At 42.9% G+C, this 288,358-nt stretch overlaps 10 protein-coding genes, 1 long non-coding RNA gene and 1 pseudogene across 20 annotated transcripts in view; 7 read left to right on the forward strand and 5 right to left on the reverse strand.

Annotated features, from left to right (window-relative positions):
* Nucleotides 1-54,261: 54,261 nt before the first annotated feature.
* LOC115106441 (SRC kinase signaling inhibitor 1-like) lies at nucleotides 54,262-129,664 on the forward strand. The gene is made up of 21 exons (XM_065007933.1): nucleotides 54,262-54,737; nucleotides 84,741-84,945; nucleotides 86,072-86,391; nucleotides 95,306-95,332; nucleotides 104,565-104,766; nucleotides 105,163-105,292; nucleotides 105,573-105,744; nucleotides 108,769-109,739; nucleotides 109,909-109,998; nucleotides 110,085-110,125; nucleotides 110,310-110,333; nucleotides 111,373-111,533; nucleotides 112,221-112,396; nucleotides 112,570-112,700; nucleotides 113,408-113,555; nucleotides 113,803-114,127; nucleotides 114,346-114,661; nucleotides 114,754-114,890; nucleotides 115,210-115,365; nucleotides 122,685-122,828; nucleotides 129,365-129,664. Exons 3-21 carry the CDS (start codon nucleotides 86,095-86,097, stop codon nucleotides 129,500-129,502), a joined length of 3,786 nt encoding a protein of 1,261 aa, XP_064864005.1. The 5' UTR covers nucleotides 54,262-54,737; nucleotides 84,741-84,945; nucleotides 86,072-86,094; the 3' UTR covers nucleotides 129,503-129,664.
* Nucleotides 129,665-136,294: 6,630 nt separating this feature from the next.
* On the reverse strand, nucleotides 136,295-185,001 carry LOC115106442 (formin-like protein 1). Of its 4 annotated transcripts, none has more exons than XM_029629199.2 (25): nucleotides 184,196-185,001; nucleotides 159,508-159,591; nucleotides 158,064-158,147; nucleotides 157,764-157,837; nucleotides 156,986-157,069; nucleotides 156,322-156,447; nucleotides 154,883-154,991; nucleotides 154,509-154,585; nucleotides 154,128-154,221; nucleotides 147,449-147,523; nucleotides 146,847-146,957; nucleotides 146,275-146,424; nucleotides 145,830-145,931; nucleotides 142,535-142,787; nucleotides 142,145-142,411; nucleotides 141,888-142,012; nucleotides 141,341-141,543; nucleotides 140,026-140,260; nucleotides 139,809-139,877; nucleotides 139,618-139,698; nucleotides 138,714-139,007; nucleotides 138,397-138,498; nucleotides 138,095-138,199; nucleotides 137,850-137,967; nucleotides 136,295-137,125 (listed from the first exon to the last, which is right to left on the reverse strand). In XM_029629199.2, exons 1-25 carry the CDS (start codon nucleotides 184,352-184,354, stop codon nucleotides 137,025-137,027), a joined length of 3,282 nt encoding a protein of 1,093 aa, XP_029485059.2. In that variant the 5' UTR covers nucleotides 184,355-185,001; the 3' UTR covers nucleotides 136,295-137,024. The 4 variants fall into 4 exon arrangements, with proteins under 4 accessions (XP_029485059.2, XP_029485056.2, XP_029485055.2 ...); XM_029629196.2 differs by having other exon boundaries at nucleotides 137,850-137,964; nucleotides 142,124-142,411; XM_029629195.2 differs by having other exon boundaries at nucleotides 142,124-142,411.
* A 5,551-nt stretch (nucleotides 185,002-190,552) lies between these two features.
* Nucleotides 190,553-197,407, reverse strand: LOC115106444 (putative protein PTGES3L). 2 transcript variants are annotated; one of them, XM_029629202.2, is made up of 8 exons: nucleotides 197,330-197,407; nucleotides 192,941-193,250; nucleotides 192,582-192,695; nucleotides 192,270-192,324; nucleotides 191,996-192,097; nucleotides 191,598-191,687; nucleotides 191,444-191,506; nucleotides 190,553-191,299 (listed from the first exon to the last, which is right to left on the reverse strand). In XM_029629202.2, the coding sequence occupies exons 2-8, from the start codon at nucleotides 192,979-192,981 to the stop codon at nucleotides 191,291-191,293; spliced, it is 474 nt and encodes a 157-aa protein (XP_029485062.1). In that variant the 5' UTR covers nucleotides 192,982-193,250; nucleotides 197,330-197,407; the 3' UTR covers nucleotides 190,553-191,290. The 2 variants fall into 2 exon arrangements, with proteins under 2 accessions (XP_029485062.1, XP_029485061.1); XM_029629201.2 differs by having other exon boundaries at nucleotides 192,258-192,324; nucleotides 197,330-197,400.
* Nucleotides 196,740-211,169, forward strand: aarsd1 (alanyl-tRNA synthetase domain containing 1). Of its 2 annotated transcripts, none has more exons than XM_065007934.1 (13): nucleotides 196,740-196,931; nucleotides 199,645-199,773; nucleotides 199,888-200,047; nucleotides 200,215-200,272; nucleotides 200,399-200,555; nucleotides 207,329-207,445; nucleotides 207,653-207,783; nucleotides 207,918-207,984; nucleotides 208,071-208,162; nucleotides 208,508-208,562; nucleotides 208,733-208,827; nucleotides 209,009-209,223; nucleotides 209,490-211,169. In XM_065007934.1, exons 1-12 carry the CDS (start codon nucleotides 196,893-196,895, stop codon nucleotides 209,133-209,135), a joined length of 1,227 nt encoding a protein of 408 aa, XP_064864006.1. In that variant the 5' UTR covers nucleotides 196,740-196,892; the 3' UTR covers nucleotides 209,136-209,223; nucleotides 209,490-211,169. The 2 variants fall into 2 exon arrangements, with proteins under 2 accessions (XP_064864006.1, XP_029485060.1); XM_029629200.2 differs by having other exon boundaries at nucleotides 209,009-209,190.
* Nucleotides 211,170-211,322: 153 nt separating this feature from the next.
* On the reverse strand, nucleotides 211,323-214,052 carry LOC115106445 (glucose-6-phosphatase catalytic subunit 1-like). Its single transcript, XM_029629203.2, has 5 exons — nucleotides 213,686-214,052; nucleotides 213,314-213,423; nucleotides 212,987-213,098; nucleotides 212,471-212,586; nucleotides 211,323-212,378 (listed from the first exon to the last, which is right to left on the reverse strand). Exons 1-5 carry the CDS (start codon nucleotides 213,913-213,915, stop codon nucleotides 211,873-211,875), a joined length of 1,074 nt encoding a protein of 357 aa, XP_029485063.1. The 5' UTR covers nucleotides 213,916-214,052; the 3' UTR covers nucleotides 211,323-211,872.
* Nucleotides 214,053-215,009: 957 nt separating this feature from the next.
* On the forward strand, nucleotides 215,010-219,389 carry LOC115107189 (glucose-6-phosphatase catalytic subunit 1-like; annotated as a pseudogene).
* Nucleotides 219,390-227,335: 7,946 nt separating this feature from the next.
* LOC115106447 (proteasome activator complex subunit 3-like) lies at nucleotides 227,336-232,516 on the reverse strand. Its single transcript, XM_029629205.2, has 11 exons — nucleotides 232,371-232,516; nucleotides 231,886-231,918; nucleotides 231,721-231,783; nucleotides 231,522-231,626; nucleotides 231,382-231,430; nucleotides 230,987-231,105; nucleotides 230,784-230,852; nucleotides 228,545-228,612; nucleotides 228,409-228,463; nucleotides 228,134-228,220; nucleotides 227,336-228,027 (listed from the first exon to the last, which is right to left on the reverse strand). Exons 1-11 carry the CDS (start codon nucleotides 232,410-232,412, stop codon nucleotides 227,947-227,949), a joined length of 771 nt encoding a protein of 256 aa, XP_029485065.1. The 5' UTR covers nucleotides 232,413-232,516; the 3' UTR covers nucleotides 227,336-227,946.
* Nucleotides 232,517-232,685: 169 nt separating this feature from the next.
* On the forward strand, nucleotides 232,686-241,487 carry LOC115106446 (next to BRCA1 gene 1 protein-like). Its single transcript, XM_029629204.2, has 21 exons — nucleotides 232,686-232,992; nucleotides 233,235-233,297; nucleotides 233,501-233,519; nucleotides 233,706-233,728; nucleotides 233,848-234,036; nucleotides 234,145-234,222; nucleotides 234,349-234,596; nucleotides 234,767-234,886; nucleotides 235,032-235,301; nucleotides 235,608-235,767; nucleotides 236,006-236,254; nucleotides 236,500-236,634; nucleotides 236,772-236,847; nucleotides 236,987-237,097; nucleotides 237,367-237,534; nucleotides 237,741-237,905; nucleotides 238,080-238,632; nucleotides 238,890-238,975; nucleotides 239,308-239,389; nucleotides 239,768-239,867; nucleotides 240,120-241,487. Exons 1-21 carry the CDS (start codon nucleotides 232,891-232,893, stop codon nucleotides 240,297-240,299), a joined length of 3,177 nt encoding a protein of 1,058 aa, XP_029485064.1. The 5' UTR covers nucleotides 232,686-232,890; the 3' UTR covers nucleotides 240,300-241,487.
* Nucleotides 241,488-243,491: 2,004 nt separating this feature from the next.
* Nucleotides 243,492-248,746, forward strand: LOC115106448 (transmembrane protein 106B-like). Of its 5 annotated transcripts, none has more exons than XM_029629206.2 (8): nucleotides 243,494-243,661; nucleotides 244,452-244,659; nucleotides 244,918-244,978; nucleotides 245,154-245,307; nucleotides 245,411-245,551; nucleotides 245,887-245,930; nucleotides 246,309-246,362; nucleotides 248,330-248,746. In XM_029629206.2, the coding sequence occupies exons 2-8, from the start codon at nucleotides 244,476-244,478 to the stop codon at nucleotides 248,454-248,456; spliced, it is 765 nt and encodes a 254-aa protein (XP_029485066.1). In that variant the 5' UTR covers nucleotides 243,494-243,661; nucleotides 244,452-244,475; the 3' UTR covers nucleotides 248,457-248,746. The 5 variants fall into 5 exon arrangements, with proteins under 5 accessions (XP_029485070.1, XP_029485066.1, XP_029485067.1 ...); XM_029629207.2 differs by having other exon boundaries at nucleotides 244,455-244,659; XM_029629208.2 differs by lacking the exon at nucleotides 243,494-243,661 and adding an exon at nucleotides 244,245-244,329 and having other exon boundaries at nucleotides 244,455-244,659.
* On the reverse strand, nucleotides 248,457-249,722 carry LOC115106451 (uncharacterized). The gene is made up of 3 exons (XR_003860045.2): nucleotides 249,631-249,722; nucleotides 249,464-249,534; nucleotides 248,457-249,156 (listed from the first exon to the last, which is right to left on the reverse strand). It is a non-coding gene; the product is annotated as an uncharacterized LOC115106451 (long non-coding RNA).
* Nucleotides 249,720-253,564, forward strand: LOC115106450 (ADP-ribosylation factor-like protein 4D). The gene is made up of 2 exons (XM_029629212.2): nucleotides 249,720-251,329; nucleotides 252,277-253,564. Exon 2 carries the CDS (start codon nucleotides 252,403-252,405, stop codon nucleotides 253,006-253,008), a length of 606 nt encoding a protein of 201 aa, XP_029485072.1. The 5' UTR covers nucleotides 249,720-251,329; nucleotides 252,277-252,402; the 3' UTR covers nucleotides 253,009-253,564.
* Nucleotides 253,565-287,665: 34,101 nt separating this feature from the next.
* LOC115106457 (dual specificity protein phosphatase 3-like) overlaps nucleotides 287,666-288,358 on the forward strand; it is a 15,309-nt gene continuing 14,616 nt past the window's right edge. The window contains exons 1-2 of the mRNA XM_029629224.2: nucleotides 287,666-287,825; nucleotides 287,906-288,105. Of these exons, the coding sequence (XP_029485084.1) occupies nucleotides 287,930-288,105 (176 nt within the window). The 5' untranslated portion in view covers nucleotides 287,666-287,825; nucleotides 287,906-287,929. The remainder of the gene's footprint in view (nucleotides 287,826-287,905; nucleotides 288,106-288,358) is intronic.

The following is a 288,358-nucleotide window of genomic DNA, read 5'->3' on the forward strand; positions in this document are numbered from 1 at the left end:
CTTGGGAGCCCAGGCTAGGCCATGTTCCAGTCCCATCAGACCTGTCTGGAAGGAGATAGGTGTAGGGACAGAGGAAGGTAGAGATATTGTGAATAAAAGGGGGAAAGAGATAGTGAACCAGATAAGATCAAGGGGAGGGTAAAGTGTCAAGGGAGATAAATAAAGTATTATTTTGTCTGTCACTAAATCTGTTAACTGACTCTTCGCAGCAGATACCCAGGCTCTCACCCTGGCAGTATCTTCTCTCGTCAACTGTTGACCTTGTCTCGAGTTGAGTTCTACATCCCTCCGCACCAACTGGCCTGCCTTGTCAAGAATTGAAATTAGACTGTTGCCCTTTGCCTTCCTCCTCAGGAACATTCATATTCAACAATAATATATTTGAACAGAATGTCAACTTTCTGCGCTTCCCCTTTACTCACTCAGTAACTTTTTATATCACTCAGTAACTTTACACACACCAAGTTTCTCTTGACCCTTCCTTAACCCCTAACATATACATTTCTTATGCATATAAAGTAATCAATAAGCTCTCGTATGGTAACAATAAGTATATTTCAAGCTAGTAATATACTCTGCTACTCAATGTAGTAATGTACTCTGCTACTCAATGTAGTAAGGTACTCTGCTACTCAATGTAGTAATGCACTATGCTACTCGAAGTAGTAAGGTACTCTGCTACTCAATGTAGTAATTTACTCTGCAACTCAACTACTCAATGTAGTAAGGTACTCTGCTACTCAATGTAGTAATGCACTCTGCTACTCAATGTAGTAATCTACTCAACTACTCAATGTAGTAATGTACTCTGCTACTCAATGTATAAAGGTACTCTGCTTCTCAATGTCGTAATCTACGCTGCTACTAAATGTAGTAATATACTGTGCTACTCAATGTAGTCATGTACTGTGCTACTCAATTTAGTAATCTCCTCTGCTACTCAATGTAGTAATCTACTCTTCTACTCAACTACTCAATGTAGTAATGTACTCTGCTACTCAATGTATAAAGGTACTCTGCTTCTCAATGTAGTAATCTACTCTGCTACTCAATGTAGTAATGTACTCTGCTTCTCAATGTATTAATGCACTCTGCCACTCAATGTAGTAATGTACTCTGCTACTCAATAGAGTAAGGTACTCTGCTACTCAGTGTAGTAATCTACTTTGCTACTCAATGTAGTAATATACTCTGCTACTCAATGTACTAATGCACTCTGCTACTCAATATAGTAAGGTACTCTCCTACTCAATGTAGTAATGTACTCTGCTACTCAATGTAGTAATCTACTCTGCTACTCAATCTAGTAATGTACTATGCTACTCAATGTTGTAATGTACTCTGCTACTCAATGTAGTAATGTACTCTGCTACTCAATGTAGTAAGGTACTCTGCTACTCAATGTAGTAATGCACTATGCTACTCGAAGTAGTAAGGTACTCTGCTACTCAATGTAGTAATTTACTCTGCTACTCAACTACTCTGCTTCTCAATGTAGTAATGTACTCTGCTACTCAATGTAGTAATGTACTCTGCTACTCAGTGTAGTAATCAATCTAACTACTCAATGTACTATGCACTCTACTCAATGTTGTAATGTACTCTGCTACTCAATGTATAATGTACTCTGCTACTCAATGTAGTAAGGTACTCTGCTACTCAATGTAGTAATATACACTGCTACTCAATGTAGTAATGTACTCTGCTACTCAATGTAGTAATACTCTGCTACTCAGTGTAGTAATCTACTTTGCTACTCAATGTAGTAAATGCTACTCTGCTACTCAATGTAGTAATGTACTCTGCTACTCAATGTAGTAATGTACTCTGCTACTCAGTGTAGTAATCTACTTTGCTACTCAATGTAGTAATGTACACTACTACTCAATGTACTAATGCACTCTGCTACTCAATATAGTAAGGTACTCTGCTACTCAATGTAGTAAGGTACTCTGCTACTCAATGTAGTAATATACACTGCTACTCAATGTTGTAATGTACTCTGCTACTCAATGTAGTAATATACACTGCTACTCAGTGTAGTAATCTACTTTGCTACTCAATGTAGTAATGTACTCTGCTACTCAATGTAGTAAGGTACTCTGCTACTCAATATAGTAAGGTACCCTGCTACTCAGTGTAGTAATCTACTTTGCTACTCAATGTAGTAATGTACTCTGCTACTCAATGTAGTAATGTACTCTGCTACTCAATGTAGTAATGTACTCTGCTACTCAATGTACTAATGCACTCTGCTACTCAATGTAGTAAGGTACTCTGCTACTCAATGTAGTAATGTGCTCTGCAACTCAATGTAGTAATGTACTCTGCTACTCAATGTAGTAATGTACTATGCTACTCAATGTTGTAATGCCCTCTGCGACTCAATGTATTAATGCTCTCTGCTACTAAATGTAGTAAGGTACTCTGCTACTCAATGTACTAATATACTCTGCTACTCAATGTAGTAAGGTACTCTGCTACTCAATGTGCTACTCAATAATATACTCTGCTACTCAATGTTGTAATGTACTCTGCTACTCAATGTAGTAATGTACACTGCTACTCAGTGTAGTAATCTACTTTGCTACTCAATGTAGTAATGTACTCTGCTACTCAAATAGTAAGTACTCAGTGTAGTAACTACTTTGCTACTCAATATAGTAATGTACTCTGCTACTCAATGTAGTAATCTGCTACTCAATTTGCTCTGCTACTCAATGTAGTAATGTACTCAATGTGCTACTCTGCTACTCAATGTACTAATGCACTCTGCTACTCAATGTAGTAATGTACTCTGCTACTCAATGTAGTAAGGTACTCTGCTACTCAGTGTAGTAATCTACTTTGCTACTCAATGTAGTAATGTACTCTGCTACTCAATGTAGTAAGGTACTCTGCTACTCAGTGTAGTAATCTACTTTGCTACTCAATTTAGTAATGTACTCTGCTACTCAATGTAGTAAGGTACTCTGCTACTCAATATAGTAATGTACTCTGCTACTCAGTGTAGTAATCTACTTTGCTACTCAATGTAGTAATGTACTCTGCTACTCAATGTAGTAATGTACTCTGCTACTCAATATAGTAAGGTACTCTGCTACTCAAGTGTAGTAATCTACTTTGCTACTCAATGTAGTAATGTACTCTGCTACTCAATGTACTAATGCACTCTGCTACTCAATATAGTGAGGTACTCTGCTACTCAATGTAGTAATGTACTCTGCTACTCAGTGTAGTAATCTACTTTGCTACTCAATGTAGTAATGTACTCTGCTACTCAGTGTAGTAATGCACTCTGCTACTCAATATAGTAAGGTACTCTGCTACTCAATGTAGTAATGTACTCTGCTACTCAATGTAGTACTCTGCTACTAATGTACTCTGCTACTCAGTGTAGTAATCTACTTTGCTACTCAATGTAGTAATGTACTCTGCTACTCAATGTACTAATGCACTCTGCTACTCAATATAGTAAGGTACTCTGCTACTCAATGTAGTAATGTACTCTGCTACTCAATGTAGTAATATACACTGCTACTCAATGTTGTAATGTACTCTGCTACTCAATGTAGTAATATACACTGCTACTCAGTGTAGTAATCTACTTTGCTACTCAATGTAGTAATGTACTCTGCTACTCAATGTAGTAAGGTACTCTGCTACTCAATATAGTAAGGTACTCTGCTACTCAGTGTAGTAATCTACTTTGCTACTCAATGTAGTAATGTACTCTGCTACTCAATGTACTAATGCACTCTGCTACTCAATATAGTGAGGTACTCTGCTACTCAATGTAGTAATGTACTCTGCTACTCAGTGTAGTAATCTACTTTGCTACTCAATGTAGTAATGTACTCTGCTACTCAATGTACTAATGCCCTCTGCTACTCAATGTAGTAAGGTACTCTGCTACTCAATGTAGTAATGTACTCTGCTACTCAATGTAGTAATGTACTCTGCTACTCAGTGTAGTAATCTACTTTGCTTCAATGTGCTACTCAATGTAGTAATGTACTCTGCTACTCAATGTAGTAAGGTACTCTGCTACTCAATGTAGTAATGTACTGCTACTCAGTGTAGTAATCTACTTTGCTACTCAATGTAGTAATGTACTCTGCTACTCAATGTAGTAATGTACTCTGCTACTCAATGTACTAATGCACTCTGCTACTCAATGTAGTAAGGTACTCTGCTACTCAATGTAGTAATGTGCTCTGCAACTCAATGTAGTAATGTACTCTGCTACTCAATGTAGTAATGTACTATGCTACTCAATGTTGTAATGCCCTCTGCGACTCAATGTATTAATGCTCTCTGCTACTCTAAATGTAGTGTAAGGTACTCTGCTACTCAATGTACTAATATACTCTGCTACTCAATGTAGTAAGGTACTCTGCTACTCAATGTAGTAATATACACTGCTACTCAATGTTGTAATGTACTCTGCTACTCAATGTAGTAATATACACTGCTACTCAGTGTAGTAATCTACTTTGCTACTCAATGTAGTAATGTACTCTGCTACTCAATGTAGTAAGGTACTCTGCTACTCAATATAGTAATGTACTCTGCTACTCAGTGTAGTAATCTACTTTGCTACTCAATGTAGTAATGTACTCTGCTACTCAATGTACTAATGCTCTGCTACTCAATCTGCTACTCTCAATGTAGTAATGTACTCTGCTACTCAATGTAGTAAGGTACTCTGCTACTCAATGTAGTAATCTACTCTGCTACTCAATGTAGTAATGCTACTCAACTCTGCTACTCTCTCAATGTAGTAAGGTACTCTGCTACTCAATGTAGTAATCTACTTTGCTACTCAATGTAGTAATGTACTCTGCTACTCAACGTAGTAATGTACTCTGCTACTCAATGTAGTAAGGTACTCTGCTACTCAGTGTAGTAATCTACTTTGCTACTCAATGTAGTAATGTACTCTGCTACTCAATGTAGTAAGGTACTCTGCTACTCAATATAGTAAGGTACTCTGCTACTCAGTGTAGTAATCTACTTTGCTACTCAATGTAGTAATGTACTCTGCTACTCAATGTACTAATGCACTCTGCTACTCAATATAGTGAGGTACTCTGCTACTCAATGTAGTAATGTACTCTGCTACTCAGTGTAGTAATCTACTTTGCTACTCAATGTAGTAATGTACTCTGCTACTCAGTGTAGTAATGCACTCTGCTACTCAATATAGTAAGGTACTCTGCTACTCTGCTACTCAATGTAGTAATGTACTCTGCTACTCAATGTAGTAATGTACTCTGCTACTCAGTGTAGTAATCTACTTTGCTACTCAATGTAGTAATGTACTCTACTACTCAATGTACTAATGCACTCTGCTACTCAATATAGTAAGGTACTCTGCTACTCAATGTAGTAAGGTACTCTGCTACTCAATGTAGTAATATACACTGCTACTCAATGTTGTAATGTACTCTGCTACTCAATGTAGTAATATACACTGCTACTCAGTGTAGTAATCTACTTTGCTATGCAATGCTACTCAATGTAGTAATGTACTCTGCTACTCAATGTAGTAAGGTACTCTGCTACTCAATATAGTAGGTACTCTGCTACTCAGTGTAGTAATCTACTTTGCTACTCAATGTAGTAATGTACTCTGCTACTCAATGTACTAATGCACTCTGCTACTCAATGTAGTAAGTACTCTGCTACTCAGTGTAGTAATCTACTCTGCTACTCAATGTAGTAATGTACTCTGCTACTCAGTGTAGTAATCTACTCTGCTACTCAATGTAGTAATGTACTCTGCTACTCAATGTAGTAATGCCCTCTGCTACTCAATGTAGTAATGTACTCTGCTATCAATGTAATGTACTCTGCTACTCAATGTAGTAAGGTACTCTGCTACTCAGTGTAGTAATGTACTTTGCTACTCAATGTAGTAATGTACTCTGCTACTCAATGTACTAATGCACTCTGCTACTCAATATAGTAAGGTACTCTGCTACTCAATGTAGTAATGTACTCTGCTACTCAGTGTAGTAATCTAGTAATATACACTGCTACTCAATGTTGTAATGTACTCTGCTACTCAATGTAGTAATATACACTGCTACTCAGTGTAGTAATCTACTTTGCTACTCAATGTAGTAATGTACTCTGCTACTCAATGTAGTAAGGTACTCTGCTACTCAATATAGTAAGGTACTCTGCTACTCAGTGTAGTAATCTACTTTGCTACTCAATGTAGTAATGTACTCTGCTACTCAATGTAGTAATATACACTGCTACTCAGTGTAGTAATCTACTTTGCTACTCAATTTAGTAAGGTACTCTGCTACTCAGTGTGTAGTACTCTGCTACTTTGCTACTCTCAATGTGTAATCTACTCTGCTACTCAATGTAGTAATGTGCTACTCTGCTACTCAATGCTATGTCTGCTACTCAGTGTAGTAATCTACTTTGCTACTCAATGTAGTAATGTACTCTGCTACTCAATGTACTAATGCACTCTGCTACTCAATATAGTAAGGTACTCTGCTACTCAATGTAGTAAGGTACTCTGCTACTCAATGTAGTAACTATAGTAATACACTGCTACTCAATGTTGTAATGTACTCTGCTACTCAATGTAGTAATATACACTGCTACTCAGTGTAGTAATCTACTTTGCTACTCAATGTAGTAATGTACTCTGCTACTCAATGTAGTAAGGTACTCTGCTACTCAATATAGTAAGGTACCCTGCTACTCAGTGTAGTAATCTACTTTGCTACTCAATGTAGTAATGTACTCTGCTACTCAATGTACTAATGCACTCTGCTACTCAATGTAGTAAGGTACTCTGCTACTCAATGTAGTAATGTGCTCTGCAACTCAATGTAGTAATGTACTCTGCTACTCAATGTAGTAATGTACTATGCTACTCAATGTTGTAATGCCCTCTGCGACTCAATGTATTAATGCTCTCTGCTACTAAATGTAGTAAGGTACTCTGCTACTCAATGTACTAATATACTCTGCTACTCAATGTAGTAAGGTACTCTGCTACTCAATGTAGTAATATACACTGCTACTCAATGTTGTAATGTACTCTGCTACTCAATGTAGTAATATACACTGCTACTCAGTGTAGTAATCTACTTTGCTACTCAATGTAGTAATGTACTCTGCTACTCAATGTAGTAATGTACTCTGCTACTCAATAGTAAGGTGTACTCTGCTACTCAGTGTAGTAATCTACTTTGCTACTCAATGTAGTAATGTACTCTGCTACTCAATGTACTAATGCACTCTGCTACTCAATATAGTGAGGTACTCTGCTACTCAATGTAGTAATGTACTCTGCTACTCAGTGTAGTAATCTACTTTGCTACTCAATGTAGTAATGTACTCTGCTACTCAAAGTGTACTCTGCTACTCAGTGTAGTAATCTACTTTGCTACTCAATTTAGTAATGTACTCTGCTACTCAATGTAGTAAGGTACTCTGCTACTCAATGTAGTAAGGTACTCTGCTACTCAGTGTAGTAATCTACTTTGCTACTCAATGTAGTAATGTACTCTGCTACTCAATGTAGTAAGGTACTCTGCTACTCAGTGTAGTAATCTACTTTGCTACTCAATGTAGTAATGTACTCTGCTACTCAATGTAGTAAGGTACTCTGCTACTCAGTGTAGTAATCTACTTTGCTACTCAATGTAGTAATGTACTCTGCTACTCAGTGTAGTAATGCACTCTGCTACTCAATATAGTAAGGTACTCTGCTACTCAATGTAGTAATGTACTCTGCTACTCAATGTAGTAATGTACTCTGCTACTCAGTGTAGTAATCTACTTTGCTACTCAATGTAGTAATGTACTCTGCTACTCAATGTACTAATGCCCTCTGCTACTCAACGTAGTAATGTACTCTGCTACTCAATGTAGTAAGGTACTCTGCTACTCAGTGTAGTAATCTACTTTGCTACTCAATGTAGTAATGTACTCTGCTACTCAATGTAGTAAGGTACTCTGCTACTCAATATAGTAAGGTACTCTGCTACTCAGTGTAGTAATCTACTTTGCTACTCAATGTAGTAATGTACTCTGCTACTCAATGTACTAATGCACTCTGCTACTCAATAGTAAGTACTCTGCTACTCAATGTAGTACTCTGCTACTCAATGTAGTAATGTACTCTGCTACTCAAGTGTAGTAATCTACTTTGCTACTCAATGTAGTAATGTACTCTGCTACTCAATGTAGTAATGTACTCTGCTACTCAATATAGTAAGGTACTCTGCTACTCAATGTAGTAATGTACTCTGCTACTCAATGTAGTAATGTACTCTGCTACTCAGTGTAGTAATCTACTTTGCTACTCAATGTAGTAATGTACTCTGCTACTCAATGTACTAATGTACTCTGCTACTCAATGTAGTAAGGTACTCTGCTACTCAATGTAGTAATACTCTGCTACTCAATGTAGTAAGGTACTCTGCTACTCAATGTAGTAATGTACTCTGCTACTCAATGTAGTAATATACTCAATGTAGTAATGTACTCTGCTACTCAGTGTAGTAATCTGCTACTCAGTGTAGTAATCTACTTTGCTACTCAATGTAGTAATGTACTCTGCTACTCAATGTAGTAAGGTACTCTGCTACTCAATATAGTAAGGTACTCTGCTACTCAGTGTAGTAATCTACTTTGCTACTCAATGTAGTAATGTACTCTGCTACTCAATGTACTAATGCACTCTGCTACTCAATGTAGTAATGTACTCTGCTACTCAATGTAGTAAGGTACTCTGCTACTCAGTGTAGTAATCTACTTTGCTACTCAATGTAGTAATGTACTCTGCTACTCAATGTAGTAATGTACTCTGCTACTCAATGTAGTAAGGTACAATGTAGTAATGTACTCTGCTACTCAATGTAGTAATGTACTCTGCTACTCAGTGTAGTAATGTACTCTGCTACTCACTCTGTCAGTGTAGTAATCTACTTTGCTACTCAATGTAGTAATGCTACTCTGTACTAATGCACTCTGCTACTCAATATAGTAAGGTACTCTGCTACTCAATGTAGTAAGGTACTCTGCTACTCAATGTAGTAATATACACTGCTACTCAATGTTGTAATGTACTCTGCTACTCAATGTAGTAATATACACTGCTACTCAGTGTAGTAATCTACTTTGCTACTCAATGTAGTAATGTACTCTGCTACTCAATGTAGTAAGGTACTCTGCTACTCAATATAGTAAGGTACCCTGCTACTCAGTGTAGTAATAGTAACTTTGCTACTCAATGTAGTAATGTACTCTGCTACTCAATGTAGTAATGTACTCTGCTACTCAATGTAGTAAGGTACTCTGCTACTCAGTGTAAGTAATCTACTCAGTGTGTAATCTACTCAATGTAGTAATGTACTCTGCTACTCAATGTACTAATGCACTCTGCTACTCAATATAGTGAGGTACTCTGCTACTCAATGTAGTAATGTACTCTGCTACTCAATGTAGTAAATGCTACTCAATGTAGTAATGTACTCTGCTACTCAAATAATGTACTCTGCTACTCAATGTAGTAATGTACTCTGCTACTCAATGTAGTAAGGTACTCTGCTACTCAGTGTAGTAATCTACTTTGCTACTCAATGTAGTAATGTACTCTGCTACTCAGTAATGTACTCTGTAGTAATGTACTCTGCTACTCAATAATCTACTTTGCTACTCAATGTAGTAATGTACTCTGCTACTCAATGTAGTAATGTACTCTGCTACTCAATGTGTAATGTACTCTGCTACTCAATGTAGTAATCTACTTTGCTACTCAATGTAGTAATGTACTCTGCTACTCAATGTAGTAATATACTCTGCTACTCAATGTAGTAATGTACTCTGCTACTCAATGTAGTAAGGTACTCTGCTACTCAGTGTAGTAATCTACTTTGCTACTCAATGTAGTAATGTACTCTGCTACTCAATGTAGTAAGGTACTCTGCTACTCAATATAGTATACTCTGCTACTAAGTGGTACTCTGCTACTCAATGTAGTAATGTACTCTGCTACTCAATGTAGTAATGCACTACTCTGCTACTCAATGTAGTAATGCACTCTGCTACTCAATATAGTAATGTACTCTGCTACTCAATGTAGTAATGTACTCTGCTACTCAGTGTAGTAATCTACTTTGCTACTCAATGTAGTAATGTACTCTGCTACTCAATGTAGTAATGCACTCTGCTACTCAATATAGTAAGGTACTCTGCTACTCTGCTACTCAATGTAGTAATGTACTCTGCTACTCAATGTAGTAATGTACTCTGCTACTCAGTGTAGTAATCTAACTTTGCTACTCAATGTAGTAATGTACTCTGCTACTCAATGTACTAATGCACTCTGCTACTCAATATAGTAAGGTACTCTGCTACTCAATGTAGTAAGGTACTCTGCTACTCAATGTAGTAATATACACTGCTACTCAATGTTGTAATGTACTCTGCTACTCAATGTAGTAATATACACTGCTACTCAGTGTAGTAATCTACTTTGCTACTCAATGTAGTAATGTACTCTGCTACTCAATGTAGTAAGGTACTCTGCTACTCTGCTACTCAATATAGTAAGGTACTCTGCTACTCAGTGTAGTAATCTACTTTGCTACTCAATGTAGTAATGTACTCTGCTACTCAATGTACTAATGCACTCTGCTACTCAATATAGTGAGGTACTCTGCTACTCAATGTAGTAATGTACTCTGCTACTCAGTGTAGTAATCTACTTTGCTACTCAATGTAGTAATGTACTCTGCTACTCAATGTACTAATGCCCTCTGCTACTCAATGTAGTAAGGTACTCTGCTACTCAATGTAGTAATGTACTCTGCTACTCAATGTAGTAATGTACTCTGCTACTCAATGTAGTAATCTACTTTGCTACTCAATGTAGTAATGTATCTACTTTGCTACTCAATGTAGTAATGCTACTCTGCTACTCAATGTAGTAATGTACTCTGCTACTCAATGTAGTAAGGTACTCTGCTACTCAGTGTAGTAATCTACACTGCTACTCAATGTAGTAATGTACTCTGCTACTCAATGTAGTAATATACACTGCTACTCAGTGTAAGTAATCTACTCTTTGCTACTCAATGTAGTAATGTACTCTGCTACTCAATGTAGTAAGGTACTCTGCTACTCAATATAGTAAGGTACCCTGCTACTCAGTGTAGTAATCTACTTTGCTACTCAATGTAGTAATGTACTCTGCTACTCAATGTAGTAAGGTACTCTGCTACTCAATATAGTAAGGTACTCTGCTACTCAGTGTAGTAATCTACTTTGCTACTCAATGTAGTAATGTACTCTGCTACTCAATGTACTAATGCACTCTGCTACTCAATATAGTGAGGTACTCTGCTACTCAATGTAGTAATGTACTCTGCTACTCAGTGTAGTAATCTACTTTGCTACTCAATGTAGTAATGTACTCTGCTACTCAATGTACTAATGTACTCTGCTACTCAATAGTAATGTACTCTGTAGTAATGTACTCTGCTACTCAATGTAGTAAGGTACTCTGCTACTCAGTGTAGTAATCTACTTTGCTACTCAATGTAGTAATGTACTCTGCTACTCAATGTAGTAAGGTACTCTGCTACTCAGTGTAGTAATCTACTTTGCTACTCAATGTAGTAATGTACTCTGCTACTCAGTGTAGTAATGCACTCTGCTACTCAATATAGTAATGTACTCAATATAGTAAGGTACTCTGCTACTCTAATGTACTAATGTAGTAATGTACTCTGCTACTCAATGTAGTAATGTACTCTGCTACTCAGTGTAGTAAGGTACTCTGCTACTCAATGTAAGTACACTACTACTCAATGTACTAATGCACTCTGCTACTCAATGTCAATATAGTAAGGTACTCTGCTACTCACTGCTACTCAATGTTGTAATGTACTCTGCTACTCAATGTGTAATATACACTGCTACTCAGTGTAGTAATCTACTTTGCTACTCAATTTAGTAATGTACTCTGCTACTCAATGTAGTAAGGTACTCTGCTACTCAATATAGTAAGGTACTCTGCTACTCAGTGTAGTAATCTACTTTGCTACTCAATGTAGTAATGTACTCTGCTACTCAATGTACTAATGCACTCTGCTACTCAATATAGTGAGGTACTCTGCTACTCAATGTAGTAATGTACTCTGCTACTCAGTGTAGTAATCTACTTTGCTACTCAATGTAGTAATGTACTCTGCTACTCAATGTACTAATGCCCTCTGCTACTCAACGTAGTAATGTACTCTGCTACTCAATGTAGTAAGGTACTCTGCTACTCAGTGTAGTAATCTACTTTGCTACTCAATGTAGTAATGTACTCTGCTACTCAATGTAGTAAGGTACTCTGCTACTCAATATAGTAAGGTACTCTGCTACTCAGTGTAGTAATCTACTTTGCTACTCAATGTAGTAATGTACTCTGCTACTCAATGTACTAATGCACTCTGCTACTCAATATAGTGAGGTACTCTGCTACTCAATGTAGTAATGTACTCTGCTACTCAGTGTAGTAATCTACTTTGCTACTCAATGTACTAATGTACTCTGCTACTCAATGTAGTAAGGTACTCTGCTACTCAATATAGTAAGGTACTCTGCTACTCAGTGTACTTTGTAATCTACTCAGTTGCTACTCAATGTAGTAATGTACTCTGCTACTCAATGTACTAATGCACTCTGCTACTCAATATAGTGAGGTACTCTGCTACTCAATGTAGTAATGTACTCTGCTACTCAGTGTAGTAATCTACTTTGCTACTCAATGTAGTAATGTACTCTGCTACTCAATGTAGTAATGTACTCTGCTACTCAATGTAGTAAGGTACTCTGCTACTCAATGTAGTAATGTACTCTGCTACTCAGTGTAGTAATGCTACTTTGCTACTGCTACTCAATGTAGTAATGTACACTGCTACTCAATGTACTCTGCTACTCAAATAGGTACTCTGCTACTCAATGTAGTAATGTACTCTGCTACTCAATGTAGTAATGTACTCTGCTACTCAATGTAGTAATGTACTCTGCTACTCAATGTAGTAATGTACTCTGCTACTCAGTGTAGTAATCTACTTGCTACTCAATGTAGTAATGTACTCTGCTACTCAATGTAGTAATGCACTCTGCTACTCAATATAGTAAGGTACTCTGCTACTCTCTGCTACTCAATGTAGTAATATACACTGCACTCAATGTTGTAATGTACTCTGCTACTCAATGTAGTAATATACACTGCTACTCAGTGTAGTAATCTACTTTGCTACTCAATGTAGTAATGTACTCTGCTACTCAATGTAGTAAGGTACTCTGCTACTCAATATAGTAAGGTACCCTGCTACTCAGTGTAGTAATCTACTTTGCTACTCAATGTAGTAATGTACTCTGCTACTCAATGTAGTAAGGTACTCTGCTACTCAATATAGTAAGGTACTCTGCTACTCAGTGTAGTAATCTACTTTGCTACTCAATGTAGTAATGTACTCTGCTACTCAATGTACTAATGCACTCTGCTACTCAATATAGTGAGGTACTCTGCTACTCAATGTAGTAATGTACTCTGCTACTCAGTGTAGTAATCTACTTTGCTACTCAATGTAGTAATGTACTCTGCTACTCAATGTACTAATGCCCTCTGCTACTCAACGTAGTAATGTACTCTGCTACTCAATGTAGTAAGGTACTCTGCTACTCAGTGTAGTAATCTACTTTGCTACTCAATGTAGTAATGTACTCTGCTACTCAATGTAGTAAGGTACTCTGCTACTCAATGTAGTAAGGTACTCTGCTACTCAATGTAGTAATGTACTCTGCTACTCAGTGTAGTAATCTACTTTGCTACTCAATGTAGTAATGTACTCTGCTACTCAATGTAGTAATGCTACTCTGCTACTCAATGTAGTAATACTCTGCTACTCTCTGCTACTCAATGTAGTAATGTACTCTGCTACTCAATGTAGTAATCTACTTTGCTACTCAATGTAGTAATGTACTCTGCTACTCAATGTACTAATGCACTCTGCTACTCAATGTACTAATATACTCTGCTACTCAATGTAGTAAGGTACTCTGCTACTCAATGTAGTAATATACACTGCTACTCAATGTTGTAATGTACTCTGCTACTCAATGTAGTAATATACACTGCTACTCAGTGTAGTAATCTACTTTGCTACTCAATTTAGTAATGTACTCTGCTACTCAATGTAGTAAGGTACTCTGCTACTCAATATAGTAAGGTACTCTGCTACTCAGTGTAGTAATCTACTTTGCTACTCAATGTAGTAATGTACTCTGCTACTCAATGTACTAATGCACTCTGCTACTCAATATAGTGAGGTACTCTGCTACTCAATATAGTAGTACTCTGCTACTCTGCTACTCAGTGTAGTAATCTACTTTGCTACTCAATGTAGTAATGTACTCTGCTACTCAATGTACTAATGCCCTCTGCTACTCAACGTAGTAATGTACTCTGCTACTCAATGTAGTAAGGTACTCTGCTACTCAGTGTAGTAATCTACTTTGCTACTCAATGTAGTAATGTACTCTGCTACTCAATGTAGTAAGGTACTCTGCTACTCAATATAGTAAGGTACTCTGCTACTCAGTGTAGTAATCTACTTTGCTACTCAATGTAGTAATGTACTCTGCTACTCAATGTACTAATGCACTCTGCTACTCAATATAGTGAGGTACTCTGCTACTCAATGTAGTAATGTACTCTGCTACTCAGTGTAGTAATCTACTTTGCTACTCAATGTAGTAATGTACTCTGCTACTCAATGTACTAATGCCCTCTGCTACTCAACGTAGTAATGTACTCTGCTACTCAATGTAGTAAGGTACTCTGCTACTCAGTGTAGTAATCTACTTTGCTACTCAATGTAGTAATGTACTCTGCTACTCAATGTAGTAAGGTACTCTGCTACTCAATGTAGTAAGGTACTCTGCTACTCAATGTAGTAATGTACTCTGCTACTCAGTGTAGTAATCTACTTTGCTACTCAATGTAGTAATGTACTCTGCTACTCAGTGTAGTAATGCACTCTGCTACTCAATATAGTAAGGTACTCTGCTACTCAATGTAGTAATGTACTCTGCTACTCAATGTAGTAATGTACTCTGCTACTCAGTGTAGTAATCTACTTTGCTACTCAATGTAGTAATGTACACTACTACTCAATGTACTAATGCACTCTGCTACTCAATGTAGTAAGGTACTCTGCTACTCAATGTAGTAAGGTACTCTGCTACTCAATGTAGTAATATACACTGCTACTCAATGTTGTAATGTACTCTGCTACTCAATGTAGTAATATACACTGCTACTCAGTGTAGTAATCTACTTTGCTACTCAATTTAGTAATGTACTCTGCTACTCAATGTAGTAAGGTACTCTGCTACTCAATATAGTAAGGTACTCTGCTACTCAGTGTAGTAATCTACTTTGCTACTCAATGTAGTAATGTACTCTGCTACTCAATGTACTAATGCACTCTGCTACTCAATATAGTGAGGTACTCTGCTACTCAATGTAGTAATGTACTCTGCTACTCAGTGTAGTAATCTACTTTGCTACTCAATGTAGTAATGTACTCTGCTACTCAATGTACTAATGCCCTCTGCTACTCAACGTAGTAATGTACTCTGCTACTCAATGTAGTAAGGTACTCTGCTACTCAGTGTAGTAATCTACTTTGCTACTCAATGTAGTAATGTACTCTGCTACTCAATGTAGTAAGGTACTCTGCTACTCAATATAGTAAGGTACTCTGCTACTCAGTGTAGTAATCTACTTTGCTACTCAATGTAGTAATGTACTCTGCTACTCAATGTAGTAATGTACTATGCTACTCAATGTTGTAATGCCCTCTGCGACTCAATGTATTAATGCTCTCTGCTACTAAATGTAGTAAGGTACTCTGCTACTCAATGTACTAATATACTCTGCTACTCAATGTAGTAAGGTACTCTGCTACTCAACTGCTACTCAATGTAGTAATGTACTCTGCTACTCAATGTGTGTACTCTGCTACTCAATGTGTAAGTACTCTGCTACTTTGTACTAAATTGCTACTCAATGTAGTAATGTACTCTGCTACTCAATGTAGTAAGGTACTCTGCTACTCAATATAGTAAGGTACTCTGCTACTCAGTGTAGTAATCTACTTTGCTACTCAATGTAGTAATGTACTCTGCTACTCAATGTACTAATGTAAGGTACTCTGCTACTCAATGTAGTAATGTACTCTGCTACTCAATGTAGTAGTACTCTGCTACTCAGTGTAGTAATCTACTTTGCTACTCAATGTAGTAATGTACTCTGCTACTCAATGTAGTAAGGTACTCTGCTACTCAATATAGTAAGGTACTCTGCTACTCAGTGTAGTAATCTACTTTGCTACTCAATGTAGTAATGTACTCTGCTACTCAATGTAGTAATGTACTCTGCTACTCAATGTACTAATGTACTCTGCTACTCAATGTAGTAATGTACTCTGCTACTCAATGTAGTAATCTACTTCTGCTACTCAATGTAGTAATGTACTCTGCTACTCAATGTAGTAATAATGCCCTCTGCTACTCAACTCTGCTACTCAACGTAGTAATGTACTCTGCTACTCAATGTAGTAAGGTACTCTGCTACTCAGTGTAGTAATCTACTTTGCTACTCAATGTAGTAATGTACTCTGCTACTCAATGTAGTAAGGTACTCTGCTACTCAATGTAGTAAGGTACTCTGCTACTCAATGTAGTAATGTACTCTGCTACTCAGTGTAGTAATCTACTTTGCTACTCAATGTAGTAATGTACTCTGCTACTCTGCTACTCAATGTAGTAAACTCTGCTACTCAATGTAGTAATGTACTCTGCTACTCAATGTAGTAATGTACTCTGCTACTCAATGTAGTAATCTACTCTGCTACTCAATGTAGTAATGTACACTACTACTCAATGTACTAATGCACTCTGCTACTCAATGTACTAATGTACTCTGCTACTCAATGTAGTAAGGTACTCTGCTACTCAATGTAGTAATATACACTGCTACTCAATGTTGTAATGTACTCTGCTACTCAATGTAGTAATATACACTGCTACTCAGTGTAGTAATCTACTTTGCTACTCAATGTAGTAATGTACTCTGCTACTCAATGTAGTAAGGTACTCTGCTACTCAATATAGTAAGGTACTCTGCTACTCAGTGTAGTAATCTACTTTGCTACTCAATGTAGTAATGTACTCTGCTACTCAATGTACTAATGCACTCTGCTACTCAATATAGTGAGGTACTCTGCTACTCAATGTAGTAATGTACTCTGCTACTCAGTGTAGTAATCTACTTTGCTACTCAATGTAGTAATGTACTCTGCTACTCAATGTACTAATGCCCTCTGCTACTCAATGTAGTAAGGTACTCTGCTACTCAATATAGTAAGGTACTCTGCTACTCAGTGTAGTAATCTACTTTGCTACTCAATGTAGTAATGTACTCTGCTACTCAATGTAGTAAGGTACTCTGCTACTCAATATAGTAAGGTACTCTGTACTCTGCTACTCAATGTAGTAATCTACTTTGCTACTCAATGTAGTAATGTACTCTGCTACTCAATGTAGTAATGCACTCTACTCTACTCAATATAGTGTAAGGTACTCTGCTACTCAATGTAGTAATGTACTCTGCTACTCAATGTAGTAATGTACTCTGCTACTCAGTGTAGTAATCTACTTTGCTACTCAATGTAGTAATGTACTCTGCTACTCAATGTACTAATGCCCTCTGCTACTCAACGTAGTAATGTACTCTGCTACTCAATGTAGTAAGGTACTCTGCTACTCAGTGTAGTAATCTACTTTGCTACTCAATGTAGTAATGTACTCTGCTACTCAATGTAGTAAGGTACTCTGCTACTCAATGTAGTAAGGTACTCTGCTACTCAATGTAGTAATGTACTCTGCTACTCAGTGTAGTAATCTACTTTGCTACTCAATGTAGTAATGTACTCTGCTACTCAGTGTAGTAATGCACTCTGCTACTCAATATAGTAAGGTACTCTGCTACTCAATGTAGTAATGTACTCTGCTACTCAATGTAGTAATGTACTCTGCTACTCAGTGTAGTAATCTACTTTGCTACTCAATGTAGTAATGTACTCTGCTACTCAATGTACTAATGCACTCTGCTACTCAATGTACTAATATACTCTGCTACTCAATGTAGTAAGGTACTCTGCTACTCAATGTAGTAATATACACTGCTACTCAATGTTGTAATGTACTCTGCTACTCAATGTAGTAATATACACTGCTACTCAGTGTAGTAATCTACTTTGCTACTCAATTTAGTAATGTACTCTGCTACTCAATGTAGTAAGGTACTCTGCTACTCAATATAGTAAGGTACTCTGCTACTCAGTGTAGTAATCTACTTTGCTACTCAATGTAGTAATGTACTCTGCTACTCAATGTACTAATGCACTCTGCTACTCAATATAGTGAGGTACTCTGCTACTCAATGTAGTAATGTACTCTGCTACTCAGTGTAGTAATCTACTTTGCTACTCAATGTAGTAATGTACTCTGCTACTCAATGTACTAATGCCCTCTGCTACTCAACGTAGTAATGTACTCTGCTACTCAATGTAGTAAGGTACTCTGCTACTCAGTGTAGTAATCTACTTTGCTACTCAATGTAGTAATGTACTCTGCTACTCAATGTAGTAATGCACTCTGCTACTCAATATAGTAAGGTAACTCTGCTACTCAGTGTAGTAATCTACTCTTTGCTACTCAATGTAGTAATGTACTCTGCTACTCAATGTAGTAATGTACTCTGCTACTCAATGTAAGACTCAATGTATTAATGCTCTCTGCTACTCAATGTAGTAGTGGTAACTCTGCTACTCAATGTAGTAATGTACTCTGCTACTAATAATACTCTGCTACTCAATGTAGTAAGGTACTCTGCTACTCAATGTAGTAATATACACTGCTACTCAATGTTGTAATGTACTCTGCTACTCAATATACTGCTACTCAGTGTAGTAATCTACTTTGCTACTCAATGTAGTAATGTACTCTGCTACTCAATGTAGTAAGGTACTCTGCTACTCAATATAGTAAGGTACTCTGCTACTCAGTGTAGTAATCTACTTTGCTACTCAATGTAGTAATGTACTCTGCTACTCAATGTACTAATGCACTCTGCTACTCAATATAGTAGGTACTCTGCTACTCAATGTAGTAATGTACTCTGCTACTCAATGTAGTAATGTACTCTGCTACTCAATGTGCTACTCACTCAATGTAGTAATGTACTCTGCTACTCAATGTAGTAATGTACTCTGCTACTCAATGTAGTAAGGTACTCTGCTACTCAGTGTAGTAATCTACTTTGCTACTCAATGTAGTAATGTACTCTGCTACTCAATGTAGTAATGTACTCTGCTACTCAAATAATGTACTCAGTGTAGTACTCTGCTACTCAATGTAGTAAGGTACTCTGCTACTCAGTGTAGTAATCTACTTTGCTACTCAATGTAGTAATGTACTCTGCTACTCAATGTAGTAATGTACTCTGCTACTCAATGTAGTAATGTACTCTGCTACTCAATGTAGTAATGTACTCTGCTACTCAATGTAGTAATGTACTCTGCTACTCAGTGTAGTAATCTACTTTGCTACTCAATGTAGTAATGTACTCTACTACTCAATGTACTAATGCACTCTGCTACTCAATATAGTAAGGTACTCTGCTACTCAATGTAGTAAGGTACTCTGCTACTCAATGTAGTAATATACACTGCTACTCAATGTTGTAATGTACTCTGCTACTCAATGTAGTAATATACACTGCTACTCAGTGTAGTAATCTACTTTGCTACTCAATGTAGTAATGTACTCTGCTACTCAATGTAGTAAGGTACTCTGCTACTCAATATAGTAAGGTACTCTGCTACTCAGTGTAGTAATCTACTTTGCTACTCAATGTAGTAATGTACTCTGCTACTCAATGTACTAATGCACTCTGCTACTCAATATAGTGAGGTACTCTGCTACTCAATGTAGTAATGTACTCTGCTACTCAGTGTAGTAATCTACTTTGCTACTCAATGTAGTAATGTACTCTGCTACTCAATGTAGTAATGTACTCTGCTACTCAATGTAGTAAGGTACTCTGCTACTCAATATAGTAAGGTACTCTGCTACTCAGTGTAGTAATCTACTTTGCTACTCAATGTAGTAATGTACTCTGCTACTCAATGTACTAATGCACTCTGCTACTCAATATAGTGAGGTACTCTGCTACTCAATGTAGTAATGTACTCTGCTACTCAGTGTAGTAATCTACTTTGCTACTCAATGTAGTAATGTACTCTGCTACTCAATGTAGTAATGTACTCTGCTACTCAATGTAGTACTCTGCTACTCAATGTAGTAATATACACTGCTACTCTGCTACTACTCAATGTAGTAGTCAATGTAGTACTCTGCTACTCAGTGTAGTAATCTACTTTGCTACTCAATGTAGTAATGTACTCTGCTACTCAATGTAGTAATGCACTCTGCTACTCAATATAGTAAGGTACTCTGCTACTCAACTAGTAATGTACTCTGCTACTCAATGTAGTAATGTACTCTGCTACTCAATATAGTACTCTGCTACTCTGCTACTCAATATACACTGCTACTCAATGTTGTAATGTACTCTGCTACTCAATGTAGTAATATACACTGCTACTCAGTGTAGTAATCTACTTTGCTACTCAATGTAGTAATGTACTCTGCTACTCAATGTAGTAAGGTACTCTGCTACTCAATATAGTAAGGTACTCTGCTACTCAGTGTAGTAATCTACTCTGCTACTCAATGTAGTAATGTACTCTGCTACTCAATGTATGTACTCTGCTACTCAATGTAGTAAGGTACTCTGCTACTCAATGTAGTAAGTACTCTGCTACTCAATGTAGTAAGGTACTCTGCTACTCAAATAGTAATGTCTGCTACTCAATGTAGTAATCTACTTTGCTACTCAATGTAGTAATGTACTCTGCTACTCAATGTAGTAATGCTACTCAGTGTAGTAATGCTACTCTGCTACTCAATGTCTAATGTACTCTGCTACTCAATGTAGTAATGTACTCTGCTACTCAATGTAGTAATGTACTCTGCTACTCAGTGTAGTAATCTACTTTGCTACTCAATGTAGTAATGTACTCTGCTACTCAATGTAGTAATACTCTGCTACTAGTAATATAGTAAGGTACTCTGCTACTCAATGTAGTAATGTACTCTGCTACTCAATGTGTAATGTACTCTGCTACTCAGTGTAGTAATCTACTTTGCTACTCAATGTGTAGTAAGTACTCTACTCTACTCAATGTACTAATGTACTCTGCTACTCAATGTAGTAATGGTACTCTGCTACTCAATGTAGTAAGGTACTCTGCTACTCAATGTAGTAATGTACTCTGCTACTCAATGTAGTAATATACTCTGCTACTCAATGTAGTAATGTACTCTGCTACTCAATGTAGTAATATACTCTGCTACTAATGCTACTCTGCTACTCAATGTAGTAATGTACTCTGCTACTCAATGTAGTCAATGTAGTACTCTGCTACTCAATGTAGTAATATACACTGCTACTCTACTCTGCTACTCAATGTAGTAATGTACTCTGCTACTCAGTGTAGTAATCTACTTTGCTACTCAATGTAGTAATGTACTCTGCTACTCAATGTAGTAAGGTACTCTGCTACTCAATATAGTAAGGTACTCTGCTACTCAGTGTAGTAATCTACTTTGCTACTCAATGTAGTAATGTACTCTGCTACTCAATGTACTAATGCACTCTGCTACTCAATATAGTGAGGTACTCTGCTACTCAATGTAGTAATGTACTCTGCTACTCAGTGTAGTAATCTACTTTGCTACTCAATGTAGTAATGTACTCTGCTACTCAATGTACTAATGCCCTCTGCTACTCAATGTAGTAAGGTACTCTGCTACTCAATATAGTAAGGTACTCTGCTACTCAGTGTAGTAATCTACTTTGCTACTCAATGTAGTAATGTACTCTGCTACTCAATGTACTAATGCACTCTGCTACTCAATATAGTGAGGTACTCTGCTACTCAATGTAGTAATGTACTCTGCTACTCAGTGTAGTAATCTACTTTGCTACTCAATGTACTAATGTACTCTGCTACTCAATGTAGTAAGGTACTCTGCTACTCAATGTAGTAAGGTACTCTGCTACTCAATGTAGTAATATACACTGCTACTCAATGTACTAATGCACTCTGCTACTCAACGTAGTAAGGTACTCTGCTACTCAGTGTAGTAATCTACTTTGCTACTCAATGTAGTAATGTACTCTGCTACTCAGTGTAGTAATGCACTCTGCTACTCAATATAGTAAGGTACTCTGCTACTCAATGTAGTAATGTACTCTGCTACTCAATGTAGTAATGTACTCTGCTACTCAGTGTAGTAATCTACTTTGCTACTCAATGTAGTAATGTACACTACTACTCAATGTACTAATGCACTCTGCTACTCAATATAGTAAGGTACTCTGCTACTCAATGTAGTAAGGTACTCTGCTACTCAATGTAGTAATATACACTGCTACTCAATGTTGTAATGTACTCTGCTACTCAATGTAGTAATATACACTGCTACTCAGTGTAGTAATCTACTTTGCTACTCAATGTAGTAATGTACTCTGCTACTCAATGTAGTAAGGTACTCTGCTACTCAATATAGTAAGGTACCCTGCTACTCAGTGTAGTAATCTACTTTGCTACTCAATGTAGTAATGTACTCTGCTACTCAATGTAGTAAGGTACTCTGCTACTCAATATAGTAAGGTACTCTGCTACTCAGTGTAGTAATCTACTTTGCTACTCAATGTAGTAATGTACTCTGCTACTCAATGTACTAATGCACTCTGCTACTCAATATAGTGAGGTACTCTGCTACTCAATGTAGTAATGTACTCTGCTACTCAGTGTAGTAATCTACTTTGCTACTCAATGTAGTAATGTACTCTGCTACTCAAATGTACTAATGCCCTCTGCTACTCAATGTAGTAATGTACTCTGCTACTCAATGTAGTAAGGTACTCTGCTACTCAGTGTAGTAATACTCTGCTACTCAATGTAGTAATGTACTCTGCTACTCAATGTAGTAAGGTACTCTGCTACTCAATGTAGTAAGGTACTTGCTACTCAATGTAGTAATGTACTCTGCTACTCAGTGTAGTAATGCACTCTGCTACTCAATATAGTAAGGTACTCTGCTACTCAATGTAGTAATGTACTCTGCTACTCAATGTAGTAATGTACTCTGCTACTCAGTGTAGTAATACTACTCTGCTACTCTCTAATGCACTCTGCTACTATGTAATGTACTCTGCTACTCAATGTAGTAATGTATGCTACCAGTGTAGTAATCTCTGCTACTCAATGTAGTAATGTACTCTGCTACTCAATGTAGTAAGGTACTCTGCTACTCAGTGTAGTAATCTACTTTGCTACTCAATGTAGTAATGTACTCTGCTACTCAATGTAGTAATGTACTCTGCTACTCAATGTAGTAAGGTACTCTGCTACTCAGTGTAGTAATCTACTTTGCTACTCAATGTAGTAATGTACTCTGCTACTCAATGTAGTAAACTCTGCTACTCAATGTAGTAAGGTACTCTGCTACTCAATGTAGTAATGCTACTCAATGTAGTAATGTACTCTGCTACTCAGTGTAGTAATCTACTTTGCTACTCAATGTAGTAATGTACTCTGCTACTCAATGTACTAATGCACTCTGCTACTCAATGTACTAATATACTCTGCTACTCAATGTAGTAAGGTACTCTGCTACTCAATGTAGTAATATACACTGCTACTCAATGTTGTAATGTACTCTGCTACTCAATGTAGTAATATACACTGCTACTCAGTGTAGTAATCTACTTTGCTACTCAATTTAGTAATGTACTCTGCTACTCAATGTAGTAAGGTACTCTGCTACTCAATATAGTAAGGTACTCTGCTACTCAGTGTAGTAATCTACTTTGCTACTCAATGTAGTAATGTACTCTGCTACTCAATGTACTAATGCACTCTGCTACTCAATATAGTGAGGTACTCTGCTACTCAATGTAGTAATGTACTCTGCTACTCAGTGTAGTAATCTACTTTGCTACTCAATGTAGTAATGTACTCTGCTACTCAATGTACTAATGCCCTCTGCTACTCAACGTAGTAATGTACTCTGCTACTCAATGTAGTAAGGTACTCTGCTACTCAGTGTAGTAATCTACTTTGCTACTCAATGTAGTAATGTACTCTGCTACTCAATGTAGTAAGGTACTCTGCTACTCAATATAGTAAGGTACTCTGCTACTCAAGGTACTCTGCTACTCAGTGTAGTAATCTACTTTGCTACTCAATGTAGTAATGTACTCTGCTACTCAATGTAGTAATGTACTATGCTACTCAATGTTGTAATGCCCTCTGCGACTCAATGTATTAATGCTCTCTGCTACTAAATGTAGTAAGGTACTCTGCTACTCAATGTACTAATATACTCTGCTACTCAATGTAGTAAGGTACTCTGCTACTCAATGTAGTAATATACACTGCTACTCAATGTTGTAATGTACTCTGCTACTCAATGTAGTAATATACACTGCTACTCAGTGTAGTAATCTACTTTGCTACTCAATTTAGTAATGTACTCTGCTACTCAATGTAGTAAGGTACTCTGCTACTCAATATAGTAAGGTACTCTGCTACTCAGTGTAGTAATCTACTTTGCTACTCAATGTAGTAATGTACTCTGCTACTCAATGTACTAATGCACTCTGCTACTCAATATAGTGAGGTACTCTGCTACTCAATGTAGTAATGTACTCTGCTACTCAATGTAGTAAGTGTAGTAATCTACTTTGCTACTCAATGTAGTAATGTACTCTGCTACTCAATGTACTAATGTACTCTGCTACTCAGTGTAGTGTACTCTGCTACTCAATGTAGTAATGTACTCTGCTACTCAGTGTAGTAATCTACTTTGCTACTCAATGTAGTAATGTACTCTGCTACTCAACGTAGTAATGTACTCTGCTACTCAATGTAGTAAGGTACTCTGCTACTCAGTGTAGTAATCTACTTTGCTACTCAATGTAGTAATGTACTCTGCTACTCAATGTACTAATGCACTCTGCTACTCAATATAGTGAGGTACTCTGCTACTCAATGTAGTAATGTACTCTGCTACTCAGTGTAGTAATCTACTTTGCTACTCAATGTACTAATGTACTCTGCTACTCAATGTAGTAAGGTACTCTGCTACTCAATATAGTAATGTACTCTGCTACTCAGTGTAGTAATCTACTTTGCTACTCAATGTAGTAATGTACTCTGCTACTCAATGTACTAATGCACTCTGCTACTCAATATAGTGAGGTACTCTGCTACTCAATGTAGTAATGTACTCTGCTACTCAGTGTAGTAATCTACTTTGCTACTCAATGTACTAATGTACTCTGCTACTCAATGTAGTAATGTACTCTGCTACTCAATGTACTCTGTCAATGTAACTCTGCTACTCAATGTAGTAATGTACTCTGCTACTCAATGTACTAATGCACTCTGCTACTCAATCTAGTAAGGTACTGCTACTCAGTAATGTACTCTGCTACTCAGTGTAGTAATACTTTGCTACTCAATGTAGTAATGTACTCTGCTACTCAATGTACTAATATACTCTGCTACTCAATGTAGTAAGGTACTCTGCTACTCAATGTAGTAATATACACTGCTACTCAATGTTGTAATGTACTCTGCTACTCAATGTAGTAATGTACTCTGCTACTCAGTGTAGTAATCTACTTTGCTACTCAATGTAGTAATGTACACAATGTAGTAATGTACACTACTACTCAATGTACTAATGCACTCTGCTACTCAATATAGTAAGGTACTCTGCTACTCAATGTAGTAAGGTACTCTGCTACTCAATGTAGTAATATACACTGCTACTCAATGTTGTAATGTACTCTGCTACTCAATGTAGTAATATACACTGCTACTCAGTGTAGTAATCTACTTTGCTACTCAATGTAGTAATGTACTCTGCTACTCAATGTAGTGTACTCTGTAATGTACTGCTACTCAGTGTAGTAATCTACTTTGCTACTCAATGTAGTAATGTACTCTGCTACTCAATGTAGTAAGGTACTCTGCTACTCAATATACTCTGTCAAGTACTCTGCTACTCAGTGTAGTAATCTACTTTGCTACTCAATGTAGTAATGTACTCTGCTACTCAATGTACTAATGCACTCTGCTACTCAATATAGTGAGGTACTCTGCTACTCAATGTAGTAATGTACTCTGCTACTCAGTGTAGTAATCTACTTTGCTACTCAATGTAGTAATGTACTCTGCTACTCAATGTACTAATGCCCTCTGCTACTCAATGTAGTAATGTACTCTGCTACTCAATGTAGTAAGGTACTCTGCTACTCAGTGTAGTAATCTACTTTGCTACTCAATGTAGTAATGTACTCTGCTACTCAATGTAGTAAGGTACTCTGCTACTCAATGTAGTAAGGTACTCTGCTACTCAATGTAGTAATGTACTCTGCTACTCAGTGTAGTAATCTACTTTGCTACTCAATGTAGTAATGTACTCTGCTACTCAATGTAGTAAACTCTGTAGTAATGTACTCTGCTACTCAATGTAGTAATGTACTCTGCTACTCAAGTGTAGTAATGTACTCTGCTACTCAATGTAGTAATGTACTCTGCTACTCAGTGTAGTAATCTACTCAATGTAGTAATGCTACTCTAATGCACTCTGCTACTCAATGTAGTAATGTACTCTGCTACTCAATGTAGTAAGGTACTCTGCTACTCAATGTAGTAATATACACTGCTACTCAATGTTGTAATGCTACTCAATGTTGTAATGTACTCAATGCTACTCAATGTAGTAATATACACTGCTACTCAGTGTAGTAATCTACTTTGCTACTCAATGTAGTAATGTACTCTGCTACTCAATGTAGTAAGGTACTCTGCTACTCAATATAGTAAGGTACTCTGCTACTCAGTGTAGTAATCTACTTTGCTACTCAATGTAGTAATGTACTCTGCTACTCAATGTACTAAACTCTGCTACTCAATATAGTGAGGTACTCTGCTACTCAATGTAGTAATGTACTCTGCTACTCAGTGTAGTAATCTACTTTGCTACTCAATGTAGTAATGTACTCTGCTACTCAATGTACTAATGTACTCTGCTACTCAATGTAGTAATGTACTCTGCTACTCAATGTAGTAATGTACTCTGCTACTCAGTGTAGTAATCTACTTTGCTACTCAATGTAGTCAATGTACTCTGCTACTCAATGTAGTGTACTCTGCTACTCAATGTAGTAATGTACTCTGCTACTCTGCTACTCAATGTAGTAATCACTCTGCTACTCAATGTAGTAAGGTACTCTGCTACTCAGTGTAGTAATCTACTTTGCTACTCAATGTAGTAATGTACTCTGCTACTCAATGTACTAATGTACTCTGCTACTCAAATATAGTAATGTAGTAATGTACTCTGCTACTCAATGTAGTAATGTACTCTGCTACTCAGTGTAGTAATCTACTTTGCTACTCAATGTAGTAATGTACTCTGCTACTCAATGTAGTAAATACTCTGCTACTCAATGTAGTAACTCTGCTACTCAATGTAGTAAAGGTACTCTGCTACTCAATGTAGTAATATACACTGCTACTCAATGTTGTAATGTACTCTGCTACTCAATGTAGTAATGTACACTGCTACTCAGTGTAGTAATCTCTTTGCTACTCAATGTAGTAATGTACTCTGCTACTCAATGTAGTAAGGTACTCTGCTACTCAATATAGTAAGGTACTCTGCTACTCAGTGTAGTAATCTACTTTGCTACTCAATGTAGTAATGTACTCTGCTACTCAATGTACTAATGCACTCTGCTACTCAATATAGTGAGGTACTCTGCTACTCAATGTAGTAATGTACTCTGCTACTCAGTGTAGTAATCTACTTTGCTACTCAATGTAGTAATGCTACTCAATGTACTAATGTACTCTCTACTCAATGTAGTAATGTACTCTGCTACTCAATGTAGTAAGGTACTCTGCTACTCAGTGTAGTAATCTACTTTGCTACTCAATGTAGTAATGTACTCTGCTACTCAATGTAGTAAGGTACTCTGCTACTCAATAATAGTAAGGTACTCTGCTACTCAATGTAGTAATACTCTGCTACTCAATGTAGTAATGTACTCTGCTACTCAATGTAGTAATGTACTCTGCTACTCAATGTAGTAATGTACTCTGCTACTCAATGTAGTAAGGTACTCTGCTACTCAATGTAGTAATGTACTTTGCTACTCAATGTAGTAATGTACTCTGCTACTCAATGTAGTAATGTACTCTGCTACTCAATGTAGTAATGTACTCTGCTACTCAGTGTAGTAATCTACTTTGCTACTCAATGTAGTAATGTACTCTGCTACTCAATGTACTAATGCACTCTGTAATGCACTCTGCTACTCAATGTAGTAAGGTACTCTGCTACTCAATGTAGTAATGTACTCTGCTACTCAGTGTAGTAATCTACTTTGCTACTCAATGTGTAGTAATGTACTCTGCTACTCAATGTACTCTGCTACTCAATGTAGTAATAGTACTCTGCTACTCAATGTAGTAATGTACTCTGCTACTCAATGTAGTAAGTACTACTGCTTTGCTACTCAATGTAATGTACTCTGCTACTCAATGTAGTAATGTACTCTGCTACTCTGTAATGTACTCTGCTACTCAGTGTAGTAATCTACTCTGCTACTCAATGTAGTAATGTACTCTGCTACTCAATGTACTAATGTACTCTGCTACTCAATGTAGTACTCAATGTAGTAACTCTGCTACTCAATGTAGTAAGGTATCTGCTACTCTGCTACTCTGTGTAGTAATCTACTTTGCTACTCAATGTAGTAATGTACTCTGCTACTCAATGTAGTAAGGTACTCTGCTACTCAATATAGTAAGGTACTCTGCTACTCAGTGTAGTAATCTACTTTGCTACTCAATGTAGTAATGTACTCTGCTACTCAATGTACTAAACTCTGCTACTCAATATAGTAAGGTACTCTGCTACTCAATGTAGTAAATGTAGTAATGTACTCTGCTACTCAGTGTAGTAATCTACTCTGCTACTCAATGTAGTAATGTACTCTGCTACTCAATGTAGTAATCTACTCTGCTACTCAATGTAGTAATGTACTCTGCTACTCAATGTAGTAAGGTACTCTGCTACTCAATGTAGTAATATACACTGCTACTCAATGTTGTAATGTACTCTGCTACTCAATGTAGTAATATACAATGCTACTCAGTGTAGTAATGTACTCTTTGCTACTCAATGTAGTAATGTACTCTGCTACTCAATGTAGTAAGGTACTCTGCTACTCAATATAGTAAGGTACTCTGCTACTCAGTGTAGTAATCTACTTTGCTACTCAATGTAGTAATGTACTCTGCTACTCAATGTACTAATGCACTCTGCTACTCAATATAGTGAGGTACTCTGCTACTCAATGTAGTAATGTACTCTGCTACTCAGTGTAGTAATCTACTTTGCTACTCAATGTAGTAATGTACTCTGCTACTCAATGTAGTAATGTACTCTGCTACTCAATGTAGTAATGTACTCTGCTACTCAGTGTAGTAATCTACTTTGCTACTCAATGTAGTAATGTACTCTGCTACTCAATGTAGTAAGGTACTCTGCTACTCAATGTAGTAAGGTACTCTGCTACTCAGTGTAGTAATCTACTTTGCTACTCAATGTAGTAATGTACTCTGCTACTCAATGTACTAATGCACTCTGCTACTCAATATAGTAAGGTACTCTGCTACTCAATGTAGTAATGTACTCTGCTACTCAGTGTAGTAATCTACTTTGCTACTCAATGTACTAATGTACTCTGCTACTCAATGTAGTAAGGTACTCTGCTACTCAATATAGTAAGGTACTCTGCTACTCAGTGTAGTAATCTACTTTGCTACTCAATGTAGTAATGTACTCTGCTACTCAATGTACTAAATGCACTCTGCTACTCAATATAGTGAGGTACTCTGTAGTAAGGTACTCTGCTACTCAATGTAGTAATGTACTCTGCTACTCAGTGTAGTAATCTACTTTGCTACTCAATGTACTAATGTACTCTGCTACTCAATGTAGTAAGGTACTCTGCTACTCAATGTAGTAATGTACTCTGCTACTCAGTGTAGTAATCTACTTTGCTCTGCTACTCACTCAATGTAGTAATGTACTCTGCTACTCAATGTAGTAATGTACTCTGCTACTCAATGTAGTAAATGCTACTCAATGCTACTCTGCTACTCAATGTAGTAATGTACTCTGCTACTCAATGTAGTAATGTACTCTGCTACTCAATGTAGTAATGTACTCTGCTACTCAATGTAGTAATGTACTCTGCTACTCAATGTAGTAATGTACTGCTACTCAGTGCTACTGCTACTCAATGTAGTAATGTACACTACTACTCAATGTACTAATGCACTCTGCTACTCAATATAGTAAGGTACTCTGCTACTCAATGTGTAGTACTCTGCTACTCAATGTAGTATATCTACTGCTACTCAATGTAGTAATACTACTCTGCTACTCAATGTAGTAATGTACTCTGCTACTCAATGTAGTAAATACACTGCTACTCAGTGTAGTAATCTACTCTGCTACTCAATGTAGTAATGTACTCTGCTACTCAATGTAGTAAGTAATCTACTGCTACTCACTGTACTCTGCTACTCAGTGTAGTAATCTACTTTGCTACTCAATGTAGTAATGTACTCTGCTACTCAATGTAGTAAGGTACTCTGCTACTCAATATAGTAAGGTACTCTGCTACTCAGTGTAGTAATCTACTTTGCTACTCAATGTAGTAATGTACTCTGCTACTCAATGTACTAATGCACTCTGCTACTCAATATAGTGAGGTACTCTGCTACTCAATGTAGTAATGTACTCTGCTACTCAGTGTAGTAATCTACTTTGCTACTCAATGTAGTAATGTACTCTGCTACTCAATGTACTAATGCCCTCTGCTACTCAACGTAGTAATGTACTCTGCTACTCAATGTAGTAAGGTACTCTGCTACTCAGTGTAGTAATCTACTTTGCTACTCAATGTAGTAATGTACTCTGCTACTCAATGTAGTAAGGTACTCTGCTACTCAATGTAGTAATGTAGTAATGTACTCTGCTACTCAATGTAGTAAGGTACTCTGCTACTCAGTGTAGTAATCTACTTTGCTACTCAATGTAGTAATGTACTCTGCTACTCAGTGTAGTAATGCACTCTGCTACTCAATATAGTAAGGTACTCTGCTACTCAATGTAGTAATGTACTCTGCTACTCAATGTAGTAATGTACTCTGCTACTCAGTGTAGTAATCTACTTTGCTACTCAATGTAGTAATGTACACTACTACTCAATGTACTAATGCACTCTGCTACTCAATGTACTAATATACTCTGCTACTCAATGTAGTAAGGTACTCTGCTACTCAATGTAGTAATATACACTGCTACTCAATGTTGTAATGTACTCTGCTACTCAATGTAGTAATATACACTGCTACTCAGTGTAGTAATCTACTTTGCTACTCAATGTAGTAATGTAATGCTACTCAATGTAGTAATGTACTCTGCTACTCAATGTAGTAAGGTACTCTGCTACTCAATATAGTAAGGTACTCTGCTACTCAGTGTAGTAATCTACTTTGCTACTCAATGTAGTAATGTACTCTGCTACTCAATGTACTAATGCACTCTGCTACTCTAATATGTAGCTACTCAATGTAGTAAGGTACTCTGCTACTCAATGTAGTAATGTACTCTGCTACTCAGTGTAGTAATCTACTTTGCTACTCAATGTAGTAATGTACTCTGCTACTAATGCTCCTCTGCTACTCAACGTAGTAATGTACTCTGCTACTCAATGTAGTAAGGTACTCTGCTACTCAAGTGTAGCTACTCAGTGTAGTAATCTTTGCTACTCAATGTAGTAATGTACTCTGCTACTCAATGTAGTAAGGTACTCTGCTACTCAATATAGTAAGGTACTCTGCTACTCAGTGTAGTAATCTACTTTGCTACTCAATGTAGTAATGTACTCTGCTACTCAATGTACTAATACTCTGCTACTCAATGTAGTAATGTACTCTGCTACTCAATGTAGTAAGGTACTCTGCTACTCAATGTAGTAATGTACTCTGCTACTCAATGTAGTAATCTACTACTCTGCTACTCAATATAGTGTACTCTGCTACTCAATGTACTAATGTACTCTGCTACTCAATGTAGTAAGGTACTCTGCTACTCAATATAGTAAGGTACTCTGCTACTCAGTGTAGTAATCTACTTTGCTACTCAATGTAGTAATGTACTCTGCTAAATGTACTCTGCTACTCAATGTAATGTACTCTGCTACTCAATGTAGTAATGTACTCTGCTACTCAATGTAGTAATGTACTCTGCTACTCAATGTAGTAATGTACTCTGCTACTCAATGTAGTAATGTACTCTGCTACTCAATGTAGTAATGTACTCTGCTACTCAATGTAGTAAGGTACTCTGCTACTCAATGTAGTAATCTACTCTGCTACTCAATGTAGTAATGTACTCTGCTACTCAATGTACTGCTACTCAATGCACTCTGCTACTCTAGTAAGGTACTCTGCTACTCAATGTAGTAATGTACTCTGCTACTCAGTGTAGTAATCTACTTTGCTACTCTACTCAATGTAATGTAACTCTGCTACTCAATGTAGTAAGGTACTCTGCTACTCAATGTAGTAATGTACTCTGCTACTCAATGTAGTAATGTACTCTGCTACTCAGTGTAGTAATCTACTTTGCTACTCAATGTAGTAATGTACTCTGCTACTCAATGTACTAATGCACTCTGCTACTCAATATAGTAAGGTACTCTGCTACTCAGTGTAGTAATCTCTTTGCTACTCAATGTAGTAATGTACTCTGCTACTCAATGTAGTAAATCACTCTGCTACTCAATGTAGTAATGTACTCTGCTACTCAATGTAGTAATGTACTCTGCTACTCAATGTAGTAATGCTACTCAATGTAGTAATGTACACTACTACTCAATGTACTAATGCACTCTGCTACTCAATATAGTAAGGTACTCTGCTACTCAATGTAGTAAGGTACTCTGCTACTCAATGTAGTAATATACACTGCTACTCAATGTTGTAATGTACTCTGCTACTCAATGTAGTAATATACACTGCTACTCAGTGTAGTAATCTACTCTGCTACTCAATGTAGTAATGTACTCTGCTACTCAATGTAGTGTACTCTGCTACTCAATATAGTAATGTACCCTGCTACTCAGTGTAGTAATCTACTTTGCTACTCAATGTAGTAATGTACTCTGCTACTCAATGTGTACTCTGCTACTCAATATAGTAATGTACTCTGCTACTCTACTCAATGTACTCTGCTACTCAAGTAATGTACTCTGCTACTCAATGTAGTAAGGTACTCTGCTACTCAATATAGTAAGGTACCCTGCTACTCAGTGTAGTAATCTACTTTGCTACTCAATGTAGTAATGTACTCTGCTACTCAATGTACTAATGCACTCTGCTACTCAATATAGTGAGGTACTCTGCTACTCAATGTAGTAATGTACTCTGCTACTCAGTGTAGTAATCTACTTTGCTACTCAATGTAGTAATGTACTCTGCTACTCAATGTACTAATGCCCTCTGCTACTCAACGTAGTAATGTACTCTGCTACTCAATGTAAGGTACTCTGCTACTCAGTGTAGTAATCTACTTTGCTACTCAATGTAGTAATGTACTCTGCTACTCAATGTAGTAAGGTACTCTGCTACTCAATGTAGTAAGGTACTCTGCTACTCAATGTAGGTACTCTGCTACTCAGTGTAGTAATCTACTTTGCTACTCAATGTAGTAATGTACTCTGCTACTCAATGTAGTAAACTCTGCTACTCAATATAGTAAGGTACTCTGCTACTCAATGTAGTAATGTACTCTGCTACTCAATGTAGTAATGTACTCTGCTACTCAGTGTAGTAATACTCTTTGCTACTCAATGTAGTAATGTACACTGCTACTCAATGTACTAATGCACTCTGCTACTCAATGTACTCAAATAATACTCTGCTACTCAATGTAGTAAGGTACTCTGCTACTCAATGTAGTAATATACACTGCTACTCAATGTTGTAATGTACTCTGCTACTCAATGTAGTAATATACACTGCTACTCAGTGTAGTAATCTACTTTGCTACTCAATGTAGTAATGTACTCTGCTACTCAATGTAGTAAGGTACTCTGCTACTCAATATAGTAAGGTACTCTGCTACTCAGTGTAGTAATCTACTTTGCTACTCAATGTAGTAATGTACTCTGCTACTCAATGTACTAATGCACTCTGCTACTCAATATAGTGAGGTACTCTGCTACTCAATGTAGTAATGTACTCTGCTACTCAGTGTAGTAATCTACTTTGCTACTCAATGTAGTAATGTACTCTGCTACTCAATGTACTAATGCCCTCTGCTACTCAACGTAGTAATGTACTCTGCTACTCAATGTAGTAAGGTACTCTGCTACTCAGTGTAGTAATCTACTTTGCTACTCAATGTAGTAATGTACTCTGCTACTCAATGTAGTAAGTACTCTGTACTCTGCTACTCTACTCAATATAGTAAGGTACTCTGCTACTCAGTGTAGTAATCTACTTTGCTACTCAATGTAGTAATGTACTCTGCTACTCAATGTACTAATGCACTCTGCTACTCAATATAGTGAGGTACTCTGCTACTCAATGTAGTAATGTACTCTGCTACTCAATGTAGTAATGTACTTTGCTACTCAATGTAGTAATGTACTCTGCTACTCAATGTAGTGTACTCTGCTACTCAATGTAGTAAGGTACTCTGCTACTCAATGTAGTAATATACACTGCTACTCAATGTACTAATGCACTCTGCTACTGTAGTAAGGTACTCTGCTACTCAGTGTAGTAATCTACTTTGCTACTCAATGTAGTAATGTACTCTGCTACTCAAGTGTAGTAATAACTCTGCTACTCAATATAGTAAGGTACTCTGCTACTCAATGTAGTAATGTACTCTGCTACTCAATGTAGTAATGTACTCTGCTACTCAGTGTAGTAATCTACTTTGCTACTCAATGTAGTAATGTACTCTACTACTCAATGTACTAATGCACTCTGCTACTCAATATAGTAAGGTACTCTGCTACTCAATGTAGTAAGGTACTCTGCTACTCAATGTAGTAATATACACTGCTACTCAATGTTGTAATGTACTCTGCTACTCAATGTAGTAATATACACTGCTACTCACTTTGCTACTCAATGTAGTAATGTACTCTGCTACTCAATGTAGTACTCTGCTACTCAATGTACTACTCTGCTACTCAATGTAGTAAGGTACTCTGCTACTCAATATAGTAAGGTACTCTGCTACTCAGTGTAGTAATCTACTCTGCTACTCAATGTAGTAATGTAGTCAATGTAGTAACTACTGCTACTCAATGTAGTAATGTACTCTGCTACTCAATGTAGTAATGTACTCTGCTACTCAATGTAGTAATGTACTCTGCTACTCAGTGTAAGTAATGCTACTTTGCTACTCAATGTAGTAATGTACTCTGCTACTCAATGTACTAATGCCCTCTGCTACTCAACGTAGTAATGTACTCTGCTACTCAATGTAGTAAGGTACTCTGCTACTCAGTGTAGTAATCTACTTTGCTACTCAATGTAGTAATGTACTCTGCTACTCAATGTAGTAATGCACTCTGCTACTCAATATAGTAAGGTACTCTGCTACTCAATGTAGTAATGTACTCTGCTACTCAATTAATGCTACTCTGCTACTCAGTGTAGTAATGTACTCTGCTACTCAATGTAGTAATGTACTCTGCTACTCAATGTACTAATGTACTCTGCTACTCAATGTATAATGTAAGGTACTCTGCTACTCAATGTGTAATCTACACTGCTACTCAATGTAGTAATGTTGCTACTCAATGTATGTACTCTGCTACTCAATGTAGTAATGTACTCTGCTACTCAATGTAGTAATGCTACTCAACTCTGCTACTCTAATACACTGCTACTCAGTGTAGTGTACTCTGCTACTCAATGTAGTAATGTACTCTGTACTCAATGTAGTACTCTGCTACTCAATGTAGTAAGTAACTCAATGTAGTAACTGCTACTCAATGTTGTAATGTACTCTGCTACTCAATGTAGTAATATACACTGCTACTCAGTGTAGTAATCTACTTTGCTACTCAATGTAGTAATGTACTCTGCTACTCAATGTAGTAAGGTACTCTGCTACTCAATATAGTAAGGTACTCTGCTACTCAGTGTAGTAATCTACTTTGCTACTCAATGTAGTAATGTACTCTGCTACTCAATGTACTAATGCACTCTGCTACTCAATATAGTGAGGTACTCTGCTACTCAATGTAGTAATGTACTCTGCTACTCAGTGTAGTAATCTACTTTGCTACTCAATGTAGTAATGTACTCTGCTACTCAATGTACTAATGCCCTCTGCTACTCAATGTAGTAAGGTACTCTGCTACTCAATATAGTAAGGTACTCTGCTACTCAGTGTAGTAATCTACTTTGCTACTCAATGTAGTAATGTACTCTGCTACTCAATGTACTAATGCACTCTGCTACTCAATATAGTGAGGTACTCTGCTACTCAATGTAGTAATGTACTCTGCTACTCAGTGTAGTAATCTACTTTGCTACTCAATGTACTAATGTACTCTGCTACTCAATGTAGTAAGGTACTCTGCTACTCAATGTAGTAAGGTACTCTGCTACTCAATGTAGTAATGTACTCTGCTACTCAATGTCTAATGCACTCTGCTACTACGTAGTGTACTCTGCTACTCAGTGTAGTAATCTACTTTGCTACTCAATGTAGTAATGTACTCTGCTACTCAGTGTAGTAATGCACTCTGCTACTCAATATAGTAAGGTACTCTGCTACTCAATGTAGTAATGTACTCTGCTACTCAATGTAGTAATGTACTCTGCTACTCAGTGTAGTAATCTACTTTGCTACTCAATGTAGTAATGTACACTACTACTCAATGTACTAATGCACTCTGCTACTCAATATAGTAAGGTACTCTGCTACTCAATGTAGTAAGGTACTCTGCTACTCAATGTAGTAATATACACTGCTACTCAATGTTGTAATGTACTCTGCTACTCAATGTAGTAATATACACTGCTACTCAGTGTAGTAATCTACTTTGCTACTCAATGTAGTAATGTACTCTGCTACTCAATGTAGTAAGGTACTCTGCTACTCAGTGTAGTAATCTACTTTGCTACTCAATGTAGTAATGTACTCTGCTACTCAATGTACTAATGTAACTCTGCTACTCAATATAGTAAGGTACTCTGCTACTCAGTGTAGTAATCTACTTTGCTACTCAATGTAGTAATGTACTCTGCTACTCAATGTACTAATGCACTCTGCTACTCAATATAGTGAGGTACTCTGCTACTCAATGTAGTAATGTACTCTGCTACTCAGTGTAGTAATCTACTTTGCTACTCAATGTAGTAATGTACTCTGCTACTCAATGTAGTAATGTACTCTGCTACTCAATGTAGTAATGTACTCTGCTACTCAATGTAGTAAGGTACTCTGCTACTCAGTGTAGTAATCTACTTTGCTACTCAATGTAGTAATGTACTCTGCTACTCAATGTAGTAATGCACTCTGCTACTCAATGTAGTAAGGTACTCTGCTACTCAATGTAGTAATGTACTCTGCTACTCAATGTAAGTACTCTGCTACTCAAATGCTACTCTCTGCTACTCAGTGTAGTAATCTACTTTGCTACTCAATGTACTCTGTAATGTAGTAATGTACTCTGCTACTCTGCTACTCAATGTAGTAATCTACTCTGCTACTCAATGTAGTAATGTACTCTGTATGTAGTAATCTCTGCTACTCAATGTAGTAAGGTGTACTCAGTGTGCTACTCAGTGTAGTAATCTGTTTGCTACTACTCTGCTACTCAATGTAGTAAGGTACTCTGCTACTCAATATAGTAAGGTACTCTGCTACTCAGTGTAGTAATCTACTTTGCTACTCAATGTAGTAATGTACTCTGCTACTCAATGTAGTAATGTACTATGCTACTCAATGTTGTAATGCCCTCTGCGACTCAATGTATTAATGCTCTCTGCTACTAAATGTAGTAAGGTACTCTGCTACTCAATGTACTAATATACTCTGCTACTCAATGTAGTAAGGTACTCTGCTACTCAATGTAGTAATATACACTGCTACTCAATGTTGTAATGTACTCTGCTACTCAATGTAGTAATATACACTGCTACTCAGTGTAGTAATCTACTTTGCTACTCAATTTAGTAATGTACTCTGCTACTCAATGTAGTAAGGTACTCTGCTACTCAATATAGTAAGGTACTCTGCTACTCAGTGTAGTAATCTACTTTGCTACTCAATGTAGTAATGTACTCTGCTACTCAATGTACTAATGCACTCTGCTACTCAATATAGTGAGGTACTCTGCTACTCAATGTAGTAATGTACTCTGCTACTCAGTGTAGTAATCTACTTTGCTACTCAATGTAGTAATGTACTCTGCTACTCAATGTACTAATGCCCTCTGCTACTCAACGTAGTAATGTACTCTGCTACTCAATGTAGTAAGGTACTCTGCTACTCAGTGTAGTAATCTACTTTGCTACTCAATGTAGTAATGTACTCTGCTACTCAATGTAGTAATGTACTCTGCTACTCAATGTAGTAAGGTACTCTGCTACTCTCAATGTACTCTGCTACTCAATGTACTTTGCTACTCAATGTAGTAATGTACTCTGCTACTCAATGTAGTAATGTACTCTGCTACTAGTCAAATAATGCACTCTGCTACTCAATGTAGTAATGTACTCTGCTACTCAATGTAGTAATGTACTCTGCTACTCAGTGTAGTAATCTACTTTGCTACTCAATGTAGTAATGTACTCTACTACTCAATGTACTAATGCACTCTGCTACTCAATATAGTAAGGTACTCTGCTACTCAATGTAGTAATGCTACTTTGCTGCTACTCAATGTGTAGTACTTTGCTACTCAATGTAGTAATGTACTCTGCTACTCAGTGTAGTAATCTACTTTGCTACTCAATGTAGTAATGTACTCTGCTACTCAATGTACTAATGCACTCTGCTACTCAATATAGTAGTAAGGTACTCTGCTACTCAATGTAGTAATGTACTCTGCTACTCAATGTAGTAATATACACTGCTACTCAGTGTAGTAATGTTGTCAATGTACTCTGCTACTCAATGTAGTAATGTACTCTGCTACTCAGTGTAGTAATCTACTTTGCTACTCAATGTAGTAATGTACTCTGCTACTACTCTGCTACTCAATATAGTAAGGTACTCTGCTACTCAATGTAGTAATGCTACTCAATGTAGTAATGTACTCTGCTACTCAATGTAGTAATGTACTCTGCTACTCAATGTAGTAAACTCTGCTACTCAGTGTAGTAATATACTCTGCTACTCAATGTAGTAATGTACTCTGCTACTCAATGTGTAATGTACTCTGCTACTCAGTGTAGTAATCTACTCTGCTACTCAATGTAGTAATGTACTCTGCTACTCAATGTAGTAATCTACTCTGCTACTCAATGTAGTAATGTACTCTGCTACTCAGTGTAGTAATGTACTCTGCTACTCAATGTAGTAATGTACTCTGCTACTCAAATGTACTCTGCTACTCAATGTAGTAATGTACTCTGCTACTCAATGTAGTAATGTACTCTGCTACTCAGTGTAGTAATGTACTCTGCTACTCAATGTAGTAATGTACTCTGCTACTCAATGTACTAATGCTACTCTGCTACTCAATATAGTAATGTACTCTGCTACTCAATGTAGTAATGTACTCTGCTACTCAATGTAGTAATACTTTGCTACTCAATGTAGTAATGTACTCTGCTACTCTACTCAATGCACTCTGTCAACGTAGTAATGTACTCTGCTACTCAAATAGTAAGTGCTACTCAGTGTAGTAACTCTGCTACTCAAGTGTAGTAATCTACTTTGCTACTCAATGTAGTAATCTACTTTGCTACTCAATGTAGTAATGTACTCTGCTACTCAATGTAGTAAGGTACTCTGCTACTCAATGTAGTAATGTACTCTGCTACTCAGTGTAGTAATCTACTTTGCTACTCAATGTAGTAATGTACTCTGCTACTCAATGTGTGCACTCTGCTACTAATGTAAGGTACTCTGCTACTCAATGTAGTAATGTACTCTGCTACTCAATGTAGTAATACTCTGCTACTCAATGTAGTAATGTACTCTGCTACTCAATGTAGTAAGGTACTCTGCTACTCAATGTAGTAATGTACTTTGCTATAATACTCTGCTACTCAATGTAGTAATGTACTCTGCTACTCAATGTACACTCTGCTACTCAATGTAGTAATCTACTCTGCTACTCAATGTAGTAATGTACTCTGCTACTCATGCTACTCAGTGTAGTACTCAATGTAGTAATGTACACTACTCTGCTACTCAATATAGTAAGGTACTCTGCTACTCAATGTAGTAAGGTACTCTGCTACTCAATGGTAACTCTGCTACTCAATGTGTAATGTAACTCTGCTACTCAATGTAATATACACTGCTACTCAGTGTAGTAATCTACTTTGCTACTCAATGTAGTAATGTACTCTGCTACTCAATGTAGTAAGGTACTCTGCTACTCAATATAGTAAGGTACTCTGCTACTCAGTGTAGTAATCTACTTTGCTACTCAATGTAGTAATGTACTCTGCTACTCAATGTACTAATGCCCTCTGCTACTCAACGTAGTAATGTACTCTGCTACTCAATGTAGTAAGGTACTCTGCTACTCAGTGTAGTAATCTACTTTGCTACTCAATGTAGTAATGTACTCTGCTACTCAATGTACTAATGCACTCTGCTACTCAATGTAGTAAGGTACTCTGCTACTCAATGTAGTAATATCTCTGCTACTCAATGTAGTAATGTACTCTGCTACTCAGTGTAGTAATGTACTCTGATACTCAATGTAGTATAGTACTCTGCTACTCAATCTAGTAATGTACTCTGCTACTCAGTGTAGTAATGTACTCTGCTACTCAGTGTAGTAATGTACTCTGCTACTCAATGTAATATCTCTCCCCATCTAGTTCTCTGTCTAGCTGATCAAGGTGTTTGGTGAGTACGGTCACAGTCATTCCCTGTGGGTGTCACCCAGGGACACCGCCTGGGGTGTGTGCCATATGTTGGTGCAGACGGCCCACTGCAGTGAACAGGAGGACTGGGCTCTGATCGAGCAGCATCTAGCCCTGGGCTTGGGTATGAACACACACACACGTCACACACACTCCAAACCAAACACACACAGATGCCAAGGTGCACATTTGCACGCATACATGCACATACACATACACGCACGCATGCGCACACACACACACACACACACCCCCACTGTCTATTACGCACACACACTGTCCAAACATTGCCCAGCAGATGCCAGTCATAAAAAAGTCTAGATGAGATGAGACGAAATTGGATTATGGTGTCCATATAAGGACAGCCTCAGACTCATAAGGAGTTGCTGTCAGACTCACTGTGCTTGAGAAAGCCTGCATAGCCAGTAGCTTTCCAGGAAAAGGGATGGCCACCCATATCTTACACTGTGTGAAGTATTTCTTTGTGTTTTTTCCCCAAGAGTGAGTTCTGGAGGACCACTAGGTGGTGTTGGAGGTGCGGGCTGACTGACCCCCAAAAGACGCCGCACAACAGTGAATGACTCACAAGGCTCCTGTCTCTTGTCGTTGTGTGCTTGTAAACAAACACCACATGACTGGGCAGTACCGGTAAGCTTCATCATAAAAAATGATGTGGCAGATACAATGAAGAATGTAATCTCCTTTATCTGTTGAGGTATTGGACAAGTTGACTGTAGGTGCAGTATTTACTTAAAAAGTAGCTACAAATATTAAAATGTCTTCAAAAACAATCCCGTGGCTATTTCCAAATAACCCGATATACTGTATAACTCCCAAGCCTAACATACACCCACCCACAAACGCATGCGCATGCAATCACATCGTATTTTCTGATCTGTTTCTCTGTTTATTGGCATGGTAGGCAGGTTGATTCACACGTCTTTGCATGTACATACAGTAAGCAAAATAAACATTTGTCAGTTAAAAAAAAAAAGAAGCTTTTATTTGCCAGATGGCTTGCCCTCAACCCCTTGAACCCCTCCATATAGGCCTTGTGTTATCTAAATAACCCTTTGGTTTACAGCTGTTGATTCACTGTAGCTTCCTCTTCCTGTTTAAAGCCATTTTTTTCCCCGAGCACATGATCTCAGACAGTGCTGATGAGACCAAGGGAATGACCTCAGCAGAGCTCATCCAGGGAAACGGCCTACTGCCCTGGTATAGCTTCTCCTTTACAGTGTATTCTAGGTTTCACTCTAGATTAGAATAAACAATTACCACTGTGGGTAGCTGAGCGTTGGACCAGTAACTGAAAGCCGGTTAGAATCCCCTAGCCAACGAGGTGAAAGATCTGTCGATGTGCTCTTGAGCAAGTCACTTTACCCTAATTGCCTCTGTAAGTCGCTCTTGATAAGAGCGTTTTGCTAAATGACTACAATAAAAATAGAGCATCTAGAACAGAAAGTCCCATTGCAAGTAATTGACAAGCAATTTAATGCACATTGATTTAGTTCTAGGCTTTTCATAGCAAATCAATGGTATGTAGATGTTTATAGTATATTGTGTCGATATGCCCCATCGACGGATAGCCTTGTCTTACTTAGGATGGGCGCAGTTAATCTAATATCCAAACTGATGTTCATATTTTTTATTATTGATTTTTTTATATAATTGTTTTGATTATTGTTATTATGAAAAAAACAAATACCAAAACAGAAATATACAAACAAGAGTACATAAACCTAACAGTATTACATATCGAGATCCATTTTCAATTGGTCAAAAAGTTTTATGGTGCATATTGCTTTTTTGCTTTTACATTTACTGATAACTTTTCTGATAAAATTTCAATTCTATCTTAAATAATGTAAAGAGGGGTTTGTTCTTTTCCCACTTCCTTTTATGGATAAAGAATCTTCCATGAAAGATAAACAAATGAACAATGAAAGTTAAATCAGGGTCCATATCATTTGGATCAAAATAAAACATATCAGAGTCTCTCAAATTAACAGTAACAGTCGTTTCTTTTCAAATAGAATCTTCTAACTCACTCCAAAATCTTCTGACATAAGAACAGTCTCAAAATAAATGGTCAAGAGTTTCTGAGTCACAGCCACAAAATACAAATCTAACTGCCTGTAGCTCAGGCCCTGAAGCAAGGATATGCGTATTCTTGGTAACATTTGAAAGGAAACACTTTGAAGTTTGTGGAAATGTGACATTAATGTGGTGGGAGAATATAACACATTAGATCTGGTAAAAGATAATACAAAGAAAAAACAACCGTTATTTTGTATTTTGTATCATCTTTGAAATGCAGGAGAAAGGCCATAATGTATTATTCCAGCCCAGATGCAATTTAGATTTTGGCCACTAGTGTATTTTCAAAGTGTTGGACTGATCCAATGATCCATTGGATTTCTGTTCAAGATTTTGTATCAAGACTGCCCAAATGTGCCTAATTTGTTTATTAATATCTTTTCATGTTCAAAATTGTGCACTCTCCTCAAACAATATCATGGTATTCTTTCACTGTAATAGCTACTGTAAATTGGACAGCGCGGTTAGATTAACAAAAATTTAAGCTTTCTGACAATATCAGATATGTCTATGTCCTGGGAAATTTTCTCGTGACTTACAACCTCATGCTAATCGCATTAGCCTACGTTAGTTCAACCGCACCATGGAAGGGACACCGATCCCGAAGAAGGCCATAACTTGTGTGACCAATAAAAATAAGAAATTGGGCATCCTTGTTTAATTCCGCATCTAATGTCAAATCTCTCTGAAGTTCCTATCAAGTCCAATACATTTTATTTAATTATTATAAATACATTCATCACAAGACTTTTGGAAGTCTTCATCTATGAATTTTGCATAGTCTTTGACAGAGTGAAGAAACGCAGATATGTCACTAGTAGGACAGACATTATTGATGTAAAGATTATCAAGTCGATGTGCAGGGGTACAGAGTAATAACATGACTATATACAGGGAGTATCAGTACCAAGTCGATGTGCAGGGGTACAGAGTAATATCATGACTATATATAGGGAGTATCAGTACCAAGTCGATGTGCAGGGGTACAGAGTAATAACATAGCTATATACAGGGAGTATCAGTACCAAGTCGATGTGCAGGGGTACAGAGTAATAACATGGCTATATACAGGAAGTATCAGTACCAAGTTGATGTGAAGGGGAACGAGGTAATAACATGACTATATACAGGGAGTATCAGTACCAAGTCGATGTGCAGGGGTACAGAGTAATAACATGGCTATATACAGGAAGTATCAGTACCAAGTCGATGTGCAGGGGTACAGAGTAATAACATGACTATATACAGGGAGTATCAGTACCAAGTCGATGTGCAGGGGTACAGAGTAATAACATGACTATATACAGGGAGTATCAGTACCAAGTCGATGTGCAGGGGTACAGAGTAATAACATGACTATATACAGGGAGTATCAGTACCAAGTCGATGTGCAGGGGTACAGAGTAATAACATGACTATATACAGGGAGTACCAGTACCAAGTAGATGTGCAGGGGTACAGAGTAATAACATGGCTATATACAGGAAGTATCAGTACCAAGTCGATGTGCAGGGGTACAGAGTAATAACATGACTATATACAGGGAGTATCAGTACCAAGTCGATGTGCAGGGGTACAGAGTAATAACATGACTATATACAGGGAGTATCAGTACCAAGTCGATGTGCAGGGGTACAGAGTAATAACATGACTATATACAGGGAGTACCAGTACCAAGTAGATGTGCAGGGGTACAGAGTAATAACATGGCTATATACAGGGAGTATCAGTACCAAGTCGATGTGCAGGGGTACAGAGTAATAACATAGCTATATACAGGAAGTATCAGTACCAAGTTGATGTGCAGGGGTAAAGAGTAATAACATGACTATATACAGGGAGTATCAGTACCAAGTCGATGTGCAGGGGTACAGAGTAATAACATGGCTATATACAGGGAGTATCAGTACTAAGTTGATGTGCAGGGGAACGAGGTAATAACATGACTATATACAGGAAGTATCAGTACCAAGTCGATGTGAAGGGGAACGAGGTAATAACATGACTATATACAGGGAGTATCAGTACCAAGTCGATGTGCAGGGGTACAGAGTAATAACATGACTATATACAGGGAGTATCAGTACCAAGTCGATGTGCAGGGGTACAGAGTAATAACATGGCTATATACAGGAAGTATCAGTACCAAGTCGATGTGCAGGGGTACAGAGTAATAACATGACTATATACAGGGAGTATCAGTACCAAGTCGATGTGCAGGGGTACAGAGTAATAACATGACTATATACAGGGAGTATCAGTACCAAGTCGATGTGCAGGGGTACAGAGTAATAACATGACTATATACAGGGAGTATCAGTACCAAGTCGATGTGCAGGGGGGTACAGAGTAATAACATGACTATATACAGGGAGTATCAGTACCAAGTCGATGTTGATGTGATGACTATAGGGAATCAGTACCAAGTCGATGTTATAACATGACTATATACAGGGAGTATCAGTACCAAGTTGATGTGCAGGGGTACAGAGTAATAACATGACTATATACAGGGAGTATCAGTACCAAGTCAATGTGCAGGGGTACAGAGTAATAACATGACTATATACAGGGAGTATCAGTACCAAGTCAATGTGCAGGGGTACAGAGTAATAACATGACTATATACCAAGTCAATGTGCAGGGTACAGAGTAATAACATGACTATATACAGGGAGTATCAGTACCAAGTAGATGTGCAGGGGTACAGAGTAATAACATGACTATATACAGGAAGTATCAGTACCAAGTCGATGTGCAGGAGTACAGAGTAATAACATAGCTATATACAGGGAGTATCAGTACCAAGTCAATGTGCAGGGGTACAGAGTAATAACATGACTATATACAGGGAGTATCAGTACCAAGTCAATGGGCAGGGGTACAGAGTAATAACATGACTATATACAGGGAGTATCAGTACCAAGTCGATGTGCAGGGGTACAGAGTAATAACATAGCTATATACAGGAAGTATCAGTACCAAGTCAATGTGCAGGGGTACAGAGTAATAACATGACTATATACAGGGAGTATCAGTACCAAGTCAATGTGCAGGGGTACAGAGTAATAACATGACTATATACAGGGAGTATCAGTACCAAGTCGATGTGCAGGGGTACAGAGTAATAACATGGCTATATACAGGGAGTATCAGTACCAAGTCGATGTGCAGGGGAACGAGGTAATAACATGGCTATATACAGGGAGTATCAGTACCAAGTCGATGTGCAGGGGTACAGAGTAATAACATGGCTATATACAGGGAGTATCAGCACCAAGTCGATGTGCAGGGGTACAGAGTAATAACATGGCTATATACAGGGAGTATCAGTACCAAGTCGATGTGCAGGGGTACAGAGTAATATCATGACTATATACAGGGAGTATCAGTACCAAGTCGATGTGCAGGGGAACGAGGTAATAACATGATTATATACAGGGAGTATCAGTACCAAGTTGATGTGAAGGGGAACGAGGTAATAACATGACTATATACAGGAAGTACCCGTACCAAGTCTATGTATGTATAAGTAGGGGTAAAGTGACTAGATAACAGGATAGATAATAGACCGTATCAGCATCATATGTGATGATGGTGAAAGTGTGTGTGAGTGAGTAAGCGTGCGTAGAGTCAGTATGCATGTGTGCTGTGTGTTGTGTGTGTGTCGGTGTCGGTGTGTGTGTGTCGGTGTGCAAGTATGTGTGCCTGAGTGGGTTGAGGCCAGTGTGTGTGCATAGAGTCAGTGCAAGAGGGTCAAGGCAGGTAGTCCGCGTAGCCAGTTGATAATATATTTAGCAGTCTTATGGCTTGGGGGTAGAAGCTATTCAGGGTCCTTTTGGTTCCAGGCTTGGTGCACTGGTACCACTTACCGTGCGGTAGCAGAGAGGACAGTCTATGGCTTGGGTGGCTGGAATCTCGGACAATTGTTTGGGCCTTCCTCTGACACCACCTTGTATAGAGGTCCTGGATGGCAGGGAGCTCTGCCCCAGTGATGTACTGGGCCATACTCACCCCCCGCTCTGTAGCGCCTTGTGGTCGCGTGCCTTGCAGTTGCCCTACCAAGAGGTGATGCAGCCAGTCAAGATGCTGTCAACGATGCAGCTGTAGAACATTTTGAGGGTCTGAGGGCCCATGCTAAATCTTTTCAGCCTCCTGAAGGGGAAGAGACGCTGTCGCACCCTCTTTACAACTCTTTTCAACTGTGTGGGTGTGTGTGGACCATGTTAATTCCTTAGTGATGTAGACGCTAAGGACCTTGATACTCTCGACCCGCTCCACTACAGCCCCATCGATGTGGATGGGTTGTGCTCGCCCTTTCGTTTCCTCTAGTCCACAAACAGCTCCTTTGTCTTGCTGACGTCTACAGAGAGGTTGTTGTCCTGGCACCACACTGCCAGGTCTCTGACCTCCTCTCTATATTAAAACATATGCTACCTCACCATCGTAAGTGATCAGTCCTACCACTGTTGTGTCATCAGCAAACTTGATGATGGTGTTGGAGTCGTGCCTGGCCGTGCAGGCATAAGTGATCAGGGAGTACAGGAGGGGACTGAGCACGCACCCCTGAGGGGCCCCCGTGTTGAGGATCAGCATGGCGGATGTGTTGTTACCTACCCTTACCACCTGGGGGCGGTCCGTCAGGAAGTCCAGGATCCAGTTGCAGAGTGAGGTGTTTAGTCCCAGGATCCTTAGCTTAGTGATGAGCTTTGAGGGCTCTATGGTGTTGAACGCTGAGCTGAAGTCAATGATAGCATTCTCACATAGGTGTTCCAATAGAGATCGCATCATCTGTGGATATGTTGGTGCAATATGCAAATTTGAGTGGGTCTAGAGTTTCTGGGATAATGGTGTTGATGTGACCCATGACCAGCCTTTCAAAGCATTTCATGGCTACAGACGTGAGTGCTACGGGTCGGTATTCATTTCGGCAGGTTACCTTAGTGTTCTTGGGCACAGGAACTATGGTGGTCTGCATGAAACATGTTGGTATTACAGACTCAGACAGGGAGAAATTTAAAATGTCAGTGAAGACACTTGCCTTGTGAATGTTGACCTGTTTAAAGGTCTTACTCACATCGGCATCCGGAACAGCTGATGCTCTCATCCATGTTTCAGTGTTACTTTCCTAGAAGCGAGCATAGAAGTTATTTAGCTCGTCTGGTAGGCTCGTGTCCCTGGGCAGCTCTCGGCTGTGGTTCCCTTTGTAGTCTGTAATAGTTTGCAAGCCCTGCCACATCCGACGAGCGTCGGAGCCGGTGTAGTACGATTCGATCTTTGTCCTGTATTGACGCTTTGCCTGTTTGATGGTTCGTCGGAGGGAATAATGGGATTTCTTGTAAGCTTCCGGGTTAGAGTCCCGCTCCTTGAAAGCGAAAGCTCTACCCTTTAGCTCAATGCTAATGTTGCCTGTAATCCATGGCTCATTTCAAACTTGTTTCTCTGTGTAGTGTGAGGAGGGTGGTAGGAAGTACTACACCATGGACAATGGCCTCACCCTCTTCGTTGACTTTCTACAGCTGGGGGAGTTCCACCAGATCAACAAAGGCATCCTCCCAGTCTGCCTCAAACACCCCTGTGTCTGTGTCGCCCTCTGACCTCTGGGCTTGGGACACCCCATATGACCACTGGGCTAGGGACAACCCATCTGACCACTGGGCTAGGGACACCCCATCTGACCACTGGGCTAGGGACACCCCATATGTCCACTGGGCTAGGGACAACCCAAATGACCACTGGGCTAGGGACAACCCATATGACCACTGGGCTAGGGACACCCCATATGACCACTGGGCTAGGGACACCCCATATGACCACTGAGCTAGGGACACCCTATATGACACTGGGTCACTGTCACCCCATACTGTATGACCACTGGGCCACCAGAGCCATACAGTAGACTATGAGTTTTGCGTTAATCCTGCATTAGGCTATTGGTGTGAACACATAAATGATGCCTGTGGAGCTCAGATTGTGATTAAGTCAATGATCCATGCAGTAACTAGTGCGATGGGGGCTAGAAGGATGGGTGGTCTCGGCTATACACCCCTAGCAGTAGCTTTTATATGATTTATTTTTAAGTGGACCTAACTAATTTGTAGTTTCAGATACCCCCCCCCTCCCGTTTTATGTTGTAATTAATTGCTTGCAATTCCTGTGAGGCTAAGTTTAATTAGGCATTGTGCACTGACTTTAGCTGGCACAGCTTTAAGGTCTTTAGAAAGAGCACCGTCATTCGTGCTGTGATTCTGTGCTTTACCTAACGAATTTGACTTGCTTAAGGGCTTGTTCACTCCCTTGTGAAGCAATATCACTGTGGATAGTTGGCTGGATTGCTACAACTGAGCAGATTCTTCCATTTAGAAAGTAACATTGTCATACGTACATCCATAGGGGCGAGGTGATTTGCAGACGGAATTGATGCACATCAAGAACCTTTCAATGTGTGGGACGTACATTGTGCAAGTTCTTGAGTATACCACTAGAGAGCCCTCTTCATACACGGGATAGCAGAGCCAAAGATGTGAGAGTTGATTTGTCATTGAGGAATGGATCTGGGGCTTTGCCCAGCAGGGTACAATGTTTAGAAGGTTGCAGTTGGAAATCAACTGTATGTTATTCACATCAGGAATTATCAAGCCTGTTCTGCGTAATAAATACATTTCTATACGAATGTTCTGTAAAATTGCACCATCTTGAATAAGCCCAGGTTTGGGCTCCCGAGTGGCACAGCGGTCTAAGGCACTGCATCTCAGTGCTATCACAACCGGCTGTGATTGGGAGTCCCATAGGGCGGTGCACAACTGGTCCCGTGTCGTCCGGGTTTGGGTTTGGCCAGGGTAGAGTAGGCCGTTATTGTAAATAAGAATTTGTTCTTAACTGACTTCCCTAGTTAAATAAAGGTTCAATAAAAAATATAAAACATTTGTGAATACTGTAACTACTCTGAATGCCTTTTGAATTACTTACAATTACGTAAACATATGTATTCTCAATTACTGTTTTATGATTCACTGTGTATTTCACTGTGTATGGATTTCATACTAGGACACAATACTAAGTGCCATAAATCCATATAACACTTAGCACTCTTAAATGCATATTTTTATACAATGTTGGTTGAGGGAGATCTATTTTGACATCTTGCTTTTTGAAGTTAACGGAAAAAGAGACCTATGCAGGCTCTTCATTCCTGAGTACTTACATGTATGAGATTTCTATCAATGACATCTAAGGCTTTTATCTGAATAAGTGGTTCTAGATATGCAACATATTATACATCTCAATTTGGCCAGTTTAATGTTTTGTAGTCATGTTGTTTTCATTTAATTCAATTGTATTGTGTGATATACAACATGGCAAATGTCCATATCTCTTTCATAACTGCTAAATAAATCATGTATTTACTATATGATTTCTTAAATTGGATCTAATTTGCATTTCCGTACTGTAATCATGGCCATGACCAGATAGAGGTGTCTTATCACTATGGCTACGGTATCTGCGTATAAATAAATATCTCCCCAACATCAAAACAACAAGAAAGGACCTCTATGTTACTGATAAATGTGTAGCCTACCTATATACCATTTGACAGTAGAGGGTTAGTTTTGGGTCGGCTATACAGCTTAAGACTTGATTTCTCTGGCGGTCTACAGAACTGTGTAAGTGTATGTGTGTGTTTGTGTGTATGGTTAAATAGCTTCGCTTAAACCTTCAGATCCATTCGCCAGCCCTGCAGGGGTTGCCACAGCAACAGGTCCCCCCCCCCATAGTAGGCCTTTAGATGGGCAGGTAAATTGAGAGCTTTAAAGTAGCTGAGGGATCAAATGAGCCTGATAGGCTAGATTCTAATGAATGGCATACAATTAGAACATTTTGGCAGATATGTTAGAGACCAAGAGAGACATGGACTAAGACTGCAACAGTGTCAACAGGGTTAGATATCCTATACATGTCGTAGCGTAAATATATTAACTATGGATGACAGGTTGTCATCGTAAAAGATAATGTGTTGTCTAATAACCTACATGGGAGGTAAGAAATACATTAATCTATTCACCAATCAAAATGTATTAATATACTATCTAACTTGTAATTTCTCATCTCTCTCTTTCATTCTTTCTCTGTGTGGTGGTTGTCGCTGGGTCAGTCTAATGAATGTAATGTTACTGAATCTTTCTGAAGCGTTTCCTGGAACCAGATTCATTATTCAGCTGCTGCGCCTAGACGGTGAGAGAGGAACTGCACTTGCTGTCAAAGGGCAGTAATGAATCTGTCACTATACAGTCTCCTCTCTCTCTCCCTCCCTCCCTATCTCTCCCCCTTCTCCTCTCACGGTCACCCTTCTCTCCCTCCCTCCTCTCTCTTCCTCCTCTCTCCCTCCTCTCTCTCTCCCTCCTCTCCCTCCTCCTCTCTCTCCTCCTCTCCCTCCCTCCTCTCTCTCCCCCTCCTCTCTCCCTCCTCCCTCTCTCCCTCCTCTCTCTCCCTCCTCTCCCTCCCTCCTCCTCTCTCTCTCCCTCCCTCTCCCTCCCCTCTCTCTCTCGCCCTCCTCTCCCTCCCTCCTCTCTCTCACCCTCCTCTCTCCCTCCTCCCTCTCTCCCTCCTCTCTCTCTCCCTCCCTCCTCCCTCCCTCCTCCTCTCCCTCCCCTCTCTCTCCCTCCTCTCTCTCCCTCCTCTCCCTCCCTCCTCTCCCTCCCCCTCTCTCTCCCTCTCTCTCTCTCTCTCCCTCCCTCCCTCCCTCCCCCTCCCCCTCCTCTCCCTCCCCTCTCTCTCCCCCTCCTCTCCCTCCCCTCTCTCTCCCTCCTCTCTCTCCCTCCTCTCTCTCGCCCTCCTCTCTCCCTCCTCCCTCTCTCCCTCCTCTCTCTCTCCCTCCTCTCCCTCCCTCCTCTCCCTCCCTCCTCTCTCTCTCCCTCCCTCTCCCTCCCCTCTCTCTCCCTCCTCTCTCTCCCTCCTCTCTCTCGCCCTCCTCTCTCCCTCCTCCCTCTCTCCCTCCTCTCTCTCTCTCTCCCTCCTCTCCCTCCCTCCTCTCCCTCCCCCTCTCTCTCCCTCCTCTCCCTTTTCGTCCTTCTCCACTTTCCCCTTTTCCCTTCTGTTCTCCGTCTACTCTGCCCCTCCTCTCTGCAGATGTCATCCACCTCTCACTCTGTGAGTAACTCTAGTACTCCATGTCTCCCTCTCTTTAATTATACTCTGAAGGAATTCAAGAGTTTTGAACTGCATAGAATTCAGTGGAAACTAAGATGAGGCTTGCAGTAGTTTCTCATCTTGACCTATCGTTTCCTTCTCTCAATAGAAAGCAAGGTGGGCTGAGAAAGAGGATCTCCTAGTGAATACAGTACCTCGCTCAAGGGCAAATGGAAGGCCTCACTCCAACCTGGCACAGTGAGTGTCACTCACTCACTTACTACACTCAAGGCCATCTTTAATATATCACCATGTTTTATTAACCATTCAGCAAACAAACGGCCTGTGGCACATTATGACTACACACACATGGGCTATACATTACACAAACATGTTATCTCTTACCCAACACACACCCAGGCATAAACCTAGGCACACACACAGCATATAATTCCTACAAAGCCATATGCAATGATATCTGTTCAACAAACTAGATTGGACTTTATGGTCAACGGACAGTAGTCTTCACGTTGTGTGCATTATTTTGTGTCACACAGCATATGATGTAGCCCAGGCCTGACCCTGAAAACACACTCCTACCTTCTCATTAATTCATGGCCTTCCATACTGGATTGAATTACAGCCTACGGTAACCCAGGATTTACTTAGACCAAGTCTGTCCTGTGTCCTCTAACACACACGCACACACACACACACACACACACACACACACACACACACACACACACACACACACACACACACACACACACACACACACACACACACACACACACACACACACACACACACACACTACTCATAGATCAACTGGTTCCACTTCGTATCACAGTTCACACATACAAAATACTAGACACTAACGCATCCATGGGACTCTCTTTAGTGCTCTTGTTGAGACACTTCTTTGTTAGTTTCCATTATTTATATCTACCATCAGTAAGTTTGGTCAAAGACACTAGAGAAAGTACAAGACAACTCCACACACTGTCCCAAATGTCACACCTGCAACCAATGGTTAACATAGTATGATTTGACAAACATATAGTTGGGATTTTATCATTGGTTCAAAAACATTTCTCATACATAAAGGTTGCGTTCCCCTGCTCAGACGTTGCATGCCTAACTAATGGTGGCGTGCCACGTCATTGACTGTGGCATCGACTGACAGATTACATATGATGTGTCTAGCTCTAGCTGATATCTAAAATAACTACCCAGGCATTGTAAGATCTGGCATGCGTCAGCAACGCCTGGGCAGAGGAACGCGTCCAAAGACATGAATCCTCTACAAGTTAAACATCCTGAATAGTATCCAATGAAATAACATGCCTAGATTAAATATAGCATCCATGGTCATTTGGACCAGAGATCAAAGCCACAGATTTTTTTTTTAGGACACTGTGCCTTTAAGAGGAGTGTTTCGGGGGAGGGGTTTACATTAATAAAACATTAGTTTATTCAGTGGACATGCAAAGACATGGGTAAAGGCTCTCCTGCACTGTAGCATGCTGGATTTCACATACACAGACAGACAGACAGACAGACAGACAGACAGACAGACAGACAGACAGACAGACAGACAGACAGACAGACAGACAGACAGACAGACAGACAGACAGACAGACAGACAGACAGACAGACAGACAGACAGACAGACAGACCCCTGCCAACCCACCACAGAACAGACATACTCACACCAACCCGAAAACACTCTCCCCCGTGCAGTGTGGTTGTACCAGAAAAACTGGAACGGAGACAAAAACATGGATGCAGAGAAAACAGAAGAATGAAGAGAGAAGCAGAAGAAGAAAGAAGGAAAAGAAAGACGACTTAATAGAAGAATAAATACTATGAGGAGAACAGAAAACAGAGTGAAAGGAGCTGAGATCCAGTACTAACACAGTACAGGACGGTGGAGAAGTGTGACTGTCGTGGTGCAGAATGGGAAATTCTTCATCCCCAGGCATGTCAACTCTATCTCCGTGCATACTGTAGTTACTGCAGGTATTTTTGATTTTTACTTGAGTGCCTTTCTCTCAAATGCTGCGGCTGGAAGTTCTCTTTGATCCTTTGACCCGGGGGATGGATGCTGATTTGGGAGTGTTTTCTTTGGTATGTTCATGTTCTCGTTGATATGCCAATGTTTCATTGACTGGTTTGAATGAAGTCTTATCAGTGAGTATGTTTTCTCGCCTCCATATGATGGTTATTGATAAATGTCTAAATGCACAACATTGACGTGTGGAATTTGAAATGTTGTTGCATGTGTGTTGCAGGTAGGATGTCAGGGGCTTGGACTTTCCGTTGTGTTCTTTAAAAATGGTTATTGATATAATATTATGGTGGTTTGAAGGGGCATTTTACAGGCAAATGGGGACTAAAATGTGTTAATGATATTAATGTGATGAGAGACATATACATATATATATATACGGTTAGAGAGAGAGCGAGAGAGACCTGAAGAGGATATGGGATGCACACGCTGTGCTCCATGGCCATGGTGTTGACATTATCCCCACAGTGACATTCGATTGATATTACTGATTGTTATTAATGTACATCAAGGTGGCCCTCACTTTATATACAATTTGATATTGATATATAAATTGGAGGCTGGCCTGAGGTACATTTATGAGTATACACAGTTGACATCTGAAGTTTAAATACACTTAGGTTGGAGTCATTAAAACTCGTTTTTCAACCACTCCACACATTTCTTGTTAACAAACTACAGTTTTGGCAATTCGGTTAGGACATCTACTTTGTGCGTGACACAAGTAATTTTACCAACAAATGTTTACAGACAGATTATTTCACTTATAATTCACTGTATCACAATTCCAGTGGGGCGGAAGTTTACATACACTAAGTTGACTGTGCCAGAAAATTCCAGAAAATGATGTCATGGCTTTAGAAGCTTCTGATAGGCTGATTGCCATCATTTGAGTAAATTGGAGGTGTACCTGTGGATGTATTTCAAGGCCTATCTTCAAACTCAGTGCCTCTTTGCTTGACATCATGGGAAAATCAAAAGAAATCAGCCAAGACCTCAGAAAACTAAATTGTAGACCTGTTCATCCTTGGGAGCAATTTCCAAACAATAGTACGCAAGTATAAACACCATGGGACCACGCAGCTGTCATACTGCTCAGGAAGGAGACTTGTTCTGTCTCCTAGAGATGAATGTACTTTGTTTCGAAAAGTACAAATCAATTCCAGAAGAACAACAAAGGACCTTGGAGGAAACAGGTACAAAAGTATTTATATCCACAGTAAAACGAGTCATATATCAACATAACCTGAAAGCCACTGCTCCAAAACCTCCATAAAAAAGACAGACTACGGTTTGCAATTGCACATGGGGACAAAGATCGTACTTTTTGGAGAAATGTCCTCTGGTCTGATGAAACAAAAATAGAACTGTTTGGCCATAATGACCATCATTATGTTTGGAGGAAAAAGGGGGAGGCTTGCAAGCCGAAGAACACCATCCCAACCGTGAAGCACGGGGGTGGCAGCATCATGTTATGGGGGTGCTTTGCTGCAGGAGGGACTAGCGCACTTCACAAAATAGATGGCATCATGAGGATGGAAAATTATGTGGATATATTGAAGCAACATCTCAAGACATCAGTCAGGAAGTTAAAGCTTGGTCGCAAACGTCTTCCTAATGGACAATGATCCCAAGCATACTTCCAAAGTTGTGGCAAAATGGCTTAAGGACATCACAAAGCCTGACCTCAATCCAATAGAAAATGTGTGGGCAGAACTGAAAAAGCTTGTGCGAGCAAGGAGGCCTACAAACCTGACTCAGTTACACCAGCTCTGTCAGGAGGAATGGGCCAAAATTCACCCAAATTATTGTGGGAAGCTTGTGGACGGCTACCCTAAACGTTTAACCCAAGTTAAACAATTTAAAGGCAATGCTACCAAATACTAATTGAGTGTATGTAAACTTCTGACACACTGGGAATGTGATGAAAGAAATAAAAGCTGAAATAAATCATTCTCTCTACTATTATTCTGCCATTTCACATTCTTAAAATAAATTGGTGATTGTAACTGACCTAAAACAGGGAATATTAACTTGGATTAAATGTCAACAATTGTGAAAAACTGAGTTTAAATCTATTTGGCTAGGGTGTATGTAAAACTTCATACATGAGTTGATATTTTTACTGAATGAACACATTGCCTTGTGTTGTGCCATAAATGGCTGACATGGGTCGTATGTTTGTATTTAGATCATTTCTTTGAGCTCTGCAGAGTGAAGGAGGTTTTCTCAGCACTGTTCGTTTTTCTCAGACTTGCCTTAAAAGCCTGAAATCTTCATGTGTAGCGACTGAATGAGTTGAGCTCACTCTTCTCAGTGACGTGAAAAAGCCTTGGGGGGGGGGGGAGACAAACATCAGATACACAGAACGTATGATTGACTAACTAAGGAAGAAAAGGGATACAGGAAAGAGTCTGTCACACGGAAATAGCAGTCTTTGGAAACGGGAAAACGGAGCTGAACTAAATGTTGGTTTTCATTCGTCATTTGATCTAGCATGTTGACAGTGGGCGAGACGGCAAGGAGACACACAGAGATGCAGAGAGCACTGGGAAAGGCATAGAGGCTGAAACCTGAAAGAGCTTATTTAAACCAAGTACACAGCAGGTGAGATGACTTTGAGTACTCATTAGGCCAGTCAACTGTAGGAGAGATGAGATTGAAGTACAGGCTCGAAAACCAGTTACTCCTAGTGACCAGGTTTCAAGTAAGTTATACTGTAGCCATCAAGTGAGATAACGGGTTCTTTACAATCAGGAGGGACATTTTGACTGGTAAAAAAGGTTCTTAGCTAAATACCTGGGGATACGACAGTAAGGAATTCCCATACTGATTTCCCCAAATCCATTCCCAAGGTGTAAGCTATAGGGTCGATAGCTATATGGCCGAAGGTCCAGTAATATAAGTTCACTGGAAGGTTAAGCCTATTGCCTATATAGTTCCAGTTCCTTTCACAGCCATGACACAGGGGGCTAGGGGTTGTTTTCACACTGGGTGTGACATTGGGCCAAGGCTGGTGTTCAGAAATAGGCGTCTGTCTTCAAGGGTTCCCTCTCCTGCATTTTGTATGTGACAGATGTGGGCTTTCCCCACGTTTGTTTGCTCAGATGCGAGCTTGGTGATTTAACTATGTCTTGAATGAAATCTAAATTACATTGTGTGGATGAGTAACTGCTAATTTCTTGATTATACACTCTGTCCCTCTGAAACCTGATATCTGACGGTGAAATGAATTGTTTTGTCCTGCACCACAAGCGGACATAGCATGTATCATTTCAATTCCTTATCTTTTCATGTCTTTAGGCATTGGTTCATTATTGGGTGGCATGGCCGTTAAGAGCATTGGGCCAGTAACTGAAAGGTCGCCAGTTCGAATCCCCAAGCCGACTAGGTAAAAGAAAGATGTCATTGTGCCCTTGAGCAAGGCACTTAACCCTATTTGTGCCTGCAAGTCGCTCTGAGTAAGAGCGTCTGCTAAATGACAATGGCAATCTCCCATCAGGAATCTCTCCATGAGGTAAAAAAAAACAACCTGAAGGTACAGTAGTAGATAAATAAAGTGCTTGCTGATTAGATTGTGCTGACTTGGGTTTTCACACACACACACACACACACACACACACACACACACTGCAGAAGCTCATTCTTCACCCTGCCCATCCACAACAGTCCCACAGCCTCCAGTGTTCAGTCCCTCCATATTTCTGCCGTTCCAGCCTGAATCCCACTAAGTCCACACTAATCATCCCAGTTGGGCTGCTCCTTTACTGCTCCTTACATCAATGGTAATCTGGTTTTAGCACAATAGGGGATGTCATTACTGCCCACACTTTCTCCTTAAAGCAGAACGTGGGGCCAAATACAGCAGAGCAGCGTTATCTATGGTCTCGATCTACCTTGCTTAATGATCTCGTCTGATGAAAATGATGTAGCCTTTGATTGGCACGGTGCTAATGCCTTCTGCCAGTTTGATTACGTTTTAACTCCAGGCTCTATCACTCCCCCACAATCATGATGAACCACAAATTGGATGTGCTGGTGTATCATCAACTATTTAAAAAAAGAATCCTCCCAACCACAATAGTGGGTGAGCAAATACCGTTATTGAATCTATTAGCGTTATATTTGAGTTGCAACCATGACGAACACAATGTTCACAGTAAACCAACATCCCCCCCCAAATATGTTCTCACCAACAGTGTGTGAATGGGAAGTAAACATCACTTTCACAATTATACATTTACAAACTACAGGAATTATTAGAATATCTAAACATCCCCAATTAAACGGACGTGTTCGCATCCCCTTGGAGTGGATCAGTGGATGTGTAAACAACATGCATGTGTAAATCCCACAGTAGAGTGGGTGTCTAATCGCGTACACCAGATACACAAGACGCTGCAGCACCGACAGCGAGGCGGCCACCGAGTTGCTATGAAGAGAAAAGTGTGAGAGAGAGAGAGAGCGAATGATGGATATCGTCGTAGTCATTAATAGAGACAGGAAAAGACAGCTCGCCTCATCCTGTGTTATCAGGCGAAAGGTGGCAGCATGGGAGGATCATTGTGCTGGAGGCTCATGTGCGAGTCTGAGATACAGTGAGAGAAGAGAGAGAGAAGAGAGCTAGAAGAGAGAAAAGGGAGACCAGCTCATTTGCAGCTTGTCCCTGAAGACGGTGAAAGGATTATACTCTCAGACACACACACACACACACATGCGCACACACACACACACACACACACACACACACACACACACACACACACACACACACACACACACACACACACACACACACACACACACACAGTCTCAGCAGCACAGTCAGAAACCCTGCCTGCCTCCAATCTCCGGCACTGCACTGTGCACTCCTCCGTTGCTCTTCACTGGCACTCGATACACACACTTACACACACACACCTCACACACACTGGGACACACACTCCACTACAATGTAGAGCCTCTGCAAAGGACACACCGGCACAGGACCAGCCAGGTACGATCCTTCCATTCCTGCTGTGCTATAATTGACACATTCTGCATCAGTGGACTGGATGAGGGATGCTGGAATGAGCCAGGCAGTCAGCTCGGCTGCGAAGCAGACCTTCTTGCAAAGCTGCATGCACCAAGATTATCTGTCTTTTGCATAACCAAGGAGAGCGAGAGGGGCTGGATGCTCAGAGTGTAGTGGAGCCCAAATCCTCTGCTCTGCCGCCCAGGGAGAGAAGTATGCGGCTACAAGGCACATCAACCTTAAAGGGGAATTGAAACACTTTAGTAACTTCCCTTTTAACCTGGACTGACCTTGAGTAGTTAACGGACTATTAAAAACCATATTGAGCACTAGCCGAGGTCTCGCCTTCTTAAATGGCACAGTTAGCCTTCTGCCAGTCCATTTCTCACGTGACTGGGGCAACCATGAATATGGATGAGGTTGTAAGCTAGCAGACATGTCAGGGCAAAATGCAAATAGTATAGGATATATTCATCTCGTGCAATTAGCTCATATTTTGTTGTGACATCAGAGGATTTGAAAGGGGAAATTAGGACGAGCCTGTTGGATGATGCCTTGCACCCCTCTGGGTTTTGACACTGATTACTTATGATTACTTTGTTTTTTAGTTTAGAGTACGTCAGAGGTTTTGCGTCGTATATCGGAAGTAGCTGCAGCTTTGGTGATATATAAGCTATTTTCTAATACAGCCGGGAGAGGATTGTTGACTCCGAATCAATGTGATGCTTTTGAAGTTGTGTTGATCAAATTCCACTAATCTACAACTTCAGAATCCCTTTGATGTTCGTTTGATATCAGTTTGTAAATCCCCGGATATCTAGGGCTTTCTTTTCTTGAAAAACGTCTTTCAACGAAGAGGTACCGTACTATTGCAGGAAGAATGTCACCGGTTGAATTTAAAGGGAAGGGGAAAGGGGGGTACCTAGACAGTTGTACAACTGAATGCCTTCAACTGAAATGTGCCTTCTGCATTTAACCCAACCCCAATTACCGTTTTGTTTTCATTTTTTTGATCCAGCTTACATTTTTTAATTGCCTCTATGACAAATGCCATCCATCTCCCAGAGCACTTAATTATGTTTTCACTATGATGGCTTGCTTAATTTCTCTGGAAATGTCTTCATCTATTTTTTTTTATAGCCAGCTTTCCATCGGAATACTCAATCATACACTTTAGTTGAGGTCATCTTGACAGACATTGACCCACATTTTGATACAGTCTCAAAGCTGTAATTTCCCTTGTACAAGATGCTGTGTTTTTTAAAAAGCTGATGAGAGGGAAGAGTGTATATCTGGCTGAGGTGGGGCTGATCTGGTTGTGATTTGGTTGGGGTATTTCTATAGTCTAGCTATGGTCTGGTTGTGGTCTAGTTGTGGTATTTCTATGGTCTAGCTATGGTCTGGTTGTAGTCTGACTGGTCTGGTTGTGGTCTAGTTGTGGTATTTCTATGGTCTAGCTATGGTCTGGTTGTAGTCTGATTGGTCTGGTTGTGGTCTAGTTGTGGTATTTCTATGGTCTAGCTATGGTCTTGTTGTAGCCTGACTGGTCTGGTTGTGGTCAGTGGCCCTTGTCTGTAGATTGGCTGTAAGGTCTAACTAACTGTATGTTCTGGTTGTGGTCTGTCATGGTCTGTCTCAATGGTCTTGCTTTGATCAGACTGTAATCTGTGTCTATGGTCTGGCTGTGGTTGGGCCATGTTATGGTCTGGTTGTGATTGGGCCATGTTATGGTCTGGCTGTGGTAGAGCCATGTTATGGTCTGGCTGTGGTAGGGCCATGTTATGGTCTGGCTGTGATAGGGCCATGATATGATATGGTCTGGCTGTGGTAGAGCCGTATTATGGTCTGGCTGTGGTAGAGCCGTGTTATGGTCTGGCTGTGGTAGGGCCATGTTATGGTCTGGCTGTGGTAGGGCCATGTTATGGTCTGGCTGTGGTAGGGCCATGTTATGGTCTGGCTGTGGTAGGGCCATGTTATGGTCTGGCTGTGGTAGGGCCATGCTATGGTCTGGCTGTGGTAGAGCCGTGTTATGGTCTGGCTGTGATAGGGCCATGATATGATATGGTCTGGCTGTGGTAGAGCCGTATTATGGTCTGGCTGTGGTAGAGCCGTGTTATGGTCTGGCTGTGGTAGGGCCATGTTATGGTCTGGCTGTGGTAGGGCCATGTTATGGTCTGGCTTTGGTAGGGCCATGTTATGGTCTGGCTGTGGTAGGGACATGTTATGGTCTGGCTGTGGTAGGGCCATGTTATTGTCTGTCTGTGGTAGGGCCGTGTTATGGTCTGGCTGTGGTAGAGCCGTGTTATGTTCTGGCTGTGGTAGGGCCATGTTATGGTCTGGCTGTGGTAGGGCCATGTTATGGTCTGGCTGTGGTAGGGCCATGATATGATATGGTCTGGCTGTGGTAGGGCCGTGTTATGGTCTGGCTGTGGTAGGGCCATGTTATGGTCTGGCTGTGGTAGGGCCATGTTATGTTCTGGCTGTGGTAGGGCCATGTTATGGTCTGGCTGTGGTAGAGCCGTGTTATGGTCTGGCTGTGGTAGGGCCATGTTATTGTCTGTCTGTGGTAGGGCCGTGTTATGGTCTGGCTGTGGTAGAGCTGTGTTATGTTCTGGCTGTGGTAGGGCCATGTTATGGTCTGGCTGTGGTAGGGCCATGCTATGGTCTGGCTGTGGTAGAGCCGTGTTATGGTCTGGCTGTGGTAGAGCCATGTTATGGTCTGGCTGTGGTAGGGCCATGTTATGGTCTGGCTGTGGTAGGGCCATGTTATGGTCTGGCTGTGGTAGGGCCATGCTATGGTCTGGCTGTGGTAGAGCCGTGTTATGGTCTGGCTGTGATAGGGGCATGATATGATATGGTCTGGCTGTGGTAGAGCCGTATTATGGTCTGGCTGTGGTAGAGCCATGATATGATATGGTCTGGCTGTGGTAGGGCCGTGTTATGGTCTGGCTGTGGTAGGGCCATGTTATGGTCTGGCTGTGGTAGGGCCATGTTATGATCTGGCTGTGGTAGGGCCATGCTATGGTCTGGCTGTGGTAGAGCCGTGTTATGGTCTGGCTGTGGTAGGGCCATGATATGATATGGTCTGGCTGTGGTACGGCCGTGTTATGGTCTGGCTGTTATGTCTGGCTGTGGTAGAGCCGTGTTATGGTCTGGCTGTGGTAGAGCCGTGTTATGGTCTGGCTGTGGTAGGGCCATGATATGTTATGGTCTGGCTGTGGTAGAGCCGTATTATGGTCTGGCTGTGGTAGAGCCGTTTTATGGTCTGGCTGTGGTAGGGCCATGTTATGATCTGGCTGTGGTAGGGCCATGCTATGGTCTGGCTGTGGTAGAGCCGTGTTATGGTCTGGCTGTGGTAGAGCCATGTTATGGTCTGGCTGTGGTAGGGCCGTGTTATGGTCTGGCTGTGGTAGGGCCATGTTATTGTCTGTCTGTGGTAGGGCCATGTTATGGTCTGGCTGTGGTAGAGCCGTGTTATGGTCTGGCTGTGGTAGAGCCATGTTATGGTCTGGCTGTGGTAGGGCCGTGTTATGGTCTGGCTGTGGTAGGGCCGTGTTATGGTCTGGCTGTGGTAGGGCCGTGTTATGGTCTGGCTGTGGTAGGGCCATGATATGATATGGTCTGGCTGTGGTAGAGCCGTATTATGGTCTGGCTGTGGTAGAGCCGTGTTATGGTCTGGCTGTGGTAGGGCCATGTTATGGTCTGGCTGTGGTAGGGCCATGTTATGGTCTGGCTGTGCTATGGTCTGGCTGTGGTAGAGCCGTGTTATGGTCTGGCTGTGATAGGGGCATGATATGATATGGTCTGGCTGTGGTAGAGCCGTATTATGGTCTGGCTGTGGTAGAGCCGTGTTATGGTCTGGCTGTGGTAGGGCCATGTTATGGTCTGGCTGTGGTAGGGCCATGTTATGGTCTGGCTTTGGTAGGGCCATGTTATGGTCTGGCTGTGGTAGGGACATGTTATGGTCTGGCTGTGGTAGGGCCATGTTATTGTCTGTCTGTGGTAGGGCCGTGTTATGGTCTGGCTGTGGTAGAGCCGTGTTATGTTCTGGCTGTGGTAGGGCCATGTTATGGTCTGGCTGTGGTAGGGCCATGTTATGGTCTGGCTGTGGTAGGGCCATGATATGATATGGTCTGGCTGTGGTAGGGCCGTGTTATGGTCTGGCTGTGGTAGGGCCATGTTATGGTCTGGCTGTGTTATGTTCTGGCTGTGGTAGGGCCATGTTATGGTCTGGCTGTGGTAGGGCCATGTTATGGTCTGGCTGTGGTAGGGCCATGTTATGGTCTGGCTGTGGTAGGGCCATGTTATGGTCTGGCTGTGGTAGAGCTGTGTTATGTTCTGGCTGTGGTAGGGCCATGTTATGGTCTGGCTGTGGTAGAGCTGTGTTATGTTCTGGCTGTGGTAGGGCCATGTTATGGTCTGGCTGTGGTAGGGCCATGTTATGGTCTGGCTGTGGTAGGGCCATGTTATGGTCTGGCTGTGGTAGGGCCATGTTATGGTCTGGCTGTGGTAGGGCCTATGTTATGGTCTGGCTGTGGTAGGGCCATGTTTATAGAGCCGTATTATGGTCTGGCTGTGCCATGTATGATATGGTCTGGCTGTGGTAGGGCCATGTTATGGTCTGGCTGTGGTAGGGCCATGTTATGGTCTGGCTGTGGTAGGGCCATGTTATGTTCTGGCTGTGGTAGGGCCATGTTATGGTCTGGCTGTGGTAGAGCCGTGTTATGGTCTGGCTGTGGTAGGGCCATGATATGATATGGTCTGGCTGTGGTACGGCCGTGTTATGGTCTGGCTGTGGTAGGGCCATGTTATGGTCTGGCTGTGGTAGGGCCATGTTATGTTCTGGCTGTGGTAGGGCCATTTTATGATCTGGCTGTGGTAGGGCCATGTTATTGTCTGGCTGTGGTAGAGCCGTGTTATGGTCTGGCTGTGGTAGAGCCGTGTTATGGTCTGGCTGTGGTAGGGCCATGATATGTTATGGTCTGGCTGTGGTAGAGCCGTATTATGGTCTGGCTGTGGTAGGGCCGTGTTATGGTCTGGCTGTGGTAGGGCCATGTTATGGTCTGGCTGTGGTAGGGCCATGTTATGGTCTGGCTGTGGTAGGGCCGTGTTATGGTCTGGCTGTGGTAGGGCCATGTTATGGTCTGGCTGTGGTAGGGCCATGTTATGGTCTGGCAGCCGTGTTATGGTCTGGCTGTGGTAGAGCCATGTTATGGTCTGGCTGTGGTAGGGCCGTGTTATGGTCTGGCTGTGGTAGGGCCGTGTTATGGTCTGGCTGTGGTAGGGCCGTGTTATGGTCTGGCTGTGGTAGGGCCATGATGGTCTGGCTGTGGTATGATATGGTCTGGCTGTGGTAGAGCCGTGTTATGGTCTGGCTGTGGTAGGGCCATGTTATGGTCTGGCTGTGGTAGGGCCATGTTATGGTCTGGCTGTGGTAGGGCCATGCTATGGTCTGGCTGTGGTAGAGCCGTGTTATGGTCTGGCTGTGATAGGGGCATGATATGATATGGTCTGGCTGTGGTAGAGCCGTATTATGGTCTGGCTGTGGTAGAGCCGTGTTATGGTCTGGCTGTGGTAGGGCCATGTTATGGTCTGGCTGTGGTAGGGCCATGTTATGGTCTGGCTTTGGTAGGGCCATGTTATGGTCTGGCTGTGGTAGGGACATGTTATGGTCTGGCTGTGGTAGGGCCATGTTATTGTCTGTCTGTGGTAGGGCCGTGTTATGGTCTGGCTGTGGTAGAGCCGTGTTATGTTCTGGCTGTGGTAGGGCCATGTTATGGTCTGGCTGTGGTAGGGCCATGTTATGGTCTGGCTGTGGTAGGGCCATGATATGATATGGTCTGGCTGTGGTAGGGCCGTGTTATGGTCTGGCTGTGGTAGGGCCATGTTATGGTCTGGCTGTGGTAGGGCCATGTTATGGTCTGGCTGTGGTAGGGCCATGTTATGGTCTGGCTGTGGTAGAGCCATGTTATGGTCTGGCTGTGGTAGGGCCATGTTATGGTCTGGCTGTGGTAGGGCCGTGTTATGGTCTGGCTGTGGTAGAGCTGTGTTATGGTCTGGCTGTGGTAGGGCCATGTTATGGTCTGGCTGTGGTAGGGCCATGCTATGGTCTGGCTGTGGTAGAGCCGTGTTATGGTCTGGCTGTGGTAGAGCCATGTTATGGTCTGGCTGTGGTAGGGCCGTGTTATGGTCTGGCTGTGGTAGGGCCATGTTATGGTCTGGCTGTGGTAGGGCCATGATATGATATGGTCTGGCTGTGGTAGGGCCATGTTATGATCTGGCTGTGGTAGGGCCATGCTATGGTCTGGCTGTGGTAGAGCCGTGTTATGGTCTGGCTGTGATAGGGGCATGATATGATATGGTCTGGCTGTGGTAGAGCCGTATTATGGTCTGGCTGTGGTAGGGCCATGTTATGGTCTGGCTGTGGTAGGGCCATGTTATGGTCTGGCTGTGGTAGGGCCATGTTATGGTCTGGCTGTGGTAGGGCCATGTTATGGTCTGGCTGTGGTAGGCCATGCTATGGTCTGGCATGTTATGGTCTGGCTGTGGTAGGGCCATGATATGATATGGTCTGGCTGTGGTAGAGCCGTGTTATGGTCTGGCTGTGGTAGAGCCATGTTATGGTCTGGCTGTGGTAGGGCCATGTTATGGTCTGGCTGTGGTAGGGCCATGTTATGGTCTGGCTGTGGTAGGGCCATGTTATGGTCTGGCTGTGGTAGGGCCATGCTATGGTCTGGCTGTGGTACGGCCGTGTTATGGTCTGGCTGTGGTAGGGCCATGTTATGGTCTGGCTGTGGTAGGGCCATGTTATGGTCTGGCTGTGGTAGGGCCATGTTATGGTCTGGCTGTGGTAGGGCCATGTTATGGTCTGGCTGTGGTAGATGGCCGTGTTATGGTCTGGCTGTGTAGGGCCATGTTATGTTATGGTCTGGCTGTGGCCATGTTATGGTCTGGCTGTGGTAGGGCCATGTTATGGTCTGGCTGTGGTAGGGCCATGTTATGGTCTGGCTGTGGTAGGGCCATGTTATGGTCTGGCTGTGGTAGGGCCATGCATGATATGGTCTGGCTGTGGTAGAGCCGTGTTATGGTCTGGCTGTGGTAGAGCCATGTTATGGTCTGGCTGTGGTAGGGCCGTGTTATGGTCTGGCTGTGGTAGGGCCATGTTATGGTCTGGCTGTGGTAGGGCCATGTTATGGTCTGGCTGTGGTAGGGCCATGTTATGGTCTGGCTGTGGTAGAGCCGTGTTATGGTCTGGCTGTGGTAGGCCATGTTATGGTCTGGCTGTGTAGGGCCATGTTATGGTCTGGCTGTGGTAGGGCCATGTTATGGTCTGGCTGTGGTAGGGCCATGTTATGGTCTGGCTGTGGTGCCGTGTTATGGTCTGGCTGTGGTAGGGCCATGTTATGGTCTGGCTGTGGTAGGGCCATGTTATGGTCTGGCTGTGGTAGGGCCATTTTATGATCTGGCTGTGGTCTGGCTGTGGTAGGGGCCATGCTATGTCTGGCTGTGGTAGGGCCATGCTATGGTCTGGCCGTGTTATGGTCTGGCTGTGGTAGGGCCATGATATGTTATGGTCTGGCTGTGGTAGAGCCGTATTATGGTCTGGCTAGGCTGTTATGGTCTAGTTAGGGCCATGTTATGGTCTGGCTGTGGTAGGGCCATGTTATGGTCTGGCTGTGGTAGGGCCATGTTGTGGTCTGGCTGTGGTAGGGCCATGCTGTGGTCTGGCTGTGGTAGGGCCTGGTGTTATGGTCTGGCTGTGGTAGAGCCGTGTTATGGTCTGGCTAGAGGTTTATGTTCTGCTGTGGCTGTGGTAGGGCCATGTTATGGTCTGGCTGTGGTAGGGCCATGTTATGGTCTGGCTGTGGTAGAGCCATGTTATGGTCTGGCTGTGGTAGGGCCATGTTATGGTCTGGCTGTGGTAGGGCCATGTCTGGCTGTGGTAGGGGCCATGTTATGGTCTGGCTGTGGTAGGCCGTGTTATGGTCTGGCTGTGGTAGAGCCGTGTTATGGTCTGGCTGTGGTAGGGCCATGTTATGATATGATATGGTCTGGCTGTGGTAGGGCCATGTTATGATCTGGCTGTGGTAGGGCCATGCTATGGTCTGGCTGTGGTAGAGCCATGTTATGGTCTGGCTGTGGTAGAGCCATGTTATGGTCTGGCTGTGGTAGGGCCATGTTATGGTCTGGCTGTGGTAGGGCCATGTTATGGTCTGGCTGTGGTAGGGCTGTGGTAGAGCCGTGTTATGGTCTGGCTGTGGTAGGGCCATGTTATGGTCTGGCTGTGGTAGGGCCATGCTATGGTCTGGCTGTGGTAGAGCCGTGTTATGGTCTGGCTGTGGTAGAGCCATGTCTGGCTGTGGTCATGTTATGGTCTGGCTGTGGTAGGGCCATGTTATGGTCTGGCTGGTAGGGCCATGCTGAGGTGTTATGGTCTGGCTGTGGTAGGGGCCATGTTATGTGGTCTGGCTGTGGTAGGGCCATGTTATGGTCTGGCTGTGGTAGGGCCATGATATTATGGTCTGGCTGTGGTAGAGCCATGTTATGGTCTGGCTGTGGTAGGGCCATGTTATGGTCTGGCTGTGGTAGGGCCATGTTATGGTCTGGCTGTGGTAGGGCCGTGTTATGGTCTGGCTGTGGTAGGGCCATGTTATGGTCCTGTGGTATGTTATGGTCTGGCTGTGGTAGCCATGCTATGGTCCATGTTATGGTCTGGCTGTGGTAGGGCCGATATGTTATGGTCTGGCTGTGGTAGGGCCATGTTAGCCGTGTTATGTCTGGCTGTGGTAGGGCCATGTTATGGTCTGGCTGTGGTAGGGCCATGTTATGGTCTGGCTGTGGTAGGGCCATGTTATGGTCTGGCTGTGGTAGGGCCGTGTTATGGTCTGGCTGTGGTGCCATTTGCCGTGTTATGGTCTGGCTGTGGTAGGGCCATGATATGTTATGGTCTGGCTGTGGTAGGGCCGTGTTATGGTCTGGCTGTGGTAGGAGCCGTTTTATGGTCTGGCTGTGGTAGGGCCATGTTATGATCTGGCTGTGGTAGGGCCATGCTAGTAGAGCCATGTTATGGTCTGGCTGTGGTAGGGCCATGTTATGGTCTGGCTGTGGTAGGGCCATGTTATGGTCTGGCTGTGGTAGAGCCGTGTTATGGTCTGGCTGTGGTAGGGCCATGTTATGGTCTGGCTGTGGTAGGGCCATGTTATGGTCTGGCTGTGGTAGGGCCATGTTATGGTCTGGCTGTGGTAGGGCCGTGTTATGGCCGTAGGGCAGTGTTATGGTCTGGCTGTGGTAGGGCCATGATATGATATGGTCTGGCTGTGGTAGGGCCATGTTATGGTCTGGCTGTGGTAGCCGTGTTATGGTCCGTGTTATGGTCTGGCTGTGGTAGGGCCATGTTATGGTCTGGCTGTGGTAGGGCCATGTTATGGTCTGGCTGTGGTAGGGCCATGTTATGGTCTGGCTGTGGTAGCTATGGTCTGGCTGTGTAGAGCTGTGTTATGGTCTGGCTGTGGTAGAGCCATGTTATGGTCTGGCTGTGGTAGGGCCATGCTATGGTCTGGCTGTGGAGGCCATGTTATGGTCTGGCTGTGGTAGAGCCATGTTATGGTCTGGCTGTGGTAGGGCCATGTTATGCTATGGTCTGGCTGTGTAGGGCCATGCTGATATGGTCTGGCTGTGGTAGAGCCATTATGGTCTGGCTGTGGTAGGGCCATGATATTATGGTCTGGCTGTAGAGAGCCGTGTTATGGTCTGGCTGTGGTAGGGCCATGTTTATGGTCTGGCTGTGGTAGGGCCATGATATTATGGTCTGGCTGTGGTAGGGCCATGTTATGGTCTGGCTGTGGTAGGGCCATGTTATGGTCTGGCTGTGGTAGGGCCATGTTATGGTCTGGCTGTGGTAGGGCCATGTTATGGTCTGGCTGTGGTAGGGACATGTTATGGTCTGGCTGTGGTAGGGCCATGCTATGGTCTGGCTGTGGTACGGCCGTGTTATGGTCTGGCTGTGGTAGGGCCATGTTATGGTCTGGCTGTGGTAGGGCCATGTTATGTTCTGGCTGTGGTAGGGCCATTTTATGATCTGGCTGTGGTAGGGCCATGCTATGGTCTGGCTGTGGTAGAGCCGTGTTATGGTCTGGCTGTGGTAGGGCCATGATATGTTATGGTCTGGCTGTGGTAGAGCCGTATTATGGTCTGGCTGTGGTAGAGCCGTTTTATGGTCTGGCTGTGGTAGGGCCATGTTATGGTCTGGCTGTGGTAGGGCCATGTTATGGTCTGGCTGTGCTAGGGCCATGTTATTGTCTGTCTGTGGTAGGGCCGTGTTATGGTCTGGCTGTGGTAGAGCCATGTTATGGTCTGGCTGTGGTAGGGCCGTGTTATGGTCTGGCTGTGGTAGGGCCATGTTATGGTCTGGCTGTGGTAGGGCCATGTCTATGGTCTGGCTGTGGTAGGGCCATGTTATGGTCTGGCTGTTATGATCGGGCTGTGGTAGGGCCATGTTATGGTCTGGCTGTGGTAGCCATGTTATGGTCTGGCTGTGGTAGGGCCATGATTGATATGGTCTGGCTGTGGTAGGGCCGTGTTATGGTCTGGCTGTGGTAGGGCCATGTTATGGTCTGGCTGTGGTAGGGCCATGATATGATATGGTCTGGCTGTGGTAGGGCCATGTTATGATCTGGCTGTGGTAGGGCCATGCTATGGTCTGGCTGTGGTAGAGCCGTGTTATGGTCTGGCTGTGGTAGGGCCATGTTATGGTCTGGCTGTGGTAGGGCCATGTTATGGTCTGGCTGTGGTAGGGCCATGTTATGGTCTGGCTGTGGTAGGGCCATGTTATGGTCTGGCTGTGGTAGGGCCATGTTATGGTCATGTTATGGTCTGGCTGTGGTAGGGCCATGTTATGGTCTGGCTGTGGTAGGGCCATGTCTGGCTGTGGTCTGGCTGTGGTAGGGCCATGTTATGGTCTGGCTGTGGTAGGGCCATGTTATGGTCTGGCTGTGGTAGGGCCATGTTATGGTCTGGCTGTGGTAGAGCCGTGTTATGGTCTGGCTGTGGTAGGGCCATGTTATGGTCTGGCTGTGTAGAGCCGTGTTATGGTCTGGCTGTGGTAGGGCATTTTATGTGTTATGGTCTGGCTGTGGTAGAGCCGTGGTAGGCCATGTTATGGTCTGGCTGTGGTAGAGCCGTGTTATGGTCTGGCTGTGGTAGAGCCATGTTTTAGGGCCATGTTATGGTCTGGCTGTGGTAGGGCCATGTTATGGTCTGGCTGTGGTAGGGCCATGTTATGTGGTATATGGTCTGGCTGTGGTAGGGCTGTGTTATGGTCTGGCTGTGGTAGAGCCGTGTTATGGTCTGGCTGTGGTAGGGCCATGTTATGGTCTGGCTGTGGTAGGGCCATGTTATGGTCTGGCTGTGGTAGGGCCGTGTTATGGTCTGGCTGTGGTAGGGCCGTGTTATGGTCTGGCTGTGGTAGGGCCATGTTATGGTCTGGCTGTGGTAGGGCCATGTTATGGTCTGGCTGTGGTAGAGCCGTGTTATGGTCTGGCTGTGGTAGGGCCATGTTATGGTCTAGGGCCTGTGGTAGGGCCATGCTATGGTCTGGCTGTGGTAGAGCCGTGTTATGGTCTGGCTGTGTAGGGCCATGATATGATATGGTCTGGCATGTTATGGTCTGGCTGTGGTAGGGCCATGTTATGGTCTGGCTGTGTAGGGACATGTTATGGTCTGGCTGGTGCAGTAGGGCCATGTTATGATCATGTTATGGTCTGGCTGTGGTAGGGCCATGTTATGTCTGTCTGTAGAGGACCATGTTATGGTCTGGCTGTGGTAGGGCCATGCTATGGTCTGGCTGTAGAGCCGTGTTATGGTCTGGCTGTGATATGTTATGGTCTGGATATGTTATGGTCTGGCTGTGGTAGAGCCGTTTATGGTCTGGCTGTGGTAGAGCCGTGTTATGGTCTGGCTGTGGTAGGGCCATGTTATGGTCTGGCTGTGTAGGGCCATGTTATGGTCTGGCTGTAGGGCCATGCTATGGTCTGGCTGTGGTAGGGCCGTGTTATGGTCTGGCTGTGTTAGGGCTGTGGTGTTATGGTCTGGCTGTGGTAGAGCCATGTTATGGTCTGGCTGTGGTAGGGCCGTGTTAGCCTGTGGTAGATATGTTATGGTCTGGCTGTGGTAGGGCCATGTTATGATCTGGCTGTGGTAGGGCCATGCTATGGTCTGGCTGTGGTAGAGCCGTGTTATGGTCTGGCTGTGGTAGAGCCATGTTATGGTCTGGCTGTGGTAGGGCCATGTTATGGTCTGGCTGTGGTAGGGCCATGTTATGGTCTGGCTGTGGTAGGGCCGTGTTATGGTCTGGCTGTGGTAGGGCCATGTTATGTTCTGGCTGTGGTAGGGCCATGTTATGATCTGGCTGTGGTAGGGCCATGTTATGGTCTGGCTGTGGTAGAGCTGTGTTATGGTCTGGCTTTGGTAGAGCCGTGTTATGGTCTGGCTGTGGTAGGGCCATGATATGATATGGTCTGGCTGTGGTAGGGCCATGTTGTAGGGCCATGCTATGGTCTGTCTGTGGTAGAGCCGTGTTATGGTCTGGCTGTGGTAGAGCCATGTTATGGTCTGGCTGTGGTAGGGCCATGTTATGGTCTGGCTGTGGTAGGGCCATGTTATGGTCTGGCTGTGGTAGGGCCATGTTATGGTCTGGCTGTGGTAGGGCCATGCTATGGTCTGGCTGTGGTATGGTCTGGCTGTGGTAGAGCCATGTTATGGTCCTGTGGTGTTATGGTCTGGCTGTGGTAGGGCCATGTTATGGTCTGGCTGTGGTAGAGCCGTGTTATGGTCTGGCTGTGGTAGAGCCGTGTTATGGTCTGGCTGTGGTAGGGCCATGTTATGGTCTGGCTGTGGTAGGGCCATGTTATGGTCTGGCTGTGGTAGGCTGTGTTATGGTCTGGCTGTGGTAGGGCCATGTTATGGTCTGGCTGTGGTAGGGCCATGTTATGGTCTGGCTGTGGTAGGGCCATGTTATGGTCTGGCTGTAGGGCCATGTTATGGTCTGGCTGTGGTAGGGCCATGTTATGGTCTGGCTGTGGTAGGGCCATGTTATGGTCTGGCTGTGGTAGGGCCATGTTATGGTCTGGCTGTGGTAGGGCCATGTTATGGTCTGGCTGTGGTGTTATGGTCTGGCTGTGGTAGAGCCATGTTATGGTCTGGCTGTGGTAGGGCCATGTTATGGTCTGGCTGTGGTAGGGCCATGTTATGGTCTGGCTGTGGTAGGGCCCTGTGGTATGTTATGGTCTGGCTGTGGTAGGGCATGATATGATATGGTCCTGTGGTAGAGCCATGTTATGGTCTGGCTGTGGTAGGAGCCATGATATGATATGGTCTGGCTGTGATATGGTCTGGCTGTGGTAGGGCCATGTTATGGTCTGGTGTTATGGTCTGGCTGTGGTAGGGCCATGTTATGGTCTGGCTGTGGTAGGGCCATGTTATGGTCTGGCTGTGGTAGGGCCATGATATGATATGGTCTGGCTGTGGTAGGGCCATGTTATGGTCTGGCTGTGGTAGGGCCATGTTATGGTCTGGCTGTGGTAGGGCCATGTTATGGTCTGGCTGTGGTAGGGCCATGTTATGGTCTGGCTGTGGTAGGGCCATGCTATGGTCTGGCTGTGGTATGTTATGGTCTGGCTGTGGTAGGGCCATGTTATGGTCTGGCTGTGGTAGGGCCATGTTATGGTCTGGCTGTGGTAGGGCCATGTTATGATCTGGCTGTGGTAGGGCCATGTTATGGTCTGGCTGTGGTAGAGCCGTGTTATGGTCTGGCTGTGGTAGGGCCATGATATGTTATGGTCTGGCTGTGGTAGAGCCGTATTATGGTCTGGCTGTGGTAGAGCCGTTTTATGGTCTGGCTGTGGTAGGGCCATGTTATGGTCTGGCTGTGGTAGGGCCATGTTATGGTCTGGCTGTGCTAGGGCCATGTTATTGTCTGTCTGTGGTAGGGCCGTGTTATGGTCTGGCTGTGGTAGAGCTGTGTTATGTTCTGGCTGTGGTAGGGCCGTGTTATGGTCTGGCTGTGGTAGGGCCATGTTATGCTGTCATGTTATGGTCTGGTGGTAGGGCCATGTTATGGTCTGGCTGTGGTAGGGCCGTGTTATGGTCTGGCTGTGGTAGAGCCATAGAGGCCATGTTATGTCTGGCTGTGGTAGGGCCATGCTATGGTCTGGCTGTGGTAGAGCCGTGTTATGGTCTGGCTGTGGTAGAGCCATGTTATGGTCTGGCTGTGGTAGGGCCATGTTATGGTCTGGCTGTGGTAGGGCCATGATATGATATGGTCTGGCTGTGGTAGGGCCATGTTATGGTCTGTCTGTGGTAGGGCCGTGTTATGGTCTGGCTGTGGTAGGGCCATGTTTATGGTCCATGTTATGGTCTGGCTGTGGTAGGGCCATGTTATGGTCTGGCTGTGGTAGAGCTGTGTTATGGTCTGGCTGTGGTAGAGCCGTGTTATGGTCTGGCTGTGGTAGGGCCATGATATGATATGGTCTGGCTGTGGTAGGGCCATGTTATGATCTGGCTGTGGTATATGGTCTGGCTGTGGTAGAGCCGTGTTATGGTCTGGCTGTGGTAGAGCCATGTTATGGTCTGGCTGTAGGGCCATGTTATGGTCTAGTAGGGCCATGTTATGGTCTGGCTGTGGTAGGGCCATGCTGGTCTGGCTGTGGTAGGGCCATGCCTGTTGTGGTCTGGCTGTGGTAGGGCCATGCTATGGTCTGGCTGTGGTAGAGCCGTGTTATGGTCTGGCTTTGGTAGAGCCGTGTTATGGTCTGGCTGTGGTAGGGCCATGATATGATATGGTCTGGCTGTGGTAGGGCCATGTTATGATCTGGCTGTGGTAGGGCCATGCTATGGTCTGGCTGTGGTAGAGCCATGTTATGGTCTGGCTGTGGTAGGGCCATGTTATGGTCTGGCTGTGGTAGGGCCATGTTATGGTCTGGCTGTGGTAGGGCCATGTTATGGTCTGGCTGTGGTAGGGCCGTGTTATGGTCTGGCTGTGGTAGGGCCATGTTATGGTCTGGCTGTGGTAGGGCCATGCTGTGGTCTGGCTGTGGTAGGGCCATGTTATGGTCTGGCTGTGGTAGGGCCATGTTATGGTCTGGCTCTGGTAGGGCCATGTTATGGTCTGGCTGTGGTAGGGCCATGCTGTGGTCTGGCTGTGGTAGGACCATGTTATGGTCTGGCTGTGGTAGGGCCATGTTATGGTCTGGCTGTGGTAGGGCCATGCTATGGTCTGGCTGTGGTAGAACCGTGTTATGGTCTGGCTGTGATAGGGCCATGATATGATATGGTCTGGCTGTGGTAGAGCCGTATTATGGTCTGGCTGTGGTAGAGCCGTGTTATGGTCTGGCTGTGGTAGGGCCATGTTATGGTCTGGCTGTGGTAGGGCCATGTTATGGTCTGGCTGTGGTAGGGCCATGTTATGGTCTGGCTGTGGTAGGGCCATGTTATGGTCTGGCTGTGGTAGGGCCATGCTATGGTCTGGCTGTGGTAGAGCCGTGTTATGGTCTGGCTGTGGTAGGGCCATGATATGATATGGTCTGGCTGTGGTAGGGCCATGTTATGGTCTGGCTGTGGTAGGGCCATGTTATGGTCTGGCTGTGGTAGGGCCATGTTATGTTCTGGCTGTGGTAGGGCCATTTTATGATCTGGCTGTGGTAGGGCCATGCTATGGTCTGGCTGTGGTAGAGCCGTGTTATGGTCTGGCTGTGGTAGGGCAATGATATGTTATGGTCTGGCTGTGGTAGAGCCGTATTATGGTCTGGCTGTGGTAGAGCCGTTTTATGGTCTGGCTGTGGTAGGGCCATGTTATGGTCTGGCTGTGGTAGGGCCATGTTATGGTCTGGCTGTGCTAGGGCCATGTTATTGTCTGTCTGTGGTAGGGCCGTGTTATGGTCTGGCTGTGGTAGAGCTGTGTTATGTTCTGTCTGTGGTAGGGCCGTGTTATGGTCTGGCTGTGGTAGGGCCATGTTATGGTCTGGCTGTGGTAGGGCCATGTTATGGCCTGGCTGTGGTAGGGCCATGTTATTGCCTGTCTGTGGTAGGGCCATGTTATTGTCTGGCTGTGGTAGAGCTGTGTTATGTTCTGGCTGTGGTAGGGCCATGTTATGATCTGGCTGTGGTAGAGCCGTGTTATGGTCTGGCTGTGGTAGAGCCATGTTATGGTCTGGCTGTGGTAGGGCCATGTTATGGTCTGGCTGTGGTAGGGCCATGATATGATATGGTCTGGCTGTGGTAGGGCCATGTTATGGTCTGTCTGTGGTAGGGCCGTGTTATGGTCTGGCTGTGGTAGGGCCATGTTTTGTTCTGGCTGTGGTAGGGCCATGTTATGATCTGGCTGTGGTAGGGCCATGCTATGGTCTGACTGTGGTAGAGCCGTGTTATGGTCTGGCTTTGGTAGAGCCGTGTTATGGTCTGGCTGTGGTAGGGCCATGATATGATATGGTCTGGCTGTGGTAGGGCCATGTTATGATCTGGCTGTGGTAGGGCCATGCTATGGTCTGTCTGTGGTAGAGCCGTGTTATGGTCTGGCTGTGGTAGAGCCATGTTATGGTCTGGCTGTGGTAGGGCCATGTTATGGTCTGGCTGTGGTAGGGCCATGTTATGGTCTGGCTGTGGTAGGGCCATGCTGTGGTCTGGCTGTGGTAGGGCCATGCTGTGGTCTGGCTGTGGTAGGGCCATGTTATGGTCTGGCTGTGGTAGGGCCATGCTGTGGTCTGGCTGTGGTAAGGCCATGGTGGTAGTAGGGCCATGTTATGGTCTGGCTGTGGTAGGGCCATGCTGTGGTCTGGCTGTGGTAGGGCCATGCTGTGGTCTGGCTGTGGTAGGGCCATGCTGTGTTCTGGCTGTGGTAGGGCCATGCTGTGGTCTGGCTGTGGTAGGGCCATGCTATGGTCTGGCTGTGGTAGAGCCGTGTTATGGTCTGGCTTTGGTAGAGCCGTGTTATGGTCTGGCTGTGGTAGGGCCATGATATGATATGGTCTGGCTGTGGTAGGGCCATGCTATGGTCTGGCTGTGGTAGGGCCATGTTATGGTCTGGCTGTGGTAGAGCCATGTTATGGTCTGGCTGTGGTAGGCCATGTTATGGTCTGGCTGTGGTAGGGCCATGTTATGGTCTGGCTGTGGTAGGGCCATGTTATGGTCTGGCTGTGGTAGGGACATGTTATGGTCTGTCTGTGGTAGGGCCGTGTAGGGTCTGGCATGTTATGGTCTGGCTGTGGTAGGGCCATGCTGTGGTTGTGGTAGGCCATGTTATGGTCTGGCTGTGGTAGGGCCATGTTATGGTCTGGCTGTGGTAGGGCCATGTTATGGTCTGGCTGTGCTGTGGGGACATGTTATGGTCTGGCTGTGGTAGGGCCATGTTATGGTCTGGCTGTGGTAGGGCCATGTTATGGTCTGGCTGTGGTAGGGCCATGTTATGGTCTGGCTGTGGTAGGGCCATGTTATGGTCTGGCTGTGGTAGGGCCATGTTGTGGTCTGGCTGTGGTAGGGCCATGCTATGGTCTGGCTGTGGTAGAGCCGTGTTATGGTCTGGCTGTGGTAGGGCAATGATATGTTATGGTCTGGCTGTGGTAGAGCCGTATTATGGTCTGGCTGTGGTAGAGCCGTTTTATGGTCTGGCTGTGGTAGGGCCATGTTATGGTCTGGCTGTGGTAGGGCCATGTTATGGTCTGGCTGTGCTAGGGCCATGTTATTGTCTGTCTGTGGTAGGGCCGTGTTATGGTCTGGCTGTGGTAGAGCTGTGTTATGTTCTGGCTGTGGTAGGGCCGTGTTATGGTCTGGCTGTGGTAGGGCCATGTTATGGTCTGGCTGTGGTAGGGCCATGTTATGGCCTGGCTGTGGTAGGGCCATGTTATTGCCTGTCTGTGGTAGGGCCGTGTTATGGTCTGGCTGTGGTAGAGCTGTGTTATGTTCTGGCTGTGGTAGGGCCATGTTATGATCTGGCTGTGGTAGGGCCATGCTATGGTCTGGCTGTGGTAGAGCCGTGTTATGGTCGGGCTGTGGTAGAGCCATGTTATGGTCTGGCTGTGGTAGGGCCATGTTATGGTCTGGCTGTGGTAGGGCCATGATATGATATGGTCTGGCTGTGGTAGGGCCATGTTATGGTCTGTCTGTGGTAGGGCCGTGTTATGGTCTGGCTGTGGTAGGGCCATGTTTTGTTCTGGCTGTGGTAGGGCCATGTTATGATCTGGCTGTGGTAGGGCCATGCTATGGTCTGGCTGTGGTAGAGCCGTGTTATGGTCTGGCTTTGGTAGAGCCGTGTTATGGTCTGGCTGTGGTAGGGCCATGATATGATATGGTCTGGCTGTGGTAGGGCCATGTTATGATCTGGCTGTGGTAGGGCCATGCTATGGTCTGTCTGTGGTAGAGCCGTGTTATGGTCTGGCTGTGGTAGAGCCATGTTATGGTCTGGCTGTGGTAGGGCCATGTTATGGTCTGGCTGTGGTAGGGCCATGTTATGGTCTGGCTGTGGTAGGGCCATGCTGTGGTCTGGCTGTGGTAGGGCCATGCTGTGGTCTGGCTGTGGTAGGGCCATGTTATGGTCTGGCTGTGGTAGGGCCATGCTGTGGTCTGGCTGTGGTAAGGCCATGCTGTGGTCTGGCTGTGGTAGGGCCATGTTATGGTCTGGCTGTGGTAGGGCCATGCTGTGGTCTGGCTGTGGTAGGGCCATGCTGTGGTCTGGCTGTGGTAGGGCCATGCTGTGTTCTGGCTGTGGTAGGGCCATGTTATGGTCTGGCTGTGGTAAGGCCATGTTATGGTCTGGCTGTGGTAAGGCCATGCTGTGGTCTGGCTGTGGTAAGGCCATGCTGTAGTCTGGCTGTGGTAGGGCCATGTTATGGTCTGGCTGTGGTAAGGCCATGCTGTGGTCTGGCTGTGGTAGGACCATGTTATGGTCTGGCTGTGGTAAGGCCATGCTGTGGTCTGGCTGTGGTAGGGCCATGCTGGGGTCTGGCTGTGGTAGGGCCATGTTATGGTCTGGCTGTGGTAAGGCCATGCTGTGGTCTGGCTGTGGTAGGGCCATGTTATGGTCTGGCTGTGGTAGGGCCATGCTGTGGTCTGGCCGTGATGCTACAGCAGGTTGGTTGTGATTGAAACTCTGCCACCCAGAATAGCTGGCCCAGCTGCACGCTGCATTACTCACAGCCTCCAGCCCAGTCAGGCCCCATCCTAGCCAACCTCCAGCCCCCAGCCCAGCCAGGCAACCAGCCCAGCCAGGCACCCAGCAGCTACAGAGGGCAGGGGTTAAGGAGACATTTGGACCTGTGGGGACATGGAAGGGAGAGATCAGTGATACCAACAGCATGGGGTGCCAGGCTGTGTCATATAAATGCAAAGGGTAGGATGTTGATGCTGTGCACATGCATCGATACATCTGTCTGACCTCATGCTCAGCAACACATTGTCTTGAACTTGGAGGTGTGTGTGTGTGTGTGTGTGTGTGTGTGTGTGTGTGTGTGTGTGTGTGTGTGTTTGTATGGTGTTTTTCATTATCAGATGAGCTAATCTTTTAATATTTTGACACACAATACATTGGATCTCTCTCTCTCTCTGCACGCACACACACACACACACACACACACACACACACACACACACACACACACACACACACACACACACACACACACACACACACACACAATTTTCTATTTAACTGTCTGCTCGACTGAATCAGTTTCCCATTTGCCTTTCTTTTCCTCTGAGCATCAGTCTTTTTAATTGCTTAGCCTACTTCACTGTCCATGTAGCAGTTGACTTATGACCATTGTTGAATATGTCTGTAAAAAGTTTCCAGTTATGAGTTGCTGGGTGTGTGAATTGCCTCAGCGCGCATCACATTTGCAGTCAAGGCAGATTGGAGATGACGCTTAGGCAAAATTAGTGAATTCAGCAAATTACTAAAGACTAACCAACGATGTGCCGTCGTGCAGTGAGCTCTACAGTACATATGCTATCCACAGAAAATGTTTCCCTTAGTTGGCATAGTGTAGTGTACTGATGCAGTATGCTTGTCGTATGACTTCAAAACAGCGCTATTCGATCAGGGTACTACATGACTGAAACACCTCTGGTCACTATCCAGTCTATCCAATCTAATCAATACATGAGTGAATTTTGTAGCTAATCAATACATTCAGTTGATCAATCAACTGCCAAGCAGAGAAGACAGCCAGCAATACTTCAGCTCTGCGGGGCCGGTAATTAAATAGCCCATCTGCTCCGAAAGAATGCACCCTCCTAACGCCAAGGATACAGAATAGACCAGGGATCATCAACTGTTTGTTGACGGCAAATTGACCTCAAGAAGCCCAAACAGATATGTTTCACTAAAACATTCATTTCAAACCTTGCTTACGTTTGTATACGATCACACATGTCTCTCTATTATGCATGGGAAGACTTGGGAACAGATTTCTTAAATTATTATCACTTGGAGCTGATTTCCTGGTGTTTTTAGTGTATTATTGTCCCGGTCGTCGTGGAAATGACCAGACCAAGGTGCAACGTGGCGAGCGTACATTTTCCTTTATGTATGTAAATGTCGCCAACAAAACAAACTTACTAGGACTATAGTGCCACTAACAAAGTCCACTACCCACAAAATACAAAGGAAAAAAGGCTGCCTAAGTATGATTCCCAATTAGAGACAACGATAGACAGCTGTCCCTGATTGAGAACCATACCCGGCCAAAACATAGAAACAGTAAACATAGAAATAAAGAAACTAGAATGCCCACCCTAGTCACACCCTGGCCTACCCAAAATAGAGAATAAAAGCCTCTCTATGGCCAGGGCGTGACAATTATGTCAAACCCCCAAAAATGCTCAGAAAACTTCAAATAAAACCACACGCCAGTTGGGGAACCCTGGTATAGACACTATGTTATGTGTGAACCATAAGATACTATATTCCCTAAGGAGGCCCCTCTCATCAGCCTCTTTCATCACACCTACTCCTCATGTGTGTGTTATTGTGCCCTCGCTATGCTCTCCAACCTATAGTAAACCCTATATTCGTGACATTGCGTACGCGTTCCATCCTAATGACGCTTGGTTGCCTCTCATTCATGGAGTTGCCTGGCTGCCTGGCCCAAGCCCAGTCTTGGTCACTGACATGGAGCTGCCTGGCTGAATCCCAAGCCCAGTCTTGGTCACTGACATGGAGCTGCCTGGCTGAATCCCAAGCCCAGTCTTGGTCACTAACATGGAGCTGCCTGGCTGAATCCCAAGCCCAGTCTTGGTCACTGACATGGAGCTGCCTGACTGAATCCCAAGCCCAGTCTTGGTCCCTGACATGGAGATGCCTGGCTGAATCCCAAGCCCAATCTTGGTCACTGATTAGATTTTTATATCATAGACTCTGACTCAACCAGCCCCGGCATTCAGTCAATGTCTGAACCCAGAGGGAGAGAACGTCTCCTCAGCTCCAAGCATAGATCCTGGCCAGGGACAACGTTTGCATTAACATATGACTGTGGTCATGCTAAGCATAGTGTGCATTGTCAAAAAGTTACAGGCACCAGCTGTCATAGTAGGCATGTACTAATGTATACCCGAAAATATATTATAAAAAACATATTCCAAGGTATAACCATAAACTGAATTGAGCGCCATGCAATATCCAATGGAATGAATCCCTCGATACAAAATGGTAATTATTAAGGGCATTATTACATAATTACCATTTCAACATTTCATCTCTATCTTGACTGTTAACTGTGTTTTCTGCGTTATGATGTACACTTTCCTTTGACATGCAAATACTGTCACAACTAATGCCTCAGGCCCTCCCATTGGGACTTCACCGGTGGAGGGAACAAGCTGTTCTTGACTTTAATTCCAGGGTGTCATGTGCTTAGCTCTGTGACAGGCTGGCTGTCAGCTGATGGACTGTGGTACTGTACTGTGAGATATGGGTGGGGTATTTAGTCAAAAAAAGCAGTATACGCTATGAATGTACCGTTTGGGCCAGAGGCCATTGGAAGATGTATGATAAGGGAAATCAATTCATATGGGAAAGTTGTATTGAGATGTGTCTTAATAGCATAGTGAGTGGATGGTGGCTTAGCGCGTGAGAGAAGACAATAGAGGGGAATGGAAGGGAGCTGGGTGGTAAGAGATTGTGTGGAGAGAAGAAATAGAGAGGAGGAGAGAGCACAGTAATGAGAATCAGTCGTGTGTGTGTGTGTGTTTGTATGTGTATGTTTGTGTGTGTGTGCGGGCATATATCTGTGTGCGCATGCGTTCGACGTGTGCGAGTTTATGTGTGTGTGGAGGACATTGGGTTTTCATGGTGAGATGTTTATCTCTGGCAGAACCAATTCCCCCTGCTTGGAGCACAGGGACCCACTCCAATAATAGATTCATCTTAAAGCACCAATATATTTCAATATTTTGTCATCTTCATTATGCTGAATAATACATGCACACAAACACGACTGTCTTCAATTAATGACAGATTTGTCTCAATATCCTGTGCAATATCCCAGCACCCAAAGCATTTATCATCTAATGGTTAGCATGTCAAACCCTTCATTCCCATTGACTAGAATGAACCAATGGAGACAGTAGAGTTCAAGTCACTTTGTGTTCCGATGCTTAACAGAGCTGTCTCTCATGCTCTTCCATCGGCCAGTAGCCAAGCTCTTCACAAACCGGATGAGAAGAGCTAACTGTTGGGTGGAAGGAAGCAGTGTTTCCTTAGCCCCGTCCAAGATCTGCTTGTGCTGTCTTGCAAACGTTTGGGATGACAGTGATCATACTGTAGGAGTTGACAGGACAGCGCAGACAGATCTGGGACCAGGCTAGCTTGTCCATGGTTCAGTAAGGCCATTTTCGAGTTGTGAAAGTAATATGACTGACATCTGTGACCGACTGAGAGAGGGAGTAAAGGAAGGATAGGGAGGAAGGTGGTTAGGAGGAAAGGAAGGATAGGGAGGAAGGTGGTTAGGAGGAAAGGAAGGATAGGGAGGAAGGTGGTTAGGAGGAAAGGAAGGAAATAAGTTATGAAGTTAAGGAAGGAAGAAGATAGGAAATCATTTGGCCAGAGCACAAACTTGCCATTCCCAGAGCTGAACAGAAATAATCAGGTGTCAGAGATGAAACCATAAAATAAAAAATTAAAAACGGCCTCTGTCACACCCCCGTGTCACCGGCGTCCAAGATTGTTGTGTACGCCCCACAATGTTTGGCCACAGCCTTGAGACAATCCATTTGGAATGTATCCATGCTCCAGGTTGGCTGAAATACAATTCCGCCGGGAAATGTCTATCACTCACAGGTTTTTAAGTTCCGCTTCAACTCTAACGAACACAACCGCCGATGATGAATTCTTGGCCGCCTCGCAAAAGAGGAGGGAGGAGGGAGGGAGGGAGGGAGGGATGAGGGTGAGATGAGGGTGAGAAATGGCCTCCTCCTAAAGAGACAAAGTTTACATAAAAGACTCTGCAGTGTGAATAGGAAAAAATTAAAAGGATGTTCGTCACCAGCATTAATAGTGTAATTAACTCTCCCATAACGTTTCTAATAATGGGACCTGTGTTAGAGGTGACAGGTCATTAAGAATCCTACTGCTGTGAGTTATACTGCCAGGGTAGAAAAGCATTGGGAAATACTACAGGGTTCCTTGTGTATAGATGGATTCAACTGGTTTCATTGAAAATGTCATTGTTACAGTGATATCATTGAATATCAAATTCAAGTGATACGTCATCTATTTACATGATGTCATCATTTTAGAATATAACATACTATACTGTCCAATCGATGTGTAAACATGCCTTTGGCTTCGCAAATGTTCCATTATAAAACCTTCAGCCCCCGACAGATTTTCCCTGTCTCCTCTAACAGATCTCTGCTGTCATGGCTGCATCATGGAATCCCTGCATCCCTCCCCAACTCTGAAGTGATATCAAACGCATTGTCACCGTTTTTGCTCTGTACTGAAAGAGCTCAATCTGGAAAACTTGACCTCTGACATGTACAATTTTTTGTAGATTTGTGGATTAATGAACAAAATTCTAAAATAGCGTTTTTAAGTGAACTATCCCTTTAAACTGTGTGCAGGGCACTTATCCTGCCCAGACAATGCAGTAACAGTGACTGTATTACCTTGAGAACATCTGTGTCAGTCGGAGAGCTTTAACAACTGTGTGGCTGTGGCTTTCTAACCTCGAGATAATCACACATAGAGCTGCCCATCCACAAACTAAGTAATGGGCCTAAACTGCAGAAAATCAATATGGATCCCTCTATCAGTGCAGCCATAAGACGTGATTTACTGTATGGATTCAATACCGTCAGCTGTTTAACTTCTGTAAGACCTACTTACGGAAACAGAGAGGAGTGCAACAGTGAATGGTCAACAGCTGATGTTGCATTAGGCGTAATGTATGGACCTCTATAGAGAATTTTTAAATAATGCATTGATGCTTGCACGCTTATGGTGACCATTCTCTCCTTTATTTATTAGTTTGCTGTTGGACTGTACTTGGCGACTTCAACCTCCCGACGTTTGCCTCCGATTCATTTCTTTCCAACTCTCTCTTTCCCATCCTTGTCTCTTTTGACCTCACCCTTTCGCCAACTTCTATCGCCGCTTCATCCGGAGTCACAGCCCCCTGGCTTCCCCCTGTCGGCGCTCACCTCTCCCAAGGTTCCGTTCACATGGTCCCCAGCTGCTGACCGGGCGTTCCGGGGCCTCAGACACCGTTTCACCACTGCTCCCATCTTAGATTCATCCTGACCCGTCCCCCCGGTTTATCGGCCCTTTCCCCATCTTTAAAATCATTAGCCCCTCTGATGTTTGTCTTCTGTAGCCCCGTACCCTCCGTATACATCCCCTTTTTCATGTGTCTAGAATCAAACCCATGTCTCACAGCCCGTTGTCTCCTGTTTCCAGGCCCACCTCTCTCCCCCGTCTCATCAACGGACAACCGGCATACACGGTGAGGCGTCTCCTGAAGGTTCGATCTCGGGCAGGGGATACCAACACCTGGTTGACTGGGTGGGTTATGGCCCGGAGGAGAGGTGCTGAGTTCCCGCTAGGGACATCCTGGACCTAGGCCTCATCGCTGAGTTCCAACGCCGGCACCCAGGTCAACCAGGTATGCGCCCTGGCGCCCCGGGGGAGGGGGGGGGTCTGTCTGTTTGTCTGACGCCTGTTCGTTTCGTTCGTCAAGTCTACCAGCGTTTTCCCCCTTACTCCTGTCTTTTCTAAAGTTCCTGTTTTCTAGTTTCCCGGTTTTGACCATGCTGCCTGTCCTGACCCTGAGCCTGCCTGCTGTTCTGTACCTTGTCACACCACCCTGGATTATTGACCTCTGACTGCCCTTGACCTGTCGTTTTGCCTGCCCCCTGTTCTAGTAATAAACTTTTGTTACTTCGACACTGTCTGCATCTGGGTCTTCTCCTGAAACTTGATACACAGGCTCTTCTCTCTCTCTTCTCTCTCTCTCTCTCTCTCTCTCTCTCTCTCTCTCTCTCTCTCTCATGATCTGCCCATTCCATTCTCAGAAGGTAATGCCTAGCTTGCAGATCTAGTCACTATCGACTTTCTGAAAAGGGGCATTCGCTGGGTTTTTCCAGGGAGTTTATTTAGCTCCTTTAGTGTTAGTCCTTGGTCAATTTATTCAAGTTATCTCCATGGCCACAAGCTTGCGCTATGACATACTCCCTAAAGGGGGAACAGCTCACATCCAATCTTGGCTTCTGACACAGAATGGTCCTGACATTCATGAGTGCTGTCATCTCCAAGATTTGGGACTTCACCCTGTGACAATAGTGTCGCCTTAACTGTTGTGGGATTTAGCAAATGCTGTAGCTGTTTGAGGCCATTGATATAAATTGATGGGTGTGTGTGTGTGGAGGGATGGGGATAAGTGTGTGTCTTTGTGTGAATGTATGTGTGTGTGTGTGGATGGATGGGGTTAAGTGTGTGTGTGCGCGCGTATCTTAAGGAGAGTGAGACTTACTTGACTCTGGATTGTCATTATATAGAACAGGATCATGTACTCAGGTCATAGTATTAAGATATTCCTGTTTCACCATCTCCTCCCATGAACACATACTGTAACATACACCAATATTTTCAGGAGGCTGTTTAACTTTAGGGAAATCTAATGTTAATGTCAGAGATCTAGTATTTTTGATTAATTCCCCCGTATAACCTTCACAGCAAATGTTCTTATCTTGACCCCTGACCCCACGTTCCCTCATCTTTGACCCTTCCAGGTCGGGAGAGAAGAAAGGGTCACATGATCTCCACTGGGGATGCAGAGTTCCCGTGTGAGTACCAAACCCTGGGCCAAGGCGGCACGCGCTGTTTCCCTCACAACAACAACAACAACGGCGGGCTGGCGCCAACCTCTGGGAACCGCCAACGCCACAACACCCTCGCTGCCAAGAGCCTGGAGGCCCTTACGAACCTTCACAAGGCTGACATAAAGCGCCAGCACGAAGCCTTTATGGACCTCCAGAAAAATCAGAAGTATCCGGCCAGCCCCTGTATGTCTCAGGGCCAGAGATCACCTAACTTTGGCCGCCAACAGCAGGTAACATCTTAATACCCTCAATTACCCATCCCTGGTACAAAAACAGTTGAGAACCACAGGAGTATCCAGGCTACATGTCAATGAATCAGTTTATTATGACATCGTTGGCTGATAGTTATCAGAAGGTGTTAGAGGAAGATGGAAACAGAGATTTGAGATAGGAAGGAAATAGACACATTGATCCATACATGAAAGGTTGACCTCTTCCACCCATCAAATCCCCCTCTCTATCTCTCTCTTTTTCCTCTCATCCACCACATGCTTTGCAGTCAATGCTTGCATGCCAAAGCTGTTAGAGATGCAAAGCACCAGGACTTTGCTGTGTAGACTGTTTATTCTCCCCTACCCTCATCCCTCTATCCTGATCCCTCCGTCCCTCTACCCCAATCACCTGCCTGTGAATACCACCATTCATCATAGACTCCCGTCTCTCCACACTCTCTCCTCCATCGGCCAAGTATCACTCCATCCCCTCCTCTGTTTCCTCCCTTTTGCTTTTATTTTCCCAGTGTATTTACCCTGGCACAGCCATCTATTTCTGCACACAGAAGTGTGCGAGAGAGAGAGAAAAAGAGGGAGAGACGGAGGGGCAGATAGAGGGAGAAACAGGTGGAGTCCACGGTTGCCACGGCAACCCCCGCGCTGCCCCCCCCATTCCCATATAAGGCAGTCAATGATATCATATGGCTGGCAATGCCTAGGCAAAGAGAGAGAGTGGAGAGGGCGGATGGCAGCAGTAGCAGCAGCGAGAGAGAGAAACAAAGAGGGAGAGATGAGGAGTGAGAGAATGACTGAAACTGCGATTGGGCTGTAACGGTATAGGGACAGAGAGAGAGAGAGAGAGAGAGGAAGTTCCACTGGTTCTACTTCAGATATCCAGACCAACGCCGCCTGGGATTTACTGATTCCTCTGGGCTCGCGGGAGAGCGAGAGGACAGAGCCACCGCAGTCAGAAAATGGAGAGGGGGGAGGAGGAAGGGGAGGGAGGCATGTGGAGCATCATGTGAACCAGCACACCACCAGTCAGCCAGCGACAGCAGCAGGCTCGTTGAGTAGCAGCAACGGTACCAGTTCTCCTTTTCATTCATTAATCAATGGAGACGTGCAGAATCCTGTGTGTTCTGGTGTTACTGTGGAATAGACGTGTTTCTGCCGCTGTATGTGGGGCAGAGAGAGAGGAGAAAGGGAGAGCGAGAAAGAGAGTGATGTAGGCATGTATGGAAGAGAGCTGTTTCTGTACCTGACTGTGTGTGTGCATGTGACTATGACCAGCCAGTGTGTGCTCATTTGTGTGAGTGTGTGTGAGTGTGTAGCTGAGACCAGTGCAGGTAAGACAAGATGCAATGGGTATGCCTCTCCTCTACTCCCTCCTTTCTGCAGGCATAAGAGGAGGGGTGTGTGAGTGTATGTGTGTATGATCTGTGTGGCTGGGCTGGCTCATGCCAGGTTTTACCAGTGTGCAGGTGTTGGCCAGGTGTGGTTGTGGTGCCGCAGTGTCTGAAAGAACAGGAGGGGGCTGCTGTGTGTGTGTGTGTGTGTGTGTGTGTGTGTGTGTGTGTGTGTGTGTGTGTGTGTGTGTGTGTGTGTGTGTGTGTGTGTGTGTGTGTGTGTGTGTGTGTGTGTGTGTGTGTGAGAGAGAGAGAGAGAGAGGGTGGGTGGGTACAGGGATGACTACTTGGCATGCAGGTCAGGCATCCGTTGCTCCACTCCTCTCTCTCTCTCTCTCTCTCTCTCTCTAACTCTCCCTCTTCCTCTCTCTGTACACATAGGTCCATCGTGGGATTTTCAGCTTGTGTAATTGAGATATATGGCAGGGCATTGAATTCCTTCATGGTGCATAGGGGGACGGTTTATTTTGTGTGGGGCAGGTTTTATGTTCTGAAACGCCCTCTTGTTAGTGCACATTGGAGGAGAGGTGGGCAGGGGAAACTGAAGTAAGCGGAATGAAGAGGGAAAGGTGGATGAATACATGAATAGAGAGCGGGGGGACGTGGGAACATGTGTTTAATGCATATGCATATGCATAAGTCTACTGGTATGTTAGTGGGTGGAGTTATGCGAGTACAAAATGGATGTGTAGAGGTAGGTGCAAGGACATGCATGTCAGTCTCTCCTGGCTCAAATTTGAGGAGAGATTGACTGCATCACCATTGCTCTTTGTGCGAGGTGTTGATGTGTTGAAGGTACCGACCTTTATATTTAAGCAGTTGGACACTCATTGGTACAACACAAGACATACAACCAGAGGTCTCTGCACAGTCCCCAGGTCCAGAACAGAACAGAGGCTGGGAAAGGCACTGTATTAAATACCACCCCAGGTCACTCAAGCTAGGAATAAAACCAGTTTAAAAAAACAGATAAAAGAACACCTTACTGCACAACGGGAACTGTGAAGAGACACAGCCATTTTATATTTCTTGTATTGTCATTTCAACTGTGCTATGTAGAGTACCAGTAAAAAGTTTGGACACACCTACAGCGGTTCAAGGGTTTTTCTTTATTTTTACTATTTTCTACATTGTAGAATAATAGTGAAGACATCACAACTATGAAATAACACATATGGAATCATGAAGGATCCAAAAAACAGTTCAACAAAATATATTTTATATTGTCACGTGTGCTCCCTCTCCGGCCTCTACGTCACCAGGCTGCTCAATATGGCACACACCTGTCACCATCGTTACGCGCACCTGCGAGTCGTCAGACTCACCTGGACTTCATCACCTCCCTGATTACCTTCCTTATATATGTCACTCCCTTTGGTTCCTTCCCCAGGCGTCATTGTTTCTGTTTCTTGTCTGTGTGCTGTTTTAGTTTCTTGTTTTGTATCATGTTCCGTTTATTTATGAAAACACTCTGCTCCCTGAACTTGCTTCCCGACTCTCAGCGCACATCGTTACATATATTTTAGATTCTTCAAAGTAACCACCCTTTGCCTTGATGACAGCTTTGCACACTCTTGGCATTCTCTCAACCAGCTTCACCTGGAATGCTTTTCCAACAGTCTTGTAGGAGTTCCCACATATGCTGAGCACTTGTTGGCTGCTTTTCCTTATCTCTGCGGTGCAATTCATCCCAAGCCATCTCAATTGGGTTGACGTTGGGTGATTGTGGAGGCCAGGTCATCTGATGCAACACTCCATCACTCTCCTTCTTGGTATAATAGCCCTTACACAGCCTGGAGGTGTGTTGGGTCATTGTCCTGTTGAAAAACAAATGATAGTCCCACTAAGCGCAAACCAGGTGGGATGGCGTATCGCTGCAGAATGCCAAAGGACAGACCAAAGGACAGATTTCCACCAGTCTAATGTCCATTGCTTGTGTTTCTTGGCCCAACCATGTCTCTTCTTATTATTGGTGTCCTTTAGTAGTGGTTTCTTCACAGTAATTTGACCATGTAGGCCTGATTCACGCAGTCTCCTCTGAACAGTTGATGTTGAGATGTATCTGTTACTTGAACTCTGTGAAGCATTTATTTGGGCTTCAATTACTGAGGATGGTAACTCTAATGAACTTATCCTCTGCAGCAGAGATAACTCTGGGGCTTCCTTTCCTGTGGCGGTCCTCATGAGAGTCAGTTTCATCATAGCGCTTGATGGTTTTTGCAACTGCATTTGAAGAAACTTTCAAAGGTCTTGAGATGTGCGTATTGACTGACCTTCATGTCTTAAAGTAATGATGGACAGTCGTTTCTCTTTGCTTTTTTGAGTTGTTCTTGACATAATATAGACTTGGTCTTCTACCAAATAGGGCTATCTTCTGTATACCACCCCTACCTTGTCACTACACAACTGATTGGCTCAAACGCATTAAGAAGGACAGAAATTGCACAAATGAACTTTCATCAAGGCACAGTCTCAATGCATTCCAGATGACTACCTCATGAAGCTGGTTGAGAGAATGCCAAGAGTGTGCAAAGCTGTCAAGTTAAAGGGTGCCTACTTTGACATCTTTTGTTTAACACTTTGTTGTGTTATTGTGTTATTTCATAGTTTTGATGTCTTCACTATTATTCTACAATGTAGAAAATAGTACAAAAATAAAATAAAGGAAACCCCTGGAATGAGAAGGTGTGTCCAATGTTTTGACTGGTTCAGTATTAGATCTAGATATTGTGTGTACAGTATACACTGACATGTAGGCTATGTGTGACATTTTAAATGTATGTATTTCAGTCCTTGACTTTTAATGTTCTGTACTATGTATTATGTCATATTTCATGTGGACCCCTGGAAGAGCAGCTGATGCTTTTTCAGGGATTCTAATAAGCACCCATAAATACCAAATACTAATATGTTGTGTTGACTTAGGCACGTTTGCTGAATTCCAAATCTGACCATAGCAACTTCTCCTAGGCACTTCTTTGTATCTTAAGTAACTGAATATATTTAAGCCAGCCTCAACCTTGCCTAGGGGGTAGGGGTTGATTTGGTATTCATCATAGGATCATGGGTGTACAAGATAGTGTATATCTGCTTCGAGATTCTATTAGGGTCGATATAGACAGTAGAAGACATACATGACATTTAATACAAATAATATGTGCAACCATTCTCAACGTCATATTTCAATTTAAAGTTCAAGTTAACACATTTGATTATACCCATATGGCGTTCTTAGACACTGGTGTACTTTACACACTGTAGGTATAGGCTAACAGCAATAAATGGCTAGGAAAAATGGCTAGGAAAAACTAGGCAGGAAAAATGGCTAGGAAAAACTAGGCAGGAACCTAGGACGAAACTTAGAGAGGAACAAGGCTCTGAGGGGTGGTCAGTCCTCTTCTGGCTGTGCCGGCTGGAGATTATAACAGTACATGGCCAAGATGTTCAAACGTTCATAGATGACCAGCAGGGTCAACTAATAATAATCACAGTGGTTGTAGAGGGTGCAACAGGTCAGCACCTCAGGGGTAAATGTCAGTTGGCTTTTCATCGTTGATTATTCAGAGTTAGAGACAGCAGGTGTGGTAGAGAGAGAGAGTTGAAAACAGCAGGTCCGGGACAAGGTAGCATGTCCGGTGAACAGGTCAGGGTTCCATAGCTGCAGGCAGAACAGTTGAAACTGGAGCAGCAGCACGACCAGGTGGACTGGGGAGAGCAAGGAGTCATCAGGCCAGGTCCTGAGGCATGGTCCTAGGGCTCAGGTCCTCTGAGAGAAGAGAAGAGAAGAGAAGAGAAGAGAAGAGAAGAGAAGAGAAGAGAAGAGAAGAGAAGAGAAGAGAAGAGAAGAGAAGAGAAGAGAAGAGAGAGGGGGGGGGATTAGAGGGAGCATACTTAAATTCACACAGGACACCGGATAAGACAGGAGAAATACTCCGGATATAACAGACTGACCCTAGCCCCCCGACACATAAACGATTGCAGCATAATTACTGGACACTGGGACAGGAGGGGTCCTGAGACACTGTGGCCCCATCCAACTATACCCCCGGACAGGGCCAACCATCCAACCATAGTATCAGTAGTCAAGTCCTAGTTATAGTGAGCAACAACAGTCTTGGGACTGTGTAGAGGCCAGGCCAGTAAAATGGGGTCTGAATGGAGGTAATATGTCATGGGGTCTGATTGGTGGTGATATGTCATGGTGTCTGATTGGTGGTAATATGGCATTGGGTCTGATTGGTGGTGATATGTCATGGTGTCTGATTGGTGGTAATATGTCATTGGGTCTGATTGGTGGTAATATGGCCATGCAGGCAGACACATGATCACTAGCGCTGACTCGGACAGTAGCCTGCAGGACGCACAAAGCTCTCTGTATCTGGGTCACAGGAGCCCACAGGCCTCTGTTCTCTTCCTCTCCTGCCTCTGCTCTGTCGTTCTTCATCCAGCTTCTCTCCTCCACATACTCTCTCAACAGAGGGTAGGAACTCATTGAATATTTCCTTTCAAACCAGGGTAGGAATGGAAGGTTCTTTCTTAACAGAGGGTAGGACTAAACCTTCTGTCTCAAAAGAGGGTAGGAATTGAGAGTGAGGGAGTTAAAAGGTCTAGCTCTGAGCTAATGGAATAGAATATACTATCTGAATGTTGCTGGGTCACTCTTGCATTTGCATCCCGTGCCATGGCAACCATGAAAAACACTTTCAAATGAAAATAGATATTCATCATTTGTTTATACTGAAATGGTTACTAATCACAAAACATAATGTAAGGCGGGCTGATTTCATTCCTTGACCGGATGGTCGGAACACAATTGCTAATAATTTGTAGACTGTAAATTGACTGCAAGAAGCCCAAACAGATATAATATTTGACTCAAACGTAATCATTTCACACAATCATATGCCTCTGTATTATGCGTGGGAATACTTGGGAACAGATTTCCTTCATTAAAATCATTTGGAACTGATTTCCTGGTGTTTTCATTGTCTTTTATGACCAACAATGAAACTTAAAAAATTATAATACATCTAAAGTATTCAGGCCCCTTTACTTCTTTCACATCACAGGCTTATTCCAAAATGTATTACATTGTTTTATTTCCTTATAAATCTGCATACAATACTGCATAATGACAAAGCAAATGCAGGTTTTTAGACATTTTTGTCAAATGTAAAAACAATTTAAAAAATAGAAATATCACATTTACATAGGTATTCAGACCCTTCACTCAGTACTTTGTTGAAGCACCTTTGGTAGCGATTACAGCCTCAAGTCTTCTTGGGTATGACGCTACAAGCGTGGCACACTTGTATTTGGGGAGTTTCTCCCATTCTTCTCTCCAGATCCTTTCAAGCTCTGTCAGGTTGGATGGGGAGCGTTGCTGCACATTCTCTCCAGACATGTTTGATCGGGTTCAAATCTGGGCTCTGGCTGGGCCACTCAAGGACATTCAGAGACTTGTCCTAAAGCCACTCCTGTGTTGTCTTGGCTGTGTACTTAGGGTCGTTGTCCTGTTGGAAGGTGAATCTTCGCGCCAGTCTGAGGTCGTCAGTGCTCTGGAGCAGGTTTTCATCAAGGATTTCTCTGTACTTTGCTCAGTTCATCTTTCCCTCGATCCTGACTAGTCTCCCAGTCCCTGTTTTGGTACCCCTCCCCAGATCTGGACCTCGACACAACCCTGTCTCGGAGCTCTATGGACAATTCCTTCGACCTCATGGCTTGGTTTTTTGCTCTGACATGCCATGTCAACTGTGGAACCTTGTATAGACAGGTGTGTGCCTTTGCAAATTATGTCCAATCAATTGAATTTACCACAGATGAACTCCAATAAAGTTGTAGAAACATCTCAAGGATGATCAATGGAAACAGGATGCACCTGAGCTTAAATTTGAGTCTCAGAGCAAAGGTTCTGAATAGTTATGTAAATAAGGTATTTCTGTTTTACATTTTCAATACATTTGCAAAAATGTCTAAAAACCTCTTTTCACTTTGTCATTATAGAGCATAGTTGAAGGCTGAAACGTAACGGAATGTGGAAAAAGTCAAGGGGTCTGAATACTTTCCGAAGGGGGGGGGGGGGGGGGCAAATAAAACCAAATAAAACCATTGGGTTATCCCTGTAGCGATGATGTTTTGGGGATTTAGGGATATCTACCTCTTATTTTGAAAGCTAGAAAGTAAACAAAGTATTTCATATATTGTATCGATCAATAAAAACAAAGAAGGCTATTAAAATAAAATGTTCTTTCAACAATAACACCTTCAATTTGTCATTGGTGTTACTGTCATTGGTGTTACTGTCATTGGTGTTACTTCTCCTACTGGTGGCACAATGTTATAATCATGTTAAAAATGATTTCAAGACTGCAATATTAGTTCATTTAGAATGGGAAGACGTACCCAAAAATATAGAACATTTTGTTCATTTTCTCTAAAATGCCATGCCCAAATACCACCACAATTCAAGATCGACCAAGCTGTTTAGGCGTCACATAGCCTTGGGGTTAAGAGTATTGGGCCAGTATTCAAAAGGTCACTGGTTCAAAAATCCCTGAGCCGACTTTGTGAATAATCTGTCAATGTGCCCTTGAGCAAGGCACTTTACCCTAATTTCTCCTGTAAGTCGCTCTGGATAATAGCGTCTGTTAAATCACTCATATGTAAATGTTTAGATGAGTGATAAGATAGTCAGGTATCATCCTTAATTTAGATGGAACCAAAATTGAACTGTGCACTTGACACCCCTGGCACAAGTCCTACATAATCTTGCAACAGCGTCTTGGTTATAGCCTACCGTTGTCACTGTGACTCAAGGACACTACACACAGTCACAATAGCCTAACACAACCTAATAGATTTAATGAACTTTGTCCTCTCCATTGGAGGCTGCCCAAATTCCCTTAAAAAGCCAAGCTTCTTTAATCCAGTGTCTGTGTATTGCTTTAATCCACTCCTGAATTTGAGCCAGCTAATTGTGTGAACAGTAGGTGTTCAGTTGGATCGCTAGCTAGCTGGTGTGTGTTTGTCATTAGTATGGATGTAGTGTCTGTAAACATTTGATTCATTGTTGGGAAGCAATTACAGGCAATTAAAAGGCTATTATGATGGCACTGAAGGACATCGGAAGTTAATCTGGTCTATCATCACAATAATTAGCCCCTCACTTTCCGATTGGATCTGACGGAGAGAGAAATATGATGGTCTTATACCCCTCCTTTTTTTGTCTTGGGAAAGTCTTCAACTCCTCTCTCTCCTCAGATAAAGTATTCAGATCTTCCCAACTTTATTCGTCACGTCTGCATTATCTTACAAACGTCTGACTGGAAGCGGATAGATGGATCTTTCTCACTCACATCCCCTTTTCTCCGTTCCCCCACACGTCTCTCCATCCATCTCTCTCTGACTAGCAGCGGTTGGCAGGGAGAAGACAGTTGTCCGGCTTAAGGGATGGGAACATATCTAACTCCCTATCCTTTTCTCTCTCTCTCTCTCTCTCCCTTTTCCCTCTCTCTTTCTCCCCCTAGCAACAGCCCAACTACTGGAGCTTCAAGGTCAGTGCTAAGACTGTTTGTGTTTTAGTGTGAATATGTGTCTCTGTCTCTGTGGATTTGTCTGTAATGGGATAAACATTCATAGTGTCTGTGTGTGCATCTGTGTGCTTCTCTACTCCTCATTGTGAGTGTTGCAGTGTTGGCACACACCTCTGAGACTTGTTACTGGTGTAGGAATGCATCTGCTGCTGTATTTTGAGTCCCTCATAGTGGGGCCAAGTCCCAAGTTGAGATCTGTGTGCTGAAATTGGACACCTAAGTTATGCCTTGATGTCAATGGGAGATTTGTGCGAGAACATACTTTGCCTGGATCTCAGGTTAGGATTTGGGCCAAAGAGACTTAAAATATCTGTAACATGTAAATCATTAGCCTGATTCGCAACAGTTGTGGTTTACATTCCGTGTACATGAACCAACACGACTGTAGAACAGTACTGTCTGCAAGGTTTAGGTACTCTTAGTGGACAAAATAAGCATTCTGGCTCAATATGGCTGCTGTGCATCCCCCATGTGGGCGCTACATATTGGTTCCCACATATTCTGTAATGCCACTATGTAAAGTTGGTACAGAGAATGTAGAATGGAAGGGCTATTGATTCAGTTGAGATGTATTTTTTTGTTTTTTTGCAAAATGCTATATATGCATTGTTTAGCTGGAATGGAATGTTTGCGTCCTTTATATTTGCCTGTGATATGTGTTTGTATCACCTATCTTAAGATGAATGCACTAACTGTAAGTCACTCTGGGTAAGGAAATCTGCTAAATGTTCACATACAGATCTCATATTACTCTGTGGAATTTTGTTTTCTAAACATTGATGTCACAAATGTAGAATTTGTACATTTCTTCACATTTGACCGTGTAAAACCTAGCAGTGCTACTTATATCTCTGAAACACACCAATCTCTTTCATCATTTCTTTAAACATCTTAAGCTCATTTACCCCCCCGAAATTAAAATGGATATAAAGCATTTTGGAATTCAACTCTTCATATGAATAATTCCCTATGACAGAGATCTGACTGTTGTGTGTTGCTGACCAAAGAACAAGGTCAGGAACAAAGGATGGAAGGGTGTTTGAAGCTCAAATTTCAAAATTTGCATCAAGGGAAGAGTTGATGCTTTCACAATGAATAGATGGCCAACAAAAGTCTACAGTGTAGAATGGCAGTGTAGAATGGCAGTGTAGAATGGCAGTGTTAGGTATCTTTGTAGCATCTAGACAGAAGCATCCTACACACAGAGGCATTCCATTAGTGTAGTAATCTCTCCGTTACATTTCCACGGTAAATATACAGAATATTTCATCATTTAGTCACAAATGTACTATTTCCTATTTGGATTTCCAATCCCTGCATTCCTAATTTGTATGTCATATAATACCTCCCTACTAATTACATAACTGGTGGTTTCCTCATATGCCAGCAGTCCATTTCCCTCTTATCTCGTTCAATGTCACACACACAAGCTTTATTGAATCCCCCGTTCGCTGTTGGCTCCCAGTTCTAACGGGATTGCTTATCGCTCGCCCTCTCTTCCTCTCAGGGAGGCTGCTGTTCTCACTATTCTGATGCAAGAGAAATCCCTACAGCAGTGCTCTTAGTGTGTGTTTGTGTCGGTGTGTGTGTCTGTAACGGCCCCTTGCTAGCTTCTTTTGATGTTTCATTGGCTTGCTAGCACTTCACAAGTGCACGTGCATGCACACGTGCACACTGTAGATTCGCATACAAACACGTCTGCATTTACACGGAAGGTCGTTGATGTAAATGTAAATGCATGCACACAGTCACAAGCTATGCACATACAGAAACACACACACACACACACATCCGCACCAGCAAAATCACAAAATCATTTTGAAGACTCGCCTCCTTCTCACATTCTCTCAGATCCTCTGACAAAACGGAGGGATTGTCTGTCTGTTTAAACTACTCTCCGTGGGGAGGCCATAGCATGGATTAATATGCTTGCAGTGCTATCTCTTCTCTCTTTCTGACTGCAAAGACTGCTAGGCAACAACAGAGGAACCGAGGACCTCTGCTGTATAATTCCCTCCCTTTTGCGGATCCCAGCCCCACTAATACAAACATTAATACCACTGTCTGTCCCTCATAGGCCTCGGTCTGTCTGTCTATCTGGAGTGGGAAAGTAATCAGAGTCCATTGTCTCCTCTTCGCCGCCTTACTGTTGAATCAGGCCAGAAAGTCTATACTATAGTTAAAGTGTGTTCCAAATGGCACCCTATTCCTTACATAGTGCACAACTTGTAACCAGAGTCCAATGGGCCCGGTCAAAAGTAGTGTACTACGAAGGGAATAGGGTGCCATTTGGAACGTCGCCTTAGAGCCATGTAAAGGCGCTAGCCGTATTCACATGTACAATGAGTCATTCATCCGATCCAGGTGAAGTCATCATGTCTCCTACAGTGCATGGATTCCTTGGGCTTGACTCCTTTTATTCAGAGCTACTCACAAAGGAAAATGGATTTCATGCAGGGGCTCTTGTTAGGTGTTCTGTAAGTGGTGTAGCAAAAAAAGTGCAGCTTGAATGTTCTTTGATTGATTGGTTGGATGATTGATTGGTAGATTGAGTGCTTGATTGATTATTGCACATGAGAGGAGGTGAACAGAGGCGACATACAGGTAACTGCTAAAATAAAGGAAGCACCAACATAAAGTGTCAATAGGTGTCACGACCTTAGTTATCTATGTTTTGTGTATTATTTTTGGTCAGGGTGTGACGAGGGTGGGTATGTGTGTTTTTGTCCTGTCTAGGGTTTTTGTATATCTATGTTTTGTGTATTATTTTGGTCAGGGTGTGACGAGGGTGGGTATGTGTGTTTTTGTCCTGTCTAGGGTTTTTGTATATCTATGTTTTGTGTATTATTTTGGTCAGGTCAGGGGGTGTTTTTGACGAGGGTGGGTATGTGTGTATTTTTGTCCTGTCTAGGGTTTTTTTTTGTTTTTATATCTATGTTTTGTGTATTATTTTGGTCAGGGTGTGACGAGGGTGGGTATGTGTGTTTTTGTCCTGTCTAGGGTTTTTGTATATCTATGTTTTGTGTATTATTTTGGTCAGGGTGTGACGAGGGTGGGTATGTGTGTTTTTGTCCTGTCTAGGGTTTTTGTATATCTATGTTTTGTGTATTATTTTGGTCAGGGTGTGACGAGGGTGGGTATGTGTGTTTTTGTCCTGTCTAGGGTTTTTGTATATCTATGTTTTGTGTATTATTTTGGTCAGGGTGTGACGAGGGTGGGTATGTGTGTTTTTGTCCTGTCTAGGGTTTTTGTATATCTATGTTTTTTTGTATGTCTAGGTAATGTAGGTCTATGGTGGCCTGAATTGGTTCCCAATCAGAGGCAGCTGTTTATCGTTGTCTCTGATTGGGGATCCTATTTAGGTTGCCATTTTCCAGTTTGTTATTGTCTGTGTAGTTGCCTGTCAGCACTTGGTTTATATAGTTTCACGGTTGTTTTGGCAGTTTGTTTAGTGTTCTTTCTTTATTAAAAGAAGTATGTATTCATATCACACTGCGCCTTGGTCTCATCAATATGACGAATGTGACAATAGGGCATTGGGCCACCACGAGTGGCCAAAGTCGCCAGGAACAGATTCAATGTGCCTTTGCAATGATGCAAGTGTCTGGAGGGATGTGACAACCTTCTTCTATGAGAAATTCCACATTTGGTGTTTTGAAAACAATGTCTCACACACCGCTCCAGAATCTCCCAAAGGTGTTAAATTGGGTTGAGATCTAGTGACAGACACCCCCCCTTTAAACCCCCTATGCTCCATTGAGATCCGTCTTTCAAAGTCACTGAGACCTCTTCTAGTCATGGGAGCCAAAATACTGGTCAACTGGGCATGACCCTAAGCGTGATGGGATGTTTTAATTTCTTAATCAACTCAGGAGACACATGTGGCAGCACCTGCTTTCATTACACTTTGTGTCCCTCATTTACTCAAGTGTTTCCTTTATTTTGGCAGTTACCTGTATGTGACAGAGACTGTCGATATACTGTAGAGGACAATGGCACCATAAATAGTATATTCTACAATAAACAAAGCTAAAATCACTATGCTGTTGTTCAGTGTCCTGGTTGAATGCACTGGTAAGTGTTACTGCCAAAGGACTGAAATGTAGAAGCAGCATAGTTAGTATATAGTATTTTGACAAGACATTGAGGCGTTTCAGAAACCCTCGATGTCTAAGTGGGGAATATCTGCGATATATTTTTGTCACTTAGCAGACGTTCTTATCCAGAGTGACTCACAGTAGTAGTTAGTACATACATTTTTTTACACACACACACACACACACACACACACACACACACACACACACACACACACACACACACACACACACACACACACACACACACACACACACACACACACACACACACACACACACACACACACACACACACACACACACACACACACACACACACACACACACACACACACACACACACACACACACACACACACACACACACACACACACACACACACACACACACACACACACACACACACACACACACACACACACACACACACACAACATTGTTTACAATAGAGGACATCCCTGGACTTGCCATGACACTTGGGGTCCCAGCTAGCAGGCTCAGTAGCTAAAGCATTTGAACAGCTGCTATTGTTGTCCTTGGCTGTCTGAGTGTTGATATGGTGTTGGGTGGAAAATCACTATTCCCTGATCTGACTCTGAGAATGGCCTGTGTTTTGCAGCCCTAAAAGGCTTAGGATGCCTATGGCGGCCATGTTTCCCCTTGCGACCACCTGCAGGAAATGCAAACGTGTAGTGCAGGGCTCCCCAACTGGAGGTCCGCGGGCCGATATGCTCCGCATATGGTTATATATGGTCCCCCAAGTTTTCTGAACAAAAAATTTACATTTTTAAAAATTAAATATTTTTTTATTGTTGGACATAAAAGGCTGTAAAAAGACAAGGAAATCAGCTCCAAGTTGAATTTAATTTAAGAAATCTGTTCCCACGCGTAATAGAGAGAAACATGTGATCGTACACAAATGTAAGCAAGGTTTGAAATTATTATGTTTTAGTCAAACATATCTGTTGGTGCTTCTTGCGGACAATTTGCCATCAACACATTATTTGTAGTTATGTTTCGGCCCCCCGACCATCCGCTCAAGAAAAAATTGGCCCACTGCTGATCATGCTTTGCTATGATCTGCCAAGACAGAGAGAGGACGTTTGGTGCATTAATGGCTTCTAAAATGTGTAATTTCCACTTTTACATTTCAGACTTCATTTGCCCAAACAAAAAAAATATAAATCTTGACAAAAATGTCCATTAATTATAATCCACATAATAATTCACATCTCCTGTTGCTGCAGGATTATTTTCCTGCTGTAGCAAACTGGCACAAATTAAGATCCTACATCTGTATGCTGTGGCACGTGGCCAGAATCACTTATCGGCACACTTCGCTATGATCTGCCAAGACAGAGAGGATGTTTGGTGCATAAATTAATAATAATTTAATGAGGACTTATTAAGGACTTTCTTTTAAACTGGAGAAGCTAAATTAAAATCCTTAGAAAAGTTCTCCCAATGCTTCTCCCATACTCACATCCTTGAGGTCAAAGGTTCCCCAATTACAGAGCTCACTGGAAAAGTATGCCAGGACTGCAGGGTAGCAATGCCCATGAAATTGATGGAGTAGTGATGGTTGGACAGACAGGACTTAGGGGAGCAGTAAGATAGCCAGGTGAAGGATGATCAAACAGACCCTCAAAAGAACTACACAGCAGTACGTGAGAGAGAGAGAACCTCCATTCTGATAGAGACTTGGGGCAGTAGAGATACAGTACAGAGATTGATAGAGATGTAGGATTGTGAAGAAGTACTTCGAGACCTGTAGTCATACAGAGACCCCCAGTAAGGGACACAGAGGTAAGAAATGAATGTGCACATGAGTGACACTTTCTCACTGCTTCTAAACGTATCACTAAACGTCTTGCCTGTTATTGGACAAATGATTGACTCCCAGTTATATTGCTTATATGGTTGTCCAGTGTCATACATTTGATAGTTTGGGTATTTTCTCTTTGTAAGGGAAGCTGTGTCTATTGTCTGCATAGTTCCTCTCGTTGACACAGATAACACTGCGCCATGACTGATGTTTTACGCAAAAGACCATGAGATCTCCAGTAAAGATTACCCAGCCTTAGCGAGAGTCAGGTGAGAGAAGCACTGTCATAAACCAAGAGAGAATCCATGAGACAGAATGGCCTTCCAAGACATAAAGGAGGTAATGAGTTATTCTGCAGCAGAAAAGAATGCCTTCCTAAGCCTTCCTAAGGCTGTTGACTTGATGACAAAACACTGTTAGGTCAGTGAAGGGTCAGAAGAATTGACGACAACCAAACGGACTTATAACAGCGTGACAGGCTCAGAAGAAGTTATAGATTTTTTTTTTTGCCGGGGTCCAATTATCCTCATTGGATGGAGAACTTTATTACAGTATCTATCCAAGTTTAATTGCACAGGCAGAAACAGGGTCATGATTATCGAGGGCATAGGTGGAATTGGAAAAATATGCACTCCTGTGAAATGTCCAGGCATTCTGCAAAAAAATATGTATTTATATTCCCCCCAGAGATTTTCACTTTGGAAACCACATTCCCAGGCGTTCTTCGCCAATTCCACCATCTCCTCCCTTGGATTGTGCTATTGAAGAAGATGGAGGTGGGGGAGTTTATTGGGCGTTACCCTAGAGAAAATGTCAGCTCGTAATGTAGACAGACACAGCGGGAATAAAACATGGGCATACAGAGCGCAGTCAAGCTTGTCTTCTGGTTCCCAGGAGCGCACGGAGAGGAGCCCTGCCCTCTGAGCCCTGCCCTCTGAGCCCTGCCCTAAGAGCCTCTCCACAGCTGCTGCCAGCACACTGAAATGAGAACTAATTAGGAAAGAGCCGACAGGAAGTCAACCATCATGTTGCACTTTAGGACTTTTCCTCTCATTCTCTGCTTAAGTCTCTCTCGCTTGGTCTCAGAATCTGTCTTCCTCCTTTTGCCTCTCTCTGTCTCTCCTCTCGCTTTCTCTCTCTTTCTTTCTCTCGCTCTCATCTCTCTCTTTCTCTATTTCTCTATTTCTCTCTTTCTATCTTCCTTTTTTCTTTCTTTCTTTCTTTCTCACTCTCTCTCTCACTCTCTCTCTCTCTCTCGTTATCTCTCTCTCTCTTTCTCACTCTCTCTCTCTCTCTCTCTCTCTCGTTATCTCTCTCTCTCTTTCTCTCTCTCTCTCTCTCTCTCTCTCTCTTTCTCTCTCACACACCTTCTCTCCTGCTCCCTCCATCCTCGCTCTACAGCTGACTAACCACAAACTTTGTAATTCCCTCATGCCACCAACTTCTCTTCTCAACAGCTTGATGCTTGTGGGATGTTAGAAGCAGAAGGTGCACTGCTTCTGGTTGACACACAGTCCATAAATCTCAACACAAATGAGGGGCACCACTCGCAATCCGTCATCCTGCTCAATTCGTGACGAGTGTGTGTGTATGTACATTTTGTGTGTGTGTGTGTGTGTGTGTGTGTGTGTATGTGTGTGTGTGTGGATGGATGGATGGATGGATGGGGATAAGTGTGTGTGTGTGTGTGTGTGTGTGTGAGCATACCCCCATGTGCAGTTTAGGTGTGCCTATTGCACGAACAACAAATCAAAGCAACGGTGGCGTTTGGGGAGACAACAGATGCATAACTGAATGTGAGCAGTGTTCACAGAGCACTGTGGGAGCTCATTACTGTAGTCTTTGGGCTGGAAAATATCTGTCGGTAGGGATTCATTATAAACAACCTGCTCTAGCAGCTCCTGCCGCGCACAGCTGTAACAAGAGGTCCTCTTCCTCATCCCCACTTTTCCTCACGTCTTCATCATCTTATCTTCTCTCTGTGGTTTAAATTGGGTGAAGTCTGAAGGCTCAGTGGTCACCTGCATCTCAATGGAAGTCTGTCTAGCTAGTGTTCTGCTAGCTTCGTTTGTTAGCATTAGCATAACTAGAGTTATGTTGGTTCCTCTAATTCTCTGTAGAGTGGATACTGGTGAATCTAGCACTTAACCACCTAAGACCACATCATTTACATAGCATTAATATTAGATAGGCCTATTTATATCGCTCCATTTCTTCATGTAAATTGTTTCTTGGCTAGTGTGCACTCAAAATGAATTCAACAAGTTTAACTCCTCAGCTCACACTTAAATACATTTGTTTGAAGCTTTGTAAAATATGTTTATTACAACAGTTTTGGTGGCTGCGTCGTCATTATGTTTTATGCAGTTGACTCATCCCGAGGAAACAGCTGTGCTGTTGTATCTTTGTCTGGGATTGTTTTAAGAGACAATTTAACACTGGATCATTTATTTTATACTGTTTTTTTCCCATGGTGTATACTTATACTGTAATCTTCACAAAGCTGTATTCTTTATTAAGCTAATTCTAATATACAGTATCTACTACTGCACACTGCAGTAGTAGATAAACTGTGTACGTGACCAATAAACTTTGATTTGATTTTGTTGTCTTCTGGTTTTATCTTGTTTTATGCAATTCTCTTGTTTTGGCTGTTATTGTAGTTGTCTTTTTCCAGTGGTTGACTTGTCTTGTCTGAGTTTGTGGTTGTCTTTTTGCAGTGGTTGACTTGTCTTGTCTGAGTTTGTGGTTGTCTTTTTGCAGTGGTTGACTTGTCTTGTCTGAGTTTGTGGTTGTCTTTTTGCAGTGGTTGACTTGTCTTGTCTGAGTTTGTGGTTGTCTTTTTGCAGTGGTTGACTTGTCTTGTCTGTTATTGTAGTTGTCTTTTTGCAGTGGTTGACTTGTTTTGTCTGTTATTGTAGTTGTCTTTTCCCAGTGGTTGACTTGTTTTGTCTGTTATTGTAGTTGTCTTTTTGCAGTGGTTGACTTGTTTTGTCTGTTATTGTAGTTGTCTTTTCCCAGTGGTTGACTTGTTTTGTCTGATTTTTGTGGTTGTCGTTTTGCAGGGGTTGACTTGTTTTGTCTGAGTTTGTGGTTGTCGTTTTGCAGGGTTGACTTGTTTTGTCTGAGTTTATGGTTGTCTTTTTGCTTTGGTGGTTGACTATGTTTGTCTGTGTTCATTGTCACAGCAGCTGTGTGTTTTTGCTGTGATGGTCGGGGGGTTTTAAGTGTTGATTGATACAATCTGTCTCTCCCTCTATCCCATAGGCCCGTACCCCCCGTGTGATCCGACGCAACCCCGACCAGCCGGCTCTAGCTGACCAGGCCAGCAGGGTGTCCTTTGCCTCGGCTGAGAGTCTGGAAACCATGTCTGAGGCCGACGTTCCCCTCGGGTTCAACCGCATGAACCGCCTCCGCCAGAGCCTCCCCCTGGCACGCTCATCCAGCCAGGCCAAGCTCCGTGCGCCAGGTCAGAACATAATGGTCATGTCACGCTCATATCAGTCTTATTGACCACAATCATAACAACAAGTCGTCTGTACCATCTTTGGGGTTGCAGGCAGGTTCACTCTAAAGGAAGTTTTATTCATATTCATAAGGAGAATGAGGATCACATTCATGAGGAGGTTTCTGAAGTTTATACTTGATTCTATTTCGAATTCGTCACTGATTGTCTAGAATTCATTTAGAAAATGCCCCAGTAGACAGATGAGATGATTGTGATTGTGCCCTCTCTGCCCTCTGTCGTGTGTGTGTTTGTTGAGGTATTATAGTCAAATGAATCTCAATCCTCTCCTCTCCTCTCCTCTCCTCTCCTCTTCTCTCCTCTCCTCTCCTCTCCTCCTTCCTCCCTCCTTTCCCTCAGGAATTCTCTTCCTCCAGCTGGGCGAGGAGACAAGGCGGGTGCACCTGACCCACGAGCTGACCAGTCTGGAGACCCTGAGAGCCCTCATTGTCCACATGTTTCCCCAGAGGCTGACCATGGCAATGCTAAGGTGGCTTTATCACACTTTAGTAGAACGCTTTGTTATAAAGGCTACATAACGCTGTCATAACAATGACATAACAATGACATAGACGGTGTAATAAACAATCAAGACAACTGGTGTCACCTTATGATAGCTGACTTTTAGCTAAGATAACATCTGATTAATTAGCTGGCAAGCTAAAGATTAATTCAATGAAATGAAACAAAAACAATCCTTATTAGGTCATTACCAAACAATAAGTGGCCTGTTGAATTGTAAATGCTCGGGTGTCAATGCCCATGTTCAGGTGCCCCAGCACGGCCCTGCTGATTAAGGATGAGGCCCGCAACGTATTCTATGAGCTGGAGGACCCACGAGACGTACAGGACCGCTGTGTCATCAAGATCTACTGTAAGGAGCCTGTCTACGGCACCTACCCCGGACACCACAACCCACATCTGGCCAACGGAGACCTAAGGGTGAGTGTAAAGGGGGAGGTGTGTGTGTGTGTGTGTGTGTGTGTGTGTGTGTGTGTGTGTGTGTGTGTGTTTGTGAGTGGGAGTTATTTGTGTGTATCTGTGTCTGTCTCTGTCTCCCCCCCCTCTCTGTCTGTCTGTCTGTCTGTCTGTCTGTCTGTCTGTCTGTCTGTCTGTCTGTCTGTCTGTCTGTCTGTCTGTCTGTCTGTCTGTCTGTCTGTCTGTCTGTCTGTCTGTCTGTCTGTCTGTCTGTCTGTCTCTGTCTCTCTCTCTCTCTCTCTCTCTCTGTCCATCTGTATGTGTGGGCCTTGCTCGCCATGAGGAATCGTGATCCCTAAAGGTTTAACCGACCTCAGCAAGCTCTCTACCGAATTGAAAGCAAACACTGAGCCCAAGTACTCCTTCACCCCAAATAACATATTTGCAGCTACTCATGCTGTTCTGACAGTGATATTATGTTGTTTAGTAATGGAAAAATGAGTAGCTATTAATCAACCTACTGGAGCACAAATGAAACTCAGCCAGTCTCTATTAAATAAGTCTGCACGAATGAGTAATATGATACTACAACAGTAGCACTGTTTTTGAATCCACGCTGACCTGTTTCCCTCCAAGGCAAAAAAGGCTATTTGCTGACTGATAATGTTGTATAATATTGTACATACACAGTTGTTCTCAAATGGTGTGTCAGCTAGAGACATGGCTTTGTGTATTTCATCAGACACTAAAAAGGGATTTAGACGACAACTCAAACAGTTTGGGAAACGCTTGAATACACCATGGAGAATTGGCGTTGTCACTAGACATAAGCAGAAAAGAATGCGATCAAAAGTGAGTATGGAACTTGAAGCTCTTGACCCGCTCCACTACAGCCCCTTTGATGTGTACGGGGGCGTGCTCACACCTCTGTTTCCTGTCGTCCACGATCAGCTCCTTTGTCTTGCTGACGTTGAGGGAGAGGTTGCTGTCCTGGCACCACACTGCCAGGTCTCTGACCTCCTCCCTGTGGGCTGCCTCGTCATCGTCGGTGATCAGTCCTACCACCGTCGTGTCGTCAGCAAACTTGATGATGGTGTTGGAGTCGTGTGTGGCCACATGGTCGTGGGTGAATAAGGGGTGCAGGAGGCGAATAAGCAAAACAGCCCATATGTGTTGTTGCCTACCCTCACCACCTGGAAGTGGCCTGTCAGGAAGTCCCGGATCCAGTTGCAGAAGGAGGTGTTCAGTCCCAGGGTCCCGAGCTTAGTCATGGGTTTAGAGAGGACTATGGCGTTGAATCCTGAGCTGTAATCTATAAACAGCATTCTTACATAGGTATTTATTTTGTCCAGGTGGGTGAGGGCGGTGTTGAGTGCAATAGATATGGCATCATCTGTGGATCTGTTGAGGCGGTATGTGAATTGGAGTGGGTCCAGGGTGTTTGTGATGATGCTGTTGATGTGAGCCATGACCAGCCTCTCAAATCATTTCATGGCTATAGATGTGAGTGCTGTGGGACAATAGTCATTTAGACAGGTTACCTTGGCGTTATTCAGCACGAGGACTGTGTTGGTCTGCTTAAAACAAGTTGGTATTACACACCGGGTCCATGGCTTCTGGTTGGGGTATGTACGGTCACTGTGGGGACGACTTCGTCGATGCACTTATTTATTAAGCTGGTGACTGAAGTGGTAAACTCCTCCATGTTATCGGATTAATCGAAACAGTCCTGTAGGTTAGCATCCGCTTCATTAGACCACTTCCGTATTGGGCGTGTCACTGGTACTTCCTGTTTGAATTTTTTGCTTGTAAGCAGGAGGATAGACTTATGGTCTGTTTTGCCAAAAGGAGGGCGAGGGAGGACCTTGAATGTATTTCTCTGTGTGGTGTAAATGTGATTTAAAGTTTTGTTTCCTCTAGTTGCACAGGTGACATGATGGAAAAAATGAGGTAAAATCGATTTCAGTTTCACTCTGAATTGTGCATTTTCTTGATTGCGTATGGCCCTATACAGCTCGTTGAGTGTGGCCTTAGTGCCAGTATCAGTTTGCGTTGGTAAATAGACAGCTACGAAAAATATAGATGAAAACTCTCTTGGTAAATAGTATGGTCTGCAGCTTATCATGAGGTATTCTCAGGAGAGCAAAAACTCGAAACGTCCTTAACATTAGAGCTCACTCCGCAGCTGTTGTAAACAAAGAGACACGCCCCTCCTCCCTTCCGGTCTTGACGGCGCATAGAAAAACTAGAAGGATGTATATTTATGTCCTCGTTCAGCCACAACTCTGCGAAACATAGGATATTACATAGGATCCCTCTTATCCCCCAGCAAATAAACCCAAGGTGAAGTGGGCCATACATGAGCCAGCAGAGCAGATTACAGACTGTAAACCATGACGGTACCACCGAGTAGCGCTGCACAGAGACAGGGAGGATATAGAGGGACAAAATGGATTGGATGACAGGGCTTAGCGGAGATTGATTGGCAGGTTGGTTGGGCGCTGAGGAGAGGGGTTAGAGTAGTGTGAGGAGATACAGTGAAGCTGTGCTCTGCTGTGGTCTATGACGGGGATTGTGTGACAGTGGGGCTCAGGGATCCTGTCCGAGAAGTCGTGGTTCGCCCCTCGCTAGTCAGTCACAGCTAGTGGGATTATTTTTTGTACGTATGGAGGCAATTTCATCTACAGGCGGTAATGTAGATGGTGGAGATTTAAAAAATAAATAAGTGTTTATTTAACTAGGCAAGTCAGTTAAGAACAAAGGTGCCCCAGTCATTTCTCCAGTGTGTGTAGAGCACAGGGGGCTCTAAGGTGCCACTGACCTCCTGTGGCTTAGCATCCATGGGGGACTGCTATTGTCTTGTCAGGAAGGCTATTATACTTTAAGAGCCCAGGGGGTCATTAACTCAGGTTGGTTTTCAAGCTGCATCCAATAATGTGCAATTTTCTTTTGAATCACCAGTAATATTGTATTGTAAGGTATTTTATTCAACCTCACTCTTCTTCTATTCTGAGTATGTCTATCGTTCCTCTCTTCCTCCAATGACAGAGGGAGATGGTGTACACGCCCCAGCAAGATTCTCCGTCCAACCGTCGCCTCAGCAATGCCCCCGCCTCATCCTCCGCCTCGACCCCCTCCAGCTCCCCGTCCCGCGTCCGTCTCCTCTACAGTGGCGGTGGCCGTCCATCCTCCTATGCCGGGCAACCTCACCTCCAGCATCACCCCCACACCCACTCCCTCCCCCACCCCCACCACCTCTCGCCCGGGGGCCAGATGGCGGCCCACCACCACCCGCAGCAGCATCACCCCCAGCAGCTCCAACCCCAGCACCACCATCTCCAGCACCATGCCCAGGCTAGCTTCTCCCCCAGTGCCATCCTGGAGCGGAGGGACGTGAAGCCCGATGAGGAGGTCCACGGTATTGGCTCCAGAAGCATGGTGCTCCTGCGGGGCGATGGAGGGGGGATCTATGCCGACCCCTATTCCCTGGGCCAGGAAGGGGGTCGGCTTAGTCTGGCTGGCCCCCACTCTCCCCTACCCCCGAGGGGGGATCCCTATGGCTCTCTCTACCGGCGAGGAGGAGGTGGTGGTGGAGGGTTGGGACCCGGCTCTGTGCGCTCCCTCACTTCCTACTCGGCGGCGGCTCTGCAGGGAGAGCTGATGGACAGCGGCATCCTATACAGGCCTGGAGGCCCGCTGTATAATGATGCTGCCTACGCCGCGTCCATGTTGGCCATGGGTTTCCGGGTGCCACCCCCCTCGTCCCCGCAGAAGATCCCTGACATGAGGGACTCGTATTCGGGCACCTTGCCCGGCCGGGGCTCCCCTGGGAGGCAGACCCTGCGAAGGGACTCGGTGTCCTCCTCCGTGTTTGGGGAAAGTGCCAAAGCTAGGGGTCAGGGGTCAGGGTTGGGGTCAGATCAGCTGTGTCTGATGGCTGGACCTGGAGGGGAGGGCGGTGGTTTCAGTTCAGCACCAGGTTTTAGTTCACCTCTACCAGGCAATGAGACCGAGACCAGGTGAGAGAGAGAGAGAGAGAGAGCGAGAGAGTGTGTGTGTGTGTGTGTGTGTGTGTGTGTGTGTGTGTGTGTGTGTGTGTGTGTGTGTGTGTGTGTTGTGTGTGTGTCTGTGATGGGTATTTTGTGTGTTTCTGAACTTACTTCATACCCTATGTGTTTCACTGCTAAGGGGGCGCATGGAGGTCATGGAAAAACAGATAGCCAGTCTGACTGGTCTACTGCAGACAGTTCTGACCAGGGGACCAGAGGCAGATAGCCCGTAAGGCACACACACACACACACTCACAAACACACACACAACATACACACAGAGTGGGGACCTTTAACTTATTTAGTCTTTTTCAGGGATAAGATCGAGACGTCCAGTGACTGCTCGGGAACAGACAGTAAGTATCAACTGAAAACAGAACAAATATACATTCCCTTTCCCTGTGTCCCATTGACGTGGCAATATAAAGGGTAAGGGTTGCAGAGCATCGTAAATGTTCTGTAGCTGAACTGCTCATGTGACTAAAGTGTGTATTGGTTTTTGTTAGTAATGTGTGCCGTGCTTCTTGTGCCTTATTTTAGCTGGACGGTTAAAAAAAAAGAAAGGTATCTTCTTGTCCAAAGTCCTTGTCTTTTCCCCTCCCTCTGTGTCTCTCTGACAAATTCCTCCCTTTACAGTTGATGTCTCTCGTGTGATGCACTTTGAGTTTTGTGAGGATTCTGTTTCGATTCTCTTATTCTTTATGTCTGCGTTCAGTGTTCAGTGTCTGGATTCAGAACTGGGCTCAAAATGTGTTTCCCATTCACTACTGTTCCTGCTGGAGTGTCATTTAGATTGACTTGTCATCATCAGTAGTGGTGTGGTCAGGTTTCTTTGTATGCATAGTTGGTGCTTTGGGTAGATCAATATGTATTTCTACTCCTGATACCATTCACACAGACCGGCAAAAAGATGGTTAATTGCTGGAAGTCGTCTGTGTAAAGGGGATTTTGTGTTGTCGGATGAAAGTAGGCCTTTACCTTTTTCATCCAGACAGGTATTAAAAGGCAAGCTTTTAGTTAGACAATGCACTTAGACACACACTGGAACTGTGACAAGCCCTCCCCCAAAACAAGGCGTTCTTCAAGAATTAGTTGTGCCAAGCTAGTTCACCTAAATTACAAAACCTATTTGCCTGGGAAGTTATCAATGCTAATGGTCTTATTTTGACTATTTACAAAGCAATTTGATTATTTTCTATGTAAAGCAATATGTGATTTTGTAGTTTGGGTGAACTCTAAGTTTGTGTGTACCTTAGTCTTATCAAACCAGTCCCTTTGTTTTGTTATGCCTGAGAAAATGCCATATAAACAAAGCCATTTATTCATTGTCATTTCAATGGCCCCTTGTGTCATTTCAACTTAAGAGTCAAAGACTTGCTTGCTCCGGGCTTGCTGTTGTTACCCCTGAAATCTAGATGTATGCAAAGAAATCCAGCTTTGTGTGTCCTTAAAACCTTCCCCACTCTGTCAATCATCATTACACCTATGTATAATCGAGTAAATCCTCCCCCCTGTTACGATGGATGATATAATTGGCTTCCGTGACAGCAGAACAGCAGAATGCACATTCACGAGACCCTAATCCTGCTTTCTGATTGGCCAGCTCTGACGCCATCGGCTCCGTTGGCCCTGATGCCGCCCCCGCCCACAGGGTCCGCCCAGTCACTGACGGTGTCGCGGCTGCAGATGCAGAACCACCTGCATGGCCTGCAGCAGAACACCAGCAAGCTGCGCATACAGCTGTCCCAGCTGCGCGACATCCAGGTGAGCTCCAGAGAACAGTATGGCCGTACACACACACACACACACACACACACACACACACACACACACACACACACACACACACACACACACACACACACACACATTCCTCAAGGCTCTAGTTGTTTTTTACATGTGTTTATATATCAATGTGTAGATGGTGTGTTTTTGTGTTTTTGTTTAACTCTCCTTGCGGGTACCTCACAAGGATTGTAGAACAAGGACTATTCGGACAAGTGGGGACATTTTGCCGGTTGCCACAAGGAAAAATTATATTTTTGGCTTAAGGGTTAGGTTAGGTTTAGGGTTAGGAGTTAGGGTTAGGTGTAGTTTTAGGGTTAAGGTTAGGGGTTTGGGGTTAAGGTTAGGTATAGGTTTAGGGTTATGGATAAGGGTTAAGGTTAGGGTTAGGGTTTGATTTAGGGTTAAGGGTTAGGGAAAATAAGATTTTGTATGGGAATCAATTCTTTGGTCCCCACAATGATAGCAATACAAAACTGTGTGTGTGTAATTTTGCATTCGGCCTGCCTTTTGGTCTGTGTGTGTGTCTCATGTTGTGTGTGTGTTGACTTGTCGTTTTGTGTGTGTTGACTTGTCGTTGTGCATTGGTTGACTTATGCTTGTTTGACGTATTGTGTGTGCGTCCAAAGAACATGTCTTTGTGTCTGTCCATGCCTCGCCTCTCAGTTGGAGAACCAGGACTCAGTGCAGTCCCTGCTGAGGCAGACGGAGTCGGAGCTGAGCCTGATGATGCTGGATGCCATGCGGACCCAGGAGGACCCTCTGCAGAGGCAGCGTCTCTTAGTGGAGGAGGAGAGACTCAAGTACCTCAACCAGGAAGAGCTGCTCATCCAGCAGCTGCAGTGAGTTCAGCCTTTAAGTCAGGCTCAAGCTAGGGTCTGTGTGAATGGAGAAATAATGCAGACTGATTCAGATAGTAGAAAGCTGAATGGTACATTTAGTGTTGATCTGGAACCATGCAGTGCCTGCATAACATGGCTATAAGACAAGTGGTAACTGATTTTGGTCTTCACAGTGATCTGGAGAAGTCAGTGGAGGAACTCCAGAGGAACTCGTCAGTCAACCATGGCCTGGTGACAGAGACGGACGTGGAGCAGAAGAGCATGGAGCTCAGGTCTTTGGGAGAGACCCTCACAGAGCTCAAGAGTAAGGATATCAATAGGGGATAATGATACAGGAAGATACAACAGTAAGGCAATGTTTGGATGGAATAAAATGAACCCCTCATATAATTACCTTACTAGATAATTACCACAATGACCAAATCTGTTGCATTGACAGTGATTAGTCAGGTGTACGTGCCTAATATGAGTATGTATCGCAGCAGGTAGCCTAGTGGTTAGAGCGTTGGGCCAGTAACCGAAAGGCTGCTGGATCGAATCCCCGAGCTGACAAGGTAAAAATCTGTCGTTCTGCAGTTAATCCACTGTTCCCCGGTAGGCCGTCATTGTAAATAAGAACTTGTTCTTAACTGACTTGCCTAGTTAAATAAAGGTTCAATCAAAAATAAAATCAAAAAATGATTAAGGAAGAGGTGCTAAACATGCATATGTTGTCCCGTCTGGCATCATGGCACAAAATCACACAGTGGAACGAGAGGCTTGTTTACCAACTTGTGAAACTGGTTATGCGCCTAAATACCCTGAAATCTTTCTCCATGTGGTAGCAGAACCACAGGGGACAGAAAGTACAGTAAGCCCCAGGAGGGAAAGAGACACAAAGACACTGCATGCACGTTTTACACACAAGCATAGATATACAATATACACCTTCCCTCTCTCATTGAGTTAATGGTGCTTCAGTCTCTGTATCTGTCTTTCTCTGTCTCTCCCTCCCTCCCTCCCTCCCTCCAGACCAGTTCCCCAGTCTGCAGAGTAAGATGCGGGTGGTGTTGAGGGTGGAGGTGGAGGCTGTCAAATTCCTGAAGGAGGAACCACACAGACTGGACACACTGCTGAAACGCTGTAACACCATGACCGACACACTGACCACACTACGGAGGTACGGTTCAACAACTGTGTTACATTAACATGTTGTTGTAACATCATTGTTACGAGGGTTCCATTCAACTGGTGACTTGGTTTTCAAGATAAGTAAAACATGATACTCTTTCAGTACAAGGAGAAAGCACAGTTCATAACACAAACCTTTCGGAGCAGATAAAAAATATATATTTTGAACTCATCCCAGAAAGCTGGTCACTAGCTTTGATGCAATAGGGCCCTGACAATGCTGTGTGTGTTGTTAGTGTATTGTATACCACCTGTACGTACAGAAAAGTGACCGAGGGCCTGTGGAAGGGCCAGGACGACATCTGCAGCCAGTCGGCCAAGCGAACTGAAGACACAGGAAAGAACTCGGACCTCGACATCCTGACCAGTCCACCGCTCAGCCTCAATGACCTGGGTGGCAGTGCCAGCCTTGCCAACTGGATGCCCATATCAGGCAGTGACCCGGACACCTCGGGGCCTGAGCAGGATCCCCACCCTACAGCCAGCTACAGAAGCCGGGTCCTGGATGAGCTGCCGAGCCGCCGCGGTGCTGACAAATCAGTGTCCGTGGAGGTCAGACTGGTGCGGAACATTCCTCCTGGGGTTTATTCATATAAACTCCTCCTCACACTGCTAAATGTACACATTTACAGGGGAATCTGTACAGTTACCAGTGTGACCATTTTCTGGAAAATGTATAGATGTATAGTATATGTATAGTATATCTGTGTACATGAAAGCCGCAATATATTTCCAATATACAATAATATTTGGGTTGACAAATATGTGTGTTGGCATAGGCTGCAGAGCGGGACTGGGAGGAGAAGCGAGCCAGTCTGACCCAGTTCAGTGCCCAGGACATCAACCGTCTGCTGGAGGAGACGCAAGCTGAGCTGATGAAGGCCATCCCAGACCTGGACTTCGCTGCCAGGCAGATCAACAAGCCCGTGGTGCCCCCCAAACCCCACCCCAAACCTCAAATTACCACCCCTGTCACTACCTCCACCAGCGCCTTCACCACCTCTAGTACCCTCACTACTACCAGTACTGAGCACCAGCCCAACAAGGTCCAGATCACTGCCCTGAAGCTGGAAGGGGGCTCACGTCGCGGATCTGGTGAGACTGAATACCACATCAACGTTGTTATATTTGTGATTGAGTTATGACTGAGCTGTCCTATAAAGATATGATGCCATTGTGTGTTGTAGCGGAGATGACCGTAACCAGGTATCGCACTGAGAAACCCTCTAAGTCGCCGCCTCCACCCCCTCCTCGCCGAAGCTTCCCATCAGCCCATGGGCTCACCACCAATCGCACTGGAGAAGTGACCGTCACCACCAAGAAGGTACAGTAACAGAGAGATGGCTGGGAAAGATATACCTGCAAACCGCAGGAGGATGCTGAGGGGAGGACGGCTCATGATAATGGTTGGAATGAAGTGAACGGAATTTTATCAAACACATACATTCCATGTATTCTGTTCCAGCCATTACTATGAGCCCGTCCTCCCCGATTAAGGTGTCACCGTCCACCTGTGGTTCAAAGTATGAAAATGCACATTCTGAATGTTTCTGAAGATACCTTGAGTTAGGCTATTGGATGTACTGTACGGATGTTGTGAAGATGCGTCACATAAGACGCCAACCCTGTTTTGTTTTTCTAAGAAGCTGGAGCCAGAAGACGGAGAGGCCCCGAAGACTCTAGTCAAGCTGAGAAGGACACCGTCTGACACGCCTCGCCCCGCCTCCACTCCCCCCGTCATCGCCGCCTCAGCGATTAAAGATGAAGACTATGACGAGCGGATCATTGCGGAACTAGAGGTAGGAGTCCTTTCATTTGCAGTGTGTTACACTGCTGCAAAATGGTTTACCTTGAGCAGCTGCATACAGTACGTGCGAAATGAGAATATGACATGCCGTATTTATTGTGTTCATTGCAATCAATGTTCGGTGTGCCTTAGCAAAATGATAACATTGTCTCTGCGACACTCTCCCACACCACACCCCTCACCACCTGCCTTCCACCACACATCACCTGCGAGATATTTCAGCGAACCCCTGTCAAAGTGTCCCCTGCCCAGCACACTACCGAGGCCAACCCCTGCAGCCCGTACCCTTCCTTTGCACCTCAGGCTCGTTGGGAAGAAAGGGAAACCTTAAGCCCCCCCATAAGGCCCTCTCATTTTGCAGTGTCTGCGACCCTTCTAAGTCTGCCTCCTGTCCGGTCCCCCTCCTTCAGTCACTGCTGTTTCCTAGAGGGCCACTAACATCCCTGTTCATCATGGAGAGTCCCCTCTAATTCTGCTTGATACAGCAATTCTTTGAGCTGAAAACATGACAGAACGGAGTGCTTCTCTTGTCGAATTCAACCATCAACCATCTACAGTAATGTCTAATACCATTCAATCTAACTCCCCTGTCTGATTTAGCTAATTACTTCTTCCCTTGCTAATTCCACTGACTGCATTCTACACTCTGATCTGCATCCCGTAAATCCAAGATGGCACAGCATATATTTCATATATATTTTATTATATTTTTAACCTAAATTTCACCATACTCTCCTGCAATCCACCTCACTCAATGTGGTATGGATCTACTATTTTCTATACATTAGAACCCGAACCCCTAACAGAAGCTAGCCAGCTAACTAGCTACTAGCTAGTATTCAGTTAGCCACTGCTAACCACCATGCTTCTACACCTGCATTGCTTGCTGTTTGGGGTTTTAGGCTGGGTTTCTGTACAGCACTTTGAGATATCAGCTGATGTACGAAGGGCTATATAAATACATTTGATTTGATTTTGATTTGATTTAGCGGTCATCAGCTAACTTTAGCCTGGTCAACTCCTGCCAGTCTGAACAGTGCGATTCAACCCAGAGCACACCAGACTGCTTTTTCTCCACCAAATCTCCACATCTCCAGATTCCTATCGCAAGCTCTGAACCTTTTCACCTGGATCATCGCAGCTAGCTAGCTGCTATCCGAGTGGCTACTCCTGGCTAACATCTCTGTCCCGAAGCAAGCACCAGTTAGCCTGGCACTAGCCTCGTGCTAGGCCCATCTCCTGGCTAGCTGGAGAGGTCCATCAGCCACTCCTTGGGCTACAATACCTATTTTGCCAATTGGCCTGGACCCATTTTACTGCCGACACGGAGCCCCGCCAATCCATCACGACTGGTCTACCGACATAATCCGCCCGAGGGGGTTTCAACAGGCTCCTCCGTCACGACGTCCCCTGAAGGCCCATCCACTAGCCTGCTAGCCACGTCCCGCTAGCTGTCTAGAGCATATCGGACTGTTAGCTGAAGAGGTCCATCAGCCATTTTATTGGGCTACAATACCTATTTTGCCAATTGGCCTGGACTGGTCTGCCAATGTAACCATCCGAGGGGGCTACAACAGACTCTTCCATCGCAACGTCCCCCTAAGGTCCTTCTGCTAGCCTGCTATCCCCGGCCCGCTAGCTGTCTCCAGCTTGCCTAGCTACTCACTGGTCCCTATGATCACTCGGCGACGCATGCCTCTCCCTAATGTCAATATGCCTTGTCCTTTACTGTTTTGGTTAGTGATTATTGTCTTATTTCACTGTCTAGCCTCCAGCCCTGCTCAATATGCCTTAGCTAGCTTTTTTGTTCCACCTCCCACACATGCGGTGACTTCACCTGATTTAAATGGTGTCTCTAGAGACAAAACCTCTCTCATCATCACTCAATGCCTAGGTTTACCTCCACTGTATTCACATCCTACCATATCCTTGTCTGTACATTATGCCTTGAATCTATTCTTCCGAGTCCAGAAACCTGGTCCCTTTACTCTCTGTTCTAAATGCACTATACGACCGACCAGTTCTTATAGCCTTTAGCCATACCCTTATCCTACTCCTCCTCTGTACCTCTGGTGATGTAGAGGTTAATCCAGGCCCTGCAGTGCCTAGCTTCACTCCCATTCCCCAGGCGCTCTCATTTGTTGACTTCTGTAACCGTAAAAGCCTTGGTTTCATACATGTTAACATTAGAAGCCTCCTCCCTAAGTTTGTTTTATTCGCTGTTTTAGCACACTCTGCCAACCCAGATGTCCTAGCCGTGTCGGAATCCTGGATTAAGAAGGCCACCAAAAATCCTGAAATTTCCATCCCTAACTATAACATTTTCCGTCAAGATAGAACTGCCAAAGGGGGCGGAGTTGCAATCTACTGCAGAGATAGCCTGCAGAGTTCTGTCATATTATCCAGGTCGGTACCCAAACAATTCGAGCTTCTACTTCTAAAAATACACCTTTGCAGAAACAAGTCTCTCACCATTGCCGCTTGTTATAGACCACCTTCGGCCCCCAGCTCTGCCCTTGACACAATATGTGAATTGATTGTCCCCCCATCTATCTTCAGAGCTCGTACTGTTAGGTGACCTACACTGGGACATGCTTAACACCCCGGCCGTCCTACAATCTAAGCTAGATACCCTCAATCGCACATAATTATCAATGAACCTACCAGGTACAACCACAAATCCGTAAACACGGGCACCATCATAGATATCATCCTGACCAACCTGCCCTCTAAATACAGCTCTGCTGTCTTCAACCAGGATCTCAGGATCTCTGCCTCATTGCCTGCGTCCGTAATGGGTCTGTGGTCAAGCAACCACTCCTCATCACTGTCAAACGCTTCCTTAAACACTTCAGCGAGCAGGCCTTTCTAATCGACCTGGCCTGGGTGTCCTGGAAGGATATTGACCTCATTCCGTCAGTAGAGGATGCCTGGTTGTTCTTTAAAAGTAATTTCCACACCATCTTAAATAAGCATGCCCCATTCAAAAAATATAGAACCAGGAATAGATATAGCCCTTCGTTCACTCCAGACCTGACTGCCCTTTCCCAGCACAAAAACATCCTGTGGCGTACTGTATTAGCATTGAATAGCCCCTGCGATATGCAACTTTTGTTAGGAACCAGAATACACAGGCAGTTAGGAAAGCATAGGATAGCTTTTCAAACAGAAACTTGCATCCTGTGGCACAAACTCCAAAAAGTTTTGGGATATTGTAAAGTCCATGGATAATAAGAGCACCACCTCCCAGCTGCCCACTGCACGGAGGCTAGGAAACACTGTCACCACTGATAAATCCACGACAATTGAGAATTTCAATAAGCATTTTTCTATGGCTGGCCATGCTTTCCACCTGGCTTCCCCTACGCCGTTCAACAGCCGTGCACCCCCCACAGCAACTTGCCCAAGCCTCCCCCATTTCTCCTCCACCCAAACCCAGATAGCTGATGTTCTGAAAGAGTTGCAAAATCTGGACCCCTACAAATCAGCTGGGCTAGACAATCTGGACCCTCTCTTTCTAAAATGATCCGCCGCAATTGTTGCAACCCCTATTATTAGCCTGTTCAACCTCTCTTTCGTATTGTCTGAGATCCCCAAAGATTGGAAAGTTGCTGCGGTCATCCCCCTCTTCAAAGGGGGAGACACTCTAGACCCAAACTGTTGCAGACCTAGATTTATCCTACCCTGCCTTTCTAAGGTTCGAAAGCCAAGTTAACAAACAGATCACCGTCCATTTCAAATCCCATTGTACTTCCTCCACTATGCAATCTGGTTTCCGAGCTGGTCATGGGTGCACCTCAGCCATGCTCAAGGTAAACAATATCATAACCGCCATCAATAAAAGATAGTACTGTGCAGCCGTATTCATCGAACTGGCCAAGGCTTTCGATTATGTCAATCACCACATTCTTATCGGCAGACTCAACAGCCTTTGTTTCTCAAATGACTGCCCCGCCTGGTTCACCAACTACTTCTCAGACAGAGTTCAGTATGTCAAGTCAGAGGGCCTGTTGTCTGGACCTCTGGCAGTCTCTATGGGGGTGCCACAGGGTTACATTTTTGGGACATCTCTTTTATCTGTATACATCAATGATGTCGATCTTGCTGCTGGTGATTCTCTGATCCACCTCTCGCAGATGACATCATTCTGTATACTTCTTGCCCTTCTTTGGACACTGTGTTAACTAACCTCCAGACGAGCTTCAATGACATACAACTCTCCTTCCATGGCCTCCAACTGCTCTTAAATGCAAGTAAAATGCTCTTTAACTGATCGCTGCCTGCACCTGCCCGCCCGTCCAGCATCACTACTCTGGACGGTTCTGACTTAGAATATGTGGACAACTACAAATACCTAGGTGTCTGGTTAGACTGCAAACTCTCCTTCCAGACTCACATTAAGCATCTCCCATCGAAAATTAAATCTAGAATCAGCTTCCTATTTCGCAACAAAGCATCCTTCACTCATGCTGCCAAACATACCCTCGTAAAACTGACTATCCTACTGAACCTTGACTCCTTGGCGATGCCATTTACAAAATAGCCTCCAACACTCTACTCAGAAAATTGGATGCAGTCTATCACAGTGCCATCCGTTTTGTCACCAAAGCCCCATATACTACCCACCACTGCGATCTGTATGCTCTCGTTGGCTGGTCCTCGCTTCATATTCGTCGCCAAACCCACTGGCTCCAGGTCATCTATAAGTCTTTGCTAGGTAAAGCCCCATCTTATCACAGCTCACTGGTCACCATAGCAGCACCCACCCGTAGCACGCGCTCCAGCAGGTATATTTCAGTGGTCACCCCCAAAGGCAATTCCTCCTTTTGCTGCCTTTCTTCCCAGTTCTCTGCTGCCAATATCTGGAACAAACTGCAAAATCACTGAAGCTGGAGACTCATTATGCCATTTGCACACAATGTATATATACTTTTCTATTGTGTTATTGACTGTACGTTTGTTTATTCCATGTATAACTCTGTGTTGTTGTTTGTGTCACACTGCTTTACTTTATCTTGGCCAGGTCGCAGTTGTAAATGAGGACTTGTCTCAACTGGCCTACCTGGTTGAATAAAGCTGAAATAATAAAACATTGAAATATCTCCCTCACTAACTTTAAGCATCAGCTGTCAGAGCAGCTCACAGATCATTGCACCTATACATAGCCCATCTGTAAATAGCCCATCCAACTACCTCATCCCCATATGGTTCTTTTTTTTGCTCCTTTGCACCCCAGTATCTCTACTCGCACATTCATCTTCTGCACATCTATCACTCCAGTGTTTAATTTCTAAATTGTAATTACTTCACCACTACGGCCTATTTATTGCCTTACCTCCCTAATCTTACCTCATTTGCACACACCGTATATAGATTTTTTATATTGTGCTATTGACTGTATGTTTGTTTATTCCATGTGTAACTCTGTTGTTGTTTGTGTCGCACTGCTTTGCTTTATCTTGGCCAGGTCACAGTTGTAAATGAGAACTTGTTCTCAACTGGCCTACCTGGTTAAATAAAGGTGAAATTATTATTTTTTATTTAAAAAAAACGTATTCTAACTAAGCTGTGCTCTAATTCTCTAACAAACTAACTGTTATGACAACTGACAGTTCTATTTGCTGGAGTGCATATTGGAAGTAAATGTATACTGCATGGAGTGTGTTAAGGTGGAATAATGTACAGATGTCGGATCTTAGTTTGATCACTCTTTTCCCTGCGCAACAGGGAATTCAAAATAGCTATAAAAAAATGTAGTTCTCTTTCTCTCCATGTGGGGACAATCGAGTCATTCGGACCAGTGCCAGCTATCAGAATCCTCCTGTCTCTCTCGCTCGCTCAAAGACTATGTCCTACTGCGACTATGTCCTACTGCGACTATAGGCTTCTAGGTCCTGTTACTGCAACACTCAAATGTTTCTCTGAAATGCAGCCATACACATCAACAACTGACGTTTTATATAGATTAATAACACAATATAGACGTTGATCTCCACTAAGACATACAAATGTAGCCGAAATTCAGCCGTGTAACTGAAATGCAGCCGCGCAGCAGGCTACAACTAAACTATAGCCTACTGTACAATCTTAGAAAAAAGGTGCTATCTAGAACCTAAAAGGGTTATTCAGCTGTCCCTATAGGAGAACCCTTTGAATAACCCGTTTTGGTTCCAGGTAGAACCCTTTTGAGTTCAATGTAGAACCCTTTACACAGGGGGTTCTTCATGGGACCAAAAAGGCTTCTACCTAGAACCAAAAAGTGTTCTCCTATTGGGGCAGTCGAAGAACCCTTTTGGAACCCTTTTTACTAAACGTGTAGCCTATCAAAACTAATCACATATAGGCCTATAATATCAGATGTAAAGACAAGGTGACATTGAGAATAGTGAGGTAGAAAACCAGCCCATTATTTTTTACATCTTTTTAATATTATCAAAAAAGACGGCATCTTAAGGTTTGTAGCAAACCTGAGGTTAAGAATTAACTGTCAAAATTGAGTTCAATCGTGGCTTGGGGTGGTCTAGCGGTTAGGGCAGTTGCCTTCTGCGTGCACATATAGGCCTACCGTTTCATTGTGGGTTCAATTCTGGCCCAAGCCCTTCGGTACAAATAACTAAATCACCCAATTGACTTGATTTAGTTACACATTTAAAATATGGACAGTCCAGGGATATTTTACCCCTGATCTTGACAATAAATGACAATACCCAACACTTATGTCCATTTATTATAATCCAAATAAAAATTCACAAGAGACGCAATGCAACCTGCACATAGCCTACATAGGCTCCTTGAACTGGTATCCAGTGGACCTGCAGTCTAAGGTACAATGTAGGCACAGTACTGCATTGTATACAAACAAATATTCCTGCAGGATTATTTTCATCCTGCGACAAAACGGGTCAAATTAAGATCCGACATCTGTACTTCAATTCAAATGTTCGCTGACAGACTAAGAAAAATGTCAGACCACTCTTACTGCTCAAGTGACACATTTAGCTCTGTCAAAGGTCTTGTTTTATTGCTCCCAAATCAAAACAAGTCTCAGCTCACTAGGGAAGCTGTCAAAAGAGCTGTGGTAGAGCCGGTTTCAGGTTAACAACTCTGCACTACTGACAGAAATGACCAAACTGATCAGGACGTAGGGATAGCTCTAGTGAGACTGTCTGCACCCAAAATGTCCATCCTATTTCCTATATTGTGCACTGCTTAAGGCTATAACCAAAAATAACTGCACTATATTGGGAATTGCGTGTCATCTCAGAATTTACCATGGCGCAAATAAGACTTCATGCTTTTGTCTTCCCATAGAATGCCAGCAACTCACCAGGGGCATCCAAGGGACCTCAGTCGACTGTAGCGGCCAGACTGAAGCACCTCCAGCAGGGCAGCCTGGAGAGGCCCAAGACCAGGAAGCAGAGAGAGGACTTCCCCAAGATCCAGGGCCAACAGCAGGTATTCCACTTCTAGATGGCCCCTCCTCAGAGGAGTTTTCCTCCTCAGAACAGCTCTGGTGGCCTCCTGTGACATTGACAACTACACCCCTCTCACAGCTGTCTGGGGCAACTACTGGGCTATTTCAAGACTATACTGGGATACAATATGTTATCAGTGGACACTGTAAGGTGATGGAAAAAGGGGTGGGCTCATCTGAAATGTTTTGACTTTGAGCTGTGCCAAGTGGTTGGATTCTAAGTGGATTGTGTACAGAGCGTTCTCTTTCCCTTTGGCTGACATTGATGTTTTTGAGGAGACTAAGGTGGTGGGGATATTGTACCCTAAATGAGCTGAGTGACACCTAAAACTGTACTCCTTGATAATGCCACGGAATAGTTTTACATCTCAATGTTGAACAGTGTTAATTTTGTCAGCTATTGTAGATGTAGTTTTCATCTTACTTAGTCTTTTGACTAAAATACTTTTTATTTTTAGTCCCATTTTAGTTATTTCATCCTTCGTAGTTTTAGTTATTAACAGTCGACAAAAACTCCGGACATTTTTTGTCTAGTCTCTGTCATTTTAGTCACATTTTAATCTGTGAATTTTTTTTCTCCGTTAAATCATTCATATTTACCTCCAACATTCATGTCCACATTCAGATAGCCTTGTCCAACTAGACTTACTGTCCCCTCATACTGCTGGCAACATTGCTATTGTGGCAGATTGTACCATATAGGCAACAAAGCCTTGGCTTCAGGTTAAACAATTTAGACCTACAACTCTAATTCTCTCCCCGTCATAATGTTCTGATGGGGAAACAACAGTGATTCTTGTAAAACAGGAATCTGAACTTTCCGACAATTCCAGAATTATTACTGGGCTCCTAATATTCAGAAAATCGCATTAGTAGTTCCAGTTGGGAAAGAGCAACGGCATTTGCCGATCGCGAGAGCGGCAACATAGATGAATAACAGATCACATGGTACTAGAGCTTCTGATGTGATCAAAGCAAACATATCCTATATGAAAGTAAGAGAGAGTAAACATTCTTGGTGCAATTGAAGTGTTCTGGCTATGCATCAGTTCAAAAGATAGATGCGTGACTGAAGTGACCGCCTGGTAGCTGTGTGTGTGGAAGAGCAGGGCAGATCAACTCAACCAGCCAGCACAACTGAAAGATCAATGAGAGGATTGCATTAAATTCTGCAAAGACATGCATGCTTATTATTGGACAAAGCAGATTACAGGGAGATCAAAAGAAGCCTTCGTGTCAAATTGAAAGTCCATTAGTCTGATGTGGAATTCTCATCTCGTTACCTTATCTTCAACCTGTATGAAAAGTCATTTGTGACAGTTATCTGGGTTTTTCCAGGACATCTCCTTTCGTCATCGTCATTGGTTTTTCGTCCGGGAAAATAAGTTATTGACTAACATTTTTTGTCATAGTTATTTATTGCTGAAGAAGTTAACCCTGACGTCGAACCACTGACCTTTCTCCGAGCACATTATGATCCTACAGTACCACTGTTCTCTAGCGCTGCTTCCTTTCCTCAAATCACTGAATCATTCTGTCTCCAGCTGAGTCATTTAAAACCACAGTCCAAAAGTGAGAGGGTCAGGAGATGAAAAAGTAGTTATTGTCAGAATATTCAGAATATTTGTTTCTCAGTGGAGATGAGAATGTGGAAAAGGTAGGATAAGAAAAGAAAGAAAGACAGAGAGAAAGAAAGACGAATGGAAAGAGAAAGACAGACAGAGCGAAGAAGCAAAGTAGAACACACCGCCAATGCTTCTCTGGAGCAAATAAGACTGAAGCCCTCCTTTCTGAAGCCCCAGTCGTATCTGGTTCAGCAGGCACTCCAACCCAGTAGGCTAAGCTGAGTGGCCCTGTCCCACCTCAGCCCACACTGTCCCTCTCAAAGGACCTTCAGGCAGCTCTCAAAGTCAGGTAGAGATAACACAGCCAGCCACTTCGTCCCAGCTCGCACCCGTCCTGAGCCAGTCAACCCAATCCTCTCATTACCCTAACGGTGATAATCCACACTCCATTAGCTAACTCCAAGATAGAGGCCACTTCATTAACTCTAAGAAACAGGGCCCTCCATGTGGTGCTCTTTAGGCCTTAGGGGGTCTATTCACAGGTTATTGAAGTTCAAAAGGCTGACTTTCAGAGTGAAAAACACCAAGATTTTGCTATGGTTCAACTGGGCTGGATTGATGCACCTGTACGTGCATCTTTGATCAGATCTTGAAGTTTTGTACCTTATGTGGGGAGAATGCATCTCATCCACCACCAAAGCTGTAATAGCATCCATTTTGGTGAAGCACAATGTTTTAGCCAGAGCACAAACCATACCTCACTGTTTGGGGTGAAAGCGAAAGGAGTCAGACACCATTTGGTTATCACACAAGTACAGAAGATGACATCCCAGAGAGGTCAGTGCTCTTCACAACAAGGCCCATTAGCGAATAGAGTAGTTAGCACACGGCTAACAGGGGTGACCACATTTAAAATACCCAAATGTGGGACAACAAGACTATTTTGTGGGACATTTGCGGGACAGTGTAGCCCCCCCACAGAAATCCCCTTCCCGCTCATGCTGTAGTTCACTTTTTTTTAAACAAATATTGTCACAAGAATATTTGATATTTTTAAAACCCTCAAACACTAAGTTAGGCATACCTAATTTAGACATGCCTAATTTCAAAATAGGCCATGGCATCGTCACTGTCAATCATGAATGATAATTCTTCACGTTTTACTATTGAAATGTCCAGACTGTGTCTGCATGCCAATCATTTGATCTCAATCAGTTTAATGGGAATATGCATTTCGATCTTCTTGAATTACTGTTTCATGAGCAAATTAGAGCAGATGGTGTTAACGAACTATATAGCATTCCTGTATTTTGTTTCAATCAAAGCACATTCTGCCTAGTGGTGATCGCTGTTGAGTTTTGACCGCGTGATAACATTTGTTTTGCTATTTAGCTAGCCATCCTAAAATCTCATAAGAAATGAGGTGGTGTTTTTGGTGTAACAGTAAGGTTATACTTAAGTCATAATGCCCGAGAAGCCGATGTTTGGAGGATATATTGGCACTTGTGTTGTCGAGGGCCGGCAAACCGTGTCAATATCAAATCACATTTTATTGGTCACATACACATATTTAGCAAATGATTAGATATATCTAATCATATCTAACAATTCACAACAATACACACACATCTAAAAGTAAAATAATGGAATTAAGACATATTTAGATATTAGGACGAGCAATGTCGAAGTGGCATTGACTAAATTACAGTAGAATAGAATACAGTATATACATATGACATGAGTAGAGCAGTATGTAAACATTATTAAAGTGATATGTACTCCAAACACAAAAGACTTCAAGAGCATTATCACTTTTATATAACAGGTTACCAACATATTCAAATAATGATTGACATATTTTCATTAAAAACGTTATTTATTCATACTATTTCATCCTTCCATGAGATATAGTCCCAACACAAATCCAGGGATGCTACGAAAACTGGATGGTCGTTCGTTCTATCGGTTCGATTACAAAGAGACCCCGACCTAGTCGTTAAATCTTTTTGTTCTAAATCTATGGACACGACCCAGTCATTCGTTCTAAATGGTATGTTGCCATGGTGCTGGATACGTTCTTATCCCTTGCTTGCAAGCTAGCCATCTTTGGCTAACACAGTCATGTCAAACAGTGCAGCCAGAATAACAGCGAAGTAGCTGCATTTGCGTTTGTTTAAACGGTTTTCTCGTGATAAAAACAACAACATCCATTACAATGAGCGAATGATGTGCAATTTCACCTGGCATAGAACATTTGCTCTCTCGCCAGGCCACTGTTCAGAAGAGATGGCCAATTACAGAGCTAACACAATCACTTTAAACGGAAGCTGGAATGACAGCAAACTAGCTTTATTTCATGTTTTTCTATTGACATTTCTTTGAATTATTATGCTGATTCATGATTTCGACTGGCTGAGAAAAGCTGCTAGCCTATCTGTCTTGTCCCAACTCCCGACACGTTCATTGCCATAGGACAGCTGGAGATCGAATTTCAATATTGAAACAATTGCTGTTATTCTGGCTGCACTGTTTGACGTGGCTGTGTTAGCCAAAGTTGACTAGCTAGCAAGCAAGGGATAAGAACATTGCTAGTCATCATGGCAACAGAACATTTAGAATGGACGACCTGGGTCGCGTCCAATAGATCTAGAACAAAAATATTTAATGACTAGGTCGACTGGCAACACAAGTGTCTATTTTTTAACTAGTCAAGTCAGTTAAGAACAAATTCTTATTTTCAATGAGTGGGTTTTCAATGAGTGGGTTAACAGCCTGTTCAGGGGCAGAACGTCAGATTTGTACCTTGTCAGCTCGGGGATTTGAACTTGCAACCTTCTGGTTACTAGTCCAACACTCTAACCACTAGGCTACCCTGCCACCCCATAAGTGATAAATGACAGAATGAACAACCAGCTGGCTTGGGTACCAATCCTAGATTAAAAATAAAGTTTTTAATGAATATATGTGAATCATTATTTGAATTTGTTGGTAATCCGGTTGTATAAAAGTTGCAATACCCTCAAAGCCCGTGTTTGGAGGTTATATTGGCACTGGTTATACCATCTGTGCCAATATATCCACCAGACATCGGCTTCTCTGGCATTATCACCTAACTAAACAGGCACTAATGTGGGAAGTGTTAGTAACACTACCCACCTGCAGTCCTCGCATCAAATGAGCAATTGAAACGTACCTAGCCTACTCAATTGCCTGCGCAACATTTTGTGATGCAGAAACGAGAGACCACAAAATCTGCAAATATTTGTCAATTGAAACATTTCTGGTTGGTCTCAGGGAATGTAAAACAGTTAGGATGGGAGACTTTTAAAACGAGATTGAGTGGAATAGCAGCAAATATGTTGAATGAGCAAATCGCCAAAATGCGGGACTGTCCCACACAATCCGGGATATGTGGTCACTCTAATGTCAACCTCTATTTGACACAGTGGAGCAATCTGGGCAGTGTATGGTACTTCCTGGAGAAATACAACCCAAGTATTCATGTCTAGTTTTGCTGTTTGCTGGAAACCACTAAATTGTGTGAGATTGCGTTTGCCTCCAAGTGCGCCTTCCTTCCGCATCTGCCTTTTGTCATGACCAGATACGCCCTCTGAGTCTGCGGATGCCGTTAATTAGTATTATTACACTATGCATTCAAATCCTCACAGTTAACTTTATGTTTTATTTTTTATTTTATTTTTTACAGATTACACTCATTACAAGAGTGAGTCCTCTCATGGTGCTGATGATGAATTATATTAAATGTCTGACCTGACATTTAATTCAATGTATGGGGTTTGTAGCATACAGTAAAACATATATATATTTACAGTACCAGTCAAAAGTTTGGACACACCTACTCAATCAAGGTTTTTTCATACTTAAATGTTTTACTACATTGTAGAATAATAGTAAAGACATCAAAACTATGAAATAACACATATGGAATCATGTTGTAACCCAAAAAATATATTTTACATTTGAGATTCTTCAAAGTAGCCACCCTTTGCCTCGATGAAAGCTTTGCACACTCTTGGCATTCTGTCAACCAGCTTCATGAGTTAGTCAACTGGAATGCATTTAAATTAACAGGTGTGCCTTGTTACAAGTTTATTTGTGTAATTTCATTCTTTCTAAATGCATTTGAGCCAATAATTTGTGTAGTGACAAGGTAGGGGTGGTATACAGAAGATAGCCGTTATTTGGTAAAAGACAAATTCCAAATTATGACAAGAATAGCTCAAACAAGCAAAGAGAAACAACAGTCCATCATTACTTTAAGACATGAAGGCCAGTCAATATGGAAAATGTCAAGAACTTTTAAAGTTTCTTCAAGTGCAGTCACAAAAAACATCAAGCGCTATGATGAAACTGGCTCTCATGAGGACCGCCACAGGAAAGGAAGACCCAGTTACCTCTGCTACAGAGGATACGTTCACTAGAGTTAACTGCACGTCAGACTGAAGCCCAAATAAATGCTTCACAGAGTTCAAGTAACAGACACATCTCAACATCAACTGTTCAGAGGAGACTGCGTGAATCAGGCAATCATGGTTGAATTGCTGCAAAGAAACCACTACTAAAGGACACCAATAATAAGAAGAGACTTGCTTGAGCCAAGAAACACGAGCAATAGACATTAGACTGGTGGAAATCTGTCCTTTGGTCTGATGAGTCCAAATTTGAGATTTTTAGTTCCAACCGCCGTGTCATTGTGAGACGCAGATGAATGTATGAGATGTAGGTGAATGGATGATCTCTGCATGTGTGATTCCCACTGTGAAGCATGGAGGAGGAGGTGTGATGGTGTGGGGTGCTTTGCTGGTGACACTGTCAGTGATTTATTTAGAATTCAAGGCACACTTAAAGAGCATGGCTTCCACAGTATTCTGCAGCGATATGCCATCCCATCTAGTTTGCACTTAGTGGGACTATCATTTGTTTTTCAACAGGACAATGACCCAAAACACACCTCCAGGCTGTGTAAGGGCTATTTGACCAAGAAGGAGAGTGATGGTGCTGCATCAGATGACCTGGTCTCCACAATCCACAATCACAATGGTAAAAATATAGAAAAACCCTTGGATTAGTGGGTGTGTCCAAACTTTTGACTGGTACTCTCTCTCTCCCTTTCGCTCTCTCGCTCTATATATATGTAGTATATATACTACCATTCAAAAGTTTGGGGTCACATAGAAATGTCCTTGTTTTTGAAAGAAAAGCACATTTTTTGTCCATTTAAATAACATCAAATTGATCAGACACAATGTAGACATGGTTAATGTTGTAAATGACTATTGTAGCTGGAAACGGCAAATTTAAAAAAAATTGAATATCTTCATAGGTTTACAGAGGCCCATTATCAGCAACCATCACTCCTGTGTTCCAATGGCACGTTGTGTTAGCTAATCCAAGTTTATCATTTTAAAAGGCTAATTCATCATTAGAAAACCATTTTGCAATTATGGTTGCACAGCTGAACACTGTTGTTCTGATTAAAGAAGCAATAAAACTGGCCTTCTTTAGACTAGTTGAGTATCTGGAGCATCAGCATTTGTGAGTTCGATTACAGGCTCCAAATGGCCAGAAACAAATAACTTCCTTCTGAAACTCATCAATCTATTCTTGTTCTGAGAAATGAAGGATATTCCATGTGAGAAATTGCCAAGAAACTGAAGTGTCTAGTTTGAGAAACAGACGCCTCACAAGTCCTCAACTGGCAGCTTCATTAAATAGTACCCGCAAAACACCAGTCTCAACGTCAACAGTGAAGAGGCGACTCCGGGACTCTGAGTTGTAAAGAAAAAGGCATATCTCAGACTGACCAATAAAAATAAAAGATTCAGATGGGCAAAAGAACACAGACACTGGACAGAGGAGCTCTGCCTAGAAGGCCAGCATCCCAGAGTTGCTTCTTCACTGTTGACATCGAGACTGGTGTTTTGCGGGTACTATTTATTGAAGCTGCCAGTTGAGGACTTGTGAGGCGTCTGTTTCTCAAACTAGGCACTTCAGTTTCTTGGCAATTTCTCTAATGTACTTGTCCTCTTGCTCAGTTGTGCACCGAGGCCTCCCACTCTTTCTATTCTGGTTAGAGACAGTTTCCGCTGTTCTGTGAAGGGAGTAGTACACAGCGTTGTACGAGATCTTCAGTTTCTTGGCAATTTCTTGCATGGAATATCCTTAATTTCTCAGAACAAGAATAGACTGACGAGTTTCAGAAGAAAGTTCTTTGTTTCTGGCCGTTTGGAGCCTGTAATCGAACCCACAAATGCTGATGCTCCAGATACTCATATAGTCTAAAGAAGGCCAGTTTTATTGCTTCTTTAATCAGACCAACAGTTTTCAGCTATGCTAACATAAATGCAAACGGAATTTCTAATGATCAATTAGCCTTTTAAAATGATAAACTTGTATTAGCTAACACAACGTGCAATTGGAACGCAGGAGTGATGGTTGCTGATAATGGGCCTCTGTACACCTATGTAGATATTCCATAAAAAACAGCCGTTTCCAGCTACAATAGTCATTTACAACATTATCAATGTCTACACTGTATTTCTGATCAATCTGATGTTATTTTAATGGGCAAAATATGTGCTTTTCTTTCAAAAACAAGGACATTTATAAGTGACCCCAAACTTTTGAACGGTAGTATATACAGTGGGGCAAAAAAGTATTTAGTCAGCCATCAATTGTGCAAGTTCTCCCACTTAAAAAGATGAGAGAGGCCTGTAATTTTCATCATAGGTACACTTCAACTATGACAGACAAAATGAGAAAACAAATCCAGAAAATCACGTTGTAGGATTTTTAAATTTTAAAAATTTGCAAATTATGGTGGAAAAAAAGTATTTGGTCACCTACAAACAAGCAAGATTTCTGGCTGTCACAGACCTGTAACTTCTTCTTCAAGAGGCTCCTCTGTCCTCCACTCGTTACTTGTATTAATGGCACCTGTTTGAACTTGTTATCAGTATAAAAGACCCACAACCTCAAACAGTCACACTCCAAACTCCACTATGGCCAAGACCAAAGAGCTGTCAAAGGACACCAGAAACAAAATTGTAGACCTGCACCAGGCTGGGAAGACTGAATCTGCAATAGGTAAGCAGCTTGGTTTGTAGAAATCAACTGTGGGAGCAATTATTAGGAAATGGAAGACAGTTTGGAGTGTGACTGTTTGAGGTTGTGGACGGGTGTCTTTTATACTGATAACAAGTTCAAACACGTGCCATTAATACAAGTAATGAGTGGAGGACAGAGGAGCCTCTTGAAGAAGAAGTTACAGGTCTGTGAGAGCCAGAAATCTTGCTTGTTTGTAGGTGACCAAATACTTATTTTCCACCATAATTTGCAAATAAATTCATAACAAATCCTACAATGTGATTTTCTGGATTTTTTTCTTCTCATTTTGTCTGTCATAGTTGAAGTGTACCTATGATGAAAATTACAGGCCTCTCTCATCTTTTTAAGTGGGAGAACTTGCACAATTGGTGGCTGACTAAATACTTTTTTGCTCCACTGTATATATATATATAAATAAATAAATATATAAATAAATATATATATATAAATAGGCAACTAGGTGTATATATATATAAATAAATAGGCAACTAGGTCAGTGAAATGTAGTGAACTGTCTGTGATCAAACAAACAAAAGACCTGTTCAACTGTATGTTTAACATATGCAAATAATATGAATAAATATATGTTGGAGTCACCTGAATATATTGGACAAACATGCATCTACTATATGTGACCTGTATGTACAGTGTGGGTAAAATAAAACCACATGCGTAGGCCATTTTGTGTACTGTAATGCATCATGTTAGGTTCATTCTTTCAACAATACATGACTGCTTCAGACATGAACAAACGAGGTCATTTTGAACCAATAGGATTTAACCAAGACTGTACCACAATGTAAACATGTTTTTTCCCTTCATTTTATCCTGAGGGGAGAATATGCACAAGCTGAAAAATTGGCAATGTTAAAATCAACAGAAGTGAAGTTTGTGTGTGCACAACATATGAATGCCTAGGGTTATCTGATCAAAAAGGCTTAGTTGGCATTATACTATTTGATACATCAGGACATTGTGTGGACATGCACACTACACAGCGCTAGCTACATTCACTGTTCCAATAGCTGCCCAGAAAGACTGCCAACAGGCAATGACTATCCTCTTTATCTAGCTTGAACAGGTGGACGTTTTGTGTGTCCCTGAATGGATGATTTTGGCGTTAATGCGCATTATCTGGGGAATGGAGGCTCTCGTGGGAGATTCCCTCAATGTCTTGAGAGCGATGGCACACCTGTCTCTTCCTGTCCTTGTACAGGCTATTCACGATACAGCCCCCAAGAGCCACAGATGTCCTGGTGTCCCTTGAGGCAAAGATGAGGATCATGTCCCTATTGATTTGACACAAGCTGATGTCAACGATACTTTCCCATACCTTTTTCAGACTACAAAGATTGACAAAATTGCTGTACCAATTTTTGTCTCTATCTCTCCTTTCACAATTACCAATTGTCCCTCCCTTTCCCCACCTGAATGTACAGCCTGTATCTATGAAATTCCATCCTCCATGTAGACCAAAGCTGGTGTAGTCTTCCACTGCTCTTCATCCCACCCAGTCTATCTCACTGTGAGAAGTGGCCCTCCCAAGGACACATGAGGAAAACATAGCCAGACAGGACTGACATTGATCTAAATCGACATCAACGCAACCAGCTCTCTTGGCATCTTTAAAGGCATGCCTCCCCTCTCCTCTCCTCTCCTCTCTTCTCCTACCTCCCTTTGTACATGGTCTCGGCTTAATAGGAGGTCTTCGTTGTTAATCTTGGGCGTTTGTCTTGTTTGTCCCCCTAATCCTTTTGCCCCGTTGAATGGTTGGATGTGTAAACGAATGTGGCAGCTGTGTGGGGGCCCATAGACATCTAACCGGAGGGGGAAATCTCTTGTTCACTAAAGGTAACGGTAATTCATTAGTGTTGGCATCAAATCAAGCTTGATGAGTCAGCGAGACAGGCTCAGCGCCATCTTCCCTTTCCTGTGGTTTGTTTGGGTCTCCATGGCTCTATGGAGAAACCCCTGTAGGTGCCATTCAGATCAGTCCATTTAGTCTGGCAGGCAGCCCACTGTCTGGACAAAGAAAGCATCTTAACTGTTTCAGACAGGACGAATTCATTGAAAATGTGTGTTGTTTCGGAGTGAGCATTGCTTGGTTGATGCTAACGGCCAATCATAGCTTTTGATTTTAGCCCCCTTTATGTATCCCATCTAGCCAGCAGCCGAGGGCAGAAGTACAAACAAAAACATAATCGACCAATCGCAGAGTAAGAAAGTATGCCTAGGGTTAACCAGGGTGAAAGTAGAGTTCAACCTTCACTTATAAAGATCATATAATATTGGAACGCCTATTATCCTCTGCTACATTTTTTTATAGGTATAGCATGCACTCTATTACATAGTTCTCCATTATAGCTCCCCCGTTGCCTAGTCCATATTCCTATCCTCCTCTACGTCTTCCTCTCTTCTTCTCATCTCTCAATCCTTATTTCCTTTCCTCTTCTCACTTCACCCCTTCCTTTCCTCTCCCCTCCCAACTCCCCTTCCTCTCATCCCCACTGTGAGGAAGCTAAATCAAGACAGATTGCCCGTCCTCAAGCTCTGACAGCAGTGCCGTACTGATCACAGCATCACTTCTCCAGCTCTGCCTACGCTCAGCTTAGTGACAGCCACAATGCTCTGATCTCGACACGAGCCTGACGACTGATGCGCTGAACACAGCGTCCCCTGTGGCCAATCGGGGGAAATACAGAGGGCCGCAGCACTGGCTGTAGCATAGCACCCCATGTGGCCAAATAGATGCATATGGAAGCTGGAAGATAATTAATGACTAAGACAGTAGCTCTTGACTTGTCTGTCTGTATCCGAAAGGGGTCACCAGATAAGTGCAAAAAACTGGGAAACTAAATGTGATCTTAAAACACTGTTAGAACCCTTTACAATGAGAGAATACAAAGGAATAACCTGCCGACTGCCTTTTCACAGCCTCCCTATTGCATTAGGCTAGGTTTGGAGCTGAGATGGAGATCATTTGAGTAAAATTTGGTATTTTTCCAGTTCCCGACGGGAACTGCTTTATCCTTTGCTATCATGGTCAGTTTAAGTACTGGGATAAACACTGAAGCTAATATGGGTGACAACAAGATTCAGCACAGAATCTCACTTCTGACACCCAAATGTTGTAAATTGAATACATATTTATCCTGGAATGTCACAGTAAACATTAGCACAGTTTTATACACTAGCCAGCTTGTCATCATTGTCACTGCATTATGAAGATTTACACAAAAAACAATGAAGGGTTATCTGCTGTCTGACGTATTGCTTGAGGAAAGTGTCGACGTTTTGCCACGGAAAGACTCTGTGCACTAATATATAGCACTGGCACAAAACATATACATTACTGGACATGATACAATGTTAAATCATAGACATTAATATAATGTATTATTTATCTTAAATATAGAAATGAGAGCTAATGAAAATGAAGACCATGTAATTAACCTCAGAATAATCTAAATCATATCAGATATACAGTATATTGTGAGAAAATAGTACACTACCTGATAGCTATTGTTTGCAGAGATCATATCATGTACAAAATCAAATCGTCGTCTATGTTTTATATAATCAAGAATTTTTGTATTTTTATACTTGAAAAGAGGCTTCATAACCACATTTTAGATACATGTATTCTGTAAATGAGTTTATGAATGTGTGTTTAGTTTTTTCTTGTCATTGTTTTGGTTCCTGACTAACTACTTAGACCATTGAACACATTGTTACTATAATTTCTTGTCATAGACTCATTTGATTCATGGCAGGATTACAAAGAAATACATGCAGTGAAGAAAAACATCGGAAACTTTTGGGAGTCTTGTTTGGGAAACGACAGACTCTCCCGATAGAAATAAATGAGGAAGGGTTGTCATCTACTCACAGTAGCATTTCACCCAACTGGCACGGATAGAGGGAGAGGGGAAGAAAGAAATAGAGAGCACATTTCCTCATCCCTCTTTACAAGTACTCACTGACGACTACCCACAACTCTCTTCTTCTATTGTAATTAAAGGTTTAAAAAAATACTACGTCCAATATGGTTTCATGATGAATGTATGGTTGTTGGAGGTCGTCTGTGGGTGTTATAAATCATGTACATAGACAGAAAATATGTTACCTCTATGGATTTGTATGTGATTGTTTTAAAAAAAAACTTTTTTTTTAGAGGAATGTAATCCAAACAGCATGCACATACTGTACATTCCTGGAATTTGCACGCTGGGATGACGAAAGGTTCTGTTACTTCTGTGAATAACTCTACTGTATAACTCTCAGTGTATGTTAGATCAAACACGGTACAGGACAATAGATTTTGTATCATGTGCAACAAGGTCGGTCAAGACCCATTTTACTGTCAACGTTAATGTAAAGAAAAAGAGGGTCAAATATTGAAGCGCAACTACTGTTATTCTGAGAGTGATGCTTGCTGTGTGAGATAAGTGTTGTTTGTGAGTACTGAAGAAGAATGGTGAAGTAACATAGTATGAATGTTAAAGACCAACTAACAGTGCAAATGCTATGCCAATTCTATGTAATTCAAAGAACCATTGCTGCTTGTTGTGAGAAAGTCAACTATGGTTCTTAACAGACCGCTGCTTTTGTACCTTCCTGTTGTGTTTTTGTGAGAATAAAAGTGATCCTCTTGTACACGAAAGGACTCGATTCAAATTCATTCAGTCTCTGTAGAACTCTAAACCCATTTCACGTCTCATGACTTCTGACGTCACGAATAAAGTAGCAGACAATCGCCGTATAAAATATTTATTAGTTCAAACCCAAAATAGTGAAACAAAGAAAAAGGTTATCCACACACTTCTATATTAAAAATAATTTAAATATAGTACAAATTTTGTTCTAAGCTCCGTCCTGAGCTGTTGTAATCCTACTAGCGCTAGGACAAAAAGGACAGGTCATCATGCTTTTACACCAGATGCGGCAGTTATTGGGATTGACAGTTTGCAGCCGTCTGAGTACCACAAATAGAATACGCTATTAATATGACAAACAAATGTCGGGTCTTGTCTAGCTTTTACTAATGGTTATATACACAGTCCCAGTGTTCAATCTGCTTTAAACATGTCCAAAACCTCTAATGAAGATAGTAGAGAATGAGGGTGATTCTCATTGAAATCGTGCCGTTGAACTGTAGTCCATCCATGGCCAAGCCCTTACTCCTTTAGCAAGTATGTAGAAAGAGGATGTGTTTACAGGGAAATAGAGTGTGTTTACTGTAGGTGTTCTGTTGGGGATCAGAGAAGTATTAGGAAACAGCACCTCACAATCTAATATACCTGAAGCTGTACTTAGAGAGCAGGCAGTCAACAGTGAGGTTTGTTGTGGGCTGAACCACAGGTAGAACCAATCACCTGCAGTGCTGGGTTAAGTCTTGGGGAGATATTTCAAGTTTGTGTGCACTCTATATCCATGAAATGAAATGAGAGTGATTGTTTGAATGGAGCGCGAGTGTGTGTGCTTTCACAGGGAAATATCGGAGGAGACTTGGAGCTTTTGCCCTGGCTTCCACTTGGCGCTGACTCTGGACCCGTCTGTCCGCCTGTACGGCTGGTTCCTCAGGTCTAGCATGAGAGATGATGGATGGCAACAACACTGTGAGACCACAACCTGGAACAGGACTGGTCTAAGCATGCTTTGGTACTGACACCTGCCCACAACCACAAACAGACTGACACAGACAGACCAACACAGACCGACAACTGCACCAAGAGACCGAGAGAAACAGAGATATCCACAGACAGGGAAAGTGCTGCACAGGAGTCACAGACACCTCCAGATAGAGCGAAAGACAGACCTACACACTTCCGAGGGGATTATGTGGGGCTCTCATCACTGAAGCCAGAGTCGCAGAAGAGGCGAGAGGAGCGCTTGCCAGAGCGAGCCGTGAAGGGCACAGCCTTTAGAGCTGAAACCCCCAGAGAGAGAGAGAGATAAAGAAAGAGAGAAGAGTGTGAAGGAGAGACATATGCCCATGGGAATGAGTGGGAACGACATGAAAAAAGGAGTGAAAAAGGGAATGAACGGATAAGGTGAAAGGGTATGAGTAGACGTGGTAGTGGACATTGCATGATGAAAGTTAAAATGTATTTGTGAAAATGGAGGATGGCGAAAAATTGCAGAAAAATTGTGCAGAAAAACAAGCATTATCATACTGTACATTTCTACAAGTGTATACCACAGCTACTGCTTTAGTTTAATTTCAGAATTGTATATTCATTATATTACACATACACAGCAGACATACACTGTATGGGAGACCTTGACCCCTGACCCCACAAGGCCCACCTGTGATGATGTCCTCGATGGCTCCATCCTTGCCCTCCCGGACCAGGGGGATCACCTGCCGCCTCTTCAGCTCTGCTATCAGGTCCATCTGGGGCAGCTTGGGCATCATAGGTACCTGCTGGGGTCAAAGGGCAGCCAAAAGGATTTGGGGGTCAAAATCCAAATGATACATGTTTTGAGGGTAAACAGAGTAGGTCAACTCTCTTTGTGTTCTATTGCGTCGTTGCTAATGTGTCACCGACTACCTTCTGTGGTATTTCAGGCTTCGCTGATGTCGACGGTGGCCCTGTTCTCCCTTCTCTGGACAACACATCCTGCTTTTTCCTCTGCTCATTCTCCTGCTCTGCTTGCTGCCGGGACCAGAAAAATAACATTTATGTATGGGACACTGTCACATTAGTACAACAGTTACTGTTTGATGTGTAGCAAAGAGCTCAGCACCGTCTACTATGTCGATACGTGAACTTAGTTTTTTTTTTTTTAAATGTCGGCTATATGAATACATTTAATCAATCAATAAATGTAATTAATCAATGTGGTGGCTAACCTTATAGGCCTTGATGAACCTCACGAAGACAGGGAAGAACATGGAGGGAGGTGTGGTTTTAGGGTTCTCTCCAAAGTACTCCACTGTTGATTCATACACATCCTAACAGGATAAAAAAAATTATCAGACCTTCATTATACTGTACATCATTGTTTTCTGTAGCAGTAGTACTCATGTTATACAAATATTATCACCCTCTCCTAAATTAATTTATTCTAGCGTCATTAAACCATTACTAAGTTAGCCCCATTTAGTAGGCTGTACATTTTGAATTTTTTTCATTCTACAATATTCTATATTTAGTAGGGAGAATTGACCTGGGCAGTCTTGCCATCTTCTACTACAGAGTCCAGCAGGTCATTGTTGCTGGTGAGGAAATCTTGCAGCACAGGGTTGTCTTCCTGTACGGCAAACTCTTTCCTGGTTACCTCCATGCCCCTCTCCAGGGCACACACGTCCTGCAGAATGCTATCCAGGGACACCAGAGCAGCCTTGTCCATGAAGTGCAGCTCGCTGTGGAAGGCTTGGAGCTCAGGGTATTTCTCCTGGATGATGCTCACTATGAAGTGCAGCAGAGTCTGTTTCCGGTCTGTGGACTTAGTGTCTAAGAGCTAGATTGAACCAGAGCCATATATTTAGAGGCAACCAATGGAGAAAAGGATACAATGTGAAAAGGTTAGCCTGATCCCAGACCTGTATTTGCTTTGTGACAGTGGTAGTCAGAGGTATTTGGCGAAAGCACATACAGATTTGGGATCAGATAATGAAAATCAAGGGATACAGTACTCCATACAAATTTGAAATAAGATGTGACCCATCCGGATGATGCAGTCTCCAATGGAATCAATTTTGAAGTTAATTGATGATTTGGGTAACTCTGCCTGTCATTAATTATCTTCAGCAATAATTTGAGTTAAGAGGCAGACTCCCCAGCTCCACGTTAGTGTTCTAGTCATTCAGTCACTGTGGCTGATTCAGAGAGGGCCTGTCAAAATCGGTTATCTCTGGATCTCTCACTGAGGTGGAGTCTCATTTGAATAATTACCGTAGATAATAAATGTGATGCTGTGCTAAAACGACATTCTGCTAAAACCCAAGTGAATTTTATGGACTTGGGTTGGAGTACCAGAGCAATGTGCCTTGTCGTGGGAAAAGGAACACAAAATGAGCCTCTAAGATTTGGTTGATAAATACAGTATGTCTGCTTGAAGTCTTTCCCACCAGGTCGAGACTCTGCAGGCGGAACCCGTAGGCTGCTCCTCTCTTGCTGCTGTTCATGTAGTTTCCAAAGGCTAGGATGATCTTAGGGACAGAGGCACACCAAACGGACACACCAATGCTTTGTAACCATACAAAACTAACCAATTGAACACAAACCATCCATGCAGTATATCAAAAGTCTCCTACAGTACCTCAAGGATCTTCTTCAGCTTGCTAGAGGACTTGATTGACATTGAGGCAGCGATGATTGCGTTGAGTTGCTATTGGAGAGATGGGAACATACATTATTATGGTGAATTATGATATTATGGAGAAGCTTTGCGCACCCAACTACTGTCCGTGACAAAAACATTGAAATAACATTGAAACCATTTTGAAATAACATTGTTTTTAATGTTTTCTACTGACCGGCTGGATGAGCTGGATGCTCTCGGGGAAGTTGCCCATGAAGGTGAGTGTGCTGATGCGCTGGGCTAGCCGTGGGATCTTGCCAAAGCGCACCATAAAGCGGTCCTCCTCGGGGAGCTCGTCCAGGGGCCTCCCGTCTCGCTCGTAGTTCTGGATGAGCTTGACTTCGTACTCTGAGGGGATGAAACGCTCCAGCAGCTCCAGGAAGTCCAGGCTCAGAGCTTCCTGGTTATACCTGTGTGTGGGTGGGAGGGGGTCAAGGGTTATGTACAACAGTGGAGGAAGGGGAGGACCATCCTCCTCATTGACTTTCAGAAGGGGAAAAAAAAGGGAAAATGTAAAAAAAATAGATAAAACTAAACTAAATATAATCACCAAATAATTGATTAAAACACATTGAAGCAATGAAGGTCTACAGTAGCATCAACAGCACTCTGTAGGGTATCACCATGGTGTAGCCGGAGGACAGCTAGCTTCCGTCCTCCTCTGGGTACATTGATTTCAATACAAAACCTAGGAGGCTTAGGATTCTGTTTATGCGTGATCAGGGGTGGATTCATTCCGCCGATTTATGTTCAAAATGTTTCCTACACGGAACAAAACGGGGATAAACATATCTGAATTTGTCCAATAGAAACTTTTGTTTGCAACTGTTGGACTAATGACTACATCCTATATCAGCTAAATGCAGACAAGAGTGTGCAAGACGGTATTGAATGTATCACTGTCTGTCCATGTGTCACTGTCTGTCTCCTCAAATGTTTCTCTCTGCATCTACGTTGTAAACTTTCATTCATAGTCTAGGTTGTAGCAACCTCATGATGGGTATAGGGAAAATTTGAGTATCATGTAATAGCCTACACCTATCGCTGTTACATTGAACTGGGTGAATGGAATATGAATGACAGTCATCCAATATGCTCTAATAGAAATAAGGCCATGCTCACGAAGAAAAAACAACAACACTGACCACCACTGATGTACAACTACTACTTACTACAGAGACTTTTCATATTCTGAGATTACTGTATACTGACAACAGAAGTGAGTTATGAGTGTAATGAGTCTTCACACATTTCACATTGGTTATAAGTTGATCAGTTACTATCAAATGCTTCGGAAAACCATAGACAACCATATGTTTCTCTCTTTGTGTATAGACAGTCACAATACAAAAAGTACTACATATCACATTTGGTCATCCATAGCAACTTACAGTCAGGGCATTCAACCAACCCTCTTACTACCGTATATCTAATCTTATGCACAAATGACGTGGTATTTTTCTGATAACAACTTGATAACAGACACATACGTCTCTATAGCGGTGCAGATGTCCGAGGTGGCCATGCCTCCCTTACGCAGGGTGATGGCCAGGTTCTTGGCCCTGTTGGACTCCAGTAGGGACACTTTGCTGTGGATTTTCTGAGCCACCTTCGCTCTCAGAGTCCCCACGTCAGCCGGGGCTGTCTGGGCCTTGGTCTTAAACTGCTCCTCAAAGGCGTCCATGTTCAACTCCTAGGACATGGAGGGGAGAGGTGGATAACTAATTCATGAGCTTTTGGTAATGGCCAAACTCAGTGAGAACGATTTACAGTTAAACATCAGCGAGACTGGCCGTTGATACCGCAGGCTATTTTGTCATACGGTGGGAGACAGATCAGATAGGCGAGAGAGAGAGAACTACATAGGATTTCAGGATTACAGAAGAAAGAGAAACTAGAGAGCGGCTGAAACAGAGAGGAAGAGGGAGACTGGAATGAGTAGAAACAGAAACAGCAGCTGCAGACAGACGAGGACATATTGAGTTGGACAAGAATACAGATTGTAAGAAGATAGCTAGCAGGGTACTGGGGTCTCACCCCCAAAACATTCTCATCATCCAGCTCATTGAAGATGGTTCCAGCCACCTGGTTGGGTTTGAGGGTCTGCCAGTTGAATGAAGGCATACGGTACTTAGTCTGAATGGCCTTCTTGTTTCTGTTACCTGTCCAGAAGAGGGACACATTAGTTTTGGTGGGGATCAATGAAGTGAACGTTTCGTCTTTAGAGCCACCACTGACAAAACTATCTTGACCTATATCGCGTGTTAGCTTACCAGTGTGTCCATCATGCTTACCCCCAAATGGTGGGGCCATTCCAATGCTTGGAGGTGGTGGGGGGAGGGCTATACCACACCCTGGAAGAGGGGGGGGCAGAGGTGGTGTTGCCGTCGAGCATGGAGGAGGAGGAGGTGGAGGAGGTGGAGGAGGAGGAGGAGGAGGAGGAGGAGGAGGAGGAGCTTGTGCCGTGACCTCTGTTGCACCAGGTATTGGAGGAGCAGGGGGTGGGGGCGGGACTAAAGATGTGGGAGGGGCCACAGGGCCATCGACAGTCGTGATTTGTTCTGTGGAAGCAGGGAAATATGAAAAAAGGTAACATTTTTGGTGATGAATTTGATTCCATAAACCAAAATAAATGTATATTTCTGACATGGTTTCTGAGCCCATGTGTGTGGCTTGCAGCCCACCTGTTTCAGCATGGATGGAAACAGGAAGGATGAAAGGGACGACATGAAGGTCCAGGTGTCCCGAGGACGAGCGCTCCATTCGAATCAGCTGCTGGTCCACAAGCCCCTGAACTTTCTCCTCCAGCTCCGCCAAGGCCTGGGCCGAACGATCTCTATCCCTCTGCCTCTCTCTTTCCCTCTCTCGTTCTATCTCTCTCTCTATCTCCCTCTGTTGTAGAATGGTCACTTGGGAACAGGACTCCCGCAGACTCTCCTGTTACACAGACACATGTCCATGCATTAGCCCTCTGAGCTACAGCCTAGGCATTAGCTCAGAAACTAACGCAAGTCTTCTTTGTGAATGTCATGGATGTCATGGACTGTAGTTGATACTGTCGCAAAGCTAACTAAAAAGCAGCATTCCCCAAGTGATGAAAAGATCATGATTATTAGAAAGCAAATTACGGACTCCTCATTAAATCTGCGTATTCCTTCAAAGCTCAGTTGTCCTGAGTCTGCACAACTCTGCCTAGATCAAGAGAGACACTCAAGTGTTTTAGTATTATATCTCTTGACACAATGATGAAAATAATCATGGCCTCTAAACCTTCAAGCTGTATACTGGACCCTATTCCAACTAAACTACTGAAAGAGCTGCTTCCTGTGCTTGGCCCTCCTATGTTGAACATAATAAATGGCTCTCTATCCACCGGATGTGTACCAAACTCACTAAAAGTGGCAGTAATAAAGCCTCTCTTGAAAAAGCCAAACATTGACCCAGAAAATATGAAAAACTATCGGCCTATATCGAATCTTCCATTCCTCTCAAAAATTTGAGAAAAAGCTGTAACTCACTGCCTTCCTGAAGATAAACAATGTATACAAAATGCTTCAGTCTGGTTTTAGACCCCATCAGAGCACTGAGACAGCACTTGTGAAGGTGGTAAATTACGTTTTAATGGCATCAGACCGAGGCTCTGCATCTGTCCTCGTGCTCCTAGCACTAAGTGCTGCTTTTGATACCATCGATCACCACATTCTTTTGGAGAAATTGGAAACCCAAATTGGTCTACACGGACAAGTTCTGGCCTGGTTTAGATCTTATCTGTCGGAAAGATATCAGTTTGTCTCTGTGAATGGTTTGTCCTCTGACAAATCAACTGTAAATTTCGGTGTTCCTCAAGGTTCCGTTTTAGGACAGCTATTGATTTCACTATATATTTTACCTCTTGGGGATGTCATTCGAAAACATAATGTTAACTTTCACTGCTATGTGGATGACACACAGCTGTACATTTCAATGAAACATGGTGAAAATTGCCCAAAATTGCCCTCGCTAGAAGCCTGTGTTTCAGACATAAGGAAGTGGATGGCTGCAAACTTTCTACTTTTAAACTCGGCCAAAACAGAAATGCTTGTTCTAAATCCCAAGAAACAAAGAGATCTTCTGTTGAATCTGACAATTAATCTTAATGGTTGTTCAGCCGTCTCAAATAAAACTGTGAAGGACCTCGGCGTTACTCTGGACCCTGATCTCTCTTTTGACGAACATATCAAGACTGTTTCAAGGACAGCTTTTTTCCATCTACGTAACATTGCAAAAATCTGAAACTTTCTGTCCAAAAATGATGCAGAAAAATTAATCCATGCTTTTGTTACTTCTAGGTTAGACTACAGCAAAGCTCTCCTTTCCGGCTACCCGGATAAAACACTAAATAAACTTCAGTTAGTGCTAAATACGCCTGCTAGAATCCTGACTAGAACCAAAAAATGTGATCATATTACTCCTGTGCTAGCCTCCCTACACTGGCTTCCTGTTAAGACAAGGGCTGATTTCAAGGTTTTACTGCTAACCTACAAAGCATTACATGGGCTTGCTCCTACCTATCGCTCTGATTTGGTCCTGCCGTACATACCTACACGTACGCTACGGTCACAAGACGCAGGCCTCCTAATTGTCCCTAGAATTTCTAAGCAAACAGCTGGAGGCAGGGCTTTCTCCTATAGAGCTCCATTTTTATGGAATGGTCTGCCTAACCATGTGAGAGACCCAGACTCTGTCTCAATCTTTAAGTCTTTACTGAAGACTCATCTCTTCAGTGGGTCATATGATTGAGTGTAGTCTGGCCCAGGAGTGTGAAGGTGAACGGAAAGGCTCTGGAGCAACGAACCGCCCTTGCTGTCTCTGCCTGGCCGGTTCCCCTCTTGCCACTGGGATTCTCTGCCTCTAATCCTATTACAGGGGCTGAGTCACTGGCTTACTGGTGCTCTTTCATGCCGTCCCTAGGAGGGGTGCGTCACTTGTGTGGGTTGAGTCACTGATGTGATCTTCCTGTCTGGGTTGGCGCCCCCCCTTGGGTTGTGCCGTGGCGGAGATCTTTGTGGGCTATACTCGGCCTTGTCTCAGGATGGTAGGTTGGTGGTTGAAGATATCCCTCTAGTGGTGTGGGGGCTTGCTTTGGCAAAGTGGGTGGGGTTATATCCTTCCTGTTTGGCCCTGTCCGGGGGTATCATCGGATGGGGCCACAGTGTCTCCTGACCCCTCCTGTCTCAGCCTCCAGTATTTATGCTGCAGTAGTTTATGTGTCGGGGGGCTAGGTTCAGTTTGTTATATATGGAGTACTTCTCCTGTCTTATCCGGTGTCCTGTGTGAATTTAAGTATGCTGTCTCTGATTCTTTCTTTCTTTCTTTCTTTCTTTCTTTCTTTCTTTCTTTCTTTCTTTCTTTCTCTCGGAGGACCTGAGCCCTAGGACCATGCCTCAGGACTACCTGGCATGATGACTCCTTGCTGTCCCCAGTCCACCTGGCCGTGCTGCTGCTCCAGTTTCAACTGTTCTGCCTGCGGCTATGGAATCCTGACCTGTTCACCAGGCGTGCTACCTGTCCCAGACCTGCTGTTTTCAACTCTCTAGAGACAGCAGGAGTGGTAGAGATACTCTTAATGATCGGCTATGAAAAGCCAACTGACATTTACTCCTGAGGTGCTGACTTGCTGCACCCTCGACAACTACTGTGATTATTATTATTTGACCATGCTGGTCATTTATGAACATTTGAACATCTTGGCCATGTTCTGTTATAATCTCCACCCGGCACAGCCAGAAGAGGACTGGCCACCCCTCATAGCCTGGTTCCTCTCTAGGTTTCTTCCTAGGTTCTGGCCTTTCTAGGGAGTTTTTCCTAGCCACCGTGCTTTTACACCTGCATTGCTTGCTATTTGGGGATTTAAGCTGTGTTTCTGTACAGCACTTTGAGATATCAGCTGATGTACGAAGGGCTATATAAATACATTTGATTTGATTACTTAGATGATACCTTTAGGAGCTCAACCTCTTTGGTGGTCTGGATGAGATGTTTCTCCAACTCTGACACTGTCTCCAACGCCTCCCTCTCACTCTCTTGCAATCTGCTGCTTATCTATAACACACACACACACACACACACACACACACACACACACACACACACACACACACACACACACACACACACACACACACACACACACACACACACACACACACACACACACACACACACACACACACACACACACACACATTTATATAGAGTTGTGCAGATGGGTAAAAAAACACAGTACATACAATCTTCTTATTATAAACCTTCAAACACAATGTCATTCAAACACAACAAAAGCATGAACAAGTTCGCCCAGGTGCAACACATCAATATAAAGTTGACATAGCGGATGTGTGCTCTTTTACACATTCTCGTTTGTACACAATTGCCACATGATCACCTGTGCATTGTGGTCCTGCAGCTCCTCCATGTGCTCCAACAGGGCATTCTTGGTCTCCGCATCCTCCAGCAGAGCCCCCACATCAAACACGTTGTCCAGGTAGGCCTGGATCTGCACCAGCAGCCTGTCACTCTCCGTGAACTTTAACCTCTGCACATGACAGAGGAACACAGACACACATATACATAGACAAACACAGAGGATACATTACTAATTACTATGTAATTATGTGTTCACACATGCACCATTTGTTAACCTTCAAATCTTGTCTCCCATGACAACAGAAACATAAAACAACAGAATGATGTGTCTTTTGGTTTTTGGGTCTGATAAGGAAAGACGGTTGTACTAATGCAATCTCATAAGGTATTTATGAGGTATTATAAGGTATTATAAGACACATTATTCACAAATCAGTGAGTAAATTTGGATATTTTCTGAAAACATCTGACCATAATTCACAGTAAAAGTCTACACCTGTTGTAATTCAGCCGGCGCATGTGACAAATACAATTTGATTTGACGTATCAGTGGTAAGGGGCAACTTCTCTCCATGATTCAGTATCACTCACCTGGAGGTAGTCATCCAGGCCATGGTGGCTAAACTCATACTGCAGATGGACCCTGAAGTTCATGTTCTCAACGGAGTGGACCATGATGTTGATGAACTGCATGCACGCCACCTGGTGGACATAAACAGTAGGAGACGGCGTGGTACACTCTCCCCCCTCCTCTTTGTCGGCCCGCAGACCAATTTCACAACAGATATATATATAAATTAGGAACTCAGTCGGGGTCTCAACTTACTGTTGATAATAATAGAATAGAGAATAGAATTTCAAAATGTCCGCTAAATGTTTTTAGATTGGTAAGTTAGTCGAGCGGCGAGATATCCATAGTAAGCATGGTCAAATTACCGACCGGGGTGGGGCCCATTGATCATCAGTTATCATATCATCTTACAGCAAAATATGTAGAATGGCAAGAAATGTGTTGTAAAACTGCACATTTTTCTCTCCGCCCAATGGCAAAATACGCAGAGCAGACCCGTGATGCGGGCCCTCATGATGGATTCCATTTTTTTTGTGGCCCCCACCCCCATCAGCATTTTTTCTTCTGTGCATCAGAGAAGGAGATAATAAACATGAATTGTGCAATTCGGAGTTAGACTCACCATGAAGTCAATGTTGCTGTCTTCATTGGAGAAATACTCCATGAGCTTCTCGAATCGGCTCCTCTCTCCACATACCTTATGAACGACATGGATTGAAGGGGAAGAGGTTTTCCACTATGCACATAATTCTGCACTGCAACACCACAAATATGCATAGGGTGGCAGTGTATCCTTAAATACAGCTTCCTGTACCTTTTCTCCCTTCCTCTCTACCCCAGGCTATCGCAAATTACTTCTAAAAGGGAAGTTAACTTACTTCAATAAGGAAAGCTATAATATCAGCATCACTCTGCCATACAAAGGTGGGTTCAGAACACTCTCATAAGCAGTCAAATGCATCAGTTAGACTGTTATGTCCTGTGATATCCAATAGCTGTTTAGAACATGCAGTGATATGTCTTTAAGGGTTAAAGCGCCTCCCCTCAGCCCACTCATGTCCACTAAATAATACAAGCCTGCTCTTCAACCTGCCAGCCTGTACCCAAACAATGCCCACGCTCTGCCACTGTGGGCAACAGGAGCCAGCCTGGTACTCCGTCTTTCCGCCTCCACTTCTACACTCCTCCACCATGTGCTATCTATCATCTCTCGCTCCCTCCCTCCATCTATCTCTCACCCACACGGTTTGTCCGTGCGATACCAAAATGACTGTCACTTCTGATGCCAGAACTGCAGCTGATGCAAGGTCACTACTCTAAGGTATTGCTTAAGCAGTGTGCGTTATTGGGATATGAGAAGGCGAGAGCTCTGGATACTACAGTTATGGACTTTTATCAGGCTCATTTGAAAGTGTTGAAAGGTCAATCAATATGTCACAACTTTTTTGAGCATTGTTTGAGCGATGCCTATCGCTGAGTGGCACATTATAGGGTTTTAAATAGATGGACTGTAAGCAGTGGCGACCCATCATTCAGGGGAGGCGGAGCAGTAGCTGTTGCCTGTTTTGAATGTTATTTTGGCGTTAATTCGTGTCACATATCAGTTTGCAAACAATGTAAAAACACATTTGTTGAGTGAATAAAGCCGCATACAAACATTGTCTCTTTCTTAAGGCAGCTCCAAAATGCAGGTGTTTCAGCCTAGCTCAGTGCTTTCTGTGGTGGAGGGGCAGCCAATGGAAAATACAGTGTGTGTGCGTTGGTAATCTTCTCTTGTTGTGCCGTGCCACAGACATATCAGTGTGGATGACGGATCACCACCTCAAGCTGAACCTCGGCAAGACGGAGCTGCTCTTCCTCCCGGGGAAGGACTGCCCATTCCATGATCTCGCCATCACGGTTGACAACTCCATTGTGTCCTCCTCCCAGAGCGCTAAGAACCTTGGCGTGATCCTGGACAACACCCTGTCGTTCTCAACTAACATCAAGGCGGTGGCCCGTTCTTGTAGGTTCATGCTCTACAACATCCGCAGAGTACGACCCTGCCTCACACAGGAAGCAGCGCAGGTCCTAATCCAGGCACTTGTCATCTCCCGTCTGGATTACTGCAACTCGCTGTTGGCTGGGCTCCCTGCCTGTGCCATTAAACCCCTACAACTCATCCAGAACGCCGCAGCCCGTCTGATGTTCAACCTTCCCAAGTTCTCTCACGTCACCCCGCTCCTCCGCTCTCTCCACTGGCTTCCAGTTGAAGCTCGCATCCGCTACAAGACTATGGTGCTTGCCTACGGAGCTGTGAGGGGAACGGCACCTCAGTACCTCCAGGCTCTGATCAGGCCCTACACCCAAACAAGGGCACTGCGTTCATCCACCTCTGGCCTGCTCGCCTCCCTACCACTGAGGAAGTACAGTTCCCGCGCAGCCCAGTCAAAACTGTTCGCTGCTCTGGCCCCCCAATGGTGGAACAAACTCCATCACGACGCCAGGACAGCGGAGTCAATCACCACCTTCCGGAGACACCTGAAACCCCACCTCTTTCAGGAATACCTAGGATAGGATAAAGTCATCCTTCTCACCCCCCCTTAAAAGATTTAGATGCACTATTGTAAAGTGGCTGTTCCACTGGATGTCTTAAGGTGAACGCACCAATTTGTAAGTCGCTCTGGATAAGAGCGTCTGCTAAATGACTTAAATGTAATGTAAATGTGATTGGCTCGGTGTTCTGCCACTCAAGGGGAAACTACGTCACCGCAGAAGCTAGGCAGTTCAATCCCCCTTGGGTGCTGCTGCCATAGATTTACATTGGAAGTGCGCATCCAAGAAGGCTCAAGGTCATTGGCCACAGATAAAATGGCTTCAAATCACGTTATATCTACCATGGCTTTGATTGGACTGATCTTGTCAACGTCATACTTTCACAATCTTAGCTAGCAAGTTAGACAAGCAGTCATCTTCATAAATCACGTCGACAATCTACTGGCAAATCCTTTTCAAACCTTGTCATATAAAGAGCAATGATAGATAAAGCGTATCGGTGCTCATCGGCCATTGGACATAAACATTACACAACAAGTTGGAAATGCAAATTCAATAATGAGTGGTTTGAAAGGAATCAATGGCTAACTGCAAGCGTTGCAAAGCAATCGCTATTTTGCTTCCCCTACCTGCTATTCGGTGGAGAGGGTCTGTGGCCCACGTCTGGGTTTAAGGATTTAAAACATCTGTCTGAAAGGGTCTCTTTTCCAAGTTTAAAAGGATAAACATTGTCCATGGGCCAGAAAAGGTTGAAGACATTGGCCATGCTGTCAATGCAGCATGATGTCTTCCATGTTCAAAACAACTGGCAACTTGGAACTGGGAAATCTCAGACTTCAGAGAGATCAAGACAACTGGGAAATACGTTCTGAACGGTCATCCAACTCGGAATTCCAAATTCCTCTTTCTAGAGCTCCAACCTGAAGATGTTGGATGTCATGATTCGGCCTTGTTTTTTTCAGAGTTCCCAGTTGTCTTGAAAGCACCATAAATCCAGAGAATGCCAGACTTTGATAAGACATTTTTATGACAAAATCTGCCCACAAGAAGAACCGCCGCGACGCCTTCCTGTTCAAGTGAGCACAGCACCACCACTACAAGTCCAAAAATGTAATGTATACTGCTGCATAAATGATGTAATATGCCAGGGAGATATGTATACTGTAGCTAAGAAAGTAATACTATATTGTGTAGTAAGCTGTTCGTAGCCCATGTGCCTCACCTTAATAATTTGATACCTTTCCCCCTCAGCCTACTGTTCTGAATTGCTGGTGCACATGTAGCCTATAGCCTGTTTTAGAGAAATGTCATCATTGAATATTGTAAGACCTTTCATTGTCTGCTTATATGCCCCCTTTATTTATCCTACGGTTCTGACTTGGTATACAGGGAGAACACTGTAAGAACGGCTAATGTCCTGAATTCTGTCGCTTTACTTTTCAAAAGTGCTGAACAAATAGTTATATTGACTACGTCCATCTTAGCTCGCTCATTAATGTCTTAATCGAAATTACGGATGGCCTCTTATCCGCTCATCCATCCCTTATGCCATAGTTTGTACAGCTAAATTATTATAGGCCTATTGCTTATATAGGTCTACCTTATTAGTATTTTATTCATAATTTTAGGCAATGTTGGAATGATTTCATTGTTTTGCTTACTTTGTCTATTATAATTAGCTCGTGTGTTTTCCTTCACGAGGAGGGGATATTATATAATGTTGTTGGGTCTGTAACCATGCTTCCCATTCAAATATTTGTTTTCAACAAAAAGTTCAGTAATAGACCCTTGTAATTCCAGTTGATATTGCGAGGGTTCTTTTGTTTGTTTGTTTGTTTCCCAATAGGCCTAACAAAATACTTCAAATTATAACCTCTCTCTGTAACGTGCGTTGTTTGAAGGAGACCAAGGTGCAGCGTAATTTGTGGTCATCATGTTTATTCAATGAGAACCAGCAACAAAATAACATAGTGAAACCAAAACGAACGTACCGTTCCATAGGCTACAAGAGCTGTACAAAAACAAGATCCCACAACATAGGTGGGAAAAAGGCTCCCCAAGTATGATTCCCAATCAGAGAGAACGATAGACAGCTGCCTCTGATTGGGAACCACACTCGGCCAAACACAAAGAAATACAAAATATAGAATGCCCACACCACATCTCACCCTGACCTCACCAAATAGAGGAATAAAATGGCTCTCTTAACGTCAGGGCGTGACACTCGCTGGAGGCTCCGGACTGGGGACCGTCGCTGGAGGCTCCGGACTGGAGACCGTTGCTGGAGGCTCCAGACAGCGGATCAACGCTGGAGGCTTTGTGCCATAACCACCAGGGTAGCCTAGTGGTTAGAGCGTTGGACTAGTAACCGGAAGGTTGCAAGTTCAAATCCCCGAGCTGACAAGGTACAAATCTGTCGTTCTGCCCCTGAACAGGCAGTTAACCCACTGTTCCTAGGCCGTCATTGAAAATAAGAATTTGTTCTTAACTGACTTGCCTAGTAAAATAAAGGTAAAAAAATAAAATAAAATAAAATAAAAATAAATCCTCACTGCAGGCTCCAGGCCATGGATCATCACTGGAGGCTCCAGGCCATGGATCATCACTGCAGGCTCCAGGCCATGGATCATCACTGCAGGCTCCAGGCCATGGATCATCACTGCAGGCTCCAGGCCATGGATCATCACTGCAGGCTCCAGGCCATGGATCATCACTGCAGGCTCCAGGCCATGGATCATCACTGCAGGCTCCAGGCCATGGATCATCACTGCAGGCTCCAGGCCATGGATCATCACTGCAGGCTCCAGGCCATGGATCATCACTGCAGGCTCCAGGCCATGGATCATCACTGGAGGCTCCAGGCCATGGATCATCACTGCAGGCTCCAGGCCATGGATCATCACTGGAGGCTCCAGGCCATGGATCATCACTGCAGGCTCCAGGCCATGGATCATCACTGCAGGCTCCAGGCCATGGATCATCACTGCAGGCTCCAGGCCATGGATCATCACTGCAGGCTCCAGGCCATGGATCATCACTGCAGGCTCCAGGCCATGGATCATCACTGGAGGCTCCAGGCCATGGATCATCACTGGAGGCTCCGTGCCATGGATCATCACTGGAGGCTTTGTGCCATGGATCATCACTGGAGGCTTCGGACCATGGATCATCACTGGAGGCTTCCTACGTGGAGCCGGAACAGGTCTCACCGGACTGAGGAGATGTACTAGAAGCCTGGTTCGTGGAGCTGCCACAGGGCTTACCAGGCTGGGGAGACATACTAGAGGCCTGGTACGTGGAATCGGAACAGGTCTCACCGGACTGGGGAGATGCACTGGAAGCCTGGTGCGTGGAGCAGGCACCGGATACACTGGGCCGTGGAGGCGCACTGGAGGTCTCGAGCGTAGGGCTGGCACAACCCGTCCTGGCTGGATGCCCACTTCCGCCCGGCAAAAAAGTCAGCTGTCTGCTATTGTTTTTAAAAATGCAGTAAATGAGGCTGAATGAACTGTTTCGCTGCCAGACAAGGCTCCGCTGATAGCCAGGTGTAGCGGTGGTAAGGATTCACTCCATTGTGCTGTAAAGAAAGCTCTGCTGTTGGGACAGCTGTATGTAGGCCCTAACAGTTTGTCACCATTACGGTGCAATTCATCTATTGTTTAGTATTGTGTTGTGTTGTGTAGTGGCTTTGCTGCCATGCATCCAAAAACACGTTTTTGAATTTCCCCCACCAAGATTTACACGCTAAAATCGCCACTGACTGTAAATAACCTATGCTGATATAACATGTGTTCTGATACTTCCACATGCCGCCAGACATGTGTCAGAGAAAACGAGTGAATGTCAGACATTTTGATAGAACACCTTTTGCTACTGAAAAAGTTGTCTGCTCTGGTCAATGTCCATGTAATTAACCGCTCTAGGGAGAGGTTTCTCATAACTACTGGACTGGGATAATTATACCAATCAGGACTTCAAAGACAAAACTGACCACCGATCAGTGCTCAGGGGCAACTATCCGTAAATACCACAGGTTGCAGTAAGGCATCTCATGCTAAGACCTGTCTTCTCTGTCCTTGCCCATTGCTAATAATACCCAGGTCTACATCACACTGTCTGGCTAGCCCTATCCACAGGGGTCTTCCTCTGTTGGCAACAGTTGCTCCCTTGACAGACAGTGGGGAGAAGTCCAAGGAAAGGTTTAGCTGTCACGTCGCCAACAACTGTTAAGAATTTTTGTGCCCCCACCCCCTCCGGCACCTTCACCCCCTCCTGCTTATAGTGGACAACTGTCATGACAGCTGCCAGGGGGGGTCATTGGGTGATATCTTTTGGATGGGGTTTGAATAGGTTGATTTGGCATGTGCAGTGCTCACAAGGAAATCAAGACGACTGATGGCCACATCCTGACTTTTTCAGATCTCTGCATGTAAGTCATGTGAGCTTTGCGTAAATTGTGTGTTGTTGTCAACGGGAGATTTGGGAAACTGGGAGCCTCCATGACCCGCAAACTCAACTCTGGACCTCAAAGGCAGTTCCACTGCATTTTTTCATTGTTCCCCTCTAATCAGGGACTGATTTAGACAGGTGGGTGCAATTAATTATCAGGTAGAACCAAAAACCAGCAGGCTCCGGACCTCGTAGGGTCAGAGTTGAATACTTCTGCTGCATGACGTGCAATATGATGATGGGAGACTTCAGAGGGGTGTGGGGGGATTGACAGGAAGTGTTGGTGAAAAGACTGTCTTCATGGATACCCCTCTTACCTCTTTGAAGTTGTCAAAAGCGGAGAGGATGATGTCATGACCGCCCCTCACTAGACATACAGCAGCCAGCAGCTCCAGCACTAGAGCTTTGGTCCTGAGGGGTACAAGTGTACATTACACACACACACACGCGCACACACACGTGCACACGCGCACGCGCACACGCACGCACGCGCACACGCGCACACACGTACACGCGCACACGCACACACGCACACACGCACACACGCACACACGCACACGCACACACACGCACACGCACACGCACGCACACACACACACACACACACACACACACACACACACACACACACACACGCACACACACGCACACACGTACACACGCACGCACACACACACACTAATAACACTGGTCCTCACCTGGGGTTCCTGTTGTTGAGGCTGAGGGTGATCTCGTTCACACAACATGGGTGGGTCATCACCAGGTTAAACCCAGACTAAAACACACACGTACACACAGTTGTCAGGCGTCGCCACCTTCAGTCGTATGTCACACAATGCAGTGTGGACAAGATCCATACCGACGCAAAGCCTGGCAACTGTCGCTTTTTTTTGATGGACAGTGAATTTACAGCGTAGGAGGGAGACAAAGTTATTGGTGTGTAAAACTACCAAGCCATGACGCTGAAATAAATGTTACTTCTCCTAGCTAATGCTATTGAGTCACTCTGTTTTAACAGTAGAGATGAATGTGGATGGGCCTGCCTGGCTAAGTGTTATAGGTTGAATTGTACCTGGTAGTTCATGATTGCACGGAGGCACATGATGCAGAGGTGAACGTCGTCTTTCTGACTGACGAGGCGTGAGTTCCTCATCGCTTTCCTGCTGTGGAGAGCGTTGAATCTGCCCGGTGAGAAACGTAGCTGTTATTGACATGTCATTACTAATGCATAACGCTGCATTAGTAATAACATGAGGTTATTGCGTAACAAGAGGTTATTACATGAAGAGGTTATTACATAAAGAGGTTATTACATAAAGAGGTTATTACATAAAGAGGTTATTACATAGCATCATGGTTGTAGTGACACGCCTCCTTCAAAGCTCTCGCAGTTTGAACAACTGTAAAATCCCAACCCTACAATGTCATGTGTTTTAAGGCTGAATGGGACTCATTTTTGTCTCAGATGATGCAATCAAAGAAGGACACAATGAAGCTTTCATTGCCACATCCACATGTCAATAGTCATGCTAATAATCACTTTGAAATATTTTGGTTAAATGACATCTGAGTGATTGAAAGGAGGGGGGGGGAATATAATAGGCACCAACGAAAGAGGGACAGAATGTTTTGGGAGAAACAGAGGAAAAAACGGGTAGAAAGAGAAGAGGACAGAGGCGATAAACGAGATACGTTCTCACACACCCCTCTTGGATGCATCAATGACAGGCAGGCAGGGCCCCAACATGAACCCTCTCAGATGCCTGTTGGTCGGTGGAAGGTCTGAGGGTTTTGCCCTGGGCGGACATTGCTCACATTCCCGTCTGCGCCATATTTACAACATAGATGAGAATGCTGAGAGGGAGGAAGGCTGCTTCCAACGTTTACCCTACCAAACAGTTGGTGTGACAGGAACAAGGCTCCTCCAGATGAAAAAGAGTACAGAGGATAGAGGTGTGTGTGTGTGTGTGTGTGTGTGTGTGTGTGTGTGTGTGTGTGTGTGTGTGCGTGTGCGCACATCTGTCTGCCGGCCGTACCCTTGTGAGAATCTTGGTACGGCTGGTGTTGCTTACCATGTAGTGTAGCTTAACCTGTAGCGTCAAGGTGGACTCGTCTGTCCCAAGCTTTCGTACACACACATTCACATGTACACACACATGTAAACAGACAATCTACAGACACATCAACTCCCATGGGGGTTAGGGGCAGTGTGCACGTTGTGTGTGTGTGTGTGTGTGTGTGTGTGTGTGTGTGTGTGTGTGTGTGTGTGTGTGTGTGTGTGTGTGTGTGTGTGTGTGTGTGTGTGTGTGTGTGTGTGTGTGTGTGTCACAGTGTGTGTCTGTGTATGGGTACCGGAGGACTGGGAGTCATGGTTCTTTCCTTACAAGTAAGGCCCATGAATCCAGGGTGCAACAACTACAAGTGTAGTCCAACCTCAGTCCCATCCAACAGACAGACTTTTATGCGTTCATTGTGGCACCGTACTTCTCTCCAGTTCCTGGTGACACTCACCTCACAGTAAGGGAACGAGCAGCTTTAGAAGCACTATGGATTGGAGAGTTACCGGCACTCCTTGTCAAGTCCTCCACAGATTTGTCCGGTGTGGCTGTCCCGTTGTCCAAACTGTCCATGTCATAGCTGAGGGTCCAAAGTACAGGTGTAGGATCTTAATTTGATAACTTTTTTGTTGCTGAGAATTTTCCTGCACAGCAGGAAATGCAGATTAACTTTGTGATTTACATGCATTCACTGAAAACCCACACTAACACACAGTTATACTAGCAGTTTTGCACTTTTAATGTAGTCTACATTTGGCAATGCAATAGCTTAACCACCAATCAAGCAACATTATGGACAAAAAATTCAAATTCTGTTGCTGCAGGATTATTTTGTGGTGACAATATAGGTCAAATTAAGATCCTATATCTGTAGAAGGGATTTGGTATATGAATGGTATAGGTGAAACAATATTATCAATATGAAATATTCAAGTTATGTTAAATGTTCGATCTAAAGCCCTCTGATATTTTTCACTACTAAAGTATCCCCAAAAAAGAAGGAAAGACCCAGAGCCCCCCATAAAGAACCACATCAGGATGGACACTCAAGGTCAAAACCTTGCCTTTTCCTCTCAGATTGTCTTATCCATACATAGACGTGAAGGACTGGTACTCACGTGACGGCACATTGGGCGAAGGACATATAGTCAACCAGGAAGTCCAGGCCCCGGTTCTCCTCACTGAGGAACTCCTGAGCCCAGCTGGAGCGAAGGGGAACAGGATAGGATGGGAAACAGGAGGGGGAAAGGATAATAAGACCCAATTGGCACACCTTAAAACAATTAACAATTTAGTACATACTGTACAACAATCAAACATAACCACAGTATTCAGAAGTTCACAACTGATTTGTTTACAGTGTACTGTGTTACATTGTGTGGTGTTGACTGTGTTCCTTGTTGTTTGTCATTGTAATTTTTTTGGGCTGTGTGAAAAGAAAAAAAACACACAACTGGAGCTGTAACCACAGCATTAAAACATCAATCCCACTCGACGAAACGCTGAAAGAACCTCACAAGGACTACGACTTCATTCCCACACTTGACAACAAGCAATTGTGGTGCATAGTTTACAAAAGCACTTACATCTGACTGGAACTGCCAAATAGCAGCCTAAATCCAGGATCTTATGGTTTGCATATGAACATCAAATCATTGTATCATATTTCAGTGCTCTCACCCAATGCTCTTTTACAGGATTCCTTTAGAGCGGTTTTATAATTATCAATGAGCTAATTCATCCCACCTCCTCTCCCCTGTAACTATTCCCTAAGTCGTTGCTGTAGATGACAATGTGTTCACAGTCAAATTACCTGGTAAATTTGTTAAAAAAGATATAAAAGCAACCAACAGATTTGAGTAAGTGGAAAAGTTGGGTAAGGGGGCCAGGTCTCACCCAATATGATTGGTCCTCAGGGAAATTTCCAGCTCTCTCAAGACCTGTGTGGACTCCTGGACACGCCTCTTGAACTGTCACAACAAGGTCGTTATCGTTGTGGAGAAATGTTTGATGGTGTATAGAGAACTAAACAAGCAGTGACCTACGTAGCTATGGATGAAACCAGATGTTTGTTTTTTTAAACATACAGTAGCTTTTGCAAATTCATAGGATATCAGTGATTAATTCAAGGAATTATATTTTTGAAAATAGCCATAGCCCAGACGGGCCTGGTATTGGACTGTAATGGTACAGTACCTTACGACTAATCCCTCCCTGGTCAAGATAACTTCTGAGCTTCAGCAAGTAAGCAGAGGGTGGATTCTTCACTTGGAACCGTTCCTGAAAGAGAGAGAGAGAGAGAGAGAGAGAGAGAGAGAGAGAAGTGTATCTAATTATGTTGATTGCATGGGTGCACTGTGGGAGAAAGAGGGCAAAGACAGTTTTGTCTTCACAGCCTTGATGCTGACACTGCTTCATTTATGCACATAACCAATGATATATCTGTTGATGAGGCTGAACCAAGGCTGGTTGATGAGGCTGAACCAATGTTGGGACACTGCTTGTCGGGAGGCCAATCTATCAATCGATGCCAGGTCAGAGTTGAGGCAGAGGGCCTTTGATAACAATGGCTTTAACTCTGCTAAAATAAGAGAAGGGACAACATTGAACCATTGCAGGTCTGTGCTGCGGTGACGGTAACAGTGACAGGTGTCCTGTATGTCACTCCCCTCCGAGCCTCAGGAAGTTATCTGCCTCCTCACCGTTGCCACAGCAACCTACAATATTGATGAGGTTGCCAGCAGGACACATTGTGTGTGTGTGTGTGTGTGTGTGTGTGTGTGTGTGTGTGTGTGTGTGTGTGTGAACGACCACTCTCATTGTGTTAGTGTGTCAATGGGGTGCTTTCCTAGAAACAAGGACACACTGACAAAAACAAACATGAAAAGAAAAACTCAATTCTACTCTACGAAGGTCTGCAAATCAGGGATTCAATCATTATAACGTAGTATTCTCTAAAGAAATGTAATGGTTATCATGTAACCTCACTCTGAAGCAGTGGTGTAAAATACTTAATTAAAGTAAAAAATACATTTAAGTACTACTTAAGTTGTTTTTGGGTTATCTGTACTTTACTTTACTATTTATATTTTTGACTACTTTTACTTCACTACATTCCCAAAGAAAATAATGTACTGTACATTTCACTCCATACATTTTCCCTAACACCCAAAGGTACTTGTTACATTTAAAATGGTCAAATTCACGCATTTATCAAGAGAACATCCTTGGTCATCCCTGCTGCCTCTGATTTGGTGGACTCACTAAACACAAATGCTTTGTTTGTCGATTAGTGTTGGAGTGTGCCCTGGATATGCATACATTAAAAAACAGTGCTAAATATCATTGGTTTGCTAAATATAAGGAATTTGAAAATAATTTATACATTTGATACTTAAGTATATTTGAACAATTACATGTACTTATGATACATAAGTATATTTAAAATCAAATACTTTTAGACTTCTACTCAAGTAATATTTGAGTGGATGACTTTCACTTTTAGGTGAGTAATTTTCAATAGAAAAATGACAAACCACTGCTCTGAAGTTCCTCTAGGAACTATGATTACATCCTGTTACTGTAGTGTTATTGACACAGCACAGTAGTGTTGTACGGTGCAGTGGAGTTGAGGTCCCACCTGATCACAGACCAGCTCCCACTTCTTCTCGCTGTCATACTGACACAGGATCTTCACCTTGTCTGGAGGCAGATTCATGGAGTTCTACAGGGAAAAAAACAAAGAGAGAGTGAGAGAGAGAGAGAGAGTGTGTGAGAGAGAGAGAGAGAGAGAGAGAGAGAGAGAGAGAGAGAGAGAGAGAGAGGGAGAGAAAGAGAAAGAGTGTGTGAGAGAGAGAAAGAGAGAGTGTGAGAGAGAGAGAGAGAGAGAGAGAGAGAGAGAGAGAGAGAGAGAGAGAGAGAGAGAGAGAGTCGATCCCATCGAGACATTTAACAAACGTGTTGTCAGGCCGAGTGGTCTCAAGTGCTTGATTAAGTGTGTTGAGGTGTCGGTTCAAATCCCACCATTGAGGTTGCCCTTGGTGAAGCTATTCTTCAATACCTGAATCTTATTAGTCGCTCTAGGATTGCGCAGGGATTCTATTTTCATGTGGAGCCATGTAAGAGAGGAAATAACAAATGTTTTGTGAAGAGGTGGGTGGTATAATCCACACATGCAGATCATCGCCTTCACCACTCAGATACCAAGACCTGTGTTCTCGCTGTGGCAGTCAGCAATTTTACCAGTGTTTGTGAAAGTCAAAATCTTCCAGTGCCAAAATAAAGCACAGTATTTTAATTGTTACACAATGAGATTCTAACCCATGCATGCAGAGCACAATGGATTAGCAGTCCATCGCCTTACCCACTCGGCCACCTCATCCTGTATTTTGGAGAGAGAGAGAGAGAGAGAGAGAGAGAGAGAGAGATAGAGAGAGAGAGAGAGAGAATGATTCATACGTCAGAAAAAAGTTTTACTATATATGGTGTCGATCTAAATATGAACTTTGAGAAGCAGTGATGGTAAATTATGTTTTGTCGCAACAGGTTCCGTCGAGGCAATTATGATGAGTTGACTTGATGTGCTTCAAAACATCACGCTTATCTTATCACCTTCTCTTGTTGAAAAGTGAAAACTAGTAACAAATTACTGGGTGGCATTTAGCCTGAAGATATGCTGCAGATATACAGGTAACTGATTGCCAAAATAAAAGTCTCAGGCGCAGCTTCAGAATCTCCCATAAGTGTTCAATTGGGTGACTTCATTCTATAGCTAGAGGACTCCTGATATCTCCAGGAGTGATAAGTATCATTTTTTGTCTTTATCTGTTTTCTATTACTGTGTTTTTAGTAGCTGGGGCCATCTACTTCAAGTGCTGCCTGTCTTCCCAGTAGCCTAGTTGATATATGAACTGCTGACTGCTCATAACATGGAAATGATTGTTGACATATCAACCAGAATCAAGGGGCAGGACATTTTGTAACTTGTTTTGTGGCTGTATTGGAGGGGGAGTGGTTTCTTCACCTCTGCTAGGCAATTAGTGTGTTAGTACTTCAGTCTCCCCTGGTTTCTCAGCAGCAGCTGTAAGCGGCGGTCGTGCCATTGGCGGCCTCGTCGGAAAAACTAAGACTGTAGCCGAAACTAAGACGGTTCTGCCGAGTTGTTCTGTGGAGTTGTTCTGTGGAGTTGTTCTGTGGAGTTGTTCTGTGGAGTTGTTCGAGGAAAGTAAAAGAGTAAGGCTCCACACCACTCTCTCACTTGAGTATCTTGCCTAGTTATTTAATGACTCTCATTTTGCTCTTTTGTAGCTTTGGCAACTATGTGTGTTTTCTATACCTGTTTGCTCCTCTCCCTGTAGGCTTTACAGATGCTCCCCACCCATTGGCTGCAACACTTCTAATTTAGTGTACCCGGCTCACACAACCAATGTGGAATTCCGGGTCTCTGGCAATGTTTGGAAGTGCCGATTTGCAGTCAAGAACGCCAAGTTCATTTCAGGACCTTGACATTTAGGCCCTGATGGAGACATGGATTTCCCTAGAGAACGCTGCTACCCTAGCTGCTCTCTTCATCTGATTACGTTTTCTCTCATAGTCCAAGAGCATCTGGTCGTCGCAGTGGTGGCACAGGGCTACTCGTTTCTCCTAACTGGAGATTTTCTGTTTTCCCCCTTCCTCACCTGTCCATTTCCTCATTTGAATTCCATGCTGTCACTGTCACTTGTCCACTCAAGCTTTGCATTGTTGTCATCGATCGCCCACCAAGTGCCCCTGGAGAGTTCCTCAATGAGCCTCTTAACACCTTGATAAACTCAGTTCCTGACGAGGGCTCACAGCTTTTCGTACTTGGCGACTTCAACCTCTCAACGTTTGCCTTTCCCCTCCTCGCCTCTTTTGACCTCACCCTTTCCCAGTCCCCTCCCACTCACAAGACAGGCAATACGCTTGACCTCATCTTTACTAGAGGCTGTTCGCCTACTATTATCACTGCAAACCCTTTCAGGTCTCTGATCACTACTTTGTTTCCTTTTCTGTCTCCCTTTCCTCCAACCCCAGCCACTCAGCCCCTACCTAGATGGTCATGTGCTGTCGCAGTCTTCACTCTCTCTCTTACTGCTCTCTCCTCTTCTATCCTATCATCTCTCCCTTCTGCTAAATCCTTCTCACTCGTCTCCTGATTCTGCCTCTTCGACCATACTCTGCTCTCTTTCCGTATTTTTTGAGTTGCACTGTCCCCTTTCCTCCTGGCCGGGTCGCCCTCCTCTCCTGCTCCATGATGAGCTACCAGAACAGGGCTGCGGGGAGCTGAGAAAAAATAGATTAAAGTAAAACTTCCAGATGACATATCATCCTTTCACTCCCTCATCTCTACCTTATCTTCCTCTGTATCTGCTGCTAAAGCAACATTCTATCTCTCTAAATGTCAAGCTTCTGCCTCAAACCCTAGGAAACTCTTTTCCACCTTCTCTTCCCTCCTTAATCCTTCACTCCTCCTCCCTCTCTGTGGAGGACTTTGACTACATTCACTCAGCATATTGAGTTCACTGGTCCCATTCATGCAGAACTACCCTACGCCTTGACCTCTTCCTTCCGTCTCTCTCTAGATAAAATCATGTAACTAGTGAGGTCTAGTGAGGTCTGGCCGCTCGACAACCTGCCCATTCGACCCCATCCCCTCCTCTCTTCTCTAGACCATCTCTGGAGACCTTCTCCCTTTCCATCATCAACTCATCCCTGATCCCTGGTTGCGTCCCCTCTGACTTCAAAATGGCCCGAGTTGCTCCCCTCCTCAAGAAACTAACACTCAACTCATCTGACGTCAGACTAAAGACCTGTATCCCTTCTTTCTTTTCATTCCAAAACACTTAAGCATGCTGTCTCTGATCAACTCTCTTGTTATCTCTCTCAGAACGATCTTCTTGACACCAACCAGTCAGGCTTCAAGATGGGTAATTTAACTGAGACTGCTCTTCTGGTGTCACAGAGGCACTCCACACTGCTAAGGCTCTGCCCACTCTTGGATTGCATCCTACCTGGCAGGCCTCTCCTACCAGGTGACGAGGAGAGGATCTGTGTCTGCACCATATACTCTCACTACTGGTGTCCCCCAGGGCTCTGTTCTAGGCCCTCTCCTCTTCTCTCTATACACCAAGTCACTTGGCACTGCCATATCCTCACAAGGTCTCCTATCATTGCCATGCGAATGACACTCAACAAAAGTTATCCTTCCCCTAGTGGCGACACGCATCTCTGCGTGCCTGGCAGATATCTCAATTTGGTTTTCGGCTCACCACCTCAAGCTTAACAAGACAGAGCTGCTCTTCCTCCCAGTGAAGGCCTGCCTGCTCAAAGACATCTCCATCACGGTTGACAACTCTAGTGTCGCCCTCCCAGAGTGCAAAGAATCTTGATGTAACCCTGGACAACACCCTGTCATTCTTTGCAAACATCAAAGCAGTGACTCGCTCCTGCAGGTTCATTCTCTACAACATCCATAGAGTACGACCTTACCTCACAGAGGAAGCGGCGCAGGTCCTAATCCAGGCATTTGCCATCTCCCGTCTGGACTACTGTACTCGATGTTGGCTGGGCTCCCCACTTGTGCCAACAAACCCCTGCAACTTATCCAGAAGGCTGCAGCTCACCTGGTTTTCAGCCTTCCCAAGTTCTCACATGTCACCCTGCTCGTCTGCAAACTCCACAGGCTTCCAGTTGAAGCTCCTATCCACTACACTACCCTATCTTCAGACTATGCTCAAACCCTACACCCCAACCCGAGCACTCCGTTCTGCCACCTCTGGTCTCTTGGCCCTCCCACCTCTAGAGGAGGGCCACTCCTGCTCAGCCAAGTCAAAGCTCTTCCCTGTCCTGGCACCCCAATGGTGGAACCATTCACAAACATCGCTGTGATTTTCCTATTTTCCATTCTTAATACATAACAATGATTCAATTCAATATGTTTAATGCAGGCCTAAATCACTTCTTTGAATATATCTATTGTTCCCTGGATGACAGAATGTCCGAAATAGAACGTTTCCCGAAATAGAACGCAACTGCTCAGCTACAGCGACCGACAAATTTTGAAGTCTGGTAGACATGGATCGATTTAAACTTAAACTTAAATCTATTGACAAGAAGACAAGAAGGCCTTCACAGACGCGGAGATTGTCAAATAATGTTTTTTTGGCCTCAGCCGAAATATCGCATGCTGATTTAACGAACAAGCTACTTCAAAGCCACTTTTTTTTATTGTATTTTATTTCACGTTTATTTAACTAGGCAAGTCAGTTGAGAACAAATTCTTATTTACAATGATAGCCTGGCCAAACCCGGATGACGCTGGGCCAATTGTGTATGTATATATATATTTGATTTGCTGTACATCAAATCAATTGTATGTGCTCTATTGCTCAGAATTTGCTCTCAATTGATAATTGATAATATTGGAAGAAAAAGTACAATAAATGAATGATCTGTGCAGCCCTCTGAATGATTGTCTCAACCCAAAGTGACCCCCTTACAAAAAAAGTGTGAGTAACACTGTACTAAACCTTTCATACCTAGGTATATCAAGACGAATGCACTAACTGTAAGTTACTCTGAATAAGAGCATCTACTAAATTATGTAAATGTGAAATGTGACTGAAACAGTCATGGCATTTTGTTACGCTCGTCGTTGTAAGAATGGTCGGACCAAGATGCAGCGTGGGGTAGGTTAATCATATTTATTCATGATAACCAGCAACAAAACAAGAAAGAGAAAACCAACAAAACGTACAGCCTTGTAGGGCTCAACAGCAACAATACAAAAACAAGATCCCACACAAAACAGGTGAAAAAAGGCTGCCTAAATATGATCTCCAATCAGAGACAACGATAGACAGCTGCCTCTGATTGGGAACCATACCAGGCCAACATAGAAATGCAAAAACTAGAGTACCCACCCTAGTCACACCCTGACCTAACCAAAATAGAGAATAAAAAGGATCTAAGGTCAGGGCGTGACACATATGGTTTACATATTTTTCATGCTCATTAAAACATTCAGTGACCACTCGTGCCCTGTGGATAGGGGCATTGTCATCCTATGAGGACATAGCCAAAGTCGTCAAAATAATGGCAAAAATAATGGCCTACCCAGCATTTTTATACATGAGCCTAAGCATGATGGGATGTTTACAGCTTAACTAACTCAGGAACCATACCTGTGTGGAAGCACCTGCTTTCAATATACTTTGTATCCCTAATTTACTCAAGTGTTTCCATTATTTTGGCAGTTACCTGTATGTATTTGTGAACACTGCAAATCATAGACGGTATGAGTCACCTGAAACTCCTGACCATATGAATAGGCCATGTGAATAGGCAGGCACACAATGTCCTTTGAATGCACAGTGCAGCCGGTTGCTATGACAAGCTCGTCAATAACGCAGCACCTCAATGATTTCATTAAGCATCACTCAGCGGGGACAACCCTGCCACTATACAGTCGACAGGCGACCCGAACTGCTGCCAGATCGTGTTCCTGTTTCACCTGGGAGCCTGGTGCTGTTGCCACAACACGGGAGAGTGTGTTTTGATAAACAGACTTGCTTATATGTCTAACTGGATTTTTTAAAAGAGGGAGGTATGGAGAGACCACGGAAGTGTAGAATAGAGAGAGTGCATCACTGATGAAAACCTCTCATCCCCAAAACAGAAACTTTTCAGGAAATGTAAAAAGAAATGTCATATTTTCCTATTATTAACAAACATTCATTTAGGAATTAAATATATTTACAAATAATAATTATTGGTCCTAGAGCCATGACATTTTCAGAGTACATTGAGGGAAGTTACTCATTTCAATAAAAATGGCAGAAATGAAGTTACAAGGTTTTCATCAGACAGTGACAATAGGTTACATCCTTCTGTCATAGTCAGTACTTTCACTCAAACACATTTAATTTTTTTAGAAGCTACTGGAGAATCAGGTAGCTACAGAGCTGTGGAGACGGTCTGCATGTAACATTATTACATTGTTCACCATGACGTATACTACATGAACAAGGCATATGGTTTACTGTATGTATTCACTCATGTAAAAGGATGAAAATAGTGTATTTAATCGTAAAAACTGTTTACATTATAGGTGTTTATAAACAGATTGTAAGCCGACTATTAGAATGAAGTCAGTCCCCATTCACACTGATATCGAACCTCAAAAGCCATGACTTACTGTCTTGTTGCTTTACTGCCTACAGTACAAAACAGTGTCAATACAAAGCTTTACTTTTAGCGGTTAGGAATCATTGTTCATTGCGGTTACATAGGTGTTTAACTATGTCATATGCATTATTAAACAGTACTTACTGTAAACTGGTTCTCCATCTCCAACACATTACCTCTACTCTTGCACAATCTCCCTATTTCACGCTACCTAGACTAAGCCTTTACTTTGCAGTCACAATAGCAGGTGACCAGGAATACCACTACCACCACTTCTAGCCTGGTCCCAGATCAGTTTATGCTGTTAGTCACAATGACCACAGAGTGACCAAACAGATCTGGGACCACACTTTATCCTTATCCGAGCAGAGCCAACCGATTGTTGTTGGTGAGGTTGGCATCTACTTGAAGAAAGGAAGAACCTGCATTCACTGACATATTCGTTATGTTTTATTGTATTTTTTCAACAGCAGAGGTCAGAACAAACAACGTTTTGGCGGCAGCCTTCGTCAGCGTGAGGTTGGCATCTGCCATGGCAAGTCAAGTTATGTGCATGATAGTGAATTGCAGACGGTGGGACTGTCAGCTGACAGGCCACAGCCTCTTGCGGACTCTTTCCAACTCCCTCCCAACTTTACCTCTGGTGACAGTGAGAGTTATGAAGGAGAGGCGAGGCAGATGGGATCCTTCACCCCGAGACACACGCACGCCTCCCCTTAGACTCCATGTTCATTAACGCACCCACACTATCATGTATTATTGTTGGGCCACTGGCTTCAGCTGCCCGCCCCAACCAAAACACCTCCCTACTTACACACGCACATCCCGCACTACTAATTATAGCCCAACACAGCCCTGCCACCCAGGAAAACTGGGCTAGCCGACAAGAGACTCACATATCTATATCTTTACCTCACCAACGCACTCCTCCTCCTCTTCCTCCTCTTCCTCCTCCCCCTCTTCTCCTGGTCATGAAAGCCTGTGGTCATGAAAGCCTGTGGTCTCAGTGGCACAACTCACATGAGAAGTCAGACATGAGCTAATGCTGAAAGCTATTGGCCTTTTGGTTTTGATTAATACATTTTTTAATTGTTTCTAGGTAGCTACTTGGTGTCTTGAAGCGGGCCCAAGTTTTGTAACCACTATCTATACACATCAGCTCAGTCAGTTAAAAGTAATTTGTGTCACACACAGGGGATGGGGGGAAGGGATGCACAATTAATAGCGAACAACGTCCTAAATCAATGGTACAGCCAGCGCACTGATAAATCAGGCTTGATAAATGATGTTGGATCAATAAACTGGGTTTAGAGTTGCCTGGTGGTTAGTCCTGTACAGGGGCATGCAGAGGAATAACCTACTAGAGTTTTACTGTAGTTTATCTGTACAGTAGGGGCATTATGATATCAAAGTCACATGTTCTTTTTTTCTCATTGACATCATGAAGCTACATTTACATATGATAGATGTATGTGGTCAAAATCTGGAAAATACACTAAGTAATTATGTGAAGAAAAAAAAAATATATATATATGTATATATATATGCATACATGTGCTTAGTACAGTACTGTAGACCAATTTGTTACCGTGACATTGATTGGGCCACCTGTCACTTTAAGAGTTCTATCTTCAAAGACAGTAGTGATGGGACAAATTGCACTAATCTCTAATTATATTCTATCGATTAGACCTCCACCCTACTCTCCTCCCTCACATACAGTACACACTCCGACACAGGGACAAAAACATGCACAGCCATGCCCCACAAAGTACCCCTGCCATTGAAACACCTTCTTGTTTCACTGGTGTGATTGCATATAGTATCAAATTGCTCTCATTGTCATAACCAAGTAAATGGGGCACTCAGACATTAGGCTACACTTCCAATTGTATCATTCCCTTTAAATAGACTTATCAGCTCTAGATCCGTAACTCTCTAAGGACACTGTCTATCTCGGCTATCAGGAGGCCTCAAGAAGTGTGGTCCAGGCTGCCATGTCAAGTAGCCTGGGAGCATGTCGCGTCCTTCTGTTTAACAGAGGCCCACTCAGGAGGATCAGTCAGGGCAGTTAGCTCTTATCTGTCTCTGATCTACATATGTCAGTTTGGCAGTTGGGGAAAGGGGAACAGTCAGTGTGTGAGAGTTGAAATTCCCCCCAAAGGGATATACAGTGATGTAAACTTAAGTAACAATACTTTAATGTACTACTTAAGTACTGTATTGGGGTATCTGTACTGTACTACTTTTACTTTTACTTCCCTACATTCCTAAAGAAATGTATGCACTTTTTACATTTTCCCTGACACCCAGAAGTACATTACATTTTGAATGCTTAGCAGGACAGAAAATGGTCCAATTCGCACACTTATCAAGAGAACATCCCTGGTCATCCCTACTGCCTCTGATCTGGTGGACTCACTAAACAGAAATGCTTTGTTTTTAAATTATGTCTGAGTGTTTGAGTGTGACCCTGGCTATTTGTAAAAATTACAAAAAAATACAAATACAAATAAATACAAAAAAAATCTCTATATATATACAGTTGAGGTCGGAAGTTTACATACACTCATTAAAACTCGTTTTTCAACCACTCCACAAATGTATTGTTAACAAACTATAGTTTTGGCAAGTCAGTTAGGACATCTACTTTGTGCATGACACAAGTATTTTTTCCAACAATTGTTTACAGACAGATTATTTCACTTATAATTCACTGTATTACAATTCCAGTGGGTCAGAAGTTTACATACACTGAGTTGACTGTGCCTTTGAACAGCTTGGAAAATTCCAGAAAATGATGTCATGGCTTTAGAAGCTTCTGATAGGCTAATTGACATAATTTGAGTCAATTGGAGGTGTACCTGTGGATGTATTTCAAGGCCTACCTTCAAACTCAGTGCCTCTTTGCTTGACATCATTGGAAAATCAAAAGAAATCAGCCAAGACTTAGGACCATGCCTCAGGGCTACCTGGCATGATGACTCCTTGCTGTCCCCAGTCCACCTGGCCGTGCTGCTGCTCCAGTTTCAACTGTTCTGCCTGCGGCTATGGAACCCTGACCTGTTTACCGGAAGTGCTACCTGTCACAGACCTGCTGTTTTCAACTCTTTAGAGACAGCAGAAGAAGTAAAGATACTCTTAATGATCGGCTATGAAAAGCCAACTGACTACTGTGATTATCATTATTTTCCACCCGGCACAGCCAGAAGAGGACTGGCCACCCCTCATAGCCTGGTTCCTCTCTAGGTTTCTTCCTAAGTTTTGGCCTTTCTAGGGAGTTTTTCCTAGCCACCGTGCTTCTACACCTGCATTGCTTGCTGTTTGGGGTTTTAGGCTGGGTTTCTGAACGGCACTTTGAGATATCAGCTGATGTAAGAAGGGCTATATAAATACATTTGATTTGAAGACCTCAGAAAGAAAATTGTAGACCTCCACAAGTCTGGTTCAACCTTGGGAGCAGTTTCCAAATGCCTGAAGGTACCACGTTCATCTGTACAAACAATAGTACGCAAGTATAAACACCATGGGACCACGCAGCTGTCATACCGCTCAGGAAGGAGACGAGTTCTATCTCCTAGAGATTAACATATTTGGTGCGAAAAGTGCCAATCAATCCCAGAAACAGGTACGAAAGTATCTATATCCACAGTAAAAGGAGTCCTATATCGACATAACCTGAAAGGCCAGTCAGCAAGGAAAAGCCACTGCTCCAAAACCTCCATAAAAAAAACAGACTACGGTTTGCAACTGCACATGGGGACAAAGATCGTACTTTTTGGAGAAATGTCATCTGGTCTGATGAAACAAAATATAACTGTTTGGCCATAATGACCATTGTTATGTTTGGAGGAAAAAGGGGGAGGCTTTCAAGCTGAAGAACATCATCCCAACCGTGAAGCACGAGGGTGGCAGCATCATGTTGTGGGGGTGCTTTGCTGCAGGAGGGACTGGTGAACTTCACAAAATAGATGTAATCATGAGGGAGGAAAATGATGTGGATATATTGAAGCAACAGCTCAAGACATCAGTCTGGAAGTTAAAGCTTGGTCGCAAATGGGTCTTCCAAATGGACAATGACCCCAAGCATACTTCCAAAGTTGTGGCAAAATGGCTTAAGGACAACAAAGTCAAGGTATTGGAGTGGCCATCACAAAGCCCTGACCTCAATCCCATAGACAATGTGTGGGCAGAACTGAAAAAGTGTGTGCGAGCAAGGAGGCCTACAAACCTGACTCAGTTAAACCAGCACTGTCAGGAGGAATGGGCCAAAATTCACCCAACTTATTGTGGGAAGCTTGTGGAAGGCTACCCGAAACGTTTGACCCAAGTTAAACAATTTAAAGGAAATGCTACCAAATACTAATTGAGTGTATGTAAACTTTTGACCCACTGGGATTGTGATGAAAGAAATAAAAGTTGAAATAAATCATTCTCTCTACTATTATTCTGACATCTCACATTCGTAAAATAAAGTGGTGATCCTAACTGACCTAAAACAGGGAATTTTTACTAGGATTAAATGTCAGGAATTGTGAAAAACTGAGTTGAAATGTATTTGGCTAAGGTGTATGTAAACTTCCGACTTCAACTGTGTGTATATATATATATATATATATATATATATATATTATTTGTACTTTTACTTCTGACATTTAAGTATATTTTAGCAACTACTTTTGATACTTACGTATATTTAAAACCAAATACTTTTAGACTTTTACTCAAGTAATATTTTACTGGGTGACTTTTACTTGAGTAATTTTCTATTAAGGTATCTTTACTTTTACTCAAGAATGACAATTGAGTACCTTTTCCTCCACTTCGGGATATACACTCGCAGAGAAAAGGGTTCCAAATGGTTATTTGGATGTCCCCATATGTGGAAAGTGTTCCTCGGATGTCACCTATGTTGAAAGCATTCTATTTGTAATATTGAACCCAAAATGGTTCTACCTGGAACCAAAAGGGTTCTACCAGGAACTAAAAATGGATCTTCAAAGGGTTATCCGATGTGGACAGCCGAAGAACCCTTTTAGGGTCCAGATAGCATTGTTTTTTCCTAAGGCCCTATTCCCACTACGAGATACAAAGGAGAGTCTGAGGAACGGGGTGGCGAAAGAGAATTGTTATTTTCAATTCACATTACATCCTTGCATTACTTTGCTCTCGAGGGGTGCAGCGGTCTAAGGTACTACATCTCAGGGCAAGATTAAATGTTTTATTTATTTCACCTTTATTTAACCAGGTAGGCCAGTTGAGAACAAGTTCTCATTTACAACTGCGACCTGGCCAAGATAAAGCAAAGCAGTGTGACACAAACAACAACACAGTTACACATGGAATAAACAAACGTACAGTCAATAACACAATAGAAAAAAATATATATACAGTGTGTGCAAATGAGGTAAGATTAGGGAGGTAAGGCAATAAATAGGCCATAGTGGCGAAGTGATTACAATTGAGCAATTAAACACTGGAGAAATAGATGTGCAGAAGATGAATGTGCAAGTAGAGATACTTGGGTGCAAATGAGAAAATATATATATATATAAATATGGGGATGAGGTAGTTGGATGGGCTATTTACAGTTGGGCTATGTACAGGTGCAATGATATGTGAGCTTCTCTGAAAACTGATGCTTAAAGTTAGTGCGAGAGATATGAGTCTCCAGCTTCAGTGATTTTTGCAGTTCGTTCCAGTCAATGGCAGCTGGTAGAGATCTGGAAGGAAAGGCGGCCAAAGGAGGAAAATACTTTGGGGGTGACCAGTGAAATATACCTGCTGGAGCGCGTGCTGATATGGTGATGAGAGATCTGAGATAAGGTGGGGCTTTAACTAGCAAAGACTTATAGATGACCTGTAGCCAGTGGGCTTGGCGACGAATATGAAGCGAGGACTAGCCAACGAGAGCATACAGGTCGCAGTGGTGGGTAGTATATGGGATGGCACTGTGCATCCAATTTGCTGAGTAGAGTGTTGGAGGCTATTTTGTAAATGACATCGCCGAAGTCAAGGATCGGTAGGATAGTCAGTGTAACGAGGGTATATTTGGCAGCATGAGTGAAGGATGCTTTGTTGCGAAATAGGAAGCCGATTCTAGATTTAATTTTGGATGGGAGATGCTTAATGTGAGTCTGGAAGGAGAGTTTACAGTCTAACCAGACACCTAGGTATTTGTAATTGTCCACATATTCTAAGTCAGAACCTATTCTAAGTCAGAACCGCATCTGTCTGAGAAGATGCGTCACTACAGCCCCTGGTTCAAATCCAGCCTGTATCACATCCGGCCGTATCACATCCGGCCGTGATTGGGAGTCCCATAAGGCGGTGCACACTTGGCCCAACGTCATCCGGGTTTGGGTAGGCCATCATTGTAAATAAGAATTTGTTCTTTACTGACTTGCCTAGTTAAAGGTTAAAAACAATGTTGTGGCTGGCGACGTGACATTTTTAGTCTGCAGTTCAAATGAAACATCAGAGTAGCCAGTAGAGTAAGCACAAACTGTTCAACAATGAAAAACGTTTCTTCTAAAACATGTTACACCATTCAATAATGCAACCAAACCATATTACACTCTTGAACTAAAAAAGCAATTCACAAGCATGTATATGCAGACAATTAAAAGGTTTATTTTCTCATCTGTGGGCTACACTGATTACATTTCAGCTTCAAGGCAAAAGCCCAGAGTTTGTTGCTATAATAGCATGTCTTCAACAAGTAACATTAGCCTATCAAAATGAGCCATTGACCCTCTCATACGAATATTAAAGTACAGTAGGCCTTCCTTACAACATTAGAACCAGCCAGGCTTCATTTTGATCAAGATCATGCAAATCATTACATGTGGTAATGTCACGTTCTGACCTTTATTTCCTTTGTTTTGTATTTATTTAGTATGGTCAGGGCGTGAGTTGGGTGGGCAGTCTATGTTTGTTTTTCTAGGTTTTGGGTATTTCTATGTTTCGGCCTAGTATGGTTCTCAATCAGAGGCAGGTGTCATTAGTTGTCTCTGATTGAGAATCATACTTAGGTAGCCTGGGTTTCACTGTGTGTTTGTCGGTGATTGTTCCTGTCTCTGTGTTTTGCACCAGATAGGGCTGTTTTTGGTTTTCCACGTTTATTGTTTTGTAGTGTTCATGTTTTTATTAAACATGAATCAATATAACCACGCTGCGTTTTGGTCCGCCTCTATTTCACCACAGGAAAACCCTTACAGGTAAAAGCAAATTGTGACTGAAAATCTGGGTAAAATCTGGGTGAATTCAGTGCAATAAGCTGTTTTATATGGAAGCCCATACCCAGTGATGTAGTGGTACCTGGAGAAGAGGGTATACTCAGATTTAGCTAAAACGTACTCCGTACTCGGAATGACCTAAAATGATAAATCGCATATTGGTCTTTCACAGTCAGGCCAACCCAAGCTGTACAGTGCAAGTAGACTAATAATAGGCCTACTATTGAGACAGATAAATGAGACTGTCAACTGGATGTTCTATGTCCACAACAATGCTTAAACCACATCATGAGACCACCTTTGAGGTCTGGGAAAAATCTAAGAAAATGTCATTCAAGTGTGCAGGCACCTAGCACTTGTTTGGTTATCAGTGTTTTTGTAGCACACATGAAATGGAGTTTGCAAAAGCAAATGGCTACTGGATTGATACAAATAATTATGATATCATTCTGCCTACATAGGCTACATTGTTGCTAGTTAACATAACATTAAGGGTTTTTGGGAAAGCCTTTCCAGCTACCACAAGACGGTTTGGCCTATCAACATCTAGCTATATATTTCCTGTTCCTTAATTGCTTGAAACCTGGATGTTTTGCTTCATATTATGCGGCCATAGAAATGTTGAAGGAAATATTTTATAAACACTTCCTCATATGCACTCTCCTGACTGTTCTTTTGGTTTTCAAATCAACCTTCATTCATTAACTAGCAGCCAAAGGCATTATCCTACCCACTGGGCACAGACATCAATTCAACGTTTGTTGCAAGTTGGTTCAATGTCATTTAACTGAAATGGCATGTTAACAATGTTGATTCAACCAGTGTGTGCCCAGTGGGAAGTCATATTAGTAATCCATGATAGTTGTTGCATCTTTAGATCTCCCCACTTTGCCATTTTCAAATGGATATTTCCATCTCTGTCATTAAACTGGTTGCATGTGCGGTGCAGATTTTAAAACATGTTTTCCCGTAAATTGTATTTTGGAACATTTGCACGTAGGCCATATCGCCATGTGCACAATGCTGAACTTAAAATAAGAAATAATAGTTTATTAACATTTTAAGCTAAACATTCTGATCTGTTCCGTCAAATCAAATAAATCAAAGTTTATTTGTCACGTGCACCGAAAACAACAGTGAAAATGCTTACTAACCAACAGTGCAATTTTTAAGTAAAAATGGTATCAGGTGAACAATAGGTAAGTAAAGAAATAAAAACAACAGTAAAAAGACAGTGAAATATAACAGTAGCGAGGCTATATACAGTAGCGAGGCTATATACAGTAGCGAGGCTATATACAGTAGCGAGGCTATATACAGTAGTGAGGCTACATAGAGGCACCGGTTAGTCGGGCTGATTGAGGTAGTATGTACATGTAGGTACGGTTAAAGTGACTATGCATATATGATAAACAGAGAGTAGCAGCAGCGTAAAAGAGGGGTTTGGGGACACACACAATGCAAATAGTCTGGGTAGACATTTGATTACCTGTTCAGGAGTCTTATGGCTTGGGGGTAAAACCTGTTGAGAAGCCTTTTGGTCCTAGACTTGGCACTCCGGTACCACTTGCCATGCGGTAGTAGAGAGAACAGTCTATGACTGGGGTGGCTGGGGTCTTTGACAATTTTTAGGGCCTTCCTCTGACACCGCTGGTGTAGAGGTCCTGGATGGCAGGCAGCTTAGCCCCAGTGATGTACTGGGCCGTACACACTACCCTCTGAGGTGCCTTGCGGTTGGAGGCCGAGCAGTTGCCATACCAGGCAGTGATGCAACAGATCAGGATGCTCTCAATTGTGCAGCTGTATAACTTAAGGAGGATCTGGGGACCCAGGCGAAATCTTTTCAGTCTCATGGAGGGGAAAAGGTGTTGTCATGCCCCCTTGGTGTGTTCGGATCATGATATTTCGTTGGCGATGTGAACACCAAGGAACTTGAAACTCTCAACCCGCTCTACTTCAGACCTGTCGATGTTAATTAATGAGGACTTGTTCGGCCCTCCTTTTCCTATAGGACACAATCACTTCCTATGTCTTGCTCACATTGAGGGATAGGTTGTACTCCTGGCACTACACTGCCAGGTCTCTGACCTCCTTCCTATAGGCTGTCTCATCGTTGTCGGTGATCAGGCCAAGCACTGTTGTGTCATCAGCAAACTTAATGAAGTTGGAGTCGTGCTTGGCCACACAGTCGTGGGTGAACAAGGAGTACAGGAGGGGACTAAGCACGCACCCCTGAGGGGCCCCAGTGTTGAGGATCAGCGTGACAGATGTGTTGTTGCCTATCTTTACCACCTGGGGCGGCCCATCAAGAAGTCCAGGATCCAGTTGCAGATTGAGGTGCCCAGTCCCAGTGTCCTTAGCTTAGTGATGAGCTTTGTGGGCACTATGGTGTGGAACGCTGAGCTGTAGTCAATGAACAGCATTTTCACATAGGTGTTCCTTTTGTCGAGGTGGGAAAGAGAAGTGTGGAGTGCGATTGAGTTTGAGTCATCTGTGGATCTGTTGGGCGGTATGCAAATTTGAGTGGGTCTAGGGTTTCCAGTATGATGGTGTTGATGAGAGCCATTGACCAGCCTTACAAAGCACTTCATGGCTAAAGACGTGAGTGCTAGGGGGTGGTAATCATTGAGACAGATTACCTTCTCTTTCTTGGGCACAGGGACTATGGTGGTCTATTTTAAAGATGTAGGTATTACTGACTTCGTCACGGAGAGATTGAAAATGTCAGTGAAGACACTTACCAGTTGGTCCGAGCATGCCTCGAGTACACGTCATGGTAATCCGCCTTGCTCCGCGGCTTTGTGAATGTTGACCTGTTTAAAGGTCTTGCTCACATCGGCTACGGATTTGTCTGCAACCCTTCATACAGCGAGCTTAGTTTTTGTCCAATCGGAGTTGTTGTCTCTTTGTCTGTGTAGAGGGTTTTAAGGTGTTCATCCTCCCTAGGGACAGGAGTTTTTCCAGGTGTTTTTTTACCATATGACTTGATTAGAAAAATAATCTGGTCCCATCATAGCCCATATAAAACCGTTTTTTACATCTGATAAATTACTACTAGTGTCCGGAGTTGGTTAGGTTAGTCTACTACCAGGTCAGGAAGAACTCTGGGCCCCAGGAAAACAACCCCCCCCCCCCCACAGCACTATGGGACCTATGGTGCCACCTAAAAATGAAAAACATCTCGTATTTGTATGAACTAAAATGGATGGTGGGGATGGGCTTCCATAGTTTTACATGGCTCAGTACAGCCGGCAGCTACAGCGATGATTTCAGAGTGTAACCAAAATTTCTGGTAAAAACTCAATAAAGAAAGTATCAAATATTAGTAAAATGTCTGTACATTTCACCTGTTTCAAAAACATTTACAGTGCCTTCGGAAAGTATTCAGCCCCCTTGACCTTTTCTACATTTTGTTATGTTACAGCCTTATTCTAAAATGGATTAAGTAAAAATACCCAATAATGACAGTGAAAACAGGTTTTAAGACATTTTTGCAAATGTATTAAAAATAAAAAACAAAAATACCTTATTTACATAAGTATTCAGACCCTTTACTATGAGACTCGAAATTGAGCTCAGGTGCATCCTGTTTCCATTGATCATCCTTGATGTTTCTACAACTTGATTAGAGTCCACCTGTAGTAAATTCAATTGATTGGCCATGATTTGGAAAGGGACACACCTGTCTATATAAGGTCCCACAATTGACAGTGCATGTCAGAGCAAAAACCAAACCATGAGTTCGAAGGAATTGTCCTTAGAGCTCCGAGACAGTATTGTGTCGAGGCACAGATCTGGGGAAGGGTACCAAAAAATGTATGCAGCATTGAGGGTCCCCAAGAATACCGTGGCCTCCATCATTCTTAAATGGAAGAAATTTGGAACCACCAAGACTCTTTGAGCTGTCCGCCCAGCCAAACTGAGCAATCGGGGGAGAAGTGCCTTGGTCTGGGAGGTGACCAAGAACCCGATGGTCACTCTGACAGAGTTCTAGAGTTTCTATGTGGAGATGGTAGAACCTTCCAGAAGGACAACAATCTCTGCAGCACTTCACCAGTCAGGCCTGTTTGGTGGAGTGGCCAGACGGACACCACTCCTCAGTAAAAGGCACATGACAGCCCCTTGCCAAAAGGCACCTAAAGACTCTCAGACCATGAGAAACTAGATTCTCTGGTCTGATGAAACCAAGATTGAACTGGCCTGAATGCCAAGCGTCACTTCTGGAGGAAACCTGGCACCATCCCTACGGTGACGCATGGTGGTGGCAGCATCATGCTGTGGGATATTCTTCAGCGTCAGGGACTGGGAGACTAGTCAGGATCGAGGCAAAGATGAACAGAGCAAAGTACAGAGATCCTTGATGAAAACCTGCTCCAGAACGCTCAGGCTCTCAGAATGGAGCGAAGGTTCACCTTCCAACAGAACAACGACCCTATGCACACAGCCAAGACAACACAGGAGTGGCTTCGGGACAAGTCTCTGAATGTCCTTGAGTGGCCCAGCCAGAACCTGGACTTGAACCCAATCGAACATCTCTGGAGAGACCAGAAAATAGCTGTGCAGCAACGCTCCTCATCCAACCTGACAGAGCTTGAGAGGATCTGCAGATAATAATGGGAGAAACTCCCCAAATACAGGTGTGCCAAGCTTGTAGCATCATACCCAAGAAGACTTGAGGCTGTAATCGCTGCCATATGTGCTTCAACTAAATACTGAGTAAAAGGTCTGGATACTGGGGTCTGAATACTGAAATACTGGAATACTGAATACTGGTAGGAGTGTTGGCTCAATGAGACAATTCTGTTCATACAACCCTGCATCAAGGGATGTAACTGTCAGACAAGTGTAGAGCGGTACCTCCGCTGATAGCGGTCCAGACGTAGCGGGTACGCAAAATTATATTTGAGAAATATGTGTAGACGACGGTATCTTTACCAAAAGTGTGAAGAGGCTCTAAGAGTGTACTAGAGAAAGGGAGGTCAAAGGTGAGAATGAGAAACTGCATTGCATGCTATTTGTTAAACTAGACCTAATAAAACTAATAGCAAATTGCATTTACATACAGTATGTACAGTGTCTATAGTAACCATGGAAATTAATATCCTGTCAAATTCCAGCCTTGAATTCAGGTGGAGGAGCTGAGACTTTGTAATCATTACTGTCTCACTCAGAGTCTTGATGTGCTGTACCTGGCAACCAAACTGCCTTTAGGGGTCTTTATTGACAAAGGTCCTTTGTATGAGGTTCTGTAATGGAAACCTGAGTTGGCTCCCACCAATGTGCAGTCTAGGGAGCCATCTTGGCTATCTGATAGCCTATCACCTGTCTCCTCAGTGGAGCAGAAAAGAAAATCGCCGTCAGTTTCTCAGAGGTACCCTATCATTTCATACTTTCATACACGCATGTGTACACAAACATGCTCAAAGTAAATTCACACACTTGTGAGAAACTCCAAACACACAGGTAGTCTGCATCCTAATAAGGAATACATGTTTTCATGCACTCATATACAGACTGGCATTAATACGCAGGCACACACACGTACACACGCTCATCTACTGAACACAAATCCACAGATCCACATTTACACATCCACCCACTAACCCATTGGCCACTGGGAAATATGCAAAGGAGTATGCAAAGTGCAGAGGAGAGCTGCTCAATGTAAATTTGAATAGGGAGAGTGAGCAGAGTTGAGCCAAGGCTTCCCTTTAAGCACCTTGTTATTGGACCACTTACAGGACATCATCCTGATGTCTGCAGTTAAGATTCTAAACTGCTTCAGTTTCAGCACTTAACCCGATCATTATGTAACATATGGGTTGTTCATGGAATACTAATCCCGAGCGAGCACACGCATGCAGGCGCACACAGGAACACACACACACACACACACACACACACACACACACACACACACACACACACACACACACATACCCGCAGTGCCACCCTTGTGGGTGATTGACATCTGACACTCTGGTATAGTTTAATAGTCTCTAATGTATTAACACTGGGACAGGCTGGCCGTGATGGTTCTACAGCCGCACTTCACATCTTCATCTGTAGATCTAGGCGTTTTGCTGCACCCCAGCCAGCCTGCTTGGAATGCAGCCAGAGTAGGACGTTTGGCACAGCAGAGATTTGCTATGCACACTCAGCATTAGATGAAGAGGGGGTGGATCCGTGGGCGTCGGGTAAGGGTGTGTGTGGAGGGGAGGGGGGGTGTGATGTAGGGGATGATCTGTCTTTAGTGTTCTCTCCGCAATAGAGTGATGTAGTAAATTGTTGTACAGAGGAACATGTGTGCTTATGCGTACTAAGACGATGTTGGATCGTACAGCAGATGTAACACACGCGGACATGCTGATGCGTATGTTATAACACATCGGACGCACGCACGTGCGCATGTACACACGCACACACATACACACAGGGAAGTCCACCCTGGTTTGACAGCACATCAGCTGGCACTGGCTGTATGCAAAGCTCTTGAGCCTCAACACCTGCCAAGTTGATTCATTACATTAACAACTCTGGTCTCTAGACGTTTATTCCTAGCTGGCCCCCCATAATGCCCCCCCCCCCTCACCCGGTAACAGAATTTCTGAAATGTAATTGACTACAATGGGAAATAATAGTAGTCATGCACAACAGTTGGGTTCACAAGTTTGGACAGCACAGTAGAATACAGTTCAGTAGGTATAGTACAGTACAGCAATGTAGAGTACAGTAAAAAAATATATATATAGTTCAGTACAGTACTGTACCCTAGAGTAGAGTTCAGCACAGTACACTGTAAGCACACTAGAGTTGAGTACACTATAATATACTGTACTCTATCTACTGTACTGTACTGTACTGTACTGTACTGAACTCTACTCTGTGCTGTACTGAGCTCTACTCTGTACTGTACTGCTCTGTACTGTACTGCACTGTACAGAACTGAACTCTACTCTGTGCTGTACTGAACTCTACTCTGTACTGTACTGTACTGAACTCTACTCTGTACTGCACTGTACTGTACTGAACTCTACTCTGTACTGTAACTGAACTCTACTCTGTACTGTACTGAACTCTACTCTGTACTGTACTGAACTCTACTCTGTACTGAACTCTACTCTGTACTGTACTGCACTGTACTGTACTGAACTCTACTCTACTCTGTACTGTACTGAACTCTACTCTGTACTGTACTGCACTGTACTGTACTGAACTCTACTCTGTACTGTAACTGAACTCTACTCTGTACTGTACTGAACTCTACTCTGTACTGTACTGAACTCTACTCTGTTCTGTACTGCACTGTACTGTAACTGAACTCTACTCTGTACTGTACTGAACTCTACTCTGTACTGTACTGTACTGAACTCTACTCTGTACTGTACTGAACTCTACTCTGTACTGTACTGCACTGTACTGAACTTTACTCTGTACTGTAACTGAACTCTACTCTGTACTGTACTGAACTCTACTCTACTCTGTACTGTACTGCACTGTACTGTACTGAACTCTACTCTACTCTGTACTGTACTGAACTCTACTCTGTACTGTACTGCACTGTACTGTACTGAACTCTACTCTGTACTGTAACTGAACTCTACACTGTACTGTACTGTACTGAACTATACTCTGTACTGTACTAAACTCTACTCTGTACTGTACTGAACTCTACTCTGTACTATACTGCACTGTACTGTACTGAACTCTACTCTGTACTGTAACTGAACTATACTCTATACTGTACTGTACTGAACTCTACTCTGTACTGTACTGAACTCTACTCTGTACTGTACTGAACTCTACTCTGTACTGTACTGCACTGTACTGTACTGAACTCTACTCTGTACTGTAACTGAACTCTACTCTGTACTGTACTGAACTCTACTCTGTACTGTACTGAACTCTACTCTGTTCTGTACTGCACTGTACTGTAACTGAACTCTACTCTGTACTGTACTGAACTCTACTCTGTACTGTACTGTACTGAACTCTACTCTGTACTGTACTAAACTCTACTCTGTACTGTACTGAACTCTACTCTGTACTGTAACTGAACTCTACTCTATACAGTACTGAACTCTACTCTGTACTGTACTGAACTCTACTCTGTACTGTACTGAGCTCTACTCTGTACTGTACTGCTCTGTACTGTACTGAGCTCTACTGTGCTGTACGTTGATGTCTGAACTTGTGAAACGTTTGATTGGTTCAGATTTGGTCCGGTCCAAACCAACTAAATGTGGTCTTGTTTGGGGGCAGAACTCATTAAAATAGTAGCCAGTGTCTAGAATAATGCCCAAATATGCAACAAAGGATATTTCAAATGTATACCTTTGTGGACACATTTAGGATACATCACCATGAAGACAATGACATTCATATACATAGTTATGTATTTCTGTGTAGTACCGATCAGGGACCCATGATCAAATTCCGTTACCTCAATTTCGTTACCGGGTGTATTCGGAGCAGGTATTTAAGAGTGTTTGGAAAACATGGACACAAAAACCTGAAGGAGATTTTACTGAAATTGTGTTACCAAACTTTGCATCTGCACAGTTCTTCCAGTAAATGTGGTTTTGTAAAAATGTTCTGTGTAAATTGTTAAAAGTAGTCATTGTGCATAGAGTTGTATGGTTTGTTGAACTTATAAATGAAGGGGTTTTGTTTGGCGTACATTTTAAGTGTAAAATCTGAGTCTCAGCACAATTCCGTTACCGTGGAATTGCCCATGAACAATCAAATAGCTGGGTTGTGTTTTCCTGAAGAGAATAAGCAATCCCACATGGTGAGTCACTTGGTTAATAAGCTAAAGGCCACATCTCATCCTCATGTGGTGGTATGACTCAGGTAATAGAGACATGTTCCTGACTGTGACCTGAATGACACACACATTCCTCTCAGCAACACCATTTTCAGATATAATTTCTGTCCAGTCAGTTAATCACATTCTAGACTGCTTTGAATTACAGGGCCAGACATTAATTTTGACCGAGTAACACTAGTAATTGATCACTGATGTAATTTATATGAATAAGTATTTTATTTTTTTACCACTTTTTCTCCCCAATTGGTAGTTACAGTCTTGTCTCATCGCTGCAACTCCCGTACAGACTCGGGAGAGGCGAAGGTCAAGAGCCGCGCGTCCTCTGAAACACAAACCACCCAAGCCGCACTGCTTCTTGATACAATGCCCACTTAACCCGGAAGCCATCCGCACCAATGGGTCGGAGGAAACACCATACAGCTGGCGATCATGTCAGCATGCACTGAGTCCGGCCCGCCACAGGAGTTGCTTGTGCGCTATGGGACTAGGACATCCCTGCCGGCCAAACCCTCCCTTATCCCGGACGACACTGAGCCAATTGTACGTCGCCCCAAGGGTCTCCCGGTCACGGCCAACTGCGACAGAGCCTGAACTCGAACCCAGAATCTCTAGTGGCACAGCTAGCACTGCGATGCAGTGGCTTAGACCACTGTGCCACTTGGGAGGCCCTTGAATAAGTCTACTTAACCAAGTTAGCCTATGTCAGAATGTTAAACTGACATTGTGGGTAGGTTTTCTAAGGACACAAAGTTAGGCAGCTGTCTTCTCTTTCACCATCTATTTGTTACCATATCTATGATGCAAATCTACAGGACAAATACATACAGCACCAGTCAAAAATTTGGACACCTTCTCATTCAAAGGTTTTTCTTTAATTTGACTATTTTCTACATTGTAGAATAAAGGGTGGCAACATTGAAGAATCTAAAATCTAAAATATATTTGGATTTGTTTAACACTTTTTTGGTTACTAAATGATTCCATATGTGTTATTCCATAGTTTCGATGTCTTCAGTAGAAAATAGTCCAAATAAAGAAAAACCCTTGAATGAGTAGCTGTGTCCTAACTTTTGACTGGTACTGTAGGTCTGTAATGAGGATGCGGCATTCATCGTCATTCTATAACTTACCGCACTCTAATGCACCTGTAAAGGAAATAGATGTGCGAGTTCAAGACAAGAATGCATGAAATGTTATAGGCCTATCATGGCATTGATCACACTGAGCAACATATCTAGCATAGCTGAGATATCAGGGAGAAATATGTTGACCCAATTGGTTTTTGGCTTTCAACACCAGTTGTTCAGTCATAGCCTGCCCTTATTAGATATTTTTGCAGACAAGGACCAATAGGCCCAGTGAAGGGAGTAACACGAAATCAAGTTATGGAGTCGAGGAATGTCCAACTTGTCATCAATTCGGTTATGGAATTATCGTCGAGTAATAGGGATTGTTAGTGTTAGATGGTTAGGAGGTGAATGGCTGGATTTACTGTTAATATTACTGCAGTGATATTGATGGATCCCATCTTTTAAAAAGTGGATCGTCTAACGATGTACTACTGCAGTAGTAGATATAACAAACCAAAACTCAAGTTATGAACGTGAAATTGTACAACTAATTGGGATTAGGGGATTCACAAATATCTTTGCACTGCAAACTTGAATGAAAAAAGAAACCGTATGTCACAGGCTCACTGTTAATGCAGTGTAATATTTGTATATGGCAACCTTTTATTACGCCGTTTCCACTGCAAATATGGATTAGAGCTTCCTCTTTATCCATTCCCAACTGACCTTACAATGAACTCAATACTTCTGTAAACCAGAGAATAAAGGAATTCTTATTTATCTTTCCACAGTCACTTCATGTACCCTGCTCGTTGATAAGCCTGTCCTGGGGATGTGCACATTTTCAAAATGTTCAGCATTCTTTGTTTCTTTGTATTGTGTTGTTTGTAGTTTCTGTATGGGACTGTGTAAAAGAGAATGTGTGCCCTCACAGGCTCCATAAACTGGGCCGTGTGTGTCTGTGTGTGGGCGACGACGACTTACCAGCACCACATTGAAGCGCTCCTCTAACTCCTCTTCGGCCGGCATGGGAATTTTGGGCCCCGCCGCCTGTTTCTGGGGGGTTTCTGAGCCTGGGGGGAACGACACTGTCTTCCCCTCCTTCCCCATTGGAAACTCCATACTCCCAGCCGCATTGCCCATGACTACACAGAGCCAGGTACTCTACAGCTACTTCCACACAGACACGAACCCTAGTAATCCAAACAGGAGTCCAGTCCGACTCCACAGCACTGGAACTCAAAATTTATGCTGAACAAAATGTGTCCTTCCACTACTTTTCCTGTTGAGATGAGACTCCATGTGGCATTGACTGGCGACCGTTGAGAATTTCCATGAACCCAGGAGAAGCAGGCCAGCCCAAAGAATCATCTTCTCCAATGTTCCTACTCCTTCATTCTCTCAGACAGGGGAAGTGATCATGCACAATGACTCAGACCTGTCAGTAATGTCCCTGTGCACCATGAACAACCTTCCAGAGATTGAGAGATGGCAAACAAGAAAGAGGAAGGACACAGGAGAGTTTGAGCGTGACACTCCTAGTCCTAACACAGCTGCAGAGAAGCCTTGAACAGAAAAAGAAAGGATGAAAAGTGAGAAGGAAAAAAGTACCCTAGTTCCTGAGTGGCAGCAGTAGCTGGCAAAGAGACCCTTGGGGACTTATAGGTTGGATCCACTCTCTCCTGACTGGTGCCCACACACGACGCTGGGGCTAACTGGTCTCCTGGTAGTCAAAACGGAGAAGGAGAGAAGAGGACAAGGAGGCAGAGGTCCACAGCCAACTACTCTACCATCCGAAGCAGGGACAGACAGAGAGGGGAGGCAACAGCAGCATAGGCAGCTCTTCCAGAGAGAGAGAGAGAGAGAGAGAGGGAGGAAAAGGAGAGTGATGGTGTTTCCTTGGTCCTAGTGCCTCCATGTACAGTTAAAGGGGACTTCTCAAAACCAGAGACTCTGTGGTGTGTTTTATTACAGAGACCGAGGGAAGAAGGACATAATGAGATGGAGAGAACATCCTTCCCTTAGATGACAAACAGTTGTCTTCAATGCAAATGTCTTACAGTGGGTGCTACAAGTCCAGCATTGACTCTTTAACATCACCAAAAGGTTACAGTCCTGTATCATCTTCTATTCCATTTCTTTTGAGATTTTTATCCTACGTGTGAGCTGAATAAAATAACAACAAGGGAATGTTCTGTTGCAGTAATACGTTGAAGCCTGCCTTGCCAGAGGTACAGTGGAGGTACTGCATAACTTCTACAGCTTCTACAGGTCCCATGTGGCTTAGCTGGCAGATCGTGGTGTTTGTAACGCCAGGGTTGTGGGTTTGATTCCCACGGGGGACGAGTATGAAAAAGTACGCACTCACTGTAAGTCGCTCTGGATAAGTGCATCTGCTAAATGACTAAAATGTAAGCTTGTTGAACATGATCTAATGCAGATCAAAGCCTTATTTAGACTAGTGTATTACATCATTGGAAATCTCATAATGCCCAAAGTCTATAAAAACAGCCCCATGATGTGAGGTTAGCTAATGCATAACTCAAAACAGGATCAAGTCAGAGTCCTAAGTTCTATAGCAGTGACATAACTGTTGATACCTGTACTAGGTGTTGCTCATGGTAGGGATAGGGCAGCTAATGATCCAGGCTTACCACTAGAGTGACTGGTGTGTTACTGAAAGGCTTATTACCTGGAAGCAAGGATTTAATAAATGCTATATTGATACCTGTAATAGTAAAGCTTTAATGAGTGTTATATTGATACCTGTAATGATAAGTAATAGTAAAGTAAAGCTTTAATAAGTGGTATATTGATACCTGTAATAGTAAAGTAAAGCTTTAATGAGTGGTATATTGATACCTGTAATAATAAGTAATAGTAAAGTAAAGTAGTAGTAAAGCTTTAATGAGTGGTATATTGATACCTGTAATAATAAGTAATAGTAATGTAAAGTAATAGTAAGTAAAGTAGTAGTAAAGCTTTAATGAGTATTATATTGATACCTGTAATAATAAGTAATAGTAAAGTAGTAGTAAAGCTTTAATGAGTGTTATGTTGATACCTGTAATAATAAGTAATAGTAATGTAAAGTAATAGTAAGTAAAGTAGTAGTAAAGCTTTAATGAGTATTATATTGATACCTGTAATAATAAGTAATAGTAATGTAAAGTAATAGTAAGTAAAGTAGTAGTAAAGCTTTAATGAGTGTTATATTGATACCTGTAATAATACGTAATAGTAATGTAAAGTAATAGCAATGTAAAGTAGTAGTAAAGCTTTAATGAGTATTGAGTGTTATATTGATACCTGTAATAATAAGTAATAGTAATGTAAAGTGATAGTAAGTAAAGTAGTAGTAAAGCTTTAATGAGTGAGTGTTATATTGATACCTGTAATAATAAAGTAATAGTAATGTAAAATAATAGTAAGTAAAGTAGTAGTAAAGCTTTAATGAGTGTTATGTTGATACCTGTAATAATAAGTAATAGTAATGTAAAGTAATAGTAAGTAAAGTAGTAGTAAAGCTTTAATGAGTATTGAGTGTTATGTTGATACCTGTAATAATACGTAATAGTAATGTAAAGTAATAGCAATGTAAAGTAGTAGTGAAGCTTTAATGAGTATTATATTGATACCTGTAATAATAAGTAATAGTAATGTAAAGTAATAGTAAGTAAAGTAGTAGTAAAGCTTTAACGAGTATTATATTGATACCTGTAATAGTAATGTAAAGTAATAGTAAGTAAAGTAGTAGTAAAGCTTTAATGAGTATTGAGTGTTATGTTGATACCTGTAATAATAAGTAATAGTAATGTAAAGTAATAGTAAGTAAAGTAGTAGTAAAGCTTTAATGAGTATTGAGTGTTATGTTGATACCTGTCCAACTGGGCAAAAACTGGATGAATCAACATTCTTTCCGCATTATTTAAAAAAACAATCTATGCGATGACGTTGAATCAACGTGGAAAACTAATTGGATTTATAAAAAGTCAAAGGAATTTTGTATTTTTTTCACCCGACCTTTAAACTAAATCGTATGACATGGTGACATTTTTGGTTTATTTCACACTGAATTCATGTTAGTTGACAACTCAACCAAATGTAAATCAAAACTAGACGTTTTGTGCCCAGTGGGGTAGGTCTGACCACACCTGGTCAGCACACAAAAATGACATAAAACAGAGGCTATATAATGTAGTACTACACCCAGTATTTGATCAAACGTTGGATAACGTGGATAGCAAATCATAGTAGAATCTTGGGCAACTGAATAACATTTTGGAAACAGACTGTAGCAGTGTGTAGGTAAAATCACCGGGGAAGCAAAGCAAGGGAAAAAAAGCCAAATTACAACCTATGTGTCGTGACAATTGCATTGTTTTAATCACCTATGCGTAGTCTAATACAGTGACAACTAAAATATACCAAAAAACGATTTAGTCCAATCAATCAATGTAAGCTAAATATGATGAGGCTGTCCATGGTACTGATTTGTGTGTGTGTGTGTGTGTGTGTTCATGCGTCCGTAGGTGCAAAAAAAACATGTTCACTCACCCTACTTGTAGAGAAACGCCAATGCCATCCGCCTCCTTCATGTTGCTTAAAAAGTCTATGGCTCCGTCATAAAGTACACACTTGTAGTTTTAGTTTTCCTATGATACCTGGCTAAAATACTTGCTCTCTAGCCTAACTTCCTCTCATGGGCAACGATAAGCCAGCTACTTAACATTAGCCTACTACATCTAGCTACATATCGAAAGTCCATCTTCTCAGGCAAGGAGCACAGTGTATGCATTTATGGTTGGATCAGAATGTCCGTTATAATCATTGGCCTATACTGAGAATTAAGTCAAACCACATGCCAGAATGAATCCCTATCTCCATCCATGGCTAATTTAGAAAAGGGACGATTTTACAAGATTGCCACCGGAGGATAACAGCACAACGAGATGCAACAATTCTAGTTTTCTGTCAATTCAGGGATTCAGTGTTGAACAGTCACATGTACACGGTTGCAGGCTCGGAGTAATTGAAATAAAATAATGAAAATGGTCATTAAAAAAACAATAGAAATATATACATCATAACAACTGTAGCAGTAATTAATAAATACATGTCCATTGGGGTGTAGGCAGAGAAAAGACTGGAGGGAATGTTCATAGGGGGAGTAGCAGGGGGGAGGAGGGAGCAGGTAGGTGACTAGTAGTGGTGGAGTAGGTAGGTGACTAGTGTGATTGGTGTGAAGCCAAATCCAAGCTGACTTTCCTTTCCAATTTTTTTGGTGTGCCAGGACCATTCACAGCTGAACTCGCTCAGTTTAGCTCGACGCTGATTGGCTATTATTTATTTATTTTTAAATATCAAGGGAGGCCAATTGCTGGCTGGCTTCCCATACATTCAATGCTACGGGCGGCAACAACGTCATACTCTTTTTGACCAAACAGCATAGGAGGGGCGGCAGGTAGCCTAGTGGTTAGAGCGTTGAACTAGTAACCGAAATGTTGCAAGATTGAATTCCCGAGCTGACAAGGTAAAAATCTGTCATTCTGCCCCTGAACAAGGCAGTTAACCCACTGTTTTTTTTACCATTCTTTAACAGCCACAATGAATGACCTGTATGTCCATAAGATTAGTGCAATGTAGCCATGGATTCTGAACAGTCGCTGTCGGCTAATTGGGAAAAGAGAGACTCCGAAAGTGTTGTCCCTTTTTCAAAGTATGCTGCTACTCGTTGTTTATTATCTACAATTAGTCACTTTACCCCTACCTACATGTACACATTTCCTTGACTAACCTGTACCCCTCACATTGACTCGGTACACAATGTATATAGCCTCGTTATTGTGTTACATTTGATTTATTACTGTAGTTTATTTGGTAATTCTTTCTGAACCCTATTGAGCTTCATTGTTGGTTAAGGGCTTGCAAGTTAGCATTTCACCTGTTGTATTTGGCGCATGTGACAAATAAAGTTTGATTTGAGTTCCTCACTAATACTTGTTTTTGATCCCACTCAAAGCTATGCAATAGGGGACTGTAATCAGTTTAGATGGTGTCCTAATGAGACACAGATTAAACGATTGAGCTTTTTCAAAACAAGGCTCTGAATGTATCGGAAATGAATAAAAATTCAAACTGCAATCTAAATGTCTGTTATGGAATGGGCTGCTTTTCAATCACAAGAATGATTGATTTGTTATTGCTTGTCAAGTGTCTTTAGTTTAAAAGTGTATATACACTCAAACATGGTGGCCCATATAGCGTTACAATATGTAAAACAGATGACTTACCCAACAATATCTGGCTATTAATACAATTAGCATTGGATGTGTTATTAGCCCTGTTGTACACACAGACCATGTCCATAAAATAACATGTTCAGAGTGCACCCCATAAGGGTGCCACGATGCCCCCTACTGGTATTAGGTGTGATGGGCATTCCAAGTCTTTTCGGTGAGCTGGCTGTTTTGGCTCCATTCACATAAAAGAGAGGCTCATTTGGCTCCCAAACGACTCTTCGTTGCAAATGCTTGAAAATCGACCTAGACTCATGAAATAAATGACAAATCTCCCATGTAAAGCCCAAAAGGTAGGCTACCGTCATATCATGAAATGTGTGTTCAAAAATGTTTTACCTGGCCAAATTATTTGGTGACCAGTATTTTATTTACACACTGAAAAAAATCAGTGTGGACCAGATTGATGTGCTGCCCCAATATTTATTGTTTCTGCAATGAGAATTCACCCTCTTTAGAAAATTATTTTGTAACTTATGTACAGAAAAACGTTGTTTTGAGCAAAAAATAATAAAAGCAGTATTAGCAGTATACAAAAGTTCATAGTGCACAGCTTTTATCCAAAATGTTTGCCTTTCAAATATAGATTTCATTGATTAAGTCAATTAATTAATGTACTGATTGGCCTATAGGGTGTGATGTGGCTGTTACATTTCAAGCTTCAATATACTAGATTATTACATAACAGTTAAGTATAAAAAAGACTTCAGTTCAGAGGCGTCATGCCCATAGGGGGCACGTGCCCCCTTAGATCTGCCCTGTTTGTCGACCCTTTTCTGCATTTGAATGACCAAAGCGCCCTCTAGTGGCCACATGGGTGGAATGTTAATATTTTTTTAAATTTCATAATTACTAAACCTTTTTTAATTTTTAAAAATAATACCAAAAATGTGGTGTTTCTATGTCAAACCATTTTGTTATATTTCAGTCTTCTGTGATGTATATAATGTGCAATATTGGGATGCAAACTAACATTTTTACACATGTCAACTCAATATCTGATGTCTGGTGTCTTCATTTTTTAAGCTCATAACCATGTGTGTGAGGTGTATACTTTTATTTCAAAGTAGATTTGTTTAAGACTACCCAGAAATACTCTGTGTGACCCTGATTTAGCCCACTGCAGTAAAAGGTCATCACTAAGCAATATTATAGAGTTGGCTTTAGCTAGCCCAGATAGGTTCCCAATCTCCCAACTAACTACCAAGAGGCCATTTCAGGCTATCAATCAAGTAGCTAGCTTGTCTAACTATCTGCATGCCTATAGGCATGCCTGCAGGAAAAGTTTGTAGACTATAAAAATAAGCAATAACTGTAAATGTACTGAATAAGACTCTCATTCCTTTCAATCTTTTACCCAGATTTTAGCTTAGATATGCAGGAAAAAGACATGTTTTTTTTTACAAATAATTAAGAAAAATGAATATGGCTCTAGATAGCAGGGAAAATCTATTTCAGATGTTTGAAATATGCACAATTCTCCAACATATGGCCACCACGCCCCAGCCATCCTGTTCTTTGTCTTTGTACCCCCTCAGATTTTGGGGTTGCATGATGCCCCTGCTTCAGTTGATTTAATAAATAACACATTCAATAAAACATGATAAATTACACAGAAAACAACACCAGTGAAAACACATTTAGCAATACACAGCATTCATTCACATCACATTCATAGCAAACCATCATCACAAAATACACAAAGTCCATCGACATGGCTTTGACGACTCAATCCACGTCCATCACGTCCAATGCAGAGAAAGGCTCTCTTCAGAAATGTTCAATCACTCTGTGAAAAGATTAAACTCATTTTATCAACTCGCTTTACTTGCTGACAAAGACAAGTGAGAGGTAGGCTAATAAATATGCCCCTAATAAGGACTGTTGGAAAATGCTTTTAGGTGAGTTGGAGGTATATTCTTGCTGTACTAACCAGATCATCAAGATCATCCATCGCAGGTGGCGCTCCTTTCTTGCTCCCTATATCCTGAATCATCTGAAATGGAAAACCATGAATTAAAGTCACACTCCGTAAGATGTGCAAACCTTCAAACAGACATAAGCCTATTTGGCAGAGTTACACTTACTTCCACATATTGTTCGTACTCCGCCATTCCCTCATCCTCTTCGTTCGCCCAGTCTCTCCAGTTTTCGAAGTCTACAGCCATCCAATTTGGCTACAAGGGACATAATAATGATGGAAGAGAGGGAACATGTTGATAGACATTCTTTCTGGTAGAAGATAGACTCTGTAATATGACGGCTTCATAGCATCGCATGGTGACTTTCTGTTTTCAGAAGTCAGCAATAAAATCATTTGAATCAGCCAAGACAAGCATGCCCCAAGGGAGGGCACAAATTGTCTTTGTCGCCCCACTGTTAATGATGATGTCATATTGCTGAGTCTACCTTCAACACATGAAGCATTTGTCCACCCTTACATTGCTCTTAACTATTCTCAGCGGAAGACCAAATGTTCCAGTACCTTGAGATTGGCATCTTTCTGAAGGCGAGGCCATGCTACATTTTCTTTAACCTTCCTGATCAAGATGTGGATACTGCGATCATAGATTTTCACTTGAGAGTCCTGTTAGAGAAATACACAGTGATGTACTACAGTATCCATAATGCTCTGTAACTTATATCTGGTTTTTAATACATTACAGTGCTGAATACTGAAGCATAGTGTTTTCTATGTTAGTTGTGAGGAGCAAATTAACTTTGATATGAGAAAAAAAAGTCCTTACGAATTTCATTACTTTGTCGTAGAAGTAAATGTGATTGTACATGTTGTTGTCATCAACGTCTTTGCAACTGTCATAGACACAAATCCACAGAGACATACAATGTCATTAAACGTAGGCTATAACGCAACACTTTACAATAATAACATATACTATTTATAAGAGCAATGTACAAGTCATTATAGAGTGATAACACAAGCCTGTTTGTGAAATCACATGCACATTCACACACACACACACACACACACACACACAATTTATACACTATTTAGACTAACATAACTTGCTAGATCACACACTTTAGGTTTACAAATTGATCAAACTCACCTTAAAACTATATAGGTATCCTGAATATCAACCTCAACATCCTTGGGGTTTTGCACCATGAAGTTGATGGCCACATATTTCTTCTTGTCATACCATAGAGTCTGTGCTCCTTGACTATCGATAAAAACAAACAAATCATCATTAAAATATTGTTATATATTTTAACAGACTAATCACTAAATACCATTTTATTATAATGTAACAAAATGTATTTTCATTTGCATTATAAGCCCAATTTACAAGGGATCTACCGACTGACTAAAAGCACATGGGGTAAGAGACCTGGAAACGTCATTTTACAGCGCTAGTGTATAAACCTAGTCTGTCAAATTAGAATACTGCTTCTTAGCCATACATACCACTCCTCTGGTCTGGGAAGGTTTTTTGGTAACATGGCCATCTTGTTGGTACTTTGTTGATTCTAGGGAGATAATATGCTCCTGGACGTTTATGGTTCTTTTGAAGTTGACTGAGAAAAGAAAGCAAGTAGCCTACTCAGAATAGTTAGCAGTCTATCTACTAGGACCTGCACTATTTTTAGATCAGCTGGTATCAGCTGCTAAGGGTACATATCCCCTCCCCCTCCACTTCCCTATCTCTACAGGCTGTAGTGGAACTCTCTGGAAAGAAGGGCCATTTTCAGTTTTCACTCCAGGACCACCACACCTTCTGTGAACTCAAGAAGATGGGGGAGGAAAATGAAAAGCTTGCCAGAAGACAGACAGAAACTGATAGCTGCCTCATTTGCCATTTTTAAATAGGGTTGAAGAACTTATTGTCAATATGCTTATTATTGGTCAGAATTGGAATACAAATAGACTCAAAGTTGTGGAAGAAAGTCACACAACAGTCACACACCAGATGCCTACAAAATGTGGGACATTGCTACATATTACTATTATTTCAATAGCTAAAGTGGATGAAAATAGTATTACCTGGATACTTGTAATTTCATTGCATTTCCATAAGTTGTCTCAATAAATGCAAGAACCCATTTTTGAGGGAAAAGTATTTTGGCAGTTTTTATTTTGAATGCAGAAGCTGAAAATCGGAAATACTACAGTTGCTAACTTAGTTGGTCATGGCTAGAAGGGATCCAGCTTTTGTCAAATTAACACCAGAATTAACTTTTTGTCGCAGGTTAGTAGAACTTAAGCAGCAGGTTAGGAGCATTAATGTAGCAGGTTAGGATAATTAGGTTAAGGTTAGGAAAAGGGTTAGGGTTATCTAAAATGCAACAATTTATGTTAATGTCATGGAAATTACCATCAGGGACACCTGAAGTCAATATTAAATGAATCATTCTTTATTATCAGCAAGCTGGAGAGGTTCCAACAAACTTAATGCACCATAGTACACGTCAGTCTGGAGCTCTCCCGGGGCAGTCCTGTTAGTTCTCTTACATACTGCTTTCACAGACAAGTTATATTTGCATGATTTAGCTTATTCATTATTCATAATGAATTCATAATTAGCGTTTGGTTCCTGCATGTGACTGGCACCGTCTCCTATCTTAACTTATAGAACATATTCTGGGCGTTCTGCCAAAAGGTCTGAGGAGGGGGTCATGATCATCTCTACCCAGGAATCAATGATTGTATGAGACAAGATGTACAATTCAAGGCTTTCTCTTCAGACATTTTCCATCACATTAATTTGACAACCTAGCTAGTTACTGGAGTGCGTTCATTTCGCTTGAACGTTTGCTATGTTGTGAAACGGCTTGAAATTGAACGTCATGTTTCCCCAAAATGTCCTTGTACATTCTTTCGAACAGACTTTGAGGCATGTCTGCTCTGTTCGGTGGGTGTGCGAGGGTGTGGCTTGAAGCAATGACTGATTTATTTAAAGCGCAGAGGTGCATTTTGAAGCCACAACCCAACCCCTCTCAGTTTTTTAAATGGTTGTTCAGTACAGCACCGTTGCCGTTCAATTGAACGTTCTATTAAATGTTTATGTACTGCACGCAGGCCTGTTTCTTTGCTGCCAAAAGAACGAGAAGGGGGTAGCTGCATCCCAATATGGCAACTGGAGTATGGGCAAGTGGGTGTGTCGAAAGGAAAGTGGTGGGCTTGCGAGAAGGGTGCAACTGCGACCCGCAATTCGGGGCGTTCTTGCATGTGGGCATTCCTGCATCTGCAGCAACCTCTCTTCATACTTATTTTGGTAAATGTATAAGATAGGACAAGCGGGAAGCGGGGACGGTCCAGTACAGTAGGGGACGTTAATGGGCGGGACCACAACGGTAGCTAGCCATACACCGTTAGACTGTGGCCTGTCGGAAACTGTTTTCTGTTAATGATGCTAAGGGCAGGTAGCAGTGAAGACCACTGTGTGCTAAATTAGCCAGCTAGTCCTAAAGAGGACTCCGGTACACAGCAGACAGGAGCGACACTGTGTGCTAGCTAGCACATGGTGTCACTAACTATCAAGCTAGTGTAACCGGTGTGAAATGGCTAGCTTAGTTAGCTGGGTGCGCGCTTATAGAGTGTCAATCAGTGATGTCACTCGCTCTGAGACCTTGAAGTAGTTGTTTCCCTTGCTGTGCAGCTTTTGTGGAGTGATGAGTCACGATGCTTCAAGGGTGACTGTTGTCTATGTGTGCAGAGGAACCCTGGTTTGAGCTAGGTAGGGGTGGGGAGAGGGACGGAAGCTATACTGTTACACTAACAAGTACACAGTGTGGTCCCAGCCTCCCGCCTGCTGTGCTAGCCTGTCGGCAATGGTTTTCTCCGGTATGCAGCAGGCGGGAGCAACCCCGTGTGCTAGCTAACTAACTAGCACACAGTGGCACTAACTAGCAAGCTAGATAGTTAGCTACCTAGCATGAGTGAGGTGTGGGCGACCGTAGTCCTTCGTTCACACCTTTCATTCACTTTTTACCTGCAGTTATTCTAATAACGGTGAGGGCAGGCAGGAGTGAAGGACACCGTCTATCTGTCACTCCTGCTAGCTAGTAAGGAGGTATTCTGTAGGCAGGGGCGAAAAAAATCAAATACTTTTATTTCCCTTTTGACCCACATTCCAAAGTGTCACACAAGCATGATGTGGTGCTCGAGGGGAGGGGGTGTTCATAAGATACCTACTGGGATGCTGGAGGGAGGAAGGCCCCGAATTGCAGGCTGCAAGTTGTGTACTATTGGGGCTTGCGGAAAGCAGTGGATGTCGAAAGCACTGCTGGTTAGACGGTTTTGATTGAGCTGTGTTTTTTTTCTTCAGTTTCTTACCAAGCAACTACCTCATGCTAACTTCCCGCGAGAGGTTGGACTTTTGTTTTTGTAATTGTACATTTACAGTTGTAAAACTGACGGTTGTTTATTTTTTATTAAAATGATTGGTAATGAGTGTACTGTTGCTTCATGAGTTGTATGTGCGTGTTTACTGTGACTGTCACCCTGATATTGTTTACAACTGTCGCATTTTCCCTAAGCCATTCTCCTAACTTGCCACGTTAATTATCCTAACCTTCTACATGAATTATCCTTACCTGCCACGTTATTTCTCATAAACTGCTATGTAAACATTAAACTGACCCGCGGTGCACCTGGCTTTGGCCGGGCCAACCAATAACAGAGCGCTGATGTTACACCCGTCGCTGTTCATCCATCCACGAATGTTTTTTAAACCCATCGCTGGTGAGCCACCCACTTATTTTGCAATGCCTATTTTCAGACACATCGATACAATACCAGTGCACTGGTCGCAGATTTATCGTCTCGTGGTGTATCTCAATCAGCGACGAAAAACGATATTGAATGACAAAAAATCTACCCAATTAGCTGATCCACTCCTTTCAACACACCCACTCACTGATACTAGAGACACATTTGAGGAGATGGGGAAACTCAATTGAGATCGTATTAACGCCCATTGTGTACGTTGACTATGCGTCGTCAAAGGGCCTCACGGTGCATTCTGGTATATTGAGACAAGGAGAGCTCTCCTTCAAGGAGTGAATGGGCGCTAGCTCAAAAAAAAACAACATTCGCATAAACTATCTTTTTACAAATTACAAGTCTCACTATTTTCCGAGATGCAAGTTGACTCATTTATCTGTAACACCAAATAGCAACCGCGTGACGCAGCATGACAACGTGAACGCTTTTTGTGGACATTGCTGTGTGGGGCCTTATAAGGTCCTCCATTGATTGCCTACAGGGATTCCTATCTCTTCCTTTCTCTAATATCCCTGCACATACTCCAGTCGGGTCGCCATATTGGGCTGCACCGTTCAACTTGTGATTTCATTAAGTTCTGGCTAGTGAGCTTCTGCATAGTGTACCGTGGATTTATTACATTATATTTATTTCAATGGCGTTTCAGTGTCAAAGGGACTGTTACATGCAAGAGGTATGAGGGAGAGAGAGTAACATTTGTGCTTTTTTTAAAGAGCAGGTACAATCGGGAGCTTGCTACTGTTAGCTGGTTACAGCTAGCTAGTTAACGTTCCTACAGTAACTTGTAATCTCTGTGTGTGTAGCCTACTTTAGTTAGGTAACGTTAGTAGTTGACAGGCAGAGTGAAATATTGTTTACACTATATATAGTCTTCCAATGCCATTAAGAAATGTCAGTCAAAAAGCACGTTAGTCACACAATAATGGGGGACCGCTGCCGGTTTACGGGCTCCTAACCAACTCTGCTATTTGTTTTTTTCGCATTGTTTGACTAATTTTGTACGTAATGTGGCTGTTTACCGTCTCTTATGACAGAAAAGAGCCTCTGGACATCAGCACATCGATTACTCACCAGGAACTGGACGAATATTTGTTTTCTTTAATGAGTCGCGAAGGATATACTGATTTGTCGAGACAAGGCCAAAATCCCCATCAGTTTGAAGAAAAGGCGGGGAGGAGTGCGGGGTGCCTTGTAAAAATGCCCCCAACAAGTAGATAAACCACCACTACCCTCGTATTATTGGCCAACATGCAATCATTGGAAAACAAACTGTACGACCTACGATTTAAGACTGACCTACCAACGGACATTAATAACTGTATTATAAACTGGGTGGTTTGAGCCCTGATTGCTCATTGGCTGACAGCACTGCTAAGGGCTGTGTCCAGCACTCCACGTTGTGTCGTGCTTAAGAACATCCCTTTGCCATGGTATATTGGCCATATACCACCCCCTCGGGCCTTACTGCTTAAAAACCTTATGTTTCACCAACACTTGGCTAAACGACGACATGGATAATATAGAGCTGGCTTGTTTCTCTTGTGTTTCGGCAGGACCGAGCAGCTACTTCTGGTAAGACAAGGGGAGGGGTGTGTGTCTATTTGTCAATAACTGCTGGTGCGTGATGTCCAATATTAAAGAAGTCTCGAGGTTTTGCTCGCCTGAGGTAGAATACCTCATGATAAGCTGTAGACCACACTATCTACCAAGAGAGTTCTCATCTACTCAGGCTCCCGAGTGGCACAGTGGTCTAAGGCACTGCTTCTCAGCGCCAGAGGTGGCACTACAGACCCAGGTTCGATTCAAGGCTGTATCATAACCGGCCGTGATTGGAAGTCCCATAGGGTGGCACACAAGACCTTTTAAACATGTCAACATTCACAAAGCCGCAGGGCCAGACGAATTACCAGGACATAGACCCACTCCAATTCGCACACCGCCCCAACAGAGCCACAGATGACACAATCTCAATTGCGCTCCACACTGCCCTTCAGCGTTCAACACCATGGTGCCCACCAAGTTCATCACTAAGCTAAGGACCCTGGGACTAACACTGGGGCCCCTCTGGTGCGTGCTTAGTCCCTTCCTGTACTCCTTGTTCACCCACAGCTGTGTGGCCAAGCACGACTCCAACTTCATTGAGTTTGCTGATGACACAACAGTCGTAGGCCTGATCATCGACAATGATGAGACAGCCTATAGGGAGGTGGTCAGAGACCTGGCAGTGTGGTGCCAGGACAACAACCTCTCTCTTAATGTGAGCAAGACAAAGGAGCTCATCGTGGAATACAGGAAAAGGAGGGCCGAACAGGCCCCCATTAACATCGACAGGACTGAAGTGGAGCGGGTTGAGAGTTCCAAGTTCCTTGGTGTCAACATCGCCAACAAACTATCATGGTCCAAACACACCAAGACAGTTGTGAAGAGGGCACGACAACACATTTTCCCCCTCAGGAGACTGAAAAGATTTGGCATGTGTCCCAGCTTGGCATCTGACTGCAAGGCGCTACAGAGGGTCGTGCGTATGGCCCAGTACATCACTGGGGCCAAGCTTCCTGATATCCATGACCTATGTACTTGGTGGTGTCAGAGGAAGGCCCAAAAAATGGCCAAAGACTCCAGTCACCCAAGTCATAGACTGTTCTCTCTGCTACCGCATGGCAAGTGGTGCCGGAGCGCTAAGTCTAGGAACAAAAGGCTCCTTAACAGCTTCTGCCCCCAAGCCATAAGACTGCTAAACAACTGAAGGGTCACCCGGACTATTTACACTGCCGCTACTTGCTGTTTATTATCTATCCATAGTCACTTTACAAATGACCTCGACTAACCTGTACCCCCGCACATTCACTCGGTACCGGTGACCCCTGTATATAGGTTTGTTATTGTTATGTAAATATATTGTTACTTGTTTTGTTTTTTACTTTAGTTTATTTAGTAAATATTTTCTTAACTCTATTTCTTGAACTGCATTGTTGGTTAATTAAGGGCCTGTTAGTAAGCGTTTCACTGTAAGGTCGACACCTGTTGTTTTTGGCACGTGTGACTGATTTTGATTTGAAATCAAGCTAGCTAGCTGGCATAGACCAGATTTAACTGGCATGTGTCTGTTTGTTTATGATCCTAACGCAAGTTTTTCTGCTTCATGAAATTGAATGTAGTCCTGTTTTCAAGCCCGAACAGCCGCTGTTTCTTTCATAGCTCTCTTTTGATGTATGAAATAGCTACTACCAAAGATATCTGTGCTACCAAATATACTGGTAACAAGCTCCTTCTGTCTGTGTTTCCAAATGCCAGAGTCACTGACTGGGTACATTTTTCCTTGGCATAAATTAGGTGTTTTCAACTGACTGTCATCATAATGTTGCAAATTGTCTTTCTCTCTGCAGTTTGTCACCTCAGTGGTGGCTTGCTCACCTGGTGAAATGAAACAAGAAATCAATGGCAAGAAAGAAACCGTTAAAGGCTTCAATGTCAAGCTCCAAGACACCATATTGTTTCCTGAGGGAGGTGGTCAGGTAAGTACAGGAAAGTCCAAATGTTCACTGAACTACCCCTCTTTCTGGTGAGATAAGGATGGTGTGCTGTAAGTGGTAGGACACAGGCTTACAACTAGTATCTTCGATCACCAGCCAGATGACCACGGGCTGATTGGAGATGTGCCGGTGCTGCGGGTGACGAGGCAGGGAGCTGAGGCTGTGCACTTTGTGAGTTCAGCTCTAGAGGTGGGCCAGGAGGTGCAGCTGAAGGTGGACTGGGAGCGGAGGTTTGACCACATGCAGCAACACTCAGGTAAGAGCACAGACAGGATTTACCATATGTGCAGTGCAAAACTGTACAATTCAGCTTCTCAGAAACAATTACATGTATTTATGCAGTATGATTAAATGGTGCGTTCAGTATAGCCTACTTGAAGGTACAGTTGCATAAATCCTGACTTGTTTTTACTTGGTCCTTAGGGCAACATCTAATCACAGCTATTGCAGAATCCATGTTTGGGTACAAGACCACATCCTGGTAAACATGCATTGATTTCAGTGCCTGCACTTGTAGGCACTTGCTACATAATTTCATTTTTAACATGACTATTAATTGAAGTTAGCATTTTTGCATCAATCTTTCTCTTGAATTGGCATGTTCCAGGGAGTTGGGGCGTCAGCGCAGCACCATAGAGCTGGACACTCCCTCCATGAAGCCTGCCCAGATGGAGGCCCTCGAGGCAGCAGTCAATGAGAAGATACGTGCTCATGTTCCCGTCGCTGTTCAGGTCCTCTCCTTAGATGACCCTGCATTGGAACAGGTGGGCATCATTCATATTGAGAAAACACAAAAAAATGCACCAGAGAAAAGGTTGTCAGTATAATACAATACAGGCAGCTATTTCACTATGCACAATTTCTCCATATTTCACATCGATTTTGGGACTATACGTTTCTATCTGACATTTTGGTAAAAATGTGTTATTGCGTAGTTGCTCTATAGGTGGTCCTTTACATGGAGGTACACTATATATACAAAAGTATGTGGACACCCCTTCAAATGAGTGGATTCTTCTATTTCAGCTACACCCGTTGTTGACGTGTAAAAATAGAGCACACGGTCATGCAATTTCCATAGACAAAAATTGGCAGTAGACTGAAGAGCTCAGTGACTTTTAGCGTGGCACCGTCATAGGATTCCACCTTTCTAACAAGTCAGTTCCTCAAATTTCTGCCCAGCTAAAGCTGGCCCCTTAGTTTCCCTTGGGGAAATCTTAACACTACAGCATACAATGACATTCTAAACAATTATGTGCTTCCAACTTTGTGGCACAGATGGGGAAAGGTGGAATCCTAATGGCAATGCCCCCCCTAACGAGGTCCATACATAAATGGTTTGTCAAGATTGGCGTGGAAGAACTTGACTGGCCTGCACAGAGCCCTGACCTCAACCCCATTGAACACCTTTGGCATGAATTGGAATGCCGACTGCAATCCAGGCCTAATCGCCCAACATCAACATCACTACCCAACCTCACAAATGCTTTTGTGGCTTACTGGAAGCAAGTCCCCACAGCAATGTTTCAACATCTAGTGGAAAGCTTTCCCAGAAGAGTGGAGGCTGTTACTGCAGCAAAGGGGGACCAACTCAATATTAATGCCCATGATTTTGGAATGAGATGTTCGACGAGCAGGCGTCTACATACATTTGGTCATGTAGTGTATGTCAGATTTCTTGGGGGGAGGGGGAAATTACGATGAAAAAAACAGCAAAGTTCTATCTGCGCAAACACCTTTTAACTTGGTGCTATGAGGTTCTATCTGTTCCAATCACACAATGCTGGGTTGTCAATCAAAATAATGTATGTAAGGTGATATACTTATTGAATCATGAAAGACCAAGACATCACAAAACAGTTCTGAGATCTGGGACTTGAAAAATTATTATTATTTCAAAACTATACAGTGCATTCGGAAAGTATTCAGACCCCTTGACTTTTTCCACATTTTGTTACGTTACAGCCTTATTCTAAAATGGATTAAATCATTTTTTCCCCCTCATCAATCTACCCACAATACCCCATAATGACAAAGTGAAAACAGGTTTTTAGAAATGTTTGCAAATGTATTAAAAAGAAAAAACAGATACCTTATTTATATAAGTATTCAGACCCTTTGTTATAAGACTCTAAATTCAGCTCCGGTGCATCCTGTTTTCATTGAACATCCTTGATGTTTCTACAACTTGGATTCCACCTGTGGTAAATTTAATTGATTGGACATGATCTAGAAAGGCACACACCTGCCTATATAAGGGCCCACAGTTGACAGTGCATATCAAACCAGAGGGGAAAAAAATCCTAGACCACCTTTATTCCACACACAGAGATGCATACAAAGCTCTCCCCTGACCTCCATTTGGCAAATCTGACCATAATCCTATCCTTCTGATCCCTGCTTACAAGCAAAAACTGAAGCAGGAAGTACCAGTGACGCGCTCAATACGGAAGCAGTCAGATTACGTGGATGCTACACTACAGGATTGTTTTGCTAGCACAGACTGGAATATTTTCCGTGATTCATCCAATAGCATTGAGGAGTACACCACCTCAGTCATCGGCTTCATCAATAAGTGCATTGACGACGTCGTCCCCACAGTGACCGTACGTACATATCCCAACTACAAGCCATGGATTACAGGTAACATCTGCATCGAACTAATGGCTAGAGCTGCCACTTTCAAGGAGCGGGAGACTAATCCGGACGCTTATAAGAAATCCTGCTATGCCCTCAGACCCAACATCAAACAACCAAAGCGTCAATACAGGATTAATATTGAATCATACTACACCGGCTCTGACACTCGTCGAATGTGACAGGGTTTGAAAACGATTACGGACTACAAAGGGAAACCCAGCCGCGAGCTGCCCAGTGACGCGAGCCTACCAGATGAGCTAAATGCCTTTTATGCTCTCTTTGAGGCAAGCAACACTGAATCATGCATGAGAGCACCAGCTGTTCTGGATGTCTGTGTGATAATGCTCTCAGTAGCCGATGTGAACAAAAGCTTTTAAGTTCTCTGGGGTAGGCGGGACGCTTGCGTCCCACATGGCCAATAGCCAGGGAAAATGCAGAGTGCCAAATTCAATACATTTGTATAAAAATCTAACTTTCATTAAATTACACATGCAAGATAGCAAATTAAAGCTACACTCGTTGTGAATCCAGCCAACATGTCTGATTTCAAAAAGTATTTTCGGCGTAATAGCATCTTATGCTTATCTGATGATAGCACAACCGTAAACAATTAGAGAGTAGCATATTTCAACTCTGCTGGCGCAACACAAAACGCAGAAATAAAATATAAATCATGCCTTACCTTTGACTAGCTTCTTTTGTTGGTACTCCTATATGTCCCATAAACATCACAAATGGTCCTTTTGTTCGATTAATTCCGTCGATATATATCCAAATGTCTATTTATTTAGCGCGTTTGATCCAGAAAAACACTGCTTCCAACTTACGCAACGTCGCTACAAAATATCTCAAAAGTTACCTGTAAACTTCGCCAAAACATTTCAAACTACTTTTGTAATACAACTTTTTGTATTTCTAAACGTATATAATCGATCAAATTGAAGACGGGATGATCTGTGTTCAATACAGGAGCAAAACAAACTGACGCTACTTTTCTGGTTATGCGCCTTTATCAAAAGGTACACATGAAGTGACTCTCCTTCTGAGCTATGGTACTTCTTCATTACACAAAGAAAAAACCTCAACCAATTTCTACAAACTGGTGACATCCAGTGGAAGCGGTAGGAACTGCAGGAAAGTCGATTTAGAGTTCTGGATTCCCCATGAAAACCTATTGAAAAGACAGTGACCTCAAAACAAACAAAAAATCTGAATGGTCTGTCCTCGGGGTTTCGCCTGCTAAATAAGTTATGTTATACTCACAGACATGATTCAAACAGTTTTAGAAACTTCAGTGTTTTCTATCCAATACTACTAATAATATGCAAATATTAGGATCTGGGACAGAGGAGGCAGTTCAGTTTGGGCATGCTATTCATCCAAAAGTGAAAATGCTGCCCCCTACCCCAAACAGGTTAAACAGGTCAACATTCACAAAGCCTAGGGGCCAGACGGATTACCAGGACGTGTACTCAAAACATGCGCGGACCAACTGGCAAGTGTCTACACTGACATCTTCAACCTCTCCCTGACCGAGTCTGTAATACCTACATGTTTCAATCAGACCACCATAGTCCCTGTGCCCAAGGAATCGAAGGTTACCTGCCTAAATGATTACCGCCCCGTAGCACTCACGTCGGTAGCCATGAAGTCCTTTGAAAGGCTGGTCATGGCTCACATCAACCCCATCCTCCCAGACACCCTAGACCCACTCCAGTTTGCATTCCGCCCCAACAGATCCACAGATGATGCAATCTCAGTCACGCTCCACACTGCCCTTTCCCACTTGGACAAAAGGAACACCTATTTGAGAATGCTGTTCATTGACTACAGCTCAGCGTTCAACACCATAGTGCCCTCAAAGCTCACCACTAAGCTAAGGATCCTGGGACTAAACACCTCCCTCTGCAACTGGATCCTGGACATCATGATGGGCCGCCCCCAGGTGGTAAGAGTAGGCAACAAAACTTCTGCCACGCTGATCCTTAACACTGGGGCCCCTCAGGTGTGTACTTAGTCCCCTCCTGTAGTCCTTGTTCACCCATGACTGTGTGGCTAAGCACGACTCCAACTCCATTAAGTTTGCTGACGACACAACAGTGGTAGGCCTGATCACCGACAATGAGACAGCCTATAGGGAGGTGGTCAGAGATGACAACAACCTCTCCCTCAATGTGAGCAAGACATAGTAGCTCATCGTGGAATACAGGAATAGGAGGGACGAACAGGCCCCCATTTAACATCGACAGGACTGAAGTGGAGAGGGTCGAGAGTTTCAAGTTACTTGTTGTCCACATCATCAACGAACTATCATGGTCCAACCATACCAAGACAGTTGTGAAGAGGGCACAACAAAACCCTTTCCTACTCAGGAGACTGAAAAGATTTGGCATGGGTCCCCAGATCCTCAAAAGGTTCATCAGCTGCACAGTCGAGCATCCTGACTGGTTGCATCACCGCCTGGTATGGCAACTACTCGGCATCTGACCGTAAGGCGCTACAGAGGGTTGTGTGTACGACCCAGTACATCACTGGAGCCAAGCTTCCTGACATCCAGGACCTATGTACTAGGCGGTGTCAGAGGAAGGCCCAAAAAATGGCCAAAGACTCCAGTCATCCAAGTCCTAGACTGTTCTCTCTGCTACCGCACGGCAAGTGGTACCGGAGCACCAAGTCTAGGACCAAAATGCTCCTCAACAACTTCTGCCCCCAAGCCATAAGGCCGCTGAAATATGAATCAAATCACCACTGAACAACTTGCATTAACCCCCCTTTTGTCCACTGCTGCTACTCGTTGTTTATTATCCATGCGTAGTCACTTCACCCCTACCTACATGTACAAATTACCTTAACTAACCTGTACCCCCGCTCACTGACTCTGTTCCGGTACCTCCTGTATGTAGTCTCGTTATTGTTATTATTTCACAATAAGCATTACACGATAAGGTTGTTGTATTCGGCACCTGTGATAAATAGTTTGATTTGATATCAGAGCAAAAACCAAGCAATGAGGTTGAAGGAATTGTCCGTGGAGCGCCAATACAGGATTGTGTTGCCACAGATCTGTGGAAGGGTACCAAAAAATGTTTGCAGCATTGAAGGTCTGCAAGAACAGTGGCCTCCATCATTCTTAAATGGAAGAGGTTTGGAATCACCAAGACTCTTCCTGGAGCTGGCCGCCCGGCCAAACTGAGTAATCGGGGGAGAAGGAGCTTGGTTAGTGAGGTGATCAAGAACCCGGTGGTCACTCTGACAGAGCTCCAGAGTTCCTCTGTGGAGATGGGAGAACCTTCCAGAAGGACAACCATTTCTGCAGCACTCCACCAATCAGGCCTTTTATGGTAGGGTTGCCAGACAGAAGCCACTCTTCAGTAAAAGGCACTTGACAGTCCGCTTGGAGTTTGCCAAAAGGCACCTAAAGGACTCTGACCATGAGAAACAAGATTCTCTGGTCTGAAACCAAGATTGAACTCTTGGGCCAGAATGCCAAACGTCACGTCTGGAGGAAACCTGGGACCATCCCTACGGTGAAGTGTGGTGGCAGCATCATGCTGAGGGGATGTTTTTCAGAGGCAGGGACTGGGAGACTAGTCAAGGGTGAGGGAAAGATGAACGGAGCAAAGTACAGCGAGATCCTTAATGAAAACCTGCTCCAGAGCGCTCAGGACCTCAGACTGGGGCGAAGGTTCACCTTCCAACAGGACAACGACCCTAAGCACACAGCCAAGATAATGCAGGAATGGCTTGCTGATCGAACATCTCTGGAGAGACTTGAAAATAGCTGTGCAGTGACGTTCCCCATTCAACCTGACTGAGCTTGGGGAGAAACTCCCCAAATAAATGTGTGCCTGTAGTGTCATACCCTGTAATCGCTGCCAAAGGTGCTTCAACAAAGTACTGAGTAAAGGGTCTGATTGTTTTTTCTTTGTCATTATGGTGTGGGGTGAGGGGGAAAACTATTTACTCCATTTTAGAATAAGACTAATGTAACAAAGTGGAAAGTCAAGGGGTCTGAATACTTTCTGAATGGACTGTAACTTTTGCAGATATAAACACGTAGTCCCAAGTCCTTGATTATTCATATCATAGGTTCTGGTCCTCTTTTTCTGTTACTTAGATTTTTTCCCACCACTTTTTGGGAAGAAGCTCTATGGTAAAAACAAATACTGGTGCATTAAACATGCTTAAGACCCTTGGGAGAGGCATTGCTGTTTTTGTCTTGTTCTATGTCAATATGAAAACCTACATGGAAGGGGTATTTCACAAAATGTAAAAAAACTTACAACATTTTATTGATAACTAGCGAGTATAGTTTACTTTTGGTGTCAGAGACCAGAAAATGATATATGTTTACTCATCCCGAGCTAAGCTTTAGCAATGTTGCAAGTTATCCGTTGGACATAGTGTATTTGTCATTTTCGGTAACTATCGCTTCAACAAATGTGTGATGAACATGAATTAATATATTTGATGTTTTTAGAAAGACAGAAAGGTATTCTCATTATTTAATCATTAAATGTCTAGTTTTTATTTAAATAATTTAAACATTCTGTGACCTTATGGTTGAACCCAGATTGACATTTGAGAGCCATAACGTTCTATCTGCGATTGCACCCCCCTAAAAATGTTTTTAGGATTTTTATAGTCTTTTTTTATTTTATTATTTTTATTTAAGGTAACGACCTTAATGTTTTATGAAAGAATTCACTACAAAACAGTTCTGGGATGTGAAAACTTCGCTGCTCAATATCTCAGAACTATGCTTTGCGCAGATAGAACCTTATTGTCCCAAGGTTTCCAGTCTTGCCAAAGCTGTGTTGACTTGTGACGTATTAACCCATGAGCTGTGTGGAATGACTACTGTATATTTTAACTCGTCGTGTTGTATATCTACTAGGTGAGGAGTCGCGGTCTCCCGGACGACGCAGCGGGGCCTATCCGGATCATCGACATTGAGGGCATTGACGTCAACATGTGCTGTGGGACCCACGTGTCCAACCTCAGTCACTTACAGGTGGAACCTCCAGACCATACACATCTCTCAAACACTGTCACCTTTACATTATGGGGTTATGTTTATGTCCTAACCACACCGCCTCCCCTCCTACTTTGCTGATAGGTTTACTATGTAGCTCACCTCTTGTATTTTTAATGTGGCTTAATATGGCTTTATGGATGTAACGCTCCTCTCACTTTTGACAGATTTGAATCTGTGTTTTAGGTCATAAAACTCCTGGGGACTGAGAAAGGAAAGAAGAACAAAACTAATCTGTTATTTCTAGTGGGAAACCGGGTCCTGAAGTATGCTGAGAAAAGCTACAGCACAGAACGCTCACTGGTATCCCTCCTCAAGTGAGTTCTGTGAGGCAATGCTGACTGTGGCAAGAACCTAATGTGCTATAAATGATATATAGTGATTTAAATAGATAGATAGATAGATGTTAAGAAATAAAGTCTCTAACACTTGATTGGACTGTGTTTGACAGAACGGGCCCAGATGATCATGTTGATACAGTGGACAAGATCCAGAAGACTGTTAAGGGTCTACAGAAAGTGAGCTATTGAAAACCTGTTGCTCTGAAATCCCCCTATTCTGCCTTCAATTTAATCATTAAACAAACTCTGTTTTCATTTGACAGAGTAACCTGGGCCTACTGAGAGACGTGGCTGTTCTAATAGCCCAGAACTTCAAGTCCAACCCAGAGAGGGGCAACTTCTTTACCTTACACAAGTGAGGGTCTCTCCACATAGAGTGCGGCAGGTAGCCTAGCAGTTAGAGCATTGGGCCAGTAACCGAATGTTCGCTGGTTCGAATTCCCGAGCCAACAAGGTGAAAAATCTGTCGATGTGAAAGGCACTTGACACTCATTTGCTTCAGGGTCGCTGTGCTTCTATGGCTGACTGCAATAACAACACATTTCACTGCACCTATCCAGTGTATGTAACAATAAAAACATCTTATTTTTCTTTACTTCTATTTTTTTGATTGACAGATGATATGACTTGGCTGATAGTCTGTCATTGACAATTTTCATCAGTTTATTCAAATATTCAAGATCCTTTTTTCTCTGTTTAGGAAGGAGGGTGACAACGAGTTCATGAGCATCATAGCCAATGAAATAGGCACTGAGGTAAGATTATTACTCTTTATGTTCCGTGTCTAATATGCTTTAGTGAAATGCATCTAAGGTTTACTGTAAGTAGTGTTGTACCATGATTCATGTACCATGAAATTAAGAGTAGTTGTGTTATGAATACCTAAAATACCATTATCCCTCTTTTTTTTTTTTTTGTCTCGTAGGAGACGTTGGTTTTCCTGACTGTTGGAGAGGAGAAAGGACCAGGGCTGTTCCTGCTGGCAGGACCCAGTGGGAAAGTGTCTGAACTGGGACCACGGTAAGAACTGATTGGGCTCGGCATTGATTGGCTCCTGTTCAGGAGCTCCGATGTTTTGAGTTTCGACTTGATGTAAAGTGGTCTCTTATTCTGCAGGATAAACTAAATAGTCAGTATTTCAGACTCAAACAAAGACTTTGTCTGAAATGTTTAACAACTTCGTGCTGTGTCTGTATTTCAGAGTGCTGGAGATGCTCCAGGGCAAAGGGGCTGGGAAGAACGGGCGCTTCCAGGGCAAAGTAAACAGCATGGCACGCCGAGGGGAGGTGGAGACCCTAATACAGGAACACTGCAAGAACGAGCAGTAATGGATGACTGGAAACTCAAGCACATGATGACCACAACTACATACAGACAACATAGGTGACCCACTGCAGTTCTCTGCCATCTTTCCTAGTAGGTTGACATTTATTCCGCTAGATAGGCCAGCTGCATAGTCAAAATAGGCTATATTGTTAAATTAATAAAAACAAAAATGAGCTTTTTTGGTCTTAATTTAAGGTTCGGGTTAGTGGTGTGGTTAGGTTTAAAATCAGATTTGATGACTTTGTGGCTGTGCTTTGCTAAGTAATGATACTTCTGACCTCGGTGTACAGTCTACATGGAGTGTACAAAACATTAAGAACACCTTCCTAATCAGTTGCCCCCCCCTTTGCCCTCAGACTAGCCTCTACAAGGTGTTGAAAGCGTTCCACAGAGATGCCTGCCCATGTTGACTCCAATGCTTCCCACAGTTGTCAAGTTGTCTGGATGTCCTTTGGGTGGTGGATGCACACAGGAAACTGTTGCTTGTGGAAAAAACCCAGCAGCATTGCAGTTCTTGACCCACTGAAGAGGCTCTGCATTGGGACCTACTACCATATCCCGTTCAAAGGCGCTTAAATAGTTTTGTCCTGTCAATTCATCCTCTGAATGGCACACTTACAGAATCCATGTCTCAAGGCTTAAAAATACTTCTTAAACATGTCTCCTGCTCTTCATCTACACTGATTGAAGTGGATTTAACAGGAGAAATCAATAAGGCTTTCACCTGAAAATGGCGCCGACAGATGGGGTTGCCGTGCTTCTAGCTCTAGGGCAACTTTGCAGTATTTTGTTTTTATGTGACAAGTAAAATTTGATTCGAATCACCTGGTCAGTCTGTCATGGGAAGAACATGTGTTCCTAATGTTTTGTACACTCGGTGTACATTGTTACTATATCGTATAAATGAATGAAAACAAAAATTGGCTAAATGGTCTTAATGTTAGGCAAGGGGTTAGGCATGAAGGTTAAAATAAAATGTTATGGCTTTGGCTGTGCCAGCTAGTGACCACTGCAGAGCTGCATCCACGACAAGATTAATTTCAGTAAAAGTCAACCTGTGCTTTGCTAAGTAATGATAATTCTGACCTCAGAGATGACCACAGTGTACAGTCTAAATCAAGGAGCTGTAAATATTATGAATAAGAATACTAGATATATTCATGAATACAAGTTATGGAAAATGTAAAAATTAACATGTTGGACTAAGGAAGCACACCCATGTAATTCATGATTAACATTGCATTAATTTTGAATGTTTGAAGTTATCCTTTTAAATTGTATTTGTTCTGTGCTTATCAGTCTTTTTTTGATTCTTTTGTATATTTCACCTTCAGTAAATTAAAGGAAAGTATATACATTTGGACAGTCATTTTCATTTGGTCTGCAGTTGCATAACCAAAAGAAGAACCGACCTTGTCAATTAACTTGCCAGTCAAATATTGATGGTTCGGCCAAGGCTGTCAGTTCTACGTATTTGCAGGGAGTGACGGCTGTGTGACGTGTGAACCTGTGTAATCAGTGAGCGTGAGGCCAAAGTCCAGGGTTCCATATACAGATGTAGGCTCTTCATTTGATCACCCTGTTGCAGGAATGCAAACTTATAGTGTATTTGAGCTTTACAAAGGCTTCTAAACCTTGTCATTTCCACTTTGAAATGTCAGAATTGATTTGTCCTAACAAAAAAAATGTATTTGTAAGTCGCTCTGGATAAGAGCGTCTGCTAAATGACTTAAATGTAAATGTATCAACCCCTACAAACGTATTTCACATTTCCTGTTGACAACTGGTTTGGCTCATATTGTTAGCTACTGATTTTGGGGTTTGAAAACCATGTCATGATTGTGCAGCAGGTAGCCTAGTGGTTAGTGCTGGGCCAGTAACCAAAAGATTGCTAGATCGAATCCCCGAGGTGACAAGGTAAAAATCTGTTATTCTGCCCCTGAATAAGGCAGTTAACCCACTCTTCCTAGGCTGTCATTGAAAACAACAATTTGTTCTTAACTGACTTGCCTAGTTAAATAAAAATGGTCATTTTACCACGGCTGCATTTTCTAAGTTTTTGTGGACTTGCTTATGGTTTATCAGTAATTTGTGTCATTAATGATAGGAAACAAACAATGTAGAATGTGTGTGAACCGATACCTAACAGTATGTTTAGTAGTGTTAGATAAATAGCACATGGTAAGGGATGTATTTGAAAGGTTTTTATTATAAATATCTGACCATTTCCAAAAATATTTAACAGGAAAAACACAGTTACAAAACAAATATGAACATTGTTATATATTACTTTCTTAGAACACACTGTAAAGCAGGCCACTAAAGTTTTGGGCTCATATTCTCCTGGACTTTAGTTTGCTTTATCTTTTTTCAAAATGAGGTTTAGTCAAAGCAACTGCAAGGAAACATTCACTTCTGGGCTCCTGAGTTCGCACTGAACTACTTCTAAATTAGATTTTTTTTTATACAATTAAATCAGTGTCTTAATTGCCTCTGAATAATACGCTGGATAGTTCTTTCATTTCAGTGTCCACACTGCGTATATAGGAAAATAAGACATTTACAGTGACTGACTGGATGTATGGTAGACAAAGACCACAATAGATTGTTCATCTCTTTGGCTTTTTGGGAAGAAGGTCAATATATGGAATGATTAAGGATTGAAGCACCAGTGAACACTGTTCAATTCTGGAGTGAGCTCCATATACATAAGTCTATGTGCGTCAGCCGTCAACGACCTCACAGATGCTTCTTGCTCTGTACGCTGCTCAATGCTCCTGACATGCAGTAGGGGATGATGCTCACGGTTGCCAAGGGGACAGTGGCGCTCTTACAGAAAGACAGAAGGTAGAAGAGGGCGGCGGTGTGCGTGGGGGGCTTGAAGGAGTCAAAGAGGTGCAGCAGGAGCAGCGAGGTAACGATACATCCCACCCTGAAGGGGGTGCTGCTGTTCTTCTTGCTCTCGGTGTAGAGGGGCGAATGCATGCCCAGGCCCAGGCCAAACAGGGTGCCCATGTTGCGCAGGAGGCTGGCGAATGGAGTGGAGTCCATGTGGACCCATTCAGCCCTCACACACCACTTCTGGGCTTTCTCCAGGGTCCACAGCAGGTCCACGCCCAGAGCCTTCAGCAGCACGTAGAAGCCAACAGCGAAGGAGAGCAGGAAAACGGTGGTGTAGAAGTACTTCTTCAGACTGGCTCCGTAGATCCACTGGGTTCTGTTGAAGGCCTCGGCCACAACAATACCTGGAAATCAAATAGACGGCATATTAGCATCGTGTAGTTGAACAATCTGCACATTTTGTGCCATAGTTATGAGGGTTGGGCTTTATACTGACCTGTGATGACTCCACAGATGACTTGGTGGGGGAAGTGGGCAGCAATGAAGACTCTGGAGAGACAGACACACACCTGGACTGCCCAGAAGAATGCCCACAAAGTGCCCCGCAGATACCTGCCCAGACAAGGGCGAGAGGGCGAGGAATCGTCAGCAAATACGTCATAGGCGTTTTGAAATCTGTTTGGCTGCTACAATAGTGTACAAGAAACCTCGACTACAACTAAACGTGTGTGACACTACAGGTGACTAGGCTTCTACCACTGCACATGTAATCAGTTTAAATAGACTGTTGCTTTCTTTATCAATTTCCCATATCAATTTGGCTACGGTTTCACAACAAAACAACTCGAATGCACTCTGGCACATCCCCTTCCCTTCGACAACTAAAGTTAGTTTTCATGGTAAATCATCAACTACGGTGCCGCACAGAGAACATTGATTAGCACTGAACTAAAAATGGTAAACAAGGATAAGATAATTGAGGACAAGAGAAGGAGGGGTTGAATGCTCTTACATGCCCTTGGTGGAAGCTCTCGTCTTCTTCTTGGTCAGCATGATGGCTAGGATGGAGGTGACCAGTGTGTAGTAGATGCTTGCGGCTCCCATAGCGTGGCCAGAGGGACTGCCTACCAGAGAAAGGCATACTTCAGTCCATGATCATAGCACTTTATTCAAGTAAAATGAAAACCCAACGATACTGTAGAGGATTCTAAAACATGAATATTATCAACATCATGAAAATGATAAAGCTTTGGCTATATTCACTGAATCGCAGCATATACATTTCATATCATAAGGCACTATGGGTAAAAATAAATGGAAGTAAAGTGATGCTTCTTACCTGGGCCAGTCTCACAGGTCATGGGGTATTGTTCAATGTGAGGTGCAGTGGTATTGCTGTAGTAAGGTGTTTCATGAACCCACCAATACGGCCTCTCGCCAAACAGAATCCTGGAAGGAAAGCACAAGCCACTTAGACTAATGCAGGGAATTTAATTATCACATTTTATTTGATTAAATTGACAGGGACAGTGCACACACACAGACCTTCACACCTACATTTCAATGTGTCCAGATGTAGCCGAAGGGACACATTTGATCAAGTTCTAAATTGGTATGCCAGTAAGCATTTATTTGAAGGGTACCTATATAATGACTTCATAACACACTCAAACCGTACATAACAGCAATACATAAGCTCAGCTGGACTCACCACTTGAAGACCAGGTTGAGCCAGTCTCCGATCACTGCCACCCAGATGAGTTTGATACCCACCGACTCCCGCAGGTGGAACCAGAGGGGGAAGAAGATGAAGAAGGTGTTCCTGAGGTCAGCAGCCCAGGACACCCACAGGAACAAACCCTGTGCATCCTTATAGTTAGTCTGGAGGTAATTAGTGGTGCTCACCCCATAGCTCTGAAAGGCATCCGTGACTGCCTCCATTTTCCAACTGTCCCTAGTGAACTGTCCGTCTAGGAAGCCAACGTGAGAGGTGTTGCAGAAGGAGAGCACTGTAGCTATGTAAGAGTCTGCTGGTTGTTTTTATACCAGAGGGACCCACCACCCAAAGGCATGCACAACCTGATCTTTGAACCTTGCACATGTGTAATAAAACACAACAGGACAGGGGAGGTTGTGAGGGTTGTACAGTACTAACAGGAGAGACCATACAAACAAGTACAAAGGAGGGATAAAAACAAAAGTCAATCAGTGTCTCTGTGTCGCTCACCCTGAAACAGCATGGAGACAAAAAGCTAAATTTATGATTGACCAGTGGAATTCACAATAAAACCTAACAAATAGCCTACACAATAGTTTGTGGCAAAACAAGCCAACCAAGGGGATGTGTGGACAACGGCATTGCTTTTGCTTTTCTCTATTGAAATGCAAAATCCAGTGTTTTTCTTGTAATACAGTAAGTTGTCATTGTAAGACCATGAAATGGATAAGATAGGAACTAAAAGAGTCACGTGTACCAACTTACTAAGCCCCCTTTTTGGCCAGCTTCAAAAAAACACATTTAAAAAATGTCATATTATGAAAGGCTGGAAGAGATCGAGACCAGCACACTGTCGAAAAAAAGGAATACATCCAAAACTGAGGCTTGAACGCAAAACAAAAGACGTTTATTTTATATTATGAAAGGCTAAATAAATGTTGACGATGTGCAAAATCCTCCCATTCCTCAACGACCTGCAGATAATCTGCCAGTTACACAATGAATTTTTGATGATTTTGTGAAAATTGTGGTCAGTGTCCTGTGGCTAGCCCACCTGTCAGTTACATAAGGGAATCAATCATTAAATAGTGTGGGACTTACTCCAGAGATGCTGAAAAGATAACTGACCAATAAAACTAGGTCCTGGATATGGTTCTTACCGTGCTGTAAACAAGTCTGATTAGACAACCCCCAAGCCAGGACTCACCTTAGACTGTAGCTTATTGGAAAGAAATAGTAAATGAACTTATCATTACAGCAGGTCATAAGGTCAGTGCATTTTTGATTGATTTCGTGCCATTCGTTTCACATGATAACGATGGATGTGGTTGAAGTGGTAATGACATGAAAAGGTCAATCAATAGGTCAATCAATTTTCATTGGCCTGCTTAACGTCTTCTTGCCACAATCTTTGCCAAGAGACGTACAGTCCTGGAGTGGAAAAACATTCACCCACTATCACACAGACATCCTGTTTCAGGGGCTAGCTTATCATTCTAGAGCAGAGAACTTCTGTTTACCGGTTTGGGAAACAGGAGCTCCATGTTGGGTTGTAGGCTAAAGGTCAGGGAGCCTGTCTACAACGTTCACTTGAAGGCAAACAAATGCCCTAACCTTGAATAAAGTCTGATGGGAACAGACAGTCCTGGAGCTCCAGAGGAGCTCTACCAGCTTTGGTGCACTGTCCCTGGGTTGCTGATCTGGATCCACACTGCAGTCATGGATCTTTTCCACAGCTGAGGGTGGAGGTGGCCATCCATCTGCAGACCCAGTATGGGCATTATGAGGGATGGTTTAGCCTCTACAGTGGCAGACCTACATACCACCTTCTTCTGTTTCTTCCCAAGCTGGTTCTATCTGCGCAGGGACGTGGGGGTCAAGCTCATCTGGGTGGCTGCCATCGGGGACTGGCTCAACCTGGTCCTGAAGTGATAAGGAACGGGTTAAATCAGGTTTCTGTCATTTTGTAGGTCATGGATTTTTACTACAAATTTGGAATAAATACACATGAACGAGAACTTGCGTTGTCTTGAAGATAAATCGTATAAAATACACATTTTTCATAAAAATACACTTTAGATTTGGCATTGTCATTATATAATCATTACAAAGTTGTAACATTTCAAGGAGTTGAATGGTGTCCTCTCTCTATGACAGGGTTCTATTTGGAGAGAGACACTATTTGTGGGTCCATGATACCCACTTCTATGGGACAGACACAGCCCCTGCTTAAAACAATTCCACATCACCAGTGAAACTGGACCAGGTCGGCAATGCCATAGATAGACCGATGTGTGCCAGAGTATAGCAATGCGTATCACTCAACATACCTCAAGAATATAGTAGTATTGGGAAGTGGAAGCATTATTGTCTTAGTATGTAATAAATGAATGATCATAGGGCCATAACAACCTTTGCACTTTAGTATTGATTCCCAGGGTAAATACATAGAGAATAATCTTATCTGGAAAAGGAATTCAGTTGGAAGTGTACAGTGAATTCCAGTGGAGGCTGGTGACTTGTAAAATTGAGGAGGATGGGAGACCCACGTAGATGTCAAAGTGTGTTTCAAAAATCGTCAAGAGTAATAATTTTCACCTAAAGCATTTAATAAAGACATGTATAGTACAATATAGGGAATGGGAACGAGAGGGCTACTTACACAGTGTTTGGAAGGGATCACAGCAGTGATTGAATGAGGGTATGAGGCATGAGTTGAGGTGTTCGGAGGCTTGACTTCAGTGCAGGACCGGATTTGTCTGGGAAGACAAAAAACAATAACACAACACACTACACAGTTAGACAAAAGAAGAATGAGTTAGTCCAAGCAAGGAGTAAAATCATTGTTGTGTAATAATGTGATTGTGTATGTGATTGACTCTACATACAGTAATGAGAGAAAACTGATGGAGGTACTCACTGTGCTTGGAGAGGAAACATTCAATGTGCCAGTGGATGAGTGGGTACATGAGACGTGGCTTCAGTTCATGTCAGGAGAGAGTTGACAATGGTAGTAGAGTGGACTGGTCATCACCTCTTAATCAGAGAACAGGAGGAGACTTAGCTCGAAATACAAATAGCAGATACATTCCATTACAGCTGCGCCATCGAAGGTTTGAACAAGTTTCTCCCTGAAGTTAAACATAGAGTTCACATCTTGCCCACTTGACACATCAAAGTAGCCCAAGAAACATTCCTGAATAATGCCCTGATCATCCACATACCTGACGATAACTGACAACTGCAAGCAGACTGGTGGCACCATAGGTCCCAGAGCGGGGGAAATTGTTACACCCTGGGGACTGGAGTTTTTCCTTATCTGTTAACCTAACCAGGAAAACGCTGGACCCTATAAGGTATGACAGTGATTCATCAGTTGCAAAAATATTTTATATGGTATATGATGAGACCAGTTTTTCCTAATCAAGGTACATGTTTTTTTTTTAAACTGGAGAAAAAAAAACTCCTGGCCCTGAGGTCGATGAAAACCTTGTTAAACTGCAGCAACTTTAAACTTGTTCATATTCATTATATTTAGAGTAGATTAGGAAGGGGATTTCCTCTACCTAGACACAGACAACAACTGATAGACAACAGAACTCACAGGGAGCTGAGCTTTATGAATGTTTGCATCATACAGTTCTATGCAACTGTAGGCCTTCTAAAAAAATAACTCACATCTGTCATCACTATTGATTGATTAATTCCAGTTAATAATGTTGGATTGAAAATGTATTGACAGCCTAGTCAACCCAGTTTTGAATATACACTACATTTGATCACATTCACATTTTCTCCTGACACACAAATGGACTATAAATACATAACGTTACCAATTAGTTTACCCTGACCAAGTGGACAGCGCACATAGGCTGTATGCAAATGCTCTTATTAGTAGCCTACAGTTGATTAGACTGAACAATGGTCTAGTTTTCATCCCATACAGCATGTCAGATCTCTAATGTTAAGGTGTAGCCTAGGCTGATGCAACATTTATATCGTGCGTTTTTTGCTTGTGTCTGTCAGGAGTGAGTATGTATTTTCCTCTTTGCTTGATAAAGCCGGAGGAAAGTGGAATGCCTACTTGAGCGCACGCGGGGAAAAAATGCGCTGCGTCAACCTCTTTCTTTAATCTAACTTTTAATGGATGATGTAATGAAACTATCAAATCATTCGGAATTGATTTCGACATCCCAGAAAAGACAGTAGAAAGTTCGATATGTTCAGCAAGTAACGAATTGTTACTGGGGGATTATTATTCAACGTTCCAGGCCATACTTAAACATTTAAAACTAGATAGAAAGTATGGAAAAACTATCATGGATCTATATATTTGCAAATAACTCCCCTTTTTTCCCTGGCCTTCAAATAGGTTTTGACAAACAAATCAGTACAACGACAAAAAATTGTGCTGCACTCCATTGAATTTCAAAATCCTGATGTGGCCCTCAAGCCCAAAAGGGGGTAGGTACGGTCTAGGCTTGTTTTGGAGCAGGGCCTTGTGTCTTGTTCATCTCCAGGTTCTTTCAGGTGGGGCTGTGGATGCTGCTGTGTACAGTGGAGCTGCTGGTGTGCATGTCCAAAGTCTACATGGCTGCCCACTTTCCCCACCACGTCATCAGTGGGGTCATCACGGGTCAGAGAACCAGGACTCTAGATTTCAAGATGAAGACACTTGTACCCAGCAGGTCCTGCTAACCTGGATGCTACTGCGCTGGGTTGGTTATTTTCATGTTGTCGTCCTTTCCAGGAACTCTGGTGAAATGTACAACCAGGCCTAGCATGTAGTGTAGTGTAAAAGTTATTGTATCTTATTTCAATGATCTTGTAGCTTGATGACAAACTCCCTGGTCTCTATCCATGGCAGGTATCATGGTGGCTGAGTTCTTCTCCAGAGTGCAGTGGATCTGCAGAGCCAGTCTGAAGAAGTATTTCAACACCACCATCTTCCGGCTCTCCTTCGCTGTGGGTTTCTACGTGCTGCTGAAGGCTCTGGGCGTGGACCTGCTGTGGACCCTGGAGAAAGCCCAGAAGTGGTGTGTGAGGGCTGAATGGGTCCACATGGACTCCACTCCCTTCGCCAGCCTCCTGCGAAACATGGACACCCTGTTTGGCCTGGGCCTGGGCCTGGGCGTGCACTCGCTCCTCTACACCGAGAGCAAGAAGAACAGCAGCCCGCCCTTCAGGGATGTATCACTTTCTCCTTATTGCTGCTACAGATCTTGGATGGCTTGATGTTCCCCTCCAGGAACCAGGCAACGTTCTACGTGTTGTCCGTCAGTAGGTGTGCTGCTGCCCTATTCATCCCCACAGCTCTGGTTCCCGGAGGACTCTCCTGGATCTTCCCAGGTTAAAGTGGGGCGGCTAAACTGAAATTTTCATAACAATCGTTCACTTTGTGAAAAAAGTGCAGAGGTAGAAAAATGTACACTGAAGTAATTTCAGTTGCTTTGGCAGCACTATTGTACAAACCAAGGACTATGGTGGAAGTTGAGTGTAGTTGTCACCTGGAGGTGTGTAAATCTGTTGGACTATCAGAAACTGTTTTGATTTGACAAATTAATTGGCTTGCTAAGCTCATGAGCAGAGAGTGGGAATGGGTATGGGAAGCAAGAACACCTCAAGAGCTTGGGAATATAAGGTTCTATCTGCAAAAAAAATATTCTGAGATAATTGGCTTTAAAGTTTTGAACCCTCATTGGTTTGAATGGTGTCAGCTATTTTTTTTTATCTTGTATTCTTTTGAACTTAACAACATTGGGGTTTTTGCTGTCCTATATAGGTAGAGAACATTGAACAGAACAAGGGTATGTCAATAACAACATAAAAGCAGATAAAAGCTCTAGACCTGTTTCTTCAAATAGATTGCTCTGTTTGTTCCTAATTAAATGTACATGTTACATACAGTATATGCAATCCTGTGTATAGCAACATATCATTTCTGGGGAGACAAGTGAAAACGTGTGATTCAGTAGAAAAGTTCGGAGGACAGTGAGCAGCTGAATCTTCTGTTACAGTAAGCAATGCTAGAAGACTAGGCTATCTTCAGCGTTGTGAAAAAGACTTCCACTGTCTCAGAGCATTCATACTGGAGTTTCTCTATTTCTTTGTGGTGGTTATGTCTCTTGGGTTCAACTTGATGTTAGTGAATGACACTGTGCTGGTGTGGCTCCTTCGATGACAACAAGAGGACAAAGGGTGATTATCAGGCCCTGGACTCTGGACCCTGATTGGTGAGGATCAAGACTGGTTGTACTATAATGTACAATAAGTGTTTGCATTTTATTTACTAGATGATGTTGTGAACAAGGTTGCCTTGATTAATGAGCAAAAGCCCTTTTGCTTGGTGTACACAAATATTTATTTTTTTACTTTGAGTTAGTTTTTCAGAGAAAATTACCCAAAATGCCAATACTGATTAATTAATTATTACTAGGGATTTTAAACATTTACTACTAGACGACCGACCCTCAGCTCAATACATAGCAACACTCTTTACCTCATGCCCACTGACGTTGGGAGTTTTGGGCATGGAGGCTCAATGAGCAGCACTTTTTGTGTACAGAACGATGACCATGTGTATCTGTGCGTTAGTGATACATACCAAGTATACTGCTTCAATCAAACTTACCAGCAATAATCAATAAATACTTGACTGTACATTGTCACATGTCAACACTACTGTACAATAGTCTACTTAACTTGACCCTGATATCAAGTCAGTGACAATCCATCCTATCATTGCCAAGTATTGTGACGGACATGCATATTTCCTATGGTGACTTAATATTGTACATCCATCCAACCTCGTGTTGTTTCTCTCTTTCAGCTCTTATCTTCAAGTGTATCGTGGGTTTTCTTCCTATGCTCACCTCATAAAACGATATAGTATATCTATACAGTACAGCTCGATTTGCAAATCTCCCAGTAAATTACCATAATTTTCAGAAATGTTGGTAATCTATTAAAAATACCTTGGTAATGTATACTAGAATAACATAACACATAAGATATACATGTTCTTGTCCTTATAGTGGATAGACCATATGGTTGAAGAGAAAATTGCTTAATCAATTAAAAAAGCATCTAATGAACTATGACATAATTAGCAATTAACCCTGCAACTCTTCCAACTATTTACTTTTTTCACAACTGTGGTCATGACTGTTTTACAATGTAAATGAAGGTTGGGTTTGTTTCAATCCTGCCCACATAACCACAGCTGGCAGCACACAAGTAATTATCAATTCTGGGTGCAGCTGCACAATACATTTTTGGTTTACTTTGGACATCCCTATGAGGCCAGTTAGGGACCATCGGTAAATTGCACAATGTACATGGGACAATATGTAAACATTTCAATAGCTCAAAATTTCAATCACTTAATATAAATAGTGGAAATTCATATACAAATATTGAAAGCATTTTTTTTTAAATCTAAAGGTGCGTCTTATTTGCATTGTGTAATTGATTGACGGTCCCTATCTAGCCCGGAGATATGCTATCCAAAGTTAAACCAACTTACCATGGTCGCACACCAGTCGGCTGAAGCTATTTGGCGAAATAATAAAAAAAATAACTCTTCCCACCACCAAACACGCACGAGACCCCCACATCAAATCATACCCCAACTCAGGTTTGAATTCAGTCATGGTAGCCATAATTTCTTAACGAACCAAATTAGGAAGTGCAGTCGGCCTTTAAAGATCTATCAGTGAGTAGCTATGTTTCCATTCACTTGTGGAGTGATTTTTTGTCGACATTTAGAAAGTTTGCATAGAAAATAGTTGCAACTGCTAGGGTGCGTTTCAAATCAAATCAAATTGTATTTGTCACATGAGCCAAATACAACAGGTGTAGTAGACCTTACAGTGAAATGCTTACTTACAAGCCCTTAACCAACAATGTAGTTTTAAGAAAATACACCCCCCCCCCAAAAAAGGTAAGAGATAAGAAAAACAAATAATTAAAGAACAGCAGTAAATAACAATAGCAGGGCTATATACAGGGGGAACCGGCACAGAGTCAATGTGTCAATGTGCGGGGGCACCGGTGTCGAGGTATTTGAGGTAATTATGTACATGCAGGTAGGGTTATTAAAGTGGCATAATAACAGAGTAGCAGCAGAGTGGGGGGGGGGGGGGGTGCAAATAGTCTGGGCAGCCATTTGATTTGCTGTTCAGGAGCCTTATGGCTTGGGGGTAGAAGCTGTTTAGAAGCCTCTTGTGGACCTAGACTTGGTGCTTTGGTACCGCTTGCCGTGCAGTAGCAGAGAGAACAGTCTATGACTAGGGTGGCTGGAGTCTTTGACCATTTTTGGGCTTTCGTCTGACACCGCCTGGTAAAGAGGTCCTGGATGGCAGGAAGCTTGGCCCCGGTGATGTACTGGGCCGTACGCACTACCCTATGTAGTGCCTTGCGGTCGGAGGCTGAGCAATTGCAATACCAGGCAGTGATGCAACCCGTCAGGATGCTCTCGATGGTACAGCTGTAAAACCTTTAGAGGATCTGAGGACCCATGCCAAATCTTTTCAGTCTCCTGAGGGGGGATAGGTTTTGTCATGCCCTCTTCACTACTGTCTTGGTGTGCGTGGACCATGTTAGTTTGTTGGTGTACGTCAAGGAACTTGAAGCTCTCAACCCACTCCACTACAGCCCCGTCGATGAGAATGGGGGTGTGCTCGGTCCTCCTTTTCCTGTAGTCCACAATCATCTCCTTAGTCTTGATCACGTTGAGGGAGAGGTTGGTGTCCTTGCACCACCCGGCCAGGTCTCTGACCTCCTCCCTATAGGCTGTCTCATCGTTGTTGGTGATCAGGCCTACCACTGTTGTGCCATCAGCAAACTTAATGATGGTGTTGGAGTTGTGCCTGGCCATGCAGTTATGAATGAACAGGGAGTACATGAGGGGACTGAGCATGCACCCCTGAAGGGTTGAAGAGCAGCGTGGCGGATGTGTTATTACCTACCTTTTTACCACCTGGGGGTGGCCCGTCAGGAAGTCTAGGTTCCAGTTGCAGAGGGATGTGTTTAGTCCCAGGGTCCTTAGCTTAGTGATGAGCTTTGACATCACTATGGTGTTGAACGCTGAGCTGTAGTCAATGAATAGCATTCTCACATAGGTGTTCCTTTTGACCAGGTGGGAAAGGGCAGTGTCGAGTGCAATAGAGATAGCATCATCTGTGGATCTGTTGGTGTGGTATGCAAATTGGAGTGGGTCTAGGGTTTCTGGGATAATGATGTTGATGTGAACCATTACCAGCCTTTCAATGCATTTCATGGTTATAGATGTGAGTGCTACGGGTCGGTTGTCATTTAGGCAGGTTACCTTGGTGTTCTTGGGCACAGGGACTATGGTGGTCTACTTGAAACATGTTGGTGTTACAGACTCAGACAGGGAGAGGTTGAAAATGTCAGCGAAGACACCTGCCAGTTGGTCAGCCCATGCTCGGAGTAGACGTCCGGGTAATCCGTCTGGCCCTGCGGCCTTGTGAATGTTGACCTGTTTAAAGGTCTTACTCACATCGGCTGCGGAGAGCGTGATCACACAGTCATCCGGAACAGCTGATGCTCTCATGCATGTTTCAGTGTTACTTGCCTAGAAGCGAGCATAGAAGTTATTTAGCTCGTCTGGTAGGCTCGTGTCACTGGGCAGCTCTCGGCTGTGCTTCCCTTTGTAGTCTGTAATATTTTGCAAGCCCTGCCACATCCGACGAGCATCGGAGCCGGTGTAGTACAACTCAATCTTGGTCCTGTATTGACGCTTTGCCTGTTTGATGGTTCGTTGGAAGGCATAGTGGGATTTCTAATAAGCTTCCGGGTTAGAGTGTCGCTCCTAGAAAGCGGCAGCTCTACCCTTCCATTGAATTATCTTGTGTCGATCAAAACAGCTGGACATAATGAAGTCACACCAACAACAACAAAAATTGTCGTAAATACCTAGTGTCGGATAAAAATGTTCTGGTTGAAGTGTTTCCATTACTCATTTAGGCAAATTATGCATAAAGAAATTGCAGACAGCCTGTAGGCTATGCCCTCCCACCTATCTGTTTCAAGTCTTAGGTAGCCCGTGAAAGCCAGCATGAATAGAATGCAATAATTGACGAATACTTGCCATATTCTAATAATGATCATGTTTCAACGCATCAGCACGGTCGGTGCCATGGTGAAACTTGCACTCCTGTAGATATGAAATAATATATATATATATATATATATATATATATATATATATATATATATATACTGAACGAGTCAAAAGTTTGGACACACCTACTCATTCAAGGGTTTTTCTTTATTTTTACTATTGACCTATTGAGTATATCTGTTTTACAGCTTTGTCATTATATTTTTCATATTTAAAACATCTTATTTTATTATTTTCTATAGGCCTATTTTGCATGTTATTAAAATGACCTAAAATCCTTAAGTTTCCAAAATGTTGGTAGTTTACTTACATTTCTTAATAAGTTACCGGTAACATTCCCTCCCTTTGCAACCCTGAGTTCACCTAACATGTGTGTGCATGTGTGGAAGGGAATGCCACCAGTCTGTGAGGGAGTGTTCCTGAAGGGCTGACTTACATTCTGCCAGTGCATGGACAGAGAGTGACTGAAGGTGTGTCAGCTCCACCACCACCACCAACTCATCCAGAGTTGTGCATGGACAGAGAGTGACTGAAGGTGTGTCAGCTCCACCACCACCAACTCATCCAGAGTTGTGCATGGACAGAGAGTGACTGAAGGTGTGTCAGCTCCACCACCACCAACTCATCCAGAGGTCGTCCCCTGCCTGCACATTGACTACGTCAGGATAGGACCTGTTGGGAAACACACACACTACAGACTCCAACATACTGTAGATGTTCAAAATAGAGTTAAAGGTCCAATGCAGCCATTTTTGGCTCAATATCAAATCATTTCTGGTCGATTATTAAGTACCTTACTGTGATTGGTTTCAAAACCCAATCTTGGCAAATGTATGTTTGTCATGTAAACTAATGAGGCACATTTGTACTACGAGCTGATGTAAAGGGACGTTTTCCAATCAAATAGTCTGTGAAACATAACATACCCTGTGAAAGTAGCCGCCCTTTCCTCTTGACTTCTGTATCATGTACCCTAATCTTTTGATGAGCTTCATGACTATATCATACATTTTGTGAAAATGGGGTCATTTAATATGTATGAAATTCTATTTGTTTGTGAATTAATTTACTTCTACCAGATAAATGCCTTTTATTATTTTTTTGCGCTGAATAACATTGCGCTACGTTTTTGTCCATTGAATACCTTTCAAAAAGCCTACAAAAGTTTAAAAACGTCAAGGCTACTTCCTTGAAAATGATGTGTCAGTTGCATAGCTTATTATGTTAAGTGATCAAGATGCAGTTCAGTGGAATCAGATGTGTGTTCTTCCATGAACATCAGCCTTACATGTACCATTTAGCTCCATCTACTGGGTGACAAGGGCATTGCTGAAACAGCGTTACATCAGTCTCAATATCAAATACATTTTTGGTCACATACACATATTTAGCAGATGTTATTGTGGGTGTAGCTAAATGCTGGTGCTCCTAGCTCCAACAGTGCAGTAGTATCTAACAATTCACAACAATACACACAAATATAAAAGCAAAAGAATGGAATTAAGAAATATATAAATATTTGTTTGAGAAATGTCAGAGCGGCATTGACTAAAATACAGTAGAATAGAATACAGAATGTACATATGAGATGAGTAAAGCAGTATGTAAACATTATTCAAGTGGCCAGTGATTCCAAGTCTATGTATAGACTATGTATAGGGCAGCAGCCTCTAAGGTGCAGGTTTGCGTAACTGGGTGGAAGCCAGCTATTTAACAGTCTGATGGCCTTGAGATAGAAGCTGTTTTTCAGTCTTTCGGCCCGGCCCCAGCTTTGATGCACCTGTACTGACCTCGCCATCTGGATGATAGCCGGGGTGAACAGGCCGTGGCTCGGGTGGTTGATGACCTTGATAATATTTTTGGCCTTCCTGTGACATCGGATGCTGTAGGTGTCCTGGAGGGCTGGTAGTTTGCCCCCTGTGATGTGTCTAGAAAGCCCTGCGGTTGCGGGCGGTGCAGTTACCATACAGCCCAACAAGCTCTCAATTGTGCATCTGTAAAAGTTTGTGAGGGTTTTAGGGGCCAAACCAAATTTCTTCAGCCTCCAGTGCTCCCTCTGCTGTTTCCTGAAGTCCACGATTAGCTCCTTTGTTATGTTGATGTTGAGTGAGAGGTTATTTTCCTAGCACCACTCTCCCAGGGTCCTCACCTCCTCCCTGTAGGCTGTCTCATCATTGTTGGTAATCAGGCCTACTACTGTTGTGTCGTCTGTGAACTTAATGATTGAGTTGGAGGCATGCGTGGCCTTGCAGTCATGAACAGGGAGTACAGGATGGGGCTGAGCGGAAGTGGAGGTGTTGTTTCCTACCTTCACCACCTGGGGGTGGCCCGTCAAGAAGTCTAGGACCCAGCTGCACAGGGCGGGGGTTCAGACCCAGGGCCCCGAGCTTAATGATGAGCTTGGAGCATACTATGGTGTTGAATGCTGAGCTATAGCCGATGAACAGCATTCTTACAAAGGTATTTCTCTTGTCCAGATGGGATAGGGCAGTGTGCAGTGCGATGGCAAAGTTGAGTAACAGTGGTCCAATGTTTTTCCAGCTCAAGTACTATAGTCAATGTGTTGATAGAACTTCAGTAGCGTTTTCCTCTAATTTGCTTTGTTAAAATCCCCAGCTACAATAAATGCAGCCTCAGGATATGTGGTTTCCAATTTGTATAAAGTCCAGTGTAGTTCTTTGAGGGCCGTCATGGTATCAGCTTGAGGGGGAATATACACGGCTGTGACTATAACCGAAGAGAATTCTCTTTAGAGGTAATACGGTCGGTATTTGATTGTGAAGAATTCTAGGCCGGGTGAACAAAAGGACTTGAGTTCCTGTATGTTATCACAATCACAAGTAATAAATCATGAAACATACACCCCTGCCTTTCATCCCAGAGAGTTCTTTATTCCTGTCTGCACAATGTACTGAGAACCCACCTGGCTGTATGGATGGGGACAGTATATCCTGAGTCATATTTCCGTGAAACACAGTATGTTACATTCCCTGATTGAGCTCTGAGCTCATCTACTTTGTTGTCCAGAGACTGGACATCAGTGAGTAATATACACAGAAGTGGTGGATGGTGTGCACGCCTCCTGAGTCAGACTAGAAATCCACACCGAATACCTCTTCTCCGCCGGCGGTGTTTTGGAACAGACTCTGGAAGTTAAATTGCCCTGGGGGGGTACGAACAAAGGATCCAATTCAGAAAAGTCGTGTTCCTGGTCATAATGCTGGTGAGTTACCGCTACTCCTATATACAAAAGTTATTTCCAGCTGTATGTAATAACACAGAAAAATTCTGGGAAATAACATTTTTTAAATATTTCAATTGCTTAGGAGCTAGCAGAGCTGCCATATCTGTCGGAAAAATCATACCAAAAGGTTACATCAATGGTTTGTGTGAGCAGATATGAGTGTAACGATGTCTGTATTACTTGGCATATCTTACCTCTGAAGAATATAAAGCATGATGAAACATTAGTGTTTAGAAGTAAAACCATTCCAAAATATCTTTTTTATTTTTTATTATTCAGTTAAATGAGTTGAAGAAACACTTTTCAGAGTTGGCAGCATTAAAATGACATGTCTCATTATCATTGAACAATCTAAACAATTTTACCGACAGTCTGAAATAACTGTTCTGATTCGAGTCCATAATATTCAGCATAAAGTCAGTCAGCCGTTAACACCATCACCAGGGTAATTGAAAACCCAGCAGCTAAAAAGCACTTCTGCAGTGACCTACATAGGACGGTCTCCCATCGCGCCATAGAACATTCAATAAAACAGTAGACAAAACAGTAAAAGTGGTCTTGGACCATTTCAAAAGTTTCAGAAAAGACAGCGAGATGCATGGACAAAATGGTTTTAATTTAATAAAAAAATACATAGCGTTCTTTTCCCAGAGCCATTGCTCGCTCACGGTTCGTCGAGAGACCTCATAACATACTCTTCTAAGGATTTTAAAACAATTACCATATTTTACCAATCAAGCGAAAAGATACCGGGACCATGGTTTCCTGGATTGTACTGATCTGGTAGTGATGGTCGAGCTCTAGTCCTTCTGCTACTTTGACAGCTGGCAGAAGAAGGGAACGGGAAGTGTGGCTGGGCCAGTCTCAGTACAATGCTTCAGCATTGCTGCTCCTAGGCTTCTTGATCTTGTCAATGTTCTTCAAGATCATGTCGTATAGCATTACCTGTAGCAGAGCAGATTCAGGATTAAAAAACACAATGTGTTATCTTGTGGGTAGAAATGGATGGTGAGGAAAACTATTCCTGTACATAACAGGATATTTCACTCACGTATTGATTTCTCAGCTCTGAAACTATGACCTTGAGGCTGATGTATTTCTTCTCATCAATCTCCGTCACTGTGCGCCGGTAGTCCTCCTGTTTAGAGAAAGAAAGAGACTTAAGGTAAATAGTAATGCAGGTGCATGTAAATAATGCATACTAGGGTTGGACAATATCCACATTTTCATTATGCTGCTTTGCCCTCAGTAAACGCACAGTGTAGTGACAGGTTTCTGTCTGGAAGAAGCTTGCCAACCAGACCTGCAGTTAGCAATCACACTTACCACATGTGGGTATTTTGCTATTTTGGACACTAGCTTTGCTCTTGTGATGTAGTATCTATGGGCAGACAGGATACAAGATGGTTTACATAGCCTACCACAGTAAGACTAATTGTAAAGACCGGGTTGAGGTTAGTACCCAGATATCTGGTCGAGGTACGATGCTGCTTCCCCCTCCACTGTTCGGAGTTCAGCTACGGTCTCCTCCTGCAGACACCAAATCAGTGGTGGAGCCATGGTTCAATGTAGCATACACTTAGATGAGACCTTAGGTACAGACAACAATAAAAATGGTGCACCTTTTAATACATATAGACTAGTCTAAATCCATTGCAGTTGTGCGTCCTGATTAGAGGTAGACCAATTAATCGGAATGAAGGATTAATTAGGGCCGATTTCAAGTTTTCATAACAATCGGTATTTTTGGACACCGATCATGGACGATTACATTGCACTCCATGAGGAGACTGCATGGCAGGCTGACTACCTGTTATGCGAGTGCAGCAAGGAGTCAGGGTAAGGTGCTAGCTAGCATTAAACGTATCTTATAAAAAACAATCAATCAACATAATCACTAGTTAACTACACATGGTTGATGATATTACTAGTTTATCTAGCTTGTCCTGCATGCATATAACCGAAGCGGTGCCTGTTAATTTATCATTGAATCATAGCCTACTTCGACAAACAGGTGATTTAACAAGCGCTTTCGCGAAAAAAAAAACCTCTGTCATTGCACCAATGTGTACCTAACCATAAACATCAACGCCTTTCTTAAAATCAATACACAAGTATATATTTTTAAACCTGCATATTTAGTTAATATTGCCTGCTAACATGAATTTCTTTTAACTAGAGAAATTGTGTCACTTCTCTTGCGTTCTGTGCAACAGAGTCAAGGTATATGCAGCAGTTTGGGCCGCCTGGCTCGTTGCGAACTGTGTGAAGACTATTTATTCCTAACAAAAACAGCCAACTTTGCCAAACGGGGGATGATTTAACAAAAGCGCATTTGCGAAAAAAGCACAATGGTTGCACTGAATGTACCTAACCATAAATATCAATGCCTTTCTTAAAATCAATACACAGAAGTATATTTTATTAAACCTGCATATTTCGTTAAAAGAAATCCAGTTTAGCAGGCAATATTAAACTGGGAAAATTGTGTCACTTCTCTTGGGTTCATTGCACGCCGAGTCAGCGAAAATGCAACAGTTTGGGCCTCCTGGCTCGTTGCGAACTAATTTGCCAGAATTGTACGTAATTATGACATAACATTGAAGTTTGTGCAATGTAATACGGTTCCGTATTTCACTGAAAGAATAAACGTTTTGTTTTCGAAATGATCGTTTCCAGACTTGACCATATTAATGACCTACGGATAGTATTTGTGTTTGTTATTATATTATTTGATTGAGCAGTCTGACTGAGCGGTGGTAGGCAGCAGCAGGCTCGTAAGCATTCATTCAAACAGCACTTTCGTGCGTTTACCAGCAGCTCTTCGCTGTGCTTCAAGCATTGAGCTGTTTATGACTTCAAGCCTATCAACTCCCGAGCTAGTTAGCGGGGTGTGCGCTAATAGCGTTTCAATCGGTGATGTCACTCGCTCTGAGACCTTGAAGTAGTTGTTCCCCTTGCTCTGCAAGGGCCGCGGGTTTTGTGGAGCGATGGGTAACGATGCTTCGAGGGTAGCTGTTGTCGATGTGTTCCTGGTTTGAGCCCAGGTAGGGGCGAGGAGAGGGACGGAAGCTATACTGTTATACTGGCACAACTAAAGTGCCTATAAGAACATCCAATAGTCAAAAGGTATATGAAATACAAATGGTATAGAGAGAAATAGTCCTATAATAACTACAGCCTAAAACTTCTTACCTGGGAATATTGAAGACGCGTGTTAAAAGGAACCACCAGCTTTCATATGTTCTCATGTTCTCAGAAAGGAACTTAAACGTTAGCTTTTTTACATGGCACATATTGCATTTTTACTTTCTTCTGCAACACTTTGTTTTTGCATTATTTAAACCAAATTGAACATGTTTGATTATTTATTTGAGCCTAAATTTATTTTATTGATGTATTATATTAAGTTAAACTAAAAGTGTTCATTCAGTATTGTTGTAATTGTCATTATTATACATTTTTTTTAAATTAAATTATTTTAAAAAACAAATCGGCTGATTAATTGTCCTCCAATAATTGGTATCGGTATCGACGTTGAAAAATCATAATCGGTCGACCTCTAGTCCTGATGTACTATGCCGACTGCTCCTGCATATATTATTTTGTAAAATGTACTCTGTTAATAGTTCACTGAAGTGTGCTGCAACGTACTGGCCGCCTACTTATCTTCTTTAATACATATAAAGTAAACGTGGCACCTGAATTGAAACCCCAAAGTTGTTGCCATCTTCTATTCTTGGGATAAGCATCTGAACCCACATTTTTACCTGAAGAACAAGACAGACAAATTATCAGGGACTGCAGATAATGGGTAATATGTACTCACCTAAATGTATGGTATAGATTAAGGCAAAGCCTGTGGGATAGATTATGGAAGAGACTGTGGGAATGCGCAATGTACCGTGTTACATTTCTCTATGAGTGTCCTGATCTCTGGCTTGACCTTCTCGATCAAGTCCACCAGCTTGGTGTTGCTCTTCATCATCCCACTAGGCATGATAAAGACCTTGGTGCCAGCCACTGTAGGACAGGAAGAGAAAATTGTTCCCGTGTGGCTCAGTTGGTAGAGCATGGCACTTACAGAGCCAGGGTTGTTGGTTCCATTCCCACGGGGACCAGTACAAGAAAGTGTGCACTCGCTACTGTAATTCTCTCCGCATAAGAGCGTCTGCTAAATGACTACAATGTAAGTGTAATATGAACAAGAGAACATACCTCTTACCACTGTAGGCTTGACCAGAAGTAGACACCAGAAAATAAAGAAAACACTGAAAATATGCATATAGTGTTACTCACCCATGTCCTCCCCAGTACCATCTTCCATTTTCCTCTTTTTGGCACTTTGCTGCGAAGAGGATATCAAGTTGCTTACATCTGTTACAATTACAGATTGCATTTGGTCATCACAGGGTGTTTAATTCCATTCCAAGTCTCACCGCTTCAAGTCCATCGTGGAGGTTTGAGAGTAGAATGGGGTCTGGCACTGTCAAGTTGATTTCTGAGTGTATCTCTTTAAGTTCACAGATGTTTAAAATGGGATCCTGCAAACGATGGCCCACAACATATACACTCTAAAAGGGAAATTGGAGGTCATTTGACTAATCACTTACATTGTGATGACATAAATAAGCTTACCTTGAGAAAATGGTCAAGTTCCAATAACTTATTTGGGAAAAAACTTGCAACTAGGTTCTCCGCCTGTGAAACAAGGAGTATAGTTGGAATATGACATTTAAAGCTATAATATCTAGATACTTTGTTCCCCCACTGAATACAGTACACACCAGAAAGGAAACTCACCTCCCCAGTAATTCGTTGTCTGAAAACATCGACCTGTACAAAAACAACAACTGTCATATTACAGGAAAATAATTAAATATTCAATAACCAGCAGGCATGTTTGAATACAACATGTGATTGGGATTCGATTAGGATATTGTCTGCAAGACATTGCTAATCATCAGTCAACGTCAATTCAATATGCTATCGGTCCACGTCTAAAAATTGTGTTGAATTGAGTTACCGGGTTACCTTGACACCGTTAGTGATTAACTAGCTAGCTACCAATACTCGCCCCTTATGAAACATGCGGCACAAGCAATAACCCTTTTATGTAAGGACGTGCACCTGTTAGACGGTTTCCCTGGTCCGTTATGCCAGGCACGGGAAGAAAGCAAGTTAGCTTCAGCACTTTGCCTCACTGACTAATAATTGCTAGCTAGCTAACATTACAAGCATCTTCTCCTAAAATGTCGAATGAATTGTGGACGTAAATTACGTTTTACCTTAAGATTAAGTTCATTGTCCACCTTGAGGAGTGAATTCATCTTCTTTAACCACAAATGGCAGAAATACGATTGTCCTCAATTTGGGACTAAACGTGTCAGCCACAATTGTTGTCTAAAAATTAGGTATTCAACATGAGACAACATGACATACGAACACGCCTTCACAGTAATGGTGCTTTCAAGACAATTGGGAACAAGGAAAAAAACTAAGTCAGATCGTGACGTCGGTGATCGATTTCTAGAAAGATACCCCACCCCCGTTCTCGACTTGGAATTCCGAGTTAGATGACCGTTCAAACACCTGTTCCCAGTCGTTTTTTCCGAGTTCCCGGTTATAGTGAACGTACTGAAGATATTTCCGAGTTCCCAGTTGTTTTGAACGCGGCATATTTATGCACTGAACGCGAAACAGTATTTTTCAGCTGACGATGTAAACAAGAGGATTGGCGAATGCGAGAACTCGTTCTGTCCACTATAATCTTCAATGATTCTCCTTATTTAATCACAAAAAGCAGCCATGGGGCTACCTGTTACGATTAAAGTGAATTTCAGGGGGAATGTAAAGAAATTTGTGGCTCCCGATTTGGATAAATCGGAATGGGAGTCGGTTGAAGCCTGGGCAAGTAGCTAACGTTAGTTTAGCTATCTAGCGCTGGCGCAGTTTAGCTAAAGACAAGTTAGCTGCATTCTTCGAGCCTAGCAGGCCTAGCCATGGCCTAGTTAACACAAACGTTGGACCATTTAGACATTTGTCTGCAAATGATCTCTTTAGCAACACATTTGAGTATTATTATTATGTGATATGATCCTGTTATGCTGATCCTGAATCATCATGCTATGTTCTTTGAATTGAATCTGCAGATAAAAGCATCGTTTGGCATAAGCCATTTCCAAGTGAAATATTTTGATGAGGACAATGAAGAGGTGAGTTTAAAAGTATTTGATTCTATTGTGTATTATTTCGAATGTAGGGCAAAGTCCTCACTCTGCTCGATCATTCACATGGTTCCAACATTTCTGATGTAACGTTACAGCAACAATAGTATGGGACAAGGGATACATTAGCAGATTCAAAGTATGTTTTTTCAGAAGGCATTCTGTAACACTAATCACTCTCTTTGTTTCAGGTTTCCGTTAACAGTCAAGGTAAATTAAGTGATAATCTTAATATAGGTGGGAAATTTATTCTCAGCTAAATCACAATGATATGCCATTACTTTTCTCCATCTTTAATGTGATGGTTATTAGTTTTTAGCTTTCCCGTTCATAATTGAGAGGTCACACCAACACAAACGTATTCTCTGATCTCTTTTGTTTGTCTATATTTTTCAGGGGAATATGAGGAGGCGGTGAAGGTATTCAAACTTACATGTTTTTAAATGTTTTATTTCAAAGGCAAAAACACATTCTGTGAACTAGTTCTTCCAGTCAGTAAAATGCTATATGGAATTGCTAAAAGTGCTATTTCCTCCAGAGTGCAGAGAAGCAGGGGAACCAGTTGCACATGAACGTTTACAAGGCAAAGCAGGGTCAGGCTGGCGCTGGGCCGGTCAAGGCCCAAGATGTGAAGGAGCTGAAGGGTGACCTCCGGCCGGCCCCTCCGTACCCCTCCAGGGTCAAGACTGTGGACAAAGGCACACAGGTCACCCCTGAGCGAGATGTTGTAAGAGCACCACACACGGCTTTCAATGTTGTCTGAATGTAAGAGAAGTTATGTCATTGTCAGGTTGGTATAGTTTTGCATGAGTGATACAATCAATTGATTTTATAGGTGGTTGTGAAGGACAACAAATTGACCAAGCCAGAGGATAAACCTCCCCCAGCTTGGTTCAGATCTTACATGGAAAAAGTAAGTCCATATTGAAATTAGATTCTTCATTGTTTCTTTATACTTCAGAATAATAAACCCAAAAATCGACTTACATTTTTTTTTAAATGTAGAATTCGTTTTAACGGGATTCCTCTCTCCTGTCAGTTCAAGGATGAGGTGGTAAAGGAGGTAGTGGAGAAAATGTGTAACGACTTCTCTGGCCAGTGCTGCACCCACAAGGCTCCTGACCACGACGGGCCCCTCGAGGCCCTTGGAGCTGTAGGTGGAGTCAATGTCAAGGGGAAAAAGATCAGCTCCTCCTCCACGGGGCCCCCTGCCTACACTTCATTGGGCTATACTCCTGACTGCAGCAAATGCAAGAGACCAGCCTCTGATGGAGCGTATCAGTGCAGGTAGACCCATCACAACAAGAATTTAGCAATATTATTACGTTATTAATAATCTCATGAGTTGAAATAAAATAAAAGGTTTATTTAGCTGATTTCTCATGAAATGTCACTTTCAATTAGTAATATAAATAGCATTGTTCTTGCCTTCTTTTTGGTGTCCTGTTTTTCTCCAGTGTGTGTCCATCCTGCATCTTATGTGAGCTGTGTCGACACAGCCACGACCCCAGCCACAACCTGGTGAGAACTAAGACGCCCCTCTCCATCACTGAGCACGGCATGTCAGGAGAATTAAGGTTAGTCTGCTGGATGTAGAAGCCTGCCCTTACTGTGATGTTGTCTGTGTTACTTTTATTGTTAGGAGAGGAGATGTTCAGCTTTCACACCTCCCACTGTATTTTTTATTTATTTTTTAAACTTCTGTATTTTGTTTGTACTCAGGTTCCCAAGGCGAGGAGACAGGACAGTGCGCAAGGCTGAGCGTCAGCGCCTCAAAGCTGAGAGTAGGCAGCTCAAGGCCGAGGTGAAGGAGATCAAGAAGAAGCTGAGGCTGGAAAAGAGGGGCCTGCAATGGAGTGGCCCTGGCACTACCTTTGCCAGATCCAATATGGCCACCACCCAGGCTCCAGCCCTGGCCCCTGATCCTGCTGCTACCCAGGCCCCAGAACCACCCCCAGGTCCTGCCCCAGACCCCCAGGCCTCCAGTCCAGAGTAAGCGCCACCCTGGGAGGGCGTCAGAGTGCTGGGTGTCTCTAGGCCCAGCATGGAGAAAAAAATCAAATATTTTCTCAAGAAATAGGCCATCTTTGTAATAGTTGTAATAGAGTTTATCGCTGGTGGATGATGGAACTACCCCACGTGTGAAACTGCTGCTGCTGCTTCATAGATTTCTAAACAATAAATAGCTTTGAGCTGCAAAAAGGATCCTGCTGCTTTTATGATTCATAGGGGGAAAAAGAGGGATGGGTCTGAAGCCGGGGCTGTTTTCAACAATGCTCTGTACACTTGAAACACTAGGGGTCCCGAGGTCTCCCACACCACCTTGGTGCCCACTATGGCTGCCTTGTTTCTGGATGAAAATCTGCCTGATGGGACCTTCCTAGAGCCCGGCACCAAGTTCATCAAGTACTGGAAGATGAGGAACTCGGGCACCATCAACTGGACCTCAGAGACCAAGGTACCCCCGCCAATAGGACCCATCTCAATCCCTAACCTGAATACTAGAACTAACTACACCTAATTGTAACTATTAATTACATGTAATTCGTACTTACTGTCTGATTAACCCAACCAGTGCTACAGCCCTTTGAATTCAGTGTAGATTCCCTGTGTGAATACAGTGTTAAGTTTTCTGTCGAATTGTTTTTGTCTGGGTCCGTGTGTGTGTGTGTGTGTGTGTGTGTGTGTGTCTCTAGCTGAAGTGCATGTGGGGTAACCTGGCCCTGGCGTCGGAGGAAAAGCGTGAGGTGGCCGTGCCCCTGCTGCAGCCGGGCCAGATGGGCGTGGTCAGTGTGGCCTTCGTTGCCCCGGTGATGGAGGGCCCCTACACCTCCCACTGGCGCCTGGTGCACTGCGGAGAGCAGTTTGGCCCCCGCGTGTGGTGCAGCATCGTGGTGGCCCCCAGCACCAGCCGAAACACCAACTGTCCTCAGAGCAAATGCCTGGCAAGTCAACCAGCTCTGTCCCATTCACATTTCTTTAGCCAAGATACACACTAGTACAGGGCCAGACCTACTAAGCATATTTGACATCCGGTACAAAGCAAGAATATTTTGAGATTGCAGACCCTGATACAGGGATGGATTTACTAAGTATCAGGTAAAAGGAATAAAACATCAACATCCAGCCAATTTCCACCGCTATTAGTGTCATTATATCATGTGATTTACGTTCTCCCACGGTGCTTCAGAAGGACGAGCCCAGGCCTGTGGTTGTGGAGAAGGTGGAGGGATGGTCCAGCTCCAGGGACAATGGCCTGACCATGTCTGTAGACTACTGCCACAGAGACTACTACTTACCCTCTGTAGACCTGCTCACTGCACAGGTGGGGAAAGACTAAGGTCAAGGCATGTTGGCTTTGCCACAAAGGTAGACTCAGTATGATATCACCATACACCACGGGGCAACTTCCTGCTTTATTCAATGACTCAACAATATTTGTATTATTTGTGTTTTTTTTAGGATCTGTTGTCCTTTGAATTGCTGGATATGAACATTGTACAAGAGTTGGAGAAAGTTCCAAACAACACTCCTGTTGGTAAGAAATGATATGATGCCACCACAACGCATGGAAAGATATATTTTTGTGGGTCTTTTTTCAGATATTCCCGAGAATTTCAAGACATAATGCTTGTGTGTTGATGACTGAGATGAGTTTGTTTTTGTTCCATTGGTAGATCTGACCCCCTGTATGTCCCCTCTGCCCCACGACGGCCCTCTACTGGAGAACCCAGGCCCTGCTCTGTTCCAAGACATCACTGAGACGAACAGGGCCAATAACCTGCTGGGTAAGACAGAGGGCAGAGGCCAATGTTGTGGTCTTTCACTTTACTCTTTTATCCAGTAAACAAGTGACAAGTCTATATCAAATTGTGAGTTTTGTTTATGATTAACAACTATGGATTTAAGAATAGAAATATGCTAAACTTGAGGCTTTATGACGGGCTCTAAGGCAGGTGTCAGCTTGAGTAAAAGAAGTTGAGAAAAAAGTATTTGATCAGTGTTGACCACATATCATACACAGCCCTAACCTTTGTATTGTGTGTGTCGTGGTCAGGTGTGAAGAGGGAGAACTCTGACCACCTTGGCCACGAGGATGGGGATGAGGGGGACATCAGCGGGTCCCAGTTTGTGTGTGAGACGGTGATCCGCTCTCTCGCCCTGGAGGAGGCTCCCGACCACAAGCCCCCGCGCAGACATCAACGCAGCTACTGCAAGCCCAAAGGTGAGGCGGCCATCTGGTTTGGTTGAATTTCCCAGCAAAATGGGAAAGCATGACTGAGTGACCATGATATGAGACTCAGTTGAACGATAAAGTATGGCTGTTCTGTCCACTCACTAGCTGTGTTTTTGGTCTTGTTATCTGACTGTGTAAATGGGGCAAGTTAAAAACTAAAGTAACACCAGTTGTTGTTTTTTTAATGTTTGAAGCACTCCCAGCTGTAGCCCCGGGACCTGTCTTTGACTATGAGAGGAAAGTACTTGACACTGCAGTAAGAGTGGCAGGACCAGATGTGCTGATGGGGGTTATGAGAGGTCAAGGTTCACCTCCAGGCCTTCCCCAGATCACACTGTCAGAGGAGGAGACCGTCACAGGTAAGAAACAACTCTCAATACAGTCGGTCTGCTTTTGTTTACACTCAAGTAACTAGTGGTAACTCTCAAGTCAAAATGCACCAATTACACATTGGCAATTGTAAATTACCACGAGACATAATCAGAATTTGTTTTGGTTAATCCATATTTTCTTCCTCATTGCATTGTCCTCAGAGGTGCTTCTGGCCCCAGAGGTTGAAAATGTGTACATGGAGCTGCATGCACTGAAGGAGGAGGACAAGGAAGACAAAAAAGCCAGAAATGATGTGAACGATGAGGAGGAGGATGAAGAAGATGAAAAGAATGTGAACTACGATGAGATGGAAGAAGACGAGACTGCAGACTGGGACGAGGTGAGCAGCCAGATATCCACCTTGTCCTCGTCCTCCTGCGAGGACTACGTCATCGTCATGCCTGACTGCTTCGACACCAGTCGGCCGCTGGGCGAGTCCATGTACAGCTCCGCCCTCTCTGAGCCCGTCACTACTGCAGCCGTGGAGCAGGAGGAGGATTCGGACTCTGAGCGTGAGGAACTGGACAGGGCCACCCCAGAGGGGGAGAGGCAAGAAGGGGCCGGGGCTGCAGCCTTAGTCACAGAGGCTCCAATCCACAGCAGTGTCAACCAGATGCTGTGTGCCTCCCAGACACTGGACGCCGTGCCCCTCACCCCCGAGGTGGTGCCCCCACCCATCCCTCTCCTGTCCCCACAGGCCCTGTACACACACAGGTGAGAGGGCTCTCTGACGCAACAGTAGTCTATTAGCTTAGATATTACAGGGCTCAACACACACATAGGTGAACAGGGGACCATTATATTACAACAGATGATATGTTACTGTTCTATCACATGTTTTCAACGTGTTTTTATTTTGAAGTGTGCAAATTGTTCAGTATCTAGTAGGTCTATTGGAATTATACTATACTGTTGTCCACTCTCCCTTCTCTTCGATTAGTATATTAGGATGTTTTTGTTCTGTTTCCCAGGTCTGAAGCGGTCCATGTTGCAGAGCCAACGAGTCAACACGCTTCTGGACCAGTAGAACCATGCGAACCAGCGGTCCGTTTAAATGGTGAGTGTTAGACATGGCTGGGAAGTGTCTGCAAAATACAGCCTTTTCCTTGCATGAAGCAGACACACAATGTTTTGGAAGCTCTGATCACACGAAGGACTCATTTGACATGCATGAGTCTTGGCAGCTTTTTAGCTGGTCTTGTGGACCACTTTACTGTCTGTGGCCACTGGCCAGAAAGGAAACATCTGTCTCTCTTTGGAGAAAGGGGAACTAGATGTTATTTCAAGGCTTCTTACTTCAGCAAAACATCTGACTGTGTTAATTTATAGCTCTCTCATCCAGTATGTGTGTGTGTGTGTCCCACACCCCCCCCCCAATCTATATTTCAGTATCTAGTCAAACCAGACTGGCAGGCTCTGACAGTGTCTTGGAGACGTACAACTCCAGACCCCGCAGCTACCCCCACCGAAGGTGAAACACCTTCCTACACAATATTAAGCCTAGTTTAGTTTTAGAAATGATCTGCACATCTATTGCCATAAAAAAAAATATATAAAAAAATGTTCCTCATTTGTGCTAGATGGGATGCTTGGTTTTCTACCAACAAATTAGTATTTGAATGCAAAGTTTTAAAATCTACTGTTCGTTCATTGGTAATAGGCCCTACAGTATGATACAACACTACATTTTAAAACCGCTTTAAATAGAAGATATTTAAAGACCTTTTGAGTGATCTCATCGGTGATATAACAACTCTTGTTGATACACATTTTGTGAAAGCTAACTGGCCCTGGAACAGATAGTTCCCTTTTAAGTATAGTGGCTGACCACATTCTTCCTCTTCTATAGGGGCCAAGGCGGTATGACAGAGGGACTTGTCAAGGGGGCTTTGTCAGTGGCAGCGTCTGCCTACAAGGCTCTCTTCACTGGACAGAGCTGCTCCACAAAGGTATGTCCCACATACAGCACAGTCAAACACCTTGTCGCACACTGCCATGAGAAACTTGACTCAGCTGTGAATATGCTGTATGATAAATGGTTATAATATCACGAAGTGATTATTACATACAATTGTGAGTTATTTATCCGTTTTAAAGCGTCTTTACATTTTGGCATATCTTCTTGACTTCCTGTGCACTTTTAAAATGACAAACCAGAACTAACCTTTGACCTGGCTCCCCTATCCCCTTCACCCCTGCAGCGTGGTGTGGATCCGGCCAGCCAGGACGCCTCCATGATGGCTGTGCTGCTGGAGATGGGCTTCGGGGACCAGCGGCTCAATCAGCAACTTCTGAGGAAGCACAAACACAACCTGCTGCACACTGTCAATGAGCTGGTCGCAAAGGCTGATTATGAATGGGGCGCCGCCACACGCTACTGATGGGCCAATAAGCCGGGCCTCTACGCAACCCCTGACCTCTGTGACACCCAATGAGAGAGAGAGGGGTTTTCATTATGCCACTGATGTCACTGACATGTTAGGTAATGGGCCCTACCTATTGCCGCGTTCATATGCTACTTGGAACTAGGAAACTCTTGAGATTTCCAACTTCCTGATTCGTTGAACGCGGCACGTGTATAACTACTACCAGTTAGCATGTCGGAAATGTCAGATTCCTAGTTCCAACTAGCTGCTGAATGCGACATATTGACAGGGCTAGGGTAGGTTCTCTGTCCAAAGAGAATGGAGGGTGTTGGTATTGAATGTAACCAGAATTAAAAGTCCACTTTTATCCTTTGCGGATGGTATTGGGACTATTGTTATTTTGAAGGACTTACAGGGTTGATTCACAGGGGAATTCAATTACATAGGAATGCTAAAGAAGGCAGATGTCAGATTCCTTTTGATTTCTGTTAGATATAGTAGTGAATCGGTCTAAACAATGCAATCTTGTATGTATCAAAAGTACTGTTATTTTAATGATACTCAACATTTGACCTGTGGATTGTGTTATGAACAGCCACTGCATATTAAGGAAATAAGCTGTTTCTTTTTAAGAGGCGCCTGCATGTCAGGTTTAAGTATATATTAGTCATGTAGTTGTACCATAGGAGTCACAGCTATAAATGTTGGCTCTGCGTCCCACACATCCTCATGTTCAAACTTTCACCCTGTAAGAATCAACCTTGTTCATATATTTACATCCTACAACACTACGTATATCCAACCGTTAACATCTATAAGAGACATTCCTAAGTTTGTTCATGGAACTGAGTTTCTCATAGTTTTTATTGTATTTTTATGCATATCAGTAGTGACTGGTTCCTGTGTTACTATGGGGATTTTACATGAATGGTCATGTGAGTGCGTAGGTTTTAATCACTGTATAATCCCGTTATGTTAGTTTTTGCTCTGTATTTTTTCATTTAAAGAAACATTTGATTTGGAACTGGACACATTATGTTTGTGATTGTGATATTTGTTCAAATACTCACCCTTTAAAGGAGCATGCTTTGGAAGAAATGCTGAATATTTTTCCTGCGCTTGGTTAAGGGCTTTCCTTTCATTCAGCATGTAAGTAAGTACCATGCAATTGTCAGTTAGCCAATAAACAACACTTGCACAATTCTCCTTTAAGTGGCTGAAATGTTGTATTTTCAACATGGCTGTTTGAATGGCAGGTCAGCCTTTTTTTGTAATGAGTCTTGTTCTGGAGGTAATCTTCATTAACTTCACAATACCTTTAAGATACTTTAGGATGATTTGGACATGAACGAAAATGCTAATATAAACTAAGCAAAAAAAGAAACGTCCTCTCACTGTCAACTGTGTTTATTTCCTCAAACTTAATGTGTAAATATTTGTATGAACATAACAAGATTCAACAACTGAGACATAAACTGTTCCATAGACATGTGACTAACAGAAATGGAATAATGTGTCCCTGAACAAATCAAATTCAAAATCAAAACAGTCCGTATCTGGTGTGGCCACCAGCTGCATTAAGTACTGCAGTGCATCTCCTCATGGACTGCACCAGATTTGCCAGTTCTTGCTGTGAGATGTTACCCCACTCTTCCACAAAGGCACCACCTGCATGTTCCTGGACATTTCTGGGGGGAATGGCCCAAGCCCTCACCCTTCCCATCCAACAGGTCCCAATGGGATTGAGATCCGGGCTCTTCGCTGGCCATGGCAGAACACTGACATGCCTGTCTTGCAGGAAATCATGCACAGAACGAGCAGTATGGCTGGTGGTATTGTCATGCTGGAGGGTCATGTCAGGATGAGCCTGCATGAAGGGTAACACATGAGGGAGGAGGATGTCTTCCCTGTAACGCACAGCGTTGAGATTGCCTGTAATGACAACAAGCTCAGTCCGATGATGCTGTGACCCACCGCCCCAGACCATGACGGACCCTCCACCTCCAAATCGATCCCGCTCCAGAGTACAGGCCTCGGTGTAACGCTCATTCCTTTGACGATAAACGTAAATCCGACCATCACCCCTGCTGAGACAAAACTGTGACTCGTCAGTGAAGAGCACTTTTTGCCAGTCCTGTCTGGTCCAGCGACCGTGGGTTTGTGCCAGTAGGCGACGATGCTGCCGGTGATGTCTGGTGAGGACCTGCCTTACAACAGGCCTACAAGCCCTCAGTCCAGCCTCTCTCAGCCTATTGCGGAAAGTCTAAGTATTGATGGAGGGATTGTGCGTTCCTGGTGTAACTCGGGCAGTTGTTGCCATCCTGTACCTGTCCCGCAGGTGTGATGTTCAGGTGTACCGATCCTGTGCAGTTGTTACACGTGGTCTGCCACTGCGAGGATGCTCAGCTGTCTGTCCTGTCTCCCTGTAGTTCTGTTTTAGGCTTCTCACAGTACGGACATTGCAATTTATTGCCCTGGCCACATCTGCAGTCCTCTTGCCTCCTTGCAGCATGCCTAAGGCACATTCACGCAGATGGGCAGGGACCCTGGGCATCTTTCTTTTGGTGTTTTTCAGAGTCAGTAGAAAGGCCTCGTTAGTGTCCTAAGTTTTCATAACTGTGACCTTATTTGCCCACTGTCTGTAAGCTGTTAGTGTCTTAACGACCGTTCCACAGGTTAATGTTCATTAATTGTTTATGGGTCATTGAACAAGTATGGGAAACAGTGTTTAAACCCTTTACAATGAATATCTGTGAAGTTATATGGATTTTTACGAATTATCTTTGAAAGACAGGATCCTGAAAAAGGGACATTTCTTTTTTTTTGCTGAGTTTACGTACAATTGACTTGGATTTGTGCCACAAATGCTTAAAAGTTAGCATTTGAAACAGTGGCCTGGTAAACAAAACCAAAGCATGGATTGCTGTCATTCCTTGTCCATAGACTGCTTACAGGGTAAGGAAACCAACATGTAATTTGGGTGGACTATCCCTTTAAATTCTGCCCGTTGGTTGCACGGAAAAAAAGAGTTATGTTCACTCAGTATCTTTAGAAATTGGACATAGGCCTACCGACTGCCATGTATTACTTTGCTTTGCCCAAGTCATAATCAGAATCAAGATCTAGGTACATATAATAAGCGTTGTTGTGGGTAATGCCATAATTTACCACCAAGTGGCAGCATACATCATTCAGACACGACGTCTGCCTTTCAAATGCTTCAAGTAGGAAGTGAATTCGTCACTTCGCCAGACAAACTATGTTGGAGAAAATCCAATATTCGTTAATCGTTGACTGGTATAAAACATATTTGGCTGTGAGTACTTACCATATAACAATTAGCAGCACTGAAAATCTGACGGACATCAGGTTATAAGGTAAGTGCGCAGAAGCATATCAACTTTCCACACAGTCAGCTGAACTAATGCGTTGTCATTTTCCATAAATTCATCATTTAATAATGTCATGTTTTCAATGCTTAAATAATTGATAGGCCATCTAATGTGTATGTCATTGTCTAATTCAGGTAGCCCATTTTAATTAGGGTTATATTATATATTTTCAAAATTATGAAGATTTGTCATTTGAAACAACATTTATGTAAGGAATGTAAAGTATGGATGAGAGATACAATGCGTAAATGCTGTTATCAAGTGACATTCCTGGTTTGTACTCCAAATCTATATAAAGGAGAAAGTGTTACATTCAATTACAATGGCCTACACCCTTAGCGATATTGTGGCAAAAAAAAGCTAATTCATCTAAACATCTTATCTAACAGAACGTATTAAAAATAAGGTATCGCTTTATCTAATCTAGCAGCAGGCAATCATAGACGTGGAATCAGTCCGAGATAAGAGACAGTGATGCTACGGTCTTGTCTTTACAGCAATGTTGAGGACTTTAGCCTCCTATGTCTTTCTCTCCTCGTGTGTATCAAATGCAGGGACATTATTTTATAGAGTCCGGTTGAAGGTTTATAGTGTTGCACTATAAAGAGCAAATCAATATTCTTTCAGGTTTCACAAAGAGGTCCAACACCAAGGTGCTTTATAGAAAGAGCAATACAGCTTTAGACAATATCAGTCCTACTTGTTCATGTGAGAGAATGCATGGCTGATGCCACCTTTTTAACAGCAGACAGGGTTGTGTTTCCTTCTCTCCCAGCAGGTAGGACGGGTGTTTCAGACCATGGTCACTGTCGGACACCCCAGTGCCTCCAAGGAGGGCACAGAGGCCATCGTGCCTCAGGAACAAGATCCAGAGAAGAGAAGATTTCGGTCCCACTCCCAACTATATGGAGCCATCGGGGACAGCATAGGCAATGTAGGAGATAACTGCCCGACTTGTCGGGGGATAGGGCGTATTCCAAGAAGTAGGTGGCCCACTTCTGCCAGACTGACTACTTAGTTGTTCCTGTGATTAACTTACATTTCAATAATGTGGCTATTTCCATGTTGGTATTCTAAGACTTGCTTGATGGGATTCGGGAAGTGTCTTCTTTAAACTATTGATAACCCACACTTGATTTAAGAGATGTGATGTTGTGTGTTGTGTGCAGGAAGGCTGACATACCAATAGAGCCATATCTCTAACTGTGAAATAGTAACCCTTCTTACTGTTCTCTGTCCAGAACATGATCAACTAGTGGCAGTCATCTCATGTTCAGACAAAAGACTGAGGCCCAGCCGCACGTAAGTGTGTGTGTGTGTGTCTGTTTTTGTGCATCTGATTGTGTGTGTTTGAGTGCGTGAGTGACTTGTGTGATATGTTTTACCCATACGTGACACTGTATACAGTAAGATTCTTTGTGAATTTAATATCAAAATATAATATTTCGCTTCATAGTTGTTAACTCAAATTTTCCAGGAAACTCTACGTGTGTATCTCGGTGGTGCTGTGTCTCCTGATCTGCTTTCTGATCCTCTTCTTCCTCTTCCCACGGAGTATCTCACTATCCCCTGTCACCGTCCAATCAGTGATGGTCTTCTTCACCCCAAACAAAGTTGAAATGCAAGTCACTGTAAGTATACATGCCACACTCCCGTAGACATCAAAGACAACAGGTCATCGTTTGGTCTATTGCATGAGGTCAGTGTGATCAAACTGTGCGTTTCCTCTTCTAGAATGTTTTCAACTTCACCAATGACAATTTTGCGGAGATGGAAGTCTTGGACTTTGATATGCAAGTCCTGATCGATGAAACCGTGATGGGCAGAATCAAGTTATCTAATATGACCTCGGTCAAATCACGTTCAGAGAAATTGGTGAGTTTGATACTGTTGTTTTAATATAAATCATAATGGATCAAGTAGCCTAGCGGTTAAAAGCGTTGGGCCAGTAATTGAGAGGTCGCTGGTTTGAATCCCAAGCCGTCTAGGTGAGAAATCTGCCGATGTGCCCAAGAGTAAGGCACTTAACCCTATTTGCTCCTGTAAGTCGCTCTGGATAAGAGCGTCTACTAAATGACTAAAATGTAAAATTACACAATTGTCGTACTGTCGTGCAAAGCACTTTCCTTTAAGGTCCTATATGAAACAATTTGACCTTTAATTCCCGATCTAATTGAGTTTTCCGGTCTCCTTTTTTTATGTTCGTACAGTATACTGTTGTCATACCCATAATAATTGAGGACCCAGGCCTGAAGTAAGCATGATGTTTATTATCACTTATATGTTCAATATCATTACCATCACTACTTCTAAATTAGGATGGAAATATAGTATTATCTGTGTACATTATGGTACATGACCTACTCTTAGCTAGGACTTACAGTGCATTCGGAAACTATTCAGACCCCTTGAATTTTTTCACATTTTGTTATGTTACAGCCTTATTCTAAAATGTATTAAATTGTGTTTTCCCCTCATCAATCTACACACACTACCCCATAATGACAAAGCTAAAAAAAACAACATGTTTTTAGAAATGTTTGCAAAAAAACGTGGAAAAAGTCAAGGGGTCTGAATAATATATATTTATATATATATGCTAATAAATGTCTTCGTAACTCTTCTGTTTCAGTAATTACTGCAAGTCAACCTCCATAAGGATTCACACCTTGTTCTTACTTTTGCAGTGGGTATCGCACATTTATTTGAAGATATGTTAATTAAAGGACCAACTATAAACACATCCGTCTCACTACATACACTTCAAGACACTTCAGCATCTGACTACTAGGCTGTAGCATGCCTAGCTTCACTGCTCGTCTATAGTATGCCCCATTGACTTCCTATTTCAACATACACTATAGTGTAACGACCCTGGGTTTATAAGCTTTGGATATCGACTCTGCCGCTTGAGCATGCTTTTGGGCACAGTCGATAGCGTGCTGGACTTCGGGCTAGAAGGTTGAGGGTTTGAGACCTGCTCCCTGCCTGTTTCATTACAATATATACACAAGAATGTGGACACCCCTTCAAATGAGTGGATTCGGCTATTTCAGCCACACCTGTTACTGACAGGTGTATAAAATTGAGCACACAGCCGTGCGATCTCCATTGACAAACATTGGCAGTAGAATGGCTTTACTGAAGTGCTCAGTGACTTTCAACGTGGCACCGTCATAGGATGCCAGCATTCCAGTTAGTCAAATTTCTGCCCTGCTAAGTGCTGTTATTGTGAAGTGGAAACAGGAGCAACAACGGCTCAGCCTCGAAGTGGTATGCCACACAAGCTCACAGAACGGGACTGTCGAGTGCTGAAGCACGTACCGGGTAAAAATGGTCTTTCCTCAGTTGCAACACTTACTACAAGTTCCAAACTGCCTCTGGAAGCAACGTCCGCACAAGAACTGTTCGTCGGGAACTTCATGAAATGGGTTTCCGTGGCCGAGCAGCCGCACACATGGCTAAGATCACTATGCACAATGCCAAGCGTCGGCTGGAGTGGTGTAAAGCTCGCCGCCATTGGACTCTGGAGCAGTGGAAACGTTCTCTGGAGTGATGAATCACGCATCCCCCTCTGACAGTCCGACGGATGCCAGGAGAAAGCAACCTGCCTGAATGCATAGTGCCAACTGTAAAGTTTGGTGGAGGAAGAATAATGGTCTGGGGCTGTTTTTCATTGTTCGGGCTAGGCCCATTAGTTCCAGTGAAGGGAAATCTTAGCGCTACAGCATACAATGACATTCTAGAAAATTCTGTGCTTCCAACTTTGTGGCAACAGTTTGAGGAAGGCCCTTTCCTGTTTCAGCATTACAATGCCCCCGTGCACAAAGCGAGGTACATTCAGAAATGGTTTGTCGAGATCGGTGTGGAAGAACTTGACTGGCCTGCACAGAGCCCTGACCTGAACTCCATCAAACACCTGCATCAGTTCCCTGCCTCAATAATGCTCTTGTGGCTGAAAGGATGTAAGTCCCCACAGAAATGTTCCTACATCTAGTGGAAAGCCTTCCCAGAAGAGTGGAGGCTGTTATAGCAAGAAAGGGGGGACGACTCCATTTTAATGCCCATGATTTTGCAATGAGATGTTTGATGAGCAGGTGTCCACATACTTTTGGTCATGTAGCACATCTCGACTGGAACTGCCCAGACACTCAAACATACATATCCTGTACTTCTAAGAATGATTTACAAAGTCGTTTTGCTGACTATTCTTGTCAGTGGCCTTGAAGACCTTCAGCGAAGTAAACATGTTTTGACCAACTTCTTTTCACCTACACAAAATCTGAATATTGCTTTTCAAGACCCAACACTAATACTACGGGAGCCAAAATAGGAATGCTTTCAGGCTTTTCAAAACGTGGATGAATTCCCCTTTTCAAACCACGTGTTCAAAATATGTCACTCATTTGTTTCATGTCCGCTTGGGATTAATCCCTCTGTAAGAACTAGTAACAGTGTAACTATAGTCATTCCTTTTAGCTCATAAACCAACCCAATGTTCAGTCATTGCATTTGTTATTACCGAAAAAGGTAGTCGGGAATAACAAATGTTTGAACTTTGACCATTTCTCACATTTTGAAACAGGAGACTGGGCACTTGCAGTTGAAGATTTCAAAATGTCCGCCTTAATATTCCCTCTTTGTCTTTCACAGAATGACAATGAATGTGTCCTACCTGGCTCACTCAGAGCAGCTGTCCAAAGACACATTTGAGTACATTGACTGTGGAGCCAACACCACCATTCCCCACCCTATCGGGCAAATGATTTTTGAACAATGAAAGCCTGGCAACGAGGAATTCCCAAAGTGAAAATATGTATTATAAACAAGATCGACTCATCAAAGGGAAATGTATACGTATTGTAGTAGACAATATTAATAATTCTAGTATTGTCCTCTGCTCTGCCCACATTATTTGCTGTGCAATAATTATTCTAAAGTAGTTTTCCGAATGATTTACGAACTGTGAAAGTACACGTTGGTTGTTTTAACATAATTGTAGGGATTTAGAACATATATATGAGATGTGTGACAATGATTCAGAATACAAATTAAATTCCACGAGACATGTTATGTGTACTTTAAAGTTTACTGCATTGATATTCAGTATGCAATTGGCTTGTAATTCCACTAACCTCCATTAACCTTACAGTATATAACAAGGTATATAACGTTTCCTAAGTGTTGCCATGATTTGACTGTGAGAGGAATGGTGCAGTGAAGTGACAACTTTCCTGGACAGGGTGTGGACTCGGACTATTTGCACACTTGGAACTTTTGAGGGACTTGGCTGAAATACCTAGCACCTTTACCCCATGTCAGTGTCTTCAAAGAAATATTTTAAAAAGTAGTGCATGATGGTTACAGCTACAGACGTTGATGTACTGTAGGAGCGGTTATTGTTGCCATGCAGAGCCTCTAACAATAAGGTGGTGCTGTCACGCTGTCCCTAGCAACCACTGCTGTGAGTACTGGATGGACTGAAACACATCAAACAACAATCTTCATGAATCTGATGTCATCAATGCAGAGTTTCGGATTTGTCCTTTTAGAAAGAATCCCAATTTGAGGTTAAATCACGTTTCTAGAATATGATTGAATTTCCCTGTCAATCGTCACAACATGATTAGTAACATAAATAGGCCATATTCTACTCTCAATTTCTTAGATTGAAACCATGAAAGCTGCCGCCCCTGGTAACTAGAGGTCCTATGGTAGTAGAATGGACATGTTTGGCTAAGGTTGTCCCCATAACTCAACAGTGTGTGATGCAAGAACGGAACTCACTATCTGTCGTCAATCTGGGCACTGTAGCTGTCTTTGTTAGTGTGCACACTTGCAGTGCACAGTTTCGCCTGCTATAAAGAGAAAAGCATATAGAGAGAGGGTTATAAAGAAGTTAGATTCAGTTAATTGCATAGACATGTATAACCTCTAGCAAGGGATGAGAATACCTTAACCCAGCGGCACATCCAGCACAATGGGTAGGACTGGCATGTTTGGCGCCTCCGGTTGGCTCTCTACCATCAGAACAGGTCACTTCACATCCTATACATCCAAGAGAGAAATCATCTCTTTATACACATTGCTAAGGCTCTGTGATTTAGTCTACCACTGGAATAACATTGTGACCTTGACTGAAATAGCTACGGTATCAACAATGTCCTACTGTCCTATATGTCTCCTACTTTAATGTCATCGCTAATTATAGGAACAATGGCCCTCCCTGCCTTATGAGTGATAGTCACGCGACGTTCTGCCTGCGCCGTGCTTCCCACGCTGTGAAGAAGGAGGACGTTTACAGTATTGGACCACATAGCGTAATCTGCGCATTGTAATTACCCTGATTGATGAGCACTCAAGAACCTGGGCTCGTTTGAGTGGTAAGGCGAATGTAACCGACTGTCAAAAGTCGGACACTACCCACTGGACACAGACCTCAATTCAACTCCACGTTGGTTCAAATGATGTAGAAGCTATGGGCAATGCCTACAGATAATTTGTTCCTTTAACATGGTGGGATCAGTTTGCGCCTGTAAAATTAATTATGTGAGAAATGGCCATTTAACTTGTATTTTTTATCCGTTACATTGACATTTTACTGCAAAAGTTATGTTTATGTGCGCCACGTCATCATGCACAGCCTTTTTTCTGCAACAAATCCATTTGATGGAAACACATCTCTGGTAGGAAAATGCACATACTGTTTTTATGCAGATTTTCGAATATTCACATAAACATCTGTCGCCAATGGAACGCAAACCTAGTTACTGATGTGGTTTTCCAACAGCAAGGCTCAGTGCAACATGGCAGTGTTGCCAGTAACCACGTTTCCATCCACAGTTTTTATGGTAAAAATACTTAATGACCTTTGATCAGCAGTCAACATGTAGGTGCAAGTCAGGCAATTTTTATCCTAGTAATGTAATAATACACTTTGAAAGGCCGTGAACTTCACAAAAGTGATCCACTCGAACGCGCCCCCTATGATGCAATCCTTTGAAAACTGCATGCACCGACTAGCTACATCTAATCACAGAATCGAGTTGAATATAATAGAATAACTGTTTGCGCAATAATACATACGATCAATTCACAAACTGCATTGATTATGTTTATACTAAAACATAAATTATAATTGATTACTTTCCTAAATAGACAAAAATGCACTTGCCAATGAGCTCTCCAGACAGCAACAACAGGACAACATCAACTGCCATTACTGAAGACAGATCTGACTGTGCTTCTGGTTGTGGCAACATGACATGATAATGACAATGCAAGATTAAACAAAACTGTTTTGTTCAATGAATTCCATCCCATTTTTACCCAGTGTGTGGGTAGTGGTTATGTTTGACACAAGGTGGCGCCAAAGTCTGTCCATACCATAGAATTAGGAATTAGACACATTTATAGGATCTCTATGGTCCATACACTCAGCAGGGGAATATATTATTGAGTGACGTCATCTCGGGTTGTCGTTCTAGCAGTTGTGCGCGCTATTCCACTCCACTGTTTATTGCTCCACCAGTGCAGGGAGCAGACGGACAGATATGAGCGCGCAGAGATAAACTATATTTGGATGTATGAATATATGGATGTGGTCGCTGCGCTAGGATTATGCCATATTTGTACATTCAAGAGGTCTAGAAGGTAAATATATTTGACAATAGTTTTTATCAGGTTATTTATTATACGATTTTGTACAGATAGAGATAGGGTATCTTACTGCAATGCCGTCTGAGTTGTAATGCTATGCACATGGTTGGTGAGAGCGGTTTCATTCCAATAAAATGTCTCACTCATAGAAGGCAAATCTGCAGTTTTATCACAAATTTCATTCCTCAGATTGGTTCCAGAATTACAGTCAGGCTATTTTCTCACAATTAAGGAGTTGGGATGGAAGCCTATGGATAAAATATGGGTTGTATTTATTGAAGTTGTGTGTTTCTTTTTAGAAACCAAATCCTCATAAAAACAATTGGATTATAATCGCAATCATATCCCAGCGTTAACTGCATTCAGTGTGCAAATGCATAGATATTCCCTCATTCATATTAAACTTGTAGGCAATGTGCCCCAAGAGAGCCATTGGGATTTGACTGTATTATGAGGATTAGAATAGTGGCAAAAAAATACAACTATAACAACCAGCCACCAATTAAATGTTGTCAGCCCTACCGCTCCTTACAATTTTAAACCCAAACCATAATTTATCTTGATCAATTCAGAATGAAATTGTGCCATCTGGACATTTCCTATGACCAACAATAAAATGGACCTTGTCTTGGGCTATGGCTGTTATGGTTGTGGTTTTATTCCAACAAAGGATAACCAATTGGTCTCAATTGTTGCTTGGCTAGTTGCAATTCAATTGAATAACAATTGCATTAGTCATTGATCAGTCTCATTATTTGCAGACATATCAACTAACCATAGAAGCAATCATTAATGTGTTGTATTACAGTGTCTAATGACATTTCCTGTCTGTGTCATTGTTTATTATTGTGTAATCGCACACATCAATTGTTGTGATACCTGTCAATCTCATTGTCTAGTCTTTAAATAGTAACTCATTTTTGTGTTTGTGTTTTGATAAGGTCCACAGTTCTGCGGCCATCCAGTCTGCCACCTTCACCTTTGAAGAGGGTGCCAATGCCAACCTGTTAGAAAGGATTAACCAGAATTTGCCACCTCACATAAAGAGGTGAGAACATCCCATTGCCATGGGGAACCAGTTGACCGAGATAGCCCCCAACACCCCTTTCCTGCAAAACTTCCAGTCCTTACACGTTGTGGTGATTGGCCTGGATGCGGCTGGCAAAACCTCTCTGCTCTACAGACTGAAACTCAAGGAGTTTGTCAAGACCATCCCGACCAAGGGCTTTAACACGGAGAAGATCAAGGTAGCGGTGGGCAGCTCGCGGGCCATCACCTTCCAGGTCTGGGACGTAGGGGGCCAGGAGAAGCTGCGGCCCCTCTGGAAGTCGTACACGAGGCGGACCGATGGCATGGTGTTCGTGGTGGACTCCACCGAGACCGAACGTATGGAGGAGGCCAAGGTGGAGCTTCACAAGATCACCCGTACCTCGGAGAACCAGGGGGTGCCCGTCCTGGTGCTGGCCAACAAGCAGGACCTGGCCTCGGCTCTGTCTGTGAATGAGGTGGAGAAGGCCCTGGCTGTCCATGAACTGAATGCCTCCACACTGCACCATGTACAGAGCTGCAGCGCCGTGGATGGACAGGGCTTACAACCAGGCCTAGAGAAACTCTACGAGATGATCCTGATGAGGAAGAAGATGGTGAAACACAACAAACATAGAAAGAGATAAGCCTTTGGTTGTCCTGAGTTACAGGGATATTTATGTACTGACTATGTGACTCTTTGAGCAGAAGTCCCGCCCCTTTAAATAAAAAGGAGGGCTTTTTGGCCAACAAAGATGGCCCAGGGGACAGGAGAAATGGATTTGGCCTTTATGTGACATGCAGTATTGATACACTGTGTCTTTCATACCTTGTATTAGCCACGCAGCTGCCATTTGGATACAATAAATATGTAATAGCCACAACAGGATGCTGCCTATGACATATTTTATCACACAAAGTTAGACTTACTTGTTTGCACCACAACACATTAGGAATATGATACTGAACTTTGAACTCTGTACTCTGGATTTACATGACACATTTACATGATATGAAGCTAAATGGTATAGATATCAAATAGGACACTAAGGCTATTACAGTATTATTATTAATTATTTTTTTATTCCAAGTGCATTGCACTTATGCCACAGAGGTTAAGTTTCAGTTGGATTCATACTGTTTTCAGAAGTTGTAAACTGTTTGTAACACTGAATAATTAATAAATCAGCACACTGTGTTAAATATATGTTGATATCTATTGAGACAATAGCATAGTGTAAAGCTAACACAGCATGCATTTTAATGGGGCTTGGGACTAAATGCATTTAGCTGTATGTTGTTAAAGGATGGCAAAAGGAAGCCATCTTCAAATCAAATTGTATTCGTCACATGCTTTGTAAACAACAGATGATGACTAACAGTGAAATGCTTACTTACAAGGCAGAGAGAAAATAATTAAATAATAGCATAGTAATAATACGTGATAATGAAAGTAATAATAGATATACAATGAGTAACCTTAACTTGGTTATCTACAAGTGGTACCAGTGCCGAGTTGATGTGCAGGGGTAGAAGGTATTTGAGGTAGATGTGCACATATAACAGTAGCAGCAGCGTATGTGATGAGTCAAAAAAAGTTAGTGCAAAAAGGCTCAATTCACATAGTCCAGGTAGCTATTTGGTTAACTATTTAACTACATACAGTACCAGTCAAAAGTTTGGAGAAAACCTACTCATTCAATGGTGTTTCTTTATTTGGACTATTTTCTACAGAATAATAGTGAAGACATCAAACCTATGAAATAACACATATGGAATCACGTATTAACCAAAAAAGTGTTAAACAAACAAGATATATTTTAGATATTAGATTCTTCAAAGTAGCCACCCATTGCCTTGATGACAGCTTTGCACACTCTTAGCATTCTCTCAACCAGCTTCACCTGGAATGCTTTTCCAACAGTCTTAAAGGAGTTCCCACATATGCTGAGCACTTGTTGGTTCTTTTCCTTCACTCTGCAGTCCAACTCATCCCAAACCATCTCAATTGAGTTGAGGTCAGGTGATTGTGGAGGACAGGTCAACTGATGCAGCCCTCCATCACTCTCCTATTGGTCAAATAGCCCTTACACACCCTGGAGGTGAGCTTTGGGTTATTGTCCTGTTGAAAAACAATTGATAGTACCACTAAGCACAAACCAGATGGGATAGCATATCACTGCAGAATGCTGTTGTAGCCTTGCTGGTTAAGTGTGCCTTGAATTCTAAATAAATCACTGACAGTGTCACCAGCAAAGAGCCCCCACACCATCACACCTCCTCCTCTATGCTTCACGTTGGAACTACACATGCGGAGAACATCTGTTCATCTACTCTGTCTCACAAAGACTCGGAGGTTGGAACCAAAAATCTCAAATTTGGACTCATCAGACCAAAGGACAGATGTCCACCGGTCTAATGTCCATTGCTCATGATTCTTGGCTCAAGCGAGTCTATTCTTATTATTGGTGTCCTTTAATAGTAGTTTCTTTGCAGAAATTTGACCATGAAGGCCTGATTCACGCAGTCTCATCTGAACAGTTGATGTTGAGATGTGTCTATTACTTGAACTCTGTGAAGAATTTATTTGGGCTGCAATCTGAGATGCCGTTAACTCTAATTAATCTATCCTCTGCAGCAGAGGTAACTCTGGGTCTTCCTTTCCTGTGGCGGTCCTCATGAGAGCCAGTTTCATCATAGCGCTTGATGGTTTTTCAAATTCTTGACATTTTACGGATTGACTGACCTTCATGTCTTAACGTAATGAAGTAACGTGCCCTCTATTTTCTTATATGAGCTGTTCTTGCTGTAATATGGATTTGGTCTTTTACCGAATAGGGATATCTTCTGTATTCCAACCGTACCTTGTCACAACACAACTGATTGGCTCAAACGAATTAAGAAGGAAAGAAATTCCACCAATTAACTTTTGACAAGGCACACCTGTTAATTGAAAAACATTCCAGGTGAATACCTCATGAAGCTGGTTGAGAGAATGCCAAGAGTGTACAAAGGCAAATTGAAGAATCTCAAATATAAAATATATTTTGATTTGTGTAACACTTTTTTGGTTACTAGATGATTCCATACGTGTTATTACATCGTTTTGATGTCTTCACTATTGTTCTATAATGTAGAAAATAGTAAAAATATAGAAAAATATAGAAAACCCCTGTAATGAGTAGGTGTGTCCAAACTTTTGACTGGTATGTAAGTATGTAGCACTCTTATGGCTTGGGGATAAAAGCTGTTCATGGTCCTGTTGGTTCCAGACTTGGTTAATCTGTACCGCATGCTGTGCGGTCTATGGCTATGGCTAACAGTCTATGGCTGGAGTCTTTGACCATTTTTAGGGCTTCCTCTGACACTGCCTGGTATAGAGGTCCTGGATGGCAGAGCGCTCGGCCCTACTGATGTGCTGGGCTGTAAGCACTACACTCTTTAGCGCCTTGCTGTCTGATGCCAAGCAGTTGCCATACCAGGCGATGATGCAGCCAGTCAAGATGCTTTCAATGGTGCAGCAGTAGATATTTTTGAGGACCCATGCCAAATATTTTCAGCCTCCTGAGGGGGAAGAGGCGTTGTCGAGCCCTCTTCACAACTGTGTTGGTGTGTTTGGACCATGACAGATCCTTAGTGATGTGACACAAAGGAACACAAAGCTCCACTACAGCCCAGTAGATGTAAATGGGTGTGTGTGTGCTCTGCCCTCCCTTTCCTGTAGTCCACCATCAGCTCCTTTGTCTTGCTTAAGTTGAGGGAGGTCTCTGACCTGCTCCCTATAGGCTGTTTCATCATCGTCGGTGATCAGGCCTACCACCGTCGTGTGGTCAACAAACTTAATTATGGTGTTGGAGTCGTGTACAGCCATGCAGTCGTGGGTGAACAGGGGGTACAGGAGGGGACTAACTACGCACCCCTGAGGGGCCCCCGTGTTGAGGGCCAGCGTGGCGGATGCATTGTTGCCCACCCTCACCACTTGGAGGTGTTCCGTCAGGAAATCCAGGATCACGTTGCAGAGGGAGGTGTTCAGTCCTAAGCTTAGTGATGAACTTGGAGGGCACTGGTGTTGAACGCTTTGCTGTTGTCGATGAAAAGCGTTCTTACGTAGGTGTTCCTTTTGTCCAAATGGGAAAGAGCAGTGTGGAATGCAATAGAGATTTTGTCATCTGTGGATCTGTTTGGGCGGTATGTGAATTGGAGTTGTGTCTGGGATAATTGTTTCTGGGAAGTTGGTGTTGATGTGAGCCATGACCAGCCTTTCAAAGCCTTTCATGGCAAATTATGTGAGTGCGATAGTCATTCAGAAATGTTACCTTGGCGTTCTTGGACACAGGGACTATGGTGGTCTGCTTGAAATATGTAGGTAATACAGATTGGGTCAGGGAGTGGTTGAAAATGAAATGTCAGTGAAGACACTGCCAACTGGTCAGCGCATGCTCTGAGTACGCCTCCTGGTAATCCGTCTGTTGAAGGTTAACCTGTTTAAAGGTCTTGGTCACATCGGCTCCGGAGAGCGTGATTGCACATCTGGAACAGCTTGTGCTCTCACGCATGGTTCAATGTTGCTTGCCTCGAAGAGAGCATAGAAGACATTTAGTTATCTTCATTTGATCACGCATTAGGAAATGCGAATTGTAGTGTTTTTGAGGTGTAGAATGCTTTGGAAGTTTGTAATTGCCACATTTATTGTCAGACTGGATTTATCCTAACTGAAAATATATCAACCTGTCACGTTCTGACCTTAGTTCCTTTGTTATGTCTTTGTTTTAGTTTGGTCAGGGCGTGAGTTGTGGTGGGTAGTCTATGTTCTTTTTTCTATGTTGTGTTTATGTATTTGGCCTAGTATGGTTCTCAATCAGAGGCAGGTGTCGTTCGTTGTCTCTGATCAAGAATCATACTTAGGTAGCCTTTTCCCACCTGTGTTTTGTGGGTGATTATTTTCTGTTGAGTGTTTTCAGCACCTTACAGGACTGTTTAGTTTTTTTTGTTTATTCACGTTGTTATTTTGCATTTCAGTGTTCAGTAAATAAAACATCATGAACACATACCACGCTGCGCATTGGTTCGATCTCTCATACTCCTCATCAGAGGAAGACGAATGCCGTTACACAACCCCTCGAAAAATGTCCATTCATTATTATCCACATAATAATTCACATGTCCTGTTTCTGCAGGTTTATTTTCCTGCTGTGGTCAAACTGGTCAAATTAAGAGTAGAACTTTAGACCCTAGACATTTTAATAGGTGTAGTAGGCTGAGGCAAAAATATCCTTCAGGTATGATTGTAATTTGGTTTATGCACAGTGCTGAGAGCTGTATGATGGAAAGGTTATTCAAAACTCAAATCCTGCCCTGAGGTGATGTACAGAACTTGACTAGTTTTCACTTCTGTACTACAGGTAATCATCATATAGCTTCTCTTTATGATAGTCTCACTGCTAGTGCCTGAGCAAAGGGAATGTCCTACTGCAAATCAGCCAGCACTGAAAGAGCAAAGTTCACCATAATCCCACAGAAAGAATAAGTAATATTGCATAAAATAACAAGCGCTACTGTTGTTTACTGTTACATATGCATTCCTACTGCTCTCCAGTATGTTCTCCACTATTTGCATTATATTCCTTGGCATAAAGACACCGGTAATACTGATATGAAGGGCTCTTTACCTCAAGTATCTCTTCTCCTCTATTAATGGCTGAGTCAGAAAGTGGGCTATGGAGAGCAGCACCCAGCCCCAGTCCAAATCCATTTACTTTGATTTCCACTCAGCTAGGCTGACAGCTGCTTACATTGTAATTAAATCAATTAGTAGTGTGGTTGTGGAAACTTGTGGGCAGAATCAAACAGCTTCGGGGAATAATAAGGATGGATAGCAGTGGGCTTTGGTGACTATGGCAGAGCTACAATAGTGTCAGAAGGTGAGTGTAGCTGGTGCATGAAGTCAGGCGCAGGAGAGAAAAATGAGTGAGCAACGTACTTTACTCAACAAATAAAGGCACAAGTTAAACAAACACACTTGACCAATAACCCACGGTAAATATTACGCACGGGTGAACACAGCACCCTTCGGAAAAAAAAACAGCCATCGTGAACCGAACTGAACATAGAAATAATCACGCACAACAAACATGGGGGAAACAGAGGGTTAAATACATGAACATGTAATTGGATAATGAAAACCAGGTGTGTAGAAAATAAAGACAAAACCAATGGAAAATGAAAGATGGATCAGCGATGGCTAGAAGACCGGTGACGTCGACCGCCGAACGCCGCCCGAACAAGGAGAGGGACCGACCTCGGCGGAAGTCGTGACAAATAGGGAACCTCTTTAGTCAGTAATGAATGTGATTGGTCATTCTATAAATCTGACTCACCAATATGCATAGAATGCAAGATTGCATACTTCAAGTAGAGGCTTTGGATTTAATCAGACGAAAGTGTACACTTTAGATCTTGTGTATACTTAATTATAAATACAATAGTGAAAATTAATTAAAGGAGGACTTTAAGGACAGGGGCAGATTACCGAAAGGGGCACACAGGGCACGTGTGTATAATTGCAGGAAATTAGCTTTAAAACAGCTAAATATTCTCTCAGACTCATGGCAAAATGTGTATAATTTCAAGAAATTAGTTTTACAAAGGCTAAATATTCTCTCAGCCTCATTAAACATTTTGTAGAATAGCAAGAACTTTGCTTTGAAAAGGCTAAATGTTCTCTCAGCCTCCTGGCAAAATGTGTAGAATTGTAGGAGATTAGCTTTAAAACAGCTAAATGTTCTCTCAGCCTCATGGCAAAATGTGTAGAATTGCAGGAAATTAGCTTTAAAACAGCTAAATGTCCTCTCAGCCTCATGGGAAAATGTGTAGAATTGCAGGAAATTCGTTTTAAAATGGCTAAATGTTCTCTCAGCCTCATGGCAGAATGTGTGGAATAGCAGAAAATTGCCTTTAAAACTAGGGGTAAAATTAAATTGACCAGCTAATTGAATGTTATCTTATAAGACACAAGCCACCTGCTGAGAAAGTCCAATTAAGAAGAGACACTACTGTCTCTAAGGCCTGGAGCAAACAAACGTGCACTCTCCCTCCCCTTCTGTGCTAGATATAGAGACATACTGGCTGCCAAATAGATATGCTTTATTCTAAATCCAACTACAATTTTGGAAATAGTCCTTAATGAAGAAACAACAATAATATTTCATATTATTCAGTCCAAATTATTGGCGAAGATGTTGTTTTGTTTGAGTGCACTCAACTATAGAGAAATATTTGGCAGATGGAACATTGGTTGAAGCTGTTGATTTCCTGATCAAATTAAAGAAGGTTTTCTGAAGATAGAGATTCTAGAGGGAAATCCAGCAAACTCAACAATACTCCCAATTGAAAATGTTTGCTATTTTTGGACTTTTCTATCACTGTTTTCTCCTAAAGGGTTTCTTTTTTTTAATCCATTTCGGTCTGTCCCAGATTCCATAATGTACTGCAAGCCCATTGGCCAATTTCCAGATATGAAGTTATGCAGTGAACAATGAACCAATCTACAATCTACATTCCCATGCAATGATAATGTGCATTCTGCCAACTAAGTGTTCCAGCTTCTATAGAACACTGTACATTTGTCTCTGATAACGACTGATAAGGAGTTAGAGTATGTACCACCCGTTGATATACAGTAAGCTACAGCAACCTTACCCCAACCTTATAACAACCTTACCACAACCTTATTTCAACTGTACCACAACCTTATTTCAACCGTACCACAACCTTATAACAACCTTAGCTGACGCTGATTTGCAACGCAAAAGTCTGGGCCTCTGCACATTGACACAAACCATGACTGTGACCTGCATGATCTTACACACCAAGTTATTCACAACAATCTGTTCATTAAAACTTCTGAGCGGTATTTGTGGAGTCATCCTGACACAACAGCTGGTTACTGGAATTCATTAGCCTAACCTCAGAAAGGAAGTTGCTAAACTGACACAGAGTATTTCTCGACTATGGAAACTTCAATGACTTCAAATGGCAAATATTAGCATTTTGAATGTATGGATATGACTAGTTTTAATATAAAACCAGGAGAAGTGAATGCCTCTTCAAAAAGGTAGCATCATTTCAATATTATACGCATGGCTGGCTTAGTTAATGCCTCTAATGAGAAAGGGATCCTGCGGCGGATGTAAATATGTTCTCTCTCCTTTAACCTCCTTCATTTTCCAATGCTGGCTCATTTGCTAGGACAAACACATGTGTTTGCGGGATTATGGGAGATTAAGCAGAGGAATCACGAGCTGACAGGTGGATCCCTAAAATAATTGTGTACTCTTTGAAGACCGGCTTATCCAATATCCAAAGGGTTCACCTTGGTATTCCCCATCTATCGCCCACCTCTGTCTGACTGTATTCTCTCCTCAGGGTTAGTTCACTGCATTGTGTTGTGATGCTGTCTTCTACAAGCCTGTCCAAGATGCAGTATCAGAATCTCAAATGGGACTCACCTGGATAAATAACGAATAGAACAAAATTAAGATTAAATACATTTTCTGGCACAAAAGCTCTATAAGGATATGCAGTTACTCAGTGCAGCAAGTCCAGCTTCTAAGTTTCCAGACAGCAGTGTGCATTTGGAGACAATGTAAACTTGAGCACCTCAATGGTATGCTGTGTTTTATCCAGAGTGTTTTATCACACGAAGACTGCTAAGTTTCAGAGGAACCCCTCTTTGGAACGGCAAAAAAACTACAATTGGCCTAGACATCATTCTAATTTACCACGGCAACCGTGAGTCACTCACCAATCGGTGATCTGAGTGGCAGAGGCAAGAATTGAATTGATTTTGTGGTTGGATTTCAAAATTGTCCATTTCAGCAGGGTTACCAAGGGACCGCCAGAATATCAAAGGAGCTCCAATCAATACGCAAACCCCTACTCCTCCATCTTGTGGTAATATTGGTCTAAATCTATGCGAAAATATCTTGGATTTCACTGATATTTGGATTGAAGAAAGCATGCTGACATAGAGCTGGTGGTGAAAGTGGTCTTGTATGACAGCTTGTGTGTAGTGAAGAGTTTTTAGGGTGAGAGGGGGACACTGAGGTACATCACTCATTGGCTGATGTTAGAAGGTTGGATTAATCCTATTTTCTTTCCCCAAAGGCCCATAAAAGTGCCACTCTGGGCTCAATGAGAGTACACCCATAGAAAAAAAAGGTGCTACCTAGAACCAAAAAGGGTTCTTCAAGCTGTCCACATAGGATAACCCTTTGAAGAACCCCTTTTGGTTTCAGGTAGAACCCTTCTGGTTCCAGGTAAAATTGTTTTGGGTTCCATATAGAACCCTCTCCACAAGGGTTCTACTGTACATGGAACCCAAAAGAGTTCTACCTGGAACCAAAAAAGGGTTCTACTACGGGGACTTTTTTCTAAGAGTGTAGGGACTATAGCCAGTACGGGAAGGAGTGATGGGGGGGGAAAAAGAGTCCCAAAGGTGCTTGGGAGCTTGGGTCATACATTCACCATGAGCGTATTCACTATAGGTTCCGTATGACTTGTTTTGCCTCAGTGTCTATTGAGGAAGGCAAGAGAAAGCACCCAAGCCTATATTTATTGGTCTTGAAAAACGAGCTTTAACACAATGTTGGTACTTCAATGTTCCACGAGAGATTGAATGTTTGCGTCAACCCATCGCCTTTGCCTGTGGCAGAAGAAAATAGGTTACCCAGGGCCACAACACATGGATTCAGCTGTCTCCTTCTCCATGTCTTTGGCCACAGGTAACTGACACAAAATATTTTCATATGAATAATTGATATTGCTACGGGAAGTCAAGGCACAGACATTCATATTCATAATCACAACTTGTACCTCTGCGTACTGTTGGCTGGGTGTGATTCATCGCTCAGGGGAGGCTTTCTTAGTCAGACACTGTTAGCCTGGGACTTACATGTATCTTTGTCTGGCTGAGGCTACCTAGAATAATGGTTTTGGGGAGGTTTATGAAATTATATTTTTTAATTCATCCAAATTCAGCTGAGACCCAGCCAGCCCCCCAGAGTTCTCATCTCCCCACGACTGGGCTACAGACAACCCATCTGGAGCATGGCCGCCCTGCCTGGCTACCACAGTGGTGTGTGTGGGACTGCTGCTGCCTGGCAGAGACACCACAACTGTTAATCTCTGCTATTAATTATATGCAGACCGGAGGAACTGTAGGGGCTGATTCACAAGAGGATTGCTCTGGACTGGGTGTGATCTGTTGCTATTTTTATCTTGTTGTTGTTGTGTTATTGGAACAGGCAGGTTTGGAAATCTGCTGAATATGTGGGGAAAGTATGCATTGCTGTAATCACTTTTAATCCACTTCATGGATTTGTACTGAAATGAATGTAGAATATACATACACATATTTTACTCATATAATATACTGGTAAGCACTGTATGTGCATAACAACGATGAATGAAGTCACATAATGACTTGCACAGAGACAAATGAATGTAATCCAAATGAATGCACCTGCCTTGGGCTCTATCCAGTGCCTCTCCACTTTTCACAGAGATCAGGCTCACCGCAGCCTCCCGTGTGTGATCCCTCCATCCCTCCAGTACTGTGTCGACCGTCCCCGACTGAAGAAATATGTGACCTCTCTCATCTCCCCCAGGATCCTGTCACTTCAATTAGTGCTACAGCCTTGCTAGCCATGCACACTGTAGTACAAAGTGCACACTCCGCCGCTGCATGCTCCCGTCAGCCGTGAATACTGGTGGGTGAGCGAGACCTTGTTGAAAAAGGGAGTGCACGTGTGAAGGAGCGCCCACGTGAGCCGAGGAGCTCACAGGACAACTCTGGCTGTCAGCAACTTTGGAGGGAACCTCTCACCCTTTCCTGGTTAGATTAAAAATACCGCCTCGCTGTTACTTAAACATCTCCCATTGCCCAGGACTAGATCTATTTCTGACCTTAACTCTCCTCCCACTGTGTTCTGTAGATGAAAGCTAAATGCAGAGGATGGTAGCAGTAGCGATCGGGGTGTTTTGTAAACTAGCGGCTTTTACATGTACTATTGGTAATATTTGGGCCCTGACATGGGGGAAACCAGCCTTATGGATCTGTTGCGATTTAAACAAATACTGTAGCTCCAAGTGCAAACACGCTAGGAGATAATGCAGAAATTCTAGTAAAAGCGCGTTAGAATTCTTAACACATTTTAACTTAAGCTGATAAGCAAAGAATAATGCTGTCCTGTTTGATCCTCTTTGAAATGAGCTTTTCATCATTTGACAATAGTCCTGCTCCTTCACATCCTTGAGTAACTGAGTGTTTGAGTCAGGTGACAAACCAACCGTTCAGGTACAGTAGCTCTACATCCTGTGAGTGTAGAGTGTCAGGACTGGATTAGACTTTGTGGTAAGACCCAGGGTTTCTGGCCCGGACTGTGAAGGGGAATCCATGCGGAGAAGATCTGGTATTTGGGCCCTTGTCTCCCCTTGTCTCTCAAAGGAGACATCAATAGTGCTTCCTTTGTTCATCACAGTTGCGTTCCAGTCTTTTAGAGGCCATTAAGCTCTGTTTTGGTCTCCTTTTTGATTGTTCAGTCAATGATTTTACTGTTGGAAGGTTTTGGAACAGACTGCCAGCTGGTTCGGTTCAGAGAATGGACATCACGTTTTACCCTAGACTGGAGAAGGACCACACTCTACTGTTTTTTGGGCTCCTGTTGACTGTGATCTACAGTACCAGTCAAAAGTTTGGACACACCTACTCATTCAAGGGTTTTTCTTTATTTTGACTATTTTCTACATTGTAGAAAAATAGTGAAGACATCAAAACTATGAAATAACACATATGGAATCATGTAGCAACCAAAAAAGTGTTAAACAAATCAAAATATATTTTATATTTGAGATTCTTCAAATAGCCACCCCTGGCCTTGATGATAGCTTTGCACACGCTTGGCATTCTCTCAACCAGCTTCACCTGGAATGCTTTTCCAACAGTCTTGAAGGAGTTCCCACATATGCTGAGCACTTGTTGGCTGCTTTTCCTGCGGTCCAGCTCATCCCAAGCCATCTCAATTGGGTTGAGATCAGGTGATTGCGGAGGCCAGGTCATATTATACAGCACTCCGTCACTCTCCTTAGTGAAATAGCCCTTAGACAGCCTGGATGTGTGTTTTGGGTCATTGTCCTGTTGAAAAACAAATGATAGTCCCACTAAGTGAAAACCAGATGGGATGGCGTATCGCTGCAGAATGCTGTGGTAGCCACGCTGGTTGGTGACCATACATGCGGAGATCATCCGTTCACCTACTCTGCGTCTTACAAAGACACAGCGGTTGGAATCAAAAATCGCAAATTTGCACTCATCAGACCAAAGGACAGATTTCCACCGGTCTAATAGCCAAAACATTTCTATTTGGTTTATACATTATTTAGTTTCAGTTTTAGTGTTAGTGACAGAACGTGTGAGTGTCACGATCGTTTGTAGAATTAACGGACCAAGGCGCAGCGTGCGTAGAGTTCCACATAAAGTTTCACTTTAAAAAAAAGTGAAACTTTAAGGGCCTCCCGGATGGCACAGTGGTCTAGGGCACTGCTCTAGCTGTGCCACCAGAGACTCTGGGTCGCCGACCGGGAGGTCCGTGGGGTGAAGCACAATTGGCCTAGCGTCGTCCGGGTTAGGGAGGGTTTGGCCAGTAGGGATATCCTTGTCTCATCGCGCACCAGCTACTCCAGTGGCGGGCTGGGCGCAGTGTGCACTAACCAAGGTCGACACATTTGGGTTGGATGCACACTGTGTTAAGAAGCAGTGCAGCTTGGTTGGGTTGTGTTTCGGAGGACGTGTGTCTTTCGACCTTCGTCTCTCCTGAGCCCGTACAGGAGTTGTAGTGATGAGACAAGATAGTAATTACTAACAATTTGGATACCACGAAATTGGGGAGAAAAAGGGGGGGTAAAATAAAAAAAAATTAAAAGTGAAACTTTATCCAAAGACAAAACAATAAACAATAAACTAACAAACAACGAACCGTGACTACAACACTAACTCAAAACAATATCCCATAACCCACAGGTGGAAAAAATGCTACTTAAGTATGATCCCCAATTAGAGACAACGATACCCAGCTGCCTCTAATTGGGAATCATACCAAAACCCCAACATAGAAAAAACAACCTAGAACTCCACATAGAAAATATAAACTAGACTAACCCCCCAGTCACGTCCTGACCTACTCCACCATAGAAAATAAAGGCTCTCTGTGGTCAGGACGTGACAGTGAGAGGCTAGACGGGGACACTACAGTTACATATCGAGATATTATTTTTTTAGGATAATCGTATCGTTTTGACAATATCGCCATATTATTTTTGCACCAGTTAGCTGTAAAACTCCTTCCTAGCTTGTTCTCCATCTTCTTTTAAATAGGGAGCCAATTTGTTCTCAGCTCTTTCCATTTCCATGCAGAAGTGAGCAATGTGTTTGGAACATCAAAACACAATCAAATCCCGGGTATCGAATTACAATACATATAGAATCGTGAGAATCGCAATACATATCGTATCATGACAAAAGTATCGTGATAAAATCGTATCGTGAGGTCCCTGGCAATTCCCAGCCCTATGGTACAACAGAGAGAAGTTATTCTAACAAAGAAAAGGGCTTTGGGTGTGGTTTGCTAACAACATATTCCTCTACATGTAAGCACATAAGTACATGGGCTAAACGTATAATATACAGTTAGCCCATAAGAACACAGGCCAAAGGTATCATATAAGTACGTACAGTATTATAATGGGCCAAAGGAGACATTGCCGAGGTAAAGGTATAATGGGCTAAATGTATTATAAAAGATTTCGAATGAAACTCCAAGATTTTTTTTATTTTTAAAGACAAGACGTCACCTCATTTCACCATTTTATTTTCCGCTGGGCAGGCTGATGCGTTTTGGCAGTTACGCCTTCATCAGAGCATCAAGAGATATTATAAAAGCACTCATTAGGCTAGTACTATGGCCTCATCCGTCTTGTCTTTACACGGTTATACTATACATTAGCATTCTGGGTATGGCTGGTATTTGACCTCTGTGTCCATGTGTGACATGTACAGAGCACTCCCATCCTCCTTTAATCCTATTATATTACATAGATGAGTGTTGCCAGGCATCACTGATTTCAGAGCAGGGAGTCAGGGGCCAGGGGTCAAAAAATGACCATGAATCAGACCGGGGAACCAATGGATTGTGAACTCTCCGAGACTCTATGCAAGGCAGTCCAAAGCTCTGGCAAACATCAGAAAGATATCGGAGTACAAGGAAAATGTGAGAAATGTCATGGATCCACAGTATTTGTTAGTGGTAGGGAATGATGCTGGGACAGCCATTTGTAGACACTGATCATATTGTAAATAAAAAAAGAGGTAGCCCCTCCTTGGACTCAAAGCCCAAACCAGCGATTGTCAATAGTGTTGCTAGGTGTTGGGTTAAGATCACTACAATATGCCATTTCCTGAGACAAAATGCACCACCATGTTGTCTATTGCAGCCATTTCCCTATTACTGTAACAGAACAGAAAGTTATTCTGAGTGAATGTCCTGAGCGTGTCCTCCTGCACACTCACATGTAAGGCCCGATGAGCTGTAATCGTTAGTGACATGGTCAGTCTGAACTTTTCCCTTCTCTTTCTCATTATAAGCCTGAGTGGAAAGTGGAAAGGATATAAAATAGTCCCCCTTAGCAACCATTGAAAGTCAGTTAGTACCCAGAGACACTGTCAATGGCAGACTACAGCTCTGTAAATGACTGGTGTGGAGTGCTCTGAAATACATGACCTGCTTTGCCCTGACACAAACTCATGTTCGTGACATTCAACATAACATGAATAATATCACTGTGATAATAGCTCAAACCTGGTCTACACTGTACCATTCATTTGATTTGATTTGATTGGCTAAACAACAAAACAAGACTCTCTCTCTTTTCTCTTCTCTACTGCGGCAAGTAGTACTGCTCACAATTCAGTTCAGATACGTGCCAGGGGAGCACTGCTCAAAAGGTGAAGCGAAAGGACAAAGGAAAGAGTCTGTGTATCATATTACTGATGTGCTGTCTGTGGCTAGGGCAGAGATGACAGGCAGAGGCCACAGATACAGCCGGCGCATATGCTCTCTTGACAGCTCCACACTCTACTGCAATGCAGAGGAGAGATAAGAGAGACAGGAAGTGGAACACATTATCACAGGTATTACCAATTGATACGGAACACCTACAGGGTCTTATTCTGTTCTGTGAACTCTGATATGCAATTCTACACAGACATGATTGACACTTAACCAAGGTGCTTGAAATAGAGCTTGGGTCATTTTTAGGTCAGGAATGGATATCGTGCTCAGCTGTTTGCGACTAGTTACAGTGCATTCGGAAAGTATTCAGACCCCTTGACTTTTTACACATTTGGAAACGTTATAGCCTTATTCTAAAATGGATTGAATAATTTTTCCCCTCATCAATCTTCACACAATACCACATAATGACAAAGTTAAAACATACATTTTTGCTAATTTATTAAAAATAAAAACAGAAATACCTTATTTGCATAAGTATTTAGACCTTTTACTATGAGACTTGAAATTGAGCTCAGGTGCATCCTGTTTCCATTTATTATCCTTGAAATGTTTCTACAACTTGATTGGAGTCCACCTGTTGTAAATTAAATTGATTGGACATGATTTGGAAAGGCACACATCTGTCTATATAAGGTTCCACAGTTGACAGTGCAAATCTGTGCCTCGACAGGGTACCAGCAAATTTATGCAGCATTGAAGGTCCCCAAGAACACAGTGGCTTCATCATTCTTAAATGGAAGAAGTTTGGAACCACCAAGACTCTTCCTAGAGCTGGCCGACCGGCCAAACTGAGCAATCGGGGGAGAAGGGCCTTGACCAAGAACCCGATGGTCACTCTGACAGAGCTCCAGAGTTCCTTTGTGGAGATGGGAGAACCTTCCAGAAGGACAACCATCTCTGCAGCACTCCACCAATCAGGCCTGTATGGTAGAGGGGCCAGACGGAAGCCACTCCTCAGTGAAAGGCAAGACGGCCAGCTTGGAGTTTGCCAAAGGGCACCTAAAGAACTCAGACCACGAGAAACACGATTCTCTGGTCTGATGAAACCAAGATTGAAGTCTTTGGCCTGAATGCTAATAATCACTTCTGGAGGAAACCTGGCAACATCCCTATAGTGCTGCATGGTGGCGGCAGCATCATGCTGTGGGGATGTTTTTCAACAACAGGGACTTGGAGCCTAGTCAGGATCGAGGGAAAGATGAACGGAGGAAAGTAGAGTGAGATCCTTGGTGAAAACCTGCTCCAGAGCGCTCAGGACCTCCAAGTGGTGCGAAGGTTCACCGTCCAACAGAACAACAACCCTAAGCTCACAACCAAGATAACGCAGTTGTGGCTTAGGGACAAGTCTCTGAATTTCCTTGAGTAACTCAGCCAGAGCCCGGACTTGAACCCGATCAAACATCTCTGGAGAGACCTGAAAATAGCTGTGCAGCAATGCTCCCCATCCAACCTGAGAGAGCTTGATAGGATCTGCAGAGAATAATGGGAGAATCTCCCCAAATACAGGTGTGCCAAGCTTGTAGCGTCATACCCAAGAAGACTCAAGGCTGTAATCGCTGCCATGGGTGCTTCAATAAAGTACTGAGTAAAGAGTCTGAATACTTATATAAATGTCATATTTCTTTTTTTTACACATTTCTAAAAACCTGTTTTTGCTTTGTCATTATGGGGTATTGTGTGAGTATATTGATGAGGAAAAAAACATGGCTGTAACGAAACAAAATGTGGAAAAAGTCAAGGGGTCTAAATACTTTCTGAATGCACTGTATATCCGAAAGGATGTCAAAGTCAGATTGACATGACATGAAAAAAAGTTATGTAGCTCAGGGGAATGTCAAGCTCTCGTAACAGACATTCTGATAACCATTTGAAATGCAGTACTTATATCAGACAGGCAGGTCTGAAAAGAGAAAAGGGGGCATGGGAAATGAACCAGTCTCTAGCCCAGCATTTTCTAAACTCGGTCCTGTGGACCCCAAGGGGTACACATTTTGTTTTTTTTGCCCAAGAACTAGACAGCTGATTTAAATGATCAACTCATCAAGCTTTAAATATTTGGAACAGCTGTGTTGTGCTAGTGTAACAAAAAAAATGTGTACCCCTTGAGATGCTGGACATTTCCCATGTCTCCCTTTCTCATTCATTAAAAATACACCACCATATTTCACAGTAGGTATGTGGTTATTTTCTGTTCATGCATTCTCATTTCAATACCAAACCCACTACCGGTGTACGTGGCCAAAGAGCTCTATTTTCATGTCATCCAAACCCCTGAGTTTGTAAAAATGCATTGGCACTTGGACTGGAACCAGTGCGTTGGTCAGATGACATTAAAATAGAGATCTGTGGCCACACACCAGTGGTGGGTTTAGCATTGAAATGAAAATGCACAATAATTCATGATCTTTGATGTTATGGGGCTATTTTTTTTTATTTCACTTTTTATTTTTTATTTTTTTTGCTTCCACTGGTCCTGGGATCTTGCTAAGGTCAACGGCATCATTCACTATACCCAGAACCAGGACATTTTAGCCAAAAACCTGGTTGCCTCTGCCAGGAGGCCGACACTTGGCCGCAAGTGGATCTTCCAGCAAGACAATAACCCCAAGCACACATCAAAATCAACATTTTGCAATGGCCATCTCAGTCTCCAGGATCTAAAACCCTTTGAAAACCTGTGGTTTGAATTGAAGAGGGCAGTCCATAAGTGCAGACTATAAATATCAAGGATCTGGAAGGATTCTGTATGGAGGAATGGCCTAAGATCAAGGTAAGGTATTGAAAGGTATTGAAAACAGGGGTGTCAATATTTTTCAACCCTACCTTTTTAAGAAAAAAAGATGACTTTCTCTGAACAATTGTATTAGTATAAAATAATCTAATTTCTGTTTTTTTATACAATATATGTCAGTATTTGAAAAAACATTTTTGTTCATCTTTATCAAAGGTGTCAATAATTTTGGACCCTACTGTATATAGGAGGATCTTCTGGCCAAGCCTGACAGATGCCTGCTGGCAGGAATCAAGGCCAGTGAGTGCAAGTGCTGAGTCATTCACTCTGAAGAAAATAATAATAATGTGGCACGTGTTTCCCACATAAGTGTGTTTCTTTCTGCTAATAACAGTTCAGTCTTGTTCGCAGCGAGTGAGTGATGTAGGCTAAAGTGGAAAGAGATGGAGGAGGAGGAGGAGTAGAGGAGGAAGAGGCCGGTAGAAAAACAATCTACAAAAGCTAAAGATAGCACATGCGCTCCCAGTCACTCTGACCATAGGCTCTCTCAAGGTTACAGCACACACACGCACACACGGCTTCTACATTGAGGGCCCTCATTGAATTGCTGATGTAAAACTACTGCAGGTCGGAGAGTAGGCTTCACAGAATTAATGGTGGGCTTACAGTATAAAATTCAGGAATGTACTGTATACATGGTTGACTGATACTGGCTGTGAGGAATATTACGTAATCTGTTTGTGATTATCTTGTGGAGCTATAGAACTGAACTAGCACTGAACAACTCCAAAATAGAGCTATGGTAGTAAACCTTTGATAATCGGTCTGAGACACATGTCTGGCTCTGTGGCTGCTGTTGATAATGTGGGTACCTCTGAGGTGCATGGTGGTGTAATGTGTTGGCTAGGTAGTCTAATATTTATTTAGGACCACTCAGACACCTTGTTTTAGCTAGCCGTCTAGCAGTCGCTCCTCACCTTTGACCCACTCCAGGCTTATTATCAGTTACCGCCAGAGCCGGGCGGCCCAATCCGCTCACTACGCCAGTTGCGTAGGGCCCCACAAATTACGCGAAGGCCCCGCCTCCCCCTCGTGTCAAAGCGGGTGCCAATGTTTACAACTTCGATGAGAGGATGAAGCGGAACTATCCTTCTGGTCACGTAAAGAGAGAAGAAAAAAACACCATGATAGTTAATTGCGGGAACAGCAATCAGGTAAACCTGTGTTATCTCCTCTCCAAGTTTGTTGTCAGCAAATAACAGTAACGTTAAGTTGATGTGCTGTCTGGCTAACCTAGCTGGGCAGTGCATCTCTTGGTCAGTCTGTGTCTTCCTTGCTTGCCAGCCACTTCCAGGGCTGTGTTCTGTGACTTTGTGCCTGACAAAAGTGAGAGTGAAATTCAACTATTTATTACGTTTGCTCAACAAGCAACGGTGTTTGTAAACTGCAGCTCGGAAAGTATAACCGCGTCACGCGTGAACATGCGTTCATAAGCGCGTGCACGAAATGAAACTCGCGCTTTCCAGCAGCAACCTCTGTGGGGACCAGTCCAGACAATATATGGGCGTGGTGGCACTCCTCATAGGCGCACATAATTTTTAAACAACACAATGATGATCTAGTCTCTCAGTCAAGGTTACGTTACAACTCTGGACTAATGCAAGATGGAAAGCAATGGATTGACATTGACTATTGATTTATATATTGAATTTCAAATATTGATTAGCTGGGCATACTGGGCAATATGGATGCACATCTCTCAGTACATAATAACCATCAAGTATTCAGCCAAACCATAGTATAAATAATATTTTAGATTTGAAAATGTATAAAAGGAAATCTGGGGGAGCCAGATTGAATGTGCCTGATGCAGCTAATAAAATTAATAATAGTATTGTTATCTATAATCAGCCAGTACTAACACAGACCCAGTACAGCTGGCTTCAGCAAATACTAACACAGACACAATGCAGCCATCTTCAGCAAGTACTAACACAGACCCAGGTAAAGTACAGGCAGCCTTAGCCAGTACTAGCACAACCAGAGGTGTACAGCCAGCATCAGATACAAGCAGCTCAGACCCAAATAGAACAGTTGCTGCTCCACCAAATGACCCAGCAGATTGGCCCCCAGTCTTAACAGACTTTATGAGGACTGAGTTAGTGCGCAGAGGTCCATTCAAACCAGGACTGGATTTTTCTTACCCTAAAGACAAGTCTAGATGTCACGTTGGTATGAATAAATCGGGAGACAGATGCAGGAATGCGTAATAGTTTTTTTTATTTCACCCAAATGACGGCGTGCCGTGTAAAGGCACGGGGACGAAGACCAAACAAACACTTAACAAAACACAGGGTTGAAACCCAAACAAAAGAGTGAGGAGTACCTCAAATGAATAACACATGCATACAATGATTATCACAGGGGATGAGTCCCGTAATCATCTGCGCAGTCCACAAGGGCACGAAAGCCCAAAACACACAGCACAGGTACTCACACGCACCAACGGACATTGTAACAATAATCGACAGCACCACGGTGAACAAAGGGCACATGTATACAAATACAATCAGTGGGAATAGTGGCCAGGTGTGCACAATGAAAGTTCCAGAGGGATCCGTGACACTGGAAGAGGTATCCATTCAGGCTTATTACAGAGACCGCTGTCAAATGGGGAAAAGATTACCAGGAGCTGGCTTTCATACTCAATCAAAAACAACGCTGTGCATTGTTTTTGCTGTAAGCTCTTTTCTACAAAAGACAACAAAAGAATAAAGGTGTGAATGACTGGTCAAATATCAATGCCATTCTGAAACACCATGAGGGTCGTCCTGAACACACAAACGATATGATTAAGCAGAGAGAACTCGATCTGCGCCAAAGTCGGGGACAGACTCTTGACCAGGTTTCATATGACAATTTTGGAGTCTGAAAGAAAGCGATGGCGGGATGTCCTTACACGTTTAATAAGTATCACCCAGTCTCTGGCTGAAAGAAAGAGATGGTGGGATGTCCTTGCACGTTTAATAAGTATCACCCAGTCTCTGGCTGAAAGAAAGCGATGGCGGGATGTCCTTGCACGTTTAATAAGTATCACCCAGTCTCTGGCTGAAAGAAAGCGATGGCGGGATGTCCTTACATGTTTAATAAGTATCACCCCTGGCTGAAAGAAACGCAGCATTCAGGGGTTCAGCAGACAAACTCTTCCAACCAGATAATGGAAACTTCCTAAAAGAGGTTGAATTAAGGGCAAAATATGACCCCGTTATGGAAAATCATCTCAGCAAAATGAAAGATGGAGAGACACCTGCTCATTACCTTGGGAGGCGCACACAGCATGAGCTGATACAGATTGTGAATGACAAGATTCTGGACGCAATAGTGACTCAAGTAACAGACTCAAAGTCTGACATTAGTCGCCAGGAGCAAATGTTAATTATTCTGAGAAGCGTGGCTTTAAAGGGATAGCCAGAGATCAAGGAGCACTTCCTCAGCTTTGTGAATGTTGAGGTTACAACAGGCTTGAATCTGTCCACTGTCATCTTCGATAAGCTGAACGAGATGAAGATTCCATTTGAATATTACAGAGGGCAAGCTTATGATAATGGGGCCAACATGAAGGGCAAGCACCAAGGAGTACAAGGCAGACTGCTCCAAAACAAATCTCAGAGCCGTGTTCGTCCCATGTGGAGCACATACTCTAAACCTTGTCATTGCAGATGCTGCCAAATCTTCAAAAGATGCAGTTGGGTTTTTTGGGCATGTGCCAAAGCTCTTCACCTTCTTTTCAGCTTTTCAACACGTGAACATAACTGTGAAGTTATGGAGTGACACAAGATGGGAGAGTAGGTTCCAAAGTGTTCATGCAATCAGGTATCAGGCTTCTGAGGTTCGGGAGGTATTACTGGTATCACTTGCAGAGGAAGTTGGGTCCTACCGCTTCTTGATTTGCTGTGTCGTATGGTGTGAGACACTGACAATGACAAACAAGGTGAACAAGCTCCTCCAATCTGCCTCAATGCAGTGAATTTAATCTCAAATGCAAAGGCCTCCCTCACTACATTCCGGGAAAGTGGATTCTCTGAGGCTCAGACAACAGCCAAAAGCATTTGTGAAGAAATGAATGTGGAGGCTGTTCTGAAAGAGAAGAGACTGAGCAACAGCGAAAGGCATTTCAGCTATGAGTCTCCTGATGAACCAGTGACTGATGCACAGAAAAACCATGAAGTCAACTACTTCAACATTGTGGTCGACTCTGCTGTGACATCCACGGATGAGAGATTTGAAACACTCAACCAGGTGAAAACCAAATATGGAGTGCTGCTGAACGTCAGCACTGCCTCTCAGATGTCCAGTGAATCTTTAAAGACTCACTGCATGGAAGTTGAAAACACTCTAACCTTCAGAGATGACCGTGACATCAGTGGAATGGATCTGGCACACGACATTCAGAATTGACCTGATCTGCCATCAGATAAGATGACTGCCTTTGAGCTGCTTTCCTATCTCTGTGAGAACAACCTGGAGGAACTCTCTCCTAACCTTTTGGATAGCCGTAAGAAATGCAGTCCCCCTACCAGTAACAGTAGCATCGTCAGAGAGGAGCTTTTCAAAATGAAAGTTCATCAAAAGCTGCCTGAGGTCTTCCATGTCACAGGAAGGTTTGATTGGTCTGGCCATCATGAGCATAAATCATGAGCGTTTGATTGGTCTGGCCATCATGAGCATAAATCATGAGCGTTTGATTGGTCTGGCCATCATGAGCATAAATCATGAGCGTTTGATTGGTCTGGCCATCATGAGCATAAATCATGAGCGTTTGATTGGTCTGGCCATCATGAGCATAAATCATGAGCGTTTGATTGGTCTGGCCATCATGAGCATAAATCATGATGTAGGGAAACACATGTCCTATGATGACATCATTGATGATTTTGCCTCAAGAAAGTCCAGAAGAGGAACATTTTGATAAGATTTTAATTCAAACAATCAAATGTTTAGACACTTAATAACATTTAAGATTGTATGACAGAAGTGCATTTGTGTAAATGACTGCTTAACTAACTATGTGACATACTTTCTTAATTTCTTCCAGACAGTTCAGATAGATAGGTGTCCAGGCTGATGCTGAAAATGCCCAGGCTGTAGAGGGAACCAAAGTTAAACACACAGCTGTATAGGTTTTATTTGACCATTTTAAGACATATAGCTACACCCATAGTAGTTCTGTACTGGCTTATGTTTACATTGTATAGATAAAGCTAATTGTATAATATTGTGAGGACTGGACTAATTACCAGGCAGCAGAGCCAAAGCTCAGTGTTATATTTTATTATTTTCTACATTTGATATTTTCTACAATTTCTTATTTATGTTAATGTTAATATTCACTTATCTTAAGATTCGATAGAAAATATTCTATTAAATAAATCATTTGTTTATACCTCAGTCTGTTCTGTACTGGTCTACTTATTCTTAGACCGACAGCTGGAGCAAACTGTTTTAAAGGAGGGAGGATTGTAGTGGGAGCACTGGGGTGTCAGGTGTGAGTGTGTGGCAATTGCAAATGGTTTACATGGCTCACGGGTCAGGTAGGAGGGCCCCTTAGCAGAATTTTGCTTAGGGCCCCAGGGAGGTCAGGACCGGCTCTGGTGGGATGGCCTATATTTAAACAAATGGGATCCTATTGCATAGACTAGAGGTACCGTGAAATAGATGCATAGAGGTCACAAATGAAAAAATAAACTAACACAATGTATTCCAGCTACCCTTGCAAATGGCTCCACAGTGATTTGCTCAAAGTCGGTCCAGTGTTAAAAATAAATAAATTTATCTTTACGTAGAGTGGATCACAGAACATTGGAACATGGCCGGCTCATTTTCATAATGACTGACAATCACGAGGAAACCCGTACGGAAAGAGAAAACATATAACTAAATCCAATTAAATATTGGGCTGGGACGTAATCAGCCAGTCCAAGATAAAATGCTATGGAAGTTAGAAAAGCTATTGGGACACCATGCAATGCCTTTTTTTTTTAAAGCCATGCAACAAATAGAACAACACGCAAATACAGCATTAGGCTCTTATAAAAGCAATGACAAATGTTCATGCTCAGCTGTAGATTAGGATGTCTAAACATAGAAAATACATTACCCAGTAGATGTTGAGTGAAAACAATGCACTCATCCATTCTATGTAAAAATCCAGTTACATACATTATACAATTCTGGAAAACAACAAGAGGCTATTAGCATGTGTAGGAGGCAAAATTGTACATATTGACCAGTCCGTACAGTGGATTGATAATGTGGAAAAAATACATGCCTGCATGATGTTAGTTAAGTCTACTCCATGCAGTGCTTGACTTGGACTGAAAAAGGTTCTGGGACTCATTTTGGGTGGGGGTACTGTTTATATTTAGGTGCTGGAGCTCCACAATAGTTTTGAGCTAATATTGTATAAGAGGAACAGGAGCTCAAGCAGTAGAACATTTGAGGTGCCTGTATTCAGCTGCGGTTTACTTCTACCCGAGTCGAGCACTGACTCCACTATGATCTGACAGCATCCCATTGTCGGCCAAGAAAAAGAGATTCCATTGTTTTTTATTGAACTTTTATTTAACTAGCCAAGTCAGTTAAGAACAAATTCTTATTTACAACGACGGCCTGCCTTGTTACTACCCACACTCCCACAAACACTTTTGCTGCGGTCAATATTTGATTACCCACAAACACAGATACGACTTGGCTCAACACTGGGTTGCTTTGATAATCACCTGATAGTTGAAATAGGATTAGAATGAATCGGGTTGAAAACGGGGCCTTTGTTCAGCCACGTTGACACAGGGGTTGTAAATTAGATTGCAGATAGTGCTAGAAATCCTTTCCACAAACAAGCCCGTTTGCTGATGCCATTTATTCGCTTGGTTGCCTAGCGAACGCTGTAATTCCACACAAATGTCAATGTCAAAAGCCCAAAATGAGTCATCTTATCCTTTTAGGCACTAGCTAGATATTAGCTCATATGACACAAAAACCTTGTTCCGTATTATAAAATTATAAAAATCTAGCCTATAAAAAAGAGAGGCAGACAAAAGAATATGCTGTGTATGACTACTAATGGATTTAATTCATTTCGCTTTATTGCGGGGAATAAGGCAAGGAATAATATTATTCTCAGTCAACCGAGTCGTGTGGGTGGCTATATACAGCCGGAATAATTCCTCTCTCATAGAATCAAAAGCCATTAACTGGAGGCCAATCCTTCCTGCGTCTGTAGTACAAGACAACATTGATTACCCCCTATGCATCTAGCAGCCACTTGTGGTGAACTGGTATGAGCCACTGGGCAAAGCAAGGTACGAGCAGGTCCAGTGGCTGCACACATGCCTCACTGCTATTGACAACACTGAGGAGAGAGGAGGAATGGAACAAAATAGTACAACAGATGCTCCTCTATGAGAGATGCCCGGTCCAAGCTGATTCAATTTAAAGTGTTCAATAGGATTTATTGGACTCCTCTGAGGCTGAACATAATAGGTTTGATAGAATCCAATCCATGCTGGAGAGTACAGGTGACATGATCCATATGTTCGGTAACTGTCCAAATTTGGGTACCTTTTGGCAGAGGGTAATGGAAAAGATTGGGGATACCCCAAATCCTGCTTGTCTATTACTGAATATCACTAAGGATTGTGATAGACTGAGAAGCTCATGTTTAAACTGGCTCCAAGTTGCTCTAACTACAGCCAAATTATTCACATTGAGACACTGGAGGGAGAAGGACCCTCCCTCATATAAAGGAATGGTACATAGCCCTGGCAGAAACAGCTTCATATGAAAGATTGACTTGTAATATTAATGGTAAATTCGATAGCTTTTTGGGCCATCTGGGGACCCTTTCTCTCAGAGATAAAAAAAGAGGAATGAACTGATAGACTACAGGCATACAGTGGGGCAAAACGGTATTTAGCCAGCCACCAATTGTGCAAGTTCTCCCACTTAAAAAGATGAGAGGACTGTAATTTTCATCATAGGTACACTTCAACTATGACAGACAAAATGAGAAAAACAAATCCAGAAAATCACATTGTAGGATTTTTAATTAATTAATTTGCAAATTATGGTGGAAAATAAGTATTTGGCAATAACAAAAGTTTATCTCAATACTTTGTTATATACCCTTTGTTGGCAATGACAGAGGTCAAATGTTTTCTGTAAGTCTTCACAAGGTTTTCACACACTGTTGCTGGTATTTTGGCCCATTCCTCCATGCAGATCTCCTCTAGAGCAGTGATGTTTTGGGGCTTTTGCTGGGCAACATGGACTTTCAACTCCCTCCAAAGATGTTCTATGGGGTTGAGATCTGGAGACTGGCTAGGCCACTCCAGGACCTTGAAATGCTTCTTACGAAGCCACTCCTTCGTTGCCCGGGCGGTGTGTTTGGGATCGTTGTCATGCTGAAAGACCCAGCCACGTTTCATCTTCAATGCCCTTGCTGATGGAAGGAGGTTTTCACTCAAAATGTCACGATACACGGCCCCATTCTTTCTTTCCTTTATACGGATCAGTCATCCTGGTCCCTTTGCAAAAAACAGCCCCAAAGCATGATGTTTCCACCCCCATGCTTCACAGTAAGTATGGAGTTCTTTGGATGCAACTCCGCATTCTTTGTACTCCAAACACGACGAGTTGAGTTTTTACCAAAAAGTTATATTTTGGTTTCATCTCACCATATGACATTCTCCCCATCTTCTTATGGATCATCCAAATGCTCTCTAGCAAACTTCAGATGGGCCTGGACAGGGGGGCCTCACGGGGTGAGATCTTGCGTGGAGCCCCAGATCGAGGGAGATTATCAGTGGTCTTGTATGTTTTCCATTTCCTAATAATTGCTCCCACAGTTGATTTCTTCAAACCAAGCTGCTTACCTATTGCAGATTCAGTCTTCCCAGCCTGGTGCAGGTCTACAATTTTGTTTCAGGTGTCCTTTGAAAGCTCTTTGGTCTTGGCCATAGTGGAGTTTGAAGTGTGACTGTTTGAGGTTGTGGACAGGTGTCTTTTATACTGATAACAAGTTAAAACAGGTGCCATTAATACAGGTAACGAGTTGAGGACAGAGGAGCCTCTTAAAGAAGAAGTTACAGGTCTGTGAGAGCCAGAAATCTTGCTTGTTTGTAGGTGACCAAATACTTATTTTCCACCATAATTTGCAAATAAATTCATTAAAAATCCTACAATGTGATTTTCTGGATTTTGACATTTTTCTCATTTTGTCTGTCATAGATGAAGTGTAATTACAGGCCTCTCTCATCTTTTTAAGTGGGAGAACTTGCACAATTGGTGGCTGACTAAATACTTTTTTGCCCCACTGTACATAGATGACTGGTAGGGTCTTTTTTTTCTTCTTCTTGTAATAGTTGTTGTGGGGGGTAGTTTTATTTTCTTCTTGTAGTAGTTGTTATGGGGGGGGTAGTTTTCTTTTCTTCTTCTTGTAATAGTTGTTGTGGGGGGGGGGCTAGTTTTCTTTTCTTCTTGTAGTAGTTGTTATGGGGGGTAGTTTTCTTTTCTTCTTGTAATAGGTGGGGTGGGGGTAGTTTTCTTTTCTTCTTCTTGTAGTAGTTGTTGTGGGGGGTAGTTTTCTTTTCCTTTTCTTGTAGTAGTTGCTGTGGGGGGTAGTTTTCTTTTCTTCTTCTTGTAGTAGTTGTTGTGGGGGGCGGAGTTTGTTTCCTTTTCTTCTCCTTCCTCTTCTTGTAATAATTGTTGTGGGGGGTGGAGTTTGTTTCCTTTTCTTCTCCTTCCTCTTCTTGTAATAATTGTTGTGGGGGGGGTGGAGTTTGTTTCCTTTTCTTCTCCTTCCTCTTCTTGTAATAATTGTTGTGGGGGCGGAGTTTGTTTCCTTTTCTTCTCCTTCCTCTTGTAATAATTGTTGGGGGGGCGGAGTTTGTTTCCTTTTCTTCTCCTTCCTCTTCTTGTAATAATTGTTGTGGGGGTGGAGTTTGTTTCCTTTTCTTCTCCTTCCTCTTCTTGTAATAATTGTTGTGGGGGGGGGGGGGGGGTGGAGTTTGTTTCCTTTTCTTCTCCTTCCTCTTCTTGTAATAATTGTTGTGGGGGGGTGGAGTTCGTTTCCTTTTCTATCGTAAATATTAATGTCTGTCAAATTAGTTTGGGAAGGAACCGCCTTTCCTTCCACATCTCTGCTGCCAATGACTGGACCGAATTGCAAAAATCGCTGAAGCTGGAGACTTATATTTCACTCACTAACTTTAAACATCAGCTATCTGAGCAGCTAACCGATCGCTGCAGCTGTACATATCCCATCTGTAAATGGCCCATCCAATCTACCTACCTCATCCCCATATTGTTTTTATTTACTTTTCTGCTCTTTTGCACACCAGTATTTCTACTTGCACATCATAATCTGCACATCTATCACTCCAGTGTTAATTTGCTAAATTGTAAATTGTACTTCGCTAATATGGCCTATTTATTGCCTGCAAAATGTGTACTATTAAACACCTTCCTAATATTGAGTTGCATCCCCCCTTTTGCCCTCAGAACAGCTTCAATTAGTCGGGCATGGACTCTATAAGGTGTCGAAAGCGTTCCACAGGGATGCTGGACCGTATTGGCTCCAATGCTTCCCACAGTTGTGTCAAGTTGGCTGGATGTTCTTTGGGTGGTGAACCATTCTTGATACACACAGGAAACTGTTGAGTGTGAAAAACCCAGCACGGTTGCAATTCTTGACACAAACCGGTACTACCATACCCCATTCAAAGGCACTTAAATATTTTGTCTTGTCCATTTACCCTCTGAATGGCAGACATACACAATCCATGTCTCAATTGTCTCAAGGCTTAAAAATCTGTCTTTAATTTTCTCCCGCCCCCCTTTATCTACACTGATTAATTAAAGTGGATTTAACAAGTGACATCAGTAAGGAATCATAGACTGACCAGGTGGATCCAGATGTAAGCTATGTCATGGAAAGAGCAGGTGTTCTTCATGTTTGTATTCTCAATGTACATAACCATTCATAGTCTTCAAAGGATTCATAGCAGTAAGCTAATTCTACAGTCATTTCTCATGTTTGATCAAGGTGCCTATGTCACACCCTGATGTTTCAACTGTCTTTGTGATTGTAACAGGTGTACCTTAAGATAATTTGTGGAATTTCTTTCCTCCTCAATGCGTTTGAGCCAATCAGTTGTGTTGTGACAAGGTAGGTGTGTGTATACAGAAGATAGCCCTATTTGGTAAAAGACCACTTCCATAATACGGAAAGAACAGCTCAAAAAAGCAAAGAGAAAGGACAGTCCATCTTTACTTTAGGACATGAAGGTCAGTCAATCTGGAAAATGTCAAGACCTTTGAAAGTTTCTTCAAGTCCAGTCGCAAAAACCATCAAGCGCTATGATGAAACTGGCTCTCATGAGGACCGCCACATGAAAGGAAGACCCAGAGTTACCTCTGCTGCAGAGGACAAGTTCATTGGAGTTAACTGCACCTCAAATTGCAGCCCAAATAAATGCTTCACAGAGTTCAAGTAACAGACATCTCAACATCAACTGTTCATAGGAGACTGTGTGAATCAGGCCTTCATGGTTGAATTGCTGCCAAGAAACCACTACTAAAGGACACCAATAAGAAGAGACTTGCTTGGGCCAAGAAACATGAGCAATGGACATTAGACCGGTGGAAATCTGTCCTTTTGTCTGAAGAGTCCAAATGTGAGATTTTTGGTTCCAGCCGCTGTGTCTTTGTGACGCAGAGTAGGTGAACGGTTGATCTCTGCATGTGTGGTTCCCACCATGAAGCATGGAGGAGGAAGTTTGATGGTGTGGGGGTGCTTTACTGGTGACACTGTCTGTGATTTATTTAGAATTCAAGGCACACTTAATCAGCATGGCTACAACAGCATTCTGCTGCGATACGCCATCCCATCTGGTTTGCACTTAGTCCCACTATCATTTGTTTTTCAACAAGACAATGACCCAACACACCTCCAGGCTGTGTAGGGCTATTTCACCACAGTCACCCGACCTCAAATCAAAATCAAATTTTATTTGTCACATACACATGGTTAGCAGATGTTTATGTGAGTGTAGCGAAATGCTTGTGCTTCTAGTTCCGACAATGCAGTAATAACCAACGAGTAATCTAACCTAACAATTTCACAACAACTACCTTATACACACAAGTGTAAAGGAATGAAGAATATGTACATAAAAATATATGAATGAGTGATGGTACAGAACGGCTGTGGTGGGTTGGAGTCAGGCGCAGAGGGTTCGGTAAATTGTAATTTATTCTCCGGCACAAAACGTCACGCCAAAACAGACCAGCCCAAACACAGGACCAAACAGTCCGGAGAAAACAAACACGAAAACACATCCACAACCAATGGAGTAACAATCCCGCACAAACCTAGGCGGACCTAACAGGCTTAAATAGACATAAATCAAGAAACGAAACAGGGAACAGGTGCAACCAATAAGACAAAACGAAATGAAAAGGAAAAAGGGATCAGTGGCGGCTAGTAGACCGGCGAGGACGAGCGCCGCCCGAACAGGCAGGCAGGGGAGCCACCTTTGGTGGGAGTCGTGACAACAGCATAGGCAAAATGCAGTAGATGGTATCGGGTACAGTATATACAGTGGGGCAAAAAAGTATTTAGTCAAGTTCTCCCACTTAAAAAATGAGAGAGGCCTGTAATTTTCATCATAGGTACACTTCAACTATGACAAACAAAATGAGAAAAAAAAATCCAGAAAATCACATTGTAGGATTTTAAATGAATTTATTTGCAAATTGTGGTGGAAAATAAGTATTTGGTCAATAACAAAATATTCTCAATACTTTGTTATATACCCTTTGTTGGCAATGACAGAGGTCAAATGTTTTCTGTAAGTCTTCACAAGGTTTTCACACACTGCTGGTATTTTGGCCCATTCCTCCATGCAGATCTCCTCTAGAGCAGTGATGTTTTGGGAGCCTTACTGTTCTGGGCGGAGCAGTTGCCGTACCAGGCGGTGATACAGCCCGACAGGATGCTCTCGATTGTGCATCTGTAAAAGTTTGTGAGTGCTTTTGGTGACAAGACAAATTTCTTCAGCCTCCTGAGGTTGAAGAGGCGCTGCTGCGCCTTATTCACCACGCTGTCTGTGTGGGTGGACCAATTCAGTTTGTCCGTGATGTGTACGCCGAGGAACTTAAAACCTCAACCCAATTGAGATGGTTTGGGATGAGTTGGACCGGAGAGTGAAGGAAAAACAGCCAACAAGTGCTGAGCATATGTGGGAACTTTTTCAAGACTGTTGGAAAAGCATTCCTCGTGAAGCTGGTTGAGAGAATGCCAAGAGTGTGCAAAGTTGTCATCAAGGCAAAGGTGACTACTTTGAAGATTCTGAAATATAAAACACTTTTTTGGTTACTACATGATTCCATATGAGTGTTTTCATGTATTTGCTAGTATACTACAATGTAGAGAATATAAAAAATAAAGAAAAACCCTTGAATGAGTAATTTTCTTCATAAGTAAGAGAGACCCCTACTGGTTAGTCAATGTCAGGAGCTGACGTGTTGAGAATTTAGTCCGGAATGCACATGCATTCAAAGGCAAAAACAGTATAAGACAGACACAACTATGCCACATTTACTATATCCTTGAATGGTATTGTTGAATAAAGCAGTATGAACATTACAAGAGATACTCCTTTTGCTGTCACTAAAACGTTTCCTATCAATCAAGCCCACCCCCTCCTCCAAAGTCAGACAGAGACCCTGCTGTTGTGTGCTGAGATTATATCCCTCCGTGGGAAAGGTCTTTATTCATGGTTAACTGACATGTACTGCCCCTGCCTGGGACCAAGTCAAGGACAATGAAGGGCAAGAGTATGCCCCGGAACAGAAACTATCCCTAGCCCCTACCGATCCCCTAGGCACCTGTGTACTGCAGCTCTGAAAAGATTGGACTGGTATGCGCATATTCCATCCAGCCGATCAGAGGGCAAGGTGGAGAGACAAAGGCCTATGTGACATGATTGGGGAATCTAATGGATGGCACCTGTAAATGTGCTGTTCACATTTCATGTTAACATCAAACTCATGCAGCAGCTAACATGATTTACCCTGAATAGAATTTGGATGGGCTCTTAGATTTACAGCTTGGACCCAGGTGGTGAACGTTCCAATCAGCTGGTCAGTATGAGGAATGACCCGGAGGAAACTGTCAATAGAGATGCTATTAAATCAATGCCCTGCCAGTATCCTATCAGCCAGATGGGCTCTTCCATATAGATCCTATTAAATGAGTATTGAGTATTCTAATTCATTATTCTATGGGCCCTTCCCACTCAGCTAGAAATATCACTCATCTAGAAATATCATCTTAGATGAACACACTTAAAGAACGAAGTCAAAGATTAATTTACCTGATAGATTATGCCCAATAGCATACACTGAGTGTACAAAACATTAGGAACACCGGCTCATTCCATGACATAAACTGACCAGGTAAATCCAGGTGAAAGCTACGATCCCTTATTGATGTCACTTGTTAAGTCCACTTCAATCAGTGTAGATGAAGGGGAGGAGACAGGTTAAAGAAGGATTTTTAAGCCTTGAGACAATTGAGACATGGATTCTGTATATGTGCCATTCAGAGGTGAATGGGCAAGCCAAACTATTTAAATGTCTTTGAACAGGGTATGGTAGTAGGTGCAAGGTGCACCAGTTTGTGTCAAGGAATACAATGCTGCTGGGTTTTTCGCTCTCAACAGTTTCCCATGTGTATCAAGAATGGCCCACCACCCAAAGGACATCCAGCCAACTTGACATAACTGGGAAGCATTGGAGTCAACGTGGGCCAGCAGCCCTGTGGAATGCTTTCTGGGTGGGAGTGCAACTCAATATTAGGAAGTTCCTAATGTTTTGTACACTCAGTGTAAATGGACCATTATTACACAATAAGATTGAAAGCTTATCTTACTGGTGTTTCGGATGTATGGTAAGCAGCTGATACAGTTAGAGCTTAATCAGTATGAGCCCTGTATGTTAGTGTTGGAGTGTGAGAGAGAGATGATAGCATTTCATGGAATAATGATGTTGCAACTCCATCTAGTGGTGATATGGGAAGATGCATAGACTGGCCAAAAGTCATGACAACAGCCAGATCCAGAAGAGACTGGAAGCCATGATACCGAACACAAAAATATATATATATATATATTTTGACCTACTGTATACTATATCGTCACTAATAATTTATTTATCGAAAGTACTTCGTTACAGTCTACTATGTTAATTAAGTTGAAATATCACTAAAGCAAATTGATGGGCCAAAGTGGAAAGAGAAAGTTATGATGTAATAGACGCAATATTTAGATGCAATATCTTGTTGTAGGGGTAAATGACATTTCTGGAGGTTTCAGTATGCAAAGGATGGGGTACACTGACCCCTTGTGGGGAAGAATATGGACTCAAAAATCAGAGAGCTGTCTCAGTCCAGCTTTTCAAAAGTTATCTGGATTCTGGCTATCGGATAAGATTAAATGGATAGAAATTGAATGAATAGAACATGACTCCCCATTCAAGTCAGTGACCTGTCCGTTCTATTCATTATATTTTTATGCATTTAATCCTATCCGACAGGCAAAATCCAGATAACTTGTGAAAAACTGGGCTCTCAACCCAACTGAACACTTATGGGAGACTCTGTATTGGCGCCTGAGACAACGTTTTCCACCACCATCAACAAAACACATCCATCCCTCTAATAGTGTGCCAGACACTTGTAGAATCTATGCCAAGGCGCATTGAAGCTGTTCAGGCGGCTCGTGGTGGCCCAACGTCCTATTAAGACACTTTATGTTGGTGTTTCCTTTATTTTTGCAATTCCTTGTATCTATCTTGACATTTACATAATCTGGAAATATCAATCACATTCCGTTTTCCCCATCCATTGGCAGCGTGTTTATCCACGCTGTGTGATGCAGAGCCATAGAAAGGCCTATATGTCTATATAACTATAACTATAGCTCTAGTGTGACCTCACTGTGTCGGGTGCGATCAATGTAGTTTCGGTCACTATTCGTGGAGACGAGCCTATAAGACCTAGACATGCAAGACTGGCTGTGATGCAACAGGGTTGTGTAACTTGGCAAAATCTTTAGGGCACCAATTACATTATACTGTAGTCATAAGACCTAATGTCTTCCTTAAAGACCCATAAGACCCATTGTCCCAACTTAAAGGCCCAGTGCAGTCAAACTAGATTTGCCTGTGTTTTGTGGGGGGTACATATTTCCACATATATATTTGCACACTGAGGTTGGAATATGCTCTGAAATTGTGAAAATGATGATAATGCCCTTTTAGTGTAAGAGCTATTTGAAAAGACTGCCTGTTTTCGTGGGACAGATTTGGCATTCCATGGTGACATCACCAGGTGGTAAATTAGTTAATAGACCAATAAGAAAGAGTTCCACATTTCTCTGCCAACACCAGCTCATTTCCAGTTTTCCACTCCCCACTCAGACCACTCGCAGACAGTCCAAGCAAAATTCTTGCTTGTGAAATTGAACTTACCTGAGAAGCTATTTTTGTTTGTTTTTGACCATTTTAATTGAAAACAATCACAGTAAGGTATTTAGTTGTTAAATAAAAAATAAAAAATGGCTGCATTGGACCTTTAAGTAAAAATGCATGGACATGGGTTATCATGACTGAATAGGTGAAAGCGCGACAGGCTATAGGTGCAATGATTCATTAAAAGTTACAACAGCAGCAGGTCTGCACATTTTGCAACAGTGTTACTGTGTCGACTGTTGGGTTATTCATTGCTTATGAAGGTGCTATTTAAGTCTTAATATACTTCTTCTGCAAAGTCAATGATCAACTGCAACCTTTCCGTGGAATCATAAGAAAATTATATTATTTGAAAAAAGTAGACAAAGGGCTATATTCCAAAGATGTCAAATATTGTTGTAGAGAGAATATGCTATGTTCATTATCCTGTTGGTTATTGCTACTTGTTGGATAAGCAATGGAAATACAATAGACCTCTCCACTAACAACCAATATAATCTATAGATAGCTTTTGCATTAGGCCTATATAACTGAATACTGACCAAATGTTACTAGGCTTATCAAAATGTATGCAGGCAGAAATATCCCTTAGACATCAGTAGCAGCCCTAATTAGCTAATTGACTCAATCAAGATGATTTTTTAAAACTGCATCGTGGATGAGTCTACTGTAACTGAATGACGGTGATGCTGTGGTGGGATGCTTTAATATCATCTTCATTCATTATGGTCACCAGTATTTTCCAGTAGTTTCTCGGGCGTTACCTCTTCCCAGCTTCAGCAAGAGCATAAGAGATGCCATTCGAAAAGCAAAACAAACGTAATTGAGTGGTCTCTCCAATGGCGCCCTCTCTGCCTTGTTTATAGCCTCTTCGTTTACCACCCTTGCGCGCGCGTGCCGCTGTCGTCAACCAATTCCTGTCTGGAGTGTCTGACCGCCGGTGGGCGAGTGGGGTGTGTCTACAAGCGGAGAGAGCGTGCGATTCAGACTCCTTGTACACAACACGACTCGAGTGAGAATAAAATGCTGCAAAATCTGAAATTGACACGACTCAGAGTCTAGCAGCAATCTGACACTTTTTTTGTTCGCCAGTTCGGGGAGAGACTGCCTGGAACCATGAAGAAATCGAGCCCGGCAAAGCAACAACCACCACCTCCGGCTGAAGTCACAGTGCCAGATAACGAGGTTACTGTGCAACAACTGAACGAGCTGTTGTCAAACAGCAGCGGATTTTACAGTTTACCAACACAGCATTTCAACGAGGTCTTCCCTAGAATATACGTTGGTAACGCGTAAGTCATTTTTATTTGACCAAAATTCTGAGGAATCGGTGCACGATAGTTTATTTTTCCCCCCCTTTAAACAAACCGTAACCTACTATATTTATCAGATGACACCGACAGGTAGCCTAGCCTATTGCTTCATCGTCCCTAGCAACGCATCCCTATCTGTTCAGACATACACGTTCATGGCAATATTGAGCACAGAAAATGTCAGAATAATGTATATCAATATTTGCAGGCTATAAAATGTCATTGTTGACAC

The sequence above is a fragment of the Oncorhynchus nerka genome, linkage group LG23, assembly GCF_034236695.1.
Source record: "Oncorhynchus nerka isolate Pitt River linkage group LG23, Oner_Uvic_2.0, whole genome shotgun sequence".
Taxonomy (NCBI): domain Eukaryota; kingdom Metazoa; phylum Chordata; class Actinopteri; order Salmoniformes; family Salmonidae; genus Oncorhynchus; species Oncorhynchus nerka.

Coding starts and splice junctions, on each gene's coding strand:
- LOC115106444 (XM_029629201.2), bottom strand. CDS start 192,981: ATGGCCATGTTACCAAAAAACCTTCCCAGACCAGAGGAGTG. Junction 192,325..192,581: donor GATACCTATATAGTTTTAAG/GTGAGTTTGATC, acceptor TGTCTATGACAG/TTGCAAAGACGTTGATGACA. Junction 191,507..191,597: donor AGTACGAACAATATGTGGAA/GTAAGTGTAACT, acceptor TTTCCATTTCAG/ATGATTCAGGATATAGGGAG.
- aarsd1 (XM_065007934.1), top strand. CDS start 196,893: ATGGCGTTTCAGTGTCAAAGGGACTGTTACATGCAAGAG. Junction 200,048..200,214: donor CCACATGCAGCAACACTCAG/GTAAGAGCACAG, acceptor CTTGGTCCTTAG/GGCAACATCTAATCACAGCT. Junction 208,828..209,008: donor GTGTCTGAACTGGGACCACG/GTAAGAACTGAT, acceptor TCTGTATTTCAG/AGTGCTGGAGATGCTCCAGG.
- LOC115106442 (XM_029629195.2), bottom strand. CDS start 184,354: ATGGGCAATGCGGCTGGGAGTATGGAGTTTCCAATGGGGAAGGAGGGG. Junction 141,544..141,887: donor ATGATGAGAATGTTTTGGGG/GTGAGACCCCAG, acceptor TCCATGTCCTAG/GAGTTGAACATGGACGCCTT. Junction 137,968..138,094: donor AGCCTGAAATACCACAGAAG/GTAGTCGGTGAC, acceptor CTTTGACCCCAG/CAGGTACCTATGATGCCCAA.
- LOC115106448 (XM_029629206.2), top strand. CDS start 244,476: ATGGTCACTGTCGGACACCCCAGTGCCTCCAAGGAGGGCACAGAGGCC. Junction 244,660..244,917: donor GATAGGGCGTATTCCAAGAA/GTAGGTGGCCCA, acceptor TTCTCTGTCCAG/AACATGATCAACTAGTGGCA. Junction 244,979..245,153: donor AGACTGAGGCCCAGCCGCAC/GTAAGTGTGTGT, acceptor CAAATTTTCCAG/GAAACTCTACGTGTGTATCT.
- LOC115106441 (XM_065007933.1), top strand. CDS start 86,095: ATGATCTCCACTGGGGATGCAGAGTTCCCGTGTGAGTACCAAACCCTG. Junction 105,745..108,768: donor TGGCCAACGGAGACCTAAGG/GTGAGTGTAAAG, acceptor CTCCAATGACAG/AGGGAGATGGTGTACACGCC. Junction 114,128..114,345: donor TGTCCGTGGAGGTCAGACTG/GTGCGGAACATT, acceptor GTGTTGGCATAG/GCTGCAGAGCGGGACTGGGA.
- LOC115106450 (XM_029629212.2), top strand. CDS start 252,403: ATGGGGAACCAGTTGACCGAGATAGCCCCCAACACCCCTTTCCTGCAA.
- LOC115106445 (XM_029629203.2), bottom strand. CDS start 213,915: ATGGAGGCAGTCACGGATGCCTTTCAGAGCTATGGGGTGAGCACCACT. Junction 213,099..213,313: donor GACCTGTGAGACTGGCCCAG/GTAAGAAGCATC, acceptor TTTCTCTGGTAG/GCAGTCCCTCTGGCCACGCT. Junction 212,587..212,986: donor AGAGCTTCCACCAAGGGCAT/GTAAGAGCATTC, acceptor TTGTCTGGGCAG/GTATCTGCGGGGCACTTTGT.
- LOC115106446 (XM_029629204.2), top strand. CDS start 232,891: ATGGGGCTACCTGTTACGATTAAAGTGAATTTCAGGGGGAATGTAAAG. Junction 234,223..234,348: donor TCAGATCTTACATGGAAAAA/GTAAGTCCATAT, acceptor CTCTCCTGTCAG/TTCAAGGATGAGGTGGTAAA. Junction 234,887..235,031: donor GGCATGTCAGGAGAATTAAG/GTTAGTCTGCTG, acceptor GTTTGTACTCAG/GTTCCCAAGGCGAGGAGACA.
- LOC115106447 (XM_029629205.2), bottom strand. CDS start 232,412: ATGAATTCACTCCTCAAGGTGGACAATGAACTTAATCTTAAG. Junction 231,431..231,521: donor TCCACGATGGACTTGAAGCG/GTGAGACTTGGA, acceptor TCCTCTTCGCAG/CAAAGTGCCAAAAAGAGGAA. Junction 230,853..230,986: donor TCATAGAGAAATGTAACACG/GTACATTGCGCA, acceptor CTTGTTCTTCAG/GTAAAAATGTGGGTTCAGAT.